Source organism: Ceratotherium simum, chromosome 24 (genome assembly GCF_057802395.1).
Source record: "Ceratotherium simum simum isolate JZ-2026a chromosome 24, ASM5780239v1, whole genome shotgun sequence".
NCBI lineage: Eukaryota > Metazoa > Chordata > Mammalia > Perissodactyla > Rhinocerotidae > Ceratotherium > Ceratotherium simum.
This window is the reverse complement of record NC_141923.1, coordinates 21927383-22215740: the sequence shown is the minus strand read 5'-3', so window position 1 is coordinate 22215740 and position 288358 is coordinate 21927383. Positions and strand designations below refer to the sequence as shown.

General features: G+C 36.9%; 1 pseudogene; it reads right to left on the bottom strand.

The window, feature by feature from the left end:
* Positions 1-42623: 42623 nt before the first annotated feature.
* Positions 42624-50775, bottom strand: LOC147913904 (NADH dehydrogenase [ubiquinone] 1 alpha subcomplex subunit 3 pseudogene; annotated as a pseudogene).
* Positions 50776-288358: the final 237583 nt, after the last annotated feature.

The window sequence follows — 288358 nt, the reverse complement described above, 5'->3', positions numbered from 1 at the left end:
GATGTAATATCCATTGAATATTTTTGAACTAAAATTTTTTTAAAAACCTGGTTACATTTTTGATTTACTGTAGATTAAAATCTGTGTGTGAGCTATAACTTCTGTATCTTTCCTTTTACATAGGTCAAATAAAAAGTTTAGACTACCAACATCAAGTTGAAAGAAGTTAGTTCCGGGGCCGGGCGAAGTGGTTAAGTGCGCGTGCTCCACTTTGGCACGGGTTCGGATCCCAGGTGCGCACTGATGTGTCGCTTGTCAAGCTACGCTGTGGCGGCATCCCATATAAAGTAGAGGAAGATGGGCACAGATGTTAGCCCAGGGCCAATCTTCCTCAGCAAAAAGAGGAGGATTGGCATTGGATGTTAGCTCAGGGCTAATCCTCCTCATACACACACACAAAAAAGTTAGTTATGAAAACTTATGGAGAGGAACAAAGTGCTTGGGTAGTCTTAAGAAACAAATCTTAAATACAGAGAATTTCATGGGAATTAAAATTGTTCAGACGATATGCTCCTTAAAATTTTATATGGTTTAAATAAATGTTGCTAAATTCTTATAGAGGAGAAGCAAGTGCATTTTGGATTTAATCAGGCTCCAAACCATAGAAATGCCACTTGAGAGTCTTGAAGAAATCAGCAGGATTCGGCTATGCTTATTAATTGCATAATGTTGGTAAGACACTCTAAAGATGAACAGTGTTATGTAAAAACTAGTCTTGTTATTGGGGTCATTAAGCATGAGTTCATGTATACTTATAGAACTGATCAATCTTTCTTAATCTTAATAGGCTGAGTTTTCCCACAGTATATTTCTCTTGCGGTTTTTAAACGCCTAGTGACTTTTGAGTTGTAGTTTTTAAAGAACTACACAAATTTTGGTACCTCGTAACTTTACTGTTGGACCGTTATTATACTCTAGTCTATAAGATGTACACACATTCTTTGAAATAAAATATAATATGACATTTTGATAAATTCTATTTTAAATTTAAAAATTATCTTCACTATTATCTTATCATGTATTTTAATTATCCTCCCTCCTCTTAGTCTATATATTTCCCTTATTTTGAAAACTAAAGTAATGCCAGGAGAGTAATAGCAACTTAATTATCTACTTCAGTAAGGAACAGTTGGATACCTAACTGTGGTGAAAGAATTTTATGTTACTTTGTATAAAGGGTTCTAAATTTTCCTCTTATGTGAACAACACACAAAATGGGAAGTATATTTTTATGTAAGTGCATATAACTAAAAGCTTGGAGATATTTAAATATTAGGAATGTAAAATTCCTTGCCTCGTCATTCTAAAAATTTTTCATTGAAATATTTCATATCAATTGTTAGGGAAATTTTTTGTTGATATTTAATAAAATTTCAATTTGATAATAAGCTTTATCTCCAATAAGACACTCTGCTTTCATCTTTCATTATTCATTTTGTTTATTTATTTATTTGAATAAATAATTTATTCATTTATTGCTTTTACTTGGCTACTTGGAAGAACACCTATATTAATAATATATAACTGTAATAATACATTTCTCTCTAATTAACAAAATGATTTCCTTCATTGAAAAAACAAAATCCATAAATATAGAGAGTTTAAAAGAGAAGAGAAACATCTATCAAACGTTATATAGTCCACTTATAATTTTCCATTATTCATTCAGTATTTATTGATTACCTGCTTATTATTAATTTGAGGAAAGGTGGCATATTATAAAAATTTATTTCTTAACTGGTGACCTTTCTTTTTGTCAAGAAGATTTACTATTCCCTAAATTCCACTCAGTAATTGGGTTGAGCAATTATTTAGGAAAATAATTCTACAGAGTCTTTTATAGAAAATTACTTCAGTCAACTTAATTTTCTCTTTATTCAATTTATTCTCACCGCTTCCTTCACCATTTGTTTGGATGATCACACACTAGAAAAAGACCCCCCACCAAAAAAAAAAAAAACATTTTCCAGATGATTAGGCCCATGATGTTTAGTTTTATGTGCTAATATGACTAGGCTATAGTGCCCAGTTAGTCTGTCAAACACTCATCCACTAATCTAAGTGTTGCTTTGAAGGTATTTTGTGGATGTGGTTAACATCTACAATCAGTTGACTTTATGTACAGAAGATGATTCTGGGTAATCTGGGTGGTCCTGATCCAATTAGTTGAAAGGACGTAGGAAGGAAACAGGTTTTTCTGAAGAAGAAATTCTGCTTGTGGACTGTAGCACACAGCTCCTGCTGGTGAGTTTCCAGCTGGGCCTTCCTGATGGCCTGCCCTATGGATTTTGGACTTGGCTGGCCAGCTGCTACAAATGCATAAGCCAATTTCTTGGAATCTCTCTAGACATATAGATAGATAGATAGGCAGACAGATAGATATAGATAGACCCATCTATCTCCTATTTCTTATTTGTTTCTCTGGTGAAAGTCTGATTGATACAAGGCCAATATGCTATTCCACTGTAATTATCACCAAAATATTCATAACTGGTTCATAAACAGTGATTCATAAAGCCTCATATCTATCCTGTGAGGTAAGGTGTATTAACCATATGTTTCTGACACTTTGACATCTTGGAATCTTGCTGACCCTGGGAAGACCACCCCTTCCAGGTCCAGCCAATTCTTAGAGATAGTAAAGGACTCGCCTGCGAGAGTGTCTTTCACATGCAAACCATCCAATCCAGATACCATCCTCCCAACCATCTCCTCTATCAGGCTCTCACACTCAGGGCCACTGTGCCACTGCCCTCATCACCCCAGGACCAGATACCAGACACTAGGGACAGCCACTCTGCCCCAGAGCCCACCGAAATTATTCAAACTAGCCAATTCTAAGCATGCTTATTCTGCTTCCCTGTTAATTTCCATGGAAACCACAATCAAGACTCTTGCCTATATTTTTCCATTTCCTCTGCCTTCTGACCAAACCAGGGGCTTCTCTGTGTGGCCGCATCATAGAGTAGCATGCTCCCTCCTTTTGCCATCTCTGAGTACAACCAACTATCTTTTCACTAGCAATCATCTCCTGATCTGTTGGCCCACCAAACCTGAATAATAATAAAATCTACATTTTAAAACAGAGGGAACATTATAACTATTTAAGGGCACACTACAACAATGGTTTATAATATTTTAGTGCTCTAGATTGTGAATTTGCTTTCAGAATGTTTAAATGATTTGTCATACATCTATAGATCCAAGTTTATTGTTCTTTTATTTGTCTTAAATCCAATGTATGCTTTTCCAATTATTTTCTTTTAACTCTCATTGTTAACTTTACAGTAATAAAAAGACTTTGTAGAATATATTCTCTGGTTCTTAATTAGCACTTAGCTGACTTTATATTTGGGGTCCATTTCTAGATCACCAAATACATTTATATATTAAAAATTCTCCAGATTTATTTTCTCTTTGTGAGTGTGTATGTGGGCAGTCTTTACCATAACAAAATTTGCTCATTTTCACAAATATACATGCTCATATATACACATCTTTCTTAAATACACACTCACATACCTTGGGCCTACTTAGATCTGTGTTGATACTTTGGATATCACACTAAAATTTGAATTTCTATTTCCCTTATCTGTAAGGCACTTACATGTAGTTTAAACTGAAAAAAAGGCATTATCTGTATACTACAAACCCAAATTTCAGAAAATTTATATCATTAATGAATCTCTCTTTTTTTTTTTTTTTGGTGAGGAAGCTTGGCCCTGAGCTAAGATCTGTGCCAATCTTCCTCTATTTTTTGTACGTGGGATGCCTTCACAGCATGGCTTGATGAGTGGTGTGTGTGTCCGCGCCCGGGATCCAAACCCGCGGAGCCCAGGCTGCTGAAGTGGTGCACGTGAACTCAACCACTATACCACCAAGCCAGACCCAATAAATCTTTATTTTTAATGTTAACAGTTTGATCATTTATTTGTTTTTATGTTAATGCTAGCTTGAGTGACTTCTTTTACTTTTCTATTTTGCCTTTTAGTTTGATCACAGGCAGACATATCTATGGAAAAGCTTATAAAATGAGAGACATAGATTCATAGCTGTAAAACAAGTGAATAGATGTATGAAGTTTTAAGTTTTTTCATTTATTTCATGTCCTCAGGTAGCATATGGCTTTAAAATAATCAATCCCACCCCTCAACTGCCCTCCTCATACTGAATCTGCTTTCATACATTGGTTGGCAAATATTTGCTCTTATCCCAGGCTTGAGATGTCTGCCAACTATTTGATTTTGGCAGTATTAACATCTTTGTAAGCAGTGTCTGTGCAATTATTTGACTATTTAATGTCATGATGTCTTGTCTTTTGAAATGAGTAGAAAATTAAAAGGGCTAAAAAGATGAAAATATTAAGTATATTAAAAATGAAACTTTTAATCCATTCAAATGTTCACTAAATTTAATTCAATTATGAAAGAAAATAGAAAGCTAAATAGTAGGAAATATTAGAAATCTATAATTTAATACAGTTTTTGAAAGGTGAGGCTTAATGATAAATTTATAGGAGAAGTTATTAAACTGTGGCTTGAGTAATAATTAATAATGTTATAGCAAAAAATTTTGAATGCGTCTTTGTCCAAGCACAGAGCTAAGCTTTATAAATGCATTGGGTAATTTGACCCCACAACAACCATATGAAATACATCTCAGGAACTGTGAAGGGGCTTAGATTTTATTCTACTTGCCAGCTAACAAGTTAGCATGACACAGATTCATGGGTGCAGGAGAAGATACAGACTCTTGGATCAGAGACAAAGAACTGTTTCTTACAGAAATAGCAGAAGCCAGACTATCCACAATTGCACCAGCTCCCCAAGTCCAAATTCCTACAGGGCAATGCAATGAGGGCCAGGTGACTCCTGGCTTGCATTGCAGGAGAGGAATCCCAAATTTAGGAAACCACAATCTCTTAAAAGGGCTGTAAGGAAACTCCCCAATTTTTTGCCCTGAAGGGAGACATCGTCACTATTATTCAGGACAGTAAAATGTAGTGCTTCTGTCCTGGCACTATCTCTATCTTCCAAGGTTGTTTGCTATGCAAACATTCTTCAAAAGATAATCTTTCATTCACAAAACACACAGAAATGCAAAAGACCCACAGGAAATTGTTTCCCAACAGTATATGTTTTGTTACTTCCAGTTTAATGATGAGGAAACCGAAGTTTTGAGAACTCAGGTGACTTGATCCAAGTCACACAAATTTGTATCAAAACTTAATTCCATGCAAAAGAAAGTTCAAAGTTTTACCTAGCTATTGAGGATTAGAGCTCATCAGAGAATTCTTTGTTTAGAGAAGGTTGCCATTCATATTCCTCTGATTACATTTTGTTATCTGTGCATTATGCAAAACAAAACACAAAAACAAAAAACCGGCCTCACAACTCCAAATGTAATCCATGCTCAATCCCTTGCAAATTTTTCAATTGTAGTGTCTTCTTCCCAATATTAGAATTAATTTTTTTGCCCTCAATGTCACCTCAATTAAGCTAAAAAGTTAACTTTCTAAAATCCATAAAATTAATTTGTATGGTCTATAGCACATGGAAACCTGTGTTGTTAACCTTTGAAACAATTCTAGATATTGGATAACCTAAAGGAAAGCGATAGCAGCAACATCAATAAGCCTGTATGATTTCAATAAAAAATTTTAGTTTTCTAAAAATGGAACCTTCACTTAAAATCTGCAAGCTTGGGCCGGCCCCATGGCTTAGCGGTTAAGTGCGCACACTCTGCTACTGGCCGCCCAGGTTTGGATCCCGGGCGCTCACGATGCACCGCTTCTCCGGCCATGCTGAGGCGGTGTCCCACATACAGCAACTAGAAGGATGTGCAACTATGACCACAACTATCTGCTGGGGCTTTGGGGAAAAAAAAGGAGAAGGATTGGTAACAGATGTTAGCTCAGAGCCGGTGTTCCTCAGCAAAAAGAGGAGGATTAGCATGGATGTTAGCTCAGGGCTGATATACCTCACAAAAAAAAAAAAAAAAAAAAATCTGCAAGCTTATCGTTTTGCTTTTAGACATCCAACTATCAAGCACCATTTCAAGAATGCACTGTATATTAAAATATAGGACTTTCTATAAGCATTAATGTTGGTGCTATTCAAGAAGACATTCACCTCACAAAGTCACAGTGGAAATAAAAGCTCGTGCTTGACTTGTGATGATAGAAGAGAAGGAGTGACCCTTAGGACAGTAATGGCAAAATCCACCTCCCCTGAATGGGACTTCTCAAGTGAATCGGAGTAAGTAGAATTTGTAAATAGAGGAAAGGAAGGAAGCTTTCTATCTACTCTTGTTTATCTATGTTGTTTACGTAAACTGTGCCTGGAATTTAACTTTTGCTCTAAGTTACATATTAACCATAATTATTGTGATGTGTTAATAAAACCGGGTAAACCTAGCCCATTCAGGAGAAGAATAGCAGTTGATTCCATTTAGATGTTACTTTGAATAATCCAAAATTGACTTCATGGCATTATACACTGCGTTTGTAGAATTGGTTTCTGCATTTAGTTCCTGTTAAATGACACATGTTTTCCCATCCAAGATACAATCCTCATGGCGCCGGCCGGGTGGCGCAAGTGGTTAAGTGCATGCGCTCTGCTTTGGTGGCCCGGGGTTCGTGGGTTCAGATCCCGGGCAGGCACAGACGCACTGCTTGTCAAGCCACGCTGTGGTTGCGTCCCATATAAAGTAGAGGAAGATGGGCATGGATGTTAGCTCAGAGTTGGTCTTCCTCAGCAGGAAAAAAAAAAAGAGGAGGATTGGCAGTGGATGTTAGCTCAGGGCTGATCTTCCTCACCAAAAAAAAAAAAAAAAGATACTATCCTTATTCTATGGTGACAGTAAGTTATGCAACATAATCTTGTAAAATTGTACTAGATTACAGAGTGTATGTGACCCTGGGGGAGTTTTGCACCTGTATTAATCTACAAATACATGAATATATGAAGAGAAAGCCCCTTACCATTTTCACTAAAATACAAACAGAACCATCTACCAACCAGAATTGTCTGTCAATTCCCCATGCACCTAAGCACTACATGCTCCATTCTATACAGGGTATATGCAAATTTGGTTGAACACTGCATTAAATTCTCCACTGTTCTGGGGATTTATTGAACAAAATTAACCAGTAGTGTTCTTTGAATTGTAAATGGTGCTTCTAAGGTACAGATTAAAATATTAGTAAACAATTTAGTCATCTGATCAGCTGCCCATAAATTGTGAAAGCTCTGTACCAAGTTGGACTTACTCTTGAAATTCTATTCATTTCTCAGCTGTATGAAGAAGCTGAATAAAATTTTCTCCAATTTCTATAATGTAGTTAAGAGCAGTGTTTTCCACTTGCTGGCAAGGTGTAATACAGCAAGTGAGTTACAGGATACTGTACCAACTGTAAACTCTTTCTAAGAATGAAATAAATGAAGATTCAGCAGATACAACCCTAACTCATAAGTCTATAACTACATAGCTCAGACAATTTTGATTATTTCATTCATGCATTAGAGAGTTAATACTATAAGACCTAGGTTCTTTTTACTTCATTAAAGAAAAAAAGATGTAAGGCATTTAAAAGGAGGAAGACATAAAATGTTTAGAGATGCCATACTGAGAATGGGTGATTATTGCTGTTCTTTTTCCATTTCCAAGGGTGAAGGACATTATCTTAAGAGCATTAGCAGATCTCAGCTGTGAAGAAATAGCCACCTGGGGCCTAGAAAGGATGTTGAGGATGCTGTAGAACCAAATCATGTTGGAGACATTGAGGTAAAAAATCGGGAGGAAGGAAGTCACATAATTAGAGCCCGTAAATGAAGCTGAGTTGGAGCCCGACATGGGTAAATAAAATGTGATGAGAAAATGTTAGTCTTTAAAATCATTGAAATAGATGGGAATGCTGACTCCAACACACGGCAGAACAAGGCTAAGAAAATCCTGGCACTCACTCCAAAAAACATGTATGCATATGTTAAATAGTGATGGAAGGAGCACCCCCCCCCCCCCCGTGGTTCACTCCAGCTGCAGTGGTTTGTCATTTTCAATAAAAACTTAATGCCTCTCCCAGAGAACGAATGCGTGCCCTGGTTTATAAAGAGATAATGCACGGGCCTTATTTCCAGTGTCTGACAGATCAGCAAATACTCGTAGGCACAACTGCCTATTTGCTATTTACTACTACGGTAAATGGCAAGGCATAAAATGAGGTCTGTTTAAATTGCATTTTGCAAACAATCCTTACTTCGTGCCATACACTCTGTGAAACATTATTATTATTATTTATGAGGCACAGTTAAGAGTGTCTGTTGCTGGGATAATTGTGGATTTCTTTTACGTTTAATTTTGTGAACGGAAGGGATGCAGAGATTATCTTGTTGGGGACTTTCATTTCATGGTAGAGGAAACTGGAATCGTATAATAACTTGACTATGATCATGACGCTAACTAGAGATGGAGGGACTACAAATACAAGTTCCTAGCACTTTTTGATTTTAAGTTGGACTAAAATAGCCACGTTCCAATATTTAAAGCAATTGGTGAGAGAAAATAAAATTCCCAGTTTGTAAGAGTCATTGTTACCATGAATGAGCACTTTGAATAAGCCGTCCAGAAAAGAAAGAATATGTATTATATATATACATTTATTTATTTATTTCTCTCACTGGTTGTCATCATTTAGGTATTTCACCTTCAAGAACCTTATCAGTCAAGAATAAGTTTTCAAGGTTCATCTTGTGCAAAGACTGTGGAGAATATGGTCCCACGTTTCTATTAGGGGGTAAAATGAAGAATCTCCCAAGACCATGAAAGTGAGTGAGAAATATCTGTTCTCTGGAGATTAAGCATTAAAATACAAATACAATAGATCGGAGCAAAGATATATGAAATTTTTCCAAAGAGGCAAATATTTCCTAGGTTCTTAAAGGCTGACTATAATCTTCTTTCCATTTATTTCAGGCCAACTGGTGTCTTGACATCTTCACTTGGATGTCTGTCGGGCATTTCAAACTAAAAGTGAACTAATAAAAACAACAACAAAAAGTGAACTCTTGGTTTGTATATCCAAACCAGCCTCTTCTTCCCTCGTTCTTCCACTTTTCTGTAAATAGCTCCAGTGGCATCTAGCCTAAGAGACCAAAATCTAGGTGTTATTTTTTATTCATTTCTCTCCGCATCCTCAAGTCATCAGTACATCCTGCTCACTCTTCCTCCAAAACATATCCCAAACCGTCTGCTTTTCTCCATTTCTGCTACTACTACCCCGGCTGGTCCAAGCCCCATCTCCTTTGGCCTTGATAAATCCGAGTACCTCCTGACTGGTCTCCCCGCTTCCATAAGTCATTCCATCCCTTCTATAAGTCATTCTCTGCACAGCAGCAAAAGTGATTCTAAAAAATATAAATAAGATCACATTGGTCTTTGACGAAAAATAGTGCAGAGCTTCTCATTGCATTTAGTACAAGCAAACAAACGAATTTCTTTTCCAGCTTTATAAAACCCTACATTTATCTACTGTGCATTTCTCTGAAGTCACTTAATACCAATTTTCCACTCATCCTCTAAGCTCGCATTCAATGGTGTTTTTTAAATTCCTAAAATGAGTTAAGCCTATTCACCACCATAGGGCCTTTCCATGATTTATTCCCACTGTCAAGAATTGGCTTTCTCAATCTTTGCATGGATGGCTTCCAATGGTCCTTTAGCTTAAATGTCACCCCTTAATCAGGTCCTCTCAACCTCACAATCTAAAGTAGCCTTGCAGCCCTCTCACTCATGAGATTTTTTTCTTTTTTCCAGGACTTCACAGGGAAGGAACAGAGTTCCTTGCTAGAACCCACCAACTTCTCGTCTTGCCTCTTCTTTCTTCCCCTCAGTTGTGGAGGAAACAAGAAATACATCAGAAGGTGAAAAGTGCTATGGAGAAAGTTAAAACAACGGGAATAATGCATGATCAAATAATCACAGGAGCAAAGCCAAGGTATATTTAAATACAAATTATGGTAAGTATTATGAAGGGAATTATGAAGTATTATGAGGAGTGCTATGGTATATGCACAATCTCCCTGGTGGTCCTACCTGTAACCAATGGGACCATCCTTACCTTTGTGGTAATATTGACCCAAGCGGGTTAGGGGCCTGTGAGTGGTCAGGAGCAGCCTAAAAGCAGGCTTACACACAGATTCATAAGCCACATTTGCATTTTCATTAGTCTGGTGCTTTGACATATTCTTGACTTATAATGAGGTACCAGGCATGGGTACCTCATTACTCATTCACCTGAGCTGTGAATTATAGCAAGACTAAATGGTTGGGATTTAGAGACTGGATGTCATTAATACACAATGGATCAGATTGCCCCGATGTCTAGACTCAAAACTGGTTTTATTATTCCTTGATTTTATTATTTTTTGTAATTACTTTAGGAAATTGTAATAAGTTTATTCTGGAATCCTTTGAGAAGTAATATGATTCCTGGAAAGAGAAATAGGTTGAGTATCAGAAAAAGAGAAAGAAAAGCCAATACACACATGGATTGAACATCTACCGTGTGCAGATTGCACTGTAAATATCTCTTATACTCATTGCAGTTAATTTATGTAATAATTTGATTAATGTCTGATTCACCAAATAGATCATCAGTAAAATGAAAGCAAGGATTTTTCTTTAACTTACTACCAGGCACTATGCCTAAGTAGGAAGTGCTAGAGTGAAATTGTTGAATGTAAAAGGTGAACATGTGTTATTTCATTTAATAATCTCAAAAATACCATCAAAAGGAAGTATTTCACAGATAATACTACCACTCAAAGATAAAAAGCTACCATTTTGTTGCATAAGACTTATGAAAGTCTTGTGGACAAATAAAACTATGTCTACATAAATCTGTTCAATAGCTGTATAATATTCTGTTGTATAGAAATACCAACATCATATGATCAATTCCCTCCTACTAGAAATTTAGATTGTTTCCATGTTTCCACCATTGTAAACAATTCTCTAGTAAATACACATATATTTTTTGTGTGATTTAAAACAGCCTCCTCATCTTTTCTAGTTTCTAATTTTTCTAACCCTTCCTGATTTCTAACTGTTTGTTGCTAACGTTTCTTTGTTTTCTCTCTTTTATCTTGATTAGGGCAGATTGTAGTTTATGGCTTTTTTTTCTCCTCAAGGGAACAACTTTGAGACAAATGTACTGGCTATACTGTTTGTAGTTTCCTAATTCATTTATTTAAATGACAATATTTTATTAATTCCTTCCTTCTCTTTTTGCTACATATTTTTTGATATTATTTTCATAACCTCTTACATTAAATGCTTACTTTACTCTTCTTTAAAAAGAAAAGCATTTACAGCTGTGCATCTGCTTCTAAATACAGCCAAGGTCATATTTTAAGTTTTGAAAATTCTTGTCCTAACTTTTGGATTTTGATTTAAACTTTGATACTTTTATTCTTTGATGAATTTTTAATTGAAATAAAACACATACAGAAAATGCAGAAATAATGACTCCACAGCTAGATGAATTTTCCCAGAGTCAACACGTCCTGACATTTTTCCCCCTAAACATCATTTGCTAGGTTATTGCTTTGTAGTCAGAGAATATAGGTCACGTGTTTTCTATTTGGAGAAGAAAGAAACCTATGCTTACCGTGGTCAGCTCCCTTTTAAGAGCAAAGGAGAAATTCTGAGTTGAGCATGACCAGTTCATTCTTCAAAAACCTCACCAATCAATTCTGTTACTTGTCTTGCCTTGGGAAGGAGTGGTCAAGGAGGGCTACGCTAATGGAGTGGTCACTGTGTGGAAGGAAACATCAGGAAACAGAAAGATACTGGCTCATCAAGAATGTTTGCCTATTTTTGTTTACTTATTTTCATCCATTCATCTTTAATTTAGGATTAAATAACTAAATAATTTAACTTCATGGTTTTACTTTATTAATCCAGGCATCTCTGGGAGGGAGCAAGGGAGCCTGGGCCGTACATGGCCTCTATACGCTAATTTCATCTCTAGTTTCTTCTCTGTGTTTAGGGAAGCCACTGAGCCAGTGTTCTGCTGTCTCTGTTTTGCTTATCCTCTGCTGCAGATAACTGGCATGACCACCTCTAGGTTCTTTCCTATGCTATCATCTACAAACTTTAGATAGCCTCTGCAGCATCAGGAAGCCCTCATCGCACATTGGTCCTGTCTGAGTCTATTCGACTGCTATAACAAAATGCTACAGACTGAGTATCTTAAAAATAACAGAAATTTATTTCTCTGGAGGCAGGACATCCAACATCAGGGTGCTCACGTGGTCAGATTCTGTGTCTGGTTAAGGACTGCTTCCTGGTTCATAAATGGCTGTCTTCTCATATAACTTCACACAGTGGAAGGGACTAGAGAGCTCTGTGGGGTCTCTTTTGTAAGGACACTAATCCCATTCATGAGGGCTTCACTCTCAAGACCTAAGTGCCTCCCAAAGGCCCACCTCTTAATACCTTCACACTGAGCATTAACATTTCAACATATGAATTTTGGGGAGAAATAAACATTCAGATCATAGCAGGTCTCATTGGTACTATATCTGGCCAAAATATTCAAATTTTGTGACATAAACGTCACACTTGTTTCTAATTTCTAACACTTTCATTTTATTTTTATATTCTTTTGTTTATTTTAATTGGGCTCTGATGGAGTGGGGATGTATAGATATTTGCATTGAAATACTTTCTGCCCTGGAAATTCCCTTTCTCTTTTTAAAAGTAAGCTCTGAAACTTGATTCATTTACATATTCAAAAATTATCAGTATAAATGCACTTATAATGATATGAGTTCTCAGACTGATAAAAAAAATTTTTGTCTGGATTATTCGTAGAGTCATATCTGACATGGTTTTTTGTCAGTGTTCTAATTTCTGTATATAGTTTTTATTATAATTTATTCTAAAGTTTTACTTATAAATTTTCCCTTACATATTCTAGGTCATTTGTGTTTTCCTTGGACTTTCATATCTCAAAGTGACTGGTAACCCATCATTATCATTTAGATCCCTTGCTTTTGTGTAAATCCTAAAGTCGTTCAACTGGCCCATGAGATTCATAGGCACGGAAGCTTATCAGAGGTATTACTGAGGAGCCAATATTTTCCTAGCTGGCATTTATTTCCCTCGCTCACTAAGCTATTAAACTCTGTTGTGTTTAAATGTTTCTTTCCTTGGAAAAAATAAAAACAAATTAAAAAAAATTTATATATTTGACTCTTGTCAGGCTCAGCTTTCCCCTAGATATAGATTAAAAGTTGAGGACATTTTAAGAAAAACATGAATTTTTAGTTTTTAAGCATGGAGAGTTGATAGAGAAAACTAGTCAGTTACCTAGGATTGAGGTCAGTCTATAGTTTCATTTTGTGGTGATGTACAAGTCTAACGCTCTAACTTTCATAAGGTGGCTCCATATGTAGGTTTATAATTTTATCATCATTTATGAACTGTTTTGGGGATAGTTATGACTATTATAGCTAATTGCATGAATCCAGTGTAGTTCTGATTTTGAGTCTCAGATACAATTGTTTAAAGATATCCATCACAGCCTTGGAAAATATCCTTCTCACCCAAATTCTATTTTGCTCAATAATCTGGCATTAATTTAAGCATTTTTCAAATCTGCCCCACGCTGGCTTTATCTTTAACACTTCACCTCTTAACTTGTTTATGTTTAAAGTTAAGAGAATGGTGGTGTGCTAGATGAGTATTGCTGCCTGCAATCTAGACCAGCACAGTGGCTGAACTTAATATCCCTTCCAAAGATAGAAAAGTTTGGTAAAAATGGAGAGAAGGAGGAATAGTAGTTGAGGGCAAAGTAAATGAGTTATGTAATGAGGAACATCCAATATTACATTAACACCTTGAAAGAGGCTCAGAGCAAGAGATGATATTGTCTCTTAGCTCAACTGAGTCAGATTCCTGAAAAGGTGAAGTCCATATATTGCTGAGACCACTCCTGTTTCTGGAACCTGACAAGGTCAAATGGAAGCCTACAAACCTGAGTGACCTTGACCTGGGAGACGTTTTCATATGACATGATGATGTACTAGATGTTAACAACTGCATGGGATTCTAGTAATGTGCCAGTAGCTTTTGAGTTGTATATTGTTTTGCTGTAAGGTGTCTGTGGCCAGAGACCAAGGGCTGGACTGTGACATAATAAGAAATATAGGTTTGGTCTCTGCCTCCATTTTCTGACACAGAGCACCTAAATCCCTTGTAATTTCAGAATGATGGGAGTGATATGAGCATCTTACACAGACTTCCTAAATCCTTCGGAATTTCTTGGGTGATAGGAGCATCTTTTGTTCTAACAAGGTGACTTTGGTGGGCTCCTGGATGGCACCTGGATGGGGGCTGGTCACCAGAGAGACCAAGCCATGAATAGAAACTTGGAACTTTCAGCCCTACTTCCTATCCTCCAGGGAGGGGAGAAGGGCTAGAGATTGATTAATTATTGATTAATTAATTAATTAATTATTGATTATGCCTTTGTGATGAAGCCTCCATAGAAACCCCTAAAGTGCAGGTTAAGAGAGCTTCTAGGTTAGTGAACACATCCATGTGCCATGAGAGTGGCACACCCCAACTCCACGAGGACAGAATCTCCTGCACGTGGGATCCTTCTGGACCTTGCCCTATGTACCTCTTCATCTGGCTGTTATCTATATCCTTTATTATACAGTAAACTGGTAAATGTGTTTCCCTGTGTTCTGTGAGATGTTCTAGCTAATTATCGAACCCAAGGAAGAGGTCATGGGAACCTCTGGTTTATAGCCAGTCATTCAGAAGTAAGAGAGGGCCAGACTTGCAATTGGCATCTGAAGTGGGGGCAGTCTTGTGGGATGAGCCCTTTACCCGTGGGATCTTAAGTTAACTCCAGGTAGGCGGTGGCAGAATTGAATTGAATTGTAGGATACCCAGCTGGTGTTGGAGGATTGGTCAGTTTGGAAAAAAAATTCACATATCTGTGTCAGAAGTGAAGTGTTGACTATAGAATAGAGTACAAAGGAGAAACAAAGTTTTTTCCTTCAAATGGAAATAAATGTTAGGGTTTGTCTTTGACTTTTCTCAGGGCCCAAAACAGTGGATCTATTCAGTAGGGGGAAATGGAAAACCTTTGGAGCAGCTGTCATTATCGAACACCAACAGCCTACTCTTTCTATTTTTAGTGAAGTGTGATTGGAATTTGATTCATACAATTTCATTGAAAGCCCACTATTTGTAATTATCAAAGCCAATCTCCATAGATCCTTTTTCAAAGGAACCTCGATTACTATGGAAGTTTCATGTTGTATATTGTTTTGTAGTTTTCTGTGGTTGAAGAGCCATACAAACATTTTAGAGGGATTGATGTACTATTTCAGAGGATAGAATGGTTACTGTTAACTTGGGAATAAATAATACCTTCATAGAGGAGGTGGCTCTTGTTTGCAGGCTGGAAATGACCAATGAAGATTGTATGACACATATAAGGTTTAAAACATTAAATGATAATGAAAAATCTGTAGCTTTATGGAAAGAATCCAACAGAGAAGCAAAGAATGAAGATGCAAGGCACTAATATTCTGGAAGAGAAGGAGCTGGAATAAAAAAAAGCCAAAGTTTTAGACTTGAAAAACGATTTTCTCTCTTTAGAAGGTGAGAGTAAGCAAAGCATATAGATACAGATGGAATGACATTTTGAGAGAGTTGGTAGAAGATAGTAGATGCACATTTGTTACAACAGTGCAGTAATATGATCGATGAAAATCTTCCAATAGGTATGAAGTTTGTAAAGTCTTATTTAATGGCAAAAAATATAAATATGCACAATTAATGCAGAAAATGAAGAATGTAAGACCCCTTTGCCATTTTTGTCATACTTTTTTACACTTTCATAGATTCTCCAGACTCTTCTCAAGTTTCAATCCTCATGCCTACTTGTCCACCCATTGGTCATTATCACAGAAATTTTCTGAATGTTTCAATGATATTTGGTGAGTCAAAGGCCAATTTATCAGGAACATCTGCCAGCAGGCCCAAGTTTTAGGTTTGTCTGGGGTTGATTCCTGCAGTGGAAGAAAAGAACAAATACTTATTAACAACCTAACACTCTAACATATGTAAAATACTTGCTTGGGTAATTTATATTATTATTATCATACATATTATTATCCTCATTTTATGGTTGAGGAAATGGAGAAACAAATTTTAAGTATGTCTTCTTGGTAAAATATAGTGAATAATGTTTTGCTGAGCAGTAGAACCAAAGACCTAATTGAGGATGGATGGAAATCGACTCAACAAGACTGGCTGTGAAATTCTTCCCGCTAATACTTGGCTGCCTGTGAGCGTAAGTGAAGAATGTGAGTAGTGCAAGCTATTCAGGGTTTGGATATAATGAAGCAATATGAATAAATGATATGGACACTCAAGTGAGTATTGTCACAATGAGTGGAGTAATTGACCAAGACCAGGTAGGGAGGCAAGTGAATATGGGAAAGAGCCACATGCATTGTAGAGATAAAGAGAGACTGAAGAACTAGAGGTAACAAGTGGGAAGAAGAATATGCACAATACAGTGAATGAGTAGAGGAAGTGGAAAGATGAAAGGCATAGTCAAAGTGGAGAAATTGGGACTGTTCGATCTTTGAGGTGGAGAAATTTCAAATAACGACAGGCCTTACGATATGGCAAACCAAACGTAATGAACTTTAGGATTATTGGTGTTCAGGAAATCAAGGAACTGTGAGGTTGGCATTTTAAGGATGTGGTGGCCTGGAAGCTTATGCATAGGTAGATAAGTTACAGGAGTTCAGAAGATGATAATGAGATTGAGAAGAGGGTGGTACAAAAGCAAGGTGATAACTAACATATGTTGCTTTTGTGTGACTAGAAAATCTTGATGCTGCATTAGGCTAGGGCTTAGATTTTAGGTAGTGGTGCTTTAGCTGGATTTCAGCTGCTACATCTGGGCATCTTTTGTACATAGAACAACCTGCACATTCAAACCCAGTGAGCCCATATTAATGGATGGTATAAACTTTAAATGAAAAAAGGCATTGAGAGATGGTAAAATATCAACGTCGAACGTCAATGGTTAGCCAAGTCCTTGCAAATGTACAATCATATCCCACAAATTCTTACAAGAATGATATCAGATCATGTATATACATCATCTCATATAAGTATCCTCCCACCTTTAGCGATGTTGTAGTCATCCTAGGGTCATGACTAACAGCAAAATTAGTGATGAGAATTAAATAGACTGATCTGTTCTGCTCACCCTGAGTGTCAAGTGGAGTTGGAGAAATGGCTTTAATTGCAGTGGGCTGCAAGAAAAGGTCTACCAACTCCCCAACTGTGAAAGCCAGGTTCACTTAGGAGAGAAATTGGAACAGTGTTTGAAGGAGAGGCTAAAGTATGGGTCCTGAAAATCCCATTGGCCGGGCCAGCTGAAGGAAAGACCTGGGTAAGGTAAGGAGGGATGGGTTGGAGTTTCTAGGAATAAGATTGCAGTGAGAAATAACAGGGTAAGGGTGTGTAAGGGTGTGAGCCAAGGGGGTTCATTTTCATTAACATTGAATGAAGCAGGAGTTTGATCAGTGGGATTTCCTACCCATTAGTGATGGGTTTGGGAAGGCAGAGGGTAGAGAATGGGTAGAAAGAATTGTAGTTTACTGGAAAAACTGACTCCAGAGAGTCAAATAGAATATATGTTATTTTATGTCCCTGCACCTTATTTCCTGGGGTCTTTATGTGCTGCTGCTGCTGCAGTTGAATTCGTGGAACAGAAAAGAGAATTAGTGGTGGCGTAGACTGGTGCACCTCTGGCTGCAGAAGTTGGGCATGGTTTTAAAATAATGGAGATGGGATGGAAAGGTGGGACAGGTATATATTTATCTGATTTTAATGTATCCAGCTTCAGTTTCTTTTATAGCTTTGATAAGTTAATCATTCATACTTATTTTCTTGTTTATGCAACTAGGGTCATGTACACAAAAATACCAGCAACTCTGTGACTACATTTCTGTAGACCTCACAGAAACTCCTACTACTAGACTATGAGTTTCCTGAGGGGAACCCTAAGTCTGTGAATCTCTGCATTCCCAGTGTGTAGCACAGTGCCTGGCACATAATAGATCTCTAATACTTTTTTGGTTGAAAGAATGAGAAAATTGAGACAGAATACAGTCTTGTAGGATTGGAGGCTGTTCTTTATTTCCGAATTATTTCATGCCAGAAGTTCTCATTGAATTTTTGAGGTGGGAGATAAAGGTCACCTTATACATGGTTCAACCACATTAGCACTAATACCATCTTACTCTGCTATTTTTAACTGAACCTGAAGTACTTGGGACCTGATCTTGTCTAATTGGTGACTAATCTGCAAATGGCTGGATGGATTGGTTTGACCACACAAGCTGGTCAGACTCATTCTATGTATCTCATTCCCTCTGCAGACTATCAAGATAATGAGCCTTTCAGAGTTGCATTTATTCTGGAATAGAATGCTGAAAATGGGAAATTGAAATTATTTATAAGAAAGCCTGGGAGAAAAAAACACTCTACAATTCTTGACGGCAATGATAGGGAACTCATTTAGAAAATCAAGGTCACTAATCAATTTATAGTTTCCCTGGTATAAAAGAACCAAGCTGTCTTATTCACAGGCTAAGTATTTTTCTCTAATTTTTAAAAATTGTGAGCAGATGACAAATTACTGCATGAGTAACACGTTATGAGGACTGAGCATGCATGTTTATATTTCATTGTTTTAATCTAATATAATACAACACACACCAAAGTCCCTCATACACACATTTAATGGCATGCATAATCATGATTGTGCTGCATAATAATTAGGCATTAGTGATAAGCAGTTCCCATAAATTACCGTAATTAACATTACTCTTATACTACCATGGCAATTTTTTTTAGGTTTTCCCTTCTAATTTTGTTAATTCTTTAGTATCTATCATCAACACAAATGTCAGCAGTTTCCCTAATGCCATGTGTGACTTAATTATCATTATTCTTTGCCCAGAGTGAGGTCTCAATCAATGTTTGTTGGATTGAATGGAATAAAATCATCACACAGCAGCTAACATTCACTTTGTTACAAGGCAGACAGCTTGGATTTGCTGTTCAGAGGTGGGGGCCTCTATGTGCATTTCTCAGGGTCAAGTGCCATCTCCCCCATCCCATACCCTTAGTCTTCTTACTGCTTCCTTGAAAGAACCTTGAGTTTCAGGACTTGGTGAAATGCAGGTCAGGAAATGCTTGGCTGGAGTAGAAGGTGGTGGTGATCACTCACCCACTGTCTAGCTCAGAGATCAGGCAATTTGGTCAAAGATAGAGCTATACACGAAGGGAAGAGGAACAATGAAAATACATCCTTGGTACCAAGCATCTTTCTACATTGGGATGAGAATTGAGCTAAGAGATTAATTTAGTTCACCAAAATATTGGGTCAAGATTAACAAAGGCTTGGGAAGAAAGTTATTGATTTAGAAACCCTCAACACCATCTGAACCAGTCATCAGAGACAACTGATATGGGATAAGGGCAATTTATCTTCTGGGTAATTTTGGCCTTGACTGTGGATTTAGAAAAGAATTCCCCTGATTTCAAAATATTTCCTCTTTCTCTACTAGCACGAGGCAGAGCTTTCCTTCTATAATCTGAGAAAAAGAGCTTAAGAACTCAAATACCTCACAGAAAACATTTGTATAAGTAAGTTTCAATCAAATCTTGAAAATGAGATCAAATCTTTTCTTGTGTTGTTTAGGAGAGATTAAAAAGTAGATGTAGGGGCCAGCCCAGTGGCATAGTGGTTAAGTTCGCATGCTCCGCTTCATTGGCCTGCTGTTCACTGGTTCAGATCCCAGGCACGGACCTACACAGAGCTCATCAAGCCATGCTGTGGCGGCATCCCACACACAAAATAGAGGAAGATTGGTAAGGATGTTAACTCAGGGCCAATCTTCCTCACCACACACACACACACACACACAAAGTACAACTGTAACATTGGCAGAAGTGCTGGCTGGACAGATATTGATGGCCCTCACATGGCCTGGCATCTTAGTTTCTTAGCATCTTCACAGTAGATATATATAGTGATGGTACTTAACTTCTTGGTAGAACAAAAAGAATCATAGCACATAGAAGCACTAGGTGACGGTATTAGTTTCCTATTGATGCTGTAACAAATTACTAACTTAAAATAACACAGATTTATTACCTTACAGTTCAGCAGGTCAGAAGTCCAATGCGTGCCTTTTGGGGCAAAAATCAAGGTATTAGAAGGGCTGCATTTTTTCTATGCGGGCTCTAGTGGTGAATCTGTTTCCTTATCTTTTCCAGTTTCTAGAGATTACCCTCATTCCTTGGCTTGTGGACCTCTTCCTCCATCTTCAAAGCTGACAGCATAGCATCTTCAAATCTCTCTGCCTCCCTCTTTCACTTATAAAGACCCTTGTGATTACATTTGGCCCACACAGATAATCAAGGGTATGTTTCCATCTCAAGATCTTTAACTTAATCTGCAAATTTCCTCTTGTCGTGTAGGGTAACATATTTACAGGTCTTGGAGTAGGATGTGGACATTTTTTGGGGAGGAGGGAGCATTATTCTGCTGACCCCAGCAACTGATTGTCCATCTGGCTTGCAAGTACTAAACTCCCTAACAAGGTCCCATGACTTTAAAGCCTGTGACAGGATACTCACTCCCCCTCTCTGGAACTGCCTTCTGCCTCCCTAACCTCCTTATGGCTCTTTTCATATTAGGGTTCATGTTCTAAGGGGGATCATTTCCCTGCGTTCTGTCCAATGCAGGAACAGATTCTGGGTCACTGAGTTCCTGGGAGCCACTGTGTTGGCTACGTTCATACCCCATAGGTTAGACATCCTGCCTGATTCTTAAAGGTAAATCTCACAGGCAATTCAGGCTTAGGAAGCATGAGAATAAGAAAGAGTAAACATTTCTATAGAGATTACCATGTATTAGGGACTGTTTAAAGCACTTCACATGTATTGACTCTTTAATCTTCACAACACTTCTATGAGGAGAGTTCTATTATTATTGCCATTTTGCAGATGAGGAAACTGAGGTCCAAAGAGGTTAAGTAAATTGACATAGTCCATATCTAGTAAATGGTAGAGGTGGGATTCCAACCTAGGCTGTCTGGCTCTGGAGGACATGCTTTAAATCACTACACTGCATATTGCCGCTTGCAATGCATGTAATGAAAGCTTAAATTAAAAACAGGAGCAACCCTACACTAAATTAAAAATGATGCTGAAGAGAAGGGGAATGGGAGGGGGAGTTAGGGAAAGATTTGAGGAAAGACTGAGCATGCACACAGTTACACAGGAAAGAGAGAGAGAGATAAAGGAGAGAAAGAGATTTCATAATCTGGGCCACTGGGTATGAGAGGCACTTTGTACACTGCACAAAGTCACCCCATTGAGGGATCTCTGGGCGATGACAATATGGCTCATTTGCATCCTGTTGCATCCGCCCAAAGGAGACGTCTTTTCCTACTTGTACAAAGGTGCCATATAGGCTAGCAGCAACCTGTTTACAAGACAATGAGTGTGTATGAGCGAATTTTTTTGACTAGAGAAATGGCTTTATCTAATAGACATTATGTTAAAAGATTCTAAAAATATGTTTTCTAGCATTAGGACTGTTCGCTTCGCATCAGAATTCCTAGGGAAGTGTTTAAGCGGTGAGAGCATTGGGCTAATTGTTACAGGATCTGGTGCCCATATAGCACCAGAACTTTCACCCATAGCCTGCTGGACTCCTATCTTCTAAGAATGATTTCCTTTTTTGTAGTTAGGGCTTAAGGATCAAGGTTTCAAATGGTCTATCTAGGTCTAAAATTTTGTGATATTGATTCTTTTTGTTGAAATGTAAATAGATCTCCAATGGAAAGGTGCTATCTTCTTTTAAAGCCACTTTGAAATACTGTGGTATCTCTAAGTGGTAGTTATGCCCCTGCATAGGCTGTTAAATTTATCAACTTCTTAACCAAGAGATGTTCCACAAAAATCACATTAATCATTGATTTATAATGACTAGATAGCAGAAATCCAATAATCAATGAATTTTAATCCTGAAATATTAATTCTTAGTCACTCAGTAGTTAAAATATTTAACAACCTCATATTGGTTGTGCATTAAGACTGCTTTTTAACACAATGGCTGTTTCTGAAAATGATTGGATGGGGGAAATAATTGTATTTCTATTGAAGCTGCTGGAATGAATCACAATTGGATTTCACATAAAAGTTTTTAATGCATAGATATTTCATATAATATCTTCCTAGACAAACGTTCTTCAAATAAAGCTGTTTTGTCCTCAAGAAATTGTATCTGTGAGTCAGCTTTACCTCCAGTTAGACCAGATATTCTTGCTTTTTCTTTTTCTTTTCTTTTTTCATTTGCTACTTAAATTATTTCTAGGAATGTCATAACACTGCTGTAGACTGAATGTTTGTGTCCCTCCCTAAATTCATATGTTGAGGTCTCAATCCCCAACGTGATGGTATTTGAAGGCGGGGCCTTTAGGAGATAATTAGGTCACGAGGGTGGAGCCTTCATAAATGAGATTAGTGTTCCTTTAAGAAGAGACACAAGAGATTCTGTATCTCTTTTTCCCTCACTCTCTGTCACATGAGGACACAGCAAAGTAGGTGTTTATCTGCAAACCAGGAGGATGACTCTCAACAGGAATCAAATCAGCTAATACCTTTATCTTGGACTTCTCAGCCTCCAGAACTGTGAGAAATAAGTTTCTGATGTTTAAGCTGCCCAGTCTATGCTATTTTGTTATAGCAGTCTGAACTAAGACAAACACCTATAGCCAATGTTGTGGTCACTCTACCAGGATGGACCCCATCCAAAATTTTGGATGTCAAGACAATAATGCTACATGGACACCAAGAGGGTAATGAAAAGGTTTATGGCTCACACAATGGGACTTTCTGGGGAGATCAGGGCAGGCCCCCAGCCTGGTCCAAAAATGGCTTGGGAGAACAGGAAAAGGAGGCCATCTTGAGTTTCTACAGTAATTAGAGTTACAGGGCTGGAGTGAGGGCTCCTGCAAGTGGTTTGAAATTCGCACCAGAACCAAAAGAGGGAGAACCTGGGACTTTAATATCAGCTTCACCATATGGGGGCAGAAGGAGAAGGCAGAGGGGGAGGCTTAAAAGCTAGCAGCAGTCAAACAGCAAAAAATAGAGTCAGACTCTTTATCACAGTCCTTCTTATTAGAACTTACCTATACAGTATATTTTTCCATCAAAATCTTATGGAAATGAAGAGCAAATTTAAACACTTTTCTTTTAAAATAAAAATTATATACAATGTGGTATGGTGGAAAAAGCTAGACTTAGAGCCAAATAGACATGGAATCAAATTAGAGGTCTCTTGATTGCTTGCTGTATCTACCAGGATTCAGTACAGGAAACAGAATCCACTGTAGATATTTAAAGCACGAGGGAGTGTAATATAGTTTAAAATTGTTAGACAGGCTGGAGAAACAGGTTCTAGGCTGTTCCGTTGGAGTGATTCCAAGAGTCATACAGAACTGCTCCCCTAGGAAAGTACTACTTTTGATGCTGCCCTGGAGCCATGCTGAAGCAGGCAGCCTCTTGGAGCATTGCCATTGCAACTGCTTCCGAACGTCCAAGAGATTGGGCAATGACACTGGACTGCTGCTGTAGTAAAACCTCACATTTTCATAGTCTTGCTTGCCAGCGACAAAAGCCAAGAGCCACAAGAAGTTAATCTCTGCCTCACTTCCATTGCCCAAATCTGGCATAAGTATATGTAATTGGTAGATGTTAATTCACATCTAGAGGCCTAGCTTGAAGGGGGTCTGAGAAATGTTAATTTAAGCTTTACAAGGTCAAATGGAGGTTGACTGAAGGCATCCAGAGTCACTTTCCTCTCTCTGTGTGATCTGGGATAAATTTTTAGCAAATAAAAATACAAGGGTATTTATCCAAAGAACTTGAAAACACCAATGCATAAAGATACATGCATCCCTGTGTTCATTGCAGCGTTATTCACAATAGCCAAGACTTGCAAGCAACCTAAGTGCCCATCAAGGGACGAATGGATAAAGAAGTTGTGGTATATATACATAGTGGAATACTACTCAGCTGTAAAAAACGATGAAATCCAGCCATTTGTGACAACATGGATGGACATTGAGGGTATTATGCAAAGTGAAATAAGTCAGAGGGAGAAGGTCAAATACCATATGATCTCACTCATTAAGTAGTAGATAATAACAACAATAAACAAACACATAGAGACAGAGATTGGATTGGTGGTTACCAGAGGGGAAGGGGGGAGGGAGGAGGGCGAAAGGGATAATTCGGCACATGTGTGTGGTGATGGGTTGTAATTAGTATTTGGGTGGTGAACATGATGTAATCTATGCAGAAATAGAAGTACAATGATGTACACCTGAAATTTATACAATGTTATAAACCAATGTTACTGCAATAAACAAAAAATTAAAAAAAAATTTAATTTCAAATAAACACCAAATAATCTTTTAGTATAAGTGTGAAGTATGAAAATTTATTTGATGTTCATTTAAAATTCGAGTTTAACTAGATGTCCTGTATTTTATCTCTCAGCTCTGGTGAAAGACTAATTTAGACAAGGGTAGTGGTACAAGGAAAACTTCCTTGAAGATGTGGTAAATAAGCAGAGACCCAAAGAACAAAGGATTAGTATTTATTGGCCAGTTGAAAAGAGGTGGAAAGAGATTTCTAAGCAGAAGAAATAGCATATGCAACGTCCCTGAGGCGGGAAAGAGCTTGGCACATTTAAGACACATAAAGAATGTTAGTGTGGCTAAAGTGAGTAAGGAAGAGAACGGCCTGGAATGGGACCTGAGAGGTAGGCAGGGTAAGTCCAGGCAGAGAGTATGTTCACTTAAAGCATTAATTTGAAAATTTTTTCATTTATAAAACCCTTTTCAAATCATCTTACACAGAAGCTTATAGCATATCACATAAAAGATTGAAGCTATTTTGCTTGAGGGGTAGGGATTGGGAGTATTTTGAAGGTCCAGACCCTTCTACTTGCTCAATAGTTTTTGCCTCCTTCATAGCAGCCCTTAATAAGTCTAAAGGGTGTCAGACCATAGTGTCCACTACAATTGATACCCAGAAAGGGGATGTAACTTATCCCAGGTTTAACGTTCATTTTAAAAGCATCAGTTCCAACAATTCAGTGGCGAGAAATGGGAAGTTTCTAAGTTCACTCTACAATTAAGATAACTTGAATCTCAGAAAATCAACCCAGTACCTTGTGTTTTCACTGATCAGAGTGCATAGAAATCAGTTTAACATTTTTAAAATTAGCACCTCCCAGTCATCTCTATTAGGAAATCAATCAAGGGTCACTACAAGAATTTGAGTATTTGAATTCCAAAGAGAGTCTCCTTGACCTTCTGCAACTTGAGGCAAGTCATCTCCTATGAGGAAGGCTACTAACATTTCCTGAGCTTGTACTATGGCACCAGGCATCGTGCTGGGTACTTTAGACAGTCAGTGTCCCATTTTGCCTCTTACAAATGAAGAAAAGAGGAAGCTCAGAGATGCAAGGTAACTTGTTTAAGGTTATCAATTAATCAGGCTTGGGACAGAATTTGAGTCCAGACCTGCTTATCTGCAAAGCTTTGGTTTGTAAACAGGCACCCCATACATGGAGGACAAGGAGAGACTGAAGAAAGAGGCAGACTGCTTGAGATTGGTAGGTGGCAGGTTTAACAAGTGAGGGAAGTTACATCCGAGGCTTCGCTTGAGCAGCTGCAAGATGAGTAGATCTCCACACCTGACCGCCAGAATTTTAAGAATTTATTTCAAGGCCTTAACTGGGTTCAGTCACGTATTCAGTCCCTATGATTTCAACAACACCTTACTCTCTCAAAGCTGGCCCTTGAAATTTCTCCTAGTGTGGGAATGGTGGGTAGAGTGTACATTCCATGGACAGGGGAGAGGGTGAGGAACCCCCAATTGCCCTGGTCCAGCTCATGGGTCAAGAGACGGTCATGTCCTTTCTATGACCTCCTCCAACAAAAGAGTAAGTCATAGCTTGAGGGAGAAATAGACTAAAGCGTATTGTTACAGTTTAGTAAGGTGAATCAACAAAAGTGATTTTGGCTTGTGTTTTATATATAATATTTCCGTCTTTGTCACTTTCAGTCTTCAGTCACTTTCTTGTGACTCACTTGCAGGGGAATTAACATTTAAATTTTAAAACAAGTTGTCAGTATCATCTGTGAAGTTTTTAATTTCCTGTACTCCTCTGAGGTGTCAGTCACCTGCCTTCTCGTAGGAGTGTTTTGTCTTTCACTTCAAGATCTATTGGATTTCTTGTGGTGACGAGGTAAACAACATTATTAATTCTTTGCTATAAAGCACTTTAAAAAAACATTTTCACTTTTCATTAGACAGAAAATATCTCAAAGTGTTGCACAGAGAATTTTAAATGATACATATTATTTTAAAACTATGAATATTTATTATTATTATTTTGTTTAGGAAGAAAGAGAAAAAGAGAAAGTATCAGAGAGTAGACGAAAAGAAAAAACAAACATATATCAAAGGGAAAATAGAACATAACTTTTTCCTTCCTCTGATTTCTGGCTATTATTATCCTTAAAAGTTAATCAAGAAAAGTAACTTGCTGAATGAAGTAGCACATAGGGTTATATTTCCAATAAAAGTATGCTTAAAAACATGCATTCCGTGTGAAATTACCATGGGATGGGAATACATTGTCCATAACATTTATCTGAGTAAATTTATCACCATATTTTGAATGCAAACTCAAGTCAAGAAGGGTGAGTCTATTCAGGGCTAGTAAAGAGGTTTCCCCTCAGGTGCCTGCTCTGATAAACTGGTGATTGTTTGAGTGTCCCATTCAGAAGGACTCTGAAACCAAATCTCAGCTAAAAAGAATGCATCAGTGATTGACTAACAATGTCTATCATGGCTAAATGATAGATCATTTCTTGTCAAATGTAAATGTCAACTAGAAACTGTCTATTATAAGAGATTGGATAGATCTGTGCCAATTTAAAGGCATACATGTTTAATGAATTATTTCAATTTTGTTTTTACTAAGTACTTAATAAGAACAAGTTTGGGGAGAATTTATCATTCTCTTTAATATAGAATGTAGAAAAACAAATAATTCTGGTCACTTTAGGGCTCTAAATAATTGATACATTTCATAAAAATGTTATAACATTTGATAAATGTTTAAAAAAATAAAAAAGCAAACAAATAATTAGACAGTATCCTCATTCAACAGAGTTTGGGTGCCAGGCAAACAGGAAACTTGATTATGCAGTTCTTGAGACAAAGCTGGAACATAATGGATCAGCTGGAAAAAATAAAGGACTGAAAAGACTGAAACTGAAAAGGCGAACAGACAATGAAAAATTATTTTTTAAACTCTGAGGAGAAATATAGTACATGCTAATACTTGGAGCTCAACTATTGCAAGAAAAATGGACTTAACTCGGAACATCTAATCATTTAGTGCTTCTACATATATATAATGTTAAGTGTTTTGCAAGTATTACCTTTTTAATTTCAAATATAACAACACAATCCCTGGGAGGTAGTTAGTGGTTCAAAATAATAAAACTAGGGTTTAGGGTAATGGAGTGAACGCTTCAGTTCTCCACCCCACCCAAGCAATCTGGGTCAAGATCTTATGCTCTCTCTTAGTCACTACCTATATTATTTTGACAAAATTGTGGATAAGGTATATGCTATTTTTTTCTCGCTCAAAATAGGAATCTCTGAATAAGAATTCAATGTGAAAATTAAATAAATGAATGTGGTAGGCTGAATAACGCTCCTCCCCTTCCCCCCAAAGATAGCCATGTCCTAATCCCTGGAACCTGTGAATATTATTTTATATGGCAAATAAAGGCTTTACAGGTGGGATTAAGTTAAGGATTTTGAGATGAGGAGACAATCCTGGATTGTTCCATGTGATTCCTAAATGCAATCACGTGTATTCTTATGAGACAGAGGCAGAGGGAGATTTGACACTGACAGAAATGGAGAAGACAATGTTACCACAGAGGCAGTGACTGGAATGATGCAGCCACAAGCCAAGGCATGCCAGCAGCCATCAGAGGTAAGGGTTGGATTCTCCCCTGGAGCTTCTAGAAGGAGTGCAGCCCCACCGATCCCTTGATAACAGTTATGTGAAACTGATTTTGGGCTTCTGGCCTGCAGAACTGTGAGAGAATATATTTCTGTTGTTTTAAGCCACTAAATTTGTGGCCATTTGTTAGAGCAACCATAGGCAACTAATACAATGCATTTAGAAAAGAAAAAGTTGAATATTTCTTCCCTCAGGAAGGTCTCCCCAGACTAGATGACCTTTCCCTAACACACTATTCCTAGCACCTCAAATTTACCTTTGGAAACATTTCTTTATAGTTGCTTTCAGCTCTCTTGTTTACCTCTGTAACTCCAGGTGCCCAGCAAAGTATCTGGCACATAGGAGGGGCTCAACAAGTACTTGTTAAATGATCCAATGGAATTCAGGCATAGGGTCAGTGGGGTGGTGAAAGTTGGATTGTGACTCCTGCGACTCCTGCTGGGTAAAGTTCTTTGGGGAACATGGGGGTTGGAAATAAGGCACAGCAGTTAACACTGTCTACCCGACATGTACCTGTGAGGATGAATGGAAACAAAGTGTGACTTCTTAGTCATTTTGGAAAACAAACTGCCTGTAGCTATTAAAATTACAAAGATATATAACCTTTGACTGAGCAGACCCCTTCTTGGGAATTACAAGTATGCAAGAATATACGGACAGGGGTACTTATTGCAAAGCTGTTCATGGTATAAAATCCTGGAAAAAGTAAATACCTAACATTAGAAAAATAATTGAAGCAATCATAATATATCCATACTATGGAGTATTATACAGCCATTAAAAAATTAAACAGTGTTTATAATTGACTTGGAGGAATGTTCATGAGACATGGTTTACTAAGAAAAGCAATATGCAGAAAAGTATTTGTTATATGATTTTATTTCTGTAACCATCAACATCTCTCTCTCTTTTTTTATCTATCTGTATGCCATATGCAGTGATATGGTTAGGAGAGAGAGGTGAAAGTGGTAAAAAGCAAAAGAAAATGAAAGACCACATAGAAAAAGGCAAATATGCTATAATATTATTAACGCATTTATGTAAATTTGTATATATATATACTTATAGAGATTTTCAAATGATAACTACAAAAAATATTATACAGAAGCAAAACATTAGCTTCCAAGTAGGAAAGGGGACTTGAAATAATATGTTAGGAGGCAGTTGTTGGAAAAAATAAACGTGTGTTATGTTCCCTGTACGTTGAGGTTTTGCAATAAATCAGTTCTAAAAGAGGAGGAGAGAGCCAGCTGTGCAGCACATCAAGACTTCAGCCAAATCAGTAGGAGCGCTGGGTTGCTTTGGTGAGGGTGTGGGCACCAAATAGGACACCTGAAGAGAAACAGTAGATGCACTCACAGCACCCAGCCATGTGACCTAGAGCTATAGCCACCAGCTCTAATCCATCCTGGCCAAGTGTGAGAAGACTGAACCTCTGTTCACTCCCACTCAGGGTGCCAAATCTACCTGTGTTGGGGTTGAAAGCAACCATCTAAAAATTGACCTAGGTTGATTTCCTCTGCTATATGCTTTACCTATTGTATGTTATATACCCTGCTCTTCATTTTCATAATACTAATCACACTTCACATTTATTTATGGATTAGTCACTGATGTCTGTTCTCCCTCCCTCCACCCTCACCTCTCTAAGGGAAGGCATTTAGGTTCATTGTTATATCCTCGGAACATAGCGGGGTGCCTGGTACTTAGTAAAAGGTCAAGAATACTTGTTGAAGGTCCATGAATATGCCTCTTCTATACTAGAAAATTCATAAGGTGGTGATTATTACTTTTTTTGTTGTTGTTATGAGCCCACTTGAGACTTTGATGAAAGCCATGAAACCTCTTCCCAGAAAAATTCAGAATTTTTTCACATTTTCCAGAGATACATTGACCCCGCTAAAGCCCATTCATGTGGGGTTCATCATTTCCAAATTATGTTAATTCCCCATTTTAAACAGCAGATGTCAACTTTGTGGAATACTTACTATTTGTCAGATTTGGGGCTGTTTTACGTGTAATATTTCAATTAATCCTTACAGCTCTAAGAGGTAAGTCCTGTTTTTATTTTTTAAACAGATGAAGAATCAATTTAAGAGAGACCAACTTACCCAGGCTCACAGAGCTAATTAGCAGCAGAGCCGGGACTCAAACCGAGATCTTTTTTTATTCCAGCCCAAGTTTGCACTCTTAACAACAAAAAACCATCTGCCTGTTCTATGTTCCCACCCATGGTGAACAATGGAGTTATCCAGTGAAAACACTTAATCTCGCCGAGTAAGAGTCTGAAATGATATTAGCTGGCTTGAGCTTCTAACTTGATGTGAGCAAAGTTTCCTTGATGGAACAGGACAGGTTGTTCCCCCAACAGCACTCTTGATGCTTAGAGAGCCTGCATTCCTGCTGCACTTGTTTAGCAATTGGCAGAGCTATGACTCCAAATTATCTCGTGCATGTTTCAAACCATTTAAATTGTCATTGTAGGATTTTGCCTATTAGCAAAATACCATCTCCTGAATACTGATTATGTAAAATAGCACAATTGTCTGGTGATAGGAAAGCAATGACTCCTTGAATGTAGTCCAGCAGTATGACTGCTCTTTTTCAGTGAAATGTAAGGAAGTAGCTTGAGCAATATTCTTTATGTAATTAGGTTCAGGATGTATTCATGTTTTACCACATGTTGATAGAAAATAAATAGGTATAGTATTTTGAAAAAATGCTTCATTGCGCATCTAAATGTCCTTTGTCACAGATGAGACTAAAGAAAGTAAAACATGTCTTCTTTTGCATTTTTCTCACCTCTTATTTGATGGTGACAACATTTCCATCAGAGATTGAGTGAACCCAAGAACACTAAATGCACTCTTGGCAAGACACTTAGCTCTTAGCTGGCTGGTCCCAGGGGGGAGAGCACTCCTGGTTAAATTGGGGGCCATTAGCATGCTGGTGATTGATCAGCTGAGTTATTCACTTTTAAGCTTCATCATTTTCACATTTAAAGTAATTTTGGTCAGTAAGAGCAAATTACACTCATTATATCCAAATGCAAATACGTGTTTAGAAACCATGTGGTTTAGAAAACAAATGGGATACATTCCCAACACTAATGCCTCATTAGGGGCATTTGCACACCTCTATTTCTTTTTCCTAGCTCATTATAATCATCATAATGTCATGTCTCCCTCCACGAAATCAGAAGATATGTTCATTTGTGTCATTCTTACCATGGGCATGTGACAGAGCTTATCTCCTGAAGTGGGGCTCCTCCACCTACATTATTTTTATTTATTGCTTTCTGCACCAGTGACTATACTAATCTGATACAACTGGGCTTGAAACCATGCAGAAATTCTAGCTAACACTCCTAGAGAAGACTGTCTCATCCCCAGGAGATCACAAAATTAGGAAACAACTTCCCTTAGAATTCTTTTAGAATTATCACCAGCATCGGTCTTTAATTAGGGATCTATAAAGGCTTGACTGAAGTGAGTTTGTTTGCAGTAGATTAAAGATGGTTGCAAATTCTTTACTACTCTGCCCATTGAGAGATGGAGTCTAATTAATCTCCATTGAATCTGGGCTCATCTAGTGACTTACGTGACCAATTCAGAGGAAATGACGTTCTGAGACTTCCAAGGCAAGGTCATAGGAAGACTTGCAGCTTCTGCCCAGGGCTCTTTGAACACTCTGGTAGCATTGAGCTGCCATGTAAGAAGTCTGACTACTCTGAGATCATGTGTAGATGCTCCACATGATAGTTCCAGCAGAGCCTAGTCTTCCAGCCATCACTGCCAAGTTTTTTTAATTTCAGTGCAGAATTTCTTATTACTCAGGTATAATGAAGCCAATAGAGCAGAAGATGACTGCCATTGAAAAGATAGTTTGTTACTCATAGTTCCTGAGAGGAGGAGGCACTCCACTTCATGCAGGGCCACATGGGGAAGCACCAGTGCTGATAAAGAGGCAGAAGGAGTGAGGGGAAATCATGGGTGAGGGCCTTTATTTTGGTTTCTGCAGGAAAGAACAGGCTAGGCAGGGAAAGCAGGGAAATTGGCTAATTTGTATAATTACAGTGGGCTTCTATGTGTGGGGGCTTGTCCTAGTTGTCTGGTACCTGGTCATGGGGTGATTAGGACAGGGAAATATTGGCCCAAGTGTAAGTGCTCTATGAAAGCCCAATAAAGGTGGTGGATTGGTTGGTTTGCATTTAAAAGGTATTCTTGCCAGAGAGTAGTTTGCTGTCTCTAGGAATTGGCTAGTCCTGGGAGGAGCAGTCTCTCCTAGGTCAGCAAGTCCCCAGATGCCAGAGTATCAAGAATATAAAAAATAAGAAAATGTAGTTAATACAAACTGAAGTGTAAGTGAAGCCATCTTAGACTCTCCAGACCAGGCCATCTGCTGGCTGGATATTATTGAGAGAACTCCATCGGTGCCAAGTGGAACTAAAGAATCACCCAGCTGAGCCCTGCCCAAATTCTTGACCCACAGATTTATGAGATATAATAAACAAGTTGTTGTTTTCATCCACTGAGTTTGGGGTAGTTTGTTATACAGCATTTGTTATGCAACAATAGTTAACTGAGACATTGCACCACAACTTTAGAGCCCTTTCACTTTCTGTCCCACATGCCAGAAATCCATTTAAAAGAGCATTCATTCTGGACCAAGGCCAAAACTCAGCAAAATTTTAACTAAAGGTGATTTCTTGGTATCTTTTGGCAGAATTATACTTGGATAATTTAATCAGATTTCTTTTAGCGATTCTGATAAACAAGAAAACCACATACAAAATAGAAATGCCGAGGAATAATAGAAATTAATCCTGGGTTTCTATATTATAAAATCACAACATTTTCAAACTTGAAGAAGCAGTAGAACTCATATATCCTTTTCAATGTGACTCTACCAAATGTTACTGTGTAGAACCTCCAGCTGATATTAACATAACTGGGCTGCGAGGATAATGGCAATGTTGACAACGATGAGGTTATACTGATGGAGGATGAAGGAAACTAGCCATCTCTGTTTCCATACAAACTGATTTCAGAGGGTCTTAGGGCTCTCCCAGGCATTGCACTGCCGGCTGGAGCAGTGTCCGCATTTCCCTGTCCCGCAGCTGTCTTCATCTGGAGTTTAATATGCACTCATCTCTTTTCCATTCCAGGAGGGAAATGTAATGAAAATCTCCATATTAGTCATCAGCTGTCAACACTGACAAATTTCAATTACCATCCTTCGGTAGCAGTTCACACTAGAGAAGGAAATCAGGATGGCACACTGGGATAGCAGACTTGTGACAGATCTATTTTAATTGCCTTTCTTATCCACATTTAACCTCTATCATTTTGACAGGAGAAAGAAACTCACAGAAGAGGTAACTTTTCCTGCTAGTGATAAAGGGGGGTGAGGTGGAGAAACAGGCTGCTGGGAAGAGACTGGGCAACACCCATCAATATATGGACTAACATCGATTGCTGTCCTTTCTCCACGAGGCTTGTGGGGGTAACTTACTGCTGATCAAAATACTTTGCATTTAATCAGCTGCCTGGATGGATGTTCCTGCTGATCATCCATAAATTATTCATCAATTAAAAGGACTTGGCACAATTTTTTTTTTTTTTTGCTTCTTTTGCTGAGAGATGAATTTTCAGGTGCCCGTAGTGGGAGTTACTCTTAGCAAGCTCTCATTTCTTCTCATGCCTTCCAACAATACTTCTCATCTAGCCTTTTGATTGCAGCTTGCTGGTTGCATCAGAGGATACCTCTGCAGTGATGGGTCATTTAGAATTGTGCTACTTTGCTCTTGCTTCTTCCTTTTTCTTTAATCCTGAGGGATCCAAGTGCTCTTCTTAAAATAAAGAGGAAATGTTTTTCTTTAATGAAACAAGTTAGAAAAGTATTTATGACCTTTGGTTTTTCACGGATCCATTTCTCATGGGATTTTCATTGTAGGCTCTATTTTTTGCATGATCTGGTTTCTGTTATAATACAGTCAAAATTAAATCAAGGTACCTTTCTGTAACAGTAGTTTGCTAATATTTACTGGCCTTGGCTATGCTTCAAATTGCAATACAACATGGTTATTTATTTTAATCATCAAACAACCTCATGAAATAGACACTATTATTATCCATTTATTACAGATGAGAAAGAAGCTCAGAAACTTTTAAGTAGCTCACTCAGGGTTACACAGCTAGAAAGTAGTAAACTCAGGATTCATTCTCAGGGAGTCTGATTCCAGAATCTGATTCCCAATTTCTCTGCTCTGTTACTCATTGACAGTCCATGTCTGCATTGTTTTCTTGACTATTTTAGTCATTATTATTGCACTATAGAAGAATAACATCCTCCTGGGTATGTACAAATTCATTATTGCTTTGAAAACTAGAAAGAAAAGATAATGTGGTTTCAGTCATCTCAGGAAAAGACCAAAAGGGCTAAGCTAATTTTCCCAGGGAATTAAGGGCCAGAGACAAGGACAATAGTTAGATTTGAGAAAATTAGCAAAGAAGTTGAGTAAGGCTTTGCCAACTTAGGAAAGAGTAAATTGAGGAGTGAAAATAGAGCCAGATGGACCTGAATGGGACAGAGATATTGGATATCTGTGGCTTCTCTGTAGACTTTTCTAGATATGTAACCACAATGGTAGCCTGCATACTTTCTCTCTTATATCCTCTCTTCTCCCCATTTAATTCATGTTCAAGCTGGATCTGGAGCATTATAAGAACTGTTCACACAGATGTATGATAAGGGAATACATATCACATCTTAAATTCTAATCTTGACACTAATGCAACAAAACTTGTCAGTCAACAATATTTATTGACTATTTACTATGTATGCAATTAAAGAAAAGTGCAAAATGTTGTGCAAAGTAGTGTAGTGCTCCTGAAGTGTCAGGAGGCAAATGGATGCTTTTTTTTATCAGACGGACTGAGAAACAAGTTAAGAGTAAGGTGTTAAAAAATTTCCAATGTGGAGAGAGGAGAGAGGAGAGAGAGCATGCAGAGCTGTGGATGCCAGGCCAAAAATAGCCCAGAAGGAGGCAAATTACAATCAGTTATAAATCATAGTGGAATTTAGAGGGGTTAAGGAGATAATTAAAATCTTTCCTCTGAATAGAGATTGCAACCTCTAAGTTGAAAGAATGGCCTTGGTGGAATTTAATAGAACTCTTCCTGATTATTAAAAGGATAAACTCCATCATTTGATAGAGTGTTCCTTTTAAAATGCAAGCAAATCAAAACCACCCAGGGGTATGTGAATTAACTGTGCTCATTTATAAACTAAATAGTGCTTTATACCTAAGAGAATGCATAAGACAAGCTGAAGACAAATCTACAAATGTATTTAGATTTGCTAGTGCCAAGATTTTTTACCCTTCTTTAGGAAATATTGCAAAGGAGATCTAATATAGCTCAGGAAATATCAGGTCTCATTTAGTGCTGCTTGGTATAACCGAGGGGACTGTAATGCACGGATGCCTTTAGAGTGATTAATATGTTAGCATAGATTTGAGTTATAAATATCATAGTTATCCCTGCCCCTGGGAGTATGACACATTTATCATGGAGCTCTCTGGCACCTGACAGCTAGGGGTTGGGGAGGGGCTCACATTTATTGAGTACGTATTATATATTAGGAAATGTCTGGGCTCTGAATGTTATTTCATTGAACTCTCAAAGCAACTCTGTCCATAAAGCACCGTTAGTTCTGTTATGCATATGAGGAAACTGAGGCTCAGAGGGCTGAAGTAAAATGGGCACAGGTCATAAGGCTGTAACTATAGAAGCTAAGTTTAAATTCAAGGTCACTGGCTTTTAAAGTATACACTTTCTATTACTACCTCAGACTGTCTTCTAGAGTATCATAGATACTTCCTGTACACAGTAAGTGCTTCATAAATGTTTGTTGTATGAACCCCGAGGAATCAATCCATCTGTATTCAATGGATTTAAAATTTTATTATAGAGAAGAAAGAAAAGTGAAATAAAATACAATTAAAGGCCACAAGTGAATATTACTAAAATGATAGAAATAAACATAAGTAAGTAGTAATGTTTATAGATGCTCAATGGAAAGTGTTACTATTGAAGTGTGGTATTTGTCAAGGGATATTTCTCAGAGAAGAGAAAACTTTGCTTTTTAAAATGTGCAATTCGTCATTAAAATTTCCACTCCATATCATCTTGCCAATTCCTTCAGAAAAATATATTACAGTTTTTCAATATTATACACTGGAAGGTGCCTAAAAGCACATTTATCCTGCAGTAATTTTCCTGCAGCATTGGAGCACATTTTCCTTTCAATAATGAGGCAAATTAAGCACATTTTCAGATGATTTTTCCTGACAGACTACACAGGCAACCATAAAGTTCCCCCGGTGAAAATATCCTCAAGGGAAATGCTCTCCTTAGGTCCTCAGGAAAATTTCAGGGCTGGCAGCATGTTCTCAGGAATAAATGTCTCATTCAGGCAGGCATGCTTGACCTTGAGAGGCAGCTGGGGATTCTGAACACTGAGCCATGTGACTTCCCAAAGGCCACAATCAATCTATTGCTGACTGCGGTGTTGACTCTATCTTTGCGAGTCCCAAGAAAAAAAGGCAGAAGTAGCTTTTGACTTAGTTGATTTAGTTAGAAGGGCCCCTGAAGACCAGCTGGATGACAGGAAAGTCAACCCACAGCCCCTCTGTTTGGGATGATTTAATTAAGGCACTTCAGTTGGCATCTACATAATGTAAAGTGAATTGCATCAAATTGCAGGGAAGTGTGCTACATTCAAATCCTGCCCCTTATTCTTTATTAGCATATGAAAGTTTCCATTTACCTTGTTTTTGGTTATTTCCAGGTCATTTTCCAAGTGCTTCCACTTTCTAACTTGTTTATTCAAAGTTTTGTATACTTTTTATTTGTTTATTTTCTAATTGGAGGTTTTAAGGCAGCTAAAATAAATAAAAAATTGTAGCAGGCAAAAATATCTGACATTTAGTTAATTAATATATGTAAGACACTTACAAAGGCTTTGTATATATTATTTCACTTAATGCTTGTAACAATTCCAGGAGTTATTTACTCTACCATCCATATTTTACAGTTGAGGAAACAGAATCTCAGAAGATTGACAGAAATTTTCAAAGGTTCCACATGTAATAAAAATTGGATTCAAGCTTCAAACCCAGACCTGTTTCGTTTTAAAATCCATGCTTATCCTATGTCTCCATGTTATCATCCTCCAGCTTAGTTGGGAAAGCTGTATCCTCACATGAACCATCTCTTTTATTTTTTTTTTGCTGACTAAGATTCACGTTGAGCTAACATCTGTGCCAACCTTCCTCTATTTTGCATGAGGGTCACCATCACAGCATGGCTGCTAACAAGTGGTATAGGTCCACGCCCAGGAACCAAACCTGGGTTGCCAAAGTGGAGTGTGCCAAACTTAACCACTAGGCCACAAGGCTGGGCCCATGAATTGTCTCTTTTATCATGTTTCATCAACTTGTGTTCACTTACTCAACAACCATTTACTGAGAGACAAATATTTGCTGGTTATCGGCAACTGATACAAGTCAAAATCTTCTCTCTCCTCAAATTTGTTTGTGAAAGCTGAAATTTGGTGTGAAATATAAATTCTGATCATTTTTACCATCATTTAGTCAGCTATGTGTTATTTCACTTATTGATCCAAGCCAAGTCAATAACGCTTTTCATCTGATAATAAACATGTTTAGTTTGAAGCATGAAGATCCCCGCTCTTATCCGTGTAGGCCAGAATTTCACATCAGGCCACTCAGTTTCTCTGCATCCATTTTTGTTGGTGTCTTGCTGTCTTCTGTGACTTCCCTCAGTTAAGTTTTTTGGCCTTGATATTCCTTGAACTGATGCTTAAAAAATATTTCTACTCTCAGATAAGAAAACACTATAATCAAAATGGTTTTCTCTTTCTCATTTGTCCCTCATACACAGATATGCAACAAGAATAACAAAGCACTAATGTTTCACAGCCTGGTCTTTAAGTTCAAGTGAAATATTTTCATATTTCAGAGGGATTTCTGGATTCAATATCTTCTTACTTCAACAGCAAAAATTCGGGTTTTTTTGATACTACATTTCTCCCCTATTACAGTAGTTATATTGCCTTATATAATAGCTATACTTGTATATCTCCATTTCTGCCAATTATGTTGTAAACTCTCTATAGAGAGGAAAACTGTCTAATTCATCACAGCCATCGTCTCATCCAGGTTTTGCACAAAGCCAATGAGTAGACATCCGATAAAGATGATTGGTCCAAATCCTTTCCTCAACTAATACCTGTATGAACCAATGCATTGGAGGCACATCAGTGAACTAAATCAGACAAGGCCCCTGCCCTGATGGAGTTTATGACTTTCAAGTTATTTCAAAAATGGTAGACAGGAAGAAGGGGAAAAATAAGGAAGGAGAATCTAACATTATATGAGTAACTATGGTGTATGAAATGATGTGAGGTATCTTATGTTTGCTATTCCATTTAATCTTTTAGGTATACCCCATAACAAAGGAAGTAGATTAAACTTTCCTAAACATTGGTGTTACTTGCTAATATGAAAATAAACCTAAGTCACAGCCTTTCTGGAGCATTGCCATTTGATGGTTGTTACTTCTGGGAGTCCTCTTCCTTGAGAAAAGATCAGAGCTGGATTTGCTTTTGCTATCACATTCGAGTTCACTGTTTGCTAAAATAAGCATACCACTTCTTTCTCTACTATTTTTCTCATCCTTTGGGCATTCAGTGGTAATGACTCACTACTCTGCTGTATTTAATTTCAAAAGGATAAACTAATAACCAAGGATCTATAAAACTGCTTTATTTCCCTCCATATCCCAATGTGGGGGCCAGATGGGAGAAATAAGTAGGCTTAACGTAGCTATCAAGATGAGAGTTTAGTTCTTGTTGCTTAGGCCACTTTCTTAAACTAAAAGATTATTTCTATTATCTCTCTTCTCTACAAATAGTATATTTTAGAAGTATATTGGTGGAGACTAATTTTGGAGACAGACCACCTCCAGAAAATTATAAGCAAATATTCATTTGACCTAAAGGATTGAAATAGCTTTTTAGCACTTGCCTGGAGTCGAGGCTTTCATCTGCAGGCTAAAGCATAGTTGTAAACTATGCCAGTAAAATGCGTTCTCCTTTGCAAATGAGGCAGAACTGATTTTAAATAAAGGAACGACTGTGTCTAGTTAACCAAATTGGCAGCAGTGTGATTAAATCTGGGAGATAGGAGCCCCAAACAAGTCCTGATGGAAAGTATAATGCCAAGTTGTAGTAAAGGTCTCTCAGGAATTAGAGAGACAAGATGACCAGGGTCTGTTTATAGATAAAAGAGACTAACATGGAGTCTTAGGACTTTGATCATAGAATCTTAAGGAGCCAGATATTGATTTGGTTTACAAGCAATCACAAGAGCCCAAACTGGCTTAAGTAGAGTGGATGGGAAGAGGTGAATAAGCTACCTGTTTGATTCAAAAGGGAAGATCAAACACTTTATGCTTAAGTTGATGCATTAAAATATAAATCATTAAGCATCATTGCAAGAGTAAGAAGTGAAGAAAGAGGCATAGTTTTAAAGCCAACCCTGTCTTCTCATTGGCAATTGTTAGCATTAGGTATGAAATAGAAGATTTAGTATAATTGAATGCAAGTTCCTATTTTGTGAGTTCCAACCCTTTGGGACTCCAGTAGCATTAAAAATGCAAAATGTGCACTTAAAGTTTTTACAACTTCAAGTTTTGGATGCCTTTGTGTATGCTTTAATTTGTAAAACATTAATTTTAATTGCCTTCAAATTTCAACGATTTTTCCAATGTAACCCAAAGAATCACTTTCAAGGGTCTCTAAAGAGTAAAAGAGTTTTCATAAATATGTTTTAGTTTTTCTTAATGAGAGGAAATGTTTTCTAAATGCCACCTTTGATATATTCAGAATGTTAAGAATATAAATACCAAAATAGTGGGTTACATGTGATATAAAGCAGTTAACTTGGAGAAGAACAGTGAAATTCAGAGATACAAAATGAGAATCAAATGGCTGTAGATTAGTAGGACATAAAAGGACTTAGGATGTTTTAGTGACAGGAGGCCAAAGCAGGAACAGATATCAGTAATATAAATAATACAATTTCCTGTAATTTTGTGTCACCAGTAAGGATAAGATCCTGGAATATCAAAATGATGTCAAAAGAGCACTTAGGCATATAGTACATTCTATACTGGTTTTTCTTAAGAATTTTTTGGCTTTGGGGCAGTGGAGGTGGTATTATCCATAATTTCAGCAGAAGTTGAAGAGGCATTCTTACTATGAAAAGGGGGTAAATGTACCTGTACATGAAATTTTGCACACAAATTATGAGTTATTATGTTAGTTAATCTGGACCCTTCAGAAGCACATGCTAAAATGCAAGAGATTTATTAGGGGCAAGGTCTGTAGGCAACAATGGGAAAGGAGCTAGAGGAGACTGGGGGAGGTATCAGACCACAGTGCACATCTGCCTCGGGTGAAGGAGAGAGGGAAGAAAGGAAGGTTGAGTGGGACTATCTCGGACTGTGGTAGAGTTCTAAGAGGATTTATCAAGGCTGTTGGAGAGTCCTCAAGCCAAAATTACCCATCAGGAGAAGCCCTCATCTTCCAAGAACAGGCACACCTTAGTATTCCTGCCATGCTCAGTCCTTGGCTGGGAGCAGCCTGTGGTGGGTGTGGACTCTGAGAAAATCTTAATGGATGTCAGAGAGTAGCATTTGGGGCTATAGGTCAATTACACTCCCTACAGCTAGAAATGAGAGAGGCTCATTCTCATAGCTCCCCACTCATGTGTGAAAACCTTGGCTTTAAGGAGAAGAGACAGTTATGATTAGAGAGATGATTTTTACAAGATGATTATCAAATCTATGCATATGACTTAATCTGCAGATAATGACTTAAAATCAGTCAGACCTCAGATGTAAGCCCTGAAATTAGCTCAAATCCAAATGTGCTGTGGACTCTGTCAATGACCGATACCATTTATTTGTTAGTTCCTACTGTGAGCTACATATAGAACTGAGCAATTTATATTAATTAATTCAATGTGAGGTATTATGATACTCAGTTTCATAGTTTAGGAAACTGAGTAACTTGCCCATTTATGTAGAAACACAAATGTAACTTCTAATGCTTTTGTGTTTATTTAGCACATATATTTCTACATATCAAGCTCTTCAATATCAGCAACTACAATCAATGATCTTGAGATCACAATACTTCTAGACAAGGAAAGATGGACTTTGGGCAGGAAGTTCAGCCTCCTCTTTATGACAAAGTCCTCTTCCCTAGTCCATGAGAGGTCATCTCTATTCCTTTCCATCTTGTTTTCCTGCAAAGTACTTGAGAGAGAAGAAAACAGAACACAGAACTGGGGTAGGGAACAAAACTTGACTAACGTTTAAAGAGACCGAGACAACATAGCTGAAGACTTAAAAACTACCTTCAACATACATTAAGGGGAATTATATGGAAAATCCTTGTACACTGTTGTTGTACAATAAGAAAAGGCTTCACCACTTGTCAGGCCATGCTGTGGTGGCGTCCCACATAAAGTGGAGGAAGATGGGCACAGATGTTAGCTCAGGGCCAGTCTTCCTCAGCAAAAAGAGGAGAATCAGCATGGATGTTAGCTCAGGGCTGATCTTCCTCACAAACAAAAAAAAAAAGAAAGAAAAGACTTCATCTGCAGTAGGAAGGTTTATGTTAATTGTAAGGAAGATCCCCTTTTCAATGTTATTAACCAAATTAATTGCATATAACCTGAATGTGCATATGTAATGAGAGGAAAAAAAAAGATGCAAACAGAATATATCATTGAGACTTTCATTTCAGAAGGACAGGTCAGAAATGACCCCTTAGTGATATGGATGCTTTTAAAAGGGACATCCATGTAAGTACAGTGGCTTTCAAATATCTTTTTACCATAACATGTAATAAGAAACATATTTTGGGCCGGCCCCGTGGCTTAGCGGTTAAGTGCGCACGCTCCACTGCTGGCGGCCCGGGATCGGATCCCGGGCGCGCACCGCTTCTCCAGCCATGCTGAGGCTGTGTCCCACATATAGCAACTAGAAGGATGTGCAGCTATGGCATACAACTATCTACTGGGGCTTTGAGGGGAAAAAAATAAATAAATAAAGTCTAAAAAAAAAAAAGAAAAAAAATATATTTTATACCAAAACACAATACACAAGTACACACACAAACACACACATAAAGTTCATAATGACCACAGCTACCTTGCTATCTGCAATACACTCTGTTTTGTCTATTTTGCTCTATTCTTTTCATTTTTTTTTTTTTTTTCAGTTTTCACATTTTTATTGGGGGCCACCAGGGAGGGGGCCTCCTGCCTGTCAACGGAGGTGCTCACAGTTTCTTCAGCCACTCCAAGCTTGGGCCCTGGGGGTCCCGGGGGTGCCTGGGCACATGGTGCATGTTCCCATCATCTCGGAGGGGCACTGGGTAGTTGTAGGGTGTGGCCTTGTTGATCATGATGGAGTAATTGGTGTAGGGGCTGAGGGTGGGCACAATTATACTGAGGCCCATGACGGTGAAGGACGTGACCAGCACCAGCTCCTTGGCCCAGGCATTCTTGAAGAAGGCAGCGAGTCCCTTGGCTGCCAGGGATCCCGGAACTACCCGCGCCCGCACGCCCGCAGCACCCACACTTAATTCCCGGCCATCTTGGTCACCTATTCTTTTCGTTTCTATCCTATCCTATCTTATCCCATCCTATCACATTAAGGAATGCTGGTCATGGTCAACTTAACTGATTTCACTGCCTTTTAATGACTCACAATTTGAAAAATTGAACCAATCTGTAGCTCAGCCTCCAGAAGACAATTGACTCAATTAGAAGAGTCATGACACCATTGAGGAAGGAGGAAAGAGGTGGAAATGAGTTTTGTGGCATCTTCCCTATCACACTGTTATGGAGTTAACCATACAGTAGAGATCTCTATTTTAGGGCGAGAGAAGCGATGACTGATTCTATGTTATATAAGCAACATCAGATCTTGTTTAGAGAATAGTTTTCAGTGAGTGATGATGAGTCACTGTTATTCTATCCTCTCTATCCCAGGTATCACTACAGAATGCTGAGATTTACATGAAGGTAGCCTGATGTTGCATGTAAAAGCTGTTGGTACTTTAACACTAAAATTAAGGAAGCTGCCTTGAAGAGAAAGTAAATCAGCTCAGGGCTAAGTTGTAAGATGACACGAGCCTGAGGCTCAAGATCTCTTAAGTGGTCCTCTTTTCTAACAGATGTACCCAGAGGTTGAACAAGTTAGTGTGGGTCACAATGCTGCAGTGGAAGAACAAAATTTGCACTGAAACCAAAATCTTTATCCTGTCTAGCTCAGTTGGTTATTTGTTTAATAGTGTTAAGCAAATACTGGGCACCAGATGCTGGTAAATGTTGAGCATCCAAACACAAGAAAACACAGTCTTTGACCTCAAGGATCTTACAAGGAATGTATGCCAAGGTTACTCTCCTCCATAAATCCATCTACTTCTTTCTCTTGTTTGCTCTGCCTTCCTTACTTGGAGGTTGACCCTGAGTTCTGCATCATCCTGTCTTTTGGTTTGTTGAGCTTGGCCAAATGGCGTCACCAGTAGGAGACTGGAAAGTGGGAAGAGAGAGAGGTCAGAGCTTTTTTTTCTTCTCCCTACTGATCTGGACTGTGTTTTCTGATGATAGTTGTTTTCTCCATAACTACAGTTCTTTGTAGGACAACCTCTTCTCCATTGCCCCAGGTCTCAATGCTACAGTAACACTCTTTGCCCTCTTTGCTCTTTCATGCCTTTGGGTGCTACTGATGTCTCACTGTTACTAATCCCTGGGTCCTTAACTTCCATTTCTGGTTTTATTAACCTTTCCCACATCTTTGTAAATATATTGTTAGGTATCTTGAGCCATTTGAATACTATTCTTTGTCTACCAAGACTCTGACTCTTATAGGAGAAGCCATATATAATATGGGAGCAAAATGGAGAAGTATCGGGAGAGAGGAAATCTACACTGACTTTTTTAGAAAGATTTTTCTTTTGTACATACAGCGATGGGGGACAGGACTGTTGAGAAAAGTTATTTGAGGCAGGACGTTAACAATTGAACACTGGAATTAGAGTGTGTTAGATGAGGATTTAACAGAATTTAACCTGACATATTATATTCATTCAGATTTTTCTTACTGTGTGTGTCTTATCCTTTTTTGCGTTTTGGCTGAACTATCTTTTGGTTCAACAAAAATGTTATCCCTTTGGAAATGTCTGTGAGCTCATCTCACATTTATTTACTAGTAAAGAATAATGATGTGCTTAACGGTATGATGTGCTTGTAGGCTGAACACTAGAGTTATGCTGTTTGGGAATATTTTATTTTTAATATAATGTTCACTTTCTCAGAGCATAATATCCTTAAGGCCCATCCTCGCTTCATCAAAGACTGAAAAATGGGGACTTATGCTAATGTATGAAGCCAGATAGAGTTTTCTGTATGTTGTTCTATCTATTTTGTAATTCTTTGGCTGCTATCACTTTTTCCCTTGATCTTTTTGACAGGTTGGCTAATTTAGTATGAAACAGTAGCAAGCAAGATACAGCTAGCTTCTTGCACATCTGAGGAAGATATGGGCATGTTGGAGGAAGCTAAACAAACATGAATCTTTGACCTTCTCCTTTAACTAGTGCTCCAGTCCAGTGAGCTCGTTATAGGGAAATCTGTTAGCATCTTTCGCATGTTGGCAGATGAGTGGTGCTGAGCACATGCTGCCAGCCCAACAGGGGATCAGGAGAAATTCGTGCATGACCTGTCACTGCTAAATAGCAAATTCCTGTAGTTACTTGCATTACGCAAAACTGCTTGATGCACATTAAAGAGAACCTTTTGAACCCTGCACTCATTTTTTTTTTTCTCTTTCTTTCCATTTTCTGACTTCTGTGGTGAGATTACCTTATAGTCTTGTCATATGTGCTCATACTCTGGGCAGCTAACGAATATGGATGTTTGTGCTAATTTTTGCAGCCTTAAATGGCTAGATTTGGAAGCTATACCAGCTTTTAAGTCTCATGGAAACTTTCAGCAGATAATGCCACTTAGATCCTTTGAATTCAAAGGGGACATTAGAGTCCAGGGAAATCAGCCATACTATGGCCTTTTTTTCCCCTTTTTCCCCCCAAAGGAAAAGAAAATGAAAATTAAGACAGGATTCCCTTTTGTCTTTTTGGAGATTTAAAAATATGATAACAATTTTTAAAAATGTTTGCAAGCTAAAACAATTGCCCCTATGGTTTTTGTAGTGGTTTTGAATTCTTAGTCATACATTGGTTCTTTTCTGCCAAATCGTCCTGATGGCTGGTGTTATCTTGGTGTAGGAAGAGTAACGCACACTTTATAGTAAATTCCAATCTGTACTCCATGACAATTGCATAGAGCCTGAAATTATACAAGTATATGGTATTTCAGATAAGGGCTCAAAATGATAAGGTGGAAAGAGCACTGAGTTATAATCCTGACTCCACTGGTAATTTACTCCTTGACTTTGGACAATTCTCTTCACCTAACTTCAAAAGATGGAGACAGATGATATAATTTTTCAGTTTTAACATTCTGATTCTGATGTTGAGATCAGCCATCAAAAGGTAGGACTAATCTTGATTATTAGCAAATGAACATGGTTATTGATGAAATTTACTGATGAGTCTCATAATATTGTTCAAGTCAGACTTCAGCCTGTTTTGTAGAGATATTTCAGATCAATCTGTTGTATGTAATTGGGCTGGAAGGAGGGCAATCTGAATTTGTGCAAGGTCTTAGATATGCAGTATTTTAAAAGAAATACAAAGTTGCTACTGCTTTCTTTCTCACAGCAACATAATCTAGGTTTAAAAATGTTGCCAGAATATTTTACCAAATGGATTACTACTGATTTGTTTTTTTCATTTCAGTATATCTAGCTAACATGTAACAAATATCTTAATAATTTGCATGCAAATGAACTTCAAATACTCGTGATTTTACAAATTTTTGCACAACACCATTCTTTGTACTCAAGGTCTCTGAATAATTTTGTCCCAGATATTCATTTATGACAATGCTTTTTTTTTTTTTTTTTTGTGAGGAAGATCAGCCCTGAGCTAACATCCATGCCAATCCTCCTCCTTTTGCTAAGGAAGACCGGCCCTGGGCTAACATCTGTGCCTGTCTTCCTCCACTTTATATGGGATGCCGCCACACCATGGCCTGGCAAGCGGTGCGTCAGTGTGTGCCCGGGATCCGAACCTGGGCGGCCAACAGTGGAGCGCCCGCACCTAACCGCTATGCCGTGGGGCTGGCCCCAACAATGCTCTTTTTCATATATGGCATAGTTCTGATGCCCCTGCCTAGTACTTTGTAATGAGGAACAATTCTACTCTTCTCTTGAGCCCATGCACTTGATTGATAAGCCAAGAGTTGTATGCCATCTAGTGGGTCACCATGGAGACGAAAGGGTTGTTGCATACTTTCTTGAGTAGATAAAGAATGGTATGGATATGCTATGCTGCCACCTTCTCTGTTCTCTACGTGAAATATCAGTGAATTGTGTGTGAAGATGAGGAGTGTCTGGTCCACAGTTCATTGGATTGGGCTTCCTAATTATTCAATCATTGATACCTTACTTAGCAACATTTAAAATTCAAATTCAGTGGAGCTGTAAATATTATATAGGACTAAAAGCAAGTTTTGAGTTAAATAGAACTAGTTGCCCAAAATGAGGTTTGAATTTATACAAGAGTATCAGTTCACTGTAAGAAGGCGAGATTGAGGAGTGTCTAGATTAGGATTTGAAGCATGTTGCTGTAATTTGACAAAGTCTGAACAAGGAAACATTGCCCAAGGTCAAAAGTCTTTCATTGTAGAGAATACAATAAAATGATTCCATAAAGTTGATATTAAACTAGTTGAACCAACCTACATTTGGTTACTACAGTTACCAAATACAGTTACTAAAGCTAGATTACATATTAGGTGTTCATCAAAACCCATGTGGCACATGACTGAGTTCTAGACCATGGTATGTGACAAGAAGTGACATGCACCATTAACAGACCTGGTTTGTAATCTGCCATGTGCACTCCTTCTTGCTTATTCTCATTATGATTGATTCAGTAGAGATAACTTACAGGGAAGCTTTCAAAGATATATGCTGAAGATGGCAAAGCTTCCATCAGCCTGTACCTTTGGATGATGGCATTATGGGAGATCAAGATTTGGCCACCCTGAAATATATCTCTTTACCTTGACTGTTTTCTCTGAGGGACATTTGACCTCCCCCACTAACTGCCTAAAGAATTTGACATGGTGGCTCCTTCCTGGAACAGATCTTCTATCATGATGGCTATAAAGATAATGTAGGATACAGGTTACAATAGGAAAGGCACCAAGCCCCTTTTATCAAAAACTCTGTCTCTCCCTGACCACATTATCTATAGATGACCCTGAAAAGAATTATCTTCCTGCCCTCTGAAGTCCCAGACCACTACCCACCCCCAATACGATCCTCGCCTTTAGCTGTAATACTTAAGCAAGCAGCTTAGACAGAGGGACGAGTTGCTCATTTCTGAGTTTCTCCCATGTATACGTGTTATTAAACTTGGTATTATTTTCTCTTGCTAACCTGTCTTGTTAATTATTTGGCCAGCCATAAGAACCTTAAGGAAAAGGGCAGAGGGAGATTCTCCCTCTTCCCCCGTCAGCATCAAAGAAGACTTCCCTGACAACCTCTTCACTTGTCCCATATTGTTACATGTAGATTGGGAATGTTTTTTTTTTTTTTTTTGTAAATTAGGCCTTCCTTTGCAAAGAAGAGAGACTCATGAAAGCAAGCGAACGTCCCGAGGGTTGATAGTAAGGATACAGATGGCATTAAGGGAGATTGGAATCTCAGAAATAACAGCAGGCCTTGTGATATCATGTGTTAGAAATTGGTTCTGAATTCAAGGCAGCTGAGAGCCAGGTTATAGGGTCTTTCTTTAGAAATAATACATTTTTTTTGGCTCTATAATGCTGTGATCCATCATTATGTCACTCTTTTATTCTCCATTTGTTTGTTTGGCTCAGTTTCAATCAATTCTCTTCCTTCTACTAATGTAATACTTATGTCTATGACGAAGCAAAAGAGAATTCGGTTCATTTAGTTATTCAGAATCACACACTCTAGATATTTTTTCATATTAGACCACCACTTAGGTTCTTGTACCGTTTAAATATTGATTGTACTTGAGTTAGGTACCCACTGTGGTGGTACAAATATCTGAAGCTTTGGAGAGGAGGAGATAACATCATATAAAGCCAAATTTGCCCTCCAGGGCTTAAAGAAGAGCCTACAGAGCTTCTCTCAGGAGAAACTATGAATGAGGCAGTTTCCTAAAAATTAGAAGATAATGTGGTTGTGGCTGGCATTACAGTTTTTTAATGCAGTCATTAGTGTGCTAGTAAACCAGCTCTCTGGAAAAAAAGAGAGTTCTGATTTGTAGTGTTTGTCAATTTCCATGTTGTAAGTACTTTCACCTTAGCCAATTTCAGCTACCTATGGTTTCAAAACTGGCTTAAAAAATTCCTAAATATTTAACAATTGGTTTTTGAGAGCCAAAAGTTTCCAGAGTCAACACATCACTAGTAAGAGAACCTATATGAAACTAGTAAATTAGTAAAAAAAAAAATTAAACATTACTCATGCCAAGATTGGAATTAGTCAAATGGACTAGAAGAAGTTTAAGACTCTCAGTGATCAAAGATGAGACTGCGACACCAGGAAGTCTTTGAAAAATAAGTACTTAAATTTTAGTTCTTGGTTTTGATATATTTGAAGGACAGAAGAGTATAACCACGCTAGTAGTCACTTGGACAATTGTTTCTATTATTATGCTTAACTTGTATTCAAGTACATAGCTCAAATAGTTTTGAATGACTAAACGGTTCTAAATATTCAAGAGAGTCTTATATTACAAAATGGATTTGCTTAGGAAGCTGATGTTACCATTTCATATAGCACTGACAAAAATCTCAACTCTTTGTCCTTGGGAATTGAGATGTTTGCAGCAAGATCCTTGCTACCTTTCCAGCAACACAAAGTGTTCTTCAATGAAAGGATGTTTGAGGGAGCTGTAATTAGACTCGACAGGAGTTTAATGTATTGAAGACCTAACCTTGATTTAATTTTATATTTGCATTGATGATATATGCTTATACTTGATTTTCCTAACCGAGTCTCACACCTTTATTGGAATATTTGCAAAATAGAAAGGAATAGCTTGCATGAAATAGGACAGCATGGTTCAGACCCGATGGAGGTTTTCTACGCTGATGTGATATGGCATTTGAGGAGCTAGTAACCTCTAGACTCAATATCACCATTAACTGAACGGGAAACCATTGTGCTCTTGAGATGAGCCAATTTGACCCCTATGCAGAATCTTCTCTTCATTTATGACAGATTTTGGCCATGTGTTATACAGAGAACCTGCTTATTATCTCAAGCTGCACATTAACATAAACTAGGAAAAATGAATGGGGGAATTATCTCTGAGAGATGAGACTAGTGTCACGGAAATTATGATGACTAAAGAAAGAAATGATAGAGACTGGTGTAAATGAGTGCAAACATACCATTCCATGTCCTTGTGAATCTATTATAAGCACAAAGGACAATCAATTTTTCCTCAGAAATTTCCTCGCTTTCTCTGTTTGGCCATAGAAAATCCAAAGTCAAGGAAGCCAGATCAATACCTTTTTCTTTTACTCCCTGGCTATTTTTTTTATTTTCTTGGCACTTTTCCTACCTGTATTGGTTGAGCTAGTTGAGTTTGGATTTCTGTAATTTTCAGTTTAAGACATTGCGATACAGGAATCAACCCCTGTACTGTTAGAGAAGGCTTATTATAGTAGGTAATTCTTGAACTGGGTTTTTAAATAATTATATTTGAATGCATTGGGCTTTTGGAGAGGTTTTCTGAAGGAAGGGTGCCTGCAGTGTATCGGTATCAGTTGAGGGGCATGTGTGGAAGCAGGTGAGGGTAGGGGAGGTCTTGCTTAGAGATGAGTGCAAAGTTTCTAATAGTTATGGTTCCTTTGGTAATTCATAGCCTAAGTATTACTAAACTGTCCCTCTTACATTTATTTTGAGAAGTTCCTATATCCTGACAGGTACCATTCACAAGGACCATATCTTTTGGTGAGTCATTGCCTCATGGCCAGCAATTATAGTCCCTCTAAAAACACCCAAGAAAAGTCTAACCTCTATAAAAGGCTGAGCCCTTTTCCAAGTTATAGTCTGGTGCCAAAGATTATCCAAATCTTAAGCATCCAGCTAAATTTCCAACAACAATTTAGACTTTAATTCTCAGACTTGGTACATCCTTACCTATACAAAGTCTTCCTTTACATCTTATGCCGATGTGCTCACCTTCATCACCGTTAGATCTATATACATGGGTGTCCTTACCAGGCATAACCATAAGTTATTCACTAAGGAGGAAGAAAAAGGTCCTAGAATGCCTGTGTAGAAACCCAGGGACAGGAAAATCCAGCAATAGAAAGTAGTAATAAAGGAAATAGTGAAATTGCCTAAGGAGATCTAATATATATACTTATTTATAAACACCCATAAAAGTGTGATTGTGTTATATTATTTAAATGGATGGATCTGATCTTGTAAATAGGTGGGGCAGACTTGACAGTTATGTTCTTTTATATTTCTAGATATTAACTACATAATTATATTTATAGAAGAGAGTTTGAAAGTCCATGTGGATTCTGGGAAAGTGATTGAGAACAATACTTGAAATGAGTGCTAGAAAATGGAGTGATGTTATTTAGGATATGGATACTTAAATCTGAAAGATCGGTGTTAACAATTTTTTGAAATATTAAAGAAGAATTTCATGCATTTCAATATTGGTATTTTTAAAAGGGGCTTTTAAAAGCATTTCTAAAGAATGAAACTAAGCTGAATTTCCCACAGAGTTTGCTTCCATTTCCCAAATGCTCTCTTGCTGTGCATTTTTTTTTTTTTTTGCTTCATGATATTTTTATTTAAATGCTTCAAAAGATCTGATAGGTTCAATGCAAGAGCATGGGTAGATATTTATGTATAGAAGGACATTTTATTTTCTCATTTTATGGGTTTTGATTACTTATACTAACTCACTGGAGTTGCCATGCTGTTTTTATTTGTGGAAGAAAGAAAGCATCCTCTGAAGCAGGACTCAAACTCTTTCTGTCTGCATTTTTCCCTGGACCTCAGGCAGGATGACAGTCTTTTCTTAACCAAATGGAACATGGAGAACTTTTGTATATCTAATGTTTCATATACATAGGTTACAAAACTATTACTGAGACTGGAGTCTGGGCATCTGGTCGTGTGCAAGGGAAGTGGGGCAGGTATTATGGGTCCAGCAGCATGGAACACAACTGCTTTGGCTTAAATGTTCATTACTCAGAATATAATAGAAGTTGGTAAAGGTGCTACTGGAAGGAGCACAAGCAATTTATTGAAGAGACGCTCAAGACCTTCTCATCTGTCCATGTAGATTTTTCATATTATTGCAGGTCGTCAGTGAGAGACAGAATCCATAGTGGAAAGAATAATTTAGGGTCAGTCTGACCTGAGCTAAAATTCCCGTCTCCTTCACATGATATGTGGCATTTGGTCAATTATCGAACCCCTCTTGATCTCTCATTTCTCATATATAAGATAAGAATAAGCACGATTACATAGAAGATTAAAAATGAAATGAGTTGAAGTATGTGCTAGGGGAGAAAGTAATTCATAGGTGAGTATATTTTGATATAATGGATTACATTGGTCAATTTTTTAAATTTGAAACAAACTTGCATTCTGGGATAAAACTCTCTTGATCATGACACATTATGCATTTTTAATACATTGCTGGATTTGATTTGCTAATATTGTGTTAAGGACTTTTACATTTATGTTCAGGACTTTTACATTTATGTTCAGGACTTTTACATTTATGTTCAGGAAAGATATCATTCTGTAGTTTTCATGTGACGTCTCTGGCTTGGTTATCAGTGTAATATTCAACCCATAACATGAATTCAGAAATATTTTTTCCTTACTTTTGTGGAAGTTGGGTTGGGATTGACATAATTTCATCCTTAAGTTATAGCATTCACCAGTGAAGCTATCTGGATGTATATTTTTGAGGGAATGGTTTTAAATAACCAATTTTATTTATTTAATTGACATTGTAGTACTCAAATTTTCTACTTCCCTTGAGGTAATATTGGTAATTTTTGTCTTTCAAGGAGTTTGTTATTTTCATATAAAGTAAAAGGTTTTCTTTTTTTGGCATGAAATGTTTATAATATTCCCTTATCTTTTTAATATCTGTAGACTCTGTATTGATATTCCCTTTTCATTCCTAATATTGGTAGTGTGTATTTTACTCATTTCTCCTTCTTCTAGTTAAAGATTTAGCTAGATAAATATAAATAAAGATTTCTCAGTTTTAGTGATATTCTGAAAGATTTATCTTCTGTTTTAAATAACTGTTATTTCTCTTTCATCTTTTTTCCCTTTGTACTTTTTCCTTTTGTACTTGGTCAAACCTACAACATTGCCATTTATTTTCCAGTTGGGCGTTACTTATATCACTTTTGATATAGAACTGTTAGCCATTAAAAACTTGTTTTTTATATACTTGGTCATGTCTAATGTACTAATTCACCACTAATTCAATTTATTAGAAATAGCTGCCTAAAATCAATTTTGAAATCAAGCAGAAAGTGGCTGGAGAGAGAGAGAAGAAAAATATATAGAAAGAATCAATAATGACCCTTGGAAGGAGAGAGAGAAAATGATGGGAATATACACAGAGGTTAGTATTTTCTAAAAAACATTTTTTACCTGGTAAAAATTGTAGTATAATAAAGATTTTTTTCTATGTAAAGTAAGAAAAAAATCTATTCTTAAGGAAAGTCTGTTAAAAAAATTATACCTTCCAAAATATGTTATTTATTCCTTTGTAACATTTTATTTTTATACTAGCTGAAACAGATAAGGTAAGATGAAGTGGAGAATGTATTAAGAAAAAAATTAGAAAATGACTGTCTCATTTATCTGATAATAATGTTATAATTAAAGAAATTCCTATCACTTTCCATAGTTCTAATTAGTTCTTTTCTGAACTTGCTTTCTCCATGATGTTCCTACTATATCTTTTTTTAGCGTAACTTTTCACATTTGCTATCTGTCCTTATAATGTTCTTTAATTAGTATATCCTGGGTGGCAAAGTTATTGATGAAAAATGTTATAATTCTGTGAAATTTGAGGTTTATTGTTTTAGTTTTTCATCTTTCCTTGTTTTCCCAATGCCAAAGCCCATGATTTCTTCTAACATTGTAAATATTTCAATCCAACTGTTCCTAAGATTGGAAATTTGAGAAACACAATTCATCTACATGTATTAATTAATCAAAATAAAGTCAGTTTGGCTGAACTTTTGTTTGTTCCACTCAAGAAACAAACAATTCTGAAAGCAAAATAAATAGATTTGTATTCTGTCATTTAGCATATCTGTTAAGAGCCTGTTTGAAAAAAATCATAAAAATAGCTATAGGAAAACAGAATTCTCCCACAACAACTAAACATGAATATCTATTTTGAATATGGATGTATTTTTCTTACAAGTGGTATATGATACAGCCCAAGTAACAAAGACAGATTTAAGAAAATAAAGAAAACGAGATTTTCATTTCTGCTGATTTTCTGGCATTTTCTCCAGTGAAGCCAGAATTTAGAACATAAAAATAAGATAGAATGTTTCTCTTCAAGGTTTCAAATGGTATTCAAATGTTTCCCTTTTTTATCTCTTACATTGAATGATTCATTGTTCCCTCTTGAATCTGGCACTTGATGAGTTACACAATTAGGAGCCAAAAAATGTGTATTTTGAGGTGTAAGGCAATAGGAAAAAATAAGTAAATGAGATAAAAATGTTCTTTAGAAACCAGATCACTCTAGGGACTCCTACACAAATCTTGAAAATGTATAATTTTCCTCCTATATACACATTAAGGAACACCTTCAAATCTAATATCATATCTCTGTCAAAAATGTGCCTTTGGTGGAGAAAAGATACTTTAATTAGATGTGTTATTGCTTGTATATTTACTTTGTCTCTTCCCTCACCATATTCTAAGTGGAATTGAAATTACGCTGCCAAATGTTGGAAATTGAAAGATATATATCTTTAAAACATTTAAAATGTACCACAAGGGTTTTAACATTTCTGGGTACCCACCTGGTCGTTAACATGTAAATCACTGTCTTAATTAGAAAACCATCTAATGAAACATTTTTCAATGTACATTTTTAAGTTTTTTGAGGATAATTAAAATTATCAATTAAATTTGTGTTTCAGTTTCTGGTTGCCTGGAAAAGACCTTTTAAAAGCTGCCACACTACTCCCCCCGACCTCACACACACCATTTCTCTTTTAATCTTGTAAAAGCTAAAAAAGAGAAACAGAATTGAGAGATAAGATCAAATGTTCTCAATGCTTAACCTATAAAAACGAACAAGAACTATTGATGACTTAGTTTGTAGTATTGAAAACTGGACTGAATTGAACAGTGGTTTACTGCTCTGACAGGCAGAGTAATGACCAAACACAAAAGGGAGTTTTCTTTTTGTAAATTTCCCAATTTAGAACCTAGCTGTCAATTCTCACTAGCTCTGAAACTGCTTTTAATTCCTAGCTTGGATGCAAACTCAGCCCCAGAGAATTTCATCTGCAATCTTGCCCTCTTAGTCCTACAACTTTATAGCTCTTTACCAGCAACACTGAGGCTAGCTTTCCTGGGCCAGTTTTGGTACATTTCTATCCAACCTCATCCTGACTTGGCCATACTCACCCAGGGACAGGATTCACCTCAAACAATAGGAATACCTTAATTTCTTCCTCATATCTAATAATAGTAAATAATGATTGAGCACTTACTTATGTCAGATACTGAGTTAGGGACTTCAGAAGCTTTACCTCATTTAATCCTCATCACAATCCCATGAGGTAGCCACATTTACTATCCATGAAGAAACTGAGTCCTGGGATACTTGCTAAAAACTCATCCAAGTGATGTTAGAGTCAAGATTCAAAATTAAATTAGTATGAATCCCAAAACAATGCTGTTAAACACCGCTCCCTACTGCCTCCATCATGGTCATAGTATCAAGAAATGAGTTCCTCCATTTTATATGAAAATGAAAACAATTTAAGTATTCTACTCATAGCTTTTCAGAATGTCTTATTCTAGTTACAGACTCTCCAGCATACAGACACATCTAGTCCATTTTATCACCATATTTCTGTGTCTGTCATTTGCTGAATCATCTACTACCTCCTCCTTGCAATTTCCTTCACTTCAAAGCCCCAGCTTTTTGTTCAGAAACTCTCAGCAAAATAGTTAACTCCAGATTGTCCCCCCCGCAGATCATCCATTTTTCTCAAGGCTGCCTAGTCTGATATTGCCTTTCTTTGCTTCTTATCCTTGGATTGTTTTATACCTAGAGACTAAAGATCAAAGTTATGGACAGTTCCTTGATCTTCCTCTGCAGGATTTCTGTTTCAGCCTGTGTAAGATTACTGGTGAAAGAAAAATAGACAGTTACTTAAAGATATTTAAGGCAACTGATGAAAAGAAAGGAAGAGAGAGCCTTGAAATATTATAGTACTAAACTTAATGGTTAATTATCTGTCACAGACTTTAATACTAAAGAGATGACAAAAGATCATGTAATCTTAGCACTCTTATTTATTTTAAAGATGATGAATCTGGAGTCCAGAGGGGATTACTAACTTGTCTAAGATTCCTGGGCTAGTTAATGCTAGTTAGTGGCAAATATGGGTTAGCCTCCTAGATTCAAATGCCTTTTCTAAGATAACACGTACTTTCTTAACTCATTTCTACTGGTTTGGTAACATTTATTTACCTATCTATCCATCCACCCATCCAATCTATAACTATAATTCAGGGCATATTTGTCAAGGATATGCTATGCACAAAGTAATGCGCTAGGAGCTTGCAAGAGAAACAGATATAAGTATAACATGGTCTTTATTCTCAACAACCTGGCAACTATACATGATCCAAGACACAGACACATACGAGTAACTATATTGTAAATCTTGATGTATTAATTCACTGTGTGGGTCAATAAGCAACTTCATTATATGAGAAGAAAATAAAGCACTTACTATGCATAGCACAACTTTTGTGACTAAATAATTGTTCCTCTAGTCTATGACGTCTAGAGAAAGGAAAAATTAGATGGAAACTAACAGGTTCCTGGGCAGGAAGCACATAGTAGAGGTTCTCTAAGGAGAAGTTTCCAGTCTAAGAGCTCAGTTGGGGAAGAGTCTGATTCTAGGCTGACTGTCATGGACTTGAGACAAGTTTGGATCCAGATGAGTGCGGCAGAGATAGGCAGAGTTGAGACCATAGCCAGGGTCATTCTGGAAATTCAGTATGAACTCAGGCAAGGGTTTATGTACTTATACCAGATGTCTAGGAGGCAGAAGTTTTTTGTTTTGTTTTGTTTTGTTTATAAACCATGCCCTGGGTAGAGATTAAAGGTAGGAAACTAAGAAAGAAAGTGGCTCAGATAGTCTGATAGATTTATTCCTTGGAATATTCATTGAAAGAGAGTGGCTTCAACATCATGGCAATTCAAGAGTTCCTGGCATCACTGCCTTTGAGTATACTGTAGCAGAATTATTATTTTCAAATCTTATTGAAAGTTGGGATGAGGGCTAAATTCTGAGTGATGTGAATCAGAAACCCATCAGTAATTGAATGTTTATTAGAAATAGTTGAAATGAATTACAAGGGGACTCGTTATTGGTGTAAAAACTTAACAGGATGTGTCAGTCTCTTAATGGTTATGCATTAATGTGATAATCTAGTCCATCAAGATGGTGTGAACTATCCAAATATTGGTCCGATGATACAACTATCTGACAATGTAGCATGATCACTTGTTACAAAATAAGTGATTTAAAGATTTTTCTTAGAGTCTGTATTTTTCTTTCATCAATTTAAATGAGATCAAAATGTGTAGTCAAAAAGTTTAAGAGGCAATCATTCAGATATCATGTCTACTTTAAACAAATTTTAAGGTGTGAGGAAATATCTAGTTAGTTTAACTATTTTATGTATTTATGATGGAGCATTAGACTAAAAACACAATCGGCTTCAACTTTGTCAGTTTTCATATATACATTAAGATTTTATAGTCCTGCTCTATAGAGATTCTAGGTTTCACCTAACCTGGAAATTCTTATCTATTTGTGGTTCTGAACACTTAAAAACATGATAAAAGGCTAAAGATCTGCTACCCCATCGGAATGAATAGATGTAGAAATTCATAGATAACAGCAGACTTAGGGCTAAGGGCTCTGAAATATTACTTGACCCTGGTTTAAGAACCTCTGATAGAGCTTTTCAAAGAATCCCTTCACCCAGGACAACGAGTTGTACCTATATTGAGGGAAAGGGAAAAGCAAATATGCTAGCCTGATTACTTTGCTTTGAAGAGAAGAGCTCAAAATGACAGATAGTAATTAGGGCTGATTTAATTAAAAGCTAATTAAAAAAATAAAGGTAATAATTGTTTCTCATATACATGTTTATATTAATAAAGATAATCTCTTCTTATGCTGAAAAAATAAGCTCCAAGATCTTAGTGACTTAACAGGACAGAGATTTGCTTCACAGTCATGCTACAGAAGATAAGGAGGCTTTACTCAGAGGTCCAAGGGGATTGCAGCTTCGCTGTCTTGTAGCTACAACCTGGATACACAGCTTCCTGGCTCATGGCAGTGAGGAAAGAGAAACTGGAGAATTGCACATAGATTTTTCACTGTCTCATCCAAGAAGTGGCAAACACCACTTTCAATTACATTTTATTGGCTATGTATATTCAAATGAGCAGCCACACTGTAAAGGGTTAGAGAAGTGTAATTCTCCAGTGTGCCTAGAAGGAGAGCATAAGTGGATATGGTTATACAGTAGAAGTCCCTAGTAGTGGTGCAAGAAGCAAAAAGAGGCATCGTTCCCACTCTCAAGGTATCTACCCAAAAGGATTATTTCACCTAAAAGGAGAGTACCAAGTTAACACAGTTTAAGATGACAAAAACAACAAGAACAACAATAAATCGTAGGGTGAATATATGTTTTGGGAGAAGTTGCAGAAGAAATCTAGTTGAATATTGTTTAGGAAAATTGAACTGTGTCAGTGTAGTTGGCAGTTTCAGTTGATGAGCAAAGCTGAGACTGAGGGACCTGACATCTCAACTCATAGGAAGCTCTTTTGTGGGGCCATCTTTGAATTGGCGACATTCAAATTCAAGCTTTTCCCCTTGTTGTACTTAGGATGTCAGGCTTATAGAAAGTCAAGAATTACAATGCCCAAGATGGCAAGTTTTTTCTGTTCTTATTTTTTTCTGGTGTTGTTAATTTATTAAAACAATGTTCTGACATAATACATGATGCCTGAAAGAAGTATTGCTGCATCAAAATTCAGCAATATGCTGTGACTTTGCAACTTTTGCTATTCCAAATGTTTTAGCAGCAGACTTCTTAATGAGTCCAATGAATAACAAATAAGTGTCAAGAAAGAATAATGCCTACCGTTTAAGGAAGAATGCACTATATTTATTCCAGTTCTCTGAAGTGGCAGGAAGAAAGCTCTCCACAAACCACACACATACACGTACTTTTGCAGGGATCAATAGGTACAATTACTTCCCATTTGTCTAGCAATTAGATGTGCAGCGTTTCAGCCTTCTTGAACACGTATATGAAGTGTGCAGACATGAGCTCAAAATGGTGAAAAAATTAGTTATTACAGGGCTCGCATACTATTCCATGAGAGTAATAGAGAGTAGCTCTTAGACCATCTCCTGTAATCCTAGAAGAAACTTTAATTTTCAAGTTTGGCTAGTCTTTTCTATGATTCACAGCAAACAGAAAGCCAAGTAAGGAATGAAATGCAGGGAGAAAATGATGCTAGACTAATGCAGTGACAAATAGGACAGAGAAAGGAGTTATAGTTAATTGTGAAAAAGGTCTGTCAGTGACTTTGAAAGTAAACACCAAATCCAACTTGAACCAGATAAAACAATTTATTGAATTAAGTAACTAAAAAGAGCAGTGGTATATATATATTTAACATATTTTTTATCTATTCATCCATTGATGTACACTTACATTGTTTCTATATCTTGGTTACTGTAAATAATACTGCAAAGAACTTGGGGGTGCGTGTATGTTTTCAAAATGGAATACTACTCAGCCATAAAAAAGAATGGAATTTTGCCATTTACAACAACATGAATGGGCCTTGAGAGCATTATGCTAAGTGAAATAAGTGAGACAGAGAAAGAAAAATATCATGATTTCACTTATATGTGGAATCTAAACAAAACAAAACAAAATAAAAACAAGCTCACAGATACAGAGAGCAGATTGGTGGTTGCCAGGGGGGAGCGGAGAAGAGGGGGAAATGGGTGAAGGGGTCAAAAGTTTACAAACTTCTGGTTATAAAATAAATATCATGGGGATGTAATGTACAGCATGGTGGCTATAGTTAATAATACTGTATTGCATATTTGAAAGTTGCTAAGAGAGTAAACCTTAAAAGTTCTCATCACAAGAAAAAAAACTTGTAACTACATGGTGAGGGATGGTGACTAGAATTATTGTGGTGATCATTTCCCAGTGTATTCAAATTCAAATCATTATGTTGTACACCTGAAACTAATATAATGTCATATGTCAATTATACCTCAATAAAAATAAATAAAATAAAATAAAAATAAAAAAAGAAAAAGACCAGTGGTACAGTGGTGGTACAGTTGTGGTTCAATCAGAACATCGATTCTATAATCCTCTTAGCTCTACAACATTGTGATTGGTTTCATCCTTAGGCTGGCTTTTCAGAGTCCAGAAATGTGGTGCCATTGGTGTGCTTCCTCATTCACATTTGGTGCACGTGGAGAGCTTGTTTCTGATTTTGCCATGTCTGAACCAATCAATCAGTCAGGATAGTGTCAAACTCTGATAGTGTCGTTCCTGAAACAGTGATTGTGGCAAAAGGAATGGAATTACCCTGATTAGACATCCCCCTGGAACTGAGAGAAAGACCAATGTTACCCTCATACTCCAAACCACATGGCTGCTATGCAAAAGACGTGTTAGAATGATGTCGAGGAAAAAACCTTAATATCAACAACTAAAGGATAATATGCAAGTATAAAAAATAGACCTAAAAAATGGTAAAACAGGGTAGTGTGACCATTTAGTCTAGAGAAAAATCTGTTCACTTCAACAGCTTCTTATTGAATACAGCAGCATCCAGTAATTAACACATAATGATATCATGAGTGCAATGGAATGTGAAATTATATGCTGTATATTCTTTTCAGAAACAAAATTTCCTCATTGCTAGTGTTAAGTATAAGTTTCACAAGATATAGGAACGATTAACTGGATCGTTTTTTTTCACTTTTCAACTACATATTTGACTTCATTTATTTGGAAGTGAAAAGATGAATAGTCTTTGAGAAGAGTCCTTAAATGTCTATGGAGAAAAGACGCTGTATTTTCAGAGTGTTGGACTTACATTGAGAGAATTCTCAGTGAGAATGCACACTGGAAAGCTGCCATGATGGTGCATCGTGTTTCTGTACATCCATATGGTCCCCTTACCACTGAAAAACAGCCATCTTAATGAGACAAAAACCTCAATACATTTTTCACTGGAAGCTTCTCTTTTTAAGAGAAGACATTAATTACAAATCTTTTTGCTTCAAGTAATACAAGGTCAGGTTGGTGTGGCCTTGGGTTAACATTCCCTCAGATATGAAAAGGACACCAGAATGGCACAGGTAGCAGCATCAATCAGGGTCCTTCTAGCAAACAGATGGTGCCCTCCAATTGATTAATTTGTAGAGAGTTTAATACAGGGAATATTCACAAAGCTATGGTCAGCATTTAGGAAGCCCAAAGGGATGGTAAACTCACCGTGGTGCTGATAACAGCAGGGATTATTAGCACTCATAGGTCTGAAGAGACAGGTGCAGGGAGCAGTTACTAGGTGGAGAAGGCCCCCTGATAAGACTGTGACTTTTATTCCAGGGACCCACCTGGCCCATTGTGAGCCCCTAGGGAGGGAGCCAGGAGAATCAACCCCAACCTCATTCTCCTCCTTCCCACACACAGCTCCTGTAATGACCTGCATGCACTGATTCCAACCAAAATTCTGAGGATAAGAGAGAATAGGGTGAGCATCCTGGAGATAGAGCAGGTGGGCAAGGGTGGGGAATGGAAATGACGGCCCAAACAGTGGTTATCAAGCACAGCAACATTCCTTGCTTTTCCACCTGAAAAATGGCATTTCAGTGGTCAGAGAATTCAGTTTGATTGAGGAGATCCTTCCTCAAAGTAATAAGACGCATATCGAGTTTGCTTCGATAATTAATTCAAATGTTACATCGTAATATCACTCTACACTGATCTCTAAGCTGTTCTAAGTAACCTCATGAACTCGCCTGGTTCTTGTTGCTCAACAGCATGATTTTCATAAAAATAAAAATCTTCAGACCTCTAGTCTCTTGGTGGTTGTGTAAAAGCAGAAAAATGTTTTTGCTCTAGAGTCTAGCTAATGGTGCACGCTTAAATGACCTTAAGTGACAAGCCAATGACCTTTAAATGATTCAAACTAATGAGGTAGGGCAAAAGATGAAGGGGAAATTGACATACCAAGAGTTTTTCGTAATGCTGACATCTGTGTTCACCCTTAGCAAAGACTGGAAAGTTTGAGAGGCAAATCTCAAATATGGGTAATCACAATTTATAATACATACTAATAACATTGTAAGAAAGGGTAGTGGCATGCACTCTATAAAGATTTAATGCCTCTTTGAACGAATAAGAAAATGGACTGAGGTTAATGTATATGTGATTTTCCATCAGGTCTTATAGGCAGGGAGAGAGTTCATTATTATTAAACTGGCAGTGGCAATGTGAGGCTGGCTTCAAAGAGTTCAGCTGATGGAGGGGGCCACCAATATCCTGTCTGCATCTCTCCAGGGCTCCTGACCCTTGCTGCAGCAACTTGTATCAGTGTACTTGAAAGAATTGTTTCTAAATGGACAAAGGAATTGGTGTGAGGTGAGGAGAAGACTTATGGAAACCTCTCCAGATGGTTCCAGTGAACAGGATTGTGCTATGTATTCTGTGGGACACCATGAGAACTTCTGAAACAATGCTTCAACACATACTATAACACTAGAGGAGCTGGAACTTCTCTGAAGCCATATTAAGCAATCCAGAGCAGACAGTGAAAGAGTATATTTTTGTCAAGTTCAGGAACTGTGGAAAAATAGAACTATTTCAGGTCATATACACAAAAATAAATAAAAATGGCTTTTGAAAAATATGTGAGGATGCTCAACTTTACTCATAATAAGTGAAATACAAATTAAAACTATGCTGAAATAATTATTTCATATGTTACTTGCGAAAATTCAAAAGTTTGATGACATACTCTACTGGTGAGGCTTGGTTTTGGTAATGACAAGAATGCAAAATGGTACAACATCTTTCAAAGAGAATTTGGCTACATCTACCAAAATTATAATTAATTTACCTTGTGACTCCCAACCCCAAAGCTAGGAATGTAAGTTGGAGATGATCTTCCACAAATATGCACAAGATCATTCACTGGCATTATTTGCAATAGCAAAATATTGATAACAACTTAAATGTCCAACTAGAGGAGTCTTTTTGAATAATCCATGATATAATAATACAATGGAGACCTTTGCTGCTGAAAGTATTAGGAAGTCTGCATAAATTAATATGGAGTGATTTTGATTTCTCAGATATATTGTTAATTTAAAAAATCAAAGTCCAAAAGAGTCTAGGCTACCTTTTGCAAGTGAAAGGTGAAATTCCAGTTTTGCTTATTTAGGGAAAAAAAAAAGAAAACTTAAGGATAAAAGGAAACTACTGAGGGGCTGGCCCAGTGGCATAGCGGTTAAGTTCACGTGCTCTGCTTTGGCGGCCAGGGGTTCGCAGGTTCGAATCCCGGGCAAGGACTGACACATTGCTTGTCAAGCCATGCTGTGGCGATGTCCCATATAAAGTAGAGAAAGATGTGCACGGATGTTACCCTGGGGCCAATCTTCCTCAGCAAAAAGAGAGGAGGATTGGCATCGGATGTTAGCTCAGGGCTAATTTTCCTCACACACACACAAAACAAAGGAAACTATGGAAAACATCACCCATGAGGAGTGAGTGGAACTAGTTTAAAAGGGGTGGTGATGGTGGTGAGATATCCTTGATTATAAATTGGTGAGATATAAAAACAGTTTTGAGGGCCGGCTCCATGGCTTAGTGGTTAAGTGCGTGCGCTCTGCTACTGGTGGCCCGGGGTTCGGATCCAGGGCACACACCAACGCACCGCTTCTCTGGCCATGCTGAGTCTGCGTCCCACATACAGCAACTAGAAGGATGTGCAACTATGACATACAACTATCTGCTGGGGCTTTGGGGAAAAAAACAGAGGAGGATTAGCAATAGATGTTAGCTCAGAGCTGGTCTTCCTCAGCAAAAAGAGGAGGATTAGCAGGGATGTTAGCTCAGGGCTGATCTTCCTCACAAAAAAAAACAAAAACAGTTTTGACCCTTGACTCGTGTAAATATTTTATATCTTTACAAATTAAATTTAAAATAATGAAAAAAATCACACCCTAAAGTTAAATATAAACAAAAGCAATTAAGCCTAACTGTATCAAATTGATAATGTAACCACTCAGCAAAAAAAAATTAATTCAAGTAACTTTTGATCACAGTATTTTTACCCTTCACAATTAGTGGAATATAGTCTAAGGACATAAAGAATTACAAAAAACTTAAAGCTTCTTTATTAGGATTTGTTTTCGTAGTGGGACTGATGTTTATGAAGCCGTTTGTGTGTATTGGATAGAACAAATTAGGAAATATATTGATGTTATTTGGAATTATGTTTCTCACTGGGTAAAGGAAGATACAAATATGAAACAGGAGCAAGAGAGAAAGAACCCTGTGGTTCTGGATTTAGATTGGTGAGATTAGTATAAGCTCATTATATAAGAAATAAATCTAAATCTATCTATCTATCTATGTATCTATCTATCTTTCTATCTATCCATCCATCTATCCATCCATATACTGAAAATGCCTAGAAGCAATGATACCCCAGTACTAACGAGCACACTTAGCACTTAGAACTTGATTTCTGAATACCAGTCGCAGCTAAAAGGAATGAGAGCCACGTGGGAAATGGATGACTACAGGTCTAGGGCAGGCAATGTATAAGGTGAGCTTGTAATCATTTGGGGCTGGAAATCCAGGAAGTGCTCAGAGATTAATGGAAAAAAGTTTTAGAAGACTTACATCTAACTTGAAGGAAGAATCACTGGTCAAATTTGGAATAATTTGGGCATCAAAAGGCATAATGATGGTAATGGATTATAACTCATTAATAAAAAAAATAATCCATGAGTCCATAGTGATACTAAAAGAGATGGAAATAACATATCTCTTCCTCACAGAAGAAGGCTAGCTACTAAAGGTAAAAGAAATGATAGAATTAAAAATCACCATTTTGAAGACAACACTTCTAATAATTATTTCAGGCAAGGATCCTGAACAGATATTAAAACTATTGGGTAAAATGTAGTTGCAGGACAGGAACCACGGATTTCTAATTAATTCAGAAGAGAAAGAGTAACTTTATAATACAGAGTTCTGGCAAACACCATCATATTCAAGAGATCAAACTCAGCATCAATCAATGATTGCTCAAATTAACATCAAATACCTTATAATATAATGCAAACACTTTTGAATTATTCTCACCCAAAATGTTTAATTTCAATTTCTCCATGTAGAAAAATTGAATAAATCTAAATTGTAAGACATTCTGCGAGAAAATGGACCTGAGTTTTTCAAGAGTGTTAATATTATATAGAAGAAAGTCTAGGGAGTGTTCTAGATTAAAGACAGCTAGAGAAACATGGCAATTTAATGTTATGAACCATTAATGTTTGAATCCTGGATTTTAAAAAAAAATCTAGAAGCCATAAAATACATTTTGGGGAAAATTAGTGAAATGTGTACATGATCAATTCATTATATAATGTTATGTATCCATATTATATTCCTTGGATGTGACAAATTATTATGGTTATTAAGAATGATGATCCTGTTTTGATGAGATACTGAGCCAATTTAGTATGATATCTGCAACTTTAAAAAGTTTTCACACACACAAAAAATAGTTGGATAAATTGAAGTAAAAAGGAGAAAGGGAGAAACCCAGAAAGGAAGGAAAGAGGAAAGGAAGGAAAGAAGGAAGGATGAAAATAATGTGGCAAAATGCTAATATTTGGTGAATCTGGGCTCTGCGAATATAGTGTTCATTGCAGGATTCTTTTAACTCTTCTGTTGTTAGAAATTTATCAAAATAAAATTTGGGAAAAAGGAACACACACACATGGATTGGGAGTCTTTGTTATCACTACCATCCACCTTTATGAAGTTTTTACTTATACCTAAATTCTGTTTTCAATGTTTCAATGACTGAAGAAGTATGGAGGAACACAAGCTCAAAGGAGCATGGAGCTTAGCATAATAGTGTCTGAGGCTCAGTTCCCAGGAGCCAAGGCTCAGGATGAGGAAAGGCTAAAATGCCATTAAGTCCTTCATTGCTGCTGCTGCTTCCATCAGACCCTGTGTTAAACCTCTCTGATATGGGGTGAATTTACTCATTCATTTTTTTACATTTAAGTATATCTCCTTTATGCAGATACTATGCTGTATACAGAAGTTTGTGCTCTCAGGGATCTTCTATTGTGGAAAGATGGATATAACAAACACAAATAATTGTTTTATAAGGTGGATTAAATAGATGCCTTTAAAGGGGCACATGCTTCATTTGAAATTCTAAGAGGGAGGAAGGAACAATTGTTTCCAATTAGAAGTTGGGGTGAATGAACTGTGCCTTGAGTGATGAGAAACATATAAGTAAATTACAATGAGAGAGAGGTTTATACCAGCATTAGAGCACTGTGAGCAGAGACATAAAAATGCTATGTATTTTGAGAATGGCCAATTATAAACTGAATTCAACACACATATGAAAGGGCCAGTGTAACGAACCATGGCTAGGCCTGCTGCAGACTTAAAAGTACGTATCTGTATCATAGCAAGAATTTCTTATTGGATAGAATATCAAATGCAAAGTTGGAGCTGCCCTTTGCTCATCTGGACCATATTAAAGGCAGAGAGCCCTCAGCTTTCAACAGGAACGTTTTCTTCTTCTGTCAGGGCTGCACTGAACACTGATCTTCCAGCACAATTGAGGATTTAGGGAGGCATGGTGAGCTGTATCTACTCATCTGTGTCTTTATCTAAGTACACTCTTTGCAGTGCTTACTTTCTGATTTATAGTAAACTGAAGTGAAAATAACCTCTATTCGAGTCAAGGTCATCATTTTTGCCAACCTTTATGGTCTGGTTTATTTCAATCACGATGTAGGTGCTGTAGATAAAAAGATGTACATTAGGCATGGATCTTGATCCTGCAGCATTTTTACTATTCATTGAAATCACTGGCTTATCTCATATACTCATTCCTGTCTTCTGCATTTTAATCTCAATTCTTCAAATTATTTTTGAGGTTTTTTCCCCTGTGTACAAAATAGTGTCTTTTAAATTTTTCAGGTCAGAAGACAAATAAAACGGTGGTATAAGTACATTTTTTATATTAATAAAAAATATGAGTATCTATATTGCTCTTTTTAATAAATTAATGGATAAAAATTATATATTTGTAGAAACATTAATAAATACTTAAAATAAAGCTCTCTGTTAAATATTCAGTGAATAACTTTATTTTTCTCCCTTAAGCAATACTAATGTTGGGATGATTAAAGGCATTGGGTAATGATAAAATTAATATATTTTCAACACCTCAACCAATAGTCCCTGGTATTCTAGAGTCCCAACCCTTTCCTCAGGGTTCTGAAGGCTTGTACTACTTCTAGTTATTTTCCATATTGATATTTTCTTTGTTTCTCCTTATTTTCCCTCTGACTACCTGTTCTCTTGAAATGTTTGGGTAGGTTTATCCTCAAGTGATTGCAATTCTCTTTTTTTTTTTTTTGGCTGAGGAAGATTCTCCCTGAACTAACAACTGTGCCAATCTTCCTCTATTTTGTATGTCGGCTGCTGCCACAGCATGGCCAGCGATGAGTGGTGTAGGTCCATGCTCAGGGACTGAACACGGGCGGCCAAAATGGAGCGTGCTGAACATAACCTTTAAGCCATCTGGCCGGCCCTTGCAATTCTTTTGTTTCATGGTTTTTCCTTTTCTAAGTTGTCTCAAAAGTGGATTTGTGTTTTCAACATTGTAGTGTCTGGGGGGAAGGTTGGAACAATTTTCTCCATGGCTGCTAGAGGCTGTTGGGAGAGGCCAGCCTAAGTGGCTGTTAAAGATAATCCTCTCCCACTGAACAACCCGCATCCCAAGTCAAGAGGTGCATCTTTCTATTCTCCTTCCTCGGGATAAATCTCTGCTAATCTCACAGAGTTTGAGCTGTCCTTTCTCTTCTTTACTCAAAAAAGAGTGGTTATATGGTCTGGGGGTGGGAGTGGGGATTGATTTTAAATAGGCATAAGAAAACACTTTGAAGTGATGAAAATGTTCTAAAACTGAATTGTGGTTGTTGGAGAAGGTCATTGAGAGGATGTGACCACTGGTTGACCCTCAAGCTGGACCCAGGCAATCAGAGGCTCCTCACCCATTTGCCTGTCCTTGGAATGTGAGTTCTGCCCACCATTCCCACAATGGGAGCCATTTTCAAGCACCAGCCTTGAGAGAGCACTGTGCTGTTGAGACTCTCTGGATGGTATACATGACTGAACCCAGTTAAGGCCTGTATATAAACTTTTAAGATTCTGGTGGGCAGTGAAGAGATCTATTGTCTTTCAGCCATCCAAGACAAGGCTCATATGTAAGTTCCTTTGCTTATTAAACCTGCCACCTACCAATCTGGAGTGGTCTGCCTCCTCTTTCTTCAGTCACTCCTTGCCCTCCATGTATGGACGCTGGTTTCAGAATTCACCTGGGAAATGCCCAAGGTTGTGACTCAACTGGGGTGATGGTTGCATAACTATAAATTTACTAAAAATTATTTAACTGTATATATAAAGTGGGTGCATATATCTTTTCAAATTTGTGTTCTTGTTTTCTTCAGATAAATACCCAGAAGTGGAATTGATGGATCATATGTTAGTTAATTTTTGAGGAACTTCCAAACTGTTTTCCATAATGGCTACACCAATTTACATTCCCACAGACAGAGCAGAAGTGTTCCCTTTTCTCCACATTCTCACCGATACTTGTTATTTCTTTTCTTTTTGATAATAGCCATTCTAGCAGACATGAGGTGATATCTTATTGTGATGTTTTGTGTGTGTTTGTGTGTGAGGAAGGTTAGCCCTGAGCTAACATCCATTGCCAATCTTCCTCTACTTTACATGGGATGCCTCCGTAGCATGGCTTGACAAGTTGGTGTCAGTCTGCACCTGGGATCCGAACCTGTGAACTTAAGCGCTGTGCCCCTGGGCAGGCCCCTTATTGTGGTTTCGAATTGCATTTCTCTGATGATTAGTGATGTTGAGCACCTTTTCATGTACCTGTTGGCCATTTGTATGTCTTCTTTGGAAAAATGTCTGTTCAGATCTTCTGCCCATTTTTTAATTGGATTGTTGATTTTTTGCTATTGAGTTGTATGAGTTTTTGCATATTTTGGATATTAACCCTTTATCAGATATATGATTTGCAAATATTTTCTCCCATTCAGTAGGTTGACTTTTAATTTTGTTGATGATTACCTTTACTGTGCAGAAGCTTTTTAGTTTGATGTAGTCCCACTTTATGTTAGCTTTTGTTTCCTTTTCTTTTGGAGTCAGATCCAAAAATATCATCACCAAGACCAATGTCAAGGAGGTTACCACCTACATTTTCTTCTAGGAGTTTTACAGTTTCAGGTCTTATGTTCAAATCTTTAATTCATTTTGAGTTAATTTTTGTGTGTGGTGTAAAATAGTGTTCTAGTTTCACTCTTTTGCATATGGCTGTCCAGTTTCCCAACACAATTAAAGAGACGATCCTTTCTCCATTGTATATTCTTGTCTCCTTTGTTATACATTAATTGCCCATATAAGCCCGATTTTATTTCTGGACTCTCTATTCTGTTCTATTGATCTATATGTCTCTTTTTATGCCAATACTATACTGTTTTAATTACTATGTCTTTGTAATATATTTTGAAATCAGGGAGCATGATGCTTCCAGCTTTGTTATTCCTTCTTCAGATTGCTTTGGCTCTTCAGGATCTTTCATTCTTCACAAATTTTTGGATTATTTGTTCTAACTCTATAAAAAAAATGCTATTGGAATTTTGATAGAGATTGCATGGAATCTGTAGATTTCTTTGAGTAGTATAGACATTTTAACAATGTTAATTCTTCCAACTCATGGACAGAGAATACTTTTCCATTTTTTTGTGTCTTCTTCAATTTCTTTCATCAAGGTTTTATAGTTTTCAGTGTACAGGTCTTTCACCTCCTTGGTTAAATTTATTCCTAGATATTTTATTATTTTTGATGCAATTGCAAATTGGATTATTTTCTTAATTTCTCTGTCTGACAGTTTGTTATTAGTGTACAGAAATGCAACAGATCTTTATATATTGATTTTGTGTCCTGCAACTTTACTGAGTTTGTTTATTAGTTCTAACAGTTTTTTTGGTGGGTTCTTTAGGGTTTTCTATATATAATATTATGTCATCTGGAAACAGTGACAGTTTTACTTCTTTATTTCCAATTTGGATGCCTTTATTTATTTTTCTTGACTAATTGATCAGGCTAGGACTTCTGGTACTATGTTGAATAAAAGTGATGAATGGTCATCCTTGTCTTGTTTCTGATCTTAGAGGAAAAGTTTTCAGCTTTTCACCATTGAGTATGATATTAGCTGTGGCCTTGGTGTATATGGTCTTTATTATGTTGAGGTACTTTCCCTCTATACCCACTTTGCTGAGAGTTTTTATCATAAATGGATGTTGAATTTTGTCAAATGCTTTTTCTGCCTGTGATTGAGATGATCATCTGGGTTTTATCCTTCATTTTGTTATTGTGGTGTATCATGTTGATTGATTTGCAGATATTGAACCATCCTTGCATCCCTGGAATAAATCCCACTTGATCATAGTGTATGATTTTTTTAATATATTGTTGAATTTTGTTTGCTAATACTTTGTCGAGGATTTTTGTGTCTATGTATATCAGAGATATTGGCCTATAATTTTCTTTTCTTGTGATGTCCTCGCCTGGTTTTGGTATCAGGGTAATGCTGGTCTCATAAAATGAGTTTGGAAGTGCTCTCTCCTCTTCTATTTTCTGGAAGAATTTGAGAAGGATTGGTATTAAGTCTTCTTTGAATGTTTGGTAGAATTCACGAGTGAAACCATCTGGTCCTGGACTTTTGTATGTTGAGAGGTTTTTGATTACTGATTCAATCTCCTCACTAGTAACCAGTCTATTCAGATTTTCTATTTCTTCATGATTCAGTCTTAGAAGGTTGTATGTTTCTAAGAATTTATCTGTTTCTTCTAGGTTGTCCAATTTTTTGGTGTAAAATTGCTCATAGTAGTCTCATGATTTTTTTGTATTTCTGTGGTATCAGTTGAAACATCTCCTCTTTCATTTCTGATTTTATTTATTTGAGCCCTCTCTCTTTTTGTCTTGGTAAGTCTAGCTAAAATATTGTCAATTTTGTTTATCTTTTCAAAGAACTAGCTCTTAGTTTTATTGATCTCTTCTATGGTCTTTTTAGTCTCTATTTCATTTATTTACCTTGTGATCTTTGTTGTTTCCTTCCTTCTACTAGCTTTGATTTTTATTTGTTCTTCTTTTTCTATTTCCTTGAAGTGTAAAGTTAGGTTGCTTATTTGAAATTTTTCTTGTTTATTGACGTAGGCATTTATCTCTATAACATCCCTCTTAGAACTGCTTTTACTGCATCCCATAAGTTTTCCATCTAAGTTATATTTCTATTTTGATTTATCTCAGGTATTTTTTGATTTCTTTTTTTATTTCTTTGTTGACCCATTGGTTGTTCAGTAGCATATTGTTTAATTTCCACATATTTGTGAATTTTCTATTTCTCTCTTGTAATTGATTTCTAGTTTCATACCATTGTGGTTGGAAAAGTTGTTTGATATGATTTCAATCTTCTTAAATTTATTAAGACTTGTTTTGTGGCCTAACATATGATCTGTCTTGGAGAATGAATGTGTATTCTGCTGCTTTTGGATGGAATGTTCTTTATATATCTGTTAAGTCCACCTGGTCTAATGTGTCATTTAAGGCCAATATTTCCTCATTGATTTTCTGTCTGAATGATATATCCACTGATATAAGTGGGATATTGAAGTCTCCTACTATTATTGTATTGCTTTCTATTTCTCCATTTAAGTCTGTTTCTTGCTTTATATATTGAGGTGCTTCTAGGCTGGCTGTATATATATTTATAAATATTATATCCTCTTGTTGGATTGTATTGTATGTAATATCCTTCTGTGTCTCTTATTACCATTTTTGTTTTAAAGTTTATTTTGTCTGATATTAAGTATAGCTACCCGAGCTTTCTTTTGGTTTCCATTTGCATGGAATATCTTTTTCTATCCCTTCACTTTCAGTATATGTGTGTCTTTACAGCTGAAGTGAATCTGTTGTAGGCAGCATATAGACGAGTCTTGTTTTTTTAATCCACTCAGCCACTCTATGTCTTTTGATTGGAGAATTTAGTCCATTTACATTTAAAAAAATTATTGATGAATTTGTACTTATTGCCATTTTGTTAATTGTTTTCTGGCTGTTTTGCAGTTCCTCTCTGTTCCTTTTTTCTTCTCTTGCTCTCTTCCTTTGTGGTTTGATCACTTTCTGTAGCAGTATGCTTAGATTCCTTTTTTCATTATGTTTTGTGTATCTACTAGAGATTTTGCTTTGTGGTTATGATGAGGCTTACATGTATCAACTTACATTTATAGCAGTCTATTTTAAGTTGATAACAACTTAAGTTTGAATGAATTCTAAAGCTCTACATTTTTACTTTCCCTCCCTCTGTTTTATGTTTTTGGTGTCACATTTAACATCTTTTTATCTTGTATATCACTTAACTAATTATTGTAGTTATAGTTATTTTTACTATTTTTGTCTTTTAACCTCCATACTAGTTTATTAAGTTATTATACATTGTGTTGTTTTTATTTGTAGATTCCAGACTTTTATCAGCTCTAGACAATTCTCAGCCTTTATTTATTTAAATATGTCCTGAACCTTATTCTCTCTTTTAGGACTCTAATTTGGCATGTTTTAAATTTCTTTCTATTCTCATTACCTCTTAAGCTCTCATATTTTTCATTTTCTTATATCTCTGTGTCTCAGTATAGGTAGATCTATCTTCTAGTTCACCAATTATTACTTCAGATATGCCTGCCTATTCTATTCTATACTGTGAGTTTAAATTTCAAATCATTATATTTTTTAGTTCTAAACGTTAAATTTTTTTTGCAGTTAATATATGCCTGGTTCCTTTCATTTCATGAAATATGTCATAAATCATTGGACTCACACAGCCTGATAATTTCAGTATCTGAGTCCCCTATCTATCTGAATCTGTTGTGGTTTTGTTTGTTTGTTTTTGCTAACTCTCTGTCATGGTGTCTTGTCTGCTTATGCACTCAAAAATGTTTGATTATAAGTTCACATTTGGCTGAGTTAAACTGTGAAAATTCTGAGGGTATAAATTGAGAAGCTGTCCTTCAGAAAGTATTTGTATTTGCTTCTGCTGGCTTCCAAGAGACACTACTGACTTGTGATCACTGTAGCTCCCATCAATGGTCTTAGCTTATTACTAGAATCTCAGTTTACGTCCTCCACTTGTGTCTGGTCCAAGGCCTATTATAGGCCTATTATTTTCATACCCAACATTGGTATCAACATTTTATTATGAGGTACCCTTGGTTTTGGGTTATCTTTTCTGCTCCAGTTTGAGCCCAAGTCCTTAATCATTCTCTTTTACTTTTCTTGCACTGAATATTTCTCTTCCTACTAGATGAGTAATGATTTAAGTGTATATTTTATTCAGGAGATAAATCTTTCAGAGTATCTATCCTGCTATGTTAGAAGAAGCAGTGGTACTACACTTATATGAACTAAAATCACCATAAGATTTAAATTCTGGCATATATATGTATATATATACATTCCTCAAGAGCTAGAAAATCTAAGCCAATTAATTATAGAAAGTAGAGTTAAAAAGCTTTCGGATGCAGAATGACGTATACATAACATTATGAATCATATGTGTCTTCCCTATAGACTTCTGATATAATGTGCGCTATTTGCAAATAATTTAAATAACAACAACTCCTTCTCTCCTTTTGATATCTTGATTTTTTTGTAGCTATGCGCTCTCTTCAACCACTTGGTAATTAACAGTACATTTTTCTTTTGAGGGATTGAACATTTGCCTTAAGATTTCCAAGTGGCTTTATTAAAATGCAAATATCTTTTGTGGCCTGATTGGGGAAAACATATTGGACAATTTATTACAAGTTGTTTTTACTTTAATGATAATGGTAAAATAAACAGCCGGTTTTAATAAGAGATGGACAAACTTCAAAATCTTGGATGTATTTTATTGAATAATTTTCTCTACAGTGTGTCGCTTCCTGAAAAGATACATCATGAAAAGTTAAATTTCTTTTCTAGAAGTCGATAGTATGATTGAAAATGCTTTGAGTAGTTCTAGTTTGTGTTTTTCAAAAGGCTTAAATATTTCCAAGGATTTGATTTCTATAATAAATAGGATGGATTCCTATTTTTGTTAAATTTCTGGGAAGTTAGTAAAGATGTTCCTATATTAATTAACCCTATGTTATTAATATATTTGCTGCCATGAGTGCTTAGTCATTATCCCGGGAAAATGAAGGTAAGACTTAAAGGAATCAGGGAGCTGGATAACACATCGAACTTCTTCTAGATTGGCTACGTATGCTTAACCTAGCTTACTCACTCTGCACACCATGAAGATTGGAATTCAGATAACTCAGGATTATTGCTGTTGCATTAAAAAAGCTTTAGGGAATATTATACATCAGTTACCAAAAATGGAACTTTCTGGAACTATAGCGGTAGAGTTGCAGCAACTATAGAAATGACAAATGATCACCTTGGAGGGAATAGCAAAAACTGGAAAAGCTAGAAAGGTCTAGATGAATTTCACTGTCCCTGTTGCCACCTCTATCAGTTCAGTAGCATCTTATTATGTTTCGAATACAATTTTAATACATAAAATATTCTGTTGTTAATTTTGTCTATCAGTGTTTGGATCTCTCTCATCTTAGAATCATGTAGAGAAGAAAATTAACTATGATTTTAGGAAAAATGCACCATTACTAATACATATTATTTTAATAATGTGTTAAGTATTTTTCAAATTACTTGCAACTAGTAACATCTTAAAGCCTAAATGGGTCACACTGAATTATCATGATCATTTCTTACCTGTTCTCTATTAGAATCACCTGAACATTTTAAATGATTTTTGGTATAATAGAATTTAAATAAATATACTCTTGTGGTTATGGTCATTGTTCTTCCAACAGAAGTATATCTTGGAGCAGCCACCAGGAATTTTCCATTTCTTTAACTATACATTTTATACTTAAGAGTCTTGAAACTGTTAATCAGTTTACTTATATATCAACTCAATATAATGCTCTCAATTGTTGTGGCATAATATAGATAAGGAGAGAAAAGATTCACTGAATAAGATTAGTCTTGAATTAAAATAAAGATAGCAAATACAGAGTCAGAAATTAGGTTCTGCCTGAAAAACTGGTTACTGAAGTTTAAAGAGGTACTTGGACTCAGGAAAGGATCTTATTTTGAAGCTATTTTCTTTTTTCTTTTTTTTTTTCTGAGGAAGATTAGCCCTGAGCTAACATCTGATGCCAATCCTTCTTTTTGCTGAGGAAGATAGGCCCTGAGCTAACATCCTGGCCCATCTTCCTCTACTTTATATGAGACCCCGCCACAGCATGGCTTGACAAGCAGTGTGTCAGTCTGTGCCTGGGATCTGAACCTGCAAACCCCCGGCCACCGAAGCAGAGAGCATGAACATAACCACTATGGCACCAGGCCGGCCCCTTGAAGCTAGTTTCTTAATCGACAAGGTGGACTGGAACAGAGGTTCTCACCTGTTTTCCCACTGGGGCACTATTAACTGATTGATTGAGTTCTTGTGAATGTAGAGCTGGATTGAGTCACCTAGACCCCTCAGGCCGACAAAGGATTAATGTGATGTTTCAAAAGAATATTCTTAAATATCTGTTTAACATCGATGTAGAGGAAAGGCAGCAATATGTGGGCAAACTATTGAAAAGGAGGACTTTTGGTGACATGGCATCAGCTTGCCCATCCATTTAACATAATAGGAACTGTGCTGTTAACCAGGTCTGCCTTCCTTAGAAGGGAGTTAATGATCCTCTCTTACTATTTCACTGTGTTGCCCAGTTGTCTCACCTGCCTTCCTCAGTGTCTTATCAAAATATTTCTTTTAATCACATAGGTTTCCTAAAAGAAATTCTGGCATATAAAATTTTCTCTACCTTATTATGTTCTCGGGGGGGGTTGGGACCCCTATAATGTTTGTGAACATCTACTACTATTTTCACATCTCCTATAGATGACAGGTTGACATGCTATTCAATTAGGATCCATATCAAGGTCAAATTTCCATATGTCTATGTCCCTGCTTGTCTACTAAGCATCCTTACCTCCCCCTAGTCTAAGATCTAAGCCAGAACTCCCCTACCTGTATAGTTCTGAATTAAATTCTATTCATGAGAGTCTCTTGGAAGGAAGGCAAGAGGAAGAAAACATTATTCTCCAGAGGATAGAGTAGTTAGCTTGGTAGGTGGACAGGAGGTATGAGGTATATTCCAGGCAAGTCCATGAGAACCACCCACCTCACTGTTGCACACTGAGTGTTGATGGGAGCTTACCAGAGCTTCTTGACATTCATAGCAGTTTCTGGGCATACTTTTGAGAACCATCTGCTTTGGTGCTGTGGAATGAAATCGTTAATGATTGTTTTCTTACCTCTAATTGCAGTTCTTCCAACAACTATAGAAGCCCCTCATTCCCTTACATAGTACCTGGCATTTAATAATGCGGAATAGATGGTTCCTGCTGTGTTAATTACTATTTGTGCTTTTCCAGGGGATTACTGGTTCAAATAGGAGAAAATATGGATAACCCAATGGGGCCTACTGCTCTTACATATAAGACTTATCATCATTAAGATGCTTCCCCTATCCTTGGTCAGAACCTTGGAAAGATACTGCAAATGACGTTTTTTTCCTTCTCTCTTTTCTCCTGGGATTGCTTTTTTGAAGGATGTGACTTCTGGAAAAGTAGCCTTATACTTCTAAAGGGATGGCAAAAAAGATGAAAGCACAATTGTCTAAGCCTTGAAAAATCATGATTTTTTTGGACTAATGCCACTTATACTTAAATATAATTGAAAACAATGACCAGAAGTCCAGACGCTATGAACAAAAGTTCATGATGTGGGCTACACAACTTTTAATTCTAAAAGCCTGTAAAATAAGTTAATCACATAAGGGAAAATACCAACTAAGAAGAAAGCAAAGTAATAAAAGACTAAAGATCTAAGTAATAAGATATTAAAATCGAAAGAGACACATACTTTAATGATCTTTCTGTTTCTCATCTGTAAAATTAAATTTGAGAGTTGGTAATAGTTACAATGACCTCAGTTTAGTCTATACTGATCATTAACTGTGAATATTTCACACCAGAGATTTGGTATATGAAAGTAAATTGAAATTACACTAATCAATTCCCTCTGTTATATATCACCTCTGTGTACAGTGTTAAACTACAATGGGAACCTATAAATTTAAAGGAAAACTATTTACTGAATAATAGTAGGTTAGGATTAAAATAAAGAGAACAAATATAAAATGAAGAGTCAAGCTTGGTGATTTCTGGGTGTTTTTGTTTTTTAGCTCCTAAAAGAAAAATCCAGTCAATTTCCTTCTCTAAATGCAGGCGAAAGCACACTTTTCATCACTTTCTCTTTGCTAAACCCCTGCTAGAAAAAGAAGACAAATCTTAAAGTTTGTGAGGCTCTGCTCACTTGAGGGCCTGATGATCGTCCATCATATTCTGAACACCAGAACAAAGCCTTCTCAGAACAAATGGAAATTCTCTCCTTGCTAAACTTACTAACAATTTCCTTTCAGAGAATGTTGGTTTAGTGAAATCTCTTGGCATGCCTCACCTGGCACTTTGAAGCATCTGATATATCTATGAAGTCTGGGTAAATTTCTTAGGATAAAACAGGAGATGATTTTCTCTTTTAAGACTTAATTTACCTGGTCATTTGAATACATTTGTAGAACAGGTTGCAATTGACTCCTGTTGGCCTAGAGTGTATTCAATACTGCACTCTGGCTCACACAATTCCTACTGTGAAATCTTGTAATTTAAGAGAAAATCACTCAAATTAGTTTCTTGATGTCACAAAGAAAAAGCAAATTCTTGATTGCCCAAGTTCTCACTTTTTGGCTGGTTTCTTTGATTTCATTTATTGACAGTCATGGTGTATCATCCAGTTGGTCACCAGCTTTTCTTGATACTGAAGAGTTACGATCAGACAACAAAATGAGGGAGGTGATATAAGATCTTCATTTGAACCAGTTGAAATCAGTTGAAACTGCTGCTTCCACCCACAATTTCCATGTTTACGAAGAAAGGTCAATCTTACTACATTTCATTAGTTAAGAATTTAGAGACTCTGCAGAAAGATTAATGTGAAATAGAGTGTTTAAGAACTTGCATTCCCTCACTTGGCTTATATTTGAGTACAAAAGCCAGTTGATCTTTGACTCCAGAACAGGCACCCTGAGTCAATAATCTGAGGTTCTCCCTTTGGCAACTAGACCTAAGGATAATAAAGTCAGCTGGCCTCTAAGCCTCCTCCTGCTTTATGCATCATTATACCTTTTTCACTTTCATCTTTCTTTCCTTGCCTTTTATTATGTATGAGCTTGACTTCATGGGCCATGATATCTAGAAGATGTGCAAGTACCCTTCATTACCAGACATTCATTACCAAAAGCTCATACTACTAGCTTATCATGAGCACAAGACAAATTTTCAATTATTTGCCTTATATTTCAACTACTGCTAATCCTTGAAGATGTTTCCAGTTTAGTTTTTCCATTACATCTTTCTCTTTTTCATTCTCTCCTCTTTCCTCTGTCATCTCTGTAGAGCCCATGTTTCATCCTGCTGGTATCTACATGGTCCCAGTATGGCAGATAACCTTCCTTCGTTCCATTTTAGAATGGTTATGGTGGCACCTTACTGAATCCTCCTTAGGAATACTTTGGGTCTTTTAGATCCTTCAAAGTGGAGAAGCTACAAATTTGGTAGATATTTAAAATGTTCGTTCTTCAGTGAGGTGATTTTGTGGAGTTTTCAGAGGTTCTTCTTCTTGTCCTTCATTGATGGGGATGTTTCAAATGTATTTCCTTTGATGTGGGTAAATGAATTTCTTCTGGCTGATGATTTATTACCTCTTCAGAGATTAAAAACATTCTTTTGGCTAAGGACTCCTTCCTTTTTTTTTTTTTTTTTTTCATCTTTAAGATATTTAAACTTTTTTTATTATATTTTTATTGATGTTTTAATAGTTTATAACATTGTAAAATTTTTGGTCGTACATTTTTGTTTGTTCATCACCATATACATGTCTCCCTTTACCCCTTGTGCCCACCCCCAACCCCCATTGCTCCTGGTAACCACAATACAGTTTTCTCTGTCCATGTGTTGGTTTATATTCCACATATGAGTGAGATCATACAGTGTTTGTCACCCTCTTTCTGGCTTATTTCACTTAACATCATACCCTCCAGGTCCATGCATGTTGCTGCAAATGGGACAATTTTGAAGGACTCCTTCCTAATTCAGGCAACCCTCTTGGGCAGAATCAAAGCAATGCTTTACTAACTCTCCGACTATAACCTGAAAATTCTGGGAATAGAAACTGTACCCAGATCCCAAACTTGTTTTTCTCCACTATCCTTATCTCCATTATCAGAGAACCTAGGCAGCCATGATCTCTTTCTCTTTAAGTTTCTCAAGCATGTTATAGTCTACTGTGAACTCCAAGATCCATAGAAAACAGATAAAGCCTTCTAAGGCACACCATTGAAGCCCCTTTCCTTGGTTTTGAGAAAAAGTTAAAGTCCTCTCAGCTTCTTTCCCATAGCATGGGTACTCACAACGCCCTAACAGCTTTCTCCCGAAATGCTTTATTTAAGTTCATGTCCTCATGGTTTTTCAGACTCTTAAAGGTCATCAATGTTCAGGTAAGGGTTGAAAAGCTGGCTTTTTACTGCCTCTTTTGCCTGAAGGTCTTGTGTTTTGGAATTTGGTAGTAGTTAATACTTATGATCTTAGGATCTAAGTTGAAACTGAATCCAAGTAAGTCCATGTTTACATCCTATAGAACCTAGAAAATAAAATAAAAGCTGTTCAGACAAGACCTGCTGGTCCTTTTAGACATATCTGTTTTGAAAACTTTAATCCTTCTCCATGATAGGACTTGATAATAAATACAGTAAAACTTTTTATATTTGAATTTTTTCTGTAATTTTTATAATATAATAATTATACAATTATTGATACAATTTTTATAGCAATTCTTAAATTATCAGAATTTAAGTTAAATTAACAAGACTTAACTATAGGGGCTGGCCCGATTGCCTAGCGGTTAAGTGTGCTCACTCCGCTGTGGCGCCCGGGGTTCACAGGTTGCTGGGTGCGCACCAACGCACCTCTTGTCAAGCCATGCTGTGGCAGCGTCCCATATAAAGTAGAGGAAGATGGGCACGGATGTTAGCCCAGGGCCAGTCTTCCTCAGCAAAATGAAGAGGATTGGCAAGTGACGTTAGCCTAGGGCTGATTTTCCTCACACACACACACAAAAAAAGATTTAACTATATACTAGTCTAATTCTACTGTGTGAGTGTAGCCATTTTCATTTAATCCTGTTCTTTGCTTTAGAAAGCCCCAAGTAAAGCACCTGGATTCGATAAATGCAACTGACTGGATTTTAAGCTCCTCAAGGGCAGAGACTGTATAGACATCTCTCGCATCCCACTCATATCTTTTCAACTCTTGTTTTCACTCCAGCCATCGCTGTGACACATAGGTGCATGAAGGTATAATATGACAGCGTGTTACCTTGGCTACATTCCAAATCTCTTGTCTTTGGCCCTGGATCTTCTTGGCTGCTTCCAAATGGGATGCTATGGAAATCTGTTCAGCTGTTCTGCCACATGCAGAGAGAGTGAAGTTTCCAGGAGATAACTCTCAGCAATTGCAGATGAGAATTGTTCTTTTCTATCTCAGGTAGACAATTCTGAGATGCCCATCCATGGCTCCTCGGAAGATTCCTAGTGGAATTGTGCTCCAGCTGTTCACTTAGGGAATCAGTTCAATGATGCAATTTTAAGTTAGCTTTCCCTCTTCTTTTGTTGTTCTTCTAGTTCTCTACTCCAGTTACTTGGGTTCATTTCCCAAATTAAACTTCATGCATTCAAGCTCTTATCTCAGGCCCTTGTGTGGAGAAACCTAGGCCAAGACTATAATTTTTGTTTCTCTGTTCACTAAAGAATTCCAAACACTTACAACAGTACCTGGAACATAGGAAGCAATCAACAAAAAACTGTTGAATGAATGACCGAACTGCAACAGTATGGTGTCCAGAGGGCAGATAATATAAATGGCATTTCTTGCAGAATGCAGGCTTAAGAAAGTTTATTCCTCTGTGGGTTGTGCTGCATCTTAAGACTGATCATTAATAATAGGTGCTGTCAGCATCTTTCTGATGTATTATCTGAAACATGCTGCATGGCTCTTCTCAAAAAGAGGGAGTTGCCTCTTCACTCTAACGTCAGAATCTCCAGGAAAATAATGTTTTACCAGGTGAATTATAGCAGTCTAACATGGAGTCCAGCATGATGCATTGCTCTTTGCTCATAAATAATGCAAAGAGGATACCAGGCAAAGATAAAGGCCAGAGATTTATTCCACATAACCTTTATGTAAACTTCATAAATTGTGCACCCTGGTGTCTGTGAATGTGACAGTGGTATGGCATTGGATCATGTTGATAATGGCAAGATTTTATGCACTGAGAACAAGAGCTGAAGAGAACACTCCTTCTCACTCCCCTTGGACTCTCTCACCGGGGAAAAATGGAGGAAACAATAATATTTTCAGAATGAAACAGAAGACTCAAGAAGGAACAATAATAAAATTGATATAAAGAAAAAGTGTACAACAAAATCACATTATATAAAATGTCATTATGAATAGATTCAGTTGTATAAGGTTTTATTGTTTGTTACTTGCAAAGTTATAGAAATCACACACACGTTTATATATTTACACAATCCTGATGACGTGGGAAATCCTTATCCCTTCCAATAGAAAGTGAAAGTGTTAGTTTGGAATTTTCCAAGATTGGGACTTAAAAACCTGTTAGTACTTATTTTCCATTGTCTCTATGGGTAAAGAAAGACACATTGACAAGGAGTTTTAGCTAACGACCTGGATTGTAACAATTCAATCTTTACTCTCTGCACTTACCATGGGACATCACAATGTGTACTAAAAACAAGGCTCAGAGAAATCATAAATGACGTGTCATACTGGGAACAGGTGAAACCTTAAAAATAATGAATTGTTAAGTAATTTAATTAGATAAAGCTGAATGAGAACTAGAGCATGAACAGCTAATTCTAAAAGGGGGAGGGTCAAAGAGAAAAACAAAAACCAAACACTTGCCCCAGCGTCAGTTCAATACAGTGGAGTTGATTACATACTTAAAGTACTGAGGTATCTTAACACGTGAAGTAATGTCACCACGAAAATACAGGACTTATTCTCCAGGAGTCACTCAACCTTCCACCTCAACTCTGCTGTGCATCTTCCTTCCATGAAAATTCCTTTTTTCTTTTTCCAAGGTTCCAAAATCCTTGAGGGAATCGAAGGAGATCACAGAGATGCAGCATAAGCTTAATTAGCTAAATTGACTAAGATAATATTGTTAATTATTTCTATCATCATTTGACAAAGGTTAACTTTTAAGAGATGATGTCATTTGCTTCTAAATAAAAGTGCTGACTCTAGTAAGCCAGGCAGCAACAAAAAACACAGCAGTTTCGTCTGTTGCTTTGATCTTAAAAGAGAGATTGTTCACACAATGAGCATTGAGTGCTTTGTTTCTTTGATTGACACCTGGAATCAGGTTTTGCTTTAGGCATTTTCCTGTAGCAAACATTATTTTCTCTAATTAATTAAAAGAAAACATGACTGCAACATTAAGAAGGGGAAGCATCGCTATTAGAAATTCAATTTCTAGCAATGGTTCTATGCAGTTATAAAGCAGCTACACAGTTTAGCTACTGTGGATGTAAAAATACAAGTTATGAAAAGAAAGCACAACTTACAAGTCCTTGAAAAAAAAGACATTGCCACACACTGGAAGCTTGACCTTCTTATAAGCTGAGGTTTTAAAGGTATGTGCCAAAACAGCTTAGATATTGCTCTTTATAAATATAATGTAACTTGCACATGAAGACAAGTCCCAAAAAGGAAGTAGCATTAAAGTGATAATTACTTTTCTTGGGGAATGGAGCCTGTAATGAAGAGGTGTGAGCAAATTCAGGTCTTCTATGCTATGTTCCTACAGTCAGTCATTAAAATCAATCCACTGTCCTTAGCAGCCCCCAGATTCAAATTAATAAGTCATTGTATCAGCAAGGGTATTTATTGTGTGCCTACTATGCATGCATCCCTGTGATAGGGATGTGGGAAATAGTTAGCTAGAATAATATATAGTCTGGATTCCAAAGAGAACAAAAAATCTAGTTAGGGAGTTAAATATGTCACATAACAAATAATATTAAATGTTACCTCTCACCTGAATTAATGAAATGGCACTTTTTCTCTATTCTCTTTTTCAAGCAATTGTCAAACATCAGTGATATTGTAGACTGTATGTTTGTGGCCCCCTTAAAATTCATATGTTGAAACCCTAACCCTCAACGGGATGGTATTAAGAGGTAAGGCCTTTGGGAAGTAATTAGATCATGAGCGTGGAGCCTTAATGATGGGATTAATGCCCTCCCTTGTAAGAAGAGATGAGATAGAGAGAGAGAGGAGAGAGAGAGAGTTTGCTTCTTCCCTCTCTGTTCTCCTCCATGTGAGGATATAGCAACCTGGTTTGCAAACCAGGAAAACTGCCTTCACCAGACACTGGACTTGCTGGTGCCTTGATCTTGGACTTTCCAGTGTCCAGAACTATGAGAAATAAATGTTTGTTGTTAACACTCAATCTATGGTATCTTGATAAAGCAGCCCAAACTGACTAAGACAAGTGATATTACTCTTTATGCTTTTTAAAAATAACTTTTCTTCTGAAATGTTTTTAATAACTCCCATTTCTGATAGGTAAGTGATAACCTTAGTCATAGACTATGATAAGATAAATAATTAGTGGGAAAGGGTCACAGCTTTGTGTTGGGAAACAATTCTTCATAGGTCTCTTATTTTTCTATACATCTTTTGAGCATACTATTTTTGTTCCAAATTATCTTTCCAAGAATGCTTGTAGAGTGAACAGCATTGGAAAATAGAGACAGGGTCTGCTTTCAGAGCTGGTGGAAGGTTTGTTTACCGTATAGTATAATAAAGATGATAACGTCCTTTGGGGCTAAAAGGCAAGCCCACTTATTGTCTAGTATAAAAAGTTTGAGTTCCATAGGCTTGGGGTTCCTCTTCTGTAATGTAACCCAATATGAGAGTAACTGTCACCTGGCCCTCTTTACATTGTCCTGTTGGAATTTGGGCCTGGAGAAGCAGTAAAAATGCTGATCCTCTAGCTACTGCTACTGCTGTGGGTAATAAAATCCTTGTTCTCTGGCCCAGAGGTCTCATGTCTTCTACCAGTACCCCACAAACTGCCAGGCTAACTTGTTAGGTCAGACCCTTCACAGCTCTTTGCATCTTGCCCCTCTTACTTGCCTTTTTTTTTTTTTTTAAGCTTCATTTGATTGTCTGTTTATCTGATGAGGGAAAGGACAAGAAAATGATTGAGTGGATTCTTGGGAGAAAGATAATAGGAGTAGCAGAAAAATTACCCTTCCCAAGAGGCAGTCTGTCATAGCGAGGAGAGAGAGGATTGAAGAACCAGTGGGATGCAGAACAGGGATGTCATTTTAAACGTATAACACCTCCATTTGGAATTTTCTACAACTTGGCCCATCTTTCCAGCCTTCATTGTCATTATTTATATATGTGAATTCTCGATTATTTTCAAACTGATTTGTGTGGCAGGGTTCCATGTTACTCAGACTATTCCCAGATATAACTTCTTCATTATCCTATAATTCATCTTCCCTTCATCATATTTACCCCACTCCTTTTCCCAAGCCCTATATCATCTCTGGGGCATCTGGGCTGTGAGCACAAAACCTACTGCTAATGGAGACTAAGTTTAATCCTATCTGGTCCAATAATTTCAAGTACTTCTTTTGATGACTCAAAAAAGCTTCAGAAAAGTGCTTGTTCTTTCCTTTTCCCTCCTTTTGGTGACACCTGGGTTTGAAAAGTGTTTACTCCATTTTTGTTCCGGCGAGGGGGATATGAATCCACAAATTATTGGTATCTGTGAGATGTCTCCTGATCTTGCTGTTCTCTGCTATCCAATGGCTAGTTTGATCTTCTCCCTAGTCTGGTCCCCACTAAATTGAGCTGGTCCTGTCTGGTCTTTTACGGGTCTTGTAAGTGGCACACAGCTCTTAAGTCTGTGTTCTAGCCATTAGCTGTAAGTCTTCAAGTCCCTGCACAGTGTGAAGGACCTCTGTTGAACACTCCATGTCTTGTCACAGTCTGCAGGATCTTCTGGGTTCCCTGAGAATCTATACTCAGACCATGGGAGGCCAGAAACTCAACTTCAGGCCTATCTACTCAGGTGCTTTTTTCCCATTTATCTTATTCTGTGCTTTGAGCCGAAGTTAGGTATTATATCCAGGGATCAACCACCACTTTTGATCATTTTTGGTCTACCAAAACTCATCTGGACCTTTTGTTTTCTTTTTCTACCCAACAGACAAACCCCTCCCCAACCGCCCCCATGACCTACCTAACATGGGGAAAAGGAATAGACTCTCTAAGATAAGGGAAACACACCGCCCCCCCCAAAAGTCTATGATCTAAGTGTGCCTTATATATGTTAATGACTGTTAAGGTAATTTAAAAATTTCTTCTTTTTCTCCTCAAAGTTTAACTTTCGAGACTATTATCTTGTTTCATAATTAATATTTTGATAGTAAAAAACTGAAAGACTCTTTCTCTCTGCATTTCTATCCTAAAACTTTTTAATTCTCTACTTTCATGTCCCTCCATCCTCACTTGACCACTCAAGGCAGAGAAATAACCTTGAATGACTAAAGACAAAGTCTTGTGCATTAAAATGGAAAGGGAAAGATAATATACTTCACAAAGTATTACTCTCATTATAATTGTTACTTATTTCCAAATCTCCTTGCAATTGCATTCCTTAGTGCTTTCCACATGCTCTTTCCATTAACCAGTGAAGCTTCCACACTGTTCTCTTAATCTACCCGACATCCAACCAAGCATCTTTTAAAATCTAGGTTCAATCTCATTGTTTCTAGGAAGACTTTTCTTACCATTCAGGTTGTGTTTCTTTTATTCATTAAATGTCAAACCCCTGTTGCCCTGTGGTTTTAAAATCATTTTCTTTAGAGTGCTAAATTTGTAAGGATGTGCATTGGGAGTCACCTAGAGAAAAGACATAGGTTTCCTATCCTCCCTTCAACCATAGCATCTCTAACTTTATTTGATATGTATTTGGTAAGTTATTTTATTTGTAAAAATAATAAAATAGTTCAAGGGTAAAAAAATAAAAATATTTAAAAATTTTTGGACTATTTATCATTCATTTTATAGTTAACAGATAACCTCAAAATGATTCAGTGATTTTTAACTCTCACATATTCAGTTAAGCTGTATGTCTTATGTTAATTATATTATAGATTCTTTGAAAGTAGTGGCTATGTTTTATCCTTCTATGTTTCCTCTACATCTTCTAATTTGTATGCAAACATACAAGTTGATTAATATTTGTGGTTTTGATTGGCATTGCTATGATCAAGTTCTATAGTCACTCAAGAAATAAAAACTTTGGGCTATTCATGCAGAGTCTTATTGATTAAATGGGACTCCATCTAGGCCTTCAAGAGTGGATAAGGTTTGAAAAGATAACTAGAAAGGGGAGAAAAATTTATGAGGTATGACGACCTGAAAAAAGTCCTGGAAAAAAAAAAATCAATGATCTCAGCTTTTGCATTCTATAACTAGTGTCTGGTTAGGATTCATACCAGAGTCTTTAGCAGAAGTGAATCTTCTATTGAGAATAAAAGTCTGTATCATAAGCAGGTTAAAAGACAAGCCACATGTCATTATGGAATGAACCCTCTTAAGTATTTGCTGTTTAATGACCAAACATGTTATTTTGTTCAAAATGGTTATGCATGGGTGAAACAATGTTCCTGTAATTAGCAAAGCCACCTCTTCCTTGTATAAAAAATGACAACGTGTATTCTTACTAATGCTAAGCACCATAGTGATAACTTTAAAAAATATAGCTATTCAGAACAGACAGGATCTTTGAAAATATAGTTCAATCCCTTCTTTAAATAGATGCTGGAAGCTCAGGCCCAGAGAGGGTAAGTGAATTCTCCAAGGTCACACGATTGACAAACAGCAGAGCAGGGATTCACTTTGTGTCCCTTGACTCTCTGAACCTGCACCCTTGTCCTTCTAAAGGAAATCTACCTTTCCAACTGAGATGAATTACGAAATAAAATGAAAGCATTCGGCATTTTGAAACACATGATGCTCTAAACAGTACAATGGCACTGCTATCCTCAGAATACTAAAAAGCAATGTAGAGAAGTGAAATGGTCAAACAAGCTGTCACTGAAACAAAAGGCTGTGGATCAACCAGTAAATCAGTAACTCTTCCTGTGCTTGACATTTTCAACCCCTTGGGGTGGGAGGTAAACCACCAAATAAATTTAAAAGGATTTCCACCAAGTGCGTCTTGTGAAATTCTGAAGACATTTATATTACACAGTCTATACCCTTAATTTCTGGTGCAAAAACAGAACAGCGTTCAGTAGTGTCATGTTTTAAGAGAGTTCTTTTCTATTATATTTTCAAAAAAACCATAACGCTCTTTAGCAGGAGAGGGTCTAATTCTCTCTGCAGAATTGAGAAGTTCAGATATTTTTATAATTTATAAATTTCCTTGTTCTGCCTCATCTTATTGATGATGGACTGATATTGCTTTTTTTCCTCTCAAGATTCAAGGGAAGAAAATCAGCCAACAAGATATAGTAGCTTCATTTTAACTTGTGCTTCATATGCAATTTTAATGACAGTTTTACATACATTACTCAACCCTCAGTACACTCAGAGGTCAAATCAGTATTTAAACAGACATTCTAAATGTAAATGAGTGTCCAGACATTTATTCACATTGGTTTGATAGACTAGCAACTCTCCAAATCATCACAGAGTATTAGGAGCCTGGAAAATCAACAGCAAGCACTGATTTCTTCGCCCACTCGATTTTAGCAATTGGTCTTCAATTGCATGAAAACTCAGGAAAGAAAGGCTTTTTGTGCTATTTCAGTCAGTCTCATCTGCACTGATCAATGTGAATTGATCACATCCATGGATATTATTTTGACTTTGGCTGACCACGTCTCCAATTCAGTTGTTAGGTTCCTGAAAAGGTTATTTTGGGTCTTTACTGAGCCTAGTTAAGTGCCATGAACATTGATTCAAAAGTAGTATACCTTGAACTGCAAATAGCTAACAGACGGTGATGGTGAGATTGCTGTTGACTCTGTGCTCTCTGATTTCCAGTTACTTCGTGTGATATCTAAATAAATGAGCATTTCACTATTACCCATCACTATACTGAGCAGAACTTATTTCATGATGATGAACCAGAGTGCAATAAACCATCAGTTGTCAGAGGTATATGGTAGGCACAAATGTGGTCCCCTAAAGATATCCATATCCTCTTCCCTGGAAGCTGTGAATATGCTGGAAAGAGGGAATTAAGATTACATATGGAATTAGGGTAGAAATCAGGTGACCTTAAGATAGGGAGATTATCCTGGATTACCCATGTAATCACAAGGATCTTTAAAAGATAGCAGAAAAAGGCAGAAGAGTCAATGTCAGAGTGATGTGACATGAGAAAGACTTGACCAGCTAGCGCTGGCTTTGAAAAAACAAGAAGGGGCCATAAGCCAAGGAATGCGGACAGACAAGGACTGGAGAAGGCAAGAAAACAGATTCTCTTCTAGAACCTCCAAAAGGAAGGCAGTCCTGTAGCACCTCGATTTTAGCCCAAAGAGATCTTTTTCAGACTTTTGGCCTCCGCAACTATAAAATAATAAATTTTGTTGTTTTAGGCCACTAACTTTGTGATAATTTGTTACAGCAACTACAGGAACATAGGATATTTGGACTCCACTTACCTGGGTTGACTTACAGTTTTGTGTGTGTGTGTGTGTGCTGTAAGGTGACTTTTAATTTACTTATTTTAACTGTGAATAATATTTTGTGAATATACCACAATGTATTTTATCATAATATATCTATCTACTCTTTTGTTTGTGGAAACTTAGATGCTTTCCATGGTTTGCCATTACAAACATCCTATAAAAACCTCCTGTGCTTGCTTCCTTTTGTTCTTACATGAGTGTTTTCCTTGGGTACAAACTTGGACATAGAGTTATTGGGATGTATGAAATGCCCATTTTCAACTCAAATAGATATTAATAAATTGCTACCCAAAGTGGTTGGACCAATTTACACAACGAACAGGAGTATAAAAGTTTGAATTTCTCCACATTCTTGCCACAACTAGTCACAGACTTTTTATTGAGTTGATCTTATGGGGTTTATATTACGCATTATAACAGGAGGTATTAATTATATAAAAATTCAACTAACTTTTGATAGGTAGTGATATTTTTAAAGACTTCGCTTAGAATTCTACAGCGTTTTCTTATTGCTTCCAGAATGAGATGTAAGATTGCTGACATGATGTGTATACTTGGCCTGACCTGTTTCTCCAGCCTCACTTCTCCCCACAATCTGTCTTGCCATTTATGGCTCCGTTACATTAAGCTTGAACCTCTGTGCACATACAATGCTGATTCTTGAGTTTAAGATTGTCTTCATCTCTATCTTCCTCCTGGAGATCCATCACTTCCACCTCTACTGATTAATCCCTTTTCCTAGTCTAAAACTCATATAAGAATACCTATTCACCCAAAAAGTCTTAGCTTTCTTCTGTGACCTTCTTTTTGTTCTCATCACAATGCATCATCACGTTAAAACATTTTTTTTAAATAGGTGTTATAGGCGCATGGGTCAAATATTCAAAGTGTAAAAAGATATAAAGCAAAAAAATTTTTCCCCCCATAATTGTCTCTCAACTGCTCAGTTTCCTTTCTCCTTGAAGATAACAATTACTAAGTTCTTGTCTAACCTTCAAGAAAAATGTTATGTATATATGCAAGCCAATACTATACACACGTATGAACACACACAGGTATATATACGTTGTTTTTTTCTCTCTCATTTGTTTCTTTCTAAACATTGGCTGAGAAAGTCTCTCTCTGGAAATGGAACATACAGACCTAGAGATTATGAATATGAGGTGGCTGGTAATGGGAGATCCCAGGGAAATCAGAGACAACAGCAAGTGCAGAGGCCTTGAGGCAGTAGTAGGAGATCTGGCATGTTCCAGAGCAGCAAGGAGACCAGTGGTAGAGTGAAGTCAATGAAAAAAGAGTAATAAAAGATAAAACCATATCATTAACAGATTTCTATTTTTATTAAAAGAAATAATATTGTGTGTGTGTTGCAAAGCATTGAACTTTGTTCTGTAATCCTATCTTTTTAATTTTAATAAAATAATGACATTTTTTATGAGTTCTGTGAAAATTGTTTATGATTTTTTTGTATTCATAGCTTTGTGTGTATGTTTTACTATGTGCTCCATTTTCTTCATTTTTCTGTGTGTAGTTCTGATATTTGGGAAAGGTTTCATTCCTTAAAAATAATAAAGTTGTATAACAAACTTAACACTTGTTAAAAAATGAATCTCTGTTCTATGAGACATGATATAATTAGCATATTTCCACTTCCTTTTCCCTCTCCTCTCTCTCCTCTACCTTTCAATTTTAGTCAATTTAAAAGTCTTTTTTTCTTATTATTGTTGTAGAGTTAAATGCTCTTATACTTTTATTATTTGATCTGTCAGCTTTAAATGACATCCTTTGACTCCCAGCTATTAACCATTGAATGCTCCCCCCTGTCCTGTTGCCATGGTTTTTGCGCAGTCATTCTTGGAGGCTGAACTTTGTCCTCTAGTAATTGCCCCAGAAAGACTCATGGGAACAATTTTTACTCAGTTCTCATTTATTCAAGAATATTTGTCTGTAGTTTTTATAGCTAAAGAAACATTTGACTTGATATAATTTCCTTGGCTTATATTCTCTGCATTTAAGTTAATTTTATACGTTGATCAACAGTCTTATAAGTTTGAATGTTCCTGTAGATTTTCTCATCATTCATTTTTTAATCTATTTTTCTGGCTGTTAAAGGGATTCTGTACTTTGGAGTTCATAGATCTTGATATCCACTATTTTGGGTTAATTTCTTAAGCAAAGATTTGCCTTTTCAGCATGTAGATTCAAGTCTACTTTTATTTCAAGAAACATGTCTTGAATTATGACTTGTTTTTTCCAGGTAAGTTGTGTCCATCTTTGGAAATTCTATTTAGGTGTATGCTGGATTTCTCTTCCTGCTTCTCTGTCATTTTCTTGCTCATTTATTTTTATTCTTTCTTCCATTTCTTTTTGTAAATTTGCTTTATTTCTATCCTCTCTGCTCTTATGTTTTCTTTAGTGATTTTTTTTCACCTTGATGTGCCTTCCATTTCCATCTTTACTTCTGTGTTGATTTTACTTTTTGTCTACTTCTTTCTTGAGATCTGTCAGCTTTTAGATCATCTTCTTCACTTTTTTCAACATTTATTTCCCAAGGACTTTGATTTGTGCTTTGTGATATTATTGCAGAAAGGCAATAGTCATTCAGCTTTCCAAATTCATGATGAGATATTTGCTCACAATTTTCAGCTGACGCATGGATTTGTTGTCAATAGATTTGCTGCTCTTCGGGTTTTGCATCATTTTAGGTTTAATGGCAGCTAAAACTGATAAATGTTTTTGACATGTGCTATGGCTAAACCATGGCTCCCTTGTCTTTTGTTTATGCAATTGATGTATTTAAATCCAAATATATCTATTTAATTTTTTCTTTTTAGATTTATCTTTTGGCTGTAGCCTGCTAACATTTTACCTTATCAGTTTAACTTCATCCCCCTAATTGATAAGCATTGTCTTCTACATTGAGGGTATTTATGGAATACATTATCTAGAATAAAACTAAAGACAGAATTCTGTGACAATTCTCTAGATTTCTGTCTTGGGCTGACATCTGTCCAAAACTCGATGTCCATTCAGATATAATTGTTGTACATGTTACTAAGCTCTTTAGTTGTCCTATTATCCACACCAGTCTCTTCAACTCTTCCGACAGTATTTTAGTTTATCCTGCCAGTAATGCAATTAGCTCTTTCAGTAGAAAAGCCCCTCATCTGATTATAGTTGACTACAGTTAAATTTGACTTTGAAATTGCTGGTGAATATTAGAGGACACAAATGTAGATCCCTGGACTAAATCTTATCTTGTCATATAACAAAAATTATGAAATTATCACGATGATGATGATGATGAATAATTAGCATTTTACTGATTATTTGCCATCTTGCAACTGTACAAATCATTTTGTACAAAATACTTTATTTTATCTTCATCATAATCTAAATATAGTAGAAATTACGACCTCCATTTATATATAGGAAATCTGCAAGTTTAAGCAACTCATTCAAAGTTACATAGTTAGTAATTAGTGGAGCCAGTATTTACACCAAGGCAGTCTAATGCCAGAGTACACTTTTTAAACCACTTCTCTCTCCCAGCTTTCTTTATTAGCTCTGTAATCTTGGTTCTAATTTCTCTAGAACTTTGCTCCTCATTTCTAAAATAAGGAGATTGAAATAGGTGATCTCAAGGATCTTTTCTACTTCAAGTATTTTGTGATTCTTGAGGACACTTTAATTTATTTTTTCTGTATTTTATATAAAACATATTTGTTTCTTTCATGTAGAGTAGCCAGGAATCTATTTCTAACATTACTCCTGGAATGATGCTCCTTCCCCATTTCACTGGGGATTATGCCTGAGTAGCTGTTGGGGGGATACTAAGTCAGTATTCAATATGTGACAAGTAGACTCACGCTAAAAATGGAGGCTCCCATCCTAAGTGAATTAATATTGCAAGAATATTCCTTGGAACATATGCCTTGGGACCTCTTTTGTAAGAAGCAATCTACCACGTGGGGAATCCACTAACCTTCTATCAGTTTACTTTCAATCCTTCATCCTCCTGTGTGATAAATTTAGAGGGCAAGTCCTTACAGATAGTTACAACTAAAAACAAGTTCAAGGCCATTTTGCAATCACAGCCAGCCTTTCTTATACAACTGGCCCAAGAGTCACAAGTGACAGGCAGTCCTAAATTAATCCTATTTGCGCTGATTCTCTGTTGTTATAGATTTCTATGCCTCTAGCTTGTTGCTTAGCAGCACTAGCTCTGGCTACCAATGCTGACACCTCCTTGGTGTGTCATTGTCAGATCCACTTCAAATCAAACATGCAAAGCATTTGGTCTATTTAACCCAGCTCTTTTCCCCAAAGAGCAACTCAGAAAGTGAGTTCTGTGGAGGAAAAGCCTTTGACTCATCTTCCTGTGCCTTATGAGTTCTGTTTATCATGAAAATTTACAAGTGGGTGGGATGATGATTTAAACAAAATTCATACTTAGTCTTTAATATTTCAAAATCCTCGATGTTATCTCTTTGCTATGACTTTCTGCCTCTTGTCTGTCTATCTTTAGATCAGTCAGTCTCTTTAGGAGAATGATACACTAACAGTTCCAGATTAGGCACTGGGTTCTGGAAGAGATGGCAGCTTCCCCGTATGTATCTGACCCAGGAGAGTCTCCTCTCTAGATACCCTATGGCACATGGAGGCTCCTATCTCTCTATCTTTTCCCCCTTTCATTAGCACCATTTCTTACCTTTATCTTATCTTAAATCTTGCTAGAAAATCTGGAAACACACTTTTGTATTCATAGTACTATAGTCAGTATCTCATTACAGAGGAAAGCCCGCTGTTATGGACTGTGTGTGTCCTCCTGAAATGTACATGTTGAAACTCTAATCCCAAATGTGATGGTTTTAGGAGGTGGGGCCTCTAGGGGTGATTAGGTTATGTGGGTGGAGCCCTCACGAATGGGATTAGTGCCCTTATAAGAAGAGACATGGGAGAGATGATCTCTTTCTCCACCATGTGAAGATACAGCATGAAAGTGGCATTCTGCAAACAAGGAAGAGAGCCTACACCAGACACAGGACCTGCCAGCACCTTGATCTTGGAAATCAGGGAATTCCCAGCCTCCAGAACTGTGAGAAATAAATGGTCATGCTTTTAGCCACCTGCTCAATAACAAAAACCCAGTTTGTTTTAGCAGCCCAAACTGACAAAGACATCCACTTAGCTAGAATTGAGACCTAGGCTCCAGCCCAGTCTTTATTCCTGTCACTTGAACAACTCACTAAATCACTTGAATTTTTAGTCTTCTTCAAATATATCTCCCATCTTGGTGATTTTGACGATTTTTAAAGTCCCTACCAACTTTAAATTGCTATGATTATACTCATTTTAAAGAACTATCATCTTAATCTTAGTGGTGTAATAATCTGAATAATGAAAGCCTTAGTTTCTAAGTAACTGCCTATCATTCAGAATTCTTTTGCAAATGTAGTAATTCTGGATAGAAAGCTAATTTCCCATCCTTGCCTTGGAGAGCTCCCTTAGGAGGAAAATAGAAAAAATAGAATACGATTTTAGCAGTTTTAAATCTTTATTTTAAAGTTATAAAATCTTCTATATATTTTTTTTTTTGTAGATGGAACTTTGGTCAGAGAGTCTTAGGTGCTGTATTATTTACAAGAACCATTCAAGGCTTTTTCACATAAAGATATTGATTGATTATCCAAATAAAAGCTGTGGGTAAATTTTTCTGTTAAAAAGACTAAAGGACTATATACTTGACCTGCTAATTGGCAAAACCCAGCTAATTCAATACAATAAAACAACAGTGTACACACATAGAAGGTAGGAAAAGAGAAAGAGAAGAAAATGAGGACAGTAAAAGAGAAAAAAGAAATTTAAAAAAATCCTCAAATGCAAAATTCCCCTGAGCCACTGTCAGCACACAGCAACTGATTGCCACATATTATATCCTTGGGTATAACTCATGATACTTTGTCACCTAGGGCTACTGCTCCTAATCAGGGTGTGATCTTCCCTTCTGTACCCAAAACCATCACCTTAAGCATCTTCCTTTTAGACTTGGGCAAGAAGGACTCCTTTCTTAGGCTCTGAGTTTGAGAGGGCCGTGTTCTAGCTCCCCTCTGGCTGAAACCAGAAGAGCATAAGACCAAGGGGATGTCCTCACCAGTGACAGTGCCTCCCCCTTCTAGACCATACTCTGAGCACCTGAGATTCCATCCATGTCCACATGGCCCGAAGTCAGTTTCCAGGGCCTATGCAAGCCTACTCCTTGAGTCCTTCCACTTGAAAGTAGATCAAGCCACCAATTTGCTTACTCCCATGTCTAAGGGGTTACAAAGGGGTTCCTTTTGAAGGGAGTGTAATGGAGTAAAGCCCTTACCATGAAGACCTGAGCTGGGACAGACAAGGGTCTGGAGACAGCTTTCCCTGTACCATCACATTCTGGCAGGAAACCCCAAAGTGTCCAAGAGGAGTAAATTCAATTACTTCCCCAGTTTTATGAAGGTATATGTGTAAGGTCAGAAGATAGAACATATTTTATTTAACAGTTTAAATGTTTAGATATAAGATACACGGGACTTCATTTGTACTCTTGTCCTGAGCCCCACAAATGTTAGGGCTGAGTCATTCTTTAAGTGCTATTGTCATCTTGTGCCTAGTTTTTGCCTTGTAGCACCAGAGTTGGCAAAAGACACAGGTCTAGGTTTATCATTCAACACTCAAAGTCTGTCAGTGTTAAGCCCCCCTGGGAGGAATGCCCACAGGTCTCCTTCACTCCGTGACTTGAATCAAGGCCCTTTAGTATGGAGCTAATTCAATCCTTCCGGCAACCTCCTAGGTCAATGGTCACTTCCAGGGCTGTGCCCACTCCTCTGAGATATTCTTGTTGAGTTAACTGCAGTTTGCTCTTCTTATACGAAAATAGAAAATGAAATGTAGCTAATATTTATTAAGCTACAAATAAGGTACTGTACTAGGCACTATATACTTTCTCCTCTCACCACTTAAACCTTACAACAAGGCAGGTATTATCTCTACTGGACAGAAGAGGAAACTGAAGGTTAGAGAAGTTAGGAAATTGGCTAAGGAACTCTAGGCTTTTCAACTCCCAACATTATTTGTGATTCTCCTAACTTTAGTTTTGGTATGAAAATGAGAGGTGAGGTCAGCAAATGAAGTTTCCAGACAGTGTCATTACTCAAGTACATGACGAGGCTTGGAATCCAGCAGAGGGCACTGGTAGGAAGCTAGGCCCCAGTGCAGTGCCCCCTCAATTTACCCAGCTAGGTTGCCAGGCCCAGGTTGATGCCCCGCAGGGAGACTGAAGTGCTCATGAAGGAGAAGTGTGGCAGAGGACTCACAAATGGCCTATACAAAGTGACAGAGAGCAAGAGAGGGTGCATCTTGAAAGGCACCCTAGCATTCACAGGTAATGTTAGATTCTGCCCACTAATTAGAGGGAAGCCCTTATTGTGGACAGTCTGAGTCAGGGCCTTAGTAGGGTGTTTAAGGCAGTTTACCTACAGTTGAAAGAAGCTAGGGAGATCAGGAATGGACAAACTAACCTTTCCTTCTGTGTAATCTACAAATTTATTCAATTTAAATCAAAAAGATTTTATTGAACATCCATTACCCATAGGAACTATTTAAGCATTGTGAAGGACAGTGTTAAATAAGGTATGATAGCCACTGTTTTCCAGGCCACTTCTACCTCTAATGAAGGAGAGAGAAATGTATCCAGGTAACTCTAATAAATTATCATAGTGTGAAAAATGCTATGATAGAAGTAAAAATTGCAATGGAAGAAAAAGGGGAGGAGGATTAACTTCAATGCCAGTGGGAGAGGTTGTTAGCAATTTGTTACATCTCATTGGTCCAGATATTTATTTTCTCCTTAGAGACTGTCTACTAGAAATGTCCCAAAAGAAAATATGTATTATGTAATACATCCGTGGTTTTTTTTTTTCAATTAGAGAAATGATCAATAAGCTCTTCCATTTCTCTTGTATGAACAAATCTATGAACCTTTTTTTTATTGTGGTATAATTAATATATAGCATTATATTAGTTTCAGATGTACAACATAGTGATTTGCAATATATTGCAAAATGATCACCGCAATAAGTGTAATTAACATCTGTCACCATACATTGTTCCAAATTTTTTTTCTTGTGATGAGAACTTTTAAGATTTACTCTCTTAGCAACTTTCAAATATATAATACAGTATTTTTAACCACAGTCGTCATGCTGTATATTACATCCTCATGATTTGTTTATTTTGTAATTGGAAGTTTGTATCTTTTGACCCCCTTAATCTATTTTTCCCATATCCCCCCACCCCCTGCCTCTGGCAACCACCAATCTGATCATCTGATCTCTGTATATATGAACTTGTTTTTTTATTTTTTTTTTATTCCACATATAAGTGAGATAATGTGGTATTTGTCTTTGTCTGTCTGACTTATTTTACTCAGCATAATGTCCTCAAGGTCCATCCATGTTGTCACAAATGGCAAGATTTCATTCTTCTTTATGGCTCAATAATATTTCATTGCATAGGTATACCACAATTTCTTTACCCATTCGTCCATCCATGGACACTTAGGTTGTTTCCATGCATTGGATATTGTAAATAATGCTGCAATGAACATGGGAGTACATATATCTTTTCAAGTTAGTGTTTTTGTTTTCCTTGGATAAATACCTAGAAATGGAATAGCTGGATCATATGGTAGTCCTCTTTTTAATTTTTTGAGGAACTTCTATACTATTTTCCATAGTGGCTGCACCAATTTACATTCCCACTAACAGTGCACAAGAGGTCCCTTTTCTCCATATCCTCGCCAATACTTGTTATTTCTTGTCTTTTTATAATAGCCATTCTAACAGATGTGAGGCGATAGCTCACAGTGGTTTTAATTTGCATTTCCCCGATGATTAATGATGCTGAGCATCTTTTCATGTGCCTGTTAGCCATCTGTATATCTTCTTGGGAAAAATGTCTATTCAGATCTTCTGCCCATTTTTTTAATTGGCTTGTTTGTTTTTGCTATTGAGTTATATGAGTTCTTCATATATTTTGGATATTAACTCCTTATCAGATATATGATTTGCAAATATTTTTCTCCCATTCAGTAGGTTGCCTTTTTATTTTGTTGATGGTTTCCTTGCTGTGCAGAAGCTTTTTACTTGATGTAGTCACACATTTATTTTTAGCATTTCCCTCTTAAAAGCGGAAGAGCTGATTTGTAGTTATGTTTCTTCCTCTTTATTTTTAGATAGGTAATTTTATCTATGGGTTGGTGGTTTTCTAGCTTAAGGAAAGAGTCATTTTCTTAACCTTATAAACCCGATTATGAGTCCTATTAACCTTATTAATTATGTTTTCTAGTTGATGAGACAGACAGATTTCCAGACAATGGAATTCCTGAATAATTATTGTATTTACCTAAGTATGATGTTTTGGTCAGAGACTAAACTTTAAGATAAATTAGTAGAAATGGGTAAAGTGGTACATTGAAAATCGTGTGCTTTTTTTTTTTTCTTGGAACATCAACTTCCTGAAGTTTCTGCAGTAAGCTGGTTATAAAGCAGTTTATTGAGAAATGATATGGTGACTGTCACTTGCAAGCTCTCTACATCTATCAGGTAAAGTGATTAAACTTGCATCTATCATTCAGCGTAATTAATCAGTAAGACACAACAGCCCATGTTGGAGTGCTGATTAATCTGTAGTTCAGGTACATACATCTCAGGCTTCAAGTTCGTATGAGAAATACATCCATCAGTTCTGCCACACGCACTGCTGTGCCCTATTACAATTATAAAATGGGTAGGTATTCTCTAAAGAGTGGAAAGAGGTTTTTTCCTAAGTGGAATCAAGAAATTACAGAGTTGTTCAAAGACTGCTAAGCATAAAACAAAAATCCAGTAAAATAGATTTCTTTGTTATTTATTTATTTTAGGTTTTTTTTTTTTTTCCTTCCTTTAAATGATGCTATGTAATTGTCCACGTCATGAAATAGATCTCTGAGTGTAAAAGACTTAAATTTAAGGGTCTATTCAGTCATGCGACAAATACTTACTGGGTACCTACCATGTTCTAAGGGACATAGCAATGATTTGACACGCTCCTTGCTCCCAAGAACTCTACAGTCTGGGGTTCAAAGGGCAACAGTGTTAGAAAGGGAGCCTGCTGTCACCTTGAACTTCATCAGTACCAGTCTGAGGTTTACCATTATACAAGAAGACAGATCTCTTTCTAAAGTTAGTTAACACAGTGTCTTAATAATGGTTTAGATACCTGAAATAAACTTAAATACTTCTGTAAAATGTTTAATTTTGCTTACGTAAAACCTGAATGTATTTTGATAGTGGAAGAGAACATAGTGGCTACCTGGTTCAATTCAATCATTTCATAGATGAGCAAAGCTCAAAGGGGAGGTACTCAAGTTCACCCAGCTGGTGGTTATCAACATCCAAATACAAATGTATAGTCCACTTATCTAGTTTTCTGCTCACATGCTACCACGCTATCTTTAGGAAAAATGATTTGATGCAGCTTTTGATGAAAAAAAAATAGATATTTTGAGGGGCTTGCCTGGTAGTGTAGTGGTTAAGTTCTCACGCTCTGCTTCGGTGGCCCGGGGTTCGCAGGTTCGGATCCCGGGCGTGGACCTAGGCACCACTTATCAAGAGATGCTGTGGTGGCATCCCATATACAAAATAGAGGAAGATGGGCACAGATGTTAGCTCAGGGCTAATCTTCCTCAGCAAAAAGAGGAAGATTGCAATGCATGTTAACTCAGAGCCAATCTTCCTCACCAAAAAAAAAAAAAATAGAGATTTTGATATATATTATTTTTAGCACTGAATCGTTTTCTTTTATTATGATGATTTTTTTTAGCAATTCAAATGATATAGAAGTGTGACCCTTCTATATTTTTCCTACATTCATAGAAACATACAAATACATAGACACACACACGCAAATATGGTTTTCAAAATAAGTGGTTATGCTTTATGTATTGTTTAACTTGTAGGATTACGTTTCCTTAAGGATTCCACTTCTGATCCTTTCTTTCATGTCCCACTTTAATCACAATTACCTACAGGATGTGTCTGAGTTTTCCATTGTAGATATTGGATCCGACTAACCTGTCAGTTTCATGTTAAGCAAAAAAAAAGCTCCTGTCTCTTGGCTGCTATTATAATGCTGTCTAATGATCTTGAATGAGTTCTTCAGTCTCAACTCAAACTCAAGGATTGAGTCTCAGTTCTCAATCCTCAGAAATTGGGCTGATAGAGGAAGGAAGAGACTAGAGTGAGAAAGAAGGTAGAAGAGTGGGCGCACTGGTATTTCTGACAAACCCACGGTGGAGTTTTTCTTGGCAACTTAGAATAGGTGCATATTCATAATCACCATTTTGAATACGTTTTAGGCAATGGATATAGGTGGTAGAAAACCGTCAGAAAAGTGGCCTCCATTGATCCCACCCAGAAATGTATAACGCAGCTCAGCTGCGTCTGAGCTCAGAAATGGGAAAGGGCTTGGTCTAGAACACAAAGTCAGGTGTCTCGAATACTTTCTCATGCCAATCAAAATTTCACAGTTCTACACTCTAACTAACAGCTAAGTAAGATTGAAAAAGAGTTGATATTCTGGATGAGAGCTGAAACGGATCATGTTGTTCGAGTTCCTCCCATTATGAAAAATAAATCAGCGATTTTTAACTGCTTAAGTGTTTCAGGACGTCTGACCACTTTAAATAAGAGCTTTTGCTGACTGAAGGATATTTGTGATGAAATTAGTTTTCCTTTTAAATTTTGCCTTCCTTAGCCTGATAAAGTCACTTCCGCTTCCACTCTGTGTCCGCTTTTTGAATTAGTTTCTTTTGATGATCACATAAATTAAGTTGCAAAGTCTTAACTCTTGAAAAATTACAAAATCTATAAAATGGATTTAAAAAAACGGCAGAACGGAAATAAATGTACATACAACAAAAAAGTCCCTAATGTTTATTTTCATCTTGAAAAATTCTTTGTGCTTTTATAAAACCTTAATCCAGTATATATGCCCCCACCACCCCTTTTCTGCTAAGGACCTCAATCTAATAAACAAATATCTCATCTTAGGATGGTATCAAATCTCTAACCTTCTCATAAGCTCATACTGTACTGTCTGTGTTAATAAAATTATCTTTTAAATTTACATATTTTTAAACAGCTAAGCATTTTAGTAAATATTCTTGAGAAAAATAGAGGTGTCCAAAATAATTAGCAGCTGTATAACACAATAACCAATGAAACCAACAGGAGGAAACCCAGACAAATCTTTTATTTGAATAGCATTTCACTGTTTACAAGCACTTTTTATAAATTTTAATTCACTTGTATATATCATATCATTTGTGACGACCAATGAGGAATAAAACTATGGGGTCCATCACCTACCTTGCCAATTGGCACTTTGTATTTTGCTATAAGATTGAACAAATGGGATTGATAGTTCCTATTTAAAAGGTTGACAGTTATTTTACAAGAAAATTGGCAGCTCATATTTTGCGGTAACATAATCTAGAAAAACCATCTGGTTATCCAAACTCAAGGAATAATGTATCATTAAAGTTTCTTTAAAATGGGAGTTGGAGAGATCATGAGCTAGTTTACATCTTGTTTTCCCTTTTCTTTGGAGCCTTGGATGTTTATGAGAGAAAAATAAATGTTGCTGCTATAAGGTGGCTTCTATGAAGAAAGCAAAGTGCCATGACTCTGAGGGAATGTCTAAAATTACAAGGTCCAACTGCCAAAATGAGCCCTTGTGTGGTTTTCTTAAACTATTCTAGAACTGACAAACTTTGATTAGACTTTGAACTAATTGGATGCATTTTATAGTTACTCAACTTTGAAAAATAATTTAACTTGTTTTAAGTGGTTTGTCCATTAATGTCTAATGACATTCTGAGGAGTCTGTTAACCATGTTAAACATACATACATCTCAAGTTAAGTGAAACTTGGAGGGGAAAACACACACACAACAATGTGAGTTCTAGTTTTATGGAGCATAGGATTCTAGGTGAATTTTAAATAAATGAATACCATTTTTCCTGATGTATTTAGCTGTAGGTAGGCAAATGTGATTGTGATAAAGATGAAGAGCAGGGGCATTAAATGTACCAGAGCTGGATTGACTCACAACTTACTCTCTCATTCTGTGCTCTGGCTTATAAATAGTTGCTTATTACAATTTATTACACGATAACCCCTTTTCTTTTCTTCTTTCTTTCTCTCCTCACTTCTTTTTTTCCTCCTATTTCTCCACTTTTAGTTGTTTACATATAAAATATATATGTAATATATGTATATTATATTATATTATATTATATTATATTATATTATATTATATATCCATCAGGGTGTAGAGTATTATTTGTGGAAATCTTTTAGCTACAAATTTAATTTCTTTAATTGATTTAAGGCTATTAAAATTTTCTATTTTTTCTTGAATCCATTTTCATAAATCTATCTTTCAAACAATTTTTTGTGTGTAAAATTTCAACTTTACTGGCATAAAGTTCTTCATAATATTCCCTTAGTCATTTAATGTATATAGGATCTCTTCTTATGTCTACTCTTGCATTGTTGATATCTATTGATAACTTGCATTCTCTTTCTCAACCCACATCTCTCTCTCTCTGTCTCTCTCTCTTAGTCTCTTTCTTGATGAGCCCAACTAGAAGTACATCAATTTCATCAATCATTTCAAAGAAGCAAATTTTGGTTTTAATTCTTCTTTAAATTTTTGGTAGAATTCACCTGTGTGATACCAACCCTTCTCAAACTCTTCCAAAAATTGAAGAGGAGAGAACATTTCCAATATCATTTTACAAGGCCAGCATTACCCTGATACCAAAACAAGATAAAGACATTATTAGAACAAAGAAAATTATAAGCTAATATCCCTGATGAACATAGATGCAAAAATCCTCAACAAAATACCAGTAAACAGGATTCAACGGTGCATTAAATGGATCACACTCCATGATCAAGTGGGGTTTATCCCTGGAATGCAAGCATGGTTCAACATACATGAATCAATAATGTGATATACCACATTCACAGAATGAAGGATAAAAATCATATGATCATCTCAATCATGCAGAAAAAATATTTGACAAAATTCAGCATCCTTTCATGATAAAAATTCTCAACAAATTAGGTATAGAAGGAATTTACCCCAACAAAATAAAGTCCATATAATCATGCATCTCTTAATGATGGGGATACTTTCTGAGAAATGCATAGTTATGTGATTTTGTCGTTGTGCGAACATCACAGAGCGTACTTACACAAACCTAAATTGTATAGCCCTAATACTAATCTTATGGGATGACCATCATATAAGAGGTCCATCATTGACCCAAATGTTGTTATGTGGTGCATGACTGTATATGAGAAACATGCAGCTAACATCATACTCAATAGCGGAATACTAAAGGTTTTTCCATTAAAATTGGAAACGAGACAAAGATGCCCACTCTCACCACTTATATTCAACATAGTACTGGAAGTTCTAGCAAGAGTAATTAGTCAAGAAAAAGAAATAAAGACATCTAAATTTGAAAGGAAAAATAAAATTGTCTTTGCAGATGACATGATCTTATATATAGAAAACCTTCTATAATTTTGATAGGTCTTCTAGAACTTTGGTAGTTTGGGGTTTTACATTTAGGTCTATGATCCATTTGAGTTAATATTTCCGTGTGATAAGAGGTATGGTTCAAAGTTCATTTTTTATTGCATATGGATATCTGTTGTTCTAGTAACATTTGTTGAAAAGACTATCCTATCTCCATTGAATTACCTTTAAATTTTTTTCAAAAATCAGTTGCTGATGTTCGTGGGCATCTATTTCTAGGCCCCTATTATTAATGCTAATATCACTTTAACTTGATACTAGAGCTTTATAAGACATCTGAAATTCAGGTTATGTTAGCTTTCAAATTTTTTTTTCTTTTCAAAGTCGTTTTGGTTATTTTAGATATTTTGCATTTTGATAAGACTTTAATATCATGTCTCAATTTCTACAAAAAAGATTACTGAGATTTGAGTGGGTGTTGTATTGAACCTATACAACAATTTGAGGAGAACTGACATCTTGCTGATATTAAGTCTTCTGGCCCAAGAACAAGATGCATCTTTCTATTTATTAGGTTTTCTTTAATTTCTTTCGGCAACATTTTATAGTTTTCAGTGTATCAACATTTTATAGTTTTCAGTGTATAAGTCTTGAATATATTTTATCAGATTAATCCCTAAGTATTTGGTATTGTTATGCTATTATAAATCATATTATCAGTTTTTATTAAATATTATATTCCAATTTTTGTTGCTAGTATATAGATATATAACTGATTTTGTGCCTTTATCTTGTAACCTTGCTAAATTCACTTATTATTTCTAGTAGCTTCTTTTAAGACTTTCTATATAGACAATTATATTACTTGTAAATAAATTCGGATTTACTTCTTCCTTTATAATTTCAAAAACTTCTATTTCTTTTTCTTATGTTATTGTGCTGGCTAGACCCAGAATACAATGTTAAATAAAAGTAGTGCAATCAGAAATCTTTGACTTGTCCCTTCTCTTAAGGAGAAAGCATTCACATTTAAATATGATATTAGGGTAGTTTTTTTAATCTGGATAAGGACATTCTCTTTTCTTCCTATTTTATCGAGAGATTTTTTCATCAGAAATGTATATTGGATTTTGTCAGATGTTTTTTCTACATCTTTTGTGATTTTCACTTTACTTTTCACTTTTAGTGATTAGTATTTTGTTTAGAATTTTTGCATCTATGTTTATGTAGGATACGCATCTTTGGCTTTCTTTCCTTTTAATGTCTTTGTCTTGCTCTGGTGTCAGGGTAATGCTGACATTATTGAATGATATGGAAAGTATTCTCTCTTCTTCAAATTTCTTGAAGAGTTTGTGTAGAATTGATGTTACTTTTGTTTTGTTTTGATTTTTAGCAGGCAATTGATTAAGCCTTGTACTGCAAATCTGTCTCTTAGGTGGCAGCTTTGATTTCATTCCAGATCTTTTGTTTTAGGGGTTGCTTTTTGTCTGTTCCACAAACGTGTGACTCAGGCTCTAGCCAAAGAGGTGGGTAGGTGGAATTTGGAAATCTTCCCTCTGTGTCTTTCCCCTCTGGGATTTCCTCTCTATGACCAATGACTATGGTTTTTCCAGATTCAATCTTCTGTTTTCCCCAGACCAGAAAGACTACAGTTTTCCACTGCTCCAGTTACTCAAGACATTTTAGTGACTGAGACTGGTTCCAAGATAAAAACTATGAAAATGTGAATTCATTTCTTACAAATCCCCTAATCCAAGTAAAGACTATCAGAACACGTCTGCTTCTCTTTACTCTCTCGTGCCTCTAGGCAAATACTTTTTGTATTATATCTAGAATTTATAGATGTCATATGCAGGGGGTGCAGTACAGTAGAATCTTATTCAGCCACTGCTGGATGCAGAAATCCCTGTGCTTTCTTTTAATATTTTCTCTGACCTTTCCCTCAACTTGAAACTCTCATTTTTTAGCCATTGTTTCATTTAGTGTGCCTGTGTCTAACAACCTCACTGCCACTTTAGTGTGCTACATCTAATCTGCTGTGAGCTTAGAAAGTAAAACTCCTGTCATAGTGGAATTTGGTCTAAATGAAGAGTAGACAGTCTCAGGGACATTCTTATACCCATAACAATTATGACCTTAATTACATAAATATTGTGTAAAAAATTTTGGCTGCTTTCAAGTTTTCTTTAATCACTTCCAAGTTTTTATTTTTGCTGTATTTTTTAAATTATAAACTCTCATTATATTAAACTTGAAAAAGCAGGATGTTTTTCTTATACATCTACAGACTTTCACATAGACCTACAAGCACACTTTTTAAAATTTGAGCTAATTTACCCAGCAGCTTTGAACTGCTTGAAAGAAACATGTGCAAAAAACCCCCATAGATTTATCTTTATTAATTATAAAAAGAACATAGTGATTTATACATATTGGTTAGGCTGAGTATGTAGGATGAAAACGAAAATTCGTTTTGAACTATTGATAACCCAGGGTGGATTTTTGATTCAGAATTTATTGCTAATCTTGCAAGAATATTTTTTATAAAATGAAGCATTTGCTATTTTCTTTTTTTAAAGCTGTCCCTAGGATGCCCTTGTAACTGAAAGGCTTAAAAGGCTTTATGGCTGTGAATTATTTTCACCAATACTTGAGTAGATAGCATAATATATACTAGAAGCGCTGAGTCTATTCTTTGAATCAGTACAAGCTCACACAGCTTATTAAAACTTTGTTCAGTTTTTCCACGTTTTTCTTTTCATACTTGATTTCAGAACATTCTGTATTTTTTCCCACCTGAGCTAAACTTGAAGCTTATGGATTTACCAATACTCTATGTACTTTTAAACTTTGCCATCTGATCCTAAGAAATACATGCTTTTTTTGTTACTATGCATAAGAATATATTATTTGGTAGGAATTTTTACTTCAGTTTCATCTAAACAACTAATCCCAATGGATAGATAAAGTTAATATCTCCATCAACCACACTTATCTTTATAGTTCTCAAGCTGGTTATTTTCTGTTCTACCCAATCAGGTTAAATCTGAAAAGTAGAGAAGCAGAATCTCTATATCTCCCTTTGAATTCCCATTAGTTAGTTGGATGTGACTCAAACAAGATTTTTTTTTTTTTTTTTTTTTGCTGGTCTCAAAAATAACTGATCCCTAAAGACCAAACAAAGGAAACATATTTGGAATATGGAAATAAATGTAAGCAATTTTTGATTAACTTAGAGGGAGCCTCTTTCACACATTAGGATATAACATTGTTATCAAAGAAATAACTAACAGAGCTAGGAGAAATTACATACTGCTGAAATGAGTGAAAACCATCCTTTAATTCTCAAATGGATTAGAAATATTACAGTAGAAAAATTGTTTGAGGGTGACCTGAAAGTGTCTAAGTAATAGCAATAAATCATGTTCATTTAAAGAAAGTGTAAAATATCAGAAAAGTCTCCAAATGAGTCTCTAGTGAAATAATGGGAGCCTTGGGGAAAAAGATTTCAAGAAGCATATTCTCATCCAGGTGCCACATAAAATTTTCTAATAGAGTTGAGCATCTTTATTTCTTATTTTTGAGTCAGTGCGATAATTAGAATATGTTATAGTGATAACTGTGTTATCACATGGGTGAGGGTGCTTACCTTTAAATCGGGTACTGGTTCATGGCCTCTGACCTCCGTGAGTTTTGGCAAAGCTGTTAAATGATGATAAGTTATAATTACTAGCACCTGAGGCCAAAAATCAAACTTGTGACTTACATAGGAACAATACCTGCCGGTCATATGAAGACTTATAAGCCATCCATTTTTTATTGTTTTTTGATGTGGCTATTCTTGGCAGACCTTAAACAAAATCAAAATATATCTTAGATATGTAACATGAGAGCTGTATGGGACAATCCTAGAGGGAGGAAAGGAATTGATGGGCTGAGTGAACATAGAAACTTGTGGAGGACTGACTGGGACCTAGGCATCAGAGTGGGAAGATTCAATGAATTTCTGGTCAATCCAGGGAAAGAGAGAAAACGGTAGCACTTATCAAACCACAAATTATCTTTTCTTCATGGAATTGGCAAACATTGAAAAAGCTGATTGAGCTACAACTTGTGATGCCAAGATTCCTGCAATCTTAGAAGGTGGCAATCTTAGCTGATTACAGCACAAGCAGCCAGAGCTGGTGGCAGAAAATAAGCAGAGAGAGCAATTCTTCAGATAGGTATTCTATCTGCTTTCGGATTCTGGGCAGCTTTCCTGTGAGGGAAAGGAAGGAATCCCATACCTTGGTGAGGATACATTCAATATAGGCCATCAGTAAGACTAACATTGACACATTCCATGGAATTTTGTTAGGAAACAGTACACACATTGAGATTTCTCTTGTGAGTAAGGTAAATGGATTTTATAGATACGCAAAGTACACATTTTAGTGTTTTAGATACATGAGTGTGTAGATATATATTTTAGCTAAAAGTCTTAATATAATTGCATGAGATTTTTTTTCTTATATTTTAATAATTCTGTTTCTGGAAAAGCGAGCAGACTACATACAAGTAGCCCATGAATGAATTTACCCAGAAAAATTCTTGGAAGACTATATGAATCGAAGCACTACCTAGACTCCTATTTTGTACCCAAAAGACAAGTATAATATTCTGAGACTTGAATGCTGTTTTAAAAAAATAGGTTGGAAAGAAGAGGAGAAAGGAGTTTGGAATTGGCAGAAGATCATGATTAAGAGCAGGTCAACCCACAGTCAGGCACAACGTCTAGAGGGTGGGAGAGGCATAATGGTGATTTTAAATGGGTACCAGAATTCCGAGTCATCTCAGCAGAGCCCTGCAATGAGGGCAGCATATAGACATGGGGAGCAGATTCTACAGAACTGGGGGTGGAGATGCTTATGTGACTGGTCCCTGGACTCTGGACCAGGGTGCTAACAAATATGTCATCTCCGGAAAGACGTTCATGGTGACTAGAAGAACTTTGACTTAGAGGCAAAATGAAAGTCTAGGAGTATCTGTGCCTTGGGTTGGAGGATGCTTGTCGTTAAATAACACTCATTTCATGTCTGAGAGTGTCAGGAAACTGGAGCAAAAAAAGGTCTATTTATGCAGAACTGTAGACAGAAGCAAAAGTGGGTGGCAGGAGAATTAGATAGACCTTGACAGAAAGAAGCCTAAATTCGCTTTTTGTGGTAAGTGTATTACTTCTCTTCTCTTCTCTTCTATATACGTATATACATCAAAGCAGTTGTGTTCTTACATTGCAAGATACCATTGAACTCTGATGCAAATATAATCTTGATAATCCAAATTACCTTTCCCTAATCGTACTTCATTTACATACTTTACCACCACTGTTCATTATTTTTGTTTTTGTCTCCACAGACATTTTTGTCATTGTTGTTGGTTGGTTTGTTTATTGCTTTAAAAGAAAAGGTGCCAGCTCCTCTCTGTAGAGACAGTGACAGAAGGTCTCCTTGGAGGAGGTCTTATCTGTCCTGGAAAGGTTGTGTAGCCTTTTGGTTATTTGCATGTAGAATGAATAAGCAGCCATTGCCCTAGGAAATGGGTTCGTAGGACCTTATATGCTTTATTCTTAGCTTTGCTTCTTCCCACCTTTGTTTTCTTTTTTATTTCCAGTTAGTAACGGCATGTTGCTGAAGTTCCTAAGTCCTTGTAATTGAGTCCTGAAGATACTATAAAATGAAATTATGACCATGTGCTTGTGGCACTTTGGGAATAAAAAGTTAACACAAAGGTTAAAACATTTACGTTATAAATCTCTATATACTGAGAAAATTCAACATATTAAGGGTCATTTTCTCAGTAGATACATTTTTTGTGTTTACCTGGAAGGAAGAATTCTAAGAATGACCTCTCATGCCCCTCCAATTGTACAATCTTCTCCCTTTTGAGTGTCGGTGGACGCTATGAAAATGATGAGACATCACTCCCATGATTATGTTAAATTATGTGGCAAAAGAGGGGTATCTGGGTGGGACTAATCTAGTAACCTGAACCCTTTAAAATGGAAGAGATTTTTTTTTATAGCTGGTGAAAAAGGAAGGCGGAGAGATTCGAGCGTGAGAAGGATTTGGCACACCATAGCTGGCTTGTGGATACAAGGAGCCACATGGCAAGAAATTCAGGGAGTCTCTAGAAGCTCAAAGTGCTCCCCTGCTAATAGCCAGCAAGGAAATGATGACCCATCTGTCCTACAAATGTAAGGAACTGAATTCTAACAACCTGAATGAGCTTGGAAGCAGATTCATTGCTAGATCCTGAGTGTAGGAGCTCAGCCTGACTGACATCTTGATTTTGGCCTGAGAGACCGTAAGCAAAGAACCTAGTCAGACTCACCTGGACTTCTGACCCATGAAAAGTGCAAGACAATAAATGGGTGTTATTTTAAGCCACTAAATTTGCGGTAACCTGTTACACAGCAATAAAAAACTAGTAGAGTCTACTATAGGCTCTGTGTGAAGTGTTGAAAACATAAGATGAATGGAACACTGTTGCTTCTTTTGAGATGTTTACAGCATAGTAAACCAGAGAGATGCACGAACACCAAATATAATTATACGCAGTAAATGCAATGATAGAAGTTGTTTATAAAATACTGTGGGAATGCAGACATGTGGTGGCAAATTCTGCCTAGGGAAATCAAGAGAAACCTTTCAGAGACGGTGAATGTTGGATTACATAATGAAAAAAATAATATGTAACAGGGACAAACAATATTACCAGGCAAAAGAGACACAGCTTCTTAATGCATGAATATTCACAACCTTGCAAAACCAATTGAAGGCACAAAGAAGGTCAGTTTCAATTTTATAAGAAATTAACTGGTGTAAGTGTGAGGGTACCTTAGTGTTTGGAGAAATAGTTCTATCTCAGAATATCCATTTTATCATGTTGCAGAGAAATTTCCTTCAAGCAGTTCTCACCATCAATGAGTAACTTAATTGAATTTCTATGATGTATTTAATAGCTTCACTAGCTCAGGAAAGTAAGTGTTAAGCCTTGAAAACTGCTCTATCAGGTAAGATAGATTTGGCTGGGAGTGACTCAAACCCCAAATAACAGTGACCTTAATAAGGCAGGCATTTATTTATCTATCATGTAAAAGTCTTGAGGTTGGCAGTTGGGTGGGAGTGGTTATGGTGGCTACCTGGTGTCAGGGATCCAGGCTTTTATGGCCTGAAGCATAGGTGCTTTACATTCCCAAGGTTATCTCATGATCTGTCTGTCTGTTATAACTCCAGGATTTACATTACATTCCATCCAGTGGGAAGGAGTAAGGATGATTATGCTAACCCTTCTTTTACATCTTAGTAAGGTTATTACCTGGAAGTTGCACCTATCACTTCCCCTTATAAATTATTGGTCAGACCTTATTCATATAGTCACTAGCTGCAAGGAAGGCTAGGGAATGTAGTTCTATTTCAGATGGCCATATGCACTACTAAAAGTCATAGATTCTATTACTGTATGTTATAAAAATTACACACCTTGTATAGGTATCGACTAAGAGCAAGAACCCATATATTTTCTTGAAATTTTACATTTAGGCTTACTATAAGAAAAGCTGAGTTATTTTTAACACCACAGTGGTGTTTTAAGATACTATTGAAACACCATTTCCCAAAATTCTTAACTTCAGGTGATAATAAGTCATTTAACAATGAAATTGGAAGAAAGTATAGGTCTATGAAGAACTACACTTATAGACTAAATGATAGTTATTCAATTTTAAAAGATGATAAAATATACTATTTTCTTGATATAGTGTTATTCCCTCACCTTTAATCACTGGACATTCAGAAAAAAACAGTTTAAAATCTTAAAATGCATTACTCACATAATAATTAGAGTGCATGTTATCAAGAAGACTATGGACAAGACTTTCAAAACAATTTATACAGCTTACAAAAAAATTGAACTAGCAGGCTTCACTTGGCTGGAGATGGCAAAGAATCTTTCATGAGAGCCTGATTGAACATAATATTTAAGCAGGTAGGTTTTTTTCAGGTAAATATTCCTTATTTAGTGCTTGAAGAGTGTAAGATTGTGTGCCATTAAACAATAACTTGGATAAGTGTTGCTGAAGTATTCCCAAGAAAAGAAGGGGGTTGGAAGTAAAAAGCTATTCCATGACAGCCTTGAAAAATAGCAACCTCAGAACCATAACAGATATGAAAATCTGCAGGTTAACAGTCACTGGGAAGGAGCAGAATAGATGTGGAGCTCCTCGAAAAGCTTCATCCCCAGAGAATTGTTATGATTTGATCTGTCTGGCAGCTTCCTGATCTTGTCCCTTGTATTTGCAGAGTCTGTCTTTATTCAACCTGACTCAGAGCTCACTCAATGAGGAAAGCTCTATCCTCAGGACATTTGTCAAACAAACAAACAAAAAAAAAACAGTGACAGTTGTTTAACAGTGTAAGTGCCTGAAGTGGCTATAGCAATTGAGGCAAATAAGAAGTTGGCCAAAAATCTTAAAAGGAAAATCTGGGGAACGAGGAACAAAACACAGGGATTGGCTAAATGTATTAAAACAACATGATTCAATAATATGTTGTCTATAAAAGAGATACTTTAGATTCAATGACAAAAAGAGATTGAATGTAAAAGGATGGAAAAGATATACCATGCAAATAGTAAACAAAAGAGAATAAAAGTGGCTTACTACTACTATATTTACAAGACTTTAAGGTAAAAAATTATTATTGGAGAATAAAAAACAACATTTATAGCGACAAAAGGGTCAATCCATCAGGAAGACATAACTTTATAAACATATATGCACCTAACAATGAAGCTCCAGAATACGCGAAGCAAAAACTGATAAAATTAAAGGGAAAATAGACAATCCAACAATAAGAGTTAAATAACTCAATATCCCATTTCCAACAATGGATAGAACAACCAGACAGAAGACTAACAAGGAAATAAAATATGTGAAAAACAGCACAAACCAACTTGATCTAACAGACATACATAGAACACTCCATTCAACAACAATGGAACACACATTCTTCAAAAGTGCCCATGGAACATTCTCCAGGATAGACCATGTGTTATGCCATAAAACATATGGCATATATGGCATATGGCAAAACATATAAAACTAGAATAAATTTAAAAGGATTGAAATCACAAAAAGTATATTCTCTAATCACAATGGGCTGAATTTAGAAATTAAAAACAGAAACACATTTGAAAAATTCACAAGTATGTGGAAATTAAACAACATACTCCTAAATAACCTGAATGACAAATGGGTCAAAGAAGAAATGGAAAGAGTACATAGAAAATACTTTGAGGTAAAAGAAAATGATAATACTAGATACTGAAACTTATAGAATGCAGTTAAAACAGTGATCAGAGGGAAATTTATATCTATAAATACGTATATTAAGAAGTTAGAAAGACATCAAATCAATAACATAACCTTAAGAAAGTAGAAAAAAAAAATAAACCCAAAGTAAAAAGAATGAATGAAATAGAGAAGAAAAAACAATAGAAAAAAATCTACAAAATCCAGATTTGGTTCTTTGAAAAGATCAACAAAATTGACAAGGCTTTAGCTAGATTGACCAAGACAAAAACACAGAAGACTCAAGTCATCTTATCAATATACAAAAATATATTACATTTCTATATACTAGCTATGGACATTCTGAAAATGAAATTAAGAAAATTTTATTTACAACATCAAATAGAATAAACTGTATGAATAAATCAAACAAAAGGCTGCAAAACTTTTACACTAAAATCTACAAAACTGTTGAATTAAGTTTAAAAATAAATAAACAAATTGAAAGACATCTCATGTTCATTGACTAGAAGATAATATCTTAAAGATAAGATTTCTCAAATTGATCTACAGATTTAATGCATTCCTTTTTTTTTTGTAGAAATTGAGAGGCTGATTCTAAAATTTATATGAAAATGCAAGAAATACAAATATGTTTAGTGGGTAACAAAATAATATTTTGTAGATGGAAACAATCATATTTTGGAGAATTCTCCTCTACCCTGACCCTTCTCCAACTTGAGGAGCCTTTAAGGTTGGGACTGACTATGATTCAAGGAAGAATAAATGTAAAATGGCCATGCTTTTCCTCCCTTCTCTACTAAATACAAACTATGGATTTGGTTCAGGGACGAAAAAGCAAGTGCCTGGTATAAAACAGAACAGAAATATTTTAAATTAGGACACAGAGACCACTGGAGTGTGTTTACAAAACTTTTGCCCCATGAGGTCTCCCTGAGATGAATTGACATGCCCTTCTCAACATGGGAGAATTGAGCATGGTATTTTGATTTTTAAAATGTCTCCTCATGCTCTGCAGCTCCTCTTAGCAGCCCAGTGGGAGAAACATAGGCTGCTGCCTCTGAATTGAACCGACGGAAATGAATAACACTCATTCAGAGAAATGACCCGCATTTTGTCAGATACCGTGCTCTGCACAGCCTCCTCTCCATGGGACGGCCAGACAGCGTGCAGTGCCACAGTGCACAAGGTTAGCAGCTGGAAATGAAATCAGGGAAGCCGAGGCTGTGTTGCAATCCAGTGAGGAGAGAGGGATGTGAAGATTCACAGTCCTGAAGAAACATAAGGGAAGCTGGAACTCTAATAGGCACTGAGTTGATACCGTTCATTACAAGTCAGTTTCTGATGGAAGCATCTGTCTTTATGCCTGTACTCCTGGTTGTTAAAGCCAGATGTGGCTTAGGTGTGGATAAAAGATGCTGCTGTGGGGCCGGCCCCGTGGCTTAGCGGTTAAGTGTGCGCGCTCGGCTGCTGGCGGCCGGGGTTCGGATCCCGGGCGCGCACTGACGCACCGCTTCTCCGGCCATGCTGAGGCCGGGTCCCACATACAGCAACTAGAAGGATGTGCAACTATGATGTACAACTATCTGCTGGGGCTTTGGGGTAAAAATAAATAAATAAAATAAAATAAAATAAAAAGATGCTGCTGTGGTTAAGAGAATGAGCTTTGAGGGAGACAAACTTAGACTTGGGTCCTAGCTCTGGAGCTCGAAGAGGCAATATAATGTGGCCAAGCTCCCACAGCTTAGCCAAGGTCCCTCAGTTCCATCAACTGCAAGAGGCTGAAAACAATAAGGTTTTCTTCATAGGGTTGATGTAAGGAGTAAATTATGTAAAGCATATAATGTGCTTTTTACCATAAGTAATAATTATTAACATTAGCTTTTATTAAATATGAAGCTGATTTTTACTTTATGTCAATACTCTAACCAAGTTTCATAGATTTCCAGACTCTTGAGCCCAACTCTCTTAACAAGATAAGAGAATGGGTTGGCAGAGCTGTAAAGAATTATTTCCTAGAAGTTATCCTAGACCTGGACTATGACTAACATTCCAACCCCATCGTTTTTATGGAAAATGGATTTTAATGGGTCATATAGGAAGAAAGATAAAAGACTCTCCGAGTTGCTAAACTTAAGGAATACACACATCCTCAACTAGAAAGGAGAATGAGAACAGTGTTCAGAACTAGTCTTGCATATTGATCTTGTAAGGAGGTCAAAGGACTGTGAGTGTATGTGGTTATACACTACCAAATGGGTTGGCAGTGATTGTTTTATATTATTCATTTTTGTGTGTGTGTGAGGAAAATTAGCCCTGAGCTAACATCTGTTGTCAATCCTCCTCTTTTTGCTGAGGAAGATTGGCCCTGGACTAACATCCCTGTCCATATTCCTCTACTTTATATGTGGGATGCCTGCCACAGCATGGCTTGACAAGTGGTGCACAGGTCCATGCCCAGGATCTGAACCTGTGAACTCCAGGCCGCTGAAGCGGGGAGCATGAACTTAACTCCTACCACCACTGGGCTGGCCCCTATATTATTCACTTTTTTAAAGATAAGGAAAGTAAGGTCAATGACATTATGCTACTCACCAAATAGCAAATAGTTTTCCAGTGGTCTATTTTGAAGCAAAGTCTTCTGATTCTCAGCTTATCGAGTTTTACTTGAGTCTGCATAGGAGCAAGAAAAGCAAATGTGATAGCTTCCAAAGGAAAGTAGAACCTTAACAAATCTCATGTTGATAAGTAGAAGAAGACTAGCAGAAGCTTCTTTTTTCATCACCCAATAAAGGCAAGAGTTCTTTCCTTTCATCTTATTATCTGCCAGTGTACACATAGTACAGCTGGACAAAGTCATCCTGGAGAGAACTTGTTCCAAAGGAAGATGTCAGTTGAACCAATGGGGGAGAAATGAAGCCATCAGGCACTGCCATGGTGACTTTTTTAATGCAATTGTTTGGACTAGGCCAGCAGGTGACTTGGGTGCTGAACCAAACTCAAGAGAGAGATGGTGAGAGATCAAGGGAGGAGGGAAAGAGAGACGTGGAGCAGGGGTTCGGAGCTGGCAGCTGGCCATCAGGCTACAGAAAAAGAGCTAAATTATGCATCTTATTTAGTACATTTATTAAAAGAACATTTCTAGGCAAACATCCCAAAACAAATGTGATTATAGTTAAGCGCCCCGCAGTCCCGAGCAGATTTAGTGCGTGACAATTTTCTCATAATAGCTTTGTGATGTTTGCTGAGTTTCATCTCTTTATAGCATTTTATGAATTGTCATTCTATGGGGATTTTAAATAGACTGAATTTTCCTTCGTTTGTGGTTGTTCAACAAAGTAAAAAATGAATACATGTAGAGTGAAGATGACATAAGAATGGGAAGAATATGTTTGTTCAAGTGATATTTGACTTAAGTTTTTGGTTGGTATTTACCAACAAATCAGAGCACTACTCTTCCCTATTGTTCCTTAATTTATTTTGAGAAATATTTGAACATGTCTTTTGTACTGGGGTTTAAACTCTAGATCTTGAGAGCACAAAGATGAGTAAAATAAGGTTTCTGACATCAAGAAGTGCAATTTTAGGAGGGAAAGAAAAACATGTAAAAGATGAAGGCAGAGCTATATATATAGATAGAGCTATATATATCAAATGGTGGGAGGCATAAAGGAAGGTGTGATTATTCTACCTGGAAAGTGATGGGAAGAGCAAGAGAGGTTTTCAGAAAGGAAATGAGGGTGAGGGTACCCCTGACAGAGGAACAGAGTGATGGAAAGCATTAGGCAAGGCGTGGATTACCCTGGTGGTTTGGGGAAATGGAAGCAGCTCAGAATGATTGGAATATAAAGGGAAGGAGAGGAGAATGAATGTAGCTAGAGTAAAAACAGGTAAGAAAGGGCCAGAGGATGGATTGTGTTAGACACCAGGTTAAGGAGTTTGACATTTTTCAGGAAAATAGAGCTTCTTGAATCATCATTTGCTGAGAGTTTCAGAAATGATTTAGGAGTAAGAGATATTGCCAAAAGAGTCTGTATTCACAAGGTTTCTTGGATGGTATTCATATCCATCAACCTTTCATGTCCATGCTGTATATATTTATTCATACTTGTCTAGATGCTGTTTGCCAGCTCTGATGTCCTCCAATATTCTTTAGAATGGCAGTTATTTATTTATATCTTAAATGTGATTCATCAGTGGATGCTCCAAAGCACTTGAAATTTCAAGGCATTTGTCCATTGTTCCTTGGATTTGAATTGAATGTTTATCTTCCAAAGTCCTGAGAATTAATAAGAACTCTTAGCACTGAAAGTTAAAGAGCATTTGCTGCTGTCTGAAGACACCTTTAGGCAGGAAAAAAAAAAAAAAATTCAACAGCTGACTTTAATATGTTCTTATCTCAAAGAGGTTATTGACTTTTCTTTTCCATCACTTATTTGTGAACCTATAGCCCCGTCTGAGAGTCTTGGCTTTTGATTAGAAATTTACCTTATGGTTTTTGTTTACCTTTTGTCCTTAGTATGGCTTCCACCCATAAGTAAATTAACTCATTCTCTAGAGACTGTTTCAAATTTGAGTTACTAAAAACTTGAAGCAGGACTGAATGTTTGACTTGATCATGCTATTGTGTTCCCTCTTGATGCTTCTGTTCTCTTCAGTCTTGGTAGCAGCTTTATTTAGTTATGAGAGGTCCAACCCTCCCACTTCTTTTACCACACCTGGAAAGTAAACAGAGGAAGCCTTGAGGGACTTCGATTCCCATTAGAGTGCTGATGGTTTGAGATATGAGCTGCATATCATAACGTGACCTTTCTCTTCCTGTCTCCTTCCCCTAGTATCTCAGCTGTTTTTTTTCCTTGGCTCAATGCCTATTTCAATGTTGGGGTTCCTGAGTTCTCATGGGGCTCAGAGATTATAGAATATGATCATACTCTAGTGCCAAGTGGACAGATAAAACTACCTACTTACACATTTGCTAGGAAGAATTAGAAGGAAAGATCCACTGTGAGAATGCATTTTACCCAAGGGAATCATAATAAGCCATAGCCAGCAATAGATGACTTCAGGATGAACCATCTATCTCTGTAGAAGGTATTTCAATGTGGTGAGGACGGTAGCTAAGAGACCAATTGAACTTTGGAAACGGTGAACAGCATGCATCTGAGCCTTATATTCCATGTTCTTATTTCCCCCCAAGATTAAACTGCAGGACATATATTTTATTTTATTTCAAAGAGTTGATTTAGACTTAGGCCAACAGAATTTCTTTTGAGTTGTATGAGAAAATGAACAGAGCAGACAAAAAGTGATGTGGCAGCCCCTCATATCTTAGATTCTACTCTCAAACGACACGCTCCAGTAATATCATGAAGATTCATGAGGTTCTTCTTGCTTATAATTGTATTGAACTTATATCTGGATTCGTGGGTTGACTTCTTCAACGCATAGATTGAGAAGATAAGCACTTCAGCATAAAGGAGAAATTGCCTACATTGTGAAAATAGGACACAATTTAGGTTGGGAAAGCATGGCTTTGAATTTTATCTCTGCCACTTACTGGCTGTATGTTCTTAGCAAAGTCACTTAGCCGAAGTGATAGTATAAAATAAGGATAAAATAGGATCAATGTCTTTGTGAGGTTTAAATAAAGTGTTTAAAAATATTTTCAAATTGAAGATAAAATTTCATACCTTAGGATTTAAGATATGACATAGTTAAATGACATTAGTCAACATGAGTCTTATCAGGGCTATGGCTATATTTTATAAAGAAACAAATGTGATTTTAATAAATCAAACATAGTAAACTCTAATTTTTCATCTTCAATAAATCTGAAACTATATTGCCTCTATTTTCCTAGATGGTGACTTGTTATTGATATTTTAACAGAGCTTTGAACTGTTAAAATGCTTTAGAAAATTCCTCAGAGACACCTAGTCCATGATTAGTCATCAGTACAGTTGTGATTAAGTTGTCTTTGCGATGACTGTGTCGGGGGAAGAGGGAGAATCTCCCTCTGCCCTTTCCCTTGAGGTTCTTCTGGCTGGCCAAATAATCAACAAGACAGGTTAGCAGGAGAAAATAATACCAAGTTTAATAACATGTATACATGGGAGAAACTCAGAAATGAGCAACTCGTCCCTCTGTCTAAGCTGCTTGCTTAAGTATTGCAGCTAAAGGCGAAGGAACGTGTTGGGGGTGGGTAGTGGCCTGGGACTTCAGAGGGCAGAAGGACAATTCTTTTCAGGGTCATCTATTGATCATTTGGTCAGGGAGAGATAGAGTTTTTTTGATAAAAGGGGCTTGGTGCCCCTCCCATTGTAACATCTATTTTACATTATCTTTATAGCCATCATGATAGAAGATCTGTTCCAGGAATGAGCCACCATGTCAGATTCTTTAGGCAGTTAGTGGGGGAGGTCAAATGTCCTTATTGTCTTCAGCTCGAAATAATCCGCAAACCAGAGTGGTGCTTCCTGGGGCAGCTTGCCCTGAGCACCACCAACTGGAACAAAACACCTCTGGATCCCCCACTCCCCACCCTATGAAAATGGTTGCCCATTCAAAGCAGTCTCAATGTTTACACGTGTCACTTAAAAGCACTTTTCTTAAAACTTCTCCAGACAGCAGTTGTTTCAATTAAGCTGTGGAAATAGTAAATTAGCAAGTGTCCAGCTCTTGCCTAGAGTGCAGGGACCACAGTTGTGCAAAGATTAAAGTGCAAATCTTTTCTTGCTCACCTGGCTGAATTCCACTGAGTCGTGGGAGGGAAAGGTAGAAGACAGTTGTTTCTTTGGATGGAGAAAACATATGGTTAAATGTAAAATATATGGGTTGTATAATAAAGAAATAATTATAAATATATCAAAGAATGCATTAAGACTTGCTGAATTTGCAGGGCAAAATTTAAACTCTGCAACCTGGAGGACAGTGAATATCCCTTGACTTGGCCATCATTTTTATAGCATTTCCTCTACTTCTTGATGATTTACTGGGGCAATCCCCTAGTTCCCATATTTTTTGCTACCCCAAACTGCACATCTCACACATTCCAAGTGGCACCTCAGCAAGCTGTTATAAGCCTTCACATTCTCACCACAACATTCCTATGAATGACTCCCCAGAGTGCTCTCAAGAGAGTGTTTGTGTGTGAATGAATGGCATGTGATTTCCATTAAAAAGTCTTAGGAGATTGTGGATCAGTATGTGCATAAACTTTCATTAATCCTTTCATTGCCTGATTGTAGTGGCACTTGAGGAAATGAAGATTTTTCTCCTCTGTTTCAGAAAATAAGAAAGGATAAAGCACAGGATTCCAGGACCAGGGAAAAAGAATGATTCAGAATTTCATTTCTGGTTTACACAAGGTACAACTCTGTTCATGAAGACTTATCTAGAATCTGATAGCTTCTGTGGCTTTAGACCTTAATTACGCAAATTATACAGCTTTGTAAAGAGTGACTTCTCAAGCTTCTACAAGTCTGTTTTCATTTCCCATGGGCACAATATTTCTTTTTCCTTCTCTCAGTGAAGCATATCTCTGTAGCATTGATTTGTCAGTCAGGCAGGGTCCTAGCAGGAAACAGATGAATTTAACTCAAATTGGGTCTTTTGGTGAAAGTTTACTAAAGAAGCCATCTACAAAGATATGGACAGAGCATATGGAAGCAATACAGGAGGAGGCAGTACTCAAGAGAGAGTAACAGGGCAACATCTATACTACACCTGAAGGGGTAGTTACCAGCTGAGAGTCAGAGAGAAAGAGAGCGAGCGAGATCACTCTTTGCAAATGGGGCAGGTTCAACTTGAGTGGATGCAGAAGAGAGAGAGAGGAGCCAAAGTAATATATGCCCTGAATTTACTGTCCTCCCTCTTTCCCTCCAAGTCCTACACATGCTACCTGTCAGCAGAAACAACCAGAAGCCAGTGACAAGTGAGCCTATTGATGCAGCCCACATAGATCAGCCTCCTAGTGTAGAGCAAGACGGAGAAGTGCCGAGTGGAGCCAAAGGGGCAAACTGAAGATATCCAGCACATTGAGTGAGTATGTTTTGATCCCTGCAGCCATTACCAATGAAGCCGGGAGCACTGGCAGTGCCTCGATTACTGGATTGTGGAGACCTCTAATTATGGGCTCAGTACACATACACCAGAACTTCAAAAGTCAATGGTTTGGCTTGGGTAAGCTATTCTCTGGACTCAAAAACTATCAGGGAAATGCAAATCAAAACTACAATGAGATATCACCTCATGCCAGTCAGAATGGCTATAATTAACAAGACAGGAAACAACAAGTGTTAGAAAGGATGTGGAGAGAAGGGAACTCTCATATACTGCTGGTGGGAGTGCAAACTGGTGCAGCCACTATGGAAAACAGTATGAAGATTCCTCAAAAAATTAAGCATAGAATTACCATATGATCCAGCTATTCCACTGCTGGGTATTTATCCAAAGAACTTGAAAACACCAATGCGTAAAGATACGTGCACCCCCTTGTTCATTGCAGCGTTATTCACAATAGCCAAGACTTGCAAGCAACCTAAGTGCCCATCAAGGGACGAATGGATAAAGAAGATGTGGTATATATACACAGTGGAATACTACTCAGCCATAAGAAACAATGAAATCCAGCCATTTGTGACAACATGGATGGACATTGAGGGTATTATGCAAAGTGAAATAAGTCAGAGGGAGAAGGTCAAATACCATATGATCTCACTCATTAAGTAGTAGATAATAACAACAACAAACAAACACATAGAGACAGTGATTGGATTGGTGGTTACCAGAGAGGAAGGGGGGAGGGAGGAGGGCGAAAGGGATAATTAGGCACATGTGTGTGGTGATGGGTTATAATTAGTATTTGGGTGGTGAACATGATGTAATCTATATGCAGAAATAGAAGTATAATGATGTACACCTGAAATTTATGCAATGTTATAAACCAATGTTACTGCAGTAAACAAAAAATTAAAAGAGTAAAATAAAATAAAATAAATTGAATCATCAAAAAAAAAAAAAAGAAAAAAGAAAGAGTTTGAACTAGAGCTCTTTAATCATTGTTCAGTGAATGTCTTATGGTAATGTGCTGGCTGTTCTTCTCTCCTCCCCAGACCCATTCTCAGCAGAGCTCTAGACTGCTCTGTGTTCTGGGAGGCTGACTTCTGCTGATTGCATCTCAGGACTCCCTGACTTCTAGCTTCTGGTTGAGGTTTGGTAATGGGAAACTCTGGCTATGCACATAGGTATTTGTTTGTTTGTTTGTTTCCTGCAAACTAGTAAACCCCAAGAGGTTAGAGATCATGTTTCTCCTTCTTTGTTTCTTTCACGAAACCCAGTAGAATAAGGCTATATATATTACAATGAATAAGTACTAAATAATTAATTGGCTAGAGGTTCATAAATATGTCTGAGCTTGCATCCCAAAGTAAATTTCCAAGTCAATTACGAATGGTGCTGCAGGGAGAGATTTATTTTCCGCACTTATTCATACATTCAACAAATATTAATTGACATTTCCACTTACTCTGTGCCATAGCCAGCACTAGGACTTGCAGGTTCAGTGGAGAATGATTCAGACAGAGCACTTGGCTTGAAGGCACCTAGGGAATGACGTGGTGATGAGAACTTGGGCTTCGGAACCCAGTGGATGTGAGCCTGGGTTCAAGGCCTGGCTTTTTGTGATACTGGTATATGTACATATATATAACTTATAAAACTTTCTAAAACTTTGTTTTCTCATCTGTAAAAATGGAAATATTAATATTTTATAAGTTTTTTGAAAGCAATAAATTAAATAAGCCAAATAAATCACTTATGACAGTGCTGAGTACATAGCAAGAGGTTAATAAATATTAACTGCTATGATTACTATAGTGAACTGCATGGGGAGATGAAAGGGCACAAAAGAGTATTAATGATGCTGATAGAGTAGCACTGGCCTCAAAGTTGAGTGATTCTGAGGGTTCAAGAAGCCATTTGGAAAAAGATTTATGTGAAGAGAAGGGACAAACAAAAAAGCTTCTTGGCCTAATAAGAAAACCTCAGTTCTCAGAGTACAAGGAAATATTGAGTATGTCATGATGTTTGTCACTGGGATTTGCCTGTCAGGCCAACCTTCACCACCCCATGTCTGAATCCTGTGGTGTATGTGGATGGGGAAGGAAGGTAGATAACACTTGTTACCTCTTTAATGAAATGAAACTCAAAAGAAGGAGAGAGACCTCCTTCCCAACTCCCATACTTTCCAGTTTGGACCCTTTAGAGCCACACTGGGGCTCAGAGAGAGAAGGTGAGATGCAGCAAATTGCAGAGACAGCTAAGCATCTGGCGAAAATTCTAGTGGACGTGTCAGACACCATTGCTTGGAAAATGCTATGGTCATGACTCAAGAAGCCCAGCTGAAGGGAAGAAAAACCAAGAGAAGAGGGAATAAAAAACAGTCATCATTTGGTACATGTAGTGGATTGGCCCATAAATGCAGAAAAGCCCCTAGGGGGTGCACAGAAACATCCAAGGGGAGGAAATTACCAGAAGATTGGGGTCAGGACCTCTCAGAGGCAAGAGAGGCCCATTCCATTTCCCCTTTGGTGGTTCCTGGTCATCTAAAATTGTTTTTTTTAATGCCAAAACAATTTCAAAAGTTGTAGAATACAAATAATAATTTTTAGCATTTTGATAATAATGTAAAACTAATTCTGGTATTCACAAGTTAATTATAAGATTTATAAAAAGCAATATTTCATAGTGTACAATGATAACGGGTAGGGTCCAGTATTGGGATACAGTTTTAAAGTATCTTTTTCTTTCAGTCTTTTCAGTGTCTCTCTCTGATTGTAGTAAATCTTCATTCAGAGATAACAACAAAAGTCCAACTTGGAAGTCCTTTACGAATATGAAACACACACTAAATGGTCCTTCTCCCATATTCTCACCCCTCTTCTTCCCCCGTGCCAGGAATGGGCCCTAATTGTGGGGCTGCAATAAATGGTGGGATCAAGAGCAGCCATAGACATAGGTGATTATAGTTTTCTACCAACAGATCATGTCAGCTTGTGCAATCTCACATTACACACGTGGTAGCCTGCAATATAGAAAGTGTTTAATATCTCTACTTTCTTGACTCATTTATTTCTCAGCCTAGCGTTGCCTCCTTTCCCCATCACTTTCCTGAGATTCTTTTCCTTAATGTCATGAATGATCCATTAAAAGGCAAACCAATGGCATATACTACTTGACCATTTTAGTCTACTTTTTGATGCTCTTCTTTCCTTCGGCTTCCTAGATGCCCGTCTGTATTCATAACCACTGATCTTTCTATTTAATTTGTCCTACCTCCTCTTCTACCCTCTCATCACAAGTCTGCATTCCCCAGAAGTCCATCCCGGGTCCTATATTGTGCCAAATCTCTGCTACTTCCCTAAGGTACATCATTTAAACCAATGGCTTAACAACTCTTTTACATAAAACTCACAAATCCACATTATATCTCCAAGCCCAAATTTTCTCCTGAGCCCCATATGCACCTATCTAGCTATCTTTGCCTGTTGAATTTTTTTTTTTTTTTTTTGCTGGAGTATAGCGTACTTTACAAATATCTGGCATAAAAAAAACTGAACTCATATTTTCACTCTCCTCCATGCGCATGGAGGCACTTTTGAGTTTTTGCTCTCACACTCCACAGTAATTTGTAATTAGAGTAACTCTACTTCACAATACCTTTCAAATATGGCACTCTCATTGCTATTGCCTCACTTTTGAAAATTTGCACAGGCTTCTATTTGGTTCCTCCCAACACTCACTATACTGTCATAAAATGATCTTCTAATAAATAAATATTATCATGTAATTTTCCAGTTTTGAAAACCATTGTTGACTCACAGTTGCCTTCAAAATTATATTCCAACTCCTTACACAGAGATATAAGGACTTTGTCAAGCTGTTCCCTCTAGCTATAGTGCTCTTTCTACTTTTATTCATCTAAGAAAATGCCCAATTGTTCTTCAATAGAAAGATCAATTGCCAAATTTGGGTGAAAATTTTCTAGAGTACTCCAGAAATGGTTGCTTTTATCTCTTTTTTTCATTCTCCAACACATTTCTTTATCACATCACTTTAAAATTTCCAAGAGTATAGTTTGGTGGTTTTCATTCTTAGATTGCCTGTTTGAGCCTAGCACAATGCCTGGTGCATCAAGGAAGCTCAGGATGCAGTTGAATAATGGATGGATGAATGAAGGAGAAATAGTGAAATGCAAGGGCTAGTAGTAATTTGCTGCTTCTATGCCAGTTTTATGGACTGATGGGCTTGGTATGTGACATCTCACAGCTGCGGTTTCCCTTGAAAGAAAATGTATGAAATATGGATTTATAAAGAAATAGTACTGTCTTTCGCAGGGGCAAGAGATGGAGAAAGCAACAGCATTTATCAGGGAGGCAGCATGGTGTAGTAAATTTATGTGTCAGGGAAGAAGTGTGCCCAATCAGACAATCAACAACGGTTTAGTCAATAACCCCAGAATGTAGGGTCAATTCCCACTGTGATCGTCAATCCTCTTTGACTAATGGACCGTTGCTCATCTTCATGATATTTCTGATTTAGTTAAAATGTTAAAAACTATTAATTTAGTAATCATTTTACTATGCTTTTTATTTCTAACAACAAACTAAGGCAGTTATAACTTGTTATCTCTTTATGATTTTCTGGTTTGCTTTTCCAAAGACAATATGCTATTAAAAAGAAAGGCATTCCTGTGTACACACAGGCATTCTAGGCTAACCAGGTTTTTGTGGATCGATGACAAATGATTGTACACAAAGGCAGTTCCTTCCACTGTAACCTTGACCCATGAAGGCCAAGAAATGTATTGTTCATTTAAATGAAATTCATTTTGCTGTCATATTAGTTATGCTTGAAAGTTTTATATCCAGCAGAGATTCTCAGGGACATGCTGTTCCTGGAACAGTGAACATGCTAATGCAGACAGATATTAGAACTGTAGAACAAACCTTAACAGCATAGAAAATTTTGTGCAGTGAGAGGAAGGAGGGAGGCTGGGAGAAAGGGAAGAAAACAGAAAGAGAGAGAGAAGAGAGAGGAGAGAAAGAGGGATGGAAGGTGAGAGGAAGAGGGAAAAAGAGATTTTTACACTGATTTTTTCTTTTTAAGAATAGTTTCAGAATGTCAACCCTTATGGAATATTGCATTATTTTTTATTTTTGCCAAATATGCATTCCCTGTCCTGTAAGAGGATTATACATCCATGCCCTGTCAACAACTGTGAAAGGTTTGAGTTTTTACCCTGCTTACAAGCTAGCAATTTAGTCTGTCACAGTTTCATGAAGGCTGGCAGAAGACACAAGATTCCTAGGTCAGAGAGAGAAGACTTTATTACCCACAGCACATCAGGCAGCCTGAGCTTCAAGTTTAGATCAACTTTGCTTCCCACCCACTCCACGTTTGACAGAGGCAACAAGGAGGTGGTCCTCGGTTAATGAGGCACACACAGTGGGTTCATATCCTAGATGAGGAACTCTGAAGTTAGTGAACCCCCAATTTTATAGGAGACTGGTAGCAAATCTGCCCAATTTTTGCCATGGAGGGATACATCTGTACTACCTTGGACAGCGAACAAATTTGCCCACTACCTTGGAGGAAGACACTCTCTCTGTCTTCCAAGACTGTTTACTTTACAAATACCCTTGAAAAGATAGTCTGTACCTATAAATGGGCATTCACAATTGTTTTCTCCAGAGCTTTAAAGCTTCAAAAGTGTAAAACTTTCTTAAGACATAAAGTTTGAATACACACTAATTAAAGATAAGAGTAATGTATATCATGTGATGCTTTTCAAATAGTTTCCTATGCGTTATTGTGCTCAATCATGTATAAAGTCAATGATAATGAAGCTAAATTCATTCCAGGTTTGTAGGTAATGATCCATGTTGGTAGGGAGGGGGCCTACAATTACGACAATCATATATATTAAGGTAGTACAGGTGGCAATAGGGGTTGTGGGAGTTGTAGTAAATTGTGTGTGTGTGTGTGTTTATGTTAGTGTTCTTCATCAGGTCACTATAAAACAAATGTTATAAATTATCCACATACATGCACTATTTGCTTTCTGGCACTGTCCTTAATCAGCATTATTAAAACTGTATCACAACAGGGTAAGGATGCGGATGTAACTTAGAAATTGAAAACAGAGGTGCTGGATTTAAAAATGTAAATATGAAACATCAGAAATAGAAAATTGGATTAAAAAGTACTAAAATTCTATCTCCACAGATGAAATTCCAGAGAGAAGCTGAAGTCATTTCATAGAGATGATACTAAACAGCTCATAAATATCCTTGGGATTTTCTTTTTCCTTTCCTTCCGATAGAATCAAAGTCAATCGTGAATCAAAGAGGCATACGCCATTAGTGTTGGAAAAGCCCTGAAGCATCCTGCAGCCCAATGAATCTCAAACATTAGTGCATGCAACTGGAATCAACTGAGAATCATTGGAATCCATAAAAATACAGAAGCCCGGGACCTCACTAATCAAGGGTCTAATTTCTTACATCTAGTAATTCTGATGCAAACCGGTTCACAGAACCACTGTTCTAACTTTATAGATGAAGAAAACCGTCACTTATAAAATCTCCAGTCATTATTTGTTCCCATTCATTTTCATCACTACTACCCTAATCTCAACTTTTGTTACCCCAATATCTATAACAGTGCCTGGGAGTAGGTATTATTGGATAAATGTTTGTTGAATTCATGAATGTTTATCTTTTGCTTTGGGATCATTTTCAGTGCTGATAATTATTCTACCTCCAACCAATCTAAAGTATGCTGTTGATTAGTATTGCTTTAAAATTAAAAAAATAAAATCTTGAGTGAGGAAGACATTATTTATCCACTTGACAGATGAGAAAACTGAGGCAAGGAGAAGTGAGTGATCTGTATTTCTTTTACAAAACATAGTGAAAGACCTATTGCTTGAGTTAAGAAATAGCGTGTTCATGAAGACATAATTCATAAGCCCTTTGTATAATTTAGATATGTTACAACTATAATGCATTAAGAAATATGATAAAATAGAGAGACAATGGAAGAGAGAGGGAATGGGAGGTAATATATTGTAGTGGTTAAGTAGGCAGAGATTAGAGCTGGACTCCTGGGTTCAAATCCCACCTCTACCATGTGTGACCTTCAGTTGTATGACCTCAGTATGTTTATTGATCTCTTTAAACCACATTTTTCTTATCCATAAAAGGATGATGATATTATTATTTTGTTTTGGGGTTATTATCAGGATTGAATGAAGATTAAATGTAAAAGCTTAATAGATCATCTGGCAAATAGTAAACAGTCGACAAATTTTACTTATTATTCATGTTATCATCTTCATCATCATCATCATCACCATCATCATCATTGTCATTAACATGAGGATATTTTAGAAGGTCAGGTTTTCTCAAACTCAGGGTCAAAGAGGGACAGGTTCTAACATGTTCTAAGGTGGGTTCTAACATGCCTCGACTTGGTTTTCTTGCCCAGGAGAATCTTAAAGGTATGATAAAATTCCTGGTGGTAGCTGTACGTAAATTCACACATTTAAATATCTGTCCATTTGTTAAAGTATGTAAGTTTGATCATTTGTGTATATAGATGCTGAGTTCTTTGAGTTGGAAATCAGGATACGTCTCTTTTGTGTGTGAATATAATTGCATGCAATGCAGTATAGAATTTAAGAAACTATTATATTCATAAGCTCTTATTAGATTAGCCTTGTGGCAATTTGAATTGTTTCTTTTCGCCCTTTCCTGTCATTATAAGCCATTTCATTAACACATATGCACAAATTAAGAGGCAGCCGTAGAATTATAAACTGGTTTACTGAGATTGTAAATAGGCATTGCCACTGCCCATAAAACTTCATTGGCATTAGAAGGATCTCACCATTTATCTAGTGCGTCACATGGCTGCCCAGGTAAAGTCTCAGCAGCTGCATGGTCTGACACTGTCAGAAAGATTCAAGGCTCAGGAAAAGAAACATCCTTCTCTTGTCACATGACTGTACATCTCAGCTATCCTCTATAGAGACTACTGTAAAGGACACCAAAACATTTTAGCCAATCATATGAATAGTAACTTAAATTTAGAAAGCACATTCCTTCAGAACTATGTAAGTATTCTACCTAAATGTAACAATAACAATAGTAAATATTTATCAATAGGGCTTACTATCTGCTGGGGACTATGGTAGATTCTTTACAGGAATTACTTCGTTTAGTCTTCATGGCAGTATATGAGGTAGTGATAATATCCCCATTTTACAGATAAGGATATTGAGGCACAGAGAGTTTAAGCAATTTTCCCAAGATCATCCACCTAATAAAAGACAGATTCAGAATTTGAACTCAGGCAACTTGTCCTCAGAGCACTAGTTCTTAAATATTAACTCTTTGCTACAATATTTTCATTCATATTAATTATGTGCAATTGATAAGACATCAATGGTTTTTTATATTACTTCATTTGTCTTAGGAAGAAAAGTATTGATTGGTTAAAGAGTTTCTTATAATACGTTTGTCAGGATAGGCTAAGCTACGCTGTGACAAGAAATAAATTTCCAGGGGTGGGCCCAGTGGCATAGCAATTAAGGTCGTGTGCTCTGCTTCAGGGGCCTGGGGTTCGCGGGTTCAGATCCCAGGCGCAGACCTACACACTGCTTATCAAGCCATGCTGTGGCGGCGTCCCATATAAAGTAGAGGAAGATAGGCATTAATGTTAGCCCAGTGCCAATCTTCCTCAGCAAAAAAGAGGAGGATTGGCAAAAGATATTAGCTCAGGGCTAATCTTCCTCAAAGAAAAAAGAAAGAAATTTCCAAATCTCAGTGGCTTATCAGAAAAATAGTTTATTTCTCACTCACTTTATAGGGCAGGTGGCCCTCTTTGGCTCTTCTCCTCAACTTACAGCTCAGGGTCTGAGCTACTTCTGTCCCACAGCTCCACCATGCTGAAGGTCTTTGCCTCCAGTGCACAGATATGAGAGGGATACCATGAAGGACACGTATCAACTTTTAACTACTTTTGTTGCTCATATTCCCATTAATGAAATTTCAGACACACAGTGTCAATCTAACTCTAAGATGGCTAGGAAATATAGTTTTCCTGTGTGAAGAGAAAGAAGAGACATTGTGGTAAATACATTCTATGTTTCTCCATAAGCATCAGACCACAGCTCTTTCTTACTACTCCATTCTTCAAGCCTGCCTCGTTGCACAAAAGAAAACCATAGAAGAACGTGAGATTTCTGAAGGTACTATTTAAGGAAATTTTGAAACCAATAGATTTCTTGAATTACGCTGGGACCGTAAACGGATATACCAGTTTGTACACATAAATAGTAGAAGTTAGGATTCTCAATAGCATCATATATATTAAAACTTCTGTGTATATTTTAGATATGAAAATTGGAAATCATCTAATTAACTAAAGTCTTGGTTAGGAAAGGAGTGGCTTGATTTTAATTATTAGTTTCTACTTAACTACCTATACTTGTGTGTGGGGGGGTGGGGGACTCATCTCACTAGTGTGGTTAATTAAAGCTGGCAAATGTACGCTAATTTTCATTTATCCAAAACAGTTTTCTCTTTTATTAAGGTAATTGTGGTTATTAGAGCATGGAGGGATGGAAGATAAGCTGTTGATGAAGAAACCTTTTCTTTAACCATGCCTCCTCCCACCTGCACTCTAAAACAGGTAGAATTTACCACTCCCTTTGTATTTCCACTGTATCCTGTTCATTGTCCTATCCCAGCATTGCTTAGTTTCTTTAGGAGTGATGGAAAAATTAACGTATGCAAGAAAAACTGTATAGTTAAGTACAATGTAGGTGGCTGTATATTTGAGTATTGGTAACAATGCTTGATTCACAGATGTAGGAGTTATCAATTAATCTGTGATGGTTGAAGTCATGCGTGTGAGTGAACCCAGGCAACAGAAGTGGGTGCCTGGCATACAGTAAGTTCAAGATGAGTTGAGAACTAGTCTGGATTTCTACTGGAAACTAACCAGTTGAAATGAAGAAGTAGAATTATATAAAAATGACAATTTGAAGGAAGAATAACTTATAAATGTCACAGAATGACAAAAGCCAAGACAGCTGTTTAAATAAAAAATATATATATATGTATGGAGCAAAAGCAATCTTAGGAAATTAGTAAGATTGTTTTTTCCTCCACAGTAATACTGAACTTTTGAGACAGATTATATGAATTCTATTTTCTTTGGGAATCTGTCTTCCTTAAAAAAAAAGTAACAATTTAAAGAGTCTTTCCTTGCTTGCAATTCATCTTGTTGCTTTTCATTATAACTTTTTCTTCTCCCATGTTGCGCCAGAAATGCAGACACTTCAATGTATCGCCTCTGCCTAGTAGAGCTAATTTTTCAATTTACATAAATAAATAACCTGCCAAAACTAATTACTTCTCTTCAAAATCTAAATACATTATTTCTCCTCTTTTTCCAGTCTGTCTTGTTTTAATTATTTTCCCATCAGTTGTCATTTTAGAAGCTGGGTTAGACTAAAAAGGGATAATCGGATGTATCTTACTGTTTTAATTTGGCTAATTAAGATTGCTGCTTTTGTCTAGATGTCTGGAGGCATACATTTACAGCCTGTTCATAGTTTGGGGTGTTGAGGCAAGTGCAATCAAGAAGAAAAATTAAAATAGTCCTATATATTTATTTATATTTATCTTTATTTACATACTAAATGTAATCTACTCTTTACATTTACTCTCCTTGTCACCCTACCCTTGTTCTCCAGTGCCCTAAGAACTTTACAAGCAAGTCAAGGAAGGCAGGTCAAAATCTTCTTCATCTTTATAGTTCATTATTCCAAGATAAAGAACGCCTCAAATATTGCACCTGAGATTTCTACAGCCTCCTCGTGGTTTGAATCAAGAAAATTGTGAACACAGCACAGGACTGCTCCTCGAAAGCAGATGGTTAGCTGACTAACCATACAATTCACGGGGTGTAATAGCCTGATTGTGAGAAAAATTATACAGCAGCACCCGGAAAGTATATAGGAAGAAAGAGCAGGTGGGAAAAAAGAGGTTTCTTTGCATCAACAATCTAGTTACTGCATCTGAAGTGCTTAAATTTGGGTTCTTCAGACTAGTGCTAGCTTGGATTTATCTGGCACACTATCTTCCACCGATCACCGATTGTTTTTTCATACTTTGTCTCATTTATCTTTACTACATGGTTGTACAAAAGGAATTGACCATCTTAGAATTTTTATTACCAATAGGGCAGCTAACACAGAGTGAATTCGTTACTGACCTCAAATCATTCAGTTAATTAGACATTGTGTCTTATCGGTGAAACTAAGCTATTCTTTGAATTTTTTAATAATCCAAAGAGGCAGACATTCTGCTTCCAATGGTGGTAATATGTTATATATATATATATTTTTTTTTTTTCTAGTTAAATGCAATGGAGATTAAACCCAATAGAGGGGACACATTATTTCTGAATAAAAAGTTTAGGAAGAGGAAGTCATATTTAGCCTGATTTCCTGAATTAACACAAGTAAAGTGTACTGTTTAGGTGAGATCTCTTTAATTACATGAATAGTTGCCATAGATTCCACCATAATGGTCAATTTACATTGTTCACCTGAAGTTCAGTTTGTAAAGAGTCTTTTAATTAATTTTATATTTTTTTGTCTTAAGTCTTATTTCTTGATTTTATATTAGCAAAACAGAGCCTCCTTCTGTACTTTCCTTGCAGGTACATCATGGGACATTCTTTACATTAGGCAATTCTGGAATCTAATTGGCAATGTTGGTGTTTAGGTACAAATTAAAGTAACTCTTTGATAGCATATGAAACAAGGAATAATAGTAATAATAGTGTTTATCGAGTGACTACCACATGACAGGCCCTGTTCTTGGTGCTTTATAGGTATTTTCTCATTTAAACCTCAGATAAATCGATAAAGCAATATTATTATTATTATTGCTGTCACAGTTTTATACATGAGCTTCTTGAAGCTCAGAGGAGTTACATGACTTGACAAGACTCATACATTTAGTAAATCATGGAGCCGGAATCTGAACTCATACCGTCTGAAGCTGGAGATCCTGACCTCTGCCGTGCTGCCTTCCACATGCTCTAGCGCCCAGGATCCCAGGACGGAATGTGTGTTCTTCACTTGCAGCTTAGGCTCAGCATGGAGTTAGAAGAACTGAATGGAATACTCTTCCTTGAAAAGCTATAGACTAAGTGAAATTCCTGTATCTAGCATTTCTTTCTAAGTACAATTAAAAGAGAATGTCCTCTGGTCATTTTTTAATCTTTTTTTTTTTTTGCTTCTTGCAGGTCAAGGAATATAAAAAGGAAGAAAAGAAAATGGGAGGCAGAATTAAATAGTTCATTTTCGTTGTTTTAATGTTTCAACCTTTTCCATTTTAACTTCTTTTAATTGACATCATCTTGAATTATTGGCACTTTTGAGCACTTTGTAAATTATATATAAAAATTTAAAAGGGATTTTCATATACATAGGCCAAATGTAATACAATTTAGATGTGTCCTCTCCCTCGTCTCTCCATAGTCTATGGCTTCAAGTTGCACAGTGTTGATTGTACCGTGAATCCTACTGTTAAAAGAATTTTTTTAAAAAGGCAAAACTTTGATCTCATACAGATATAAAATGAACACAAATTAAAGATTTTATTTAACTCATTATTAGTGAGTGAATCTGACAGTTGTTCAAAAAAGTCGAAGATGCACAAATTTATATGAAGTCAAGCAATGTTGAAACAAATTTACAAACAGAAGAAAACTGGCTTTTTCTACAAGGGGAAAAAGGGAAGTCAGCTAAACTTCCCCCAGACGGAATTTATTTGCATTTCTATAGAGAAGGATTATTTTGCATTGTTGTCTGTTATCTACAATTTATGGAGTTGTAAAACATCTCAAAGGCAATGAAAAGCCAAAATCAGATAACCAAGAAAGGTGTGCACTAAACAACTCATAATTTTCCTACACTGGATGAACCTGAATATAGAGACACCTGAGGCTGTTCACATGCAAATGGCAGAGATGAGATTACTGGTACACAAAAGCATCCAACAGAGACTTCTGCCAAAGCAATTTCGTTTTATTTATTATATTATAAACAGTTTTAAATGCATGGCAAGATTCATCAGTTGTGTTATCATTTGAGTCTGGAAATAATCGTATGAAAGGAAAAATTTAAGGATCTAGAGATGTGTAAAGAGTACTTCCACAGGAGAAAAAAAAGCAGATACAAAGAGATTGCAGGAAGATAAAGGAGTTCTCACTATAGAGAATTTAAGATGAGTGTGAAAACTGTAAGAGAAAGAAAAACATCAAAGTGCAATTTGGATGATAGATACCATCGAGACCTACATGAAACCTAATTGCATCCTTAGGCTTTTGAGGTCGTTCATTCAAGAACAAAGGAGGAGGGCTGGCCCCGTGGCTTAGTGGTGAAGTGCGCGCGCTTGCTGTTGGTGGCCCCGGTCCGATCCCCGGCACACACCGACGCACCGCTTCTCCGGCCATGCTGAGGCCGCGTCCCACATACAGCAACTAGAAGGATGTGCAGCTATGACATACAACTACCTACTGGGGCTTTGGGGGGAAAAATAAATAAATAAATAAGATTAAAAAAAAAAGAACAAAGGAAGTTGGTCATGATTAGAAAGTTCTTCTTGAGCATTTTTTGGTACACTGTTACCTGTTGGAAAATCATCAGGTAGGTCATTAGAGAATGTCTGGTGAATAGGAGAGACAAGGAGATAATTTATGAGGCAGAACGTGGGGTTGTGCTTTGCTGATGCCTTTGAAATAAGGTGTTAATAGATGACATCTTAGTGGTATTTACAACATGACCTTAGTAAATACAAAACAATGATCCCTATCTTTTCTGAGTATGTCACGTGAGGCAGAGGAGTGGCAGGCAAAGCTTAAAATCTTTACACTGGTCTACAGGCAGCTTCAATGGAAAGGCTCAGTTTTAACGTGCAAAAGAGGATATGAATACAAAAGTAAGATATATAGAGAAATATAATTCACACATGATATATTGCTAGAAAATAGAGATTTATGAGTAATTCTACTTAAAGCAGCTGATAATAAATATATCGGTTAAATGGCTTGAACAGTCAGATCATCTTAAACTCATTTTAAGAAGCAATATACATTTGCTATTTAAATGAAGCTTACAGGACCAAGTAATATTTTTAGTGCCAAAGCATGGCAAATTGGTTTTACTTATGAGATATTACTTTCTGATGACACTGATGGGATAAACAGTAGCAAAGAAATCTTTCTGTGTCAAGGACCACACCGAGTCTCTTTTTGATGCAATTTGGGCAGAGGAGGGGTGACTTCTGACCATGTTGTTCCACCTCCCTCCTCCTCCGGAGTTATCTTCAAGGGTAGCCTTTAGAAATTGAAATCACGTGTGTTAGTATGCTTCCAGAATATTTTCTTCTCTGGGGACAGCGGCAAAAGGAGAAAATCTGTCTATATGCACTTAAAGGTGTAAATATTTTAGCAGCTCTCTAGTTTGCAAACATCACCTTGGTTAAAAAGTGAAAGCTCTTAAACCATTTTATTTCTCTCTATGGTTTTCAGTGAAAAGCAGCATTATTTTTTAATTACTTCCATCTCCAGATTGCTCCTTACCTTCACAGTCTCCCACTTCAGAGTCTCCTTCAACATATAAATGTCTCATAGGTGCATCCCATACACTCCACTCTGCATTTGTTCTGCCGCAGTCAAACAACGGGGTGAACTGGGGAGGAGATAGGAGAGTGGAAAATTCCAGACTTGGCCATTAAGAGATATGGCAAGGCCAAGTTGGCTAAATTGGGCAGTCTCCAATACTAGCTGCTCGCAGTATATCCTGTCTTGGATTTTTGTATCAAATAAGCTTTTTCACCTTTCACTAGCTATGCAAGTCACCTTTGAGTCATATTTGAAACCAATTTTGCTTACTTTTGCCTTTTTAAAATGGATTTTATTGTACTTGTCATGTTTGAAAATGTATTGGTGTTGTTCAGAGCTTTTAGTCTATGCTCAAAAAGGGTTTGCAAAATGAAGTTGTAGCTGTTTTGGAGGTACTTAATCTTTGGAATTTTATACTGGTATTTAGAAACCCGGCTATTGACTAACCTTCATAGATGAAATATTCACTTAAACTCACTCACAAAACACAATTCTCACAACACAAGCATGGCTATTGAGGCTTGAGAATATTTCTTGAGGTTTCATAAAATCCTTAGTAATGTCAAAATATTCCTTAATGTTCTTATCATCTTTGGTTTGTGAGATAATGAATTCTATAAATAAAAATATCAGTCTTAGTAAGTGTTAATACTCACAAACATTGCTATTACAATTTCCCTGGTTTTCTTACTTAAAAGAAGTTTTAATCTCTTTGCATGCATTAACTTTAGGTAAAATGGTATTTTCATAAATAGAAAGCTTTTTGAGGTATTTAAGAAAATATTAAAGTTAAAAGCATGTAACATGGAACTATATATTTTACCTACTCTTTCCCTCCTGTGAATGGATTGCAGCAAAGAAATAACATTTGGATTCAGGAAGATGCGGGTAGGAATTCTTCTTGGCTTTATAACTTTTATTGATAAAATTTCATGACCTTTAACTAAATTTACTATATTCACTTTTTTAAATGTTTTCTTCTGCATAAAATGGGAATAATTTTGTAGTTTTCCGTGTTCTGAAGGTTGCCAGAGGTAAACTGATAGCGTATATTATTAGCTCAAAGCCAGAATGGAGTAAGTACTCAATAAAAGACTGGCCAGAGTGAGCCAGATTAAGATATGGAAGTGGACTGGCTGTGTCTGGGTGTGGGATGTCCTCAGGGCCTTTTGTAGCACAGCGTAAAGCTTTCGTTGTTTCTAATTGTAATAAAATTTACCTTAGTATTTTTCTGAAGAAATTTTCAGAAGTGTTACAGGGTGGCATTAGTATGTATGGTTACTATGTAACATATGTATACTATGTATGTTATACATACATAGTATGTATGTATGGCATTAGTATGTATGATTTTTATATTATGAATTCTATTCTAGTTCTTGTCTAAATATTACATTAGATCCTCTCCCATAAAAAACGATCCAATGAATGCATTCATGCCATAAAGTAGTAAATCCATTTGGTACTTGAAGACCAGTTGATTAAAAATGTGAAGATCCTAAACAATATCCAGGTTTTGCCAGTGCTCCTGACGATGGAAAGGAGTGAGCTGGAAAGAGTGTCCGAACTGAAGCTCAAAATTTATCTCAGGTTAATGTTTTCTTTTTAACAAGTGGGGAAGTCTGGTGGTAAGAGTGGGTAAGGGCCTGAAGAGAGAGATGTTTTCTCACCTTGGAGATCCTGTGGCAGACCTGTTGCTGTTGCCTCCCCGAAACCACTCCCCCTTCATCTTTTTTTTTTTTTTTTTTTGTGAGGAAGATCAGCCCTGAGCTAACATCCATGCTAATCCTCCTCTTTATGCTAAGGAAGATCGGCTCTGAGCTAACATCTATTGCCAATCCTCCTCCTTTTTTTTTTTCCCCCCCCAAAGCCCCAGTAGATAGTTTTATGTCACAGCTGCACATCCTTCTAGTTGCTGTATGTGGGACGCAGCCTCAGCATGGCTGGAGAAGCAGTGCGTAGGTGCGCGCCTGGGATCTGAACCTGGGGTTGCCAGTAGCAGAGCGCACGCACTTAACCGCTAAGCCACGGGGCCGGCCCCTCTTCATCTTTGCTAACAGAATCTCGATTTTGAATGAACTGGAAATGTGCCCAGGTGCAGGTACTAGAAGATACTTAATTTTCCCCACTGTCCCAGCAGATGCATCTAGAGATGGGTGTGTGACACTTTTTTGATGAGTGAGATCTAAACCAGTGTCTGCTAAAGGAGTTACTGGGAAGGCTTTTGCTTTCTGGATAGAGGGGTTAGAGTCGGCTGGCAACGCTCCTTTGCCCTTTCTCCCTACCTTGAACAGTAACCTGAATTTTGGGGGCTGAGGCAGCTATTTTGCAGCCTTCGCTCACAAGCATGAGACTGAGAGCCAGCCTGCGGCAGATGACAGAGTACAGAGAAAGAGTCTTAGTCTTACACGGCGTCACAGAGCTACTGAAACAATACCAGCAACTGCCCACTCCACAAGAAAACTCATTTTTTCGAGCCTTTTTTAGTTAGGTTTTCTGTTATGTGTACATAAAAGAAATCCTAAGTTATATAGATTCTCTATGTCTTTCTGATTTTTTAATTAAAATAAAATAAACCCCATATTTTATAATTAGATGAAAATTCACAAAATATATTTATACCCAGGAACTCATTTGGTCCTCACAATAGACCTCAAGGATAAGTTATTCTGCCAATTTTTAAAATAAGAAATGTAAAATTAGTGACATTTAGGAAATTTCTCAAAATCCCAAAACTAATAATGCCAGAAGTGGGCCGAAACTGTTGGAAGAGGTCATTGAGAGGACGTGACCGCCAGTTGACCTGTGAGCTGGACCAGGGCAATCAGAGGCTCCTCACCCCCGCCCCTGTCTTGGGATGTATGCTCTGCCCACTCTTCCCGAAGTGGGAGCATTTTCAAGCACGTAACCTTGAGAGAGCAATGTGTTGTTGAGACCATCTGGATGGTATGTGTGACTGAACCCAGTTAAGGCCTCTATATAAACTTTTAAGATTCTAGTGGGCGGATGTGGAGATCTACTTGTCTTGCAGCCACCCAAGACAAGTCTCATATTTAAGTTCCCTTGCTTATTAAACCTGCCACCTACCAATCTGGAGTGTCTGCCTCTTTCTTGGGTCTCTCCTTGCCCTCCATGTATGGGGGGCCAGTTTCAAATTTCACCCAGGGAACTCCCAAGTCTGCAAATCAACAGAAATCTGGATTTTCTGATGCCAAGACCAGTGTTCTTTCTCTAACGCTCTATTGAGTGCCATAATGTCCTCTTACCATTATTGGAATGTCATGGTAATATAGACAAAATAATCTTGTCTAACTCTCCCTGTTTTTTATTTATTCATTTATATTTTTATTTATATATGTGGGGAATGAGAGGCTCCTTCCAGCCTTCTGAATGCTTTCCTATTTAGTATATTAAAGGAAAATAGAATTCTATGTTAGCTAATAAGTAACCTTCTTAGGAATATTTCCATCTTGCACATTTGAAAGTCAAGGGAACATAAAGAAAAAATAAAGTGCAGCTGAACAATCCAAAAAAATTGAGAAGAACCTCATGGCTTCTTTCCTTCAAAAGATGGGCACCAAAGCAAGCAGTACAGGCTTCATGACCAAAATAACATATTTATATCACAAAAGATAGTGGAATAGACCTGTTTATCAAGAACAAAAGTTTGAGGAAATATATTCTGCAGTTACTCAGAGCAAACCTATTTACAATTGGAAACAACTTAAGTCTGAAGGAGAAGGTTAAATCAATTATGATCCATTAAAAATTAACAAGACATGTTGATGGCTATTTACTATGTGCAAGGCAGCATGCGAGGATATGGTAGTGATTAAGGTAGAAATGGTCATTATAGAGTTTACAGTTGATGAATTTTGTGTTATAGGTTCATAGTCTCTGTCGTCAAAGAGTTTTGTCTTATTAGGTACATACGTATTTAGGGTTATTATCATTTATTATCCCTTTTATCATTTTAGATGTTCCTCTGCGTCTTGTTATTCTCTATCTTGAAGTCTACTTTATTTGATATTAATAAAACCACTCCAGCTTTACTATGCTTACTGTTTGCATGGGGTATCTTTTCCCATTCTTCTATTTTCAAATTATTTGGGTTTTTATATTTAAAGTGCATTTCATGTAGAGAGCATAGAGCTAGGTCTTGATTTTTATAAATAGCATTCTGACAATTTCTGGCTTTTAATTGGCATCTTATTTTACTTATATTTCATGTAATTATTGGTGTTTGAATTTGCATATAGCATCTTGTTATTTGTTATCAATATTTTCTTTTATTTTTTGACCACCCATTGCTTCTTTCCAGACTTTGTTGGAGTTGTTGGATATTTTTTAATAGTTCATATTATTTGTCTACAGAGTTCTATACCTCCTGTTATTTTATTAATAATTGCTCTAGGGCAAAGGTTCTCAATCAGGGATGATTTTGCCCCCCAGGGGACATTTGGTAATGTCTGGAGACATTTTTGGTTGTTAAAAATTGGCGGGGGGAAAGCTGCTACTGGCATCTAGTTTGGTAGAGCTCAGAGATGATGCTAAAAATCCAACAACACATTGAAGAGACCCCTGCAACAAAGAATTATCCCATCTGAAATGCCAATTCTGCCAAGGTTGAGAAACTCTGCTAACAATGAGCATTCTAAAATTATTCAACTCTATTTAGAGTCAATGTTGTACTACTTTACACTTCAAACTTCATACCTGGCCCATTACATTTCCTATATAACGCGTCTTTTTCTCTGACTGCTTTTAAATTTGCTCTTCACCTTTAGTTTTCAGCAGTTTGATGGACTTGGTTTGAAGCTATATTATTTGTATCATCTGTGTACTAGTCTTCTAAAACTAGATATATAAGGACATAGATAATTAGGCAAGGACCTATCTCCATTATGGTCTTGTCAATTCCCCTTTGTATTTTTAACAGTTTAGTCTTGCTTCTTTCTCTTGTCTTCTTTTATGTTGTGCATAAATGTTTACACAGATATTTCTCTTTTTTCTGCATTAAACTTTTTACAATGGAATGTTCCTTCCTTGTCTCCTTTAAATGCTTTTGTTTTCAATCTATTTTGATATTAATATTATAATTTCTATTGTTTTCTTGTTTACATTTAAGTTTCATAGATTTACACATGGCTTTATTTTTTAAAAAATCTTTCTGGCAACTTGCATCTCTTTGGTCTTTTTCTCTCCATTCTTGATGACTTTTTTTCAAGCCTTTTCTCTGAATACAATCTGCACTGTATTTGGCTGAAAGTTTTAATGTGTGATTAACACTATTTCCTCCTTTTAGTGTTGATAAAGAATATATATATATATATTTATTTTAATAATTTGTTTCCAGTGTGGTTTGGAAGCTTGCTCTTATTCTTCTATTTCTTGAAATCTCTATTGTTAGAATTATAAAACTTGAAAAGATCTTAGAAAGATCACCTCATGTAGTATCTATATCATGGGAGATATTTTTGAATTAAATAAGTTAATGCTATGAGCCAACCTTAATAATAAATATTTATTATTATTAATAATAGTTTCTTCTTCCTTTCTACCTATTCCTCTTCTTTATTATTATTAATAAATAATCATTTCCAAACATTTTTATTTGTAAAAACACATCTCCAGTAAGACTTCCAATGGTCATAATGTTCTCCTGTGGCAGTGATTCTAATGGAGGAGTGTTGCCATATCAAGAATATTATCAGAATCTGATGGTAAGGATTCTGATATATGTCCCTTAGGAATGCAGTGTCTCTTCTGGTTGATAATCAATAAATCTGCTTCAATTTTACATTTTCTTTTGAGAAAATTAAGCATCTGACAAATGAATTAGCTTTCTTCAGGTCACAGAGATGGTAAAATGATGGCATTAAAAAGTCCAGATCTCTAGTGTTACTTCTCTTGTAACACGGAACCAATATCATACAGCATCAATGATTTTGGAGCCAGGAGAAAAAGAACAATATTATAGTCCAAATTTCTCATTTTACAATGAATGAACTGAAACCCAGATTGGTTAGTTGACTTGTCCCACTTGATATACTGACTCATGATGAAAACTAGATAAATATTCATTATTGCTTTTTCTTTTTCCCAGATGTTTATTGAAAGGAATGTATTTAACGGGTAACTAGTTGCTTATAGAAATTCTCAGGACAATTTCCTAGAAAAATACAAACTGCCAAAAATTGAATCAAGAAGAAGTTTAAAACCTGAAAAGACCAATTACTGCACTTCCTCAAAAAATTTAAATTATAGATAAGCTATTTCTATTTTATGCAAACTGTTCCAGAGCAAATAAAAAATTGAAAACTATCCATGTTCTTTTATAATGGTGGTATAATTCTATGTCTCTTTGAGTTCTCTAGAAATAAGAGTCTAAGCCAAAACTTATGTGCTAATGCTTTATTGAGATATAATACCAGGGAATTAGGGATAAAGGAAAAAGGGAGAAGTGGGAGAGATGGACAGCAAATTCAAGGTAGCCTGCTACTAAGCTTGCCACACTCATCAAAAAAAGACAATCCCAAAACAATGCTAGTGATTTCTTGATCGCATAGACTGGATGAAACTACTAGGTCTGGGAATAGTCCTTTCTGGGGAGCAAGGGCAGCTAATATATCTTTCCAGTCTGTCCCAGCTCCTTTCTCTCATTAGGTAAAGCCCTCTCCAAGGGGCTTTAAGTTCTCCATACTTGTGGCTTCTTCTGGCAGCTACTGGGGTGCTCAGAGCATCTGTGTATATGGCCAGGTCAGATCTGGGTTCTAGAGCTGCTGCATATTCCGCCAAGGTGTGGGTGATGAAGGCATGTCAAAGCACAATCTTCGCTCCTGGAGAAAGGGGGCAACTATGCTGTTAGGAGATAAGATAACTGCCATGGAAGCCAGGGCTTTACAATCTTGAATCATTTTGACCTGTTGCCAGGCCCTTATGCAGCTCTTGTGGTCATAAAGCCACAAGATATGCAGCTGAAGTGTTATTATTACAAAAGAATGTTGATGCAAAAATATTTTCTGAAGTATAAGCAAAACAAATCTAATAGCAGAGTAAAATGATATCATGATCAGGTAGTATGGCGGTTTTAAAAATGTCTGCATATTCTTTTATATTTCTGCCATTGAGGAGTTGGGCTTTATGTCCCCTTCCTTGAATTGGAGGGTGGAAGAGTGGGAGAAGCTTGTGACTGTTTTATTAGTAAAATATGGTGAAAGTGACACTGCATGACTTTCAAGTCTAAGTCAGAAAAAGGCAAGTAGCTCCTCCTTCTTCATTCTGGGCCAATTGCCTTGGTGGAATCCAGTTGCCATGTAAGAAATCCCAACAACTCTGAGACTATCATCGTGGAAAAATCACATGTGGGTAGCCCAGTCAATAGTGTCAACTAAGTTCCGCCTTCCTGTCATCTCCCTGAGACATCAGACATGGAGTGAAACCTTTTTGTTTTTTTGTTTTTGTTGTGTGAGGAAGATTAGCCCTGAGCTAACATCTGCTGCCAATCCTCCTCTTTTTGCTGAGGAAGACTGGCCCTGGGCTAACATCCTTGCTCATCTTCCTCTACTTTATATGGGATGCCGCCACAACATGGCTCGACAAGTGGTGCGTTGGTCCGCGCCCAGGATTCGAACCCGCGAACCCTGGGCCACCTAAGCGGAGCACACCAACTTGACTGCTATGCCATGGGGCTCCCTGGAGTGAAACCTTTTTGGAATCTCCTGACCAGCCCATCTGCCAGCTGAGTATCTCTCAGTTGATGCCACAAGGAGCAAAGGAATTGCCCAACCAAGTCCTGCTCAGACTTTCAGCCCACAGAATTCGTGCGTATAATAAAATGCTTGTTGCTTTTTGGCACTATGTTTGGCATGGTTTGTTGTTCAGCAATAATAATTGGACTAGGTGGGTTTATCTCAGGAAAGAAAGATTGGCATAATGATAACAGATTAAATGAGAAAATCCATATGATTGATGGATGCTGAGAAAATATTTGATGAGACATAATATGCAGTACTGATTAAAAATATGGGTGGCAAGCAGGCTAAAAATGGAAGGAAATATCTTTAAAATGTGACAGAATGAATAAAATAATTGTAACAAACATCAGGCAAAGATTTCATATTCATGATATACTGATTCCTCTCCGCCATGGTCCGAATACTTGTGTCCTCTCGAAATTCACGTATTGAAAACTTAATATCCAAGGTGATGGTATTAGGAGATAGAGCCTTTGGGAGCAGATTAGGTCATGAGGGTGGAGCCCTCATGAAAGGAATTAAAGCCCTTATAAAAGAGGCCCCAGAGAGCTAGCTCATCCCTTTCACCAGGGAAGGATACAGTGAGAAGGGAGAAGGGTGAAAGGATGATGAGGCACATGTGTGTGGTGATGGATTGTAATTAGTCTTTGGGTGGTGAACATGATGTAATCTATGCAGAAATAGAAGTATAATGCTGTACACCTGAAATTTATACAATGTTATAAACCAATGTGACCTCAATAAAAAAAAAATATGCCACCATGCTGGCACCCTGATCTTGAACTTCCAGCCTCCAGAACTGTGAGAAATAAATTTCTCTTGTTTATAAGCTACTCGGTCTATGGTATTTTGTTATGGTGGCCTGAACAGATTAAGACATTCCCAATTAATAAAAAAATACAAATAATTTTGTAGAAAAATCAGGAACAAATAAAGCAAATGATTTTCAGAAGGCAAGATGCAAATTGTCAATGAATATTTGAAAAGATACTAAACCTGATTAATAATTATGTAATTGCAAATTAAAACTTCAATGATATACCATTTTTTACCCACCATATTTGAAAAATTTAAATCACTGATGATATTCAGTGCTCATAAGGACTTGGGTGGACAGGTACTCTCATTCTTTTTTGGCAGAAATGTAAACTACCATTATTATTTTGGAAAGTGATTTGAAAAACATTTTTTTAAAGAGAAGAAACTGCACATACCCTTTGACATAACAACTCTACTTCCAGCAATTTCCCTGGCAAAGAAAAAAATAAATGTGTGTGTATGTGTGCGTTTGCATATAAAGGGACATTCACGGCAAGCACTTTTTATATAATGACAAAATACTAGAAAAATCTAAATAACGTCTATCAATAGAGGAATAGTTAAATGAATTATGGTACTGTGGAATACTACACAAAGATTTAAGAGAGAAAGAGAGGTGAAAAGGTATTCAATACATAGTGTTAAATACTTTGAAAGTAGAACAATATATATAAATCCCCCATTAAAAATCATCCTATTTGTATATGTATTTTATATTCGTAAATATGCAGGAAATTATTTTATATTCATAATTATGCAGGCAATTATCTGAAAGGGAACACTCTAGATTCTTACCAATGTTTACTTTTTAGGAGGATGTTAGATTGAAGGGTTTGGAAATACATGGAAAAAATGTTTTAAAGACTTCTGTTTTACTTGAAGTTTTATTTTAATGAGCATGCATAGAAATATTTATTGCATAATTAAAAGTTTAGCAATCCAACAAACCAAACACACAAAAAATGAAAAACACAAATAGTTTGTGATGCAAACACGTAGATTATTAGTTACAGTAACAGTCCAGAACTCAGGTCCCCGGCGTCATCTTCTAGGACTTCCTTACTGCTCCACAATGCTATGGATTCTAATTAGGACAAATGCATTTTCTCCTCAGGTAGCTTTTATGGAATTGAAGACTGAGCACATTATATTATTACACTAACATAGCTTCTGAGACAAAAACATGTTCAAGTTCTTTCAATTTTATAGAGAACAAAAACATATTTTTTGTTATTTCACTTTCCCCTGCTGCTCATGGACATTTTATATAAGACAAAAAAATTTTTGTTTTTGTTTTATGTCAGATAATGTTCCTATTATGTCACATGTTTCATTCTGCCTTTGGTCTACCTTTCCCAGCCCACTCTGATCCTGCAGAATAATGTACAATGAGCATTTCAACTGAGTCTACTTCAAAAACAGAGCGCTCCGTGTGAAGATCTGAGCTGTCACTATCAGGTTGACTCTTGAAGCATTGATTTGCCTGCTTTAATTTCCTTTTATGTTGTTATTAACAACTACATGCTTTTCATGTTGTAAGTGCATTTCTTTTGTGCCGATTCTGTTCTCTTAGGTCCCAGATTAACAAAATGGATGTTGCCATCTCTTCTGAGTTTCTTTCTCCTTCACACTTCCATCTTCTCTCATTATGTGTGTTCCTTTTATTAACACATCTCCTGCTTCTCACCTGAGTGCTTGGCTACACTGCCAAGTCAAAAGCCTGGGCATTTTCACTCATCAAAAGACCATCATCATTGGTTATTTCGTCTGTTAAATTAACAACTGCCAAGTGCCTGTAATTGTGCTATTTTAAGTGACCCACTCACCAATTCCCCTCCACTATTTCAATGCTACATACTTACTTTCTCCCTCCCAACCAAGTATCATCTGCAGTCCTATTACCCTATTTCCTTATTGGACACATGCTGTTATAGACTATGCACTCTGTCAAGTTTAATTATTGTGCTCAGACCTTCTCTCCATGTTGATGATGCTTCAATGATTTCACCAGTGCTCCATATCCTTTCAACAACGTGGATGGTTTCCTCTTGTCTCTTTTCTTGTAGTTCTGCTTTTCTGAGATTTTTCCCCCTTTTTTCATGAAGAGTGATGATAGCAAAAAATGAGAACGTAAAATGTTACCCTTTCCACTATGCCTCTCTTCTGTGCATTTTTATGTGAAATATGTTTTATGGATATAATAAGGTCTTAGTCTTTGTGACTTTTCGATAGCCTTGAGATCTACAAAAGAATTGAAATGGCTTCTCTCTTGCCCTTTGAGTAAGTAAAAATATCACTGCCTAAATACTAATGGCCATCTTTATTACTGCTGATGAGACACTAAGCAGAAAGAACACAGACACATTTTAAAATGATCATTCATAACTTGAAAGTCAATGTTCAACTCCTTATGAATCTGTGGAATGTACTGTGGAATATACACATTCAAATAAAAATTCAAAAAGATACTGACTCTCTATCGTAAGCACAATAATGGCCCCCAAAACGTCCACACCCTAAGCCAAGGAACCTGTGACTATATTATCTTACATGACAAAAGGGACTCTGCAGGTGTGATTAAGTTCAGGATCTTGAGGTTGGAAGATTGTTATATTATCTAGGTTAGCCCAATGTAATCATAAGGGTCTTTATATGTGAAAGAGGGAGGCAGGAGCATCACTGTCTTAGTGATTTGATGTGAGAAAGACAATACTGGCCATTGTTGACTTTGAAGATGGAGGGAGGAGCATGAGCCAAGGAATGCAAGCAGCCTCTAGAAACTAGAAAAACCAAGGGAATAGATTCTCTTCTAGAGCTTCCAGAAGGAACACAGTCTGGCCAACACCTTGATTTCAACCCAGTAAAACCCATTTTGGACTTCTGACATCCAAGACTGTAAGATAATAAATTTGTGTTGTTTTAAGCCACTACGTTTGTGGTAATTTGTTTCAGCAGCAATAGGAAACTAACATACTGCCCAAAGAGGCAGTTTCAGTAAGTGATTTCCTGGAGCAGTAGAAACATCCAGCTAAGATTCTATAGACTAAAATAGACTCAAATTACTTCTTGCTTGCACCTTCCCAAATGAGGTCCATTTTTATTTCAACAACCCAAATGTCTATCCTCCATTTTTCCCCTTAGGTTGAACTTCCTTCAATATCTTCAGCTATTCACCACCTCCGCCCACATTTGCTACAATGACCTAGTCATATAATACAGAAAAATCCCTAAGCTTTACTTTCTTTTTCTTTGGTAAAGTGTAGTCAGTGAACCTTGGGGGCCTTTCCTTTTATTGGAGAAATAAGTTCTTCCGTTGAGATGAAGACTTATTTTTACAACCAGGTCCTTTTTTAATGATATTACAACTTACCACAAGGCCAGTTGAGGTTCAGTTGCCAGAAAAACAACATCTGCATTTTCAAGTAAAAGGCATTCCACCAAATACATTGATTACTGTAGGAAGAAATATCTTTATTATCCATTAAAACATAAATATATTCAGGAAATAAAGCACTAAGCACTCTTTATATAGCATTGTTTTTCCAGCTTGAAGGTTTTATAATTTCCTCATATCCTTTCAGACCTGGTCTCCATTCTAATATTCTGTGTCATTGTTTGTTAAGCTATTTTAGTTATTTCATGCCAAGCTAAATAGAAAGCATACCATTAATCATCCCTCTCTCCACTATTTTTTTTTAAAGCAATAAAACAAAACTATTTGCTGCTGTGTTGTTTCCATCTTTGAGCCAAACACTAAGTTATTGCACGTTACTAGGATAGGTGCATTTTCATTCCAAACTATATGTCAGTGACATGTACAGCTTTCTGTCTTATTGCATTCCAAACTATTAATTCAGTCATGCACTTGAAAAAGGTTAATTGAAAGTTAATTGACTAACCCTTGTGTATATTAATATGCTAGGATTTATGATTAACATTTTTTAAAGTATAATATCTATGGTCCCTGCCTTCAAGGAGCTTACTTGCATCTTTTGCATATTTTGAACAATTAATTAATATTCTATAATGATCACAAAAAAATGGTGGTAAATACATTGAGAAGCACATGTTTGGGGCCGGCCCTGTGACTTAGGGGTTAAGTGCACACTCTCCACTACTGGCGGCCCGAGTTCAGATCCCGGGCGTGTACCAATGCACCGCTTGTCCAGCCATGCTGAGGCAGCGTCCCACATACAGCAACTAGAAGGATGTGTAACTATGACATACAACTATGTACTGGGGCTTTGGGGAGAAAAAGGGAAAAAAAGGAGGAGGATTGGCAATAGATGTTAGCTCAGGGCTGTTCTTCTTCACAAAAAAAAAAAAAAGAAGCACATGTTTTCCTCATTTCATTGGCTTGCTCATCTCTCCTGTCTCATTAAAATTGATATGTTCCCCAAAGTTCAGGGTTTTGACACATTTCCTTTTGATACTCACTTCCTTAATTATAGTATTTATTCAGATATTTATATCTGCCTATTTCCTATATAGTCTATGTGACACCTTCACCTGGATTTCCCCAGACAACTTAATTCCAATGTGTTTACAATCATGTCCATAATGGTCTCAACAAAACCAGCTTGATTAACTTTTCTCCTTCTATTGGTTGATGATGCCATTTCTTTTGCCAAGCACTTGAGCTTAAAAAGATCAACTTTACTGCAGTGCTATTCTATCCTTTTAATTTAGGATTGGCAGATAAAATACAAGATGCTCAATTAAATTTGAATATCAGATAAGCCACAATGATGCCTTAGCGTAAGTATGTCCCATGGACATACTATAATTTTATTTGCTAAATCTGGCCACCCTAGGCCAGTGGTTCTCAAACTTCAGTGTTCATCAGAACCCCCTGGAGGGCTTATTAAGAAACAGACTGCTGGGCCCCATCCCTGGATTTTCTGATTCAGTAGCTCTGGGTGGGTTCTAATTCTAACAAATTAGAAATCTGTTTGCATTTCTAACAAATGCCCAGTTAATGCTGAGGAGACCAGCTCTTTGAGAATCACTTATCCAGTTTAATTCTTCTGATTATTAGTTGTGGTTCTCAGCCCTGGTTGCACATTAGAATCAATTGGGGAACTTGTAAAAAAATCCTAATACGTGTGTCCTATACCAGATGCTCTACTTTAGTTGACCCAGGATGGGGTCCAGGCTTGGAGTTGTTAAAAATCTTCCAAGGTAATTTCAACCAGAAGCCAGGGTTAATGTGACTAATTGTGTACACTCTTCCTCTGCTGAGTCTCTCTTCAAAGTTAAAGATAATTCAAGCCCTTATGACTTCTTGCCTTAAATAACTTCCCAACCCACCTTCTGGTTCTCATGGCTTCACTATCTAATTCATCTTTCACAAAACCGTATATTAATTCTTCTGAAGCATGTCTCTGATTGTCTGATTGCCTTTTTTAAGATATCTTCAGCATCAGTCTTTAACAATTGGGTAAATACGCATTTCTTATCTCAACATTTAAGATGCTGGACAACCTGTTTGTAGCCTACTTTGAAAGCATTTTAAGACTTGTTTCTTCATACAAACTTGACACCCCAGAGAAACCGAGCTACCCTCAAATCCTTGTCCCCTCATCTTCCAAGTATGTCTCTTGCTGCCTTTACTCAGTGATTTTGTGTTTGTCTTCATCTCTCCCTTACAGGTAAAGCATGTTATCTGCAATTCTCCTTTCCTTTTTCCTTTTCCTTGCATATCTGGAAATACTCTCTTTCCTCAGAGCAGTCCCCTTGAAACAATTTTAAAATACTTGCACAACTTGGATTATTCATTTATTCACTCAAAAAGTTCACATGAGGGCCGGCCCCATGGCTCAGTGGTTAAGTGCGCATGCTCTGCTACTGGTGGCCCGGGTTCAGATCTCGGGCGTGTACCTACCCACAGCTTCTCCGGCCATGCTGAGGCCTCGTCCCACATACAGCAACTAGAAGGATGTGCAACTATGACATACAACTATCTACTGGGGCTTTGGGGGAAAAAAAAAAAAAGGAGGAGGATTGGCAATAGATGTTAGCTCAGGGCCGGTCTTCCTCAGCAAAAAGAGGAGGATTAGCATGGATGTTAGCTCAGGGCTGATCTTCCTCACCAAAAAAAAAATTTCACATGAAACCAGTATTTATAGAGTGCTCTTCATGTGCACTGGGCTACTTCAGTGAATGCGGAGTCCATGCTTTCCTATAGCTTATCTTCTTGTAGGAGAGACAGATAATCAACAGCTAAATGTACATTAGGTGGTGATAAGAAATAATAAGAAAAACAAAGATGAAGGGGACTGAAAGATGGGGGTAGTGCAGAGATGTTTTGAATAAAGTGGTTTGGTTTGGAGATGCTTCTCTCATAACTGACATTTTATGTGAAGCCCACGTAGGTGAAGGAATGAGCCATATAGCTGTCTAGGGAGAGGCTTCAAGTACCAAATGCTTGAAGAGTGATCACTTGGAGCAGCAACAAGGCCAACTGTAAAAACTCTGGTTGGGGCTGGCCAGGTGGCGCAGTGGTTAAATTCACGCACTACACTTTGGTGGCCCGGCGTTCCCGGGTTCGGATCCCCAGTGCAGACCTAGGCACCGCTCATCAAGCCATACTGTGGTGGCGTCCCACATACAAAAGAGAGGAAGATTGGCGCAGATGGTAGCTCAGAGACAATCTTCCTCAAGCCAAAAGAGGAGGATTGGCAACAGATGTTAGCTCAAGGCCAATCTTCCTCACCAGAACAAAAAACAAAACAAAACAAAAGAAACTCGAGTTTATTCTAAGTGAGTTGTGAAGCCATTGGAGGGTTGGGCAAACAGAGGTGATACAATATGATCCACATTCTAAAAAAATATCTGGGCTACTCTGTCCAGAATAGAAGTTGGAAGCAAGGATGGAAGCAGAGAAAGCGGTTAGGAAGCTAGGACAATAATCCAGCTGCTCAGAGGAAGCAGTGTCAGTAAAGACAATTGTTAAGAGAGCTGGCTTTGTTGGAAAGATGGTGAATGGGGGTAACACTGTTGAGTTTAAGATGCTAGATCTGTAATGAGAGAAACATGTCATTTGGTTGTTTAAATATATATTCTTTGTTTACCTAATCATTCATTCATTATTAAATGAAAACAAATTATTCATTTATTTTAGAGGAAGGAAATGTTACAGCTTCAATTGACATCCATGTGTTTATCCTTTTTCATCATATATAAGTACAGAGGTGGCCTTTTCTTGAAGTCAATGAAGCGAAGTACCAGAACCTCCCTCCCCCAAAACTTGGCTCTCTGGATGCTTTGGAGAATGATCTATGAGGAGAGAAAGCCAGGTTGCAATTAGGAAGCATTTCTGATAAATTGCCTATGGGGATATCAGAGAAAAGTGACTTTAGTAATTAGTTGTGATTTCTTTTTTCAATCTAAGGAAACATTCGTGTGTCTAAGTTATCAGTTTTCCCTTTTAATTTTATATTCTTTTCATTAAAAGCCCCTACATATTATATAGTAAACTGTACATATATATGTGCTTGTGTATTTAAACAGTTACATAAATCAGGTAATTTTCTGCAGGTGTTACTAATTTATACTACGTTTGTCATATGTATCCATATGGATGTGTACATGAAGATCTGTGGCATGCATTTTAATTATTATATAATATATTGCTATATAATTACACCACAATTTACCCATTCTTTTCTTGAAGGAAAATTAGCTTGTTTTAAAATTTTTGCTATTCAAAAGAATGAACACGATAATAGACACCTTGCACCCACTTGCTTGAGTTTATCTAGAAATATGATTGTATCTTTAAATTACAAGATAAAACTCATGGTGGTTAAACCAACTTACACTGCCTATGGCAGTTTATGAGAGTACTCAAGCCTTGTTTTAATTCCCATGATTACTAATTATGGTAAGCAGACTAGGGACCCCCCCTTCCAGATGTCCAAGTCCTAATCACCAGAATCTGTGAATATGTTAAATTGTGTAGCAAAGAGGAATGAAGGTTGCAGGTGAAACTTGCAGTTGTTATCAGCTGACATGGAGATAAGGAGATTATCCTGGATTATCCAGATAGATTTAATTTAATCACAAGCATTCTTAAAAGTAGAAGAAGGAGGCAAAAGAAGAAAACTAAAGAGATGGCAGTGTAGGGAAGGTCTTGCCCTGACATTGTTGGCTTTGAAGATGGTGGAAGGAGATTAGCCAAGGAAGCAGGTAGGAAGGCATGTACCATGCTGCCACATTGATCTTGGCCCAGTGAGAGCCCTGTCAGACTTCCTTCTACTGAACTGGAAGGTAAGAAATCTGTGTTATTTTAAGCCACTAAGTTTGTGGTAAATGTTAAAAGCAGCCAAAGAAAACTAAAATGCTAGTGAAGGTAAACATCTTTCACATATTTATTGGGCATTCAGGTTTCTCCTTCTGTGAATTACATGTACTTACCCATTGCTCATTTCTCTATCAGTGTCTGTTTTTTATTTTTTTTAATTTTTATTTATTTATTTATTTAATTTTTTTTTACTGAGGAATATTCACCCGGAGCTAACATCTGTTGCCAGTCTTCCTCTTTTTTTTGCTTGAGGAAGATTCACCCTGAGCTAACACCTGTGTCAATCTTCCTCTTTTTTTCTTTTTTTTTTGTATGTGGGTCACCACCACAGCATGGCTGACGAATGGTGTATGTCAATGACCGGGATGCGAACCCGCGAACCTGGGCTGAAGTGGAGTGTGCCAATTTAACCACTACGTCACTGGGCCAGCCTCCTGTTTTTATTTTTAAATTGATATACTGCAGTTTTAGAAATATATCAGATAGGGACTGTTTGTCAATTATGTGTACTGTGTTTTGGAGTGCTTTGTGTTTTGCTTTTCATGGTATTTTTTTTTTTTTTACTACGCAAACCATTCTGAAGCATAATTTTTTGGTTTCAACAATAGGTAATTTCATAAAATATAAAAAACTGAGTTCCTTCTTGGACTTTAAGGTTAGCGTAAAAAATATTATCCATATATGTATGTCTAGTAATTCTTAACAGTCACTTTAAGGAGCTTTTGAATAATATTTAGTCCTAATTATAACTAAGTTAAACTCAAACATTTTGAAATGCATTTATCAGTTAAACATATTTACTATAATTTTAAGTAGCACTCTATTAAGTAGCTGCTTGAATTAAGAAACAAAACACTTCTAAATAGTTAAATAACTCTTATGCCTCAGTAGCAACATGCACATTCAGTGCCCAGATCTTTGTTTCCAAGACAATTCCATGATAAAAGGAACCATGGGTCCTTGGAGTAAAGGCTGACTTTAGGGCTGGCATGACATATGCAGAATGAGTTTGGAGACTCTCTTAGTGCCAGAAAGTAAGGACATACTTTTTAAAACATATACATGTGTGCACATGCACGCAGAAGCCAATGGCCGTCAGAGTCATGGGATCTAAGTGAAAGAGCTCCCAATGAACCATTTGTGCAGCAAAATAAAGTAGCATTGGATTATAACTCAAAGAAGAAAATAAATATTCGTGATTCTATTCTGATATAAATAAATGATCAAATACATATGTAAATGAAGAGAATGGACAAATCTCCCATGCAGAAAAATTTCAAATGATTTATGTAGATATTTCCCCATCAAGGATGTGGAGCATAATTCTCCAATCCTTTAGTGTGGGCTACATATAATGACTTCCATCCAAAGAGTACCATTTGGAAAAGGGGGTAGGGGAGGGAGGGAGAGAAGGTGCCTATGGAAAGAGTAACGTTATATTGAAGAAACCTGACAAATACTACCTCATCCAGGTGATCAAGGTTAATATCAACAAGTCATTTTGATAGTCTGATATGATGAGAATGGCACTTTACCTCTATGGTCTTCCTCCCCAAAACCCATACTCCTGGTCTAATCGTGAGGAAAACATCAGATAAATCCCAAGTGAGGGACACTACAGAATGCCTGACCAGTACAGCTCAAAACCGTTAAGGTCACCAAAAACAAGAAAAACCTGAGAAACCCTCACAGGCTAAGGAGATGTGATGACTAAACGTAATCCCTGAAAGGGATCCTGGAATGTGAAGAGGATGTTAGTACAAAAACTAGTGAAATATGAGTAAATTATGGACTTTAGTTAATAATAATGTATCAATATTGCTTCATTTGTTTTGATAAATGTACCAGATTAATGTAAAATGTTAACAATAGGGGAGACTCTATGTATGTCACATGGGAATGAATTCTCTGTACTATCTTGATAACTTTTGGTAAACCTAAAACTATCTAAAAGAAAGAGTTTGTTTAAAAACAACTCATATGCATATAGTAGACTAAATTTATAATATGGTAAACCTAAAATTCTGTTTGTTCTAAAAATATACCTAAACTTAGTATATTATCAACTTAACATCCTAAGTCAAAATCAATTCAACTATGCATTTTAAATTAGAGTAGCAAGACCATCACTTATAGGATAAAGTCTCTTAAACTTCAGAAGTATATAAATTCAAAATATATACTGACTCCTTATTAATATGGTTTTGATTCGGTCACCTAATTCTATAACTCCCCAGAGTTAAAAGATATATATGGGTTTAAAAAAGAGAAGCCCCATCCCAATGGGGACCGTCCGTCTATCCACTAGTGAAGAAAGATATCATACTGGTAAACTGAGGTTACTTTCTCCCAGAGATTGTGTTTGGGCTGGAGATTAGGAGCAGCAGGGAACCAGTGTGATTCTTTTCCCTGCACAGAATCATAGGGAGCCCCATTTTTAGTTACTATGTCCCACCCATCAACTTGAAGGATGTTGTCTTCTTGTTCATATTGCCTTTCTGTCCACACACAGAAATCTACAGCTCTGACTTAGATTGAGCACATTTTTTAAAATTATTTGGGATTCAAGATACATACTGATATGTTTCCATATAACACTAAAGTTGTTTGAAATAGTGGAATCCTAAGGTATACAAATTTATTTTTTTCTTAATGAAAAAAGCCTTCTAAATGTACTTTTTTATTCTTTTCTTTGGGCCGCATAACACTTATGAGGCTTTAAAATTTGAGTTTTTGATAGCTCACATGAGTTTGACTGATTTGTGACCACAATTCATGAGATCATCCTGCTGATGTGTCCACACATTGTGGCGTCTTCATTTTATTTCTGTTTCATGGTACAAAAGATTTATTTTCATAAATTTTTGTCAACATTTTTCTTTCTTGAGATTCTGTGAATAGTTTAATAAATGCTTGCCATCCTCAAATCATGCAAATATTCTATAACATGATATTAAAATAACATTACTTTATTTTCTAAATTTCATTTTATTATTTAGATTCTTAATCTGCATAAAATGTATTTTATGTACCGTGTCAGGTAGGGGATTTGATTTACTATTTATTCCATATGGGTAGCCACTTGTCCCAGCATGTGTATTGAGTACTCCATCCTTTCTTCACTACTTGCATTGGCATTTCTAGGTTGTAAGCACATTTAGAGGGTTGGTATTTTTGTCCATGTTTTATTCATTGCTATATCTCCAGTACCTAGAACAATGGGTGCTACTCACTGATTATTTGTTGAAATGAATAAATATTTCCATATGAATTTGCATGTATTTCTCCCTTTAAAAATCCTAGCTCATTTCATGCTAATCAATTCACTATTTTCTGAATACTTCTGAGACTTTAATACTTTTCTTTCTCATTTTAACATGCGTAAATCTTCAACATTGTTTAATGCTCAAACGAAACCTAGCATTCTTCATGGATTTAATTTAGATCAGTCTAGAGCACAGTAATCTCATCTTCCTTACCCTACCCTCATATCTAATGATAATTGTCATTTTAATTTTTTTGCATTACTAACTTATCAACTAGACAGCAGGGTATAGAAAGTATGTGAAAGAAATTTAGTTCAAAACTCACTTGATCATTTACTTTCAGCCTAATCAAGCAAATTGTCTTCCTAAGTTTGTATATTATATCTGCCAATGCTTTTGGAATTTTTGAGAAAATGAGATATGGCATGTGCGATAGTTAACATAGTGGCAGTCATATAAAGTCATTTGTTGAATGTTCATATCATTATTAAGTGAAGATGCCTAGGAACTGATGCTTATGTATTTGTGTTAGTCCAAGGTCACTTGAGGAAGAAAAAGGGAAGCCTTACTGTGCTCTGGGGGAAAGAGCACGGGTTTATAGAGGCATTCATTCTGGTTACAATTTCGGTTTCACCACCTTGTGTGGCAAGGTGTGTTACCTTTCTGAACTTCAGTTTTATCTTTTATACAATGGTGATGGTAATACCAACCTTTCAAGGTTATTGTGAAAAATATAGTATTTATAAAGCTACTTTCACATGGTAGGGTATTTGGTTAAAAGTTTATTTTCTTACAATTCTGTTTAAGAGACCAAGACCTAATCATCTTTAAATCACTCAATTACCTAACACAATCCTGTTCATATATAGTAGATGCCCAAAAGACTTTTGATTAGTAATTATTTAAGAAATAAGGAAAACAAAGCATACCTAAAGGAAGATGAAAAGAAAGATGAGAATTGTTGCTCTGAGTTTCTGTGTTCTTCCTAACACTGCTATTTTATGGTCTGTGTGGAATCTGACTATTTGGGTATTAACAGTGTGATATATGTTTATATATGCAAGTTAACTCTAATTTACACCCTAGGGTAAGCTGGCATTTATAGTACCCTATTCAGGAATCCACACTTTAGAGGTGGTGAAACAGCATATCACATGAAGCACCCCAAACAGAAATCAACACCTTCGGAGGTGGTAACTTAGCACTCTTACGTTGAAATTTGCTCAAGAGAGGTTGTTTATTATTAGCATAAGGGGTGTTAGAAATAGCTTTCCATCGTTGAAATAAAGGTGTTAAACATGAGTGGTTGCTTAAGAAGTTTGTATATCTCCCATGGCGATTACATGAATGAAGTAAAGAGTTTAGCAAACTTGACAGTGGAATAACTGCAGCTTTGGGGTCCTGCGACACTCTACTTCATGGAGAGCGCTGTTACCTGTGCTTACTAAGGACTGACTGGAGCTGCCGCCAGAGTCTCACTGAGTCTGCATCCTGAGAGCCTCTCATGAGCCTGCCAGCCAGGAGATCTTAGCTACTGAACACATTGGGTGACTCTCCTTTTGTTTCCACTTGCTAATAAGTGCTTGTATGGTACATAGAGGAATTTAGTCTTAGACTTGCTTTAACTAACACACAAACCAGTAGCAAAGTTGTAAGGAAGAGGGATATTAGTTTGGATTTATCTACCTTAGGAGAGGCTCCCAACATTGAAGAAACATTGCTTTTACTAAAAGATTTTTTTAAAAGGTAAAATCATAACTTATAGATCTAAAATGAATGCGTGTTAAAGATTTTATTTAACTCACTAATGGGAGAATCAGGATGATATTATAACTGGTTCAAAGGAAAATCCAAAGAACAGATACATTTATAGATAAGGAAAATTGAAAAGAATATGCAAACAGAGGTATGCTGGGGGACTCCAAGACCACCCTGAGGCTCAGTAATTCCCTAGAGGACTCACAGGACTCAGAAGCTGTTATTCTCATGGTTATGGATTATTACAGCAGAAGGAACCAGATTAAAATCAGTAAAGGTAAAGGGCGAATAGAGCAAAGTCCTGGAGAAACTAGGTATAAGCTTCCAGGTGTTTCCTCTCAGTTGAGTCGCCCAGGGATGCACTTCATTCTTCTGGTACTGACGTGTGAAGGGAAGCTCACCTGAGTGTTATCCATGGATTTTAATGGGAGTCAGTCATGTAAACACGCAGTGCCCACATGACAGACCTCAACTATTCAGATTCCACCACCCATTCCCCCCCAGAGCAAAAACGGCAGAATTAGGGGCTTAGAAGTTATCTCTCTGAAACTGACCAAGAACCAGTACTGAAGACAGGCTCTTTTGTTGAATATGCAGGGTTTGAGCAACTCAGGCCTGCCAGATTAACCCTTTCCAACCCAAGTGTCCAAACTATCTTTTCCATGGGGATAGGGAGACGTTGTCCTTCAACAAAATGGGATTTATATTCATGTCTATACACAATAATTATTTTCCATTGATATCAGTTACCTGCAACTTAGAGTTGTAAAAATGATCCCACAGAATCAGATAACGTTGAAGGGTATGTTAGAGACAATACGTAGTTTTCTATTAAAGCACAACTTTTTCCCTATAGCTTAAGTGAAAATTGGTTTTGTTCAATCTACTATTTTTAATATCTCTTGTGCTGTTATTACTTTTATGTATTAACCCATGCCTCTGCATTCAGGATTAGTAGACTAGAGCATTAACCTGATATAGAAGAGATCGTATTCCAGAGAGGTCCATCACCTTATTCACATCAGAAAGTGAAACCGTGATTCACAAGCCAGTGCTTGTTCCGCATGACTAAACTCTGGGCCAGTCACACGCTTTGGGGAAACAGATGTTAATATCTTTCAAAATAAGAAAAAAACAAAATGATTCAATAATGACTTTAAGTCTTTGCTGGTAGTCTAGAATCAAGCTTGAGTAAGCCTAATTCTCTCCTATCTTCACTAAGACAAGACATTCAGGAAAACTCCTAGTAGGATCCACCCAAATCCTCTCTTCTTACTGTCTAAACACATCGGTGTAGCCCATTAGTGCTACAGAGAAGGCAAACTTCTGTTTCTCCTTAGGCACTGTGGCCCAGAAGACCAGCTGAATTTCCCTTACTGCAATGATCATCCCCCGGTGAGTTCACGGAAAATATTTTTGGAACGTGATGTTAATTCACAAAATTATAGATTTTCAACCTCATGATTTTCTTTAAGAAGCATTTCAGTGTGGTAAGTGCCAATTATATGCCTAACCTCCTGTTTCTCCAGGCAAGGTAGCTTCTCTCCAAAGCTGTCTCTTTTAACAGCTTTCAATTTACTCTTTAAATGAGTAGTAAGCTGGAAGTTTCTTCCTCTATTTGTAGCTTTGCTTAACTATTTTAAGGTAGGTCTTCTCACAGGTTTCACTGGGAAATGTGTTAAATATAAAACATGAAATATTTTTCTATCTCAAAAAGTGATGTGTGTAGGTTTGAGTGCATGTGTGGTTGAGAGTGTGTTTGAGGGAGATAGAGGAATAGATTCTGCCATTTCCAAGACAATAGAAGATGCTACAAACAATATAGGAACAATGACCTTGCTTGCCAATGTGTAGGGAAAACTCTTCAAGGTTCTAGGGAGGAATCCTCAAAACAGCAAATCTGGATGTAACTTTGTCATTTAGAAATGTGACAAGTCAATTTTCCCTTTTAAAAAGTGGAAGTCCTTTGGGTTTTTGAAAGATAGATGATGGATAATTATTGATATAAAGTGTGTTTCTAAGCGGAAGGAAAGGGCTGGTTATAAAGAATAGGTAGATATGGTCTCATTTATGTACTAATATATGTGCAAAGAAAAAAGATCCAGAAGCATATCCATTGCAGAGTTAATAGTTTTTCTGTGTCTGTTGGGATTATGAATGGCTGTAATTTTCTTCCCTCTGCTAAGTAATGATTTCTAAATGTTCTATAATGAACATCTTTTATTTTTAATAAAGTGAACCAAAAATATTTTTAAGTCTTAATGAAGTGCAGGGAGAATAATTGAATATGTGTTACCTCACCACCCATGGTGGCAAATGCCTTCAGCTATAGAAAAAACAAAAATGAAGTGTGTGGAATTTGGTTATATCTGATATTTCATCCAGTTGTCCTAAAATCAGGTTCTCACTTTGCTGTATCACTGATCACTCTAAAGAGAAAAAAAATGTTAGAGGAATATGCTGGTTATGGCATTGGAAACCTTAAACCCTGCTACGTTGAGAAGAAAAAAATAATACCAATCAGGCTAAAAGAAAGAAGATGAACAAACAAAACGGGTTTATTCCAAGACTACTTGGGCAACTTCTTATATAGCCTGATGAATCTATATTGAGAGGAATGGGTAAGTTGGCCTAATTAATTCAGGGTATCTCAACTTGGCACTACTGACATTTTAGGGCAGATCTGTTGTGAGAACTGTTCTGTGCATTATAGGGTAGTTAGCATCATCTCTAGCCTTGACCTACTAGATGCCAGTATCAACACTTTCAAGTTGTGACAATCAAAAATGTGTCCAAACATTTCCAAATGTTCCTTGAAACAATGTCATCCTTAGTGACAACCACTGCCTTAATGACCACTTGTCTATAATTTCTATATGTGGGGTTTTATAAGCTAGGATTATTTTTGGTTTCATGTGACAGATAAACCCCAAATAATGGTTACTTAAAAAGATAGAAGACTATTTCTTCTCATGTAACAAAAATCAGAAGGTGGGGGATTCAGAGCTGGCATGGCAATTCCATGGTCATCAGGGACCCGCAGTTTGTCAAATTTCTGCTCCTACATTTCCTACACTTGGTTTCTTTTCTCAAAGTCACCACGTAGTTCAAACTGCTGCTCGACATCCAGTCATCACAGCCATTTTCCAGGCAAGCATCAAGAGGAAAGGCAAGGAAGTCTGAGAAGCCTGTATTCCCTTCTCTTTGAAGAGAACTCTTGGAAGTCCCATACTCTTCTGCTTTCAACTTACGGGTCAGAACTTAGCCACACAGTCCCACTTAGCTGCATGGAAGACTGAAATGTAGTTCTGTAGCTGAGCACATCATCTCTCCAAAGCTCTGCAGGTACTTCAGTTAGGAAAAAGGGATAAATGGATGCTGGAGTTAGTCTCTTAACAACATTCCGTATGTCATTACAAATGCAGTTTTCTAGAAAATACTTTGATTCCAAATAAAAATATTACAAATTGCTGTAGAATATCTTGAGGGGAAAAAAATTTTAAATAGTGAAAATCTATAATTACCTGCCTAATAGAACAGACAAAATACTGGTTTTGTTTTTATCCCTTTAATATTTGAAAATCATCCTAAAGTGTTAATATTGCTGCCTAGACAAGTGCAATATAGTGAATATTGTTAGGTCTGTCTTCAACACTTGGCTTCCTTCAAGAAGGCTCACTTCTTAGCCTGTGATCTCCTGAGAGCAGAGTCTGAGACAAAGGCTTCCATGCAGGCATTTCATTTAGGAAGCCATCTTAGGAAAGAGGAGTGAGTAGGTGAAACAGGAAAGGAAGGGAAGACAATGCAAGGATGTGTTTTCTGAGTGGATCGCTGCTGTGGATGACTGCGGTCAGATTCTACAGGACCTCATGAGGAGTCTTATGAAGTGCATTTCAAAACTGTCGACCTGGGGAACAAAAAGGAAAAGCATTTATTCAATGGTTCTATCATCACTGGTCAACAGTAGCTCCAAAAGTGTAGACTCTCCTGTATTCCTGGGCTGCTCATGAATGTGTGCCAGATGCTTGGCAAAGATTCCCACTCCCTGGAGTCAAAGTGACAGCTATATTGCCTGCCTGGGAGGTACCTCCAGACTGCCTGTGTGAAGATGGTTGAAGGCTTCGTGAGACTGGTCTTTGGGCAGTGGCTGGAGCCACCGGTGGGACACGTAGAACAGAGGCGGTGCACAACAGGGTAGGAGGCACTTAATCTTCTGATGATGAATTTCACTGTTTAGGAGAACAATTGAAGGTGTTTGGTGTTAGAGCATACTTTGATTACCACCACCGCCTTGAAGAGCAGTTATGGGGCATAGAGTGTTAATTTGGAAATAGTATATGGGAGATAAACATACACGTGTATGCACACATACACATACCAATATGTATACATATATTTCCCATTTTGATATTAAATAGTCTAATTATAACACATGTTTCAAAGCCTATAAGCCAGGAGAGTAGGAGCCATCACACATAGTGTTGTGCATTTCTGCATTTGATTTACTGTCGATGTACTACACTAGTTTATTCCACTTTAGATTCTCTTTTGACCATTACTTAATGATCTTGTGAAAAGATTTGACTCATAATGGCTGAGAAAGGATTGTGTGCTTTGTAGTGCCGAGGTGGCATACGTTTTCAAGGAAGAGTACCATACTTGATGTTGATCTTTATGTTGATTGGAGAGTTGTCAGCACCTTGAAGGTACTGGTGGTAGAAATATAGTAAAGACTATCAATCAATTAGAAAGTAAAAATTGTTTAACATTATGAAGGGCATGCTCCCCATCAATGAACCCTGGGAGAAAGTTACTAATAATTGTATATACAGTAGCTGGAAGAAATTATTGTTGGAGATATATCTAACTTAAGAATATTTGAAAATATATTGCAAATATATATTATTGGGAATGCATTTGTCTAGAGAATGTTCTTTAACAACATTTTTATAGAACCAAATCAGCCTCTGGGATCTGTTCCTATAAGCAGAAGCTTAGCTAGGGTATGATCATAATCTGTTCTGACCTTAAGACTCCCACTGGATTTTGACTTTTTGAAAAAATGTTGATACAAGTCTCTGATCTTGCCACTTGCATATATTGTTTGATATATAAGTTTAGCCTAAATTCCAATTAACTGAGTTGTAGGTAGTTTGAGTTCTTGTAACTAAAGACTTCCCTGCAATTAGAGTGAGTTTGGCTCAGAATTATTGCTTACAGTCCAAAAGGAAACATATAAGTGAAGTTTTAACTGAATAGGACTCTTTGATTGGAAAGTCCTTCAGTTTCTATTAAACTCCCTCCCCTAAATTTTACAGCACAGAAACATACAATTCTCTAGATGCTTAGAAATGGTTGCTTAGCTCTCTATGGAAGCTTCTGGCTTTTAAGAAATAAAGTCTGATTTGAGCTAAAGGGAAGAGCAGGCACAGAAACACAGCTGGGGCATCAATTCAAAGAGCGTCAGTAAATGAACAGAAGAGAGATCACATTTGCTGGAATTCTCTCAGCAAATGAATGAGGTGACAGGAGAGGTTTGCTGAAAGCAGTGGGCTGAAGAGAATCAGCAGCCAAGCTCTTTGCTTTTAATTCATCAAGTATTGAGTCTGCAACTCCTGAAGACCTAGCTTCTGTTTACTGAGTCCCTAAATAAGGGTGTTTAACTGCACTATGCCAACAATCACCTTCCAGCCTCCTGAAGTTACTTCATTAGCATTTGTGAGAACAAAGCAGCAACAATAAAGAATGTTAATATAATCCAGACTATTGGCCTGTGTTCAGGAGTGGCTGGTGGTTAATTTTTCCCCTACTATCTTCAGTGTTACTTCTCCATATCAGCTGGCCCTCAGACATGGAAGGAATAAACACCACCCCCTGGTCTGTCTGCCTTTGTCTCCAGAGAAAAGGAATTTTTGACTAAGTCTTTTACTTTCATAATGAGCAAATCCCTAAACTCTCAGCAGTCTCATTTTCCTTTGGATAAGGTGAATGCTCCTGGTATAGTGGGGTGAGAGAAGAAAATATTGGAACTCAGCATCTAGAATCTGAGGGGCCTCAGCAAAGCTTTTAAAGGACCTTAATTTATTAAAGAAAATATAGAGATACCACTGGGTTCCTTGGCTTCTGTTGTAAATTGCATTATTGTTCAGAAATATTCATTCTCTTTCCCTGACTTGTATGGAAAGAGCACATTTGTCCTCCCCCCTTGATGTTGGCCTTGGCCGTGTGACTTATTTGATGGGATGTTAGCAAATGGGAGTTGAATTGAGGCTTGAAGTGTGCCTGTGTGTTTGGGCTTGTCCCCTTGTGTCCCTGCCTTTATCCATGAAAAGATATGCCTGGTTAGCACTTCATCCAAGGAGCATGACAGAGATTTGTGGAGCTGACCTTAACCGAACCCACGTCCTAGAATTAAGCTCAAACTAAATCAGCAAAACTCTAGCCAATCCACAAAGTCAGGATCAGCAAATAAATGATTGTATGTGAGCCACAGATATTCTTTGGTTCTTAAGCATATTTTAACTGACCATTTCAGCTGGATTATATTTAGGGGCTGGGAGCAGAGAAGGGAGTTCCCCTCTCATCTCCAAGTATTTTTTTTCATGGGTGATATAGTGTTGGAGTGGTGTTTTGCTTTGTTCTCCTGGAGTTAAAAGGAGAATTATTTATTTTGGTGAGATGTCAAAAGAACAAATAATGTAAGATATGAGGGCATATTTGGAAAGGAATTACTAGTATGACTGAAATGTGGAGCCAGAAATGTGATTCCAAGATGGTTGGGCCCTATCTATGCTCCTGCCTTCCTGGGGTGTATATGTGGTGGTGTGGGCACTATATTTGGCCTAAGAGCCTAGTGGTTCTAAATGTCTGTGAATATTTCTTAGGCATAATTCGCAAGTGTAAATTCTTCCTGAATAATAACATAGTTGCTACTTTAAAAAGGGCTATAGCATAGCATGAAGTTAATCTTAGATTTGATAAGATCTTAACATGTAGGAACAGTGTCACCATTAATTGTTCCATTTGTGTTCTTTATCTCTCCAGAAGGGATCTGAGGAGACAAAGGTAACTCCTGTGCAATGTGCAACTCTGTTCTTACTAACATAACCATCTCATGTTCACTAAACTTATACATCCTTGACTAAAACATTGCCAGTTTTTAGTGGAAGTAGATATATGGACTTTTGTAACCAATTTAGTGACCAAGGGAACTTATTCATTCAGTTTAGACAGGTTTCTTCCTGACTCGAGGCCCCTGACCTAGCTTTTCTTAGAGCATTTATTTTAGAAAACTTGAAATTGTAAATTTTTTCTCTGCCCTTTTGAGATATAAATCTTTACCTAGCCTCTTGCCAGTTTTATAATCATGGGGTCTTTCTTGAGGACTTGGGAGCCTCCCTTTGAAATGTTCTTGAAATTATCAAGAAAGATAGTGTCCCCATCTCTCAGTCTCTGTGGGTGGGTAGGAGCCTTATTTAGATAAGTGCCCATTAGCTAACACAGATGGCCTAATCACATTGATCAACCTCCTCACTAAGGCCCTCCAATTCTTTTCCACCAGCTCACCTCAGCACTTAAAAACTCTCCTGCCTTTTGTTTCAGCTGAGTTAAATCCAATCTTTATCCCCTATTGCAAAAGTCTTGACTCCTCAAGTCTTCCTTGCCTGTTTAACTAGTCCAGTGAAATTTATCTTTGACACCAAAGTCAATCTGAAATGCTGCAATGCACTGCAAAACAATGGACTGTTTCTGAGTCACCATGAGATAAAGATTAGACTAACGAGAGGTAAAGAAGCTATAGGACAGCTATATTCAGTAGAACTGTGTCCTAAAAGGGGACTCTGAGAATAGACAGTTATTGGGCCTCTTAATGGATGAGATTAGATGGAAAGAACAATAACAGACTTGGTCCTGAGCTCATGGGATATCTTCCCAACCCTAGGGACTTCTTGAATTCTCTTGGAAGACTTTGAGGCATTTGTGTGTTTAAGGGGAAATAGGAGAATGTTTAGTCAAGCAGATGAGGATTCAGAATTTGGTAGAAATTTGAGAATTCATGTCAATGAGACATTTTTACTTATAGAACAGGTAAGTCTGAGACATACAAGTTATAACACGTTTTCCTTCATTATATAGTCAACACATGCATTGAACAGCTTCTACTATAGCAGTGACTTTTATAATCATGTCATTTAATGTTAGAAAAGAGTTAGGTTCAACTATGACTTGCAGAAAACCTTAAAGAATATTAGCTTAAACAAGAGAAAAGTTGATTTCTCTCTCTCACATTTAGGTAGTCCAGAGGTAAGTGGTCCGGCGCCAGTATGATGGCTCTGCTCCACAATATTCATAGAGACTGGTCTCCTTAGGTCACCATTGTACCAGCCCTAGGATTTGGTCTCTGTCTTCATGGTTCAAGATCATGATATCTGTATCCAAGGACACTGATATAGAAATGGGCAAAGAAGGAGGTGGCAAAGGGTAGGTACCAGCTGTCTTTCAATGAAATTTCTCAGAGTCTGACACAGGAAAATTCTACTTATATTCCAGCATCTGGAATCTTTCTACAGCTGCAAGGGGAGCTGAAATATACACTGAAGTCTTAAGTCTTCATTCTAGGTGCACATATGCTTAGCTAAAAATTTTTATTACAATAGAAGAAGACAGATGTTCTGGGACAAGTAGGAATCTCTGACACAGTTTGTCTCATTGGCCCCCTAAATAGCCTTACACACCCTTCTTCTCACTCATGGAGCTGCTCACCACCATCCCAAAAGAAATAGTCTTTCTCTTTAATCTTGCCAATCATCTATCTCAAAGTCTGGGGTCTCTGATTGATATGCAACCCTTTCAGGATTGTTTAAATATGGCTCATCTTTCTCTGGAAGTTGGCAAAAGATGCATTTGCTTTTCATACTCAGAGTATGCCATGGTTAAGTAGGGAGAGGATTACAACCATAAAAAGTCCTTTTCAGAAAAGAGGAGAAAGGGTCACATAATAGCAATCACCAGATCACAATGCCCAAGTGACAGCCACTCCTTTTTCTGGTGGTAGGCTTATAAATCAGTCTGGAAGACCCTTATTCTGCTTTCTGGAAGGGATCTTTATGGTCCTTGGCCCTGTCATCTTGGGAGTTTTCCACTGCCTGTCATTCTTCCTGACTATATCTGTGTTGGGCTTTAGACATTTTGTCTCTCTTAGGAGCTACAGGTCTCTCATACCCTGCTTCTTGCTAGTGAAGGTTAGAGGGCCCAGGGATGGTGTTAGAAATGAAACATTTGCAGATTTTTGTAAGGCCAAGCTTGTGGTTTCCTTGGAAAAATAATTAGTATGTTTCCAACTTATGCTTCATGTTAACCATGGCCAGACTATGCCTGTACATAGTTTTTAAGCTAAGTTACTCTGGTTTTGATTTACCGGCATCTGAGATTTGCCCATTCCCCCTCAGCTTCATGTAATCCCTCTTGAAGATATATCAGTCAGTATAAGATAGGAACACACAAGCTTAAAATCTCAGCAGCTTAGCACAACCAAGATTTGGCAGGAAGCTCTTTACCACAGTAGTCACTCAGGGACCTGGGCTGGCAGAGTTGCTTTTTTTTTTTTTTTTATAATTTTTTTTATTTATTTTTCCCCCAAAGCCCCAGTGGATAGTTGTATGTCACAGCTGCACATCCTTCCAGTTGCTGTATGTGGGACGCGGCCTCAGCATGGCCGGAGAAGCGGTGCGTTGGTGTGAGCCCGGGATCCGAACCCGGGCGGCCAGCAGCGGAGCGCGTACACTTAACCACTAAGCCATGGGGCCGGCCCCCAGAGTTGCTTTTTAACACACGCTTCCAGGATCCTCAGAGCAAGAGGAAGGGAATATACTGAACCATTGACTGGTTTTAATGATTCTCACAGGAAATGACATGTCAATTCTACTCACATTTCACTGGCCAAAGAAAATCACGTCTGCACCTAAATTCACAAAGAATGGAAAACTGCAATCCTACTATGCGCATCTGAGGGTAAATAGCTATAATAACTATTATATTATCTGCAATAATGGGTTTAGATGCTAAAGCAATTTCCTTAATCTGATCTTTATAGCTGAGATGGCTTTCATTATCTGGGCAAAGAATTCTTAACAGAAGATGCTTAAATCTTGGGGCCACAGAAGTTTTATCTTCTGTTCAAACTATTTCTCCAAGACACTCTGTTTAAACTGTTTCAGCTTTGGGTAACAAAGAAGTTGACCTTTTCAATTTCATAAGGATCCAAATTAACGGACTCGCAGTTAACTCAGATTTTAGGTCAGATGTAGAAACTGCATACGATTCCATCTCTTTTTGCAGACCAGCTAGCTCAAGCCAGAGTTCACATGTCTCATGCAGGGATTTGCTACAAGTGGCAAGAAGCAGTAAACTCACATCAACATTATTTACTCTTCCTATCATTTACTCTAATGTCATAGCCTTGGCTAACTGATCGTCTCCTTTCCAAGGACGGGCAACAATTTCATAAAATGTTTTTCTAGTGCATAACAGATCACCAGCTTCTCAGCCTGCAATATCCGAGTTCTTGCCATCTACCACTCTTGTCACTCCCAGTACGAAAATTCCACTATTTTAGGTTCTGTTACATGGGCACTCTACTTATGGGTATTAAGTTTTACATTTTTAAAATTAGTATTGCTTGCAATTGATGGAAAACAAATTACAGTGATGCAAACGAGACAGTTATTTCTCTCACATAACTGGAAAAATAGATGTATTTAACATAGGGCTAGCATCTTAGTCCATTCGGGCTGCTAAAACAGAATACTGTAAAGGTGGCTTATAAACAACAGAAATTTACTTCTCACAGTCCTGGGGACTGGGAAGTCCAGGACCAAGGCACCAGCAGATTCAGTGTCTGAGTAACTACTTCCTGGTTCAGAGATGGTGGTCTTTTCGCTGTGTCTTCACATGGTGGAAAGAGGGAGGGAGCTCTCTGAGGTCTTTTTTATAAGGATACAAATCCCAGTCATGAAGGCTTTACCCTCATGACCTAATCACCTCCCAAAGACCCCATCCTCTAAATACCATCACATTGGGGATTAGGTTTCAACATATGAATTTTTTTTTTTTTTTGTGAGGAAGATCAGCCCTGAGCTAACATCCGATCCCAATCCTTCTCTTTTTTGCTGAGGAAGATTGGCCCTGAGCTAACATCCATGCCCATCTTCCTCTACTTTATATGGGATGCCACCACAGCATGGCCTGACAAACAGTGCGCCAGTGTGCACCCTGGATCCAAACCCGCAAACGCCGGGCAGCCGAAGTGGAGTGCATGCACCCAAAGGCTTGTGCCACCAGGTCAGCCTCAACATATGAATTTTTGTGGGACACAAACCTTCACTCTAGAAGCTAGTGTAATATTTCTGTTCCACAAAGTCCTCAGGGACATAGATTCTTCCAGATCATCACTTTACCTTAAGTGGTGGCCTTCATATTTAGAGTTCATGATTATATCATCCACAGGCCAAGCACAAAATGGTGGGAGAGATGAGTAAGAAAACGACAAACAGCACGTACTGATGTCTTGTAAGGAATTTCAGAAGTAGCACGTGACATTCTACTTACATAATATTGTACAGAAATTTGTCACAAGGAAGGCAAAGAAAGCTCTTCTGGCCATAAATATGCCTATGTAATAGTTATGTGACTAAGGAAAATAGGCAACTAGTGGTCCCTACCACAGATACTGTGATACACTTCTGAGATGGATGTTTACCACCGTTGTACAGGTGAGGAAACTAAGATTCAGAAATATGTAGTTAATTTGCAGAAAGTTACACAGCTATTGGAAAATTAAGGATGTGACCCAAGTCCTCCTGAGCCACAGTGCAGTCCATCTAACTACTTAACACTTCATTGCATTCAAGTGCAATCCTCACTGAAAGATGAGAATATGTGATCTACTTCTGCACATTCCCACTAGCTCCATTATTGAAGTACTCCAAAGGATGACGGATATGAAACTCTCTTTCCTATCTCCACCTTTGTCAGGCATTCCTCCTGGTATGGTCTGAATGTTTATGTCACCCCCAAATTCATATGTTGAAATCCTGACCCCCAAAGCTAATGGTCTTGGTAGGTGGGGCCTTTGAGAGATTCTTATGTTGTGAGAGTGGAACTCTCATTAATGGGATTAGTGCCTTATAAAAGAGGCATCCCTCAGAAAGATCCCTAGCCCCCTTCTGCCATGTGATGGCATCACGAGAAGTCTGCAACATGGAAGAGAGCCCTCATGTGACCATGCTGGACCCATGATCATGGGCTTCCCAGCCTCTAGAACTGTGAGAAATAAAGGTTGTTTATAAGCTACCTAGTCTATGGTATTTTGTTACAGCAGCCAGAACAGACTAAGACACCTCTCCACTAATGTCATAGATCAATACAGAGACTGGAGAAGAAAAGAAATTGCCTTTTTCGTTTTTTGAAAACTTGCTTTCTTTTAGTGACCGTTTAACTAGTGCTGGCTCCAGGCCTTCTATTTCTATGTTTCAGCATCGAAGCCCTTTTAGGCCATCATCTTCTGCTCAGTCCAGCTTTCTACAGCCCTAGATGAAGGGTTTTATTCAGGTCAGAGTCACTTGCAATCAGATTCCTAGGGTTTGCTTCAAGGTCATGGCTGCAACGTTTTAAAATGTGCAAACGGCTGGACTTCTTGGCTGCCTATAGCTTCCAGAATGAATTTGTGATGTGGGATTTGTGTTTCCAGAAGGTTTTTTGATGGCTGAATGTTTTCACTGTTGATTTCAAGTAAGTATATACTTGATTAAAGAGAATGGGTCAGTACTTGCCTTGAGTGCTAATTAGCCTTTTATACTTTAATAGTGAGGTCAACTGAAAGGATTGAGGCCAGGGTGGCTGAGATGGCTGGTTTTTGTCACACCGCTTGAATTCTTTACAGTGTCTGTTTAAAATCTAACTTTTAAAGGTTCATCTAAATCAAGTTTGTCAATCTAGCTCATTCAACTTACACAGAATGCTAATTTCTCACTCTTCTGTGAATTTCAAGATTTCATTAATAAATATTCAATATTTGAGACTGCAAAGTGTCAAAAGAATGATGAAACAATATTTCATTTTTAAAAATCTTATGACCTCTTTTAAGGCATAACCTCACGACCATGCAACAAAGAGTGCTAATATTTTATTTGAAGCCCTTAGATCTAATGGTCTGTGTTCTTGTGTTTGTCTCTCTCTGTGTTTCCTAAAAGCTAACTAAAGCTAGACTGACAGATTCAACCTTTCATTATAATTTTTTTTTTTTAAATCATAGCTCTGCAGATTCGTCATTGTTCTCATAAAACTCTTTGCTTGTAGAGATGGAAAAAGCTTACTCCAGTGAACCATCTAGTCCATTTTTCTCTGCATGCTTTTTCAGGGTGGTTTCAGATTTGAAAGGATTTGAATATCTACAAAGACCTTGTGGGGGAATTATTTTAAAGCTATTTGTAACCTTAAGGAGTTTTTCATGAGAATGAATAAAAAATATGCCAAGATTAAGAAATCTAAGAGACCTCCTCTGTCTCAGAACTGCTAGTGAAAGCACTGTGTTTTTCAAGGTGGCTGTTTAAATAATGACATTGCTATTTTAGAAAAAAAAAATAAGAGCTCTGATTCTGAGGCAGAGGCTCACTGTTATTATTAGGGAAGAAGTAATATGATGCAGTCTTTGTAGTTATAACCACCTCCTCAACAAGAGCTTCCAAGTGGATGGGGAAAGTCTGGGGGCCACAGATGTAGCAGGGACCTGAACCGATGGGTTAGGATTGATCATTTGATATCAATGCTTCCTCTACTCTATCTCCAAGTTGGTTGTCAGTATGATACTCCTGGTTTATGGGTACTTGGGAAGAGGGAACACACACCAACATTTACACATATCACCCCCTCTCTGCCATTTGGGGAAGTTAGGGCCTTGGGGAAAGAAAGTCATTCATCCCCACCTGAAGGCTCTGATCCCTATTCTAACTGACAACACTCGAGGGAGCAAAAGGCCTACAGAAATCTGTGAAGGCATTCTCATGGCTGCAAGTGTTTTACAAAAGCACTGGTCCTACATAGTCAAGTTTCTCCAGACGATGTGAAGAGCATTTCCAGGACCTTTCTTTGCACTAAACTTTTCGATAGTTCAAAGCACCATGATGAGCCCTTATTCCCCTCTTTGGAATCCTACCCCTCACTTTCCATTTCCACAGAAGGAAACACAAAAAACCTTGGGGAAAATGTACAATCTTTATTCCTCGGCAGGGCCTCCCATTCTATTTGCATCAGCTGGGTTGGACTAATCTAGAAGGAAGCCTGAAATTCAGGCTTCCACCAGTTTCTTAATGTTACGTTTTCCTTCAACCTCTCACCAAAGCACCCTCTTTCCCACATTTGTGATGTACTCATCTGAAGTTGGTAAAGAGAGAAAGGAAAGGATATCTTTCCCTTTCTCTATTCTAGGGAGAATATTATTTCTCCTCCTCTGTAAGTTTTTAACTTTTTTTATTTTACCCTAAACAATCTTCATTTAGCTGGCTACAATCTTCTTGCTGTGGTTAGATCCCTTTTGCATGTTAATACTTAGTCCAGAGACTTCCAACCATACCTTTATCTTCCAATTATATCTTGACCTTCCCCAGGTCACTTCTGAGAATTGTGGTGAAATGGGTGAACAGTGGACCCACCACCTGAGATCATGGTCCATGTGGTGGGAAACGCTTGAAGCTGGAATTAGTCACTATAGATTGAACTCACGATTATGCTACATACTAGCTGTGTGATTTTGGGCAAGTGATTTATTCCGTTAGTCTTTTCTTTTCCCTAATCCTTAAAGTGACACTACCTGTATGAAAGATTTTATGCTATTGTAAATTATTATAAATGATGCTATTGTATTTTATTGTAAGAATAAAATAAAACAATGCACATATGTAATCTATAAAATACCACATATACATACAATATCTGTGACAGGTATATTAACATATCAGATTAGTAGTATTCTGAAAATCATCATATTACCTTTATAGTACTCACCACTACTTAATATATTCATTTATTCATCCATTTTTTTCATCCATTCGTCTGTTTGTTCATTTATTGTTTATGTTCTATCTCCCCTCCTCTAGAACATAAGCTCCATCCTAACAGAGTCTTTATCTGTTTTATGTTTTGTTCTCTACTGTGTCCTCACGACCTAGAATAGTTCTTGGCACACTGGATGCTCTAAGCATTTATTGAACGTATAAATTAATGGATGACAACTCTTTATGTGGACAATGTTATTATGTAGGGGAAATTGCTCACTTTAAAGAACTTTTCCAAACTTCTTTCTAGAGTTTGTTCACCTGCCTTTCTCTTTACTAGTAGAATTTGAAATTTGAGCATGCAGAAGATTGTCTTGCAAGAAGTCATGCCACAAAGAGAGTAAAGGCACTCTGTCCCTGCTAGCTCCTTTCCACCACAATTTGAAGCCAAGTCTTTAAAATTTATCATCTCGTTTTCTGCATTTAGCATTTTATATATATATTATATATATATAAAATATGGAGAAACCCATATGATACTGAAGATTTGAATCTGAAAAATGCTATTGAATTATTTGGATAGTAATATTAGAAAATTGTGGTACTTGGGAGAACAAATGTCTGCTTCAGCAGTCCCTGAATCTCATCAGTTTTATGCAAACAAAGCATGAAGGGGGAAATACATAGACCTCCTAGTGTTTAGTATCCACAAAGAAAGATATTTGTGTCTTACTAGAAGAAACAGCACAGTTGAATATTCATGAGAGATCCATTTTACCCCCCTGCAGGCACAAAATATTTGTATAAACATGAAATCTGTGCATAATTATGTGAAAGCAGACATTCCGCAGAGGTTAAATATGCTAACATAGTAAGAAAGATCTTACTTTCCTGTAGATTTTATTAAACAAATTCAAGTCGTCGAAAGGATGTAAATATCAAGTAAGAACACAATACTTTAGGGTGGTCCAAAGGAGTATAATTAGAAATAATGAGACTATGCTAAGTAAAGACAGGTTATTGGGGAACATTTTTAAGTATGTTGTATTTTACTCCATAGCAATGCTTTTAGAAATGCTTTCAACCTAAAATTCACAGTCTAATGAAATCTATTAGACTGAAGTTACCTTTCTAGGGGCATAATGAACGTCTTATTCCTTGAAATGTTGAATGTGACTTGACTCGCCATTTCAAATTGTCTTAAAATTGGATTGGATGTAGAAAGGCAAAAAGAATATGAATTTGGTTGTCTTTGTTTTGTCAGTGACTGGTGTGTGACCTTGGACAGTAAATTCAATGGCTTAACGTTTTATTTTTTGTTCAAAATATCACTTTGTATTCTTTATTATAGTTCTAAATATCAAGTTGATTCTCGCTTTCAGGTTAATTGTGTCTCTCATTTAAAAAATTTTTCTTTTTCTTTCTGACTCTGTGTAGTAGAATGTACAATACCTTCCAGACTCCCTAAAACCACAAACAGTACAAGAAAAAGTCTTCTTTGGGTGGTGGAATATTCACACTATTAAATGCCAGAGAAGAAGCTTGTTGGTGCCTTCCTTATCATTCTGTTCTCTGAAGTTACAAGTTCAACCAAATGCATGCGTGCCTGTGTGAGCATTATATGTTCCATGTTTCTGGTAGCTGCTGTAATGGGTAGATATGTAGTGAGAAAATCAAAAGGAGAAAGCTCACATCTTCTAAAACAACAAATATATCCCTTTTTTTGTTTATAAGAGTTTCCTATCTGATTTGGCCACCTGCTTCTGTAAAGGGTTAGGATATGCTTTGACAGTATAGGTTCTGATTCATCATAAAGTAAAATCACATTATTTTCAGGTTAGGAATGATGAACTCATTGGGGTTCTCGTTCCTTTTTCGGATCTTTCTGCATGCAATCTTACCTAGTGTTGCCAAGTCTCAATAGCACATCTTCCTCACTACCCTCTGTTCATGGCCATATTTACACTTTCTGAGAAAAGAGGCAACTGACAGTCCTGGCCTGGGAAAAAATCTATCTATGTATAGCAGGATCTTCTCACACCTCCCCATGTTCCCAAATTGGTCAGGATCCAATGTGAACGTATATTTGAACCTATTTCTCTAAACCCTTCACTACTCTTCTATTTCTTAAGACCTGAAACTCTTGATATTCCCTAGCTCTTGACTTTTTAAAGTCTTAGCAGCTGAATTTCTTGGGTGCTGATTTGGTAGTGAGACCCTATATATGGTGAAATATAAAATATTACACATATCACATTATAAAAGGGCCAGATCTTTTCTGCAGAGCAGAAATATCCTTGATATAATGGTGTTAGGAGATAGTCTTCTCCTCCGAAGGGCATTTTGAATATAGTCCCCTATAAAATTCTGACATTCTCATTATGCCAGAGCACCGTGGGGTATGTGAAATACTAAGTGGGTCATTTTACTGCCTGCCTTATAAATTTCTGCTGATTCCCCATTTCCCACAGGATAAAGCTGAACTCAATCCATTGAGTTCCATCCTTGGAACTTTTCAAGGATATGGGTCATTGTCTACCCTGCCTTAGTTTACCTTGTCTCCTCTCACACCAAAACTCAGCCACACTCTACTCAATTGTTCTAAACATTCTGCATCTTTTTATCATCTTCCTGTGATGTTATGTCTACCTTGCCTTACTGGACCACAGCTGCATTCAGTGCTCTTGATCATTCTCCCTAAACATCACTACTCTGCTTGTTTTTTGTCCTAATTTTTCTTTTTTCTCTCTCCCCTCTCTACCTTCTTTTGCATTTTCTTTTAGTCTAGCTACAAATACTTATCTAAGAGTATTTAATTGAGTCCTCTCTTTCTATCGTTTTACACATCTATTCTGACTTTACCTCCTAAATATCTCCTAAAGTGGTTCCTTGCAGTTGCTTTGCCACTGCATGATTTTAGCCCCTTGTCATCTCTTAACTGGGCTATTGTATCATATCCTTAATGGACTTCTAGTGTCCTATTCTCTCAAATGCCTCCTTCACATTGCAACCTAAAATCTTCTATCTAAAACAGAAATTTAGTCCTGCTAATAGTTAAAATTATTTAAAAGATACTCATCACCTCTGTTATCCAAACTGTGACACTTTTGAGAGTGAGAGGGACTGCTCCTGATGTTTAACATTGGATGGCAGGTCTAAATCATGGCTGTTCCAGGCAAACCTAGCTGAATGATTACTCTACCTCTATAGGATCTGTCAAAAAACAAAACAAAAACAAAAACAAAATCTGCGCAAGCTACTTAATGTAACACAGAAAGCCCTCCACAATCTGATCTCTTCCAATCTCCCCATTATAATCTGTAAGTATCCCAAATCTAGTGCTCTATATTCCAGCGATCCTGTGCTTTTCTTTATGCTAAATTTTCCAACTGGAATTCTTTTTCTTTGTCCACCATCCATCCTCTGACTTAACTTGGAAGCTTTCAGAAACATTTGCTAAATCAGATGCCTTTCCACAGTGCTCCAATAATAAACTTCACATCTCTGTGTTTGCCCTCATGATGTTTCAATTATCCTTTTATCCTCATTAGAACATGAGCTACTTTAGGGCAGTGAAATGTCATTCGTTTTTGTATTAACGGTATATTTCAGGATGCATAGAATAAACAGAGGTTAAACAAACACTTGTTGAGTGAAAAAAGGAATGAATGAAAGTGGTTAAATCAGAGGTCATCTTGTGAGTAGGTGCAAGGACTTGACATTTAACTACCTAAAATTTCAAAAATCATATTCACCAGCAACCCATGACCCCCCATTTCTTACAGCAGGGTTACACATTGTGTGCTTAAGGGATTTGTTCCTTACATTCCCCACAGTCTCTGCCAGTTCTTTAATTCATCTCTTCAGCCACTTGATTTGTTTCTTTCCTTCTTTTTCCTTCCATCAAATCCACCCATAGTCTCTTTTCCTCAGATTCTTTGTAACTTCTCTCTGCTGGCAATTCTACTTCCATCTTTCCTCTGGGATATGAGGGATGAGTAAGAGGGTAATCAAACAGCCTCAGTCCAAATCTGTCCTCAAGCTTGTTTGACCATTTTAATTTATTTTTATCAACTCAAAAGAAGTATAATTTACAAACAATAATTGACATATCTTAAGTGCACAACTTGATGTGTTTTGATGTGTACACCCATATAATTGATACATCAATAAAGATATACATTTGCATTGTCCCAGAAAGTTTCCTTGTGCACCATTGTAGTTATTCCATATCCTGTCTTCTGTCTCAGGCAACTAATGATTTGATTTCTTTTCTTTCCTTTTTTTTTTTTGCTGAGAAATATTCACCCTGAGCTAACATCTGTGCCAATCTTCCTCTGTTTTTTAGTATGTGGGCTGCCAGAACACCATGGATGCTAACAGAGTGGTGTGGGTCCACGCCTGGGAACCGAACCCTGGCTGCCAAAGGGGAGCATACTGAACTTAACTACTAGGCCACCAGGGCTGGCCCTGATTTGATTTTTATCATCATAGATTACTTTCACAAGTTCCACAATTTTATATAGATGGAACCATACAGAATGCACACTTTTGTGCCTGGTTGCTTTTGTTCAAGGTTGCTTTTGTTCATTCATTTTTCTTGAAAGGTTTTATGTTATTGCCTGCATGATTATGCTTTTGTTGTAGCTGTATACTATTCCATTGTATGGGTATACCATGTTTTATTTATGTATTTACTTGTTTATGGGCATTTTGTTTGCTTCCAGTTCTTAACTGTTATGAATAAAGCTGCTATGATCATTCAGGTATAAAAATTCATGTGGCTATTCCTTTTTAATTTTCTTGCATAAATATTTAGGAGTGGGATCGCTGGGTAAAATGGTAAGTATATGTTTAACATTGTAAGATGATGCCAAAATGTTTTCTAAAGTGGTTGTGACATTTTGTACTTCCACATCCTTGTCTATGCTTGATGTTGTTGGTCTTTCAAATTTCAGCTATTCTAGTGGTTCTAATGGGTATGAGGTAGTATCTCATTGTGGTTTTAATTTGCGTTTCTTTCATGGCTAATGCTGTTGAGCAAGCTTAAATGTGGAAATGAGCCAATTATATATCTTCTTTTGTGAAATGTCATCCATGTCTTTGCCATATTTTCATAGAGTTTTTTGTCTTCTAATTGTTGAGTTGAAAGAGTTTTGGCTATTTTAGAGAGTTGCATTTTCATATAAAGTTTAGTTACTTTGTCAATTGTTATAAAAGCCTGCTAGAATTATAATTGGGATGGAATTGGCTCTAGAAGTCAATTTGGGGAAAATGGACATTTAGCAATAGTGAGTGTTTCAATCAATAACTATGACAAAACTCTCCATTTGTTTAGGTCTTATTTTTCTCACTTACATTTGTAGTGCTTAGTTTAGAGGTCTTGCATATATTCTGTTAAACTTATTTTCAATAATTTTGTTTTTTAATAGTGTTTTAAACAGTATTTTTATTTCCTTCTCCAGTTACTTGTTACTACTATATATAGAAATACAATTCATTTATATTAGCCATGAGTCCTGTGGCCTTGATAAACTTACCTATTAGATATTTTTGGTAGAGTCCTTAGAACTTATATATATTATTTTTTCAATACATATGCTTTTATATATGCCTTTTACTTATTTTTCTTGCCTTAATGCACTTGCTAGGACCTCTAGTAACATATTGGAAAGATATGGTGAAAATACACATCCTTGCCTTGTCCCCAGTCATGCAGGGAAAGTATTTAGTTTTTCACCATAAAATATGATATCAGCTACAAGTTTTCATAGATACCTTTATCAAGTTGAGAAAGTTTTATTCTATTCCTAATTTTCTGAGAGTTTTTCTCATGAATGGATGTTGACTTTTATCAATTTCCACCTTTATTTTTTATATATCTGCTTTCTTCATATAAAGCCTCTATGCTCTCAACATAGGATCCTTTTTATATTTTGCTAAATTGGATTTGCTTATATTTTGTTGAGGAATCGTGCACTTATTGGTCTATGATTATCTTCTCTAATAATGTCTTTGCCAATTTTCCCTATCAGAACCTCGTAAAATAAAACGGGAGGCCATCCTTATACCTCTGCATTTTACTAGAGTGTGTGAAAGATTGGTATTATTTCTTCCTTAAATATTTGAGATTCACCAAAGAAACCATAAAGGTCTGTACTTTTCTTCAAGGGAAGATATTGATTATGAATTCAATTTATTTAATATGCTAATGTATATTAACTAAATCAGTAATATGGCTGTTCAGATTTTCTATTTTTCTTCAGTTCACTTTTGAGAGATTGCATTTTCTAGGAATTAATTTATTATTTTACCAAATTTGGCATCCATTTGTTCATAAAATTCCCATATTATCCTCTTAATATCTTTCGTTCCTGGAATAATAAACTCACTTTTATCCCTAATATTTTTAACTTGTGTTTTTTCTCTACGTATTTTTTACTTGATTGACCTTGTATAGTAAGTTGAATAGTGTCCCCCAAAATTCATATCTACCTAGAACCTCAGAATGTGACTTTATTTGGAATAAGGATCTTTGCAGATATAATTAAGGCAAGGATCTCAAGATGAGATCAACCTGGATAAGGGTGGGCCCTAAATCCAATGTTAGTGACCTAGTGAGAGAAAGAAAAGGAGAAGACAGAGATCCAGAGGAAAAAGCTATGTGAAGATGGAGGCAGAGATTGGAGAGCAGCCGCCAGGCAAGGAATACCAAAAATTGCAGTCAGCCACCAGAAAGTACGAGGCATGGAATAGATTTTCCCTCAGAGCATTCAGAAGGAACCAACTCTGTTGACGCTTAGATTTTGAACTTCTGGCCTCTAGAATTATGAGAGAAATTTCTGTTGTATTAAGCCACCCAGTTTGTGGAAATTTGTTATGGGACCCCTAGGAAATTAATATCCTTGCAAGGTGTTAATTTTACTAATCATTTTAAAGAACAAATATTTGGTTTTGTTAACTTTTTTAAATATCTATTTTCTATTTAATTTCTGTTCTGACGTTTATCTTTTTCAAACTTACTTTGGGTGAAATTTTTTTCCTAGTTTTTTAAGGTGGAAACTTAGATCATTGTTTACAAACTTTTCATCTTTTCTACTATAACCATTTAAAGCTATAAATTTCCCTCCAAACACTGCATTCCACAAATTTTGGTACCTTGTTTTTATTATCATTAGTTTGAAACTTATTATAACTTGTTATTTTTTGAATCATAGGTCATATGGAGGTGAGCCATTTAATTTACAAATATTTAGGGGGTTTCTATAAATGTTATAATAATTTCAAATTCAATTCCATTTAGGTCAGATAACAAACATATTCTATACAATTTTCATCTTTTGAAATTTGAGACATTCTATGACTTGTATGGTTTGTCTTGGTGAGCATTCCAAGTATAATTGAAAAATATATATAAGCTATGTTTGTTTTAGACATAGTGTTGAATGACCTCAATTAGGTCAATTGGTTGCTGTTCCAATTTCCTTTAATTGATAATATCACCAACTCTGTAGATTTGTATATTTCTCCCTTTAGTTCTGTTAGATTTTCATGAATTTCAAGGTTATTATTATCTTTTCCTGATTATCTAATTTATCACTATGAAATGACCCTCTTAATCCTTGATAATGTTTCTTGCTCTACAGTCTACTTTTTTAGTATTAATATAGCCACAACAGCTTTCTTATGCTTGCCATTAACATGGTATATCTTTTTTCATATTTTTTACATTCAACTTATTTTTTTTTAATTTTAAAGTGCATCTCTTATAGACAGTATGTTGTTGAATCTTGGTTATTGATTCAGTCTGCCATATTTACATTTTAGTTGGAAAATTTAGGCAATTTACATTTACTATAATTTCCAATACAGTTGAGTTTAAGTATGCCCTTTGCTACTTGTTTTCCATTAGTCCATTTTGTTTACTCTGTTGCTCCTTTCTTGCTTTTCTGTTAACTTTGTTTTTTATTCCATTTTTATTTCCTCTCTTGGGTTCTTAGCTATCTTTTTTATACTATTATTTAGTGGCAACTCTAGGGACAATAATATGTGTCCTTAACTATCAAAGTGTATTTAAAATCAAATAGACTATATAATGGCTCGAAGTACGGCTTTGCTGAGGTTATTGGGCTCTAGATAAACGTGGACAGACTGTGTCAGTTCATAGTTTTTAATCATTGGAAGCCTGTAAACAAGTATATCTTCAGTCAGATATTTAGCCAAAATAGATCATTTAAATACAGTGAAGAGCATTACCAAGCCCAATATTTCTATTGACACTTTTTTGACAATCTCAAAAAGAGATAAGAGGCAAGGGCTTAAAGTTAATAAAAATTTAATTCAAAAATTAAATGAAGGGGTGATAGACACAGAGACTACTCTTTTATTTCAACTAAATTTAACCAGTTGGAATTATTTTTAAACTTCTATTTTATTCATGCTTTTGAAATGAAGGATTTTCTTTATAATAGGAAATCTACATTTTGTCATAACAGTGGAACACAGTGTCCTTGACTTAGTTATTCTCCAAAAAAGTCTGTTCATTTCTGTTTTGTGGATTTAGGGAGGTGAGAAACAATTCATCGTAAATCTACCAAAAAAAATGTATATAACTCCTTATTACCCATATTTATATAATCCTATACAACTTCTTGTATTGAGTTATGAGTTGCACTATTTCCTAATTGTCTTAAAAATTTAAACTACAATTTTAAAACTTCACAATGAGTCAATGTTAGCATGGTATGTACAGCTTTACTCTAGAATAAAGACGGTGATGTTATTTTACCACTTATTCAATAAAAATGCATTGGTGTTCACAATGTGCTATATGTTGGGGACACAGATCACATATGAAACCCTTGTCCTTGAGATAGTCAGTCTGATGATAGTAGAGGGAGACAAACAAGCCAATGACAATTATACTAGATACTCTGCTAAATAATATATCAGGATATGTATGGAGAGGGCAACAGAAGTACAAAGGAGAGAAATTATACCACAGAGGTTTCCCAGAGGAGACGAAGCTGCAGCTAACTCTGAAAGCATGAGTATGAGCTCACCAAGCAAATCATGGAGGGAAACATTACTGAAAATGGAGAATAACACACATGGGAAACTGGCAAGACGGGGAGAAAAAGACCTGGTTCATTTAAGAAACTGCAAATGGTTTACTGTGATTCCATGATGGAGCATATTTTGGAGGAATGATGGAAGTTGAGAACTAAAGAGAATCCAAATCAGTAGGGGCCATCCTAAGAGAATTTGCACTTCATCTTGAGAATAATGGAAAGAATTGGAGGATGGTGCACAGGAGAGTGATCAGATTTAACTTCAGATATAACACTCTGGTAATATTAAGAAGGATATGTTAAAATGGGTGTAAAACTGGAATTGGAAGACTAATTGAGAAGTTTCTACAGTGGTTGAGAAGGTAAATGTTGAGGGCTTAAACTAAAGCAGTTTCCAAGGATATGGAAAGGGGAAAGATGAGAGAGATCGAGTAGGTAGAATCATTTATGTTGAAGTATTTGATTTTTTCTGCCTATTATTGGAGAAACACTTTGCAAGTTTTGGCTAGAATGGCCTGCTCTTTGTTTTTCTAAAAGTGTTCTTTAAAATTAGGATTTAACAAATCTGAAAGTGAGAATGGCTGGGCCTATATTGTGGAGTAAACTTTGTATACTTCCATTAAATAATTAAATCTTATATTACAAAAGTATAATTTGAAAAGTGATTTAAACTCCATCTGACAATGGTATTGTTAACAGTAGCTTCCTTTTGGGACAGAAATAGAATTTTTTCTTTCATCATCTGAGATTTTTTTTCTTTTGCCCTATGCTATTTCAAAAATTTGTTAGTTAATCTCTTTTTGTAGGTCTGGTATGATAATTGGAGGTAATTCTCAATCTTTTGCTTTCTGCAACTATTCAGAGTTCAGACTTAATGAGTCTTAAATTGTATTTAAGAAATAGCTCTTAACCATTACAGCAATGTATTTTGCAAAGTGTGTTAAAGTACCCAAGCATGGCCATCTTTCTTGCACATAAACTTATGCACCAAGAGTTTTTGCATGAGTTTGTGTGTAGGAAATTTGAGTAGACTGAGGATTTTACTAGATTACTTTGAATTAGGGTGGGAAGAGGAAAAAGAAAAAGCCTATAGTATAAACGTGACTTCAAAAATTCTTCCTCCATTACTTTTTATTTGTTTTTTCATTAGGCCTAGCTGTTTTTAATTTTGATCTAATTTTTATGCTTATGCATGTCTAATTCATTCCAGAAACTGGAATTTGTGGAACTCAATCTTATTTATAAGTTTATTTTCTCATATGGTACCATAAATCTTGATATATTCATAGAATTTAGATTTCTCATATAGAAATCAATACATCCTTTGAAGTTAATGTCACTCTTAGTCTCATTTAAAGGAGATTCTCTCGTTAAAGTCGCATTTCTTGCCAACTGTTGGGAACATGGTGAAGTGGAATGCAGGGGACTCAGAATCTGCCAGACTGTGCTCCAAATACATCACAGCTACTTACAAGCCGTGTATTGGAGAAATGTTATGTGCCTTCTCTGGGACTTGATTTCTGCATCTTTAATGGAAATATTCTCATCTGTTTTTCAGGATTATTGGAAAAATGAAGTAAAATGTTTTATATGAAGTTCATAGTCTACTAACTAGCTAATGTAGCCGTTCACTTATCTTTTTGTGTTTCCTTTTGTTTTCTCCTCTACCAGGACATCTGCTAATCCTTTCCTCCAAGGCTAGGATGGTAGTCCTCAATTGGGAAGGTACTACTTCCTAAGGGCAGTTGGGATATCTGTGGGTGCTTTGTGGTTGTTACAAAGTTTGGAGGCCACAGAGAAACTTGACATCCTGCAAATGAATATTTTGCTAGACCTATTTATAGGTCTGAGATTATTACCCCATTCTGGTCCACATACAAACATAAAATAATTTTTGCATGGCTTTAATATACATTGAATTTTCCAGGCATGCAACTCTTATGCATTTGTGGAAAGTTTTCATTATATGAGTAAAACTTTCCTAACATTTCTCTACCATTTTGGAAAATGTCATTAATGACTATTCTGCCTTTTTAGTTACAAAAAGACACATCTGTATTAGTCTGCTTTTGTAGCTTTCATATTTAATTTTTTGTGGGGCGGTGATTACAGCTCTGACTACTTTATTTCTCCTAGTGAAGTTGTGCCAAGACCATTAATATATTTAAAAGATATTTTTATTAGAAATTATTCCGTATATGACTTTTAGGTCATTGAATTGACTTAAAAGTATCTTTGTAAGTGGATTATATTATCTATGAATTGTACTTCAGAATTCTGAATGGGTGATAATGGTAGATTTTTACTTAATTTGATATGATGGGTTGAGAAACCCGGCCGTAGGCCACTTACTATATTCTATCTGGTCCTTAGTGGTGGACCAGGTCCAGGAGCTTCTCTTGAGGTAATCATGAGCTGTGTGTCAGAGATATGCTGGTGAATATTGTCTGCTATCCCCAGCTCATTTCCATTATTTTTTTGACCTCAAGAAGGGTGACCCGCCAGGCCTGCCCTCTGATCGCTGCTGACCTAGTGGTACTGACCCTAACATCTGTGAATCTGAAAGACCTAATGAAAAAAGTCCTATAAAAGAATTGCTTTTCAAGCACTCGAGCCATCTCATTCTCCATTATTGCCCTTTAGCTACGTGCGTTTCTGTTCTGGCTTCCTCTAAAAGTGGGAATTTAATCTGTTCACTTTTACACAACTGCCTTGTAAGTTAAAATAACTTGCATTAAGTCATTTCAAGTCTCCTTAATTTCCTATGAGAGTAAGTATGACTTTTTCAATTTTGATGAATAATATAAGACACAGCTTACAGCCAGTAAATTCTACAGCAATATTCCTACCTCCTTTGATTTATATTTTAGTTTTTTAATAATACACTCTAGCAACCTGTGTGACATTTTCATTACTGTCTACATGCTTGGGGTTAAAGATGAAGCTTGAATGCAATATAATGCCTTTGAAAAAAGAAAGAGTGTGTAGACCCCGATTCTCAATTTTATGTTCATTTTCAAAATTATTGTAAATTTCAGAAGGTTTTGAACAATAGTTTTTTCCCTTCCAACAGCAAGAATATACATGTAAATTAAATAGCTGTGTTTGTTGCAAGATACTTATTAGTGACATAGAAAAATTGAATTATTTAGATGATTTTGCGGTAATTTTACCAACTCAGTTTCTCTGAGTAGAATTATTTTTACGTAGATGAAACATTGAGGCATGTGCACGTATGTGTGTATATATAATTTTTTTCCTCCAAAAAAATGTATCTTCTATTTGGGGACAGTGATCACTCATTGTACTGTGGGAAAGCCATATCAGTTTTGCAGAGTAATTAAAACAGTGCTTTCCATATTTCCTAGGGCCTTTGTGAGGTGGCTGTGTTTCGATTCTGGTCCCTGGATTCCAGTTCCAGCTCCTGTTTCGTAGGATTGTGAATTCCTAGGGGGAAAGCACCAGGTTTTATTTGGCATTCTTAGTCCCTAACCATAGTTCTCATTATTTATGTCTTTCCTCCAGAAGTTAATCAGTAGAACAACATTAATTAGCTATTGCTATACTTGGAGCAATGGGAGATAGACTGTGAGTTCCATTTATTTACTATCGTGTTCAAAGGCTTCAACCATGTTTGAAAAGAAAAAAACTTACAGCAGGATAGAATTGGCTAGGATAGAGAGAGTATGTATAATAGATAAAGTAAGAGCTGTAGAAACTTAAACATGAGAAGAAATATCACTAGGAATGGTTGGGAAAACTCTGGGAAAGGTAGGGAAAATTGAATTTTCTTAAATTGCTAGTTGACTGATTTTATTTTCATTTTGTATCCATACCGTTGATGGTATAGGCATAATCTTCAAATGGTTTTGATTTTTTTTCTTGTCTATTTTACAACTCATTGATATATTCGGCACCATAACTGTTCTCCAGTGGCATCTTCTTATGTCAAGGGAAAAGTGCTACAAATGACACGATTGTGATTGCTGATTGCGAGTAAAGCATCTGAAATTACTATGTTTATACTGCTGAGAAGTGTCAGGTGTTAATTTGGGCCTGATGTTGATATTCTTGGGATGTTTTCTTGCACAAGGCAGCTTTTCCACCTTGTTCTACACTCTTGGGGTGCTTTTCACATGACGAAGCTGCCAGTAATCTGAAGAGAAGAGCTGGGGCAGGGGCTTAGGTATAAATTGGAGGAAATATGGTCCTAGATGAGAATTTAACATGCATCTATCTCTCATGGCTTAAACTTGGAAGTTTGCATGTGTGTGTGTGTGTGTGTGTGTGTGTGTGTGTGTGTGTAGTTGGTTTAAAATAAAGCAAATGGCTTTTTTCAGTCTAGTTAGTATTTGTGGACTTTTCCCTTAGATTCAGAACCCCTATGAATTAGAAAATTAGCTCATATATTTTGCCTTAAAAATTAAACCTCAGAAACTCAAAGGCTCCCCCCGCCCAACCCTACAATAACAATTGTCCCTTTGTACTACTTTTGTGTTAGTAAGATAATTGCCCCAAACAAAAAACACTTTTGGGTGATATCTTTTTGTATAATAGTCATTTTTTGCTGACTGAGAAACAAATAGTTTCTTTCAGATCACATGATTTATCTAAATTTCAACTATCAAAATAATGCCTAAATATCCCCTCCAGTGGTTGTTTACATGAGGTTTCTAGATGAGGTTTTAAACAAAGTGTTAGATCTTCTGGTCCACATATCAGTACTGTTGTGAACTCACTGATGATGGGATAATACGACATAGTAGAAAGAACCAGACAGAACATCGCTCAAATCCTAGTGCCATTTTTTTTTCTTTTTGTGAGGAAGATTAGCCCTGAGCTAACATCTGTTACCAATCCTCCTCTTTTAGTTGAGGAAGGTTTGCCCTGGTCTAATATCAGTGCCCATCTTCCTCTACGTTATAGGTAGGACACCGCCACAGCATGGCTTGATAAGACGTGTGTAGGTCTGCCCCTGGGATCTGAACCTGCGAACCCCAGGTCGCTGAAGTGGAGTGCGCGAACTTAACCACTATGCTACTGGGCCGGCCCCCTGGTGCCATCTTTTAAGTTTTATGTCTTAGATGAGTCAGTTAAACATGCTGAGCTTCAGTTTCCTCATCTGAGGAAAATTGGTGATAATAACTCCCTAGGAATGTTGCTTATGGTGAGAAGTAGTGGAATGTAAAGAGCCTTATTAGGTGCTTCCAGTACCACACTAAGGAGTAAACTCATTAAGGAGTCGCTCTTAGTATCATACCAGGAAAATGCCATAAGTTGCTTCATGACTCTGGGACTCCCAAAAGTCAACATTGTGATGATTGGGGATAATTAAAAGAGAAGTTATAGGGACTGGGGAAAAAAGGTAAGAGGTTAAGTGGGTGGCAGAGCAAGAACAGATGTTTTCTTTAGCAGCTGTGAGAGATGTGCATGCATTTGATCCTGGGTGTGCTGGGGTCTTGCTCACCGTCTTTTTCTATTCCTTAGAAAGGAGCGGGCGTGGTTAGGTCAATCAAGTATCATTCTGTTCCCTGACAAATTGATCAGTGATAGATGCACCAGAATGAAGAACTATATCTGGGTTCTTTCTTGATTTTACTAGGCTTCTGTGTCATACTTGGCATTATGGGGATATTTTCAGGAGCTGGGAACCCTGGTGATGATCATAAGACTTCTAGAGTAGAAACATTTTTTTCTGGGTGAAAGATTTGCTTAAAATATCGAAGGCTCAGCTTTTCAATATGAGGTATAAATATCCATAGGATTTTCCTTCTACCCAGGTGCACCATGAAGCCCTTTCTTTCCTTAATCACTGGCAGTCCCCTGCTATACATCCCTTTTTCAGATTCCAGGGAATTTTCCCATCTTTCTCTTTCCTGTATCTCAAAATCTTTCCCTTTCTTTCCCAGGACACCTGGAATAACCTCTTTATTTTTTATTATTTTTTTTTGCTGAGGAGAATTCGCCCTGAGCTAACATCTTTTGCCAATCTTCCTCTGTTTTCATGTGAGCCTCCATCACAGCATGGCCACTGATAGATGAGTGGTGTAGGTCTGCACCCAGGAATTAAACCTGGGCTGCGGAAGTGAAGCGTGCTGAACTTAACCACTAGGCTATGGGGGCTGGCCCCTAATAACCTCTTTATTAAGTTTAGATTCTTATCAGAGCAGAAGATTCTAGCAGCTTCTGCTTCCTGCCTTCCTTGCAAAATCTGAGTCAAAGAGTTGCAATAGGCCTGGTACCTGCTTAGAACATGGGTGTTTTAATATGTGGAGTTGTGTGTGTGTTTTGTGTTGTGAGTTAAAAGAGAAAAGAAGAAATATGAATAGCATAGACTCAAATTAATACCTCAAATTATCATGCTATGACTGGATTGAACAACTTAAATTTTTTTTTTTTTAATTCACTATGTCCCGATCTTGTTGAGTTCCAAGTAAAACTCTGAGGTGGCTTAAAAGTTGTATTTGAATCATAACAACAAAATAGATTTTATTGTCATTAATGCAAATATGAGTGGACCCCTTGGTCCCTTTACCACAGATTACAATTCTTAGTGAGTGAAAGAGACCTGGCATTATTTGGACTTTTATTATAAAAGAGGGAAATAAGTTTGGACTCCAGTATCATTAAGCAAAGGAAAGATTCAATCTTAGAGAAAATCACGTGAATGTGATATTTTTAAGGCACCAAACAGCAGGTATAAAGAACCTTACTTACAACAGCAATCACATTTTATCCCATAAAAGCACTTAGAGACAGCAGGTATACCCATATATGTAGTCTGGGTTTTGCACATTAGCTAAAAGTTTGGGTTGCTATGACTTCACAAACCAAACAAAAGAAAACAGTGTCAATAGATGTGCTTCTTAAGTGTTTAGGCCATTTGATTGCTGCTATATTCCTTACTTACCAGAGTCATTTTTATTTCCTTTTATTTATTTAAAAACATACTATGATTTTGTTCATGGGGATTCAACTGCTTGACTTCCAGAGAGCAGCATAAGGACTGTGATTATAAAGCAAGACTGCAGAGTGGAATGGGCATGGGTTAAATTGTAGCAGAAAGAAGATGCTATTTGGTTCCAGTAAAAGTTATCCATTGAATTGGCAGTCGAGAGTGTTATAAATAGGGGCCAGCCTGGTGGCATAGTGGTTAAGTTCGCGTGCTCTGCTTCAGCCACCCAGGGTGTGGATTCGGATCCTGGGCGTGCACCTACATACCATTTATCAAGCCATGCTGTGGCGGTGTCCCATATACAAAATAGAGGAAGACTGGCACAGTCGTTAGCTCAAGGACAATCTCCCTCAAGCAAAAAGAGGAAGATTGCCAACAGATGTTAGCTCAGGGACAATCTTCCTCACACACACAAAAAAAGTGTTATAAATAGAATGTTTCTAATTGAAGGAAAATAGGGTTGAGTTTATTGGAATAAACATTTGGCTACCCGAGGCACATGGAACTTGACAGTATGTTCTTTGCCATGTCTTTGGCCTGTTTCAGAAGTCACAAGTTATGTGTTTCTAATTTGCCACCTTGGATCAGGTCAAGCTTCTCATAAAATGTCTTAAGTATTATCAACGTCTTCTAGAACAGCACATTACTCAGCTAAGGGCAAGAGTGTTAGCAAAACCATATGGGTGCAACAGTGTTGAGTGATCAATTGGCTGCAGAAGGTATTTGGGATGCGATCAGTTCCAGACATTGTGTTCTTGGATCATTGATTCAGCTTTGCTCATCTTCCAACATCACCTGTGAGCGACACAGACCAATCATTCCAAATGCTCAGTCTTGCATGCAGGCTGATACTGCTATCACAGCTGAACTGATTTCTTAGGAACATCTGCTTTTGCGGTGTCTTCAGCCACCAGCTCAGGAAAAGCAGGCCATTCTAATCTCAGTCTTCTCACTTTTCACAGTTTTGTGGAATGAGTCAGAAGTCAAAACATGAGACCTTATTTGTAGTAAGTTAAGCTTCCACATTGATGTCTAACCATGTTAGGTTCTAAAAGAATTGAAAAACTGGACTATTACCATTTTCTCTGTGTGTGATCTCATTCCCTTGCCTCTGAAGTTGTGTTTCTCATTCTTGTTTGCCAATGCACTTTTATTGTGAAACATAACACACATAGGAAACTCAAACAAAAATAGGTTGCTCAACTAATTATCCTAAAATAAAGCCAAAGTAATAGTTACTCAAGTTAAGAAACAGTATATTTTAATGCCCCTGAAGCCTCTCTTGTCCCCCTTTCCGTCTTCCAAAGATAACCATTCCCTATCATTAATTGTGACTATTCTCTTCTTTTACTTATCAACTAACCACCTAAAAACACATCCCTAGACACTAAAATTTGGTTTACTTGATTTTGGACTTTATTTAAATGGAATCATATCATATACGTGGTGTTGTATTTGGCTTCTTTGATTCATTGTTTTGTTTGTGAGATTAATCCATGTTTCAGTAGATGTATGTCATTTTTATTGAGATTCAGCATTGCATTATATGACTCTCTCACAATTTAGGTATCTTATATAAATAGATATCTAAATAGTTAATCGTTTCCAGTTTAGAGCTTATATTAGTCAGAGTTCTCTAGAGAAACAGAACCAATAGGGTGTGTGTGTATAGACACTCATGAGAGAGATATATATGAGAGATTTTAATTAGCCCATGTGATTGTGGGGGCTCATAAGTCCAAAACTGCAGGGCAGATCAGCAGTTTGGAGACACAGGGAAGAGTTGATATTGTAATCCTCAGTCCTGAATGCATTTTGGAGGCAAAATTACTTGCTTTTTTCTCAGTTTTCTTTCTTAAGGCCTTCAACCCATTGGATGAGGACGACTCATATTATGGAGAGTAATCTTCTTTACTCAAAGTCTACTGTTTTAAATGTTAATCACATCTAAAAAATACCTTCACAGCAACATCTAGACTGATATTTGACCAAAGATCATGTAGCTGGCCTAACCAACTTGACATACAAAATTAATCATCACAAGGCTATTAGGAAAAATGTTGATGTATATATTGTACATGCGTTTTGATGAACAGTATGTTTTTTCATGAAAAGTACATAGGAATGAAACTGAATAATGACAAGCTTTTTTCCAAAGTTATAATACCAATTAATCTCCACCTAGTCCTGCATGAGAGGTTTTATTGCTCCATATTCTGTTCTGTTAACTTTCCTTTGGCTATTTTTATATTAGCTTTTGTCTCTGATTTGCTTTTTGTCTTTAAACATTTTGGATACTAGTCCTATACCAGTTAGATGTGCTACAAATAAAAGTTTTCTACCATTCTTTGGTTTGCCCTTTACCTTTCTTAATCTTTTGATGTATAGAAAAAGTATCTTTTGATAAATAGAATTTCTTAATTTCAATGTAGTCAAACTTACTGATCTGTTCTTTAATAGTTAATGTTTTTTTGTTCTAATTAAGAATCTGGCAGTTATTATATGTTGTGTTATATATTATGCATTATGTATCATATTTATTAATATATATATGTATATATATATATCTTTTCTAGGGCGGTTATTGCTTTGACTTTCTCATTTAGATCCACATCCACTTGCAATTGATTTTGTGTATGATGAGAAATAGAGGTCAATTTTCATCTTTCCCCATGTGGATATCCATTTATCCCAGAATCATATTTTATAAGATTATGGTTCCATCACTTATGTTATACAGTGCCATGTTTTTCTTAAATCAAATATCCATACATGCACAGGTCTGTACTGAGTTTTTATTCCATTGGTCTATTTCTCTGTTCTTGCACTTGGACCACACTGTCTTAATTACTACTCTTTATAGTACATCTCTAGTTGGCTTTTGTTTAAAATGTGAGGTAGGAATTTAATTTCATTTTTTTCTATGTGGCTAACCCATTGTATAAGAACTTTCTGTTGAATAGTCCAAAACTTCCACAGTAATCTGAAATATCAACTTTGTAATGCAAGTGTTTATATATATAAGTTATGTATCTCTTTGTATACTCAGTATTCCGTTTCATTGGTCAGTGTTTTTATCATTCATAGTGTGGAAATTACTGTAGTTTAATAAGAATATAGTTTTGATATCTGGCAGAGCAAGACTCTGACTGTATTTTAATTCAATAGTGTTTGTTCTTAGGTCTTCTATTTCCACGTAAATTTTAGTATTATTTGTTATATAGCCCCCCAAAAAACTCAGATTTTGTTTATAATTACATTGAATCTGTAGATAACTTGGAGACACTTGACATATTTCCAATATTAAGTCTTCATACTAATGAACACAGTATACTACTTAATTATTTAGGTGTTCTTTTATGTTTTTTCCAAGTATGGGGTATATTATTCTTCTTATTTAGAAGTTGTTTCTCCAAAATTTTTTTCCATCAATATCATATATATTAGATTTATTCCTAGGCACCTTATAATTTTATTTCTTTTGTTTTACCTTGGTGGTACTGGTGCTTTCTCTTTGTTGCTGATATATAAAAATGCAATAAATTTTGGTACTAATGTTATGTGTGGTTATATTGTTAGTCACATTAATTTCTCAACTTGTCTGTAGTTCTTTGAGGGATTTTTATATCATCTACAATAATTTTATTTCTCCCTTTCCAATCCTCTATTTACCTATTTGTTGGCTTTCAATTTTTCTATTTTTTAATATTTAAAATGTTAAATTTTAAATTTTTTTGGTAAACACCATAAAGCTGGATTGGTTTTTTTTCCCCATCCACTCTGACATTTGCTGTCTTTTATTTATTGGCCAATCTTGTCCGTTTATATTTATTGATATTAGGCTTTTGAATTTCCAAAGTGTTTTGTCTTTTTTTGTGTGCTATATTTTTTTCCTCCAAATTGAGTAATAGAAATAGGGCAAAAAGAAAAAAGAAAATATGAGAAAATAAAATTAGGCAATAGATCAAAAATTACATGTGTATGTGTCTTACCCACAGGTGGAAGTTGATAAAGGATGGAAAACTACTGTTATCTCCTGTGTGGTACTTGACACTCCCTTCCACTATGCCACTTAGTACTGAAATTTGCACATGCTTGTGATTAATATTTATTGAATTTAATTACATTTGAACATTTCACCTTATTTCTTATAGCCTTCTTTCTTTCAGGACTAGCTAAACTTCTGTTCTTTTTCTTACTTCACTTGCTGAAATCTGCATATTTTTAGTTATATCTCAAAATCATGTTGCTGCTAACAATTACCTGAAATAATTATCTTCAATTTTAAGACTCTCTCCCTGCTGATATTGGGTTTCTGCTCATCCTGTAATGCTTTTCTTTCTCTCCTGAGGATTTTTTGTTTGTCTTCTTGCTTTGGCTCTTCCTTCTCTCACCATCTATTCTTCTTTTTCTTTATCATCAAAATCATTTTCATTAAAAAAATAGTGCATACTTACCATAGAAAACATGAAAAAATATTTAAAAAGTTGAAATAAAGTAAAAGTAATCACCTCAAGTTATTCATTGGGCAAGGTGATGAATTATCAGTTAAAGGTTTTTGGATCACCTAACTATATATGCTAATTTTGTCAAAGACTAAGAGCCATCTGCAATATCCATAAGGTCTACTTTTCTAACAGTTAAACCCTGTGGAAATTTCTGCTTCCAAATTAGCATCTGCATATGTGGATTTGTGGGATTGGTGGTTCATAGGAAGTCGGGATATAGTGGGCTAAATTAATGAATAATGGGTGAACAAAACATTATTTACACTTGACTTTGAAGCTTATTTGGGATCTTGGCACATTCTTTTACGTAAATCATAAAACTTTGAGATTTGTGCCCTCTGTTTCATGATTGGGTGCCATCTTAGCTCTCATTTCTTGAGTTCTAAGTGAATTGCAATTCCTCGTGTCTGTCTTCAAAAGGTAACTCATATCTGAATAATCTGGAGTGATGTTGATAAGTCATAAAGTATGTGAACTCAAGAAATCAAAATTCCTTGATCAGAGAATAAAATAATAATAATAATAATACCTAACACCTAGAGCACTTACTATGCGCTAGGTAACTATTCTAAGTATTCTGCATATAATAATTTATTTAAACTTCACTACCACACCAAAAGATGTGTATATTGTATTTTGGAGGAGGTTAATTTTCCTGAGGTTAGACAACTAGTTATTCATTTGAATCCATAAAATTTGGCTCCAGAATCAAGTATCTTAACCATCACTCTCTGCTTCTTCAGAGGAAGTAGTAGTGGAGGTCCCAAAGAGTCAATTAAAGTTCTGTTTTCTAGTCCAAAGAGCATTTCTGATGCTCTGTAAAGAACAGACAAATTAGTAGATATTTACCACTAACTGGTGTGTATGTGTGTGTGTGTGTGTCTGTATGTGTGTATTGTTTTACAAGATACCAAAATTGGACCTAGTAATCAATCATTTTGATGTTCAATTAGTATATTCTTCTTTTTTGTTTTTGTTTGTTTTATTTATTTATTTTTTTTTTGTGAGGAAGATCAGCCCTGAGCTAACATCTGCCAGTCCTCCTCTTTTTGCTGAGGAAGATTGGCCCTGGGCAAACATCTGCGCCCGTCTTCCTCTACTTTACATGGGATGCTGCCACCGCATGGCTTGACAAGCGGAGTGTCGGTGCATGCCCGGGATCTGAACATGGGCCACCGCAGCAGAGCGCAAGCACTTAACTGCTACGCCACTGGGCTGGCCCATGTATTCTTCTTTTTTGGATTCTCTATGTGCCAGTTGCAGTGATTTGGAGCAGGGTTCTGCCTGATTTCACGTTTTTCCCCCAATATAAGACTTGCTGAAATTCTAAACTTTGTATGTTGGCTCCTCTCCAACATTACTATTTCATGGAGTTAGAAGAGCTGGATCTTGCCTCGTTTTCACTGAGATAAAAGTATCATGACTTTCTCTACTATGATTAGTATAACCATATGGAACTTTTAAAAAAATTTTGTTGTGTTTGATATTATCGTAACCAAACACATTTTGAGATGTGCAATGTAACATGAATAGTGTGGCATCTAATTAGTAATGAGTGCACTGTATGGAATAGGATATTGGTTAAGGGCAGACTATAAAGCAATAGCTACCTGGGTTCAAGTTCCAGCACTCTTTTAGGTATATGACCTTAAGCAATTTACATAAATTTTCTGTGCCTCTGTTTTCCCATTTATCAGATATGAGTGATACTACTAATTTTAAACGTATCATAGAGTTATAAGAATTAAGTGAATTAACAAGTATATATATGTTATATATATATATGTGAATAAACTAATGCTTTCATAGTAAGTGCCATATAAGTGATAACCTGTATTAATAGTCTATCACTTTCTTGAGTTAGAACAATTTAGCCCTCATTAAAATATATGTATACAAATAAATGTATAAACTGTAATAATACTATAAATGAGAAGTCACTGTACTGTAGAACATGTAACAAGGAAACTCAAACTAGACCAGGGACAGAATCAAAATAAGAATGATAGATGAATAGATAGTAATATGTCCAAGTGGAAGGAATAGCACTAGCCAAGATCCTATGAAGAAGGAAGCATGATCTGTTCAGAGAATGGAAAGAAGCCCAGTGTAGCTTGAATTTAAGAAGGAAGAGGAAATGGCGAGAAATAATTCTTGAGAGTTAATCAGAGATATTGCAGGGCCTTGTAGATTAAGTTATAAACATAGTCTTTATTCTACCAAGGTATGTCCACGAAGTAGGTGGCTGAATTCATCAGCCACGTGTCAATATTAATCATAAAGAGATGGTTCTGGCCAGATGTTTCTGTTATTATTTCCCAATCATGTTTAGCCAATTCTCATGAATCAAATCACTGCACTTCCCTTGTTGGCTTCATTTTGTTCATTCTTTGCTGAATTTTTGTCCTCCTCAAATTTATTTGTTAAAGACCTAACTCCCAGTACCTTGGAATGTGATTCTATTTAGGGATAGGGATTTTAAAGAGGTAATTAAGTTAAAATGATGCCAATTATTAGAGTGGGCCCTAATTCAATCTGACTAGTGCCCTTATAAGAAGAGATTAGAACATACAAAGAGAGAGACAGTAGGGATGTACATGCACAGAGGAAAGGCCATGTGAGGACACAGTGAGAAGATGGCCATCTGCAAGCCAAGGGGCGACGCCTCAGGAGAAACCAAACCTGGCAACACCTTGATCTTGGACTTCCAGCCCCCAGAACTGTGAGAAAACTTTTGTTGTTAAGCCATCCGTTCTGTTACTAGCACACTAATACTCTCACCATTCCTTTTTTCTTTTCTTTTTTTTAAATTATAAGTCTATGATCTTATAACTGGTGATTATCCAGACAAACCATTTGAGATTGGAAAGATGATGAAGTTATTTTGGGGACACTCTAACATGCCATTTCCTGGAGACTGTTGATTACAGCTAAAATAAATTCAGTTAGGTAACAAACATGAGTGTGGGATCACGTTTCTTGGCTCTCATTCTGGCAAAGCTCTCGTTGAAGCCATGGAAGTCAGGCCTGACTAATAGTTGTACTATCCACAGCCCTGCAGTTGATGCACTGGGATGGTTCTAACAATCCTAGCACAATTCCTTCAATAATTGATGCTTCAGTTGTTTTAAATGTTTCAATACAAAAAAAGCTCACATGCAGTGTCAGATCTCCAAATTATAACACAAAATATATGTTTTGCAGTAATTTATGTGGAATTAATTCTATCCCAGAGTTCTGGTAAAAACTAGAAGCCATTTAAAGGCTGAGCTCTGGTGGTTTATGTGTCGCTAGACTCCCTCTGTGAAACCGTTTCCTTGTAAATCTTTGTAGTGCATTTGTGTTCTGTATACATTTGGTCTCTCAATGGCTCCAATGGTTCTTAATTATATTTCTCTTAGGCAGTCCCGGTGGTAGATTTCTTTCAACTAACAACCAGTTGTGATATGCCGTCACGGCAAAAACAACTAGTCTCAATTTAATTATTAATAACAGTATCTTTTTAGCTTCCTCCAAAAAAACATGAAAGCACATTACCTGACTAATTAACAGAACATTCCAGTAAATGAAGCATAGTTTTATTTGGTCAAGTTTTTTTAAATTTAATTTATGTATTTATTTTTAACCTCAAGTGCCCAGGGTTAAGTTAATCACATTCCAATTTCTGGACCATTAGTATTGATCTGCCAAAGGACCTCTGCATTTTATTTATTTGTTTGTTCAATTATTCTTTATTCTCATTTATCACTCTCATCCCTCCTGCGTCTTAGGCAATATTCCAAATGTGATTTTAAAAATTTTATTTCAGCTTCATTGAGATATAATTGACATAACGTTATATAAGTTTAAGGTACACAATGTAGTAATTTTATACATGTATATATTGCAAAAATGATTACCACAATAAGTTAACACATCCATCTCCTCACATGGTTATAAATTTTTTGTGGTGAGAACTTTCAAAATCTACTCTTAGGTACTTTCAAATATACAGTACAGTATTGTTAACTATAGTTACCATGCTGTACATTATATCCCCAGAACTTATTAATCTTATAACTGAAAGGTTGTATCTTTAGTCAGCCTTCACCCTTTTTGCTCATCCTCCACCCCCTGCCCCTGGCAACCACCAGTCTTTTCTTTCTATTCTCTTATTTGTTTTGGTTCAAAAAACACGTACACCTCTTTTTGATTTGCACAATTGCTATGTACTCTATGTGCTCTGTTTTCTTTTTTTTTAACACTAAGTTTCTTACGACAGTTTTTTCTTTTTTTAATATAGATAAAATAGCTTATAAGCCCTCATTTGAAAAAAAAATACAAACAATAATACCTCAGTGGTATATTATGCTCACTCCTTACCTACTCCTACCTCCAGTTAAATAAGTAATGCTACATAGGTATGAATGGGTATGCAAATTTAATGACAGTAGCTCAGGAATGCAGTATATATGGAACACCAGATCTCCAGAGCTCATTGGAATATTCATTAGGAAAGGGAAACATATTTCTGATTAAGAGTGAAAGTGTGATTGAAGAAGGCAAAGTATGGCACAAGCCAACCAAATTAATTAAAATTTCCTCCCTCTTTAAGCAGCCAAATGGATTTGGCCATTCCTGTGCTTCTGGTGCAGAGTAGACTAGGCAAGCATCAGCTAAGATTCAGTCCATGGCTTCACAGAAGATAGTAAGTAGCAACAGGGCAGCCCAAGTACCCTGGGAGTAGGAGGCAGTGTCTGCAGAAAGGGGATACCGGTAGGAAGGTAATAAGAATAACAACACTTGGCTGCTTCTAATATTCAGGAGATGCAGGAAAATGGAAAAATGCTAAACACAGAAGCAGTATATCTCAAATCTTTTCTCTCCCCCTAGAAAAAGAAATAAATGGTCAATGGTACAGATGAGATGATTAGGCTCTGCAGATTAAAATTGCCCGTACGTCTATGTATTTACATGAAATCTGCCCACTAATGATATGAGTATTATATACTTATATAATTTGTGTTACTTAAAACTATTAATTTAGTGATAAGAGTGCTTGTCCTGATTTCAGATATTCCAACAAGAGCTGGAAGAGAAAGTGCAGAGACAAATTCCAAGCAATATTTCATTAAATGGATTATCTGTGGGAATTAATGCGTGACTGTCTAAATGCTTGATGTCCTCATAGATAAGTAAGTGAATTCTCTGTTTGGTACAGTGTGTTTGACTAGAGCAGGAGTTAGCAAACTACCGTGTGTAAGTCAAATTTGGCCTGTTGCCTGTTTTTGTAAATGAAATTTTATTGGAATACAGCAATATTCACTTGTTTACTTACATATGATCCACAGCTGCTTTTGTGATAAAATTGTAGAGGTCAAGTGTTGTGATAGAGGCCATTTGGCTCTCAAAGCCTAAAATATTTATTATCTGGCTGTCTGCAAGTTTGACAACCCTTTGACTAGATAATACCAATAGGTCAAGTTTCAGAGATGAGTATAAACCAATGCAAAGACTACTGAACAGAGATAAAATTTGGAGGGAGGTTAAGCTTAGCTTTTAGCATCATACTGAGGGTGAGTATTTAAAAGCCAGAGAAAATAAAAGTAGATTGGCAATGGTCTTGAGTTGGATGAAAAGAAAAAGAAATCGAACATTGGTCTTTTGACTAGAAATAATCTGTAAAGAAAATGAGCAGAGTTGAATTGTGTAGCTTTCATGCATGGTTTCGTACCCATTTCTAGTCTTCGTAATTGGGTTATGGAAATGACAAAGAAGATGTGAATGAATCTACAAGGTGCTTTGTTCCTGAATACATCTTAACGATTCTAGGTGCTAGGAGTAAAGGCACAAAGTTAATATACAGATCAGTTTATTTGCTAGAAGAAAGTTGCAGATGAGCAAGATTAGCCCTTAACATTCACTTTGTATTTCTTGTTTGTACATAATAGTGCACTGGTAAGTGATTATTTACAAAGGGGATAATGACATGGCTCCTTCTTCCAGTGAAAGGGGGCATACTCAGCGTGGGGTGGGAGTTTCGTCCGAGAAATAGTCTTCTAGAAAGACATAAATATTTTCCACAGAAAAGATTATCTTTTTTTTTTTTTTTAAACATTTGGAGAACTTTTGTGAATGCTCCTGAGTTGATAATGTTCTTTTGACCAAAACCTCTACATCAAAGCATTAACTGGTTTCAAACACTGACTGCTTTTCAGTTTGAGGTCATGTAAGGAGAAGTTTAAATAACTCCAAATATATGGTGTCTAATCATAAGCCTGAATGTAAGTATGTTGATAGCATGTATTAACTGCTCTCGTATGTCTGAGACTATGAGCGTAACTAAGGAGGGTACTGATGAGTAGTTCTGCATTCGTTTCAGTGAAGAATAAAATTTGTGAAAAACTTCTCCCTTAAAGTGAAATTGATAGACCTTAATTAAATGTCAAATGTAAAATGTAAAATTTTACATTGAAATATAGTCTTTTAATATATTACAATGGTATTTTTTTAAAGGAAGAGAGTGTAAATGAAGTATAATATTTTTCAAAAGGAAGGAATCCAAGTGAGTATTACATGATTGCAAGTGTTTATTCAAAGTCGACTAACTTTGGAAAATGATTCCAGTGTTAAAGGCAGAAAAAATAAACAAATTTCCTGAAAATGCCTCAACTCTCTCTAGAAACCTCATTGACATCTTCTAATTGGCAATCTTGCAGTGGAGCAATACCCTGTTAAACTACAGTAAACCTCTTGCTGAAAGGTTCACAACATTAAGATACTATGTGATAGTCTAGAGAAATTTCTAGTCAGTATTAAGGTTAATTTATGGCTGTGTGACAGTTTGGACTCTTGGGTGAGTTTATAGCATTAATTAGAAATATGTAAAATGCTGTTATCATTTTAAATTAGAGAAGTACTACTTATAAGTTGAGAATGTTTCAAAATATTCCTTAGTTTGATTTAACACAATAATCATAAATATTTTTGCAAATTTTAGTTACAGTAAAAGTAGGGAAGAACCAACTAGATAGAACTGGAGAGAGGAGTCTCCTGTTTCTGCTTTTGACACAGGTGCTGGTATAAAGAATGCTAGATACATATAAAACTGGGCCAATATCATGCAATAAGGAAGCTTTCTTTCAGCCATTATTGCTGTAGTTCAATACTCACTGAGGAAGCTGTTCTGGACATTAAGAGCTGGACTTACAAAATTTAAACTAATAAAACCTAGACCCCAGTTCCACTCCGATAAGATTGACCATATCCGTGAGGATATCCTACATCATTCGTGTTTTAGCACTCTGGGGCAGCATAGCAGCAAGCACCAAACTCTGATGACGCTTTGGCAATACTCAGAAAATACACAGCAGAAGTGACACTCATATTGAATTTCAGGGGTGGTATATTTTTTCCATTAGCAATTTTTGATTTTCAAACAAAAGCCATTCTTTATACAGAAATGATACTATTATGTGGTTGTGCCCAAAGATCACATTGATTGCTTACTAATATCCCATGATCCTCAATAACAGCCAACAGTTTTCAGCCATAACCGAATAGCTGCATTCATTTATGTGGTGCTAACTCCTGTGTTCCCTGGTCATGCTGAGTTCCAGGCATTAGTAAAATAAACATATCCTAGTGAATCTACTTTTCCCCCCACTTTGTTTCCTTGTGCTTTCTTGTAAGGCAGCTTCAGAAACATAAAATCACCAAAGATATCTTTTTTTCTAAAGCAAGTTGACAATGCTGTGGAATGAACTTTCAACATCTTTATCATTTTCAAGTTAATGACCCATTCCTATTTTTTTTTAATAATCTACCTAGATGGAAAAAATGCGTGCATTAAAGCTTTACTGAAGAAAAATTTAAAGTCCATAATGGAACCTACAGTGATGGCTTGGGATTTGTTTTCCTTGCATATGTGAACATGTTGACCCTCACAGTTTATGGAGTCAGAAAAGGGCTTGATTCTCAGATAAATCTTCAATTGTGTTATCTTGGGCAAGACATTGACTGAACTTTTCTAGGTTTCAGTTTTCTCATTTATAAAATGGGGATACTGTGAAGCTTAAATGAAATAATGTACATTCAACATGAACATGATAGGGAATTTTTCAGAAGAAGGGGGCTGAAGGACCATAGGGGAAAATATCCTTTCTGATTTTGAAAGCTAGGGAAGATGTCTCAGAAATGGTGATAGAATAAAGGCAGAAACCAAAAAACATAAACCGAGCAGTCTTCCATTTTCAGGAATACTACAAATGTACGTAGATGAGTGATCCAATTCAGAAGACTAGAACACAACATTGAGCACATATTACAGAATAGTCAGGCATTGTGCCTGGAAGATCTAGAAGCAGAAAAAGCAAGTAAATTCAGAATTGACCACAAAGTATTAGAATAGCTGAAGCAAGGCATGTATTAGAAACGCCACCGCTCTGATAGGAAGACTGTCAATTATATTAAGGAAACATACAAGACTAACGTTTTGTGCAATTCTGTTTCCATAGAAAATTGTCCTTTTAACATTGTATTGTTCTGTAATTAGATTATATTTTGAAAGCAAGTTTGCAAGTGGAGAAATGTTGTCTCTATCTACTCTGGCCTACTTTCCCTGTATGTGTGAGTGACAGCTTGTAATAATTAGGGTGTTAACTACACAAGGATTATAATAGTGATGTGTTATTATGGATATAAACTCAAAATTCTTGTAGGGTCTTATAAGCCTTTCCCAACTCTGGGCTGTATATCCATGGGGAGCATTTCATCCCTCACAGTAGCATGTGTGAAGTGCAAATTACAGAGGAGCTTGAGTGAAACAAACTCGAACCTCCACCTCCGTTGTGTGATTTCGCCCTGCTGCTGCCACACGCATGCCCTCCACAACCTGATCTTTTGTTGCTGTTGCTATTCTGTGAGAGGTAAAAGCCATTGCAGACCTTATCATAAATTCAGTGAATCTAATCACGAGAAAAGACTCTCAAGGCCATCTAGTTCAATATTTCAGCCAAAGAACAGATTGTTTTTCTTGCATCCTTCAAAAGTTGGGAGAGTTTTTTTATTTTTCCCTGAATGCCTGAAGTTATGACTATTTTACTCCCTCATACTTTGAATTAATCTAATTGTTACATGTTTCTCTGATGTAACGTAAAAGTCCAAATCTATTTCTCTACAGTTACTACCTCAGTTCTGTTCTCTGAAGCTACACAGAATCAGTCCAATAAATCGTCTTATTTCTGTATCTAAATCAACTCTTTTCCTAGCTAAATATATGTGATTCCTCTAAACTTTCTTCTAACACATGTTCTTAGTGCTTGTTTTTTTGAGTGAATAAATATGGCATGATTTAGATCCTCTATCATCCTCTTTCCTTTCTTCTGGATTCCGTATAATATTTTATTTTTATGTTTCTCTCCAAATACCATGCCCAGAATGAAACACTATGCCCCAGACTTTTTCTGAATATCCTAGAGTAGAACAAAAGTATCTATGTCCCTGTTATGGAATTCATACTTCTATCATTGTCACCTAAGATTTCACTAATTTTGGGCCAGCTTATCATACTGTGGCTACATATTGAACTTAAATTCAATAACTCTTGTATGTCCTTCTCTTATGATCTTCTGTTCAATCACATTTCTCTCAAATGTCCGTGAGTAATCAGAACACTGTAGATAGAAATTTGTTCTAAGTTAATATTTGGTAAATATTCTGAAGTTGATTAAAATATCATAGATATGTTCACTATAGAGTTATAAAATTATTATAACTAATTCCATTTCATTCTCCCCTAAACGGCACCCTACAAAAAACAGCACCTGGAAAATGTAGTTTACTCATTGTCATTCCTTGAAAGGCCGTGGTGCCTTTCTTTAGAGAGGATTAATGTCATGTCTGACCAAAAGGGCTACTTAGCTAGAAATATTACCCTTGAGTTAAAGAACATTTAGCCTAATTTGTCTTTCTTTTGCTAATTCATGCTTAGTGGACATTAATAGTGCATTTTGCAATTCATTCTGCTTAATTCTTACCTGATCTAATATCACCCGCTGTGCTACACTGTAGAGACTTAGAGAAAGCTACTACATTAAGCAATCCTGCTGTGATGTTTCCAGTGTTAAGAAGTTTAATGCATTTCTGTAATGTATATCCACAGGTGTTTGGTGAATATTTATTGCTCTGTGGTGAGTTGGTCACAGAGAGAAATAGATTTCTACCAATGCATTATACATTCAAATTATTCTTTTAATCACGTCTTCCATCATTAGTACTGTAACCTGCCACATTGGTGCTCCTTAGTTAATGAATTAATTTTTATGAGATTCTTTTAATAACTGTCCTTTTTTCTCCATGTGTTTGTTTATTGCCTCACATAAAACTATATGAACTGAAAATTAAAGAGATGTGTGTGGAGCAATGAAAAACATGCCCACCAATCTAGGACTTTTGAATGGTGAATAAATCAGATGAGGAATCTAGAAAAAAAGGAAGGGTACATGTGTGACATTCTGATAGGGTGAAATTTTACTACCAAAAGTTCTATATCGTGGATTTTTCTTTCTTTAATATAAAGTCAAGAAATGATACTAAGCCTTCCCTTTCCTCTTGTAATGTAGCATAGCAAGTCTGCCATGATGCAGACAATTGGGCCAAGGCTTTGATTATCAGAAAGGATGAATTAAGGGCAAAAACCACATAAGCGAGATTTTTTGAGACAATGTTAATATCTTCACTGTACCCCTGATAAGACAAACGGCCAGGAGCTAAATTTGGTTGATTGAGTTGTTATTCCAAAAATATGTGCAGTATCTCCCTGTGCGAAGATTATGCTAGTCTTCCCTCCCCTCCTCCATACACTGGTCTTATTGACATCCAAATTGGCCTTGTTGCCTGTTTTGGATAACCAAATGTGAACAGAAATGATGGTGTCACTTTTCAGTAGCAACCTTTGGAGCCATTCGCTGAGTCTGCCTCTCTTCTACCACAAGCCGAGTATGTTCCTAATAGTGGTTGTTCCTTCAGCTCTGGTCCCAGATTAAATAGGATGTGGAAGGAGCCATTGTTTGACCTTGTGTTGGATATGAATGTAAGAAAGAAATAAACCGGCCGCCCGGTGGCTTAGCGGTTAAGTGCCTGCGCTCCGCTACTGGCGGCCCAGGTTCGGATCCCGGGCATGCACCGACACACTGCTTCTCCGGCCATGCTGAGGTCGTGTCCCACATACAGCAACTAGAAGGATGTACAACTATGACACACAGCTATCTACTGGGGCTTTGGGGGTGGGGGGGGAAGGAGGAGGATTGGCAATAGATGTTAGCTCAGAGCCGGTCTTCCTCAGCAAAAAGAGGAGGATTAGCATGGATGTTAGCTTAGGGCTGATCTTCCTCACAAAGAAAAAATAAATAAAGAAAGAAACCATTGTTGTTATAATTGTTGTTATAAACTATTTATAATACACGTGTCTCATCACTCACAAATAATCAGCTTTCAGTGTTCAGAGCTGTGCACCAGAACAAAAGCATATTGCTGCATATTAAATAATAATTCTGTAATTGCCAATCGTGAGTTATATATAACATAAACGTTTCTGAAATAAGTATTTGGGAAATGTATTAACAGAACAATATTGTTAATTTATGAGATCTAACATACGCTTCAATTAAAATAGTGAACACAAAGCATATTCTTAGAAAACTGACAAGTATAACGTGATCAAATTACTATTTAAATAGTAGAACTACAATAAACTTTAAGTAGTTCAATGGTTACGTTTTTAATTTATAAGAAAATATATGTAGTGGGCTACATGGTGTCCCAAAGATATGTCCACATTCTGATCCCTGGAACCTGTGAATATTACCTTATATGGCAAAAAGTAAACCTTACCTTATACGGCAAAAGATGGAATTAACTTAAGGATCTTGCAAGGAAGAGTTTATCTTGGATTATCTGCTTGGGCCCAAAATAAGAATACAATCATGTTTCCTTATATCAAAGCAGCAGGGAAAGTTTTAAAACAGATACACAAAGAAGATTGTGTTGCAACAAATATGAAGATAGAGCAGAGACAGAGGCAGCAACAAGCCAAAAATGCCAACAACCACTAGAAGCTGCAAGAGTCAGGGAACAGAATCTCTCTTAGAGCCTCTGGAAGGAATACAGCCCTGCCAAGAACTTGACTTTGGACTTCTGGTCTCCTGAACTCTGAGACAATAAATTTCCTTTGTTTTAAGCCACTAAGTTTGTGGTAATTTGTTACGCAGCCCTGCGAAACTAACATAAATAATAGACCAGTGATCAGCAAATAGACCAGCAATTCTGGGAAACTTGAGATATACATTCAAGATTACAGGTCTGGAGAGTCTGGTTCAAGTAAATCCACAGGGGGACCCATGTTTGTGTGTTTAACAGTTTGCCTAAGGGATGTGGATACTGTAAATCTGAGGATCTTTTTTAGGGGGAACATTTGGAATAGATAATGCACAAACAGATGCTCCATAGTACATACTGACTATTTAGTAGCTTGTGGGTTAACATCACAAGTTCAAGTCTTTAGTTATCTAGCTCACAACTTCCTAGTATATCTCATTATTTCTTAATTCCATATCACATAATATTTTAAAAACTAAAACATATTTACTATTTTAAAATTAATTTTACGAGAAAGGCAGAATCAACAGCCCCCTTACTCCCCAGAAAAGATGACCAATAACCTCTCATTGAATACCGGGGTTCTATAGTACACAGTATAAATCTCAAACTACTTTCCTTTCTTAATAAGATAATATAGTCTTAAACATCTAAAATCAAACCATCAAACTTTGCTGTTTCAAATCATATCAGTGAGAACGGACCATCCTATTGTCTGGAAGGTCTCATGTTTGTGGTTCACTTTGATTCAGAGAGGCAGCTTTGATTTTCAGCCCAGCTTCAGAGTCTCAGATAAAGAGCTTTTGGACACAAAATTTCACATTTTCCTAACTTGTAGTTTCCAAGGAAATGGGACCCTGAGTTCTGCTTCTCAGCCTAAGCCTAAATGTTTACACATAGGGCTGCTTTACTTTGTTCCAAACACTGCATCATTTAAATTTTACCTAGACTCTACCCTTCTTCAAAATCCTGTCATATCTTTATGTTGTCTTGTCTTTGGTGAGGTACTGTATGGTTTCTGTGGGGGTATTCTCCCTTGTTGCAGCAAGTTAATAATCTTAACTTCTCTGGACTCTAGATTGGTTCTGTTGGTCTTTGGCTGTCGGGATTTATCAACAGTTTGGGAAATGCTGGAAAAGAGAAAGAGTATGAGTTCTGAAGAAGATATGATTATTGTGGAATGGAGTGGTCTGATAAGGAGTCATGGAGAGGGAATTTGAGCTGGACACTAATGGGTATATTGGATTTATGTAGGCAGAGATTTTAGAAGCAGCATTTAAGTCAGATCAACAGTGTGAAATGGGACATTCAGTTCTTTAGCAAGTCCTATAAAAGCCACCTTCATCCACTTTCATCACATCTCCCGCTTCCACACTAACCCCAGCCCTGTCTGAGCTAATGCGGTAATTTTCTAACTTGGTGTCCTACATTTCCTTGTTCCTACCTACGGTGCATAAACCACTCAGCAGCTAGGAGTATCATCCAAAATGTAAGCTGTCTTATTTCTCTCCTTTGTAAAAGTCCCAGTGACTTCTATGCTGAAAATCCAAAGCCCTTCCATGGCCTCTAAGGCCCTATGTAATCTAGTCTCAGCCAACTTCTAGGAACTGATCCCCTACCACTCTTTGCCCAAGGTTTTTATGGTCCAGCCACACAAGCATTCTTTCTGTTTCTCAATCATCGTAAGAGACTTTTTGTGTATTGTTTTCTGCCTGTAGAAGGGAGGGAGGGAGAGAGGTGAGAGTAGAATTTGAAGTAAATAAGGGACAATATGATCACACTTATGACTTTATATATGTCATACCTATATATAAACATGTCAAAAAAAGACATCGAGTGCATGAATGGAGATTTGATTATTACAATGTTTTTTTTTTTGCATGTAGACATCAAAATATTATCCTAAAAATTCATACAAGAGATGCCTCTTTCACTTTTAGAAGAAAAATCCATTTAAAAAGGAGCCTCTTAACAACAAGGATACACAACCGTGTACTGCAGCTTTAAAACAAAAAGAGCCCCTCAAAGCAAGTCCATTTGACTCCCGATAGTGCTAAAGGTGTCGCTGTTCCATGTTCAAGTTTCCTTTACATTCCCTTCCTCCTTTCCCACCCTCTTTTAAATGACCTCAAAGGGAAAAATCATCATCATCTAAAGTTAAAGTCTTGGTGAAGTAGTATGGATGCTGTATAATGATGACATTGAGATGAACACACACATACACAATTGTTTGTGCACAGTTGTGTTGCTTCTACAAACAGTGGATTAAACGTTGACTGTCAAACTCATTGAAAGCCCGTAAATTTGTATGTTTTTACTGATGTCATCTAATTAAGAAATGAGTTGAATTTTATTAAAATCTGTGTTCCAGGGCCTCATTCTATTAAAATACACTTTAGTTGGCTGCCTTTCATGTCTCATTGAAGGGTTTGTTTCTACAAGCCAATATATTGCACACTTTGACTCTAATCTACTGACTGCTTTCTACTCCATCTGTAAATTTTCTTCCCTTGCTGGTTAGTAGCATATCTTGCCATCATGAGTAATGGTATCCCACCTCCTCTACCACACCAGGCTTCCATGTACATTACCATATATTTAAATGAATGGTCCATTATAGGATGATGTTGTGGACAAATGTTTGCATCTCCCTAAAATTTGTATGTTGAAGCACTAACCAACAATGTGATGGTATTTGGAGGTAGGGTTTTGGAGGTAATTAGGCTTAGATGAGGTCATGAGGATGGGGGCCCCAGGATGAGATTAGTGCCCTTACAAGAAAAGGAAGAGAGACCAGAGCTCCCTCTCTTTCCCTGCCATGTAAGGACATAGCAAGAAACTCACTTTCTACAAGGCAGGAAAAGAGTCTACTGGGGAAACAAATCAGCTGACACTTTGATCTTGGATTTCCTAGCCTCCAGAACTGTGAGAAATTCCTATTGTTTAAGCTGCTCAGTCTCTGGTATTTTGTTACAGCAGCCCAAACTGACTAAGACGGATGATCACGTTTATATCAGTGAATGTAATTAAGTGCATAGTACAGAAGTTCAAATCTTCATTATCTTGATTTTTATTAGTATTCCTCATTCTAGAACTTTGAACATTCCTATTCTCTTGGACTCCATTCTGGTACCTTTAGATTTAGAAACTTCAAGTTGATAAGTATTTATAATATTTGTAGTTGCATTTCTAAATTCCTAAGGTTTATTGTTCTAAAAAAGATGCTTGTTCATTCTCCTATTTTAATGTTTTTCTTATTCTGATCAGCACATAGTTCATAGATGACTTTAATTAAAATCTTAGCAAACTGTAACCCTGTATCTTCATGTTTGATTTTATATGGATATAGAGAATGAAGGATTATCTTACCATAATGGAAGTAATAATTTATAGAAAAACTCACACTGGCTGTAATGGAATATCTAATTCTCTCCCTTTCCCCCACAGAACTAGTAAATACTTTTAGATTTTTAACTACGTTATAGTGTAGAAAGTTGATTCTGTTGCTTTAAAAATTGTATGCAGTTTCGATACAGTAAACTTAATCTTTCCTAGTTTCATTGCCATTATATTTGTCATTATAAATAAAGATTTACTAAAGATCAACAAAGAATAAGAATAGCACTGCTACTGTTTTTAGGATAATGATATTTTCCCATATATAATCAACTCCCATATACCTTACCCTGAGATTTGTCTAAAATAATTGGCAGTTGAAATATAATGTATATCACTAAAAGAAAATAATTCATATTTATTCCCAGAATTTACTCACAATTTTTAGTTCTGACAGACTAACACAAAACATGTTCATGACTAGAGTAGAAAGTCAGCATCTTTCACTAAAAACAGATTGTTTGATTTCAGATTAAACAATATAGACCTATTTTAAATTTGTACTTAAATGAGGCACAGAGATCCTGACACTGAATTCCTTCTGTTTTCTGAAATAATGATATCTCTCTTTGAAGTAATCTTGTCCTTTACTATACGTAATTGGACACTATGGCCAATGATAATCTGGAATTTGCTTTAAATATGCTCTTTAATTAAAAAAAAAAAAGACTACCTTTTGTAGTAGTTTCTAAGAGCCGTGAGGAAGTTCAAGGGTTTTCCATTCATAGGTTTATGCATTTTTGAAAAATTTACATTCAATAAAATTCCCTTTGTACTGTATAATTCTGTGGGTTTTGACAAATTCATGGATTTGTGTATTCACCACCACAGTCAAGATAGAAAACAATTCTGGCACCCAAAGAATTCCCCTACTGCCTTTTTGTAATCAACCCCATCCCACATGCCAATTCCTGACAACCACTGATCTATACTCTATCCTTATAGTTTTGCCTTTTCTGGAATGTCATATAAATGGAATCATTTACAATATGTAGTCTTTCACTGAGCACATTGCATTTGAGATCCTTCCATGTTGTTATGTGAACCAAAGGTTTGTCCTTTTTGTTTGTTTCCTGAATAGAAGCCTGTAGTATGACTGTTCGCATAACTGTTTACCAGTTGAAGGAAATCAAAGATTCTTTAAGTTTCACTATTTGTGCTGTAAACTTCTATAGGTTTTAACAAATGCATAATTATTGATTTTCCAATGTTGACTCAACCTTGAATTTTTGGAATAAATCCCATTCAATCGTGAGGTATTATCCTTCTTGGTCTTTTGTTGGATTTGAAATGCTGATACTGTGTTGAGGGTTTTTGGCACCTGTGTTCCTGAGGAGGTTGTTGGGGAAAGAAAAAGATTTTTACAAAGTTTCTAGTTAGTGCATTTCTAGAGCTCTTCATATCTTTGTGCACATCCAAGATTCTGCCTACAGAACTTCCTTTACACTTCAACATTTCTTATCGTGTAGGTCTGCTAGCCATGAATGCTCTGTTTGTCTGAAAACAGTTTTGTTTCTTCTTCCTTTAAATAATATATTTTTTAAAGTTATATTTCTGGACCGACAGTTTTACATTTTTTTTTCAGCACTGTAAAGATGTTACTTTATTATCTTTTGGCTTACAAGTTTTCTGTTGAAGGGTCTATTGTAATCCTTATCTGCTCTGTGTGTAAAGTGTGCATGTATGTGGGTTTTTACCCCCCTTTCTGCCTTTAAGCTTTTCTGTTAGCCTTTTATTGTCAGCAGTTTGAATATGGGATCACTAGTTTGTTGTTGTTTTCTTGGTATTTATCTAGCTTGGTGTTTCTTGAATCTGTTACTTATTTGCCATTAATTGTAGAAAATTCTCAGCCTTTAACTCTAAATATTTCTTTGGCCTTGTTTTTCTCTTCTCCTTATGGGATTCAAATTATACATATGTTGTGTTAGACTATTTGCTATTGTCCCACATCTTCTGAGTGCGCTATTCTTCCCCTGCACCCACCTTTCCTTATGTTTCAGTTTGGGGGAATTTCTATTGAGCTATCTTCTAGTTCACTGATCATTTAATCAGCTGTGTCAAGGCTACTGATGAGACCTTTTATATGTTACTGTGTTCCCACCCCCACCCCATCATTTCAATTGATTCTTTCTCATAGATTCGATATTTCTATTGAAATTTCTCATGTATCTTGCATATTTTGTACCTTTTTGCTTAGTCTTACTCAATTTTATAGTTATTTTCAATACTCTGTGATATAGTTACAAAATCTATGCCCTATTTGAATTCAGTACCATTGATTTCTTTGTCTATTGGCAAAGTGTTGTTTTTTCTTTTTCATTTGATTCATTTTATTGTTAATGTTGACATCTGGACATATTGTGTAGATCAATGGAGTGAGGTAAAGCTAACCATTCCACAATGTATTGTATATCAAATCATCACGTTGTATACTTTAAATATATACAACTATATTTATCAGTTATCCCTCAATAAAGTGGTAAAAAAGAGTGAGGTAAATAGTTTTTTATTCTTAGAAATGAGCATGCCTTTTCTTCTACTTGGGCCTTTAGTTTCAAGATTTGGGCTAATCTAGTCCAGAACTGCATTGTGCTTAAGGTTGATTGGTGATGTGGTTATTGTCAGTGCACCATAGGCTTCAAATTCCTTTAGGATTTCTGGTATTTAGGGTGGGGGCTGGTTTGTCAGAGAGTTGTACTCAATGGCTGCTCTACGCTCTGCTTTACGTCTTTGTGCTGTACCTCTGAGAGGGTATGTTCCTATGTTCTTATAGCTCTTCCAACAGTATTCCATGTTACTTGACATTTGTTAGCCTGATGGTGGGGGCTTGGGATGAGATAATCTCTATTATTCAGATGAAACATCCATCTCAGGTGGGCACTGTGACCTTACGTCTTTGGGCTGGAAGTATCTTGGAGCTCCTGCTCCTTTTCCAGCTTTCTGGACCAGCCTGTATTCCTGGCCTTCCTCTGTTTTCACTATTTCCTTTCCTTAGCTCCAAGAGTCTTCCCTCTTCCACAGAGGAGACGGGGAGAAAATTCCAGGTGGGGTTTCTTGTCTCTCCTGCAGTGCCTGCTGTTTTCTTTACTCTAGCCTACACAATGAACACTTTCTCAGTACTCTTGCCAGCGATTTTGTGTCTGGTGTCTAGAGGAAAAGCTGAAGGAGCATGCACATTTCCCCTGTATCTGTGGCTCTCACCTGTTTGTTAACTATTCTAGCTGAATTCATTCCATTGTCCAGCTATGTTTGCCTCAGATAAACAAATGTGTCATCCTGTCTTTCCTGGGCTAAATTTATTGCGTGTCTAGCTTATTTTTGTTCTAAGTGTGGGAGTGACTCTTGAAGTCTTGCTTTGTACACTTTTATTTATTGAAATTAATTTATTATACCCCATATGCATATTTTACTTTTATATTTCTGTGCAATGTATACATAGACAGAGGCGTATGTCAATGCCATGTTTTCTCCAATGCTATACTAACTTAGACAACTGGGTAACAGAGACCAAACCAATGATAATGAGACCATGTTCTGACATAAATTCCAGAAGGAAACCTGGTCCTCTCATTGCCGTGTGAGATCTCTCATATTGGCCTGGAGCTGCTCCTCAATTTCTCTCTAAAATTCTGTGACATGAAATTGCTTGTTGGGGGGAACAGGTGACCATGTCCTCCCATTGTGTTAAACTCGGTTATTAGGCAACACAACAGAGTAGTCGTATGTCCCCATTTTCCTGCATTGTCCTGAGTAGTAGCATTTGACTATTTGATTTCCCCTTTTAAATCATTAGAGTCCTGCCTAGAAACGTGAGAAAAACAAGACTAGGGACAGGACTATGATGGTAGGGGGGGCACAGTGGAAGTGGGTAGTGTGTATTAGAGTGCAAAAAATTTATGTGCTTATAAAACACCGTATTCACCTCCACTCCTTCACTGCTACCTTCTCCTCCATTGAAATCAAGCCCATTGGCATCACTCCCTGGGGTAAGTGGCATCTCATTTTTACATACTGTTTGAGAGACGGGATCAATGGGAAGCAGGAGCTGGTATTATGGGGCAGCTGTTATTCCCTCCAAATAATTGAGTCCTCAGGAGCAGTAATCATCTTTGCTGTCTGGTTGTCATCTTTTCTTTCATTCATTCATTACAAAATATTTATTAAACTTTCTATATACCAAACATCCTGCCAGGTGTTGAGAATAAAGTGCTAAACAGACAGAGTTCACAGACCTCAAAGAGTTCATAGTTGAGTTTGTCATCAAATCCTTCTGCAGATAAAATCCTAACCACTCCTCCGCACCTACCAAGTCATAGAATCTTAATAGATGTTATTTATTGAGTTCTCATAAGTGCCATGTCTCTTATAATCATTGTTATGTTTCCTTTAATCCTCAGAACTGTCCTAGGATATAGTATCCCTACCTTACAGATAAAGAAACTGAAGACATAAATGATTAAGTAAAGCAGTCATGAAGCTACTGGAGATAGAGGGAAGGAGCTGCAATATTAAACCAGACAGGGTGACTTGATTCTAATAGCTGTACTCTCAATTGTACAAAATTGTGTCTCCTCTCCTTTGAGTCTGAATTAGAAATGATTTAGAATTAGAAATCAGAAGCATCTCTCTGTTTGGGCCCTCACTCTAGGGAGGGGCATATTTTTTGTTTACATTTATATTTTAATAGTCATAACTATTTATGCCTTTACATGCCTATGTATTAATATATTAAATGTGAGAGCAAGCCCATTTATTTGCAGCAATGGTTAGATTGACATAATTAATATCAGGAAAATAACTGATGAGACCTTACCAACTATGGAAAAATAGTGAAGATATTCACAAACAACTGAAATGTCAAAATACTTTAAAAAAACTTTATTACCAAAATAAACGTGAAATTATCTACACTTGAGATAAGAATGCTAAAACAAGAGAACGTATTTGCAAACTTCCCTATGCTTTGTATTAATGAGTTAGAAAGGTAAAGACAGACTATGGGTTGCTTCCCAATTTGACAGGGATTTGTTTATCATGCTTATCAGCAGCCAAAGCCAGCACTCTTAATGGTTTTAATGCCCTTATATGTTTCTCTATGTGCCTCTCTGCAAACAGGCCATTTTCCATAATTGGGTCATAATGTGTATTTTTACACGTATATTTGTATTACGGTCTTTTTGTATTGATGTGGACATTTTGGAGGGTAAGGAATGTGTTTTAATAACTTCTAATTCAATCAGAGCTCAATGAATTTACATGAAAACTCCATGCATATCCTGGTAGTTTTATAAGTCAGTAAGTGTCAGGTACTAGGAATCCTATAGGGTTAAATAAGCAGAGATACTGTAGGGTAGTGTACTTATAGATTTGGGGACTAAATAGACTTTGTGTATCTTTCAACATTACTTCTCCTCCACGGATAGTACTTGGGTCTTTAACACATCAAAAATGGTTTGCGTATGCTGCACGTGACTGGAAGAAATGTGCTCATGTACTTATCAAAGAAGTAGAGTAGAACAGAAATGACATGCATCTAAATCAATGGAGTTTCATTTGTAAACTAAAAATAATAGATGTAAATAAGTGTCCTCATTTGTAAAACAGGGATGATAGTATCCACGTTGCAGGATGATAGTCAAGATATTAACAATTCTATTTCTAGCAGAAAGGCCAGGACCTGGTTCCAAGCAGATACTCATACACAGATGACATTATAATTTTAATTATTACAATGTTGGTTCCTGTCTTCAATGTGCTCATAGTCTAGTATAGTTATTTTTGATTTTTTTTTGAATCATGACCCTCAGTAAGAAATCTTTGTCTATCACTTCCCAGTATGTGATGTAGTGTGAGCATGTGTTCACGCACACACATGCTCTCGCTCCTCTTCATACTGAGAGAAGAATTTGATGAAGCAATATTATTACTATATGTGACAAACTGTATTTTCTGTCTTATCCTACTTTACCCTACCCTATTCTAGCCTATGCATTCTGTCCTAATTCATGATTCATTAATGGAGCACAACTCATGGTTTCCAAAATGCTAGTCTAGCAGGAGAAAGAGATATGCAAGTATCTATACAAGTATCTATAATGAATTTGGAATTGACAGTGGTAGATGTATATAAAAAATACAATATAGTGGAAGAAGGGATCAAAACTGTTTTGGAGTGTTAGGAAGAGGTTTACAGGAAAAATCATCTGTCATAGTTGGGGGGAAATGAGAGTTTGCAAGGTAAATGAGAGTTGGGGGCAGGTAAAGGAATTGGTATTCTATTTGGGGTATGGAATGTGTGGAATTTTGGACAATTCCAAGCTGTTCAGTGTATGTATATGATATAACTAGTGATAAGGTAAAAGACTGGATAATGTCTTGATAGGAGACAGAATCATGAAGGATAATGTTAGGTAGCTTTGTATTTATCCTATAGTTACGTGAGACTCATCGAACACTTTTAAGCAGGAGAATGAAATGGTCATATTTGTGTTTTAGAAGAACCCTGTATTGGTAGTAGAGCAGATGGCCATGAATAGGTTGGGAACAGAAGCTTTGAGGAATCAAATAGATGAAGCAATGGAAAGATAATGAGGGCCTAAGGGAGATGATAAGGGCAAAGACAGAGAGAGTGGACCCAATTTATATCTAGAAATTAAGATGTTTTTGTTATTTGGGTGATGGAAAATAAAATACCTTTCCCCTTTTATTTGATGAGGAGCTAGACAGAAATACATCTTTTATTAGGAATGAAGACATAGATCTACGTAGATCTCCAAGATGGGAAATCAGATGGATATATAGGGAGTAGAGAAAAAAACAGAGTTATGTAGTTGTTATTTTTTTATAGTGTGTATGTTAGAAATATCTAATTTCTAAGTTTAATTGGTTTACAAAGGAAATTCCTTTTAATTTTTACCATTTTTCACTGCAATGAATCTATAGGCCTTTTGACAACAGGCATGACAATTATCTAACATGAGGGAAAAATCCAAGAATTTGTCATCTGAGATTCCTCTTTGCACAAATTAGCTACACAGTTTTCTTGTCCAGTTACTCATCTCTGCCTACTATTATTTTTTGTAACAAAAGCTAATTTCATAAATATAGAAATAGCAAGAGATTTTGGGGGGGGATTCCTTTGATTTTTATCACATCAAGAGTGGTTGCACGTAATGTGTGTAACTGAAAAAAAAACGTATATCAGACAAATGGGTTAGAACCAGAAATGAATGCATTCAAATCTATGGAACTGAATTTTGCAATCAAAAAATAACAGGTAAATAAATTGTCCTCCTCCTTCTCCTCTTCCTCCTCTTCTTTTCAGTTTATTTGTTTTATTTCTGCCATTCTCTCATCTTGGTATCATTATTGACTCCTTTTCATTTGTTAGGAGTTATACCCCTTACCACTGCTGTGTAATATATTATCCCCAAAAGTAGTGGTTTAAACAGCCATTTTATTTTGCTCACAGTTTTGAGGTCTTTATGTAGTTGCAGTCAGAGGTGACGTCCTTCATTGGGTGGGACATTCATGTAGTAGATCACTTAGAGTTCAACTTGAACGCTAATCTACATCTTCTAATTTTAATCAGTAGTAAAGATGATATTTTGAACTTCATATTTCACTACTTTGTTTTATTTCTAATTGTTTCTCATAGCTACATGGAGAAAGCAGTACTATTTACTGCATCAACAATAAGCCTTCTATTTCGTGACCTTTTAGCTAATCCTTCTTCCATTTTTTTATTCTAATTTTCATAATAAATTCTGGAGGGATTTTTAAAATTAGTGGGTGAGGATGTCTTCTAGTTGCAATATGCTCTTTTTTGGAATGATTGAAGACACTGAGAAAGCAAATCTCTTGAGCCACTATGTTGATATTTCTGACTTGTTTCATCAAAAGCTGATAATTTAAATACATATATTAAACAAGCAGATTTGTTATATTTATTATTTAATAATTGTGTGAATTAAATTGTCCTATACGCAGAGGATGAGAAGAGTTATGGGGAAAAGGATGGATCCCATTTGACTTACAGTTCTCCAAATAGAAGTGATAATATGTGAGTTGGATAAATGTAAATTTCTTCCACTTTCTACTTCTTTCCCATAACCTCATGGCTTGCATGTCTGCTGCATAATGGGGTGGAATGGATTCCTAAGAGGAAAGAGACTTCATGACCTGGAAAAAGGCCAGAGATTGGAAGCAGGGTACATCTTCAATGAACTTGGCCCTGAAGAATATAAAAATAGAAGATATTGGGGTATTCAGTGTCAAAGACTTGGCCAACACAAAACGGAGGGACTTAGAGCCAATGTGTATATTTGTATAATAAGTTATTATGTAAGATACGAAGTGAAAGGAAAGAAAAGCCTCACAGCATAGAAGTTAAATTTTTTTCCCCTTATTTGAAAGAGAGGCATCAGAATAGCTATATGGAGTGAGAAAAATAATAGATGATGCAAAGATGTTTGGGGAATAGTTGGAGGTTTTAATAAGTCTTGCTCTAAGTCCTGTATCTAAATCCTCCCTCCTTTTTTTAAATGAGGTTCACCAGTAGAGATTTGGTTTGGACTGTTTTCACCTTGCCATTGCTCTGAGGCAGGTTTACTGTTGCTGTCGTTTAGTCTGCCTCACTAATTGATTAGCAGAGGCACTCTAAGAACAGAAATCCTTTGTGCTCCTCTTTTGAGGAACAGCAAGGAAAGAGAGACTAGGGAAATGGTGATCCCTCTGAAGCAGTATTGCAGAGGAGTGGGCTGAGGGGAGGTAATAAACTCGAGGTAAAAGAGGGAATGATGACAGATTGCAAGAGGGAAAGAAATAAAGATGAATCCCAGGAGGACCACCAGAAGAGAGACACATGCATGGGGATGGAAAATTGATGGTACAAGTATACCCAAAGGGAAAGCTGTATGGTTCAACCATAGTGCTTACAACAGAATTGCAAGAGGGATAGTACTCCTTTTAGACAAGAGTTTTCCTTCTTATTTCCTTTTCCATTTGTTACTAAATTTTTCATGCAGAAATGTGCTACTACATCTGGGAACAACATTTGGAATATGTTTGATGAAATGAGATGAAACTGAGAACCTCTTGAAGAAGAGGGTAGCAACCGGCTTCTACTTTGTAACGAGGGGTTGATTTAGTTTAATCTTACAGTTTGAGGAAATCATCTAAGAATACTGTATTCTTGCCTTTATTACTGCCCTACCTGATTATAGAAACATGGTCTGATTACATGTCTGTGTCCATCACGAAAATGAACTCTTTGAAGGTAGGAACAACACTGACACTCCTTTGTATTCTCTGTGCCTAGCATGGTGTCAGGCATAGCATAATAAATGTTTGTGTAATTGAAAATGTGCCCTTCCTCCTGACCAACATGGAGAGAGAGCACAACAATATCCTTTATAGGTTTTGCTTTTATTTTACATGGAAAACATATATTCTAGGGAGAAAAAAATGATTTTCTGTTGGTCTCTACCTTCTCCAGCTTCAAAGAACTCTAGATAGATACAACTTCCCCTGTAAACTCAGTTCTACCTGGATCCTAAGTCAATCCTGATAAGGAAAGAAAGACAGTAGCAGCTACATCTGCACCAATTAGAAGAATCTAGAGTTATGTGTATTGCTCTAGATTTGATATGCTTTGATTGAGCTTGACTTCCATAAGGAGCAAAGGGAAAGAGGGCTCTTTTTCAAAACATTATATTTTAAAGTCTAGTTGTTTTTCACATTTCTGGGAATTCTCTGGTATGAAAGCTTTGGGCTTTTCAGACCATATAGATATTTGGATTTCCTGTTAGAGAATTCTTAACTATAGTTTGAGAGTATTATTCTGCTGCATTGCCTTAATTCCGAGTTCTTTGGAAATCTGAAACACGTAGTGGAAGTTATATATTGGTGGAGGGGAGGCACTTAAATACACGGCACTTATATCCTTCAGAACTAAGATGCCTGCCAGACGCCTGATTTCTAAGTAGCCCATTAGAGAACCAAAAATGAAGTAGAAACTATTAAAAACACACAACATTCTTTAATAATAGCGTGGAGCACTAAATTACAAATCAGCCATTAGCAGCTAATTATAGTATCATTTACTTGTTACATATTAATCTGTTGGTAGTGAACTTGAACATGGTTTGGGGCAGGATTTGAGTTAAGAGGTGGAGCAGATGCTTGTTCCTTCAGTGACACATGCAAATTCTTTCTTTATGGTGACCTCTAGTTTAAATTTATGTGGCTCGCTTAAATGTCAAACAAGCTAAGTGGTGCATTTCATTAATGAAAAATTAATGAAAACCCTGGGCTGGCACGTACTACTTGTTTACAATATATATAATTCATTAGAAAGACATCAGTCAAGTAAGGGGCTTGGCATGGACCTAGTGGCATTGTAAGCAGGCTCTATTCTCCTCCTTCCAGTTAATGAAAGTACAAGGCTGGGAAAAATTCACATAAAACAGACTTAATGAGTCTTTGGGGGAAGTTTTACAGAATAGGGTACATGAGTCATAAATACAACATGTAAAATCTATTTGGCCCAAATTATTTAGGACTGAAAATGGCTATAATTTCATTTTATAATCAAAAAATGTCCAAGTGTTTGGATCAGGAACTTAATTCCAGGCAAAAGTCCCACATTCTTTTTAGAGCCTTGTCATTAACTAGGCTCAATCTTAAACAAATCAATTTAGGATTTTAGAAAATTAATTTATTTCCCCCTAAATGGAGGCGAAACTGAGGCCCACATCCCTAGATATGGGGCATAATCATTTATTTTCTAAAAGTCTCTAAAAAGTAAATATCATTTACATAGACATTTTTATCTGTAAAACTTCCCTGGCCCTGATAATCTGATTATAAAGGATGGTAGAAAATTTTTTTAAAAAATCACTTCAGGTCAAGATGGTGGCCGTGGACACAGCCAGTTTACAACTACTGGTGGAAAAATTACCCCTGAGACAGAACTGAAAGCTGGATAAGAGGAACTCCTGCAACAACGGACAATCCTAACTGAGGTGGAAGAGGCAGAGACTCCCTTCCGGAGAGGAAAAACGCCGCCTTCACAAGCCGCCAGCTTCACAGCCGCCGAGAGCAGCTCACAGGTAGGCAGCCTCCCTGGAGGCGCGGGGCCCTGAGCCGGGGAGCGCCCCCGCTGTGGGCATTTTGTGGACCCAGCACAATCGAGACCAGCGGCATAATATCTGACTGTGCCTGCTACTAAAACAATGGGGAGCACCCCCAGAAAACCCGGTTCACAAAGAAACTAAAACCGGCTCTTAAAGGGCCCGCGCACAAACTCACCCGTTTCAGAAAGCAACCTAAAATCACAAGAAAGAAAGGTGCACAGTGCTTTGGTGAAAAGAGACTCACCTAATAGGCCCTGAGTGCATCTCGGTGAGAGGTGGGACCTCTCCAGGGACTGGGACATTGGCGGCAGCCATTGTTGTGGCCTGGTGTGGGCATGCTGACACAGACGCCATTGGAGTTCTCCCTGAGGCCTGCTAGCCCAGGTCTGCCCCACCAGCTGGAGCACCAATTTAATCCAGCTCAGCCAGGACCGGCAGCCCATCCTAGAGACTGGCCCCACCCAACAACAAGCCCTCAGGCAACTTGTGGGCCTGCATAGATTGGTGACAGGATTCTCTGCAGCCTGGAAACTGAACCCACTTCAGTGGGGCAGGGCGTGCACAAGGAGTGGGTGGATAGTGTCGGGCAGTTGTGGAGTGTGTGGGGCTCCCACCATGGAGAGACTGGGTCTGCTTCGGGAGGTCCGGGCGCACACACGGGGCAGAACTGTGTTGACTGTGTGTGTGGACCTGTGGGTGGCAGGGCTTGTCAGCTGCAGAAGACTCGTGCTTCTTAAAGACCCACATAGGGGGTTTGCCCCACCTTCCAAAGCCTGAAACAATTCCGAGCTTGTGCCTGAGGCCAGCCACACCCAGCTGCAATCCTCAGAGAGCTGACAAGAGACCTAAAGGCTGGAGGCTTATAGCAATTGTAAGGCCCTGAGCCTAAGGACCTGCCACTCTGGCGGCCTACTCACTTAAAAGAAATACTGCAACACAAATGTGGTATTAGAACTTGCAGCCAACTGTGCTAGGGCTCCCCACACCTGGTAAAGAGACTGAAGGGCCCACAACAACTACAAGCAGCGGAGCATTACAACAGCTGGCCAGGAGCATAACTCGGCCTCCCTGGGCACCTACAGGGAGAGCAAACAGGCCACAACAGAAGGACACACGTAGCCCACATAGGGGTCACCCCTGGAACATTGAGAACTGAAGGAAGCACACTGCAGGCCTCCTAAGCCATCACTTACATAAGGTCACCTATCCAAGAGCAGGAGACGTAGCTGACCTACCTAATCCGTAGACACAAGCACAGGGAAAGAGGCAAAATGAGGAGGCAAAGGAATACATTCCAAGTAAGGGAACAGGACAAAACCCCAGAAAAGGAACTAAGTGAAACAGAAATGAGCAACCTACCTGACAGAGAGTTCAAACAAAGAGTGTTAAGGATGCTCACTGATCTGGGGGGAAGAATAGATGAACTCAGTGAGAATGTCAAAAAAGAAATGGAAAATATAAATAAGGGCCAATCAGAAATGAAGAATACAATACTGGAAATGAAAAATTCACTAGAGGGACACAAAAGCAGAGAAGAGGATACAGAAGAACGGATCTGTGAGCTGGATGAAAGACTAGAAGAAATTACCCAAGCTGAACAGGTAAAAGAGAAAAGAATTAAAAAGAGTGAGGACAGTCTAAGGGACCTCTGGGACAACATCAAGTGCACTAACATCCATGTTATAGGTATCCCGGAAGGAGAAGAGCAAGACAAAGGGGCAGAGAATCTATTTCAAGAAATAATAGATGAAAACTTCCCTAACCTAAGGGAGGAAACAGATATCCAAGTACAGGAAGCACAGAGAGCCCCAAACAAGATAAACCCAAAGAGTCCCACACCAAGACTCATCATAATCAAAATGTCCAGAATTAAAGATAAAGAGAGCATCCTAAAAGCTCCAAGAGAAAGTTAAGTTACATACAAAGGAAACCCCATAAGGCTATCAGCTGACTTCTCAGCAGAAACCTTACAGGCTAGAAGAGAATGGCATGATATATTTAAAGTGCTAAAAGGAAAAAACTTACAGCCAAGAATACTCTACCCAGCAAGATTATCATTCAAAATGGAAGGAGAGATCAAAAATTTCCCAGACAAGCAGAAATTAAAGGAGTTTGTCACCAAGAAACCACTTCTACAAGAAATGTTAAAGGGACTGATTTAAGGGGAAAAGAGAAAACCACAAATAGGAAAAATTATCTATTTCCATGATAAGAGGGTAAAAAGAGGTTAGATATGATATCAAAAACATAAAAGGAGGGAGGAGGGGAGTTAAAGAGTAGAGCTTTCAGACAGAGGTCAAACTAAAGAGATCATCAATTCTGTATAGAAGAAAGGAACAGAGAAGGACTACTAAAACACTGAGAAGAAAAAAGTTAAAAAATGGCAGTAAGTACATACTTATCAATAGCTACTTTAAACGTCAATGGACTAAATGCTCCAATTAAAAAGCATAGGGTGGCTGATTGGATAAAACAACAAGACCCATATATATGCTGCATACAAGAGACACACTTCAGACCTAAAGACACTCACAAACTGAAAGTGAAGGGATGGAAAAAGATACTCCATGCAAATGGCAATGAAAAGAAAGCTGGGTTAGCGGGACTCATATCAGACAAAATAGACTTTAAAACAAAAACTGTAAAAAGAGACAAAGAAGGGCATTACATAATGATCAAGGGAACAATCCAACAAGAGGATATAACACTTGTAAATATCTACACACGCAATGTAGGTGCACCTAAATATATAAAGCAATTATTAACAGACATAAAAACAGAAATAGACAGTAACACAATAATAGTAGGGGACTTTAACACTCCACTTGCACCAACGCATAGATCATCCAAACAGAAGATCAATAAGGAAAGATTGGCCTTAAATGATACACTAGAACAGGTGGACCTAGTAGATATACACAGAGCATTCCCTCCAAAAACCGAAGAATACACGTTCTTTTCAAATGCACATGGAACATTCTTGATCACATATTAGGCCACAAAACAAGTCTCCATAAATTTAAGAAGATTGAAATAATACCAAGCATCTTTTCTGACCACAACGGTATGAAACTAGAAATCAACCATAGGAAGAAAATCAGAAAAGCCGCAAATATGCGGAGATTAAACAAAATGCTACTGAACAATGACTGGGTCAATGAAGAAATCAAAGAAGAAATCAAAAAATACCTGGAGACAAATGAAAATACGACATACCAGAATTTATGGGATACAGCGAAAGCGGTTCTAAGAGGGAAGTTTATAGTGATACAGGCCTATCTCAACAAACAAGAAAAATCTCAAATAAACAATCTAACAATGCACCTAAAGGAACTGGAAAAAGAAGAACAAACAAAACCCAAAATCAGTAGAAGAAGGGAAATCATAAAAATCAGAGCAGAAATAAATGAAATAGAGACCAAAAAAAAAAATAGAAAAAATTAATAAAACCAAGAGCTGGTTCTTTGAAAAGATCAACAAAATTGACAAACCTTTAGCTAGACTCACCAAGAAAAAAAGAGAGAAGGCACAAATAAGTAAAATCAGAAATGAAAGAGGAGAAATTACAACAGACACCTCAGAAATACAAAAGATTATAAGAGAATACTATGAAAAGCTATATGCCTACCAATTCAACAACCTCGAAGAAATGGATAAATTCTTAGAATCATACAACCTTCCAAAACTGGATCAAGAAGAAGTAGAGAATTTGAATAGACCAATCACCAGTAAGGAGATCGAAACAGTAATCACAAACCTCCCCAAAAATAAAAGTCCAGGACCAGACGGCTTCCCTGGTGAATTCTACCAAACATTCAAAGAAGACATAATATCTATCCTTCTCAAACTCTTCCAAAAAATTGAGGAGTGGGGGAAGCTCCCTAACTCATTCTACGAAGCCGACATTGCCCTGATACCAAAACCAGACAAGGACGACACAAAAAAAGAAAATTACAGGCCACATCACTGATGAACATTGATTCAAAAATCCTCAACAAAATACTAGCAAATCGCATACAACAATACGTTAAAAAGATTATACACCATGATCAAGTGGGATTTATTCCAGGGATGCAGGGATGGTTTAACATTCGCAAATCAATCTACGTGATACACCACATTAATAAAATGAAAAATAAAAATCACATGATCATCTCAATAGATGCAGAGAAATCATTTGACAAGATACAGCATCCATTTATGATAAAAACTCTGAATAAAATGGGTATAGAAGGAAAGTATCTCAACATAATAAAGACCATCTATGAGAAACCCACAGCTAATATCATCCTCAATGGTGAAAAACTGAAAGCTATCCCTCTAGGAACAGGAACCAGACAAGGATGCCCACTGTCACCACTCCTATTTAACATTGTACTGGAAGTCCTAGCCAGAGCAATCAGGCAAGAGAAAGAAATAAAAGAGATCCAAATTGGAAAGGAAGAAGTGAAATTGTCACTATTTGCAGATGACATGATTTTATATATAGAAAACCCTAAAGAATCCACCAGAAAACTTTTAGAAGTCATAAACAAATATGGTAAAGTTGCAGGATACAAAATCAACATACAAAAATCAGTTGCATTTCTATACGCTAACAACGAAGTAGCAGAAAGTGAAATTAAGAATACCATCCCATTTACAATTGCAACAAAAAGAATAAAATACCTAGGAATAAACTTAACCAAAGAGGTGAAAGAGCTGTACATGGAACACTATAAAACATTTCTGAAAGAAATTGAAGAAGACACAAAGAAATGGAAAGATATTCCGTGCACTTGGATTGGAAGAATTAACATAGTTAAGATGTCCATACTTCCTAAAGCCATCTATAGATTCAATGCAATCCCTACCAAAGTTCCAACAACATTTTTCACAGAAATAGAGCAAAGAATCCTAAAATTTATATGGAACAACAAAAGACCCCGAATAGCTAAAGGAATCCTGAGAAAAAAGAACAAAGCTGGAGGTATCACACTCCCTGATTTCAAAATATACTACAAAGCTATAGTAACCAAAACAGCATGGTACTGGCACAAAAACAGACACACAGATCAATGGAATAGAATTGAAAGCCCAGAAATAAACCCACACATGTATGGACAGCTAATCTTTGCCAAAGGAGCCAAGAGCATACAATGGAGAAAAGAAAGTCTCTTCAACAAATGGTGTTGGGAAAACTGGATAGCCACATGCAAAAAAATGAAAGTAGACCCTTACCTTACACCATACACAAAAATTAACTCCAAATGGATTAAAGACTTGAATGTAAGACCTGAAACTATGAAACTTCTAGAAGAAAACATAGGCAGTATGCTCTTCGACATCGGTCTTAGCAACATATTTTCAAGCACCACGTCTGACCGGGCAAGAGAAACAATAGAAAAAATAAACAAATGGGACTACATCAAACTAAAAAGCTTCTGCACAGGAAAGGAAACCATCAACAAAACGAAAAGACAACCTAACAATTGGGAGAAGATATTTGCAAACCATACATCTGATAAGGGCTTAATCTCCAAAATATATAAAGAACTGATGCATCTCAACAACAACAAAACTACCAACCCAATTAAAAAATGGGCAAAAGACCTGAACAGACATTTCTCCAAAGAAGATATACAGATGGCCACCAGACACATGAAAAGATGTTCAAAATCATTAACTATCAGGGAAATGCAAATTAAAACTACAATGCCATATCACCTCACGCCCGTCAGAATGGCTATAATTAACAAGACAGGAAACAACATGTGTTGGAGAGGATGTGGAAAGAAGGGAACTCTCATACACTCCTGGTGGGAGTGCAAACTGGTGTAGCCACTATGGAAAACAGTATGGAAATTCCTCAAAAAATCAAGGATAGAACTACCATATGATCCAGCTATTCCACTGTTGGGTATTTATCCAAAGAACTTGAAAACACCAATGCATAAAGATACATGCACCCTTGTGTTCATTGCAGCATTATTCACAATAACCAAGACTTGGAAGCAACCTAAGTGCCCATCAAGGGACAAATGGGTAAAGAAGATGTGGTATATATACACAATGGAATACTACTTAGCCATAAGAAACGATGAAATCCAGCCATTTGTGACAACATGGATGGACATTGAAGGCATTATGCAAAGTGAAATAAGTCAGAGGGAGAAGGTCAAATACCTTATGATTTCCTTCATTAAGTAGTAGATAATAACAACAATAAACATACACATAGAGACAGAGATTGGATTTGTGGTTACCAGAGGGGAAGGGGGGAGGGAGGAGGGTGAAAGGGATAATTCGGCACATGTGTGTGGTGATGGGTTGTAATTAGTATTTGGGTGGTGAACATGATGTAATCTATGCAGAAATAGAAGTATAATGATGTACACCTGAAATTTATACAATGTTATAAACCAATGTTACTGCAATAAACAAAAAATTTAAAAAAAATTGACTTCAAAGGAATGCTTTATTTCTGCACAAATAATGGTCCCTTAATATTCAAACAGCTGACAATATTATTGGTCTCCTCTGTTTCTATCTGTCTCATTTTCTTGCTCAAATCTGTCCTCACTTTCACACTTATTTTCAAGTGTTTATACATGGTATTATTTGCAAGACAGGGTAATGGGTACTGGAGGAAAGATGGACTATTGTTCACGTAGGCTGCACGAGGACAGGGTCTTTGTTTTCTTCAACACTGTTTTCTCAGTACATACGAATGGGCTTGATACATCAGTGCAACTCCCAACTTGTGTTTAATAGATGAAAAAAGAATGTTCCCTGTCCTGAAGTAGTTTTTCTAGTAGAGAAATGGAATAGTCACCTGCAAGCATAATTTGTAGAGTTGATTAGTGTGATGGTTAATTTTATGTGTCAACTTGACTGGCCTAGGGGATGCCCCAAATAGCTGGTAAAACATTATTTCTGGGTGTGTCTGAGGGTGTTTCTAGCAGAGATTAGCATTTGATTCAGCAGACTGAGTAGAGACCCACCCTCACCAATGTGGGTGGGCATCATCCAATCCATTGGTCTGAATACAACAAAAAGTAAAGGGAAGGGTAAACTTCCTCTCACTCTTCTTGAGCTGGGACGTCCATCTTTTCCTGCCCTCGGACATCACAACTCCTGGTTCTCATGCCTTTGGACTCTGGGATTTATAGCAGCAACCACCTGGTTCTCAGGCCTTTGAACTTAGATTGGGGGTTATACCATCAGCTCCCCTGGTTCTCTGGCCTTCAGACTTGGACTGAATTATACCACCAATTTTCCTGGTTCTCTAGTTTGCAGATGGCAGATTATGGGACTTCTCAGTCTCTGTAACCACCAGAGCCAATTCCTGTAATCAGCCAATCTTTCTCATTTATATATATATATATATATATATATATATATATATATATATATATATATATATATATATATATATATTCCTGTTGGTTCTATTTTTCTGGAGAACCCTCCTAATAGTTACCAAATGATAAATCATACTATGTGAAGTATGAATTCAAGAAGATGAAACTATCTCCTCTGGTTGGGTTACTGGAGAGAGTGGGATATCAGTTGGTCCTTGGAGAGTGAGATTGATCTATAACGGTTCTTCTTTGCTGATGGCCTCTTTGTGGCAGAAACTCTCTCCAGTGCCTGACACATGAAATAAGTGTTCACAGGTATCTAAGGAAGATGTAGGAAAAAAAGGAGGGAGGGAACACAAAAAGGAATTTTACAGCCCCCAAATCAGAACTTATAATAGGTGAGCGTGATTGAGGGGTTTGGCTACAGTGGAGTAGAGGAGCAAGGAGGAGAGACTGGGAGGATGAAAGAACAATTTCTGCACCCAGACTTTCTATGTTTAATGTTGGCCACTGTCGCTGACCACCGTTGTAACTCTGGGCAAGGTATTTGAGCTCACTGTGCTTCCGTTTCCTCATTTTTAAAATGAAGATAATAAAAATATCTCCCTTACACTGTTGCCAAAAGGATTAAATTAATATAATAAAGTGCTAAGAACAATATCTGCCACATAGTTAAGTGCTATGTTCATGTTTATTCGACAGATTAATAAGGTAATTGTGCAGAGCTCAGGTATCCCGTGGGATAATGAAGTCTTTCAAAGTTTAGAGCACAGATGAAAAATGATAATGGTGGGATTATGGCAAGATGAAGTTGGCAGCAACATCTACATAGGAAGGACTGATGGACAGAAAAATTATGTATAGAGAGGTAGTTAGCAAAAACCTTCAATAGTCAAGAAAGGAAGTGTTTGGAGTTTAATTTTATGGTTGAATGGTAGTTGCAATTTTGCTGAAAACTGAAAAAGGAGATTGCTTGAATAAAACAGGACAGAGCGGTGACCCCACATAAAATGTGAGGTCTGCAGTCACTAGAATATTTTATCTGCCTTTGCTTTCTCTCCTCTCACTTGTTGCTTTAAACGAGTTTACAGCTTAGCAGCATCCTGCATTTTAGAATCTTTGGGTGATGCAAAAGATATACTTAATGACATGTAGTATTGTCAGATGTGGCTGTGTGTGGAGCCACTGTTGCCTGAGTTCTGGCACCAGAAAGGGTGATTTCATCGATATGGGGTATCAAGAGCTTTAAAATCTTCCCAGGTGATTCTCATATGCAGCAAGTTTAAAAACCACGGATAATGGAGCAATTTGCTTTGCATCCCTTTTCCTTTACTTTCCTCCACTACGTTGTACAACTCCCTACTAACACTCTCTATTTGTGTCTGAGAACCGTCAAACAAGGTGGTATCCTGAATTTCCTTTTTCCCCTACTGTTTAAATTTCTTTTTCACAATTAGGAGAATTAAATGCCAAGAGCTGTGATCATTGATTTCTCCTTTGTTGTGAAGGGTTTATGTAATTTCAATATTTGCCTTCCTTAGGATGTGTGCCCCTGGATTCGGGAGATGATGCACTTGAGTTAAACCATATCCATGATACCAGTATGAGTATCTAGATCCATCTGGGATATTTTCAACTACCGACATTTCAGTGGGTTTTAGGAGCCCACAAATTCATCACATGAGATCCTTAAACAAAAATAGTTCCACAATTGGAGTCAAAAGTGAATTTTTATTCTCTTTTTCCTGTCTCTCTTGATAATTGCTCCACTTCAAAATCAATGTTTGAATTATTTTGGTGGTAGGAGGAGAGGAACTTCTATAAGAGGCCATCATGAGATGGTGAAATATGGAGAAGCGCATAACCTGTACTAGAGGTCAAAAACTAGCAGTCAGAGGGCTGCATCCAACACCCAAACATGTCCTGATTTCCCCACATAACATAGGCCTGCACAGGGGTTTAGATTTGAATTAGTTGGAAACATTAAAAGTCGGAGTGGGTTGCTACTTTATATGAAATCTCAAATTCCAAATTTTTGTACAATGAGAGAGTTTGGTCATTCCCATAAAACACCAATAAGCTGGAGCTAAGTAGAAGCTGCCTCTTTAGATGTGAACTTAGGTACATCTTTTTTCCAAATTGGTTGTAAGCACCCTAAGGGTGAGTCTTCTTCTTTGTGTCATTCCCCTTGGTGCCTAGCAACATACTTGGCTAAGCGCTGATAAAGGTTATCTGTTTTTTTTAGATGGAACAGGTGATATGGGTTAGCTAAAACATTAACTTTTAGCCTGTTTGGATTTCACAAGTGATGAAAGTATTATCTCCTGCGTTGCCTCCTGTCTGCCTTATTTTCCTAGCAGGATGACATGAGGTATGCAGTCTAGATGAAGGATTTCAAAGTTATCTCCTTGCTGAGTTGAAATCAACTCTCACTACTGCTCAAGAAAAGGTCTTGGCTGTCAAAGCAGTATCATTGCAAGCTAAGGACATCAGAATGGCAGCGGCCCACCTACACACTGTCTGTCATCATCAGGAAGCTGATAGTCATCCACAGACTCATTGATAAAATGGGATCTCAGAATATCACCAGATGGGGCAATCTGTCATGCTCAGGCTGCAGAGGCCAGGATGAAGCTTCTTTATATGATTTGAGGGTGCCAAGTGCCACATCTCTTCAAAAGAGAGGCCAAAGCCTGCCAATCATGACAATTGTTGTAATGCAAAAAGGTCAGATAGTCTTGTCTTTGTGTATCAGAAATGCCAACTTTCTGTCAATGATGAGGTCAGAAATCTGTACTAGATTAAAAGTATTTGTGCCAGGAGCTTCACCCTTCCAGAAGGTCAGTGTCAGTGCCAATCAAAATTCATGTACAGAATGGAAGTTTAACTTCTGCCTAGACTTGGATGAAATAGCTTCTTTGCTTTTATTTTCTCATAAATAACCCATTCCTCTGTAACTTTATCATCCAATTGTTTGTAAATACTCTCAGCATTCTCCGCCAAGAAGGTACAGATGTGGTAACATGTTATTAAAACCAGTGATTCCCAGGCTTGAGGGTACATCAGCTTCACATGGAGGGCTTGTTAGATTACAGGACTCCACCCCCAGATTTCTCATTCAGTGGGTCTGGGATGAGGTTCAAGAGTTTGCATTTCAAATAAATTCCCAGATGGTGCCAATGCTGCTGGCCTGGGGACCATACATTGGGAACCACTATTCTAGATGGTCATACGGAAAGGGAAAAAAAAAGCCAATGTTAAAAGGTTATCCTCTCCACATATGAATAATAGGAATGTATCAAAAGTGTTGACTTTTATTTTTATTTCAACTCTTTTTTTCTTAAAGTTTTTGGCTGTTCTTGTTGGCATTCTTTGAGTAAACAACATTACTATATTTCTTTATAGCCAGATGTTTCTAGCATTAAGCTAAGGGAATTTCTAGATGGTCAAACACACACACATCTAAGCCCAGGAAAGGAAATAGTATTTGCACTGACATATTAATGATGAAATAATGATAATAGTGATAAAAATTTCTGGCCAAATAACAGCAAAATGATGTATTTGTTGGACTATATAGGTCAGGGGCTTTCAAAATCCAGGCTTCCTTATTTTCTCAACATCTGAACAGGCCTCTCTGCTGATCTTTGTAGTTGCCTCCTTGATGTCTCCCCTGGGGTGAATAAACAGGCATCTCAAACTCAACAGATATGCAAATGAATACTTCATCTTTTTCTTCCAAATTCGTCCTGCTCCAGTGTCCCCACAATCTTATTTTATGGTATCTCCAACCACCTTGTTTTAATTCCCGGAAAATAACTGTCATTCTTGACATCTCTGTGTGACATGAATATTCCATCTATTGGTTCTACTGGTTCTGTTGGTCAATTCAATTTCTAAAGCATATCTAAAAATCTGTCCATTTCTCTTTGTCTCCTCCAGCATCAATACTGAACATCAATCGTCTTTCCCCATGACTATTACATAAACCATCTAAACATTGCAAGAATCTTAATTTTTCTGTCAATCTGTTTTCTTTTTAAAAATGTTCTATTCCTGTTCTTTTTATTATTAACCAGATAACATGTGAATTTATTTTTATCATAAATGCTTTAAGCAAGTATATATTGTGAAGTGTGAATGTCCTTCCTTTACTCTCCATGTCTAATTGCCTCTTTCTCTCCAAAGCTACTTCAGTTAAAAATATGGCATTTGTCTGTCATATGCAGACACATGTATATATGTGGCGGCTTACACTGTTATTTAACATTTGTGTGTTCATCAATCTTTTGTTTTGATCTGGTTTTATCTGCCTCATTCTTTTTAAAATTTTAAATAGTATTCTATAACACAGATGTACTCTTCTATTTGATTCCTGTTCTATTGATAAATATTTAGATTTTGTTTTCAATTTTTTTGCTCTTTTGCAAGCACTGCAATGAATGTATTTTTAGATGTCTCTAGGAATGTGGGTAAATGTTTTTTCTTTTTTAAAATTTAGAATAAACTTATAAAAATTGGATCACAAAATGGCTTTCTGTTGCATTTGAGAATAAAATCCAAGTTTTTAAACATATATCACGAAGCCCAAACATCTAGTGTCAGCCTCCTTTCCAGTCCTAAAATGATTCCCTTCTGGCTCATTCTGTTCCAACCAGACTGACTATTCTTTAATTCCTCAAATATTCCACAGTTTGTTTTTTTCCGATGTGGTTTCCACTCTCTGGAACATTCTTCCCTAACTCTTTTCCTGTTAACTCTGATTTCACCAGCAAGTCTCACTTATATGCTCGATCCTCAGAAATGTAGACTGTATTCCAATGTCCCTACTTGCCCCTCAATTAAATCAGGCTTGCTTGTTATAAATTAATCTTTTATAATCTTTCTCTTCATTTAAGCTCTTATCAGAATTTGTGTGATTATTTAAGATGGGCTGCTCTACTGCAGCCACCTCACCCCTGAATCTGTCAATTCTATGAGAACAAGGACCGTTTTACACACAGGGCAGTGACTCAATAAATATCTTTTTTTGAATGTTAAATGTTGAACATGTAGTGTCTTGGAGGTGCTTTGGCACTTCGCAATCCCCAAGCAGACAATTTGCTTTTTATGGTGCCTCCTGTGTAAGATGTATGTGGGTCAGGTTGCTTTGGTTTTGGCTGTTTTGTTTTGGGGAAGAGCTCAGATAAACAGGATGGAATTGATGACATTTCAAAATTCATGGCACACTGTCATCAGCAGTCTGTGTACAGCTCCTTCTTTTTATTTTAGCATTTTTACTTTTATTTCCTTATCCCCAAGCTCATCCGCAATAGTTGCTCTTTCTCTCCACTTTCCACAGTTACGTGTATACTCATATATTTGTGACAGCCAGCCCTGGTGGTCTAGTGGTTAAGATTCTGTGCTCTCTCTGCCGAGGCTGGTATTCATTTTATGGTCAGGGAACCACGCCACCTGTCTGTTGGTTGTCATACTGTGGCGGCTGCATATCACTGTGATGCTGAAAGCTATGCCAGTGGTATTACAAATACCAGCAGGGTCACCCATGGTGGGCAGGTTTCAGCAGAGCTTCCAGACTAAGACAGACTAGAAAGAAGGACCAGGCCACTCACTTCTGAAAAATTGGCCATGAAAACCCTATGAAGAGTGGTGAGCATTGTCTGATATAGTGCTGGAAGGTGAGAGGATGGCACAAAAAGACCAGGCAGGGTTCCGCTCTGCTGTACGCAGGGTTGCTAGGAGTCGGAATCCACTCAATGGCACTAACAACAAAAATATTTGTGACACTGTTTTATGTGGTTTTCAAAATTAACACAAATGATATCGTGCTAGAAATCTTGCACATTGTCTTTCACCCAATATTATATTTTTCACGTCTATACATGTTGCTATGTGTAAATCTAGGTCATCTTATCTGATTACTGCATAGTATTTCTTAATACTCAGAGGGCCCATTTCACTTATCCAGCCTCCACTGATGAACACCCAAATATATGACCCACTGCTGAACATTTTTATCTTTCCACATCTGCTGTAGTTTTTCTGGGGATGTGTAAACTAGAGGTGAAATTGATGGGTTATGAATATGCTTGTGTCAGAGATTGTTAGTGTTCCTCACACTATTTCCTTTTCTTCCTTGGGCCAATGCTTGACTATATTTCCCATATTCCCTTGCATTTAGGAATGGCTATGTGACTAGTGCAAGCCAATGAATGAAAGTAATGAGTCACTTCCAGGGCTGGCCCATAAAGCCCTTCCTTGTGCCTTCCTCCCTACTCTTTCCTGGCTGGAATGGCAATGAGTTCCTGGAAAACCTTAGGAGTCACGTGACGAAGAAGCACAATGTAATGAAAAGAAACTGAGTCCCTGATACACAGCTTAGAGAAGAACCATCTGACAGGAAGACTGGCAGTGGACTGTTATATGAGGGAAAGAGAGTTTTACTGTGTCAAATAACTTATATTCAACTTTTTTTTTTAATATCGGCATCTAACATTACCTCAACTAATATTGTATTCATACCCAGTTTTCTCTAAATATTCTAGATTGCTCTCAAAAATGGCTGCACAAAATTATATTCCTCATTTCAAGAAGATTCTCATCTTCCCCTCAATCTACCCATTGCGTCATATTATTTGACTTCATAACTTTTTCCAAGCAGGTAGATTTAGAGAATTTCAGTTCAGTCTTATTTTAATTTGCATATCTCTGGTTGCTAGAGAGGTTAGGTACCTCTACATATATTTATTGACCTTAGGATTTCCCGTCTGTGAATTATGGTCCATATCATTATCCCACTAATCCATTTGTTTTCTCTCATTTTCTATAAATTCCAGGCGCTAACCTTTAGTTGATTTTGAATGTTGCAAATATCTTCTCTCAGCCGGATACCTTCTTGACAACTTTGTGTATGATTTTCTTTATTGGACTGATATCTTAAATTTTCATGAAGCTTAATCTACTAATTGTTCCTTTAATGACTTGTGTTTTATGGATATGCTTTAAGAAATCTTTTCAATCCTGTGGTCACAAATATATTCTCCTACATTTTCTTCTAGTAGTTTTTATGATTTTTCCATTTCATTTTTATGTCTTTGGTCTATTTGGACTTAATTTTTAAATATGATAATGTCATCAGAATCTAATTTTTTTGTTCTTCTATATATTGAGCTAATTTTCCCAACCCCATTTACTAAATAATTCATCCTTTCCAAATTAAGATATACTAAATTCTCATATAAATGCTTCTGTTTCTATGTTCTCTACTATGTCTCCTTGTTCTATTAATCTAATGTTCTTCCAGAACTGTGCTGTTTCAGATTCTAAGGATTTGTTATACGATTTAACATGTGATAGGAAGTTTTCTCTTTTTGCTCTTTTTTGAAAAATTGTATTAAACTGTTCTTCCATGAAAATCTTAGAATCATTTTATTTCTCCCCTAGCCCATAAATGTAATTTTAATTGGAATTAGATTTAATTTTATTAAGTAATTTGGAGAGAATTTATATCTTTGCAATGTTAAGTCATTCTCACTATGGAAAGGGTATAGCTGACTGTTTCTTTAGTTGTTCTATAATCATCTTTTTCAGCTTGGAATTTTTCTCCATGCAGTCCAAAGCAATCTTTATTTGCCTAATTACTAGAAACACTAGAGATAGAAAGAGATAGAGATAAAGATATTGTAAATGGTATTTATTGTTTTATTTTATTGCATTTTCGATTGGTAACTACTGGGTGTAAGAAGCTTAATAAGTTTGTATATTGATATATTATCCTGTAGTCATGCTAAATTCTTTTACTAGTTTTATTAGTTTTAGCGTTTTGTCTCTTGATATTCTTGCATTTGCGATGGCAAATGATAGCAAATATTTATGCTTTTCTTTGCCTTTTCTGTTAATTTTGCTTGACTATAACCTTTAATTCTGTGATGAGCAGTGACAAGAAGAGAAAGTACCCATATCCTTTTTTGCCTCTTTAAAGGGTATGTTTCTAAAGTTGCTCTTTAAATATGATGTATGCTGCAGGTTAAGGCAGATAGATTTTATAAGAATAAGAGTTTCTTTTCGATACCTGGATGTTGATGTTTATCAAGTATTTCTTAGCTATTGAGATAATTAATGGAATGGCAATTTGCTGGGTTTCCCAAGGGATGAGGAAAAACAGTTACTAGTAAGATCATTTTTACCCACAGAATGTTTACAACATAGTGAGCAACAGATATAGAATAAAGTACTCCATAAATGAAGAGTATAGAAGAAAGTATTATACTGTGTGGAAAAAGGCACTATTGTGTAGTTTAGTCTACATATGTTATGGCACGCAGCTTAAGTTAATTTTAAAAACTTCATCTTTTGAATTGGGTAAATTTCAAGATTCTTATACAGACAGTGAGAGGTTTGGGATCCCAATCTTCTACACAAACCTGTCTTTTTATTTTCCCCCTTGCATCCTACTTTCCATCTCATCCTTTCTTATATTTAGAATGACTTCTCTATCAGTCTTCACTTTTGAAATCTTACTCATCACTTAAGCTTCAGTTTATTTTATTTTATTTTATTTTTTGTGTGTGTGAGGAGGATCAGCCCTGAGCTAACATCCAATGCCAATCCTTCTTTTTTTTGCTGAGGAAGACTGGCCCTGGGCTGACATCCGTGCCCATCTTCCTCTACTTTATATGGGATGCCATCACAGCATGGCTTAACAAGGGGTGTGTTGGTGCACGCCCGGGATCCGAACCGGTGAACCCCGGGTCGCTGCAGCGGAGCGCGCGCACTCAACCGCTTGCGCCCCCGGGCCGGCCCCTTAAGCTTCAGTTTAAATGCTCTCTCTTTCCAGAATTCTTTTCTAATATACACAGAAACAATCAAAATTAATTTCTCCATTCACCGTAAGATTAGATTAGAGCTTGCTCTTGTAATATTTTCTCCTTGCACGAGTTTAATGGTCATATTTTAGGTTATCGTGTGTTTTAGGCACTAGGGATACAAAGATGAAAAGAAAACGTTGTGTCTGCCCACAAGTAGGTCAGAATCTAGGAAGAGAATGAGACAAAAACAAAATGTAATATGATAAGCTCAATAATTCCAGAAACTGATGAAGTAGAAAGGAAATAAGGAAAACCTTCACAGAGAAAATGATACTTAGAGAACAGAAGAGGGGAGGCATTTCAGACAGAAGCCACTGTATCCAACAAGGTATTGAGGCGTAAAACAGTGTGTTTTTGCAAAACTATGAATAAGTGGACGATTTGTTGTATATAGAGGACGTGTGAGAATGGGGAATGAGCTGAGAGAATGGTGGGAAGTGAGTGTGAATAGTTATGCAACATCCTTTTTTTTTTTGCTGAGGAAGATTTGCTCTGAGGTAACATCTGTGCCAATCTTCCCTGGTCCTGAAACATCCAGTTTTTAATGAACTGTTCGTACCATATCAAATATTTTTGAATTAATTCTTGAAGCAATTAATATCTATTGAGACATTTATGCATGAAGTAACACAATCAGACTTATGTTTGGACAAGATTCAACTGGCAGCGCTGTGAATGATTTATTAAAGGGTGGGGGATAGGGGAGATTCAAGAGGTCACTACCAAAGATAAACATGATGTGTGATGAAGTCTTGAGTGAGCCTATGGCATCTGAGAGGGAAAAGAGACACATTCAGATGTTATTTAGGAGGTCAATCCAAGAAGACTTTCTGATCTATTAAAAGAGAAGTATAGGGGCCATCCCAGTGGCGCAGTGGTTGAGTTTGGCCCATTCCACTTCGGTGGCCTGGGGTTCACAGACTCAGATCCCAGGCACAGACCTACACCACTGATCAAGCCATGCTGTGGCGGAGATCCACATACAAAATAGAGGAATATGGGCACAGATGTTAGCTCAGGGCCACTCTTCCTCAAGCAAAAAGAGGAAGATGGGGAACAGGTATTAGCTCAGGGCCAATTTTCCTCACCAAAATAAAAGAGAAGTATAAGAAAATGAGAGTTTTCTTTCTTAAATACAATTCAAGGTGAGACTTACAGAAGGAAAGATCAGTTTTATTGGAATTGTTCAAGTTTGGAGATGTGGAAATTAAAGTGATGGAAAAAAGATTAAATGTATGAGACTGCAGCTCAGAGGTATACCAGAATAAGAGTTGTAGGTCTTAAATCATTATATATATATAATCATTATTTTATTTTATTTATTTATTTATATATATATATTTATATATATATATTAAAAAAAATGTCACTATACAAAAATGGTAGTTGGAGTCTTGGATGGATGTGCCTAAGAGTCCCCAGAGTGAGCATGCACTGACGAGGTGAATTAAAAAATATGGCCTGAGAAGGATAATCAAAGATATAGATGGAAAACCAAAGGGTAAGAGTTGACCAAAAAAAAAAAAAGTTTCTAGAAGCTTTTACACTTTCTTCTATTTCCTTGTCTATCTGTTTCTTGATCTCAATCTTGTAATGATTATGCCTTCCAACCTACCTCAGCCACTTACAGCCATAACATGCCAATACTTTTCAAACGTGACCTGCAATTAGAAGGATATTAAATGAATTTTGGGGGTTATAACCAATATTTAACAAATACAAAGGGAAAGTAAAGGGTACAGCAGGATTGCATTAAAAAAAAGAATCAGTGTAGCAACTGATATGGGTCAGTATCATGACACTCCTGTTAGCGAGGCTCTCTTGTCCATCCGTATGCCCAGCAGAAACAATCTCATCTTTTTCTGAACACTTTATTTGCATCTGCCACAGGGCATTTATAAATTCTGCAATCTTCCTACTAGAATAGAAAGGCCTTGAGAGCAGGAATCTTCTATGTCTGATTCTCCATTGTATCTCCAACAACTAGAGCAGTGCCTAATACTAACTAGGTACCATGTAGGTTGAATAAATGAATAATAAAGTAAAATAGATGAATGAATTCTTTGTATCATATAATTTTAATGACACCAGATCCCACCTATTACCATAGATAGATCCTAAAAATTTGAATGAGTGAAATGAATTGAATGAATGAATGAAATGAATTGAATTGAATTGAAATGAATTCAGTTATTTATGTACTCAGTACAATTCTCCTATCAAAAAAAACACTATTTTGAGAAAAATAGGAGAGCCAAGCTTTACTTTTTTGCAGCCACTGAAGTCTTTATTGATATTCATAACAATTGTATATTTTCTCACAGGTTAGCTGGGATTGTACTTGTTAATCAGAATTTAAAAACAAATAATATGCTTTTGCTTAATTAGAATACACTTTCTAAGACGGAATTACACTTCTCATTCGTGTTCAAATAATTTTACTGTTTTCTGTATTTCTTTTTCTTGTATAGAATATCTTTTTTCCTGACTATAATCTGAAACTATTTTTGCTTCCTATTTTTAAAATTTGAGAGCAGATGGTCTTGCTACAAGAGCAATACGCTATAAAAAATAGTGTATACATGACCATATGAACAGGTTTTTGATGATAAAATCAAATGAAATTTATATAAACTGAACTGGACATGTGTAAGTGTATGTCTAATTATTTTCTACATGGAAATTATACAGAAACAAAAGCAGTACACATAAAACGTAACATTGCATTTATACAACCAAACCAGGTTTTGAAATGATTTATTTTTCTTTTCTTACTTCCCCAACATCTATAGTTGCTGTCAGTGTCAAGAACATCTCTTTACTTTATGGGATACAGGCATGAATGTGCGCACGCACACACATACATACACACACGCACGCTCCAAGGGATACTTAATGCCCTGTAGCGCAATGGTCTGGACAGAAACCCACTAAGAAGAGAATAAAACTAAGTTTGTTTTCTGATTCCATGGCATCTAGGCATCCGGTGGCCAAAAGAAATATGAAATAAAACTGTAAGTCCCCTCCATCCCTGTACCTCACCCCATTCCACCTAGGGGAATTTTAATTCAGTGTTGTTCGAAGTCAAAAGAAGACCTACTGCTCACGATAGTGTCTTATGAGAGCTCCTGAGTAGAAATAACTTTATTGTGAATATATACTCTTTGAAAATGCTATGCTTTCTATTTACTCTTAGAAAAAGTAGGAAAAACAAAAAACGTTTAGTGAATATTTACAGTTAAATCCATGAAAACTCTTTTTAAAAAATTAAGATCTTTTGTTCAGTGTTAATGAAACATAAGGAAGAAATTCCCTGGGATGTTAAACTGTAAAAAAAAAAAAGACGTTAATTTCCCAGAAATGTCATCTTTAGTTCTGAAGCAGGTCATGGCCACAAATTATAAAGTTTACACGTTACAGGAAACAGAATTTTCAGGTAATCTATAGAATCTTTTTAATAGAAAATTGAGGTTATTCATGTAGTTTGTAAATGAAATGATGACCTCATAATTATGAAGTCACCATTGTGTAAACTATGTAAATTAACAGATGTCCTTGTATTAACCCACTGGTGTGGTGTGTGAGAGCACATGGTATTTACGCATGAGAATACTCTTGTCGGACAGAAAGCACCAAATTATTTTAATTTGAATATGTTAAAAATACCCTTTATTTCAAGTAATTTGCAAAGAGAAAGCTGGGTCCAAACATAAAGCAAGATATATTATTTCACAGAAGAAAAAACTAAAATGACAGTCTATATCTAAGTTTTTTAATTTAGTCTTTTAATTTTAACCCCAGGGTTGTCTCTCTTCTCTTTTTTTTTTCCAATTAATCTGGAATAAAAGGTAAGATACAAGCATCAACACAGAGTTTATTTTTAATCTACTTAATTTTCTCTTATGATTTCTCTTTTTTCTTCCTTTTGCTTTTTTTTTCTTTTTTGTTTTCCCCTATGTCACGAATATAATGTATCAGTGAGATATATCTTTGCTATAAGTACAAGAAATGGATTATAATTATAATTTTAATTAACTCTTAACTAGAGTCCAAAATTCTGCTTTTACAATTCATATTTTTCTCTTGGAGGAGGCTAGGATCAAGTCTGATTTTTTGTCTTTGTATTTCTAGATTTTGTTATAGTGAAAGAGTTAAGAGAGGTGCCATCTAGTGAGGCCAATGGCTGGCCAGACAGGAAATCATAGATTTGGATGTATCTTGTATCATTATGATATTCCAGAGTCTGGTTCTAAGCTTCTCAGTCTCTGAAATCCTGTTGCATTTATTAGTATCTCTGGAACTGACTACTAAATTCACAAAAGGCTGATGTATAAACTAAATTGCCACCTTGTTAATTAGAGCTGTAAAAGGGAGCCAAATACTCTCTCCCTAAAAGGAAATGTCTATTGGCTGTGAAACTTTCATCAGACGTGTACTTGAGAAGCAAAGGAAGATAGTTGGATGATCTGAGAAGCAGCTCAATTTGACAGCTTGATGTATCTATCATCTAGGTAAGGGTATACCTGCCAAATTGATATAAATACCTCTGCCAACAGGTCAGGATATATTCTTCTAATCAATGCAAAAGACATTAATAATGTGTCCACTCATGGATTTTCATTTGTCTAGACTTAGAAACTACACTCATTCTGTCAATATAATCTTTCTTTAAACTGTTTAAAATTGTTTTAAAATTTAAATTGTTTAGATTTTGGTATAATTACAGTCATATTCCAACCCGGCTTCAGAGTCCATGCTCTTATAAGATCAACTGTGCTTTGGCATTCCCAAATCTCTTTTACTTTTCCCACCCCTAATTATTTACAATGCCTTTTATAGTTTCTACAGATCCATCTGCATGGATTTTACTTCTATGGCTGCTGATGTTACCACTACTCCTTTTCCAATTCCTACTACCACAATTTCTGCCAGCTAACAGATACTGAGCATAAACCAAATGTCAGGTTTTATCTAATCATCACAACACCCTTAGGGGATAGGTATATTTATTAGTATAACACCCATTTTACAAGTGACGAAACCAAGGTTTAGAGAAGCCCAAGGTCAAATAGAAAGTGGTTGGGCTGAGATTTGAACTCAGATATATCTGCCTCAAATCTGAATTTTAATTCAGAGTAATTTTACTCTTATGAATAGTGCTCTTTAATACTCACAGATTTTGAAATGTCACTAAGCCATTTCTGACATTTTTTTTTTTTTTAGCAAGCTAGAAAAATTGAGTGGAATCTGAAAGTTGCTTTGGAACTTAGATTTTTCTATATAAAATATTACTAAGTAGGTAGCTACTGTAATTTATGTAGCTCTAAATCCACCAGGGTACAGTGACCCTGGTGAAATTGCTTGCCATGTTAGACTTGTCATAAATATTCTGGGAGAATATTTATAGAGTATGGTATGTGTGCATGGAGCTTAGCAAAGCATCAAACAGCCCAGAGAAGGTGCTTGCTCCAAGGAACTCATGATCTAATTTAGATGTAGACAGAATACTAGATACCTATAAAATACTGAGTTGGTTGATTGACTCATAACCTCACTCATGATGCCATAAATCAGATGGTAATACTCTAAACATCTAATGAGCAGCTGGGTAGATCAGCAAGAACATGTTCTGGCCACTATGACAGCAGCAGGTGGTTTTATTTTGAAATAAGATCGAAAATGGCCAAGAAGGCAGACAAAAAATTGTAAGCTACAACTGTTTATATTACATGCTACATGACACGGCATCCTGGATGGACACCTATGGAAAGTCATATTAAAAGGAAATGGTATTTCTTTTTGTTCAATGAGGTAACTTCATTTCTATACCACAGAAGGGTCATTTCAAAGAACTTTAAAATAAACATAATTTTTATCAGTTACTTATTTTTTACTTATGTGCTAACAGAGTACTCAAGCCAAATAAAGTAGAGGAATATGGGTGGCCGTCACCAAATATTGCAGAGAAACATACTGTTGCTGGAGAAGATGGTGCTCTGGAATGAAGTGTCACTAGACTGTGTGCTCCCGGAGGCCACTGTTCACTCTGGACCACCCCCACACCCCCACCTCAACGCACATGCACACAGGCACACAGATTTAAACATGAAAAAGCCCATCCAGTCCACTTACTTGTTTGCTGAGATTGGGAGAAAGAACAAACGTTATGTGGCTCAGCTTCTTCTAGATTTCCTCTTTTGGACCAGTCTTCCTGCTAAGTCCATACATTTCTTGCCCCTTTGCTCCTTCATGTAGTGTGTCTGTGTGTGTGTGTGTGTGTGTGTGTGTGTCCCACATCCCAGTGGGAAGTGGGTGTAGGGTGGCCAGCAGTTCAGAGTGGCCTAGTTTAAGTTGGAGAGAGTATTAGAAAGTCTGATAGTGGCCTGACAGTCAATTTGTACCAGCTAGTCCAGCTTTATCAGTAATAAAACTACCATTTTTCTCTCCATCTGTCTGGTTTTGTGTTTTGTTCTCAGTTGGTTCAAAACGTGGAAGGAGGGGCCGGCCCCGTGGCTTGGAGGTTGGGTACATGCGCTCCACTACTGGTGGCCTGGGTTCGGATCCCGGGCACTCACCGACGCACCGCTTGTCCGGCCATGCTGAGGCCGCGTCCCACATACAACAACTAGAAGGATGTGCAACTATGACACACAACTACCTACTGGGGCCTTGGGGAGAAAAAGGGAAAAAAAGGAGGAGGATTGGCAATAGATGTTAGCTCAGGGCCGGTCTTCCTCAGCAGGAAGAGGAGGATTGGCATGGATGTTAGCTCAAGGATGATCTTCCTCACACACACACACAAAAAAAAAAAAAAAAAAAAAACGTGGAAGGAAAGAGAAAGGGGGTGATTGAACTCCAACACAGATAACAAATGTTTATTGGATAAATGAGCAGGTAAATTAGCCATGAAGAAAAAAGAAAAGCTGGCTAGGTTAAATTTGAGTTTGTTGATATCTTTAATGTTTTAGGGTATCATTCGTATGTATGTATATGTATGTATATATATATACACACACACACATATATACATATATAGTCACATATGTATCATTCACATATATTTTAAGATATATATAAAACTTAGTTTTCTCCTAGATCTTCTTTTAGATTGTGGGTCTCTTGAAGTCAGGGCCTATATTTGATTCATCTTTGTAACAACCACCATTTAATGGTTCCAGGCATATAGTAGATGCCAACTATATTTAGTACTGAATAGACATGTATCTTTGGTTCTAAATTATACATATAATCATATGTGTATAATTTACCAAGAGACTTTTAAAAATTAGCCTTGTATATTGTATATTAGAATCTAACTATTCTATTAAGTGGGATCGCTATTTTAGCTTTTTGTTATGGAGAAGTGCAGTGGACCTTCACCCCAATGAACAACCATTTAATTGGAGAAAATTATTTAAAAAATTATTTAAGCTCTCTGGAAAGTGTTCTCAAGGCATACAGCAAATGCAGAAATATTCATTCCAGAAAACTGACTAAATCTTGGTAAGAACAGGGGGAGTCTGCAGCATTTCAGATGTGACTGCTCTCCCACCCCCAGCTCTGTCTTACTGAAACTGCTCTGGGAGTTCTAACTGGCTGGATGCTGTAATAAGACAGGACTTCTCCCCTCAGCTTCCAGTCTAGGGCTTCTTCATCTCACAAGGGGCAGGCCACAAGTATTCTCACCCCTCCAGCCTCATGATGCAGAAGCTCTATGCCAGATACGCAGAGTAGAGATGTCTGGGGTTACCTTCTTCTACCCAGACCTAACTTGTAGGCAAAAACCCATTCCAGGTGGGCAGGCTGAGAATACTGGCCCCTGATCACCCACCACAGCTGGTCAAGGGGAATAAGACTTGCCCTCTCCCAGTACTAGCTTGTGAAGCAGGAGTGCCACTCTGGGACAAGTGTGCTCTGTCCCTGTCTCCAGCTCTTGTGCAGTGCTGCAGAGGTCCTGCCCTTGAGCAGATGCAGGCCAGAGGCAAGCCTTAAAATGAAGAGTTCTTCAGCTCTGCTGCAGGGAACTGACTTTATTTAGAACAGAGGGTGTAAAATTCCTTGCCAAAGGGTGAGGGGAAAAAAAAATAGAGTAGAGAGCAGCTAAGAGGGTGCACTTCAACCTCCATGATACACATAGCACGAAGTAAAATGGTAGAGCAATCAGAAGTTTAACACAGAAAGCCAGGGAAAGAGAAAGACAAGAAGAGTCCTTCTGGAATCTCTGTCAACTCTGGGAATGGGAATTGGGAAGGCTGTGCATATGCCAGCCTTCCCCACTCAGAAGCAGTCAGAGTAGGACACGGGACAGACTTGAAAACATCCCCAAATTCACACACAGAGCCATCACCAGAGTGGAAGCCTCACTGGCACGAGAGCTCAAACACAATGTCTGCCCCACTACTAGCTGGACAATAATTTACTCTGATCCAGGGATAATTCCTATTTAAGCCAGGCTTAAAAAAACGATCACATGCAACCCTAAGAGTCTGGAAGACTGTACATGCCCAATGGTAGCCCTCTCAGGAGTGACAAGAGAGGAAAGATCCAACCTACTGGGTCCTATCTGAATATGGGTCTGAATGTGGCCACACTGTGAGAGCAACCTCCAAGCCACACACACACATCCAATGGTAAAGGGTGAAGCTTGGTTTGGCTAAGAGGGATTAAGTATGACCTTGAACCAAGAAGTGGCTTATGCGACTCAGGGGCATATCATAGGTAGCCAGGCTAAAAGATAAAAACAAGGAAAAACAAATCTTAATGGGGACATCAGCAGCTGCACACTGAGGAGATACAGACTTCACAGAGTTCAGCTAAGTCACTAATCAAACAACCAAGCAGACAAATGACATCAACTCCCAGGGGTTAGAGAAATCTGATCCAGAGTTTCTACAATGTATTATCTAGAAATGTCCACTTTTCAACAATATCGTAAGAGAAATAAAGGGACATGGTAAAAGAACACAGGAGCCAGCTTGAAGGGGATCCCATTGGACAAATCTAGAACATTTTCAGCATCAAAATAGATAACAGATTATAAACCATTGAATAAAATAAACCTGCATGTGTCCATATTGATACAAATAAATGTGCCAATGAGTATATTAAGCTATTCTGCATGGTAAAATATCAAGTATTAAATATAGAAACAGTGATGGAAATGGAAAATCACCATTTGGCAATCGTAGTGGTGGGTATTTTAGGTGAGAATTATCAAAGGATACCAAGGCTGGCAGTGGAGGTGAATAGGAACAGCCACAATCTAAGAATCTCTTCCCATAACATTCCGCTTATTGCAAAAGGTAAAACATATTTTTGAGTGTGGAAAAACCTGGCAGAAATGTTGCCTATCCTATTTACATATATCATGTCACCTCACCGGTGGTGGTGGGGTGTCCACCTTGTGTCCCTTTTGATGTGTTGCATTGAGAAGAGCACAGCGTCGTGTCTGGGGTCTTCTTGCTGGGGATGCCCAAGAAGAAACAATGGACATATTTGGATTGGGGGTCATCTAGACTCTTTGAATCTGTCAAGGACATGAAAGTAAGGGCAAGACTGAGGAATGGGTCCCAACCAAAGAAAAAATACTAGACCAGAATGGAAAAAGAGATATTGCCCAGACCGTTAGGACATTTGGCCAAATTCAAAGGGGTCCATGGATTGGATTATAGTGTTGAAACAGTGTCAAGTTGCTGATTTGGATGTTATGTCGAAGTTATATATAGTGTTCTCTTTTTCTGGGGGAATCTGGAATATTTTGTGTGAAGAGGCAAATGTAGTAAAATATTAACAACTGGGGGATCTGGTTTCTTTGTATGGCTATTGCAACGTTTTGTTTGAGATTACTTAAAAATATATTACTTTGATGAAAAAATTTTTCTAGTGTTTATTGCTTGGTTCTTGACCCAAATTTAAAAACCTAAAATAGAATTGGTTTAACAAACCAACAAAGGAAGAAAACAGATTAAAGTCTTTTTAGTTTGTTTAGTCTTCAAAGCATTATTTGCTTTAAAAAATAAGAGTCTGGATTGAGGGAATCATGGTTTGATACCAAGAAGTTTGTACTCCAAAACCTAATCTATTAAGAAATTCAGAACATCTCAAATAGCATTTAAAGTGATGAACAAGGATCCTTATATGGGATTCAACATTAAAAACATTCTGTGAAGAAAGTTTTCCACAGTCTAAAGGACAAATGATTTATAAATATTTCCTGAATCTTGGCTTATATTTTTCCTTACATCATTTCATATAATCAATTTCTCTTTGAATTATTTCAATTGATTTTTTTTCTCATACTGATAACCTTCAAGTTCAATATTTGGTGAGAGCTCTTATTCTTGGCCCTAGCAAGTAATTACTTTTGGTTTTCATCTTTGTTTTTCAGATTCTTTTCATGTATGACTTTAATCATGGGTGAATCCAATGTTTTTAAGAAGAAGCAAATATTTATTTTCTAATGTCAACTCAATATTTGAATTGGCACATGCCTTATCATTTAATTTGATATTTTTGTTCCTTAGCACAGAATTAGCTTCTATTGTGGCTTTGGAAGCCCTTCAGCATGAAAAATCAATATGATATGAACAGGCTAATATGCTGTAAATTATATTGTTATGACCTGGCCAGAAAAGCTACTGCATGACTTCAATCAGTTTCTTCTATGAAAACAAGTCAGATTGACATACTGCCAAAAGCAATGCCATGTTTATTTACAAAATCATGAACCAAGGAAAATTGTAAATTCACTTACTAGTGCATGATTCAATTTTAAAAGAGAAAAAAATGTCTTCACATATTTTTAACCCTCTCCTTAAAAATGAAACTCCAATTTATTTTTTTGTCATAAATTCAAAGCGATCATAGAGTTCAACAATAATATACTCTGTGGGTAGCAAAATGTCATGGAAAGAGTACATATTTTAGATTCAGATAGAGATTGGTTCAAATCCTATATCTGCCTCTTAGCATATTTGATCAAGAACAAATGAAGCTTACTTAGCCTTTTCCTTACAATTTCCCCAAGGTATTTTTTGCAAGAATTAAATAAGGACACATTTATAAAATATTGAACATGGTACTTTGTAGCTAATAGCCATTCAAATTGTCCAATTTTCTTCCCTATTTATTTTGGGGTGATTCTCTTAAAATTTTGTTTCTTCTGGTTTCTCATGGTGGTTTTACATTGAAATTTTGTAGGATTTTATAAAATTGCTCTTTGCTTCAGTAAACAGCTTTCTTTTGAATATTTGCTCATTATTCCTAGCTTCCTCAGGTTAGGAGGATGGGTTCCTTTAAAAGGATGAAAGGAAAAAGGGACACGGCAAATAAAAACCATTAGAATTGTAGGTAAATCAGTTGAAGCTGAACTCTGTCCTCTATATATGCCCTGTAGTTAAAATGCATGTTTTGGGAAATATTGAATAGTTTGATGTCAGTCAATGTTCTTCTCAGAGTTCATATGTGAAGAAGATTTCATCTTTTATTAAAGCAAATACAAAAATCTATTCTGGAGAGTGATGTTCTCTGATCTGAGTGGTCTGTGCAATGTATAAAAATGATGTTGTGGAGTGTCTTGCAATTTCAGCTTCATCAGGTCCTAAAGTCTTGACCTGATGCAGGCTCTCTTCCTGTGTACTTCATTAGTCATCAGTTCAGTATCTGCAAAAGAAATCCAAAAGGAATTGAGCGCCCATCAGTCAGTGTGAAAACAGAAATGGGTGATGTTGGGGCAGACCATTGGGAGAGGGATGAAGGAGTTTCCACTGGATTTTGCCCTTCTAAGCCCCAAAATTTTGATTTTGTCCTCCGTGTAGGCCAAGCATCTATATCTTTCAGTGTTCTTTTTGTTTTTGGTTTTTTGTTTTTTTGTGAGGAAGATTGGCCCTGAGCTAACATCTGCCAAGCCTCCTCTTTTTTTTCTGCTGAGGAAGACTGGCCCTGGGCTAACATCCCTGCCCATCTTCCTCCACTTTATATGGGACACTGCCACAGCATGGCTTGACAAATGGTGCGTCGGTGCATGCCCGGGATCCAAACCGGCGAACACCGGGCCACCGCAGTAGAGCGCGTGCACTTAACCGTTTGCACCACCGGGCGGGCCCTCTTTCAGTGTTTTTAATAGCAAGACTGAAAACAACAACAAATATGTTTGTTTAAAATAAATAAACTTATACTCTGAAATAAATTCATACAATTTACTAGGAAAAGTTATATTTAACAAAACAATATAATCACACAGTATATTTTGCTATTACCTTCTTGTTCCTTTTAAGTAAGGACCTATTAAATTTCCTTTTCCAGTTTGACTAAAGCATGAGTTTACCTATTCTGTATATCTTTTTCTGCTGCTGCCCTCTGAGAGTTTCTCAGTCTAGAAAGAACTAACTTACTCATTCTTTACTTGTCTAGATTCTTCTACTTATCCAATCTATTGAGCTTTCCTTACCAATATCATTTTTTATTCCTAAATCAGGAAAACAGCTGACAAGCATTCAGTATATCCCAATTTCGTAGTCCATCTTATTTCATCACCTGGTACTTATAAGAACTTCATGAAGTAGGTGTTGCCTCACCTGATTTATAAAGATGCTAATGAGGCCAGAAAAGTTAATGGATCCACTCCAGATCCTAATTGTGTATGTCAGTCTGAATTTCAACTTAGCAATCTGATCAGAAAGCACAGGCTCATTCTACTATATTGTACCCTCAGCATAATTACATAATTAACTACCATTTATTGGTGGCTTACTACTTGATAGAAAGTATGTTCATTTTAGGGGGATACAAATTGTAATGTCTGTGGGGAAAATGGTAGAAGATGATGTGTAAGTTGTAAGTGTTGGCCTTTTGTCTTGAACACCAGACTAAAGAGTCTTGATTTATATTGAAAGCAACATGAAGCAAACTCATGTTTAAGAAAGTAACTTGTTAAAATTAAAAAAAAGTAAAGGTGACCTTTATCTGTTTCATCAAATTTTACTTTGCAAAGTATATTTTGCCATGAGAAAAGTAAATACATTCATCACCAAAAATTTAGAAAACAGAAGAGTAAAATATTCGATGTTTAGAAAGCCAACACTGTTGGGTGGGAGAGAGATAAGCATGATGAAAGCCTGGAGTCAGACTGATAGGGGCTGGGAATCGTCCAGCTAGGAAATGAGAGAAAACTGACAGCAGGCAACACTTCCCAAGTAGGAACAGTTCTGGAGAAGCTTCCAAAGTGATCCGATGACTGACTGGCTGCGGTGGGATAACGTGGGAGTAAAGGAGGGAAATGACTCAGGGATGAATCTGAGGTTTTCTTTTTATGCAGCGTTGGCTATGCGGAGCGTGGAGACATTGGCTCACGGTGGGAGCATCAGGGGAGAAACGGGCAGGAGTTTGAGGGTGGAGGAATAGCATGAGTCAGTTCAGGAACTGGAGGTTTGAGTTGCGTTTAGTAGGCAGTCAGAAATACAGGTGTGGAACTTCTGAAAAAGGCTGATGCCAAAAATGTATAATTAGAAGTCATCATAATAAAAATTTTAGCTGAAGCCAGGAAGGCAGATGTGCCCACCCAGGGAGAAAGTGAAAAATAAGAGAAATCAAAAGTGTGGAAAGCCAACAGTTAATGGGAGAGTGAAAGGAGATTGGGAATGAGCAGGCAGAGAAAAAGGCGGCATCCTCATTGGGGCCTCTGCATAAGGCTTCTGATTACATTCGTTTACAAGCCTGGCAGCGTAATAATTAATGCTGATGAGCTGAGTTGCTTGCAGATTACAGATTCGGTTGTGCCCTTGACACTGGGAATTACAAGGCTCCCCTGAAGATCTGAAAACAAAAGCCAGCCTTGGCGGAATTTGAAAGCCAACTTTATGAATAAAGCATTTGAGTTAGCCTAAACAGAGTCTGGGGACTTGCTTCAACTCTTTCCAAAGAGAAGACTACTTCTCTAGTTGCTGCTGCCTATCCACTTTCTTTTCCAGAATCTTTGTTGCAAAAATTAATCTTTGCAGATTACAAGAGTTTAAGTATTGGATCCTGGCAGCATACCAGGGGCCACAGGACCTGGATCTTTAGGACCAGGAATGACTACGTGAAAGGGATTCCCAGCAAAATGACTTGTGAAGTGGAAATTATCTTTTAAATATTTGATCAATAACTAGAGAAGGGAAAGAGACTATGTGTCTCAGAAACATGAGGTTTATTATTATCATTTCTCTCTCTCCTGCCTTCCTATTTGTGTGCATTATAGTGTGGCTGGTTGGATTAATTCAGAATAATGCTCATTTCAATAATAAAATTCTGCTTCTTGTTTACTATTGCATAAACATTCTTTCTGAACATTTTAAAGTTCCCACCGATTTTTCTTTCTAGTTGAGAAGACGTTCTACATCTAGGGAAAAATGCCGAAGAACGATCAGATGAAAAGAATCAATGGCCTCTCCTAAATCTGTGTCAGGTTACTGTTGACAATTAAGGCCAGACTAGCTGCACACAGGATGGGCCAATAATTTATGGGTACAGATGTGTTCTTTTCTCCAACCTTCCCCAGGCCAGCAGTTGTATCTAAGTCATGAAGACCATCTAAAGGTCAGATCAGCATATCTACAGAAAACCAGCCTGGCTGTGCTTCAGATCAAGAGGCAGCCCAACATAATGGTGGGCTGCATTGAATCTGGAACCCCAAGGCCTAGGTTTCTTCCCCTAATTACTGTGCATCCTTGGGCAAGTTAGGCCATCTCTTTTTGCTTCAGTTTTTCTGTTGCTTTGTTTTGATTTTTAATTTGTGAAATAGGGGTGGTAACAAGACTGTCGTGGGGAAGCTAATGAGACTATCTGTGTTCTAGAATTGTCATGAAGATTAAATTAGGTAATGCCTAAACACATTAAATGATTCCTCTGTGTCCCAGCGCAGTACAGGCATACCTGCATTTGTGGCATCACTAATATGTTCTGCAGCCTTCTATATTTAACCTCTTGGTGTTTGTAAAATCCTTTTATATAATTTAATCTTAAAGCATTTGAAGTTATTTAATAGAAAGCGTTATTATTATGGTGCTAGCACTTACCTTCCATTTTCCTCTGAAATTCATTTTGACTATTCATCTGCATATTGTGTTTGACCTGGCTGGCACTCACTCTTCCTTTTTATCTTCCACGATTTCTGACACATTACAAAAAATTGCTCTTTATAATTTTTCAATTTCTTTCGTGTTTATAACACTATAGTGTTAGTGTTTTAAGAAGCAGATCTCTGGAGCCAGAATACATGGATTTCTATCCTAGCTTCTTTGTTTATACTTTCTTTGACATTAAGCAAGTTATGAAAATCTGTGTACTGCAGTTTCCTCATTTATAAGTCAGTATGATAAGGGTATGCACTTTATATAGTTTTGAGGATTAAATGACTCAGTATAGACAAAGTGCTTAGAAAAATGCCTAGTATAGAAGGGTTCGCTGTTAAGTTATGAGTTCATCATTTCAACAACACTTTGGGAATGAAGACAAAATCACTGTCACGCTACATTTAAACTAATTGATATAACTAGGGGATGTAAAAGATTTGGAGTATTTTGAAAGCACTTCCTAAATGGAGAGAAAAGACTTATTTGAGTAGCCTATTCTGAACGATAGTGTTGGGATACACACTTGGGCTAAAAGCCCTAGGTCTTTGGGTCATTTCAAAAAATGAAGGATTAGTACATTAATTTCAATAGAACTGACTGCTGATAAAATCTATTTGACCAAATTATTTTTTCAAATTCCCTTATTTCCCCTCACAGTATGCTCAAATGTCTTATTTGCAGAGCTAATAATTTAAGGTGGGCAAACTCAAACTAATTTCTCTTCTGATCATTCTTTAATTGACAAATACTTCCTATGTTTATTTTATGTTTCTGACTTTATTATTTTCCTAGAGTATCTACCATTTTACCAAAGGGAAAAATGAATAGACCAATAACATTGAATGGATTAGCATTAAGTAGAAGAAAGGAAATATGGAAAGAACTAGGTAAGAATCTTCCTCCAGTTTACTCATTCATTATTAACAATTTTTCCTATGATTGAATTATTTTGCTAAATTGTCAATTCATTTGCTCCCTTTACTTTTTCTTTGATTGTCACATATCCTGTTTCTCTTTCATCCTGTGTTCTTAGAATAAAATCAATTTTGAGGTCTGGGAGTGTCATTCAACACTATCTAGTACAACCTTTTTCATTTAAAACTTAGAAAACTGGTCCAGAGTGATTTTGTGACTAACTTAAGATCACGCTTGTTGCTGGTTGTAGAGACAATAGTAGCATTTGGGTGTCCAGACTCTGATCTCATTTTTCCTTTGGTCACCCACATTCTCCTTCTCAGGTTCATCTATTTTAATCTATTTTTTCATTATGGTTTTTGTTGTCCTTTTCAGTGCTTCATTTTGTCTCCTTTATTTTTTTCCATCCACCAATCTCTGTGAAAGAGTGACACTGATGAATTCAATCTTAAACAGAAAATGGAGTTATGGAAAATTGAACAAAGAAATGACAAAAGTATAGAATTTTTTCTATTTTCATGTTCCATTCTTCATTCACCATTGATTTATTCCTAGAACTTGCAGGAAGGATGGCTTAAATCTGTCATTGCCTCAAAATGAGAATTCTTTCTTGAGTTTGGAAAACCCATGAATATGTCTGTTACTACTTTTATCCAGGAAAGAACAATACAGAAAGGTGAATATTCAAATCTATATTTAATTTTAAAGAAAATGTTTAATTCATCAATAAGAATTACAAGCTACGCGTCTAGTCAATCAAATATAACTGTGAATTTTTTTTTAAGAGTTGAACAAGTGAAGATAATATATCAGCCAGATGATAAAAAGAATTCAACACACACATATACGACATAGTGAGCTTTCTAAATATAATAAGGTTAACTCATAGGCCTGTCTTATTATCAGAAACCTTAACCTGAATAAGACAGTGAGTTATTTCAAGTTTAATATAGAGAATAATTTGGTGGTACAGTAATTTTAGGAAACATGTAATGAAATTATGTATAAATTAGTTTATCAAGATAGAGTTGTGAGCTTTTAAATTATTCAGTTTTTAGTGTAGAAAAAAAGTCATATTTAATTCTGATTTAGATTTAACAAAAGCGCAAGGTGTTTGGGATTTATAATTCATTATTCATATCCCCAGTTCTAATAAAAGCATATGACGAAAATTCTCTGAAAGGTGGGGGCTTCCTTTTCTTCACGTATCTCAGTATTTCCAGCCTATCATTTCCAATAGCACATTTTTATTAGACTCTCCTTGATAGTTATCTGCATAAAGTATACATATAAATAATATACATCTATTAATTAATTGGCCTCAAGGTAATTTTGGATCTCCTGGTATGGACATTTTTGAAAGAAACCTCTGTGGTTCTTCTGGATAGAGTTTTTCTAGATCTCTGTTTTCTTTTCTATGTTAATTATTGTGTTGATTGTTAAGGGAAATATCTGGGGTACAAATGTTTAGTTATAGAGTGAAACACTTATGGTCACAATTTACATATTCTTCATATGACATTGAAATGGTGTGTAATAAACCATACAACAGATCACAAATAACGGTAAGTGTTCAAATTTCAACTGTAAGTCATTTATAAATTCATTTTTTTATATTTAGGATAATCTTTGAAAGATAGTGACACTATATTCGATATTCACTTTCCCATATGTGCTCAAAACTCAAACGTATACCAAATATCTCCGACATTCTTCTCTGTGAGATAACAGTGGTTTTATAACTGTTTCAATCAATTGCTTACCTATTAGACTCACAGAAACTGAAGAATGCTGCATTCTCAAACCAGAAGAATCAGGAAAGACTTTTAAAGTAGAGTATAATATGTTAGTCGCTCCTTAAAATCTCATAATAAAATTCTTCTCCAGAATCTCATTGAATTTCAACTTTTTAAAATTTCAATATAATCAATTTTAGTGTATATATGTCATCTAATTGTTGTTTTCATATATGCTACACTTTTTTTTCCTCAACCAAATTATAAGATGCTTGAGACCTATGACAGACGTGAAAGTTACTTCCCTCCTTCACAGTGCTGAGCCTAGTGCATGACTTATGAATTGCTTAACAGCTCCTTGAAAATACACTGGTCTTTGGGCTAAAAGTTACCTTAGGGATTACATACTCATTATTCATAAAGCATTTGAGTGTCTATTGTATTCGGTGTCGTATTAAGGCATTGGGCTCTGGAGTTAGTTACAGATCATGGCTCTGTCATTCTTAGTTGTGTGACCTTAGGCAAGTTTCTGAACATTTCTGTACATCCATTTCATGTGTTCTAATGTGGGGATAATTTAATTCTCCCAAGAACCAATAGGAAGGTTCTATTGTCATATAATATATGTAAGGTTCATAGACAATGAGTATATCTTATGTGATAAAACATAATAAATATTATCTCTTCTGTGATCATGACAGTGATAATGATGATGAAAATGGCAGGGAGTGAGTACCTATGGACAAAAGTATCCTTCTTTAAAGAAATTTATTGTCTAGAAGTGAGACTAAAATGGAGACCACAAAAGGTGATGAAATGTGATAAGCTATGATACAGAACTTTTCAGAATAAAATGGAAATCTGTGAGGGGGTACCTATAGTTACCTAGGGAAATTAGTAAATGCCTTTCAGATTTAGCGTACATTAAGGAAATTCTTAAAAAGACTAGCAATTTGGCAGTGGACAGACTGTCAGTCCTTGTAAAGTTGGGTAAGTGTATTCAACCAGAAAGAACAGTTGACAAGAATGGAATTTGGAGAACATGAGATATTCTGAAATCCAATAAATTCAGTATCGCAGGAGCATATTTTGAGAAAGAGTCTTCTACGAAATTAGGTTGAGGTAGGTAGGGAACAAGATAGTAAAACTTACAAAAACAATAATAACAAGGATGTAACTATCATTGATTGATCAGTTACTATTGTTAAGCACTATGCTAAGTGTTAGGTGTACATAAATCATTTCATTCAATCCTTACAATAACCCCACAAGGTAGGGACTTTATTTTCTCCATCTTATAGAAAGGGAAGCCATTGCTTATTGAGACTAAGTGATGTGCTCAAGTTCATACAACTTCGAGGTGATAGACTCATTTTTGAAGCCGAGCAATTTGGTTGGGCTACAAGACAAGGATTCTTAAATAGAATAAAATGTTTATGCTACATAGTTCCTAAATAAAATATTTTGCTGAAAATTCTGTTAAAAATAGCAAGTAATACTAGAAGTCATTATTTGGGATCTTGAATTTGCTCAGGCCCTTAGATTGGCATCGCTTTATGTGATTATACACCTCGAGTATATAACAACAACAATAGAATTAATAAAATTTGGACATTATGGGGAAATTGAAGGTAGAAGGTAGAATACATTGCTTCATTATTCACAGCAGGGAATCACTAAATACTAACCACAAAATGTGAGTTTAAAAAATGCAATGTATCAAGCAAAACTTGTAATCGTTTTCCTTAACTCAATCTTTTTATAACCTCATATATTAATGGTCACCAATTAATAATCCGTTTTTCTCAAGAAAAGAAAGGGGCCAATATTTCTTTCAGTTTAACTTGTTTCTTTGATAAATGAAATTAAATTTGATAATTTTATAATAATAACTTAAAATATAATCACAATGTTATGCAATGTTTCTGATTTTAAATATTTCTATTTGCCTTTCTTACAAGAAAATGCATCTGGAATGATGTTTTCCAACTGTAAACATTTTAAAAGATTTATAAATTATTGCCATTGGTATGCTTTTTTCCTTTGCTTTTGAAGATTTTGCATTGCTTATATAATTTGTATGGTGAATATGCATAATTTAATATGAAACACATTTATTTAAAAGACTTTATTTCCAAGGCGGAGATTGGATACCAAAAAAAAGTAGTCTTGATAGCCTATTTTGAGGCTCCACTTGCTGGTGAGAGTGGGCTCTTCCTGTCCTAGCACATCTGGTGTGTCTCTCTGAAGCCCAGCAAGGGGATCACCCTCTGACTGCTGCAGCAGACCAGAGGCAGACAGGCACAGACATTAGGGTTGATTCTTTCACTTATTCTTCCTCTGACTCCAAACCCTCCACAAAATCTTGCATTGTCAATAATGTCAACTCCCAGTACTTCCTCCAGGCTCTATCTCTGCCTGTAGCTTCCCTCACTCCTCTTGGGCAATATTAATCCCTAATTATTGTGAAGCTCACTGGTTCATTACCACATCCCATCCAGGACCTCCCCCTGTGAGGAATTCTCTTTCGACACTAACATTACGCTTTGTCTTAATTTATTCTTTGCAAGTTGCTTCAGGGATCTGATAACTCTATACATGGGACAGCTGAGTGTTTCAGATGGAAATGGTACCCACAGACTTCAGGGGAAAGGGTGGTTTTTGTTTTCATACCTGTTAATGTTTGTGTCTTCCTTTGATGGTGCCTGCCTCAGCATGGATTAGACCCACTGTTACATAATACTAACTGTAAGAAAGAAAATTTTCCAGAACTTTTGAGGTTTCCTCTTTACTCTTTCTATCCTCAGCCTATCCTATCCAAATCTATAAATGTATGAGTTTTACAATGACAGTGGCGTGATGATTAAAAACAAAACCAGCATGAACACTACCCATTATTTCTTTCTTCTGAATCTCTGGGTCATGGTTGTACTTGGACATAGTATATTACTTGCAAGCCACTAGAGCTTTGAGGTAGGATAAGAAATTCTCCAATCAGGGTTGAGTTCAATAAATTTGGCTGCAATTAAATTTTCTGCAACATCATTGAGATTGCCATATTGATCCATAACGTGACTTCAAAGGCTTTAAGAGCAAAATGAGGATGAACTGACCTCACTAAACCACATCTGACTCCTTCCAGAATTCTACTGAAGGATAGAAATGCCTTTTTTTTTCTTTAAATAAAATGTCTACCTTAGCTGAACCGAGTTAGATACTAGGTGCGCAAGGATATATTATAGGGACACAGGACTTGCCCTCAAGACCTCACATCCAATGGAGCATACAATCAGAAAATAAAATCCAGGGAGATAAGAGCAACAATGAAAGGGAGTTCAGAACCATTAAGAAGAGCATCCCTAACAAAGCCTGGGGATCAGGGAGTCTTCCCAGGAGAGGTGACATCTCAGCTGAGTCTTCAAGCTTCCTTGGGAACGAAGGTAAAAATCTAATGAAATTCTCAGTGAGTATATTATGTTTCAACTTCCCAATAGAATTGTTGCGAATGAAAGTGCTACCTCTTTTCCTTGTGAAGCTTTTCTCCTCCCTGAGACAATTATGGATGCAAATTTTCCCGTATAAAAAAGAATCAACAGGGGCTGGTTTGCAACTTGGCTAGAGTCTCAGAAAACTGGCAGCCAAGCCTACAGATAGAAGAACCCTCCAAGGATGGGGAGGGAGAGATAACCAGGCCCTGGGCTGTCTCAAGCTGCCTGTTTGTTCCCTGGCCAAAAAAATAGAGAGCTGAAAGCAAGGTCCAATATCAAAGAATCTCTCCCCAGAGCCACGGAGATGCTGAGCAAAGATGCTGGGTTATCAGTGCCGTGAATAAATGGTGTCAGCCTTGACATCTTCTCGCTGGCAGAGACAGAATGCCCCTGAGGAAAAGACACTGATCTTAGCTTTGTTTATTCAATTGGGGGTGATGTCTTGCCAGGTTTTGATAAATGTGTTTAGAAAGTGAAAGCGATATGGTTATTGTGCGGCTTCTGCTTATTGCAGTATTACTCGTCTGAATTTCAGACTGGATCCCAAGCGGTGCATATTTAAAACACAAACCACCAGGTAATAATTACTGTGGCCAATTCCTAGCACTGCCCCTTCAACCTTCTGCACCCATTACCAGACCAGGCTGTATTTGTATAGGATCTTAAGAATGATACTTTGTTGCCTGTAATAGCTGGTTATTGATGTATGAAATTTCTTTAAGTGAGAGAAACTTTTCACTCCGCAAGCTGCAGCTGAGGCTCAAAATGCAACCAGCCCTATGGAGATAAAGCTTTTGATTTGAATACATTGCTGTGAGTGAATTTAATGAAATCTTCTAAGAGGAAATTTTTTAATGTGTGTAGGGACTTGGCGGGTGCTTGTGTGTTGAGGTGTATATGATATGAGAAAGGAAAAGAAAGGAGAAAGAGAGGGATGGAGAGAGAGAGAGAGAGATTGAGAGAGACACCAACTTGCAACAGTAGAAAGCTGAAAGGTGAAGAGGGGTCTACTGGGAGAAAAGACCAAGACCTAATTATGACTCTGAGAATCCTCCAAGATTTTGAATTGAAAGAAGCCACGGGCCATTCTGCATTTAAAGTGAGGTCATATTAAATAAGCAAACCAAGAAATATATAAATAACCCACTTACCAACGGGGTTTCTTGGAGAAAAAGGAAGATTCTGTGGACAAATGAAGATGTTGGTGGTACATATACCCCTCCTCCTCAGCACCACCAGCTCACCAGCCTGGGAGTCCCGCAAGACACTCCCTTTTTGGGGAGTGTTGATAGTAAATTGGAGTCAACAGAGTTTGCAAAGAGGATGAGGTGAAATAATTGAGGTCCTTACATGTAGAAAAAAAAAAAAATGGGGACAAATGCCAAGAGGGGAAATCTGGCTCATTTAAAAATGAAACCTCCCTGGGGCCTGCCCGTGGCGAAGCGGTTAAGTGCACGCGCTCCGTCCGCTGCTGGTGGCCCGGGTTCGGATCCCGGGCGCGCACCGACGCACCGCTTCTCAGGCCATGCTGGGGCGGCTTCCCGCATGAAGTGGAGGAAGATTGGCACAGATTTTAGCTCAGGGCCGGTCTCCCTCAGCAAAAAGAGGAGGATTGGCATGGATGTTAGCTCAGGGCTGATCTTCCTCACAAAAAAATTAATTAATTAAAAAAATAACAAAATAAAAATGAAACTTCCCTAAAGCCAGCCCTGTGAGACACCTTTTCTGACATCTTTAAACGTGTGGGCCACTGAAGTAGTGAGGTGTCATGAAAATTCTGCTGGCACTAGACTCAGGCAAACCTAGAATTAAATCTAGGTGCTGCCACTTACTCTACGTGTGACCTTGAACCTGTTACTTAAACTATCTAAGCCTCAATTTCTTTATCTTTAAAATAGAGATAATACTAGCTAGATCCTGAGATTTGTTGTGAGAATATGTAAAGCACTTAGCACAAGAAGAACTAGGACTAATTTAATTATTCTTGACATCATCGTCATCAACATCATTAGATAAAAACTCATCAGAAAATGTCCTTGGGCTTCCAGCAATGCTTTTGCTGTGTGCTGCCAAGTAGAAGCACAACAAGGGTAATAACTGATGATTTTGTTTGAAAAGTGTGTGTTAAGGCACGCTCTCATGAGACTCGGTGGAGTGATGCCTTTAAAAGCTATGCTATTGAATCAGATGCGCTGGTTCAAGTCTTGATACTAACCATCCTAGGTTATTTAACTTTTCTATGTCTCAGGTTTTTTTACATAAAAATGTTTAATAATAGTACCTATCTCATAGAATTATTGTGAAGATTAAGTGAGGTGTTACTTGTACCTGGAGTAAAGTAAGCACAATAAAGTTTCATTGCTAATACTGCTAGGCTCTATGTCGTGTTAATTTCTAAGAGGAAACTGCAAAAAATTTACATTAAAAGATAAAGTGTCCAGTAGCAAGTCCTCCGCAGCCAGGAAGATCTGTGTTCATAGACAGTTGTTTACGTTCCCTAAGCTTCAGTTTCCTGCTCTGTAAAATGGGCATACTAACAAGTAATGTCTGTTCCGGGATGTGAGAGGCAAAGAAACCTGTTAGGGAACAAACAAGTGAGACAAGAAGGGAAGAGAAGGCAACCGATGAGTGGAGAATTATCAACTAGGTACCACTATAGGCAGCTAGAGCTTAATCCTACCGGGAGAATTCTGGGGGTGAGTGTAAAAAGGACTCAAGGGATGGGCAAGGGAGCTGGGATGTGTGTACATGAACTCTTGTGAGCCGTTGTTTGAGGGCTGTTCCTGGAGTCATTAATTCTCTTGCTCTTACAGCCTGTCAAGTAGGCAGCAGAGCTGGCTCCAGAGGCGTGAGAAAGCCCTCAGGCAATGAAAGGCAGAGATAGTCATTGAAAGTTGGGCATAGCACAGTGCACTGATGCTAGCATAGAAACAATGTGGGCGGGTAACATCTGTCACATGTAGTAGTCATTCCTCTCTTCCCTCAAGATGGCAAACGCATATGTGACAAATCATATCATACAATTTATTAATTTATCTGTTTGCAAATTCATTATAAATATTTGTCCAATTTTAGAGCACGTCTCTCTTATAAACATCTGTGTTTCTTTTTTTCTGGTGATCCACTAATAAAATCTTCTCTCTCTCTCTCACATTGGAGGGAGGGAGGGAGAGAGTAACTTCAGAGTGTTAATTTCAAGGTGTAGATGTAAGGCAGTAGATTCCAATATGATATGCACCTATGGCTCTAGAAAAAAACAAAAACAATGGAATTAAAATTCTTTAATCATCTTATAAAATAATTAGACCCACTTTGTGTACTTTTCTTGCTGGCTGCTTAGTGCAATCTTTGTATGTGCTTGTTTATATACAGGTATCTTTGCTGCGTTTTAGGGCATCTTGATTGATGGTTAGAAAGACCACAGGAGAGAATAAGTCTTGGTTTTAATGCTGAAATTTGTAGAATACTATTTATAATACATTATAACTGACAGACATTGGATTTGGTGAAGGAGAGCTGGGAATAAGTATAAATGTATTCATTTTCTTTTTTTTATAATAGGAAGTCAACAGCTAGTGATTAAGATTGAAATGTGAAAAATTATATGCAAACACATAACAGACCAAAAGCAATGATCTCCATAAATTTAACATTTGTTACATTTGATTTCTCATTTTAGAGCAGTGATCAGCAAAATATGGCCCATAAACCAAATCTGTTCTGCCACATTTTCTTGTAAATAAAGTCTTACTGAAACACATTTACACCCATTCCTTTATGTGTTATCTATGGCGCTACAATGGCAGAGTTAAATAGTTGTGATAGAGACTGTTAAGTGGCCTGCAAAGCTGAATATAATTGCTATCTGGTCCTTTGCCCACCTCTGTTGAGGAAGAATATTTTAGGAAGTACTATGCTGACTAGGAAAAACTCTCACGTTTTGCCTCTCAACACTCTACTCTCAAGACTTCTGGTCCCTGAATCCCTGAATGTGTGGGATTCCTCACCCCTACTGAAGCTGGGTACCTGAGGATTACTGTAAATATTCAATAAGAACATGATTACTCTTCAATATTGTTCCCAAGACAGACACAGATGAAAAGAAATTAACCTTGTTAATTGGCAGTTTTCTTGTTTAACCTGGGGGAGAGTCAAGGGTCACAAGGATTTTTGAGCTTGTTTTGCAGAAGAAAAAGAATGCCTTTAAGGAAGTTAGGATCACCAGATAACTAGCCCCCTGCTGCCAGCTGATGCCCAGTAGTCTGATTGCCCAAGGGCTTATCTGGAGTGAAAGAAACATGGATTTCCCCTTTGTTCCTCCCAAACTTCTCCTCCCAAGTCCCTTAGTTCTAAAAAGACCTCCTGCTTTGTCTTTCCTTAAGGTGGATTTGAGAGAACCCACCCTCCCGCCTTCTCATTTTGGCCAATTCAAGTAAATCTTTCTCCATCTCCAAGCATTGGTGTCTCAGTGATTGGCTTATTGCATATCAGGCACACAAATTTGAGATTAAGAGGTTCAGTATCACTACCACCATCACCCAGCAATTCTCCCCCACAGCTGGGTGTCCTATAATTTAACTCAATTCTGACACTGTCTACCTGGACAGGCTGTAACAGCAGGGGAATTAATGACTCCAGGAACAGCCCTCAAATATTGGGTCATAGATCCCACAGGTTAAGGGCTCAGTTCCACAGTACTACCCCCACTTCAGATGCCAATCAAAAGTACAAGTTGTCACCTGGGTTTCTGACCAGCTGTAAATGGGAGGTTCCCACAACCTTCTCTTTAGGTTCAATAATTGGCTAGGGCAGCTGACAGAACTCAGGAAAATAGTTTACTTACAGTTTACAGGTTCACAACTCAGAGACAGCCAGATGGAAGTCATACATAGGGCAAGAAAATGTGGGAAGAGATGTAGAGTTCCATGCCCTCTCTGGGTGTCCCACCCTCCCAGCACCTCCAGATGTTCACCAAACTGGAAGCTCTCTGAATCCCATAGTTCAAGGATTTTTATGGAGGCTTCATTATGTATGCATGATTGATTATATCATTGACCTTAATTAATTCAACCTCCAGCACCTTTCCCCCCCCTCAGAGGTCAGAAGGTGGGGCTGAAAGTTCCAACCCTCTAATCACATGGTTGTTTCCCCTGGCAAGCAGCCCCCATCCTGTGGTTATCTAGGAGCTTTCCAAATATCACCTCATTACCTTAAAGTCAGGAGAGGTTGAAAGGGGCTTTTTATGAATAACAAAAGACACTTGTTTCACTTTTATGTCCCCCGAGCTCTCAGGAGCCAAGAATAAAAATTAAATATAACAAAAGACGCCCTTATAGCTCTTATCCCTTAGGATATTACCAGGGTTTTAAGATCTGTGTACTAGAAATGAGGACAAAGACCAACTATATATTTCTGATTATATATCACAATCACTCATCAAGAATTATCAAATTTGCAATCTAGTTTCACTTCAGCTACATTTTTATTTTGTTATGATCAAGTGAATATTATGCTTTTGTTATAAATAGAAACATGAAATTTTAACAAGATGTATTGGATGATATACATTAGATCTGTCTGCATTAAAGAAAATAATTGTGTATGATTTTTAGCAAAAACAGTCAAATGAATTGGACATCAGACTGGGTTTGGAATCTCTCTACCCAGGTCTGCCTTTTGTTTTTCTGGAAGTAACAGTTTATAGGAGGCTGGTGGCCAAGCTACCCTAGGTGTCGTTGGGACAGAAGAACTCTCTTCACTCCTGATCATATATTTATGTATTTTCTTTCTCTTTCTCAGTGAGTTTGAAGACTATTTTCCAGGTGTGAGGAAATAAAACTTATAATTTTCTTTATTTGAAAGCTTCATTTTGGACTCTGTCTCAGCCAGGAAAGATCAAGCCTGATCTTTCCCAAAGAGCCCATTGAACTCTGCCCCTAAAATAGCATGGCCTGGCCTTTTTTAAGGAGGCATAGAAAACCTCCTTCTGTTGATTTTTATACAGTCACTCATCGAAACCCAGATAAACTCAAGTCAATATGTGAATTTGTTGTAGTTTTAAATGCCACAGCATATAGTTAAAAATTGGAAATTTTTATTTTAAAAATTTTAAGCTAAATGAAACACCTACACTCTCTTTCCAAACCCTTTTGTTTCTTGTTTTATTCATTGAATCATATTTATATGTAAATTTAGATATGAGAAATATCATGTTTTTATATAAAAGTATAATATAGTTAATAAGCTAAACAAATACTTTTCAGCAACTAAGAGATTTAACTTATTTAGAAAGGAAATAGTAGCTGAAATGACTAATCATATTTCTAAATGATTTTTTGAACTTTGTTACTATCTGGTTAGAGTACCTGTATAATATTGAAGGATGACAGAATATGCCATTCCAAAATATGTCACTTTGACACAAGGATTACTTTTAGCTAAAGACACTTGAAAAACAGCAGATGCAAAAAGACACTCTGCCCTCCCTGTAAGACGAGTAAAGAGACTTTCTTGTCACCAGAGAGGGAGAGTCAATGCCGAGAAAAATCTGTACAACTAGACCTTGTTAAAATAACTCTCACCTTCCTTTAGCTAGCCATCACCTCCCCTGCCACATTTTAGCTCCTTTTTCACAATTGCCAGTTTGTCCAACCTACTATGTAAGCATTTAGGTATTGTCACTTCTTTTGGTCTTCATTTTGCTATGGGGGCTCCCGTGTGCATGTAAAAATCTGTATGCTTTGCTCCTGTTAATCTTTCTTATATCAACTTAATTCTCAGACCCAGCTGGAGACCCTAAGAGAGTAAAGGTAGAATTTTACCTCCCTTACAATGTTCTATATTCTCCATGGTTAAAAAATGAGATTGTTAATTAATGCAAACAGGTTAAAAATGAAAAATTGGACTTAATGCATTTCTCTTAATTTTCGAACACACTAGAGCATGGTGCAAGATATTTAGAATAGATTTACACTTGACGATTCTTTCAATAATTATCAAAATTACATAAAAATTATTTTAAGGTAAATAACTCCTTTCACCCTTAAGATATTAAATCTAGGGTGTCCCAAAAGGATTTGAGATAAGAAATGAGACAGAAATTGATAAATGGTTTCCTATTGTAGACGCTATTACATATGTATATTTAAGTTGCACTAAAATATTCTGATTAAAAGGACAAAGTGCTCTGAATACAAGGTGAATTTTCTATACAAAACTGTATACAGGCATATGGACGTCTGATGATAATCTACGCTTAATAACACAGTAACATTAAGAAAATAAAGGTCTGGGAAGATTTCTGGTGCCATTTTCCACTTAGTTAATGATGGTGAAGCAGTTGGTAGACAATGCAAATGTTACATTTGTGCTAATGTTATTGTGCTTGGAGGGTCACAGATCCTTAACCACACGGGATGGAGTGGAAGAGGTTCTGTTAGCAAACTAACCATCAGTAAAAGAATTGACATTAGAAATGCATGAAAATCTAGCTGCAAATGGTCAGATAATCTATATTTTACTTCCCTTTTTCCTTTTTTAATAAGGTAAAATTTACAATAGGTAAGAACACAAAGTGCAGTAAGTTCAAGTGATTGGCTCAGTGAACGTTTAAATATGTATACACACGTTTTACTAGATGCAAGATAAAGATATGGTATTTCCAGCCCCTAAAAGGGATCTCTTGTACTCACTTCCACATCAATGCTCCCTTAAGGAACCACTGTTCTAAATTACATTGCCATAAATTCATTATACCCGTTCTTGAAATTCATGTATATTAAAACATATGTAATCTTTTGTGTCTGGCTTATTTTGTACAACATAATGCCTATAAGTTGCAGCCATTGTATCTATGTTCTTGCATGTTGCACTAGTTTATTCTTTAAATTATTGTATAATGTAAAATATATATACCTTAATTTATCCATTCTAGTATTTGTGAATATTTTTATTGTTTCAATTTTGTGTTATTTAAATAAAGTTCCTATTAACATTCTGGTATATGTCTTTTTGTAAGCAAATACATTCATTTCTCTTGGGTATGTATCTAGGATTGGAATTGTTTGAGCAAATATTGCCAGTTTCCCGCAGTCGTTTTACCTCCTTACACTGTCGCCAACAAGGAGCAGAGTTTCATAACTTTGACAACACGTGGTATTGTCAACTGTTTTTCATTTTAGTCATTCTAGTGGATGTGGGTGGTTTTAATGTGTATTTCCCTGATGATTAATGACGTTGAGTTCCTTCTGCATATGATTATTAGTTATTTGAACATGCTCTTTTGAAAGGGAATTGTCAAGTGTCTCCTCATGTTTTTTGGGTTGTTTATACTTTTCTTATTGATTGCTTAAATTCCATATACTTGAGGATCTTCTGGTTACCTTCTTTTCTTTTGGTTTCCAATTCAGTTTAATTCCTATTGAGTCAAAGACCATTTACATTGTAAATACTTTCATATTTGATAATATTTGCTTTATAAATCAGCATGTGATCTGTTTTATTAAGTAATTTATATGCACTTGATAAGAATGTATATTCTGGTTATTGGGCATGTGTTCTGAAAAGCAATTAAATTGAATTGGTTAATAGTATTGTTCAAGTCTTCTATATCCGTAAAGATTAGTGTCTGCTTCTATCATTTATTAAGGGAGGTTTATTAAGATAGCCATAGAACTATATTTGTCTACTTCTCCCTTTCTTTCTGTCAAATTTTTTTTATAGTTTGAATAATTATTAGTACAAATTAATGATTTTTTTAGTCTTCCTGTTTAATTTACTCTTTTGCCAAAATCTCTGCATATCTAATAGTATTTCTTCCCTTGGAGTCCTTTTTGTCTGATGTTAAAGCTGCAATAGTTTTCTTTTGATTATTATGTTTCTATTGTTTAACTTTCTACCTCTGTGTTTTTGTTTATAGTGAATCTTTTATAAAAAGTACCTGTAGACTGATTTTTTTCTTACCAATCTGACAATATGTTCTTTTAATTAGATTATTTAGTCTATTTATATTTAATGTAATGAGAGACATATTTGGGTTTAAGTCTACCATCATGTTATTTGTTTTTTGTCTCATCTTGTCCATATTCCTTTATCCATCCTTTCCTACCTTTATAAAAATTTATTAAATATTTGTATGGTCTATTTTACATCTCCTGTCTTAATTATACCGTAGCTTTTTAAGTATATCTTTTCAGTTACCCTAGACAGTATGATATGCATCCTAAATACATTACATTCTACCTTAAATTAGTGCTTTATCACTCCCAGTGCAATAAAATAATTTCTATTTACCCATATTCTGCCTTTTTGTGTTATTATCTTGTCTGTTTCTGCACTTACACTATGATCCCCCTAAGGCATAGTTATTGCTTTTGCTTTAAATAATCTGTGGTATTTTTGTAGTATGTCAACTTAGTAAAGTTGGAACTACCCTTTCTAAGATTCTATTTGCTACCTGTTATCAGGTTAGGCTTGGCCACAAGAAAATCCTGTGTGGTATTAAAGACAAGTGAAGCAGCAGCCGTTACACTGATGATTGGTTAAGGATCTCAGATGCTGCTGGAGCATGCACAGCTTGTTGCTGATTTATTGGGTCATGTTGTTGGCATTGAGAGTTGAAATAGAAAAATATTTATATCGAGAGTTTAGCATTAGTAAATACTTAGCAACATAAGAATGACCTAAATTTAAAGGATTAATTTTTCACACATGATGAAACATAGGGAAGTAAAAAAGGAATCACCTACAGATTATGTGTATTCCCAATATTTTATTCGTCAGCTGTAAACATTTTTAAAGTATGTATGAGTTTGAGTGTCTATAAATACAGGTGAATTTTTAGTCTTGACACCATGTGGACTATACGGAAACTGGTTTAGAAAAGCAGTGCAATATTTTCCATTGCTGAAAACATCATTTCTATTTGATGTGTGTCTCCATATAATTATGGGCTCTGTTGAATATACTCTATGCTATCCCAGATTTGTAGTCAAGCTAAAGCTCCTTTTTAGAAGTAAAAGTAACATGAAAATCCATTACCACCAGTCTAATCAGTTTCAGTAGGAAAGTATCATCTCCTCACTTTTATAATTAGCTGGCATATGATATATTTATTTGTTTTGTTGGTTTAGTCTCCTCCACTAGAATGTAAGCCTCCTGAGAATGTATTTGTTCACTGCTAGATAGCCAGTGCTTAGAATAATGCCTCATGCATAGCAAGTGTTTAATGTGTTTTTCTTTTTTAGTGAATGGAAAAATAAAACTCTTTTAAAGGTATCCTCTTAAATTTGAAGGTGTTTAGTAGATTTTATTAATAAAAATCATTCTGGGACCTAAGCTGATTGTGCAACCACCATTTCAAATTTGACAGTTGCTGTACTAAGTGAAAACAAGAATGTTTACAGGGATCTTAATTGGCACTTAAGTGCCAGAACTGCTTGCCTGGATCCACTCAACCAAAGAAAGCCGGAGATACCAATTGTATAATTTTCCCAGAGGGAGGCCAACTGGTAATACCTGGCACATAGCTCTAATGGTGACCCTACTGCCATTATACTCTGATAGAAAATTAAATATTAAGACCTTATAGAAGCGGAGGGAGTCAAGATGGCGGCGTAGGCAGACTCTGAACTCACCTCCTCCCGTGGACACAGCCAATTTACAACTACTCGTGGAAAAATTACCCCTGAGACAGAGCTGAAAACTGGATAAGAGGAACTCCTGCAACAACGGACAATCCTAACTGGGGTGGAAGAGGCAGAGACTCCCTTCCGGAGAGGAAAAACGCCGCCTTCACAAGCCGCCAGCTTCATGGCCGCCGGGAGCAGCTCACAGGTACGCAACCTCCCTGGAGGCGCGGGGCCCTGAGCCGGGAGCGCCCCCGCTGTGGGCATTGTGTGGACCCAGCACAATCGAGACCAGCGGCATAATATCTGACTTTGCTGCTACTAAAGCATTGGGTAGCACCCCCAGAAAACCCGATTCACAAAGAAACTAAAACTGGCTCTTAAAGGGCCCGCGCACAAACTCACCCGTTCCAGAAAGCATCCTAAAATCACCAGAAAGAAAGGTGCACACTGCTTTGGTGACAAGAGACTCACCTAATAGGCCCTGAGTGCATCTCGGTGAGGGGTGAGACCTCTCCAGGGACTGGGACATTGGCGGCGGCCATTGTTGTGGCCTGGTGTGAGCGTGCTGACACAGACACCATTGGAGTTTTCCTGAGACCTGCTAGCCCAGGGTCTGCTCCACCCGCTAGAGCACCGATTTAATCCAGCTCAGCCAGGGCAGGCAGCCCACCCTAGAGACTGGCCCCACCTAACAACAAACCCTCAGGCAACGTGTGGGCCTGCATAGATTGGTGACTGGATTTTCTGCAGCCTGGCAACTGAGCTGACTTGAGCGGGGCAGGGTGTGCACAAGGAGCGGGTGGAGAGTGTGGGGTGGTGGCGGAGTGTGTGGGGCTCCCGCCGTGGAGAGACTGGGTCCGCTTGGGGAGGTCGGGCGCTCACACGGGCAGGACTGTGTTGACTGTGTGTGTGGACCTGTGGGCGGCAGGGCTTGTCAGCTGCAGAAGACTTGTGCTTCTCAAAGACCCACATAGGAGGTTTGCCCTACCTTCCAAAGCCTGAAACAATTGGGTGCTCCTGTGCCTGAGGCCAGCCCCACCCAGCTGCAATCCTCAGAGAGCTGACAAGAGACCTAATAGGCTAGAGGTTTACAGCAATTCTAAGGCCCTGAGCCTAACAACCTGCCACGCTGGGGGCCTACTCACTTAAAAGAAATACTGCAACACAGATGTGGTATTAGAACTTGCAGCCAACTGTGCTGGGGCTCCTCACACCTGATAAAGAGACTGAAGGGCCCACAACAACTACAAGCAGCTGAGCATTACAACAGCTGGCCAGGAGCATAACTCAGCCTCCTGGGCGCCTATAGGGAGAGCTAACAGGCCACAATAGAAGCACACACGTAGCCCACATAGGGGTCACCCCTGGAACATTGAGAACTGAGGGAAGCACACTGGAAGCCTCCTAAGCCATCACTTACATAAGGTCACCTATCCAAGAGCAGGAGACGTAGCTGACCTACCTAATACATAGACACAAGCACAGGGAAAGAGGCAAAATGAGGAGGCAAAAGAATACATTCCAAGTAAGGGAACAGGACAAAACCCCAGAAAAGGAACTAAGTGAAACAGAAATGAGCAACCTACCCGACAGAGAGTTCAAACTAAGAGTGTTAAGGATGCTAACTGATCTGGGGAGAAGAATAGATGAACTCAGTGAGAATGTCAACAAAGAAATGGAAGATATAAAAAGAACCAATCAGAAATGAAGAATACAATACTGGAAATGAAAAATTCATTAGAGGGACTCAAAAGCAGAGTAGAGGATACAGAAGAACGGATCTGTGAGCTGGAAGAAAGACTAGAAGAAATTACCCAAGGTGAACAGGTAAAAGAGAAAAGAATTAAAAAGAGTGAGGACAGTCTAAGGGACCTCTGGGACAACATCAAGCGCACTAACATCCGTGTTATAGGTGTCCCGGAAGGAGAAGAGCGAGACAAGGGGGCAGAGAATCTATTTCAAGAAATAATAGATGAAAACTTCCCTAACCTAAGGAAGGAAACAGACATCCAGGTACAGGAGGCACAGAGAGCCCCAAACAAGATAAACCCAAAGAGGCCCACACCAAGACACATCATAATCAAAATGTCCAGAATTAAAGATAAAGAGAGAATCCTAAAAGCCACAAGAGAATGTCAAGTTACATACAAAGGAAACCCCATAAGGCTATCAGCTGACTTCTCAGCAGAAACCTTACAGGCTAGAAGAGAATGGCACGATATATTTAAAGTGCTAAAAGGAAAAACTTACAGCCAAGAATACTCTACCCAGCAAGGTTATCGTTCAAACTGGAAGGAGAGATCAAAAATTTCCCAGACAAGCAAAAATTAAAGGAGTTTGTCACCAAGAAACCAGTGTTACAAGAAATGTTAAAGGGACTGATTTAAGGGGAAAAGAAGACCACAAATAGGAAAAATTATCTATTTCCACGATTAGAACGTAATGGATACAAATGCACAAAAAGAAGTTGGATATGATATCAAAAACAAAGGGAGGGAGGAGGGTAGTTAAAGAGTACAGCTTTCAGACAGAGGTCAAACTAAAGTGACCATCAATTCTGTATAGAAGAAGTAAGGAACAGAGAAGGACTACTAAAACACTGAGGAAAAAAAAAAAAAAAAAAAGTTAAAAAATGGCAGTAAGTACATACTTATCAATAGCTACTTTAAACGTCAATGGACTAAATGCTCCAATTAAAAGGCATAGGGTGGCTGACTGGATAAAAACAAGACCCATATATATGCTGCATACAAGAGACACACTTCAGACCTAAAGACACTCACAAACTGAAAGTGAAGGGATGGAAAAAGATACTCCACGCAAATGGCAATGAAAAGAAAGCAGGGGTAGCAGTACTCATATCAGACAAAATAGACTTTAAAACAAAAACTGTAAAACGAGACAAAGAAGGGCATTACATAATGATCAAGGGAACAATCCAACAAGAGGATATAACACTTGTAAATATCTACGCACCCAATGTAGGTGCACCTAAATATATAAAGCAATTATTAACAGACATAAAAACAGAAATAGACAGTAACACAATAATAGTAGGGGACTTTAACACTCCACTTACACCAACGGATAGATCATCCAAACAGAAGATCAATAAGGAAACATTGGCCTTAAACGACACACTAGAACAGATGGACCTAGTAGATATATACAGAGCATTCCATCCAAAAACCGAAGAATACACGTTCTTTTCAAATGCACATGGAACATTCTCCAGGATTGATCACATATTAGGCCACAAAACAAGTCTCCATAAATTTAAGAAGATTGAAATAATACCAACCATCTTTTCTGACCACAACGGTATGAAACTAGAAATCAACTATAGGAAGAAAATCAGAAAAGCCACAAATACATGGAGATTAAACAAAATGCTACTGAACAACGATTGGGTTAACGAAGAAATCAAAGAAGAAATCAAAAATACCTGGGGACAACTGAAAATGAAAATCCGACCTGCCAGAATTTATGGGATCCAGCCAAAGCAGTTCTAAGAGGGAAGTTTATAGCAATACAGGCCTATCTCAACAAACAAGAAAAATCTCAAATAAACAATCTAACAATGCACCTAAAGGAACTGGAAAAAGAAGCACAAACAAAGACCAAAATCAGTAGAAGAAGGGAAATAATAAAAATCAGAGCAGAAATAAATGAAATAGAGACCAAAAACAATAGAAAAAATTAATAAAACCAAGAGCTGGTTCTTTGAAAAGATAAACAAAATTGACAAACCTTTAGCTAGACTCACCAAGAAAAAAGAGAGAAGGCACAAATAAGTAAAATCAGAAATGAAAGAGGAGAGGTTACAACAGACACCTCAGAAATACAAAAGATTATAAGAGAATACTATGAAAAACTATATGCCAACCAATTCGACAATCTGGAAGAAATGGATAAATTCTTAGAATCATACAACCTTCCAAAACTGGATCAAGAAGAAGTAGAGAATTTGAATAGACCAATCACCAGTAAGGAGATCGAAACAGTAATCAAAAACCTCCCCAAAAATAAAAGTCCAGGACCAGATGGCTTCCCTGGTGAATTCTACCAAACATTCAAAGAAGAGTTAATACCTATCCTTCTCAAACTCTTCCAAACAATTGAGGAGGGGGGGAAGCTCCCTAACTCATTCTACGAAGCTGACATTACCCTGATACCAAAACCAGACAAGGACAACACAAAAAAAGAAAATTACAGGCCAATATCACTGATGAACATCGATGCAAAAATCCTCAACAAAATACTAGCAAATCGCATACAACAATACATTAAAAAGATTATACACCATGATCAAGTGGGATTTATTCCAGGTATGCAGGGATGGTTTAACATTCGCAAATCAATCAACGTAATACACCACATTAATAAAATGAAGAATAAAAATCACATGATCATCTCAATAGATGCAGAGAAAGCATTTGACAAGATACAGCATCCATTTATGATAAAAACTCTGAATAAAATGGGTATAGAAGGAAAGTACCTCAACATAATAAAGACCATATATGAGAAACCCACAGCTAATATCATCCTCAATGGTGAAAAACTGAAAGCTATCCCTCTAAGAACAGGAACCAGACAAGGATGCCCACTGTCACCACTCCTATTTAACATAGTATTGGAAGTCCTAGCCAGAGCAATCAGGCAAGAGAAAGAAATAAAAGGGATCCAAATTGGAAAGGAAGAAGTGAAACTGTCACTATTTGCAGATGACATGATTTTATATATAGAAAACCCTAAAGAATCCACCAGAAAACTTTTAGAAGTAATAAACGAATATGGTAAAGTTGCAGGATACAAAATCAACATACAAAAATCAGTTGCATTTCTGTACACTAACAACGAAGTAGCAGAAAGAGAAATTAAGAATACCATCCCATTTACAATTGCAACAAAAAGAATAAAATACCTAGGAATAAACTTAACCAAAGAGGTGAAAGATCTGTACACGAAAACTATAAAACATTGCTGAAAGAAATTGAAGAGGACACAAAGAAATGGAAAGATATTCCGTGCTCTTGGATTGGAAGAATTAACATAGTTAAGATGTCCATACTTCCTAAAGCCATCTATAGATTCAATGCAATCCCTATCAAAGTTCCAACAACATTTTTCACAGAAATAGAACAAAGAATCCTAAAATTTATATGGAACAACAAAAGACCCTGAATAGCTAAAGGAATCCTGAGAAAAAGAACAAAGCTGGAGGTATCACACTCCCTGATTTCAAAATATACTACAAAGCTATAGTAACCAAAACAGCATGGTACTGGCACAAAAACAGACACACAGATCAATGGAATAGAATCGAAAGCCCAGAAATAAACCCACACATCTATGGACAGCTAATCTTCGACAAAGGAGCCAAGAACATACAATGGGGAAAAGAAAGTCTCTTCAACAAATGGTGTTGGGAAAACTGGATAGCCACATGCAAAAACTGAAAGTAGACCCTTACCTTACACCATACACAAAAATTAACTCCAAATGGATTAAAGACTTGAATGTAAGACCTGAAACTGTGAAAGTTCTAGAAGAAAACATAGGCAGTACGCTCTTCCACATCAGTCTTAGCAACATCTTTTCAAACACCACATCTGACCAGGCAAGAGAAACAATAGAAAAAATAAACAAATGGGACTACATCAAACTAAAAAGCTTCTGCACAGCAAAGGAAACCATCAACAAAACGAAAAGACAACCTAACAATTGGGAGAAGATATTTGCAAACCATACATCTGATAAGGGCTTAATCTCCAAAATATATAAAGAACTCATGCATCTCAACAACAAAAAAACTACCAACCCAATTAAAAAATGGGCAAAAGACCTGAACAGACATTTCTCCAAAGAAGATATACAGATGGCCAACAGACACATGAAAAGATGTTCAAAATCACTAACTATCAGGGAAATGCAAATCAAAACTACAATGAGATATCACCTCACGCCTGTCAGAATGGCTATAATTAACAATACAGGAAACAACATGTTATGGAGAGGTTGTGGAGAGAAGGGAACTCTCATACACTGCTGGTGGGAGTGCAAACTGGTGCAGCCACTATGGAAAACAGTATGGAGATTCCTCAAAAAATCAAGGATAGAACTACCATATGATCCAGCTATTCCACTGTTGGGTATTTATCCAAAGAACTTGAAAACACCAATTTGCAAAGGTACATGCACCCCTGTGTTCATTGCAGCCTTATTCACAATAGCCAAGACTTGGAAGCAACCTAAGTGCCCATCAAGGGACGAATGGATAAAGAAGCTGTGGTATATATACACAATGGAATACTACTCAGCCATAAGAAACGACGAAATCCAGCCATTTGTGACAACATGGATGGACATTGAGGGTATAATGCAAAGTGAAATAAGTCAGAGGGAGAAGGTCAAATACCGTATGATTTCCTTCATTAAGTAGTAGATAATAACAACAATAAACAAACACATAGGGACAGAGATTGGATTGGTGGTTACCAGAGGGGAAGGGGGGAGGGAGGAGGGTGAAAGGGATAATTCAGTACATGTGTGTGGTGATGGGTTGTAATTAGTATTTTGGTGGTGAACATGATGTAGTCCATGCAGAAATAGAAGTACAATGATGTACACCTGAAATTTTTACAATAGTATAAACCAATGTTACTGCAATAAACAAAAATTAAAAAAAAAAAAAAAAAGACCTTATATTAATTTTTAATATATTAAACATTTTCTAATACCATTTTTAAATGGCAGCATAATATCTTATATATGCCATAATTTATTTAATCAATCCTTTCTTTAACTTTAGTTTGTTTCAAAATTTTGGTATCGTAAATTACACTGAAATAAATGTCTTTATGCATAAATTTCTTCCCATAGTTCATGTTTATCATTAGGAAGAAATTAGGAATGTATCTGTGAAAGAAATAGTAGGTTATATTTTGATGAGGATTTTAAGGTCTGCAATATTATCTACTTCTACCTTTAATTTGGTTGATTCATTTCTGCCATAGCACTGCCAGGAAAGATGATAGATTAGTTTATAATTTATCTGAAACTCTTTGGAAGTGAATTCTGTACATTTTATTTTTAAAAATAGCTGAAGTTTAAAACTCCAAGTATCATTACAGAAAAAAATAATAGTGATAATCTCTGTTTAGAATATTATCTTTCTAAAATTTGTTATTCACCTACTTAAAAGAAATATAGTGGGCATATGCTTATATCCCCTTAATGACTCAGGTCATCATTATGAACATCAATTAGTGGTCCTTAATTTGGTGTGGTTAAAAGTATACCTTCTTTGGAGACAGCTGATACTGTGAGATCACCTTTACTCCATATCTAGTAGTCGTGTAATCTTGGATAAACAACTTAACCTTTTTAGAATTTCAGGTTTTTCTTTTCTGTTAAATGGAGACAATATACCCACCACAAACAGTTGTTGTGTGGATTAGAAATAATACATTTGAAATACTTAAAATCATAGCAGACTCACTGTAGATGCTAGTAAAGGACAGCTGTAAGGAGATAAAGTTGCAGTTGAAAACCACAAGGCATGGGGCTGTTTTCCACTGCAATAAATAATGTTTCTATTTTTTGTGTGACTTTAAATGGCATGTTAGTGTGTGTGTAAATATGTAGGATTATGTCCATACCTATCTATAATATTAAATATAATATATATATATATTTCCTCCACATTTTCTGTTGGTAATAATCTCTCCTGGATACCAGCATATCACTTAAGCAGTCTCTCCTGGTCTAATTTATTAAGTTTAATCAACTGAAAGTTTGGAAACCAGAGCCACCTTAGCAGTATTGTGTTTAGAAAAGGAATAAAAAGACCTTAAATGATGACATGAGGATAAGTCCTCTGAGTAAAGTCATTAAACTCTACCTAATGGTTAAGGGCCATTTTTATTCTACTTCTTATACTGCTAGTGAAATTTTGAACGTCAGGTTGTAAGTTTCTACAAAGTTCAAAGTAAGTGATATTAAGCTGTAAATATTATACATTTAAGAATTTATTTGGATATTTCTTTTTTTGGCTTCTGGCAAACTAGTGTTCTACTAAAAGTCATTTGTCTCTGCGTCAACGCTTTAGACCCAGATTAAAAAATTAAGTATAAGAATTTATTCAACAGTCTCCTAAAGATTTCAGAGCTGTGTTTCTAGAGTGATCTAACTCTTCATTCCCTGCCTTATTGCCTCCTTGAAGTTTTAAGCCAGATAATGAGCATTTTCAATTACTACAGAAATATAAGCTCAGTTTTCCCCCAATCTTACATTAAGACCAACTCAATAGAAAACAATGGAGCAATAATAGTAGCGGAAGGAGAGGAAATGACTGGGAATTCAAGTTGATCCTCCTTTTCTATTTTAGAGTTCTCAGTCTGAGGTCCTTCTCCAAAGCAGTGTTTAGCTGGGGCCCTTCCTGCATGACCAAGACAGGAAGCATTAGCCGTTTATATCCCAGCACTGAGGCAGCAGGACCAGCCACATAACTTGTGAAGTCTAGTGAAAGATGGAAATGAGGGGTCCATTGTTCAAAATTATTAAAGATTTCAAAATAGTGACAGAACATGAAATCGAGATGGTTCTCCATAAAGCTGGTCTGTGAGGAAGCACTTCTCTACAGTGGCCTTGGGGGTGACTTTACACCAGCCTAAGAGGCAAGCTCTTTCGTCCCTTAGGTTCTGTTTCCTCCTAAATTACATCTTGTGCAAAAGAAAGAGGAGGGGACTATCCTTTATTGATCTTTAACTATGTGTCAGCAGCTTCCTTGCATCTTATTTTTAGTTCTCACAGTAACTCTGCTAGGCAACTGTTGTCACCACATTTTTACATACGTGAACTAGAGAGTCAGGATATTTACTTAATTTGGCAAAGTCCTGAGAGTTTCTTACTCTGGATCTCTGGCTTCTTCCACGGCACCCCATTTCCTTATTCCAGCATCTGCTGAGCTTCTCTTTCATTTACAAATGCATACATCTCTTAAGAAACATACTGGATGGTTGGGAAGCAGAGTAAGGTTTGCACGACACTGTCAAGTTCTTTCCAACTTCAGGCTTGGGTGATTCTCAAACACAGAACTAAAAACAAGTTAGCTCAGGATCTGTGCTATTCTAATGCTTTTTTGTAACTAGGCCACATATATAATTAATTGGCAAAGATCTACTTAGTGCTTTACACCTGAAGTCCATTGGCTGCCCAGGCTTTGTGTCTATAAAAATAAAGTGGCACCTATTCACTCTTTTCTGAATGGCCCCTGGAATTTCTCATCCCATGTCTCTGAAAACAACGACTACAAAAAAAAAAAAAAAAAAAAAAAAAAGACACTTTAAAGCATCTTTAGTGGGTAAAGAAAACAATTCACTTTTAAAGAATCTAGGAAGCTATATGAAGAAAATCATTTTCCTTTTCTCTTTGTATAGATATAATTACATATATAATCACTCGAGTTTATGTAATTCTAAAGAATGACCCTTCACTATCTATTTTTAAGAGGACTAAATAAAACAAAACTCAATCTTACAAAAAATTAAATTTAAAATGAAGATAATTTAAAGTATTTGTGAATAGAAGTGGAATGAAACTATTTGATCCTTTTTTTTTTTTTTAAAGATTTTTTTTTCCCCCAAAGCTCCAATAGATAGTTGTATGTCGTAGTTGCACATCCTTCTAGTTGCTGTATGTGGGACTCGGCCTCAGCATGGCCAGAGAAGCGGTGCGTCGGTGCGCGCCCAGGATCCGAACCCTGGCCGCCAGCAGCGGAGAGCGCGCACTTAACCTCTAAGCCACGGGGCTGGCCCTATTTGATCCTTTTTTCGTTTGTTTCTCGCCCATGAATATGATGGAACCAGTAAACTGCTAAAATGATCTAAAAAGGCGGAAGGACATCCTCTAAGTTACTTGGTAAGAGAAGAAAAATTCCTAGAAATCAGAGCATAAATCTCTAAGAAAGAAAATTATAAAATTTACTTTCACAAAATCTTTGTACCCCAATAAGAATCCTCTTAATTACCTAAGCATTTTAGTACTATTTTGAAAGATAGTTTGGTTGAAAAACGAGGACAATTCTCTATCGGTTATAGTTAATATTATGCAAGTTTTTCTTGCTCAGGATACTGTGAATAAGATTAACTACAGTAAGTTTACTCATGAGATGTTTTTATTTGGTAGAAATAATCTGCTTTATTTATTTAGCTTTGATGAAAATCCTAAAGTGCTTTTGAAATTTTTTATTATTTTATTGAGGTCATATTGGTTTATAACATTGTATAATATTAGGTGTACATTATTATATAGCAGTTTCTGTATAGACTGCATCGTGCTCACCACCAATAGTCTAGTTTTTATCTGTCACTATACATTTGTGCCCCTTTACCCCTCTTACCCAGCCCCCAACCCCCTTCCCCTCTGGTAACCACTAATGTGTTCTCTTTATCCATATGTTTATTTATCTTCTACATATGAGTGAAATCGTGCAGTGTTTGTTTTTTTCTCTGTCTGGCTTATTTCACTTAACATAATGACCTCAAGGTCCATCCATGTTGTCACAAATGGGGGAGTTTGTCTTTATTCATGGCTGAGTAGTATTCCATTATATGTGTGTGTATGTATATACACACACACCATGTCCCTTTTTAAATTTATTTTTATTTTTCACTTATTTATTTATTTTTTATTGTGGTTACACTGGTTTACAACATTATATAAATTTCAAGTGTACATCATTATATTTCGATTTCTGTGTAGATTACATCATGTTCACCACCCAAAGACTAATTACAATCCATCACCATACACATGTACCTTTCCTTCTCCCTTCCCCTCTGGTAACCACCAATCCAATCTCTGTCTCTATGTGTTTGTTGTTATTTTTATTTTCTATTTATGAGTGAGATCATATGGTATTTGACTTTGTCTCTCTGACTTATTTCGCTTTGCTTAATACCCTCAAGGTCATCCAAGTTGTCACAAATGGCCAAATTTCATCATGTTTTATGGCTGGGTAGTATTCCGTTGTGTATATATACCACATGTTCTTCATCCATTTGCCCCTTGATGGACATCTAGGTTGCTTCCATGTCTTGGCTATTGTGAATAATGCTGCAATGAACATAGGGGTGCATATATCTTTATGCATTCATGGTTTCACATTCTCTGGATAAATACCCAGTAGTGGAATAGCAGGATCGTATGGTAGTTCTATTCTTTTTTTTTTTTTTTTTTGTGAGGAGATCAGCCCTGTGCTAACATCCACCAATCCTCCTCTTTTTTTGCTGAGGAAGACGGCCCTGCGCTAACATCTGTGCCCATCTTCCTCCACTTTATACGGGACGCCGCCACAGCATGGCTTGCCAAGCAGTGCGTTGGTGCGAGCCCGGGATCCGAACCAGCGAACCCCGGGCTGCCGCAGCGGAGCGCGCGCACTCAACCACCTGCGCCACCAGGCTGGCCCCAGTAGTTCTATTCTTAATTTTTTGAGGCATCTCCATACTGTTTTCCATAGTGGCTACACCAGTTTTCGATCCCACCAACAGTGTATGAGAGTTCCTTTCTCTCCACATCCTCTCCAAGACTTATTTCTTGTCTTGTTAATTATAGCCATTCTGATGGGAGTGAGATGATATCTGATTATAGTTTTGATTGGCATTTCCCTGATAGTTAACGATGTTGAACATCTTTCCATGTACCTGCTGGCCATCTGTATATCTTCTTTGGAGAAATTTCTGTTCAGCTTTTTGGCCCATTTTTTAACAGGGTTGTTAGTTTTTTTTGTTGTTGAGATGTATGTGTTCTTTATATACTTTGGGTATTAACCCCTTATCAGATATATGTTTTGCAAATATTCTCTCCCAATTGTTAGGTTGTCTTTTCATTTTGTTGGTGGTTTTGTTTGCTGTGCAGAAGTTTTTGGTTCTATATAGTCTCATTTCTTTACTTTTTCTATTGTTTCCCTTGCCCAGTCAGGCATGGTACTAGAAAATATGCTGCTAAGACCAATGTCAAAGAGCATACTGCCTATGTTTTCTTCTAGAAGTTTTATGGTTTCAGGTCTTACATTCAAGCCTTTAATCCATTTTGAGTTAATTTTTGTGTTTGGTATAAGAGGATGGACTACTTTCATTCTTTTACATGTGGCTGTCCAGTTTTCCCAACACCATTTATTGAAGAGACTTTCCTTTTTCCATTGTATGTTCTTGCTCCTTTGTTGGAGATTAGCTGTCCATAGATGTTGGTTTTATTTCTGGGCTTTCAATTCTGTTATATTGATCTGTGTGTCTGTTTTTGTGACAGTACCGTACTGTTTTGATTACTATAGCTTTGTAGTATATTTTTAAATCAGGGAGTGTGATACCTCCAGCTTTGTTCTTTTTTCTCAGGATTCCTTTGGCTATTCAGGGTCTTTTGGTGATCCATATAAAGCTTTAGGATTCTTTTTTCTATTTTCATGAAGAATGTCATTGGGATTCTGATTGGGATCACACTGGATCTGTAGATTGCTTTAGGTAATTTGGATATTTTAACTATGTTTATTCTTCCAATCCATGTACGTGGAATATCTTTCCATTTCTTTATGTCATCTTTGATTTCTTTCAATAATGTCTTACAGTTTTCAGTGTATAGGTCTCTCACCTCCTTGGTTAAGTTTATTTGTATATATTTTATTCTTTTTGTTGTAATTGTAAATGAGACTGTATTCTTGAATTCTCTTTCTGCTAGTTCATTATTAGTGTATGGAAATGCAACCGATTTTTGTAAGTTGATTTTGTACCCTGCAACTTTGCTGTAGATGTTGCTTATTTTTAATAACTTTCTGGTGGCTTTTTAGGGTTTTGTATATATAGAATCATGTCGTCCTCAAACAGCAAGCGTTTCATTTCTTCCTTTCCAATTTGGATACCTTTTATTTCTTTTTCTTGCCTAATTGCTCTTGCAAAAACCTCCAGTACTATGATGAATAGGAGTGGAGAGACTGCACACCCTTGTCTTGTTCCTGTTCTCAGAGGGATGGTTTTCTTTTTTCACCAGTAAGTATGATGTTAGCTGTGGGTTTGTCGTGTATGGCCTTTATTATGTTGAGGTACTTTCCTTCTATACCCATTTTATTGAGAGTTTTTATCATAAACGGATGCTGGTTCTTGTCAAAAGCTTTCTCTACATCTATTAAGATGATCATGTGATTATTTTTCTCCTCATTTTGTATATGTGGTGTATCACATCACTTGATTTGCGGATGTTGAACCATCCCTGTGTCCCTTGTATAAACCCCACTTGATCATGGTGTATTATCCTTTTAATGTATTGCTGTATTCAATATGTCAATATTTTCTTGAGGATTTTTGCATCTACATTCATCAGTGATATTGGCCTGTAGTTTTCCTTCTTTCTGTTGTCCTTGTCTGGTTTTGGTATCAGGGTGATATTGGCCTTGCAGAATGAATTAGGAAGTATTTGGTCTTCTTGAATTTTTTGGAATAGTTTGAGAAAGATAGGTATTAAATCTTCTTTGAGTGTTTGGTAGAATTCTCCAGAGAAGCCATCTGGTCCTGGACTTTTGTTTTTTGGGAGGTTTTTGATTACTGTTTCAATCTTTTTACTTGTGATTGGTCTATTCGGATTCTCTATTTCTCTTGATTCAGTTTTGGGAGGTTGTTTGAGTCTAAGAATTTATCTGTTTCTTCTAGGTTGTCCAATTTGTTGCCATGTAGTTTTTCATAGTATTCTCTTATAATCCTTTGTATTTCTGTGGTATGTGTTGTAATTTCTCCTCTTTCATTTTTAATTTTACTTATTTGAGCCCTCTCCCTTTTTTTTCTGTGAGTCTGGCTATGGGTTTGTAAATTTTGTTTATCTTCTCAAAGAAGTAATTCTTAGTTTCATTGATCCTTTCTATTGTTTTTTAGTCTCTATTTCATTTGTTTCTGCTCTGATTTTTATTATTTTCCTCCTTCTGCTGACTTTGGGCTTTGTTTGTTCTTCTTTTTATAGTTCTGTTAGGTGTAGTTTAAAATTGCTTGTTTGAGATTTTTCTTCTTTGTTGAGGTAGGACTGTTTTGCTATAAATTTCCCTCTTAGCACCACTTTTGCTTCATCCTGTAAGACTTTGTATGTTATGCTTTCATTTGTCTCCAGGTATTTTTTTTATTTCTTCTTTGATTTCTTCATTGATCCAGTGGTTGTTCAGTAGTATGTTGTTTAGTCTCCCAAAATTTATGATATTCCCAGCCTTTTTCTTGTGGTTGATTTCTAGTTTCATACCATTGTGATCAGAAAAGATGCTTGATATGATTTCAGTCTTCTTAAATTTATTTAGGCTTGCCTTGTTTTCCAACATATGTTCTGTCTTTGAGAATGTTCCATGTGCACTCGAGAAGAATGTGTATCTGCTATTTTTGCTTGGCTTGTTCTATATATTTCTATTAAGTCCATCTGGTATAGTATTTCATCTTATTCTACTATTTCTTTGTTGACTTTCTCTCCGGATGATCTATCCATTGATGTTTATGGGGTGTTGAGTTCCCCTACTATTATTGTGTTAATTTTAACTTCTCCCTTTAGGTCTGTTAATAGTTGCTTTATATACTTTGGTGCTCCTGTGTTAGGTGCATATATATTCATAAGTGTTATGTCTTCTTGGTGGATTGTCCCTTTTATCGTTATATACTGCCCCTCTTTGTCTCTCATTGTCTTTTTTATCTTGAAGTCTGCTTTGTCTGATATAAGTATGGCAACACCTGCTTTCTTTTGCTTGCTGTTTGCTTGGAGTATTGTCTTCCATCACTTCACTCTAAGCCTATATTTGTCTTTAGAGCTGAGATGTGTTTCCTGGAGGCAGCATATTATTGGGTCTCATTTTTTAATCCATCAAGCTTCTCTTTGTCTTTTGGTTGGAGAATTCAATCCATTTACATTTAGAGTGATTATTGATATATAAGGGCTTAATATTGTCATTTTATCTCTTGTTTTCTGGTTGTTCTGTATTCCCATTGTTTCTCTTCCCTTGTGTTTCTGACTGCCATTTCAGTTTGGTGGTTTTCTGTGATGGTTTTCTCTTTACTTATGATTTGTGGCTTTGCTCTGATTTTTTGGTTAGTGGTTACCATGCAGTTTGTATAAAAGATCTCATAGATAAGATAGTCCACTTTCTGATAGCTTCTTATCTCCATTAACCTAAGCAGGTTCCATCCCTTTTCTCTGCCCCTTCTGAGTTATTGTTGTCACAAATTGTTCTTTTATGTGTTGTGAGTTTGTGACTAAATTGAAGTGTTTATAGTTATTTTTGATGCTTTCCTTCCCTTTGTCTTTTATGTTATAATTAAGTATTTACTAACCTATTCTGATATAGAGCTGCAATTTTCTGAATCTGTCTATTTATCTCCTTGCTCAAGATTTTGTAAATCTTTGCTGTTTTGTTTCAGATGGGAGGGCTCCTTTGAACATTTCTTGTAAGGCAGGCCTAGTGGCAATGAACTACCTCAGCTTTTGTTTATCTGGGAAAACTTTTATTTCTACATCGTGTCTGAAGGATAGTTTTGCTGGATAGAGTATTCTTGGCTGAAAGTTTTTGTCTTTCAGTAATTTGAATATATCATTCCATTTTCTCCTAGCCTGTAAAGTTTCTGCTGAGAAATCCATTGAAAGCCTAATAGGGGTTCCTTTGTAGGTTATTTTCTTATGCCTTGCTGCCCTTAATGTTTTTTCTTTGTCATTGACTTTTGCCAGTTTTAATATTATATGCCTTGGAAAAAGTCTTTTTGTACTGATGTAATTAGGAGTTTTATTGGCTTCATGTACCTGTAACTCCAGTTCCTTCCCCAGGATTTGGAAGTTCTCAGCTATTATGTCTTTGAACAAGGTCTCTGATCCTTTCTGTCACTCTTCTCCCTCTGGAATACCTATGATCTTTATGTTGCTTTTCGTAATGGAGTCAGATATTTCTTGAAGAATTTCCCCATTTTTTAAAAAAATATTATTTCTCTCTCCTCCTCTACCTGAAACATTTCTATATTTCTATCCTCTACTTCACTAATTCTGTCTTCCATAATGTCAGCTCTATTTTTTATGGATTCTAGACTATTTTTTATCTCATTAATTGTGTTCTTCATATCCAGAAATTTTTTTTTTATAGTTTCGTTCTCTTTGGTGAAGTATTCCTTCTGCTCATTAATTTTATTCCTGAGCTCATTGAACTGTCTGTCTGAGTTTTCTTGTATCTCATGGAGTTTCTTTATGGTAACTATTTTGAATTCCATGTCATTATATTGCAAATTTCTGTGAGTTTGGGGTTGGTTTCTGGAGACTTGTCATTTTCCTTTTGCTCTGAAGAGTTAATGTAGTTCTTCATGGTGTTTGATGAAGTGATCCTTTGCCAGCACATTTGTGGTGGTTTCAGGTCACAGATTCCACCTGTCCCCACTGGGGTGGGGGGCAGGAGCTGTGTTTTCTGATCCCACTCCCTCTGCTGGAGGTTGTATGGTAGGGTTTCTTTGCATTTGCACAATGGCCACAGCATCTTGGCAGTTCATGCACATTCAGGCAGGGTCTCTGTGCTCCACCAGTGGGTTGTTCTGGTCCTGGAACACTGTGCTTGGCAGGGGACTGGCCATGCTGGTGTGCTAGGTGGGAGGAGAGCAGCACTTTCTTTCATGTGCAGGCCAGCTCTGTGCTCACAGGTGCCTCAGCTGAGCTTCTGCACTTGGTGGGTGTGCCCTTGCAGGGGCTGAGCTGCACCACTCAATGGGGAGCATGCCCATGGGCAGGGCTGCTGTGGCACAGTGGGCACTGCTGTGGGCCAGGCTACAATTCTGAAAGGGTTCATGTGGGCCAAGCTGCCCCTGCCTCCTCTTACAGTCACACAGCAGCTGTGTGAGGGCCCATGACCTAGATCACCACTGCTGGAGAAGGGGGAGGAGTGTGCTCACCTAGTTCACTGCTTCCTGGGGATCCAGCCCCCCGGGCATCTTCCGGTGCACTGCTGCATGGGTATCTTAGATGGCCTTTTGTGCTGTGCAGGGAATCCTCTACTAGTTAATGAACGTCCATTTAGTTGTAGCTTAGAGGGGAGAGACATCAGTGAACAACTCACTCCACCGTGATGCTGATGTCACTCCACTATTTTTCCTAAAGTGTTTTTAAGACCAGTTTATGTTTATATATTACTTCAGAGAAGACATCTTCTTAATGGCTTCTTGAAGGAATGTACTAGGAGTCACACCCTGATTTTCACAAAAGACTGTCTCTCTCTGATTGAGGCAAGCCAGATAGCTAAGAAGAAATATCATCTTTCTAGGTATGCATGGGTTGTTTAAAAATTTGATATGCTTGTGTTTTTTAGTTTGTTTTCATTTTTTGTCAACTTGATATTAGGTTAAATTGTGAAGGACGTAAATTAGAGATAATAACAATCCAGTAAACACCAGGATATTGAGATTGCTTATTAATATGCCATTACGTTCATTCACTCACTCAACAAATATTTGAGAACCTAATTTTACCAGACATTTGGATATGAGTTGGGCATACAGAAGTGAACAAGAGAAAGTTACCACTTGTCTAGATATTATGTTCCAGTAGAATGAACCAGAACACAAAGAAATAAGTGTCTAAGGTGATTTTGTGTGTGTGTGTGTGTATGTGTGTGTGAGGCAGATTGGCCCTGAGCTAGCATCCACTGTCAACCTTCCTCTTTTTGCCTGAGCAAGATTGCCGCTGAGCTAACATCTGTACCAATCTTCCTGTATTTTGTATGTGGGACACTGCCACAGCATGGCTTGACAAGCAGTGTGTAGGTCCGTGCCTGGGATGTGAACCCATGAACCCTGGGCCACTGAAGTGGAGCACACAAACTTAACCACCAGGCACGCTCCTAAGGTGATTTTTTATATAGTGATACTTTCCATTTTTATATAGTGATACTTTCCATGAAGATAAACAGGATGATGAGATAAGAGGTGACTCTGGGTGTGTGTGGGGGTGTGTGTTTGTGTGTGAAAACCGCTTCAAGGAGGTGACAATTGAGTTGAGACTTGAAAGATGAGAATGACATATTTTCGTGGAGAGCTAAGCAAATCACCTGATTTCCCGGTTTCCTTGGCTAAAATTGCCTTGCTCTCAAAGACCTTTAGGATCCCTCATTCCCTAAAATTGTATGCTTCCTCAATGTTCTCATGGGACTATATGAGTTTAAAATAATCACAATAATCTAACTTCAAGGAACTTTTCCTTAAAGCAAGGAAGTGGAGCCACTGCTTGACTGTATGCTGCCCACATAGAAAGTAGTTCATATCCACCATCTCCATCTCAGTTTGTAGCAGGAGAAGCAAGATCTGGGATGGATGGCTTTAATCTACTGTCTGCCATGGTTTTGAAGCAGAACCATAACTCTCTTTAAACAACTGTTGTCCCACGAACCTTGAGGGGAGGTCAAAAAGGAGAAGGGAAGACAAAGAAATCAATCAATTGATCAATCATAAATCAATCAGTAGGTGCTTGTTATATAGAGTTCCAGCTCTGAGCCAGACATAGTACCTGAGCTATAGAGTGAGGTCTTGTGGGGCTTCCAGACCAGCAAAATCAGTAATCCCTGAAGTAGCTATAAATCTTCATGGACTTATGTCCATTGGAAAAGGAAAAGTGAATGTGAAAATAGGGAAACTATGAAACTAATTTAGTGCTTTGTAATTGGATTCTTCCCCCGTCCACCAAGAACCACCTACTTTTTTCTGAATTTCACCTCCTTAGGCATAGATCTTAATCAGTGGTACACTGGAGAGGGCTCTTACCAGTGTCTAATTGCTGCATTTTCAGAAATTTTGTAAGGAGTTTGACATCACCTTGATAGCTTGAAATTGGCCATGGTGGAATTATTTATACCATGGCAATCCACAGATGGTGCATATTAGGTTCACACCACAGAGAATCAGTTGTAAAGCTTTTACCAGCATCCCACTGGACTCTAAGTATCAAGAAGGATTTCTCCTTTCTCTTCTCCTCAGCATCAATAATACTTACCATAGCACGAAGCAGCACAAACAAGCTGTAACTAGGGAATGATGATATCAGAGTTCAGGTTGGACAGAGAATTGAGTTTGAGGAAGAAACTGATACTTTCTGCTTTGCGCTAAGCTACCATTTTCTTCAAGAGCTCCCAAGAGAAGACAGGCCCCTTAGAGTTATTCCAGAGTAATCGGCTCTCCTAGGCCAGCCTGTGGCTGATTTCCCTGGCCATTGCCTGTAGCTTCATGCTCAGAGCCCCCACTGGCATCTGGGGGAATGGAGTTGGCAGAACAGGTGCTGAATGTAGGACAGAGGCCATGGGGTGCATCACTATGTCGTTGATCCTGTTTCCTCAGGTCAGAACTGTTCTCATGAGTTTTCGTGTACCAGGTGTATCAGGCAACATGTGCCTTGTGCCCTAGTTTGTGGCAATTTTTAAACAATGTGTTATTTGATTGGCTGCTTCTCTACGTTTATTCTTTAAAAAATTTTACCTAGATACAGTCACATTTTAATCCTAGCCTCAGGGTTCTGTCCTAAGTAACATAATGTATGCTTTGGCTCATCCCATTATATTAATTCCAATGTTGCACGTCAGGTCTGTTAATATATTTTCTGGTCTAGTGACTGACTTGTGCTTCCATTTCTTTTCTATGCTCTTCCAGTGTGGAGTGTTTTAGAGTTCAGGGAAACAGTTTGTGTTCCCAGTGTCAGCACTTTTCTAAGATGTGACTTTGGGGAAATAATTGAATCCTGCTGTCTGTGAAATGGGTGTCAACATTTCTTTCCATAGACCTCTTATTTAAAATTGCATAAATGAATGAGACCATATGAGATGTTTTATACTTCCTAAGGAGTTAGAATGCATATGTGGAAATACAGGAAGGCCATTTCTGAGATACATGCAAGGCCCCTTCCTCCCTCATAGCTCCGTTTTTACTTAGATGTCCCAATCTGTCTTTTTACTCTCTTGACCAGTCCTATGTGAGAACATTTGCTGTTCTTCTGCTAGATGAGATTTCTGTTCTGCCACTTAGTGTTGATTTTGGTATTAATCTTT